General features: G+C 42.6%; 1 protein-coding gene across 1 annotated transcript; it reads right to left on the bottom strand.

The window, feature by feature from the left end:
* Window positions 1–113,121: 113,121 nt before the first annotated feature.
* Window positions 113,122–240,426, bottom strand: LOC126334544 (lysosomal acid glucosylceramidase-like). The gene is made up of 10 exons (XM_049996909.1): window positions 240,263–240,426; window positions 220,875–221,093; window positions 185,118–185,259; window positions 170,814–170,976; window positions 154,588–154,748; window positions 150,721–150,958; window positions 142,708–142,852; window positions 131,521–131,603; window positions 122,953–123,242; window positions 113,122–113,415 (listed from the first exon to the last, which is right to left on the bottom strand). The coding sequence occupies exons 1-10, from the start codon at window positions 240,312–240,314 to the stop codon at window positions 113,298–113,300; spliced, it is 1,611 nt and encodes a 536-aa protein (XP_049852866.1). The 5' UTR covers window positions 240,315–240,426; the 3' UTR covers window positions 113,122–113,297.
* Between the last annotated feature and the right edge of the window lie 47,932 nt (window positions 240,427–288,358).

The raw sequence follows: 288,358 nt of genomic DNA, 5'->3' as shown, positions 1-288,358 counted from the left end.
GTTTTAGATTGTGTGCGGGCTGTATTCGCACAGGACGTTATCTAGTGACGGGAAGCTAAGGCGCTTCCAGGCGGGAATGAGCGCGCGGTTCTCGTGAGAATCGGGCCCCGCGTAACGGCTCAGCGGCGCTAGCCGGTCACCGCCACTTGGACAGCCTCGGCCGCTTTTGCATGTGGCTTCTGCCGCCGCCGGACAGCCGTGTGACTGGACTGCTCAGTTTCTGGCACCTGGGCTCACTCCGGTGGGATATGCGCTGAATTCTTATCCCCCGCTCACTGCCCACATTCTGGGTAACGTGGAGCCAAGCACCAGCATGACCTTAAACTCTCATATAGGTGCGCGTGGTAAGTAAACTCAGGGGGTGAGCTTTCCGCAGTTATGGATTAAAGTCCATTTAATCTCGACCAAGGTGAAACTGAAGAAAATTTAAAAGTAAATCTTCAACATAATGCAGCGCTTCAGCAACCGTGAATTGTTCAGGCAGTAAAAAATCAGTAGCAAGGCAACTGAAGGTTGAATTTTTTACTGTCTGAAAGTAAAGAGCTGTCTACTTTCTCCTTGATACGAAGGTATTTTGGTGTGAATGGCCACCATTATCGGCTTTATAAAAATAAGGACTTGGTAGAACATAAAACAGTTAGCCGCATCTAGATAAATGAACAGATTTACGTTTGGAAAGTATCGGACTCGGGAGACATAAGAAACTGCGCAGTATAAGACGAAATTGTTGATTATGCTCTTGTATTGGCTGTCGATCACACTTAATTTAAGGATTACTGGAAAAATATTGAATGTAATAAGTTAATGGCTATAACGGTAACGGCGTAGGCATCAGTAGAAAGTTAAAGCACGCGTAACAACAACAACAACAACAACAGAAACTATTACTACTACTACCACTACTACTGCTGCAACTTGGCACAACTCTTACCTTAACATCTTAACAGTAATATTTGATTGTGTGAAGAAAGATTATGGAAGCCTAGAATTATAACGAGTGTTGGGAAGTAAGGACGAATTTTAATTTGTCCCATTTTGTTATATGACGGCTGACAGCCGTTTTGTTATATTTGTTATCTGAAATATTTCCCATTAGCAGCCTGGTGGCTTTTGTTTGGTGAGCATTGTTGCTTATTGTTTGTTTTCTTCATGGAGCGGATGACAACTAAGCAACGTATCCAAGTGATAAAAAGTTATTACAAAAATAGTGAAAGTCCCGCGGCAACCTTTCGTAATTGCGTGTGAAACTGGGACGTAATGCTGCTTCAATCGAATCATCAGACCGATTGTTGACACGGAAGTTTGAGACCACGGGTTCTGTTCCAGTCGTTAAGAAATCAGGACGAGTGCATTATGTTCGAACACAAGACAACATAGCTGTCATACGTGCTAACGTGATTGTAAGCCCGAAAAAAATCGGTTCGCCGACGAGCTCAACAATTGAATTCATCACAAAGTTCACTGCATGAAATCCTTTCTAAAGATCTGAAAATGCATGCGTGCAACATTCAACTTACACAATAGTTCAAGCCTGCAGATCATGGAAAGAGACAAAGATTTGCTCAATGAGTCTTCGCTCGACAAGCGGCTTACGAGAACTTGACAAAAATAATAATTCTCTCAGATGAGGTGCACATCCACCTGAGGAGGTAGGTCAGTAAGCATAACTGCAGAATTTGGGGTAGCGAAGGTCCGCGAGTGACTGTGGAAGATGAGGTGCATCCACAATGGACGACTGAGCCCTGTGGGTTCTGGGCAGGAGTAGTGATCGGGCTGCACTTTTTGAAAATGAGGGAGCTGCCGTCACTGTGAACGGTGACTGTTACCGAAACATCCTTTCAGACTGGTTTTCCTCTTGGTGATGAAAACGATGATTTTTGGTTTCAAAAATATGGGGCGACATGTCACATCTCATGAGACGATTGCTCTGCTGAATCAAAAGTAAACTCAAAAAATTCTCTCTTTTCGTGGTAACCAGGAATGGTTTGCCACATCATGGAATCTTACACCTTGTGACTTTTTTGTGAGGCTTCATGAAATCAAAAATGTCCTTGAACTAACCACAAACAATACACCAAGTGAATGATGAAATGATAAGGGCCATCTCACCATATGTTTGTTAACATGTCATCCAGAACTTAACAGAACGTATTGCTCGGCCGCTCAGTCTTAGGTGGCCATACGGAGGATATAATTTTTCATACACAAACGGAGGAAGTTACTTGACGTTTTTGTATGTTTAAAGCTTTTTCATATTCAACCATACTTCCCCGACACCCTCTAGTAATAAAGCCGCACCAGGACAAATCACGCTGCGGAAAGGAAGGGCTATTCGATGCATTTAACGCACACTGTCATTTCCTGTATTTATGAAGTACATCAGGTGTCACGTAATATTATTATTTGTTGCCTACGAATTGTTCATAAGATTTCCAAAGCATATGGCGAATATTATTGTACTTCAAGTTGAACTCTGCTGCTGCCACCGAGATTGATCACAGTATACTTACGGACGGCCTTTGGAGAAGAAAATTAACGGAGCTTTTAAAAATGTTGATTAAAAAATTCTCCAGAGAACATTTATTCCAATCTAGTAGTACGATATAAAATTACACGAGAAATAGATACTAACAGATTACATAAAAATTTGTCTCGTTCAGTTTCTGAAACTGTAAGACGAATGAACGACCCAATGACAAATTGAACGTGAAACCATTTAAAGTATGGAGCAGTATCAAAGCTGAATGTGAGCAGAGAGAGCTACAAGATTATGTAAACTAACCTGCTAACAGTTCTACGCATCTTTTCGAATTTGTGTTCGACGTGTTACGGTATATAGAACGATACTCAAACGTCATACGAAAAGTGATTGCTCAAACTCAAACAAGCTTGAATTGTCGGAGAAAATACCGAAAGAGGAAAACACATTGAGCTAAATGACATCAGTAACGGTCAGAAAACCAGAAGTAACTGCAGACACGGTATACACAAAAATTGTCGATCGGCTGACTATTCGCAGCAGAGCAACGAAATCACTTCTTTAGAAGGAAAAAAATCAAAGAAAATAAACCGCGTTACAAGTAGTATTTGATTATAGCCACTCACATTCCTTACTCAGAATTTGTATCTATCAGAAGTTGTACCTCTCAGGATTTGTATCTATCAGCGGATCACTACTTTGTCACTACTTACTTTCTGCTTTATAAAACGTATTTGTCTCTGATATTTGAAGACTTAATATTGGCAGACTTAACTAACTGCAGATTACTGTGAAATACGACTGATAGTAAACTAATATGCGTTGAACACACAACGTTTCTCGATATGAGCTCAGGTTGTATTAGCAGTTTTTGGCGATTACGGAGGTTTGTCCTTGCTGCTGGTTTCACGAAAAACTGTTAACCTTCTCATCGCGCTCTGCGATTGGGAAGGTAAGGAAACATTAGAACCATGTCAAAAACTGCGCATTCGTTTGTTTCAGCAACTTTGTAAACACATTCTACTGCGTAGTTCAGAGATAAATGTCTGTGATTTATGACTGAGCTTAAATCCGTTTTAAAGAAAACTTGTTTGCTACGTTTACATGCGACGCATTTTCTGGAAGACGAAAACCCAATTTCGGAAACCGTTTTTTGCTGTCTTGTTTATATGTTGCGCCATGAAACGGATTTCCTAGCCCACTCAAATTTGGCGTCGAGAAGACAGATGTTCCAAATTATGATTCAGTCAACACAATCGCTATTTCTTATCAGCTGTTTATTAGAGATAGACAGCTTAATGTGTAGTCCAATATACACTACTGGCCATTAAATTTGCTACACCAAGAAGAATGCAGATGATAAACGGGTATTCATTGGACAAACATATTATACTAGAACTGACATGTGATTACATTTTCACGCAATTTCGGTGCATATATCCTGAGAAATCAGTACCCAGAACAACCATCCCTGGCCGTAATAACGGCCTTGATACGCCGGGGCATTGAGTGATACAGAGCTCGAACGGCGTGTACAGGTACAGCTACCCATGCAGCTTCAACACGATACCACAGTTCATCAAAATTAGTGACTGGCATATCGTGAAGAGCCAGGTGTTCGGCCACCATTGACCAGACGTTTTCAGTTGGTGAGAGATCTGGAGAATGTGCTGGCCAGGGCAGCAGTCGAACATTTTCTGTATCCAGAAAGGCCCGTACAGGACCTGCAACATGCGGTTGTGCATTATCCTGATGAAATGTAGGTTTCGCAGGAATCGAATGAAGGGTAGAGCCACGGGTCGTAAAACATCTGAAATGTAACGTTCAGAGTGTCGTCAATGCGAACAAGAGGTGACCGAGACGTGTAACCAATGGCACCCCCTACCATCACGCTGGGTGATACGCCAGAAGGCGATGGCGAATACACGCTTCCAATGTGCGTTCATCGCGATGTCGCCACACACGCATGCGACCATCGTTATGCTGTAAAAAGAACCTGGATTCATCCAAAAAAAAATGACGTTTTGCCATTCGTGCACCCAGGCGCTCCTGCCTGTGATGCAGCGTCAAGGGTAACCGCAGCCGTGGTCTCCGAGCTAATTGTCCATGTTGCTGCAAACGTCGTCGACCTGTTCGTGCAGATGGTTGTTGTCTTGCAAACATCCCCATATGAAGACTCAGGGATCTAGATGTGGCTGCACGATCCAATTTTAGTGCTTACGTGAACAACCAGAGGCGATACTGGCAATTTGGCTTACGAAATCCTGTTTTGGGGGCCTCATGTAAACATAATAGTTGGGAAATGAAAACACAAGAAATCAACAGTTCGGTTCAGCGCTCAAGTGAGGATTAATGCACTGAACTATGTGCCATATATCACCGCGGTTGAAGAAAGGAACCTGCCAGAATCTGAGAAATTATATTTATGACCTGGACCCAAAAGTAATTCAAGGGAACAATAAGCAAAGGCAGCGACAATACGGGCATATCTTAAAGAACTATCCACTGAAATACATGGGACTTCGCTATATACAAATCAAAATTGAAGCTGTCAATGGCGGACGAAGTACGAGAAGCCTTCAGATCTATACGTCAGTTACGATGTCATAGAAGTACTGTTACTAAACGGAGTAGCCCAGTGAATGGAAGTTACAAAGCTATGCAAGTACTACTTCAGCCATCATGATTCAGGTTGAAATGGTTCTCATCGATCATTTAACTTGAATGCCAGAAATATTCCTTTTTGATAGAGTTGACTAAAGAGTTTTCTGTTAGCGCAGTTTTAAGATTTTCTTTCTGCACCGCACATTCTTGGTGGTTAGTAATAATTGTTATATGTGATGAGATTGTCTGACAATGACCACTCCTATCATCGTATTTCATTACATCTTTTTGTAGGTAATGTACTGCACTGGTTGGATCATGCTTTATGCAAGGAAACAAGCTGTTTCTACGCACCGGGGCGTTAGAGATCTATCAATTCTCTCTGTACCTTGTACTAAAATAAAACGACAAAAAGTGTAGTTTCTTTTTATTAAAACGTTACCATTGTTGCATTTTACCACCGAAAACACAATGGGAATTAGTCAGGAGTACCGCTGAGAGATCAGTATGAATATTCAGTCCTATAGTTTCAGACAGTCTTGTCATACAGACCTGTTTTTACAGACAACTATTTGCCACCTTATGGCACACAATGGTGTTCCAAAGACTTTGATTCACCAGCTTGTACTATCTTCGATGCTCATAAACTGCAAGTGAAATTGGAACATCCCCAAACTGTGTTTCTGAAAAAATGGATACTAATGCAACTACATAGAGAAGTATTGTAAAAAAATAGTATTCCAACGCCGTTATCTTTCTTTTAGCTTTTTATTTAGGGTACGAAAAGTATGAAAATCACATGGAGGTAGGGGTAGGAACTGTGCGTAGGATGCCACATGTTGCCAAGATTGTCTAGACTAGGCTGCATAAGTTTCGCTGGGAAGCCCTTACACATTGTCCATGTAGTCCAGATCTCCCCCGTTGTCATTTCCATATATTTGTAGCCCCGAACAAAGAAATTCGTGGCTACCGATTTGTTTCGTACGAAGAGATGCATGCATGTGTTCAATTATGGTTCTGTAGGCAATCGCAAACATTTTTCCATGCAGGCATTGGCCGTAGCTATGGCGATCACTTTTGAAATAATAAACAGCTTACTTACTCTTCCTCCATCTGTCTCGTTTTCATTTGACTGCCTCGTATATAGAGAGCAAACGATGGGCATTGTTCTGGAGCACGTAGTGGAACACCAGCCTCCTCCAGGTCAGACATCCCCCTGTCGCAGAGTAGTGTTTCTAATGGTCATTCGATGAAATATAGTGCAACACAAATTGCAACACGTACGTCTCTTCTTGAACTTCATTGTTAATGAGTGAGTGGAGGTGATGCTGCCTGAGTCTCTTGCCAGTTCGGGAGAACGACGGTTCAAACCCGCGTCCAGCCATCCTGATTTACGTTTCCCGATAGGAAAACTACTCTGACACAGCGGACTGTCAGACCTGGAGGAGGCTGGTGTTCCACGATGCGCTCTGCAACAGTGCGCGCCGTCTCCTCTGTAAACAGGAGGCAGTCAAATGAAAACCAGACAACCGGTCGCGGAGGCCGAGCGGTTTTAGGCGCCTCAGTCCGGAACCGCGCGACTGCTACGGTCGCAGGTTCGAATCCTGCCTCGGGCATGGATGTGTGTGATATCTTTAGGTTAGTTAGGTTTAAGTAGTTCTAAGTTCTAGGGGACTGATGACTTCAGATGTTAAGTCCCATAGTGCTCAGAGCCATTTGAACCATTATTGAAAACGAGACAGATGGAGGAAGAGTAAGTAAGCTGTTTATTATTTCAAAAGTGATTGCCATAACTGCTGATGCATTCGTATCTCTGTGAGACAAGACTGCCAATGCCTGCATGGAAAAATGTTTGCGATTGCCTACAGAACCATAATTGAACACATGCATGCACCTCTTCGTACGAAACAAATCGGTAGCCACTAATGTCTTTGTTCGGGGCTACAAATATGTGGAAATCGCAGCGCGCTTCAGGCGAATGCCGGGATGGTTCCTTTGAAAGGCAGCGCCGACTTCTCTTTCCGTCTTTCCCCGATTCGATGGGACCGATGACCTTGCTGTTTGACCCTCCTCCAAATCAGCCAACCAACTAATATTGCCAATCCAGTAGGATTTTGCCTGGATTCCTATCATAGGGAAACTTTGCGACCTGTGGACCGGGCGCCGTTCCCTGGTGTACTGCGTAAAGAAGATCGATGTGACAGTCGAGGCGAGTTTCCACCACGAAGGGCGCTTTTAGGTAGCGTGCAGACTGGCAGTGTAAGAGCTTTGCTGGATGCACGATTAATGCACTGGCGGCATTTTAAAGAGGGGTGCCGAGTGTGCCTTCGCCAGCAGGCACCTGAAGATGACTGGGAGACTGTACCGAAATACTGTCGCAGTAAGTTACTGACACTCTGCAGTTAGGCAGAAATTTTATGGAACAGGCTACACGCTGTGAAAGATTCAAGGTTCGTATTTTCTAATTGTAACAATTTTAATTCAGTCTCATTTAAAATGAATGAAATTTTAGATTATGGAGATTTAAACATGTGAACGTATTCTGCAAAAACGGATAACAAACACGGGAACGCGTAGATCGAAATCTGTTTGTACAGAATCATAATTTTTTGTGAGAAACAAGATGAACTTTTGTACTATAGGTCACAATTGTTTCAAATGTTGTTAAACCATGACGAAAATATTCGATACGTTATCGTAAATAAACACCATAATAAATATTTACCACTTACGTAAAGTGAAACCTGTATCGACTACTGCTGTATGAAAATCTCAGCCTGTTACATTACTGTATACCAGGGAAGGCCGAAGACTTGCTCAACATGTGTAATGTACTTGTATGACTGGCGATGCGATGAACGACTGACGCACTGAACGCAGGATTGCAATGCGGCATATGAGAAAGAGCATCGTCTAGACGAAAGGACACGTGAAAAGAAAAAAATTAAAATATACACATCAAAAAACGTTTTGCATCACCCATGTTCCCAGAACTCCTGAAGGTAGACGTTGTTATGGACATTGTATCACAGACACAGTTCCTTTGACTGTTCAAAGATGTCACTAAACCCACCCAAAGATGCAAACAACCATGCCTGAGCAGCGCCTATTAGACGGAGGGGATCCGACAGCCGGTCACGTCTAGTCATTCCACCAGGAAAGACGTACACGGCTCGTGTTGTGTGTAGTTCTACCATGCCTAGGCGGTCAATATCGCGGTTCGATAGCGTCCGCATTGTTACTTTGTACCAGGAAGGGTTCTCAACAAGGAAAGTGTCCAGGCGTCTCTGAGTGAACCAAAGAGATGTTGTTCGGACATGGAGAAGATTCAGAGAGACAGGAACTGCCGAAGACCTGCCTCTCTCAGGCCGCCCAACGGCTACTACTGCAGTGGATGACCGCTACCTACGGGTTATGCCTTGGAGGAATCTTGACAGCAACGCCACTATGTTGAATTATACTTTTCGTGCATACACAGGACGTCGTGTTACGACTCAAACTGTGCGCGATAGGCTGCATGATGCGAAATTTCACTCCCGACTTCCATGGCGAGGTCCATCTTTGCAACCATGACACCATCCTGCGCGGTACAGATGGGCCAAACATGCCGAATGGACCGCTCAGGATTGCAACCACAGTTTGCAACCACAAAAAACAACAGGACCATCCACAAGGGCTTGCGCAGCGACAGATTTAACTGGAATACGATTCTTCTTGTCTCCAGCTGTTGTAGCAAATTCGATGTTCTCTATAGTCTTGTAGACTGTTTGTTTAGAACGGCGGCGATATCTTCTGTATGGCATCTCTTCACTTCAAACGGAAAATCATAGGTGTTTGGAGGCAACCCGTTCAGGCTGAACGACTTAGACACACTGTCCAGCGAGAGCAGCAAGGTGGAGGTTTCCTGCTGTTTTGGGATGGCATTATCTGGGGCAGACGTACCCTGATGGTGGTCATGGAAGCCGCCGTAACGGCTGTACGATACGTGAAAGCCATCCTCCGACCGATAGTGCAACCATATTGGTAGCTTACTGGCGAGGCATTTGTCTTCATGAGCGACAATTCGCGCCCCCATCGTGCACATCTTGTGAATGGCTTCTTTTAGGATAACGACATCGCTCTACTAGAGTGGTCAGATGGTCTCCAGACATGAACCCTATGGAACATGACTGGGAGACGTTGAAAAGGGCTGTTTATGGACGACGTGACCCACCAACCACTCTGAGGGATCTACGCCGAATCGGCGTTGAGGCGTGGGAGAATCTGGACCAACAGTGCCTTGATGAACTAGTGGACAGTATGCCTCGACGAATACAGGCATGAATCAATGTAAGGGGACATGCTACTTGGGTATTAGAGGTACTTGTGTGTACAGGAACCTGAACCACCAACTCTGAAGGTCTCGCTCTATGGTGGTAAAATATGCAATGCGTTGTTTTCATGAACAATAAAAAGGGCGGAAATGATGTTTATGTTGATCTCTATTCCAATTTTCTGTACAGTTTCCAGAACTCTCGGAATCGATGTGATGCAAAACTTTTTTTGAAGTGTGTATTATATAGACATACCAGTTGCCTTTTTTAAAGCAAGAGGAGCAACCATGCCTAGTGGAATAAAATTATGAGGTAAAAGGAACTATAATACTTTTATTTATAACTCCTCTACGAATCGCAAATGCATAAGTAGTGATACAAGAGTCTCATAATGATTAACATTTCTAGAGCTCAGGCACACAACGGAAGAGTAGACAACTGCGATTTCAGGGACGAATGTCAAATAACTGCGTGTAAAAATTGTTTAAAATATGGCACAGATATATGTACTAGGTTCTTGTATTTAAGAATTCGAAGTCTGCGCTATCGCAATATTCCAGTGCCCCGCTCCCTTATCGGCGTCGGCACCGACCCCTGTTCAGCGCAGTTCGTGTAGGTGGTGATCACGAGCTCATGTTGATACGACGATGTTACGCCTTTGGTTTGTCTATATAATGTTTTAATTTTTCCTTTTAGATGTTCTTTTATTTCTATTATCTTTCTGTAAGCTGCATTTTACGCAGACCTTCGTTGCCTATCGCACCGTCATATACAGTATGCTCCACTTTGCGATTTACTTTAGCTTGCCAGGGAGAACGTAGCTTTCACCATCTACACATCCAATTCGGTTCGTTCTTACATCCATCTGGTTTACCACTTCCTTATTCTAGACGTGTTGTACCCTGATGATGATCCCTGCATTTTGCGGTATTTTAAATTTGACTGCCGATTTCTCCTCAGTTGAACGCTTTTATCGTAACTGGACAAAGAATGTTGGGTCATATACCGGTGATCGTCAGATGAAATAAATTTTGAAATTTTTCGTGGATAGCTTCGTGTACAGTTGAACTACAGTTTGTAGGAAACAAGATCTTTATTCGTTTCACTCTTCTATATATACTGATACGTCCCTAAAGAGGTGACTCCAGTGTCGTGATACTATTGGATCATAAATGACGGTTTATCATGCAACTGAAGAGGTCTTTTCCATCATGGTTCAATTCTACAGCTACGGATGACCGCAACACGAAATTTTCTAAACTTTTAAGTAATTATATACTGCACCAAGTACCGTACAGGCGGCAAAGTTCTGGGTGCCGCTGCTCAGTTTGTGTGTCGCTACAAGCTGTATGGCTGGCCGTTTGTGCGCTGCCGTGCAAGCGGTAGGAGAGTGGAGCGGCGCCGCCGGTGGCTGCAGAACCCCGCGCCCGTCCCGGCCGGGGCAGATCTCCGCAGACAGCGATGAATGGCTCGCCTGGCTCGGCCATTAATCTGCTCCAATTAAGCGAGCCAGCGGCCGGCCTAATGCGAGCTGCGTGGCAGCCCGGCACTTAGCGGGCACTGCAAATCCAGACGTCTCTATTTAGCCATCACCGCGAACAAAGTGCGACAGAGTGCCTCTGTCACAATTTCGCTGTTATTATTTTTGTCGGCCGTTTGTCAACGTTGGCGTAAAGTCAGCGGGCAGTGGAAAAAAAAAGCGGAATGACGGCGTTATCTGACTGGTCTCCTCTGGCACGGAGCGGCACCAACTGCAGTGCGCAACGCGATAACCCTGCGCGCTACCTTACGTCTGTACTCAACTTTCAGAAAGTTGCCGGCACATTCAAAGCAGCTTGTGTATCAAAATCTCTTGCTCGTCCCCATAAATCACGAATAGCTTTACCACTGGAAAAATGCTCCTATCGGAACACAGCAAAAAGTAAATATGCTCCTTTTTTAAAAGACTCTGAAAAGTGTGTTACCAGTTGCATCATCTTACCTTCCTCAGCCCCTTTAAAACATTTCGCTAAAATTTTGGCATGCAAACACATTCGCACTCTTTTTAACATGCAATTCATCTCTCCCTTCCGTAACCTCCACTATCTCTACCTCGCTGACGTCCACTAGCCCATTTCCGTAAGTCGCTTATACACATCCACTCCTATCTGTCCGCTCTCGCTCACACATTTCATCCCGCCTCACTGTCATTATCTGTTTGTCCCTCACACAACAGCCTGCCTGGATGGCCGAGCGGTTCTAGGTGCAACCGCGTGGCCGGCCGCTACGGTCGCAGGTTCGAATCCTGCCTCGGGCATCGATGTGTGTGATGTCCTTAGGTTAGTTAGGTTTAAGTAGTTCTGAGTTATAGGGGACTGATGACCTCAGACGTTAAGTCCCATAGCGCTCAGAGCCATTTGAACCATTTGTCACACAACAATCCTGTTCTACTCGTACAATCTCCTCTCACTGTCACTCTCATATATAGCGGTGGGGCTTCTTGACGCCGCCGGTGGCGGGCGCGCTCTTCCTCCCCGCCTTGGTGGCGAGCTGTTTGCGCGGCGCCTTTCCGCCGGTCGACTTCGGGGCCGTTTGCTTTGTGCGGGCCATAGCATAGCTTGAGAGCGGAGCGGAGCGGCGTGGAGGTGTGCACGACGGCGTCCGGTGCTGCCTTGCCGCAGCACGAGATAGCCGCGCTGTCTAGGGCGCCTTGCCACGGTTCTGGCGGATGCTCCTGTCGGATGTTTGACTCCTCCCTCGGGCATGGGTGTGTGTCTTGTCCTAATCGTAAGATTAAGTAGTGTGTAAGCCTAGCGACCGATGACCTCAGCAGTTTAATCCCACAGGAACTTACAACAAATTTCCAAATTTCCTCCCTTTCATTGATATCGTTTTCTTACTCTCACTATCTCTCTTCCTCGTTGTCATTGCCATACTCTGTCTTCCATTATCACTGACATTCACCCACTTCCACTTAATCTTCATCTTTACCCCTCCCTCCATACCACTCTCTCCTTCACTCTTTTCCTAGCACTCTTCTGTGATTGTCAACTATGTTCCACTGCCACTCTCTCTCTCTCTCTCTCTCTCTCTCTCTCTCTCTCTCTCTCTCTCTCACACACACACACACACACACACACACACACACACACACACACTTTCGCATGTCAAGATTTTTAGGAAAAACTTTAAAGGTGCTGAGGAAGGTAGAATGAGGCATCTGGTATCCCACTACTTAGTCTTCTAAAACAAGAGCATATTAGCCTTCTGCCTGGCAGAGTGGCCGAGCGGTTCTGGGCACTGCAGTCTGTAACCGCGCGACCACTACGGTCGCAGGTTCGAATCCTGCCTCAGGCATGGATGTGTGTGATGTCCTTAGGTTAGTTAGGTTTAAGTAGTTCTAAGTTCTGGGGTACTGATGACCTCAGATGTTGAGTCCCATAGTGCTCAGAGCCATTTGAACCGTTCTATAAGCCTTCTCCGCTGGTTCCCTACTTTTCCCTGCTACAGCAGGACTTGCCACTCACATAAAAACAACTCCATCGGTCAGTAAAAATTTGATAGTTTACTTACGTGAAACTGAAGTACCGGTAATGTAAGATTATACAACTTTATACTTTAGACTGAACTTCATTAGCACAAAAATTTTGCATGTGCTTCAGCACAACAACATTGTGTTCTCAGAACCCTTATGATAATACCGGACACACTTGGCAGCACGTTTCTCTGTGCGATGTCACTTTCTGAACTCTGTTTCCACCTCACTCCGGATAACATATCGTAAAAATTCTAGCCCATTGTTGTGCATAGACGCTTTCGAATCAACAGCTCGGCTTTGTCTCCCAAAAACTATGTTTTTCGGGTTTTCTCAAGGACCGTCCATGAACTAAATGCTGCCTCAATAAGCCCTTTAAGGCACACCGTAGGTCACATATACTGCGCAAAGAACCAAGCGATTTGCTCCATTTGGTTAAGTCAGAGGGATTTTGTAATATTGAAACTTTTACCTTGTACTTAGGATAGTTACAGTAAGGTGAACATTGCATTTGGTGTAAAAATGGCCCATTTCCCAAGGGCTGTCCACAGCACTGGACCCATCCTTTGTATCGCTCATACGACATGAGGCACGAGCCCCGAGGGAAACCCGTTTATATTCGTGGCGTTTTGGAACATACCAGGGAGTTTACGCTGTCGCATGCATTCTGATTCACGGGATACGGAAATATTTTTCCCTGTGGGAGGTGATCAAATGAGACGACTAGAACATTTATCTGAAAGCTTAGAATTTATCTGTGACTTCGAATCCATTAAAGACGGAAAACAAGCTTCGTCGTAGAGGGATATTTGCCTTGACCTTGCACGATGAAGCGCCATGGCATGTGCTGGAAGTGATTCAGAGAAACCTTGGGCAATGGAAATGATAATGGGCTGACTTTTATTTCAGTCGGCTCTTTGCGAGTACGAATCCAGCACCGTAACCACTGTACCTTTTCGCTCTGTCGATATGTGCTTCACTTCAACCGTTTACACGAGACGGTCGTTTTAGTAATAATGTGTGTGTGTGTGTGGGGGGGGGGGGGGGGGGGTTGCGTGTACACTCCTCGTGGCGAATAGCACTAAGAAGGCCTCCAGCTTTAACGTCATCATTCGACGTTCGGATAACCATCAACACTGTACCGAGACACTCTCTCTCTCTCTCTCTCTCTCTCACACACACACACACACACACACACACACACACACACACACACACACACACACACCAGAATGCACGCAATTCGTTAACTTCTTAAGATGGTACCTGGAACAGTAAAATGATTCAAATAGCTCTGAGCACTATGGAACTTAACATCTATGGTCATCAGTCCCCTAGAACTTAGAACTAATTAATCCTAACTAATCTAAGGACATCACACACATGCATGCCCGAGGCAGGATTCGAACCTGCGACCGTAGCAGTCGCGCGGTTCCGGACTGAGCGCCTAGAACCGCTAGACCACCGCGGCCGGCTATGGTCAACACGTCGCTCTCTTGACCGTATTTCAGTTTTCGAGACCGGAGCCGCTATTGCTCAATCAAGTAGCTCCTCAATTGCCTCATAAGGGCTCAGAGCACTCGGTTTGCAAACAGCGTTCGCGAGACCGGTTGGTCAGGCATCCAAGTGCTAGCCCTGCCCGACAGCGCTTAACTTCGCTGATCTGTAGGGGAACCGGTGTTACCACTGCGACAAGGCCTTTGGAAATGGAGATAAATAGCTGACGTAAAATTTGGAAGTACAGCAAGTAACTGGCTTTTATGTATTCAGACTATGAGGTATAGTAGCAAGAATACATTATTAAATGTGTGGGTGATCTGGCATATATTCGGTGCGAAATTTGGTTCTGACAGAGGCCACTTAAACAGCATCAATGGTTCTAGCCGAATTGAACATAGTGGGACAGAGTGGGGATGGTGGTTACGAGTAGTTTATGCCACGCTGCTTATCCTCCATGCCATGGTTCATGAATCCTAGTAGCTGGCGAATAGCTGGGCACCAGATGTTTTCAATGTGTCGGAGATCTGGATAACATGCTCGTCATGGCAATTAACACTCTTCGTATTAGGTTTAGTCAGGACACCTCGGGAAACACGCGATATTGGTTACCTTCTCTAAAATGTCACAGAAAATAAAATGAGGAGCCATTGGTCAAAACGTACCAGAAGTATAGATCTGTTGTCCAAATTTTCTTGGTGATGTTTACCGAATGACACTCGACACCACGCCAGGAGCAGGAGACGACTGTAGCAACGAAGCAAGGCTGGTTTCCCACGGAGTAACGACGCGCTGGTGCGTCCGCCGTATCTCGTATCAAGGGGCGACGTCGCGTCTCTCGTGTGGCTGTCCAGCGCTGCCTCACTCAGCGACGCGTCAGTGCAGGCAGAAACTATACAGTCGCTGTGCTCACGGTCCGCCGTGCTCCAGAGCCGCAGCGCTATCCATGCAGGTACGACGAGCGTTCCAAGTGCAAGTTTCGCCACTATATTTCACAAGGGGGCTGTATTGCGAAGAATAAATACACCGTGCCCTCATGAACTGTACATCTTGCGTTATTTCTCGACGTAGCCGCCACCGACATTGAGACACTTGCCGTAGCGTGGAATCAATTTCAAGAAACCACTATGGTAAAACTAGGTGTCCTGCGATGCAAGCAGTTGTCGCAGAGCCGACTCCACCTCAGCACTGATTTGGAGGCGAGTTCCCGAAAGGGCAGCCTCTAGTGGGGGGAAAAGACGAAAGTCGGATGGGGCAAGATCAACGCTGACGGCCCGCTGATCACATCTCTTCCATCCGAAGAGACGCATGTGATCCTTTATGGGCATTCTTCTGTGTGGTTTTGCCTTGTAAAAGAGCGCTGCATCGTCCCTCGAGAGCCCGGGTCTCTTTTGTCGAATGACAGACCTGATTCTGGTGATATTGTTGCAGTAGCGTGCTACATTGATAGCCTCTTGCTGAACGAAAACAAAGGTATCTGCACCTTTCGCGTCCCAGAACACTGTGACCATAACCTTTCCTGCGGAAGATGAAGTGGGATGCTTCCACGTCATTTAGGTGGCCTTGGATTCTCGAGTAAAGTGGTGCACCCTGATGATTCTGCAAAGATTCTGAACAGGAACTCCTTTTCCTCTCACACGTATCGCATGAAATGATCGAAGCTGATTCTCATTCTTGGACTCGAGTGATCTGGGGTCAAGATCTTCGGCAGTCATCTTCGGTAACCCAAAACATGATGGAGTATATGGTTGGCTTCAGCACGGCCAATACGCATCGTTGACAGTATGTGTGATTCTGTAATGCGCCTGTTCCTTAACGCTATGCCCCGTATGCTATAATTGTGCTTTCTTCGGTGGATATGGAGCGACGCCCACTTAGACCTTCGTTCTCACACTCTGCCTTCCTTCTCTGAACATTCAACACCAGCGTCCCGCCATTTGACGACACATGGCCTCTGCAGCATACGCAGTCTGTAGGCGTTCATAGATGAGACACACTATTCGCGCGTGCTCAGTTGTTCCCGATAACAGCATGCACTTCTCTTGGCGACCACGTTGTGAATACACGCAAGTTTGTCAACGTGACGTGTACCCGAATAACCTTGGGCACGTTGGTCTAGTGGTACTCTAACTCCTTCGGAGCTCGCACCTGTGTCATTCCTTATGCGCTGACGTCCCTTCCGTCGTTGACCCAGCAACGGTCGTGGCTTCATATAGCGTTTGTATGTGCACATGATTTTCCATCTTCTCTTTAAAAAAAAAGAAAAAAAATACGAAACTTACTTTCAGAACGTTCCTCGTACTTGCCTCGCTTGAAGCTGGCTCATTTCCCCATTCAAGGCTAGTGACGTGACTGTATGACGTTGTACGGACGAACCAGAGTCTGTCCTCTCGGAGCTAGTCGCTAGCAGTGTCGGGTATTCCCTTCATGAACCCACAGAGTCAATATTCACATCTGTCGTGGAATGAAGAACTGCAGTCTCGGTAGGCCACTGTGGAAGTCTGTCACGCGCTAGTGGATGTCTTGCCTTGTCACACGAGACTCTGCACCATCTTTTCACCTTTAGAACACGATTTCTGATTGACGGACACAGTGCGTGTTCAGAATGAGATTTTCACTCTGCAGCGGAGTGTGCGCTGATATGAAACTTCCTGGCAGATTAAAACTGTGTGCCCGACCGAGACTCGAACTCGGGACCTTTGCCTTTCGCGGGCAAGTGCTCTGGGTGGTGGTGGTGGTGGTTAGTGTTTAACGTCCCGTCGACAACGAGGTCATTAGAGACGGAGCGCAAGCTCGGGTAAGGGAAGGATTGGGAAGGAAATCGGCCGTGCCCTTTCAAAGGAACCATCCCGGCATTTGCTTCAAAATGGCTCTGAGCACTATGGGACTCAACTGCTGTGGTCATTAGTCCCCTAGAACTTAGAACTACTTAAACCTAACTAACCTAAGGACATCACACACATCCATGCCCGAGGCAGGATTCGAACCTGCGACCGTAGCAGTCGCACGGTTCCGGACTGCGCGCCTAGAACCGCGAGACCACCGCGGCCGGCCCGGCATTTTCCTGAAGCGATTTAGGGAAATCACGGAAAACCTAAATCAGGATGGCCGGAGACGGGATTGAACCGTCGTCCTCCCGAATGCGAGTCCAGTGTGCTAACCACTGCGCCACCTCGCTCGGTAAGTGCTCTGGGGATCCCCCAGGCTGTGGCTAAGCCATGTCTCCGCAGTATCCTTTCTTTCAGGAGTGCTAGTTCTGCAAGGTTCGCAGGAGAGCTTCTGTAAAGTTTGGAAGGTAGGAGACGGATACTGGCAGAAGTAAAGCTGTGAGTACCGGGCGTGAGTTGTGCTTCGGTAGCTCAGTTGGTAGAGCACTTGCCCGCGAAAGGCAAAGGTCCCGAGTTCGAGTCTCGGTTGGGCACACAGTTTTAATCTGCCAGGAAGTTTCACAGTGCGTGTTCTTTCGTCATCCATTATGTGTAGACTCTTGCCTACTTCAAGTGGTCGCGCTGAAATGTTCATTAGTATAACTACGTATGTAGTACGCTCCGTACCAAGTTGATGTTTCTTTGCATGCCTCCTTCATGGTGCTGTGAATTTAATGACCAGTAATGTATATGATAAACCTCCCGGATGGATGACGTGTTAACGTTCCGCTTCCGCGTCAGGGGGTGCGTCGGTCGCGGATTGAATCCGCCCTGAGGTTTGGCGACGATGGTTGCTGCGCCGGACTAGCCTGGATGTGGTTTTTAGGCCGTTTTCCACACCCTACTACTGAATACCGAGCTGGTACCCAAGTCCCGCTTCAGTTATAATACTTCGTTATAAGACGCGCAAACTCCCGTTATCTTTCGCATGACTAATACTACTTGCAGACAATTGGAGCGTACACACTCCGTCCCAGACGGATAACGTGGTGGCGACAAGAAGGTCGTCTGGCCACTCCTTAAGCTAATCATACCATATCTGTCAACAACCATGCCGACGCAACGCCGATGTGGGACAAAGGCATAAGAAAAAGTAGTATAGCAGACCGGGGCTGTTCAGAAGGCGGTGGCTAGGTGAGCACCAGCACTCACCGCGGCTCGCCGCCATGGTAGCGAGCGGTCGCCATAAAATGTGGCTCTCAGACATCATTATAAAACGCAGGGCAACTGAAAACTGTACTCTCTTTTCAGAGGAATGTCGATGTCTTAAGTTCCACTGGTTTCAAACGTAAGCGTATATGCTTAATGGCGGAACGCTTAAAGTGGAGAGTAGCTCTTATAAAACCTATGAAACGCAGCATTACGGCTAGAATAGAAACTTCAAAACGAAGGTTGGACACACCAGAATCAATTTATAACATTTCAGTGTAGGATTCCAAGCTGCAGTTTGAACTTACACCTGCTGTGTGACAGGCAAAAGTTTCATAATAAAACAAGTCTCATAGACCTGTATAAAATTTTTCTTCAACTTAAATGCTTACAACATAAGAAGTTTTCATTATGCAGCTGTTTCGTCCTACATTTTTGTCCGAACAACAATTCTCCGTAGTGGAGGGAACGAACCCAACGGGAGAAGCTCCCTGGCAGACTTCAATTTAAAAGCAAATCTTCGAATCTGCAGTGCTCAGAAAGTTGTGGGACACACTGATTCTTTAGTCAAACCTAAATTAAAAGTGCAGTGTTTCTACGTTTAGTGTACCAATAAAATGGTCTCGAAATACATATTGATACCAATTTAAATTTCGCCGGAAAACGACATTCATCATAAGGCCGCTCCATCGTAACAAATAACATTTTTCGTAGTTTGGTGCCCAATGTTACTTGCCACGTCAATTAAAAGAAATGTAAGTTCCATTTCATTGCCATTTCTTATCAGTACAACAGTTTTAGGAAATTAATTTAGCACGAAAGGCTTAGTCACCACGAAGCGATACTAGCGGCCTAGCAAAGACACATTGCCAAAAATTTCTCGTGCCGAGCTGCCTTTCTCAGATTCCTTTGGCCCTCCCCACACCTCCCCGCCTCTTCTTCTTCCATTACGCGCCGTGAGCCGACCGGTTGCTCACTGCCGAGGCTTCAGCGCGACCCAGGTCGCGTGAGTAGATAGGTGGAAAGGCCTGTTGCAGATAACGCATTTTAGGCTGGTCTGTGGAAGACGACATTGTCTCAATAGAACAAAAAAAATGTGTTTGAAATCTTACGGGACGTAACAGGCTAAGGTCATCAGTCCCTTCAATAGAACAATATCGGCTATTGTGAACGTGACAGCTGCGATAAGCGGTAGTTCATAGTGGAAACACAAAAACGATTTACTTCTCTAACAAGCAGCCGCAGCGGTAGTTTCAAACAAGCAGCATATAAGATTGCGTCTCCATTAGAAAAAGTCTCGAACTGCAGTTCCTTTTTTCCTTTAATTTATTGGCTTTCGGGACGTGCCCATTCAGCCATCTCAGTAGTGGAAAGTCAGTTATGACGATACGAACGTAAGGACAACACAACACCCAGTCACCAAGAGGAGAATATCTCCGGGCCCGTGCGCTTAACAATCCGCGGCGCTGACCGCGCAGATACCGAGGGGGACACCCACGTTGTTAGAGGCGTATACTTCGCAGCACCTCACAACGGCTCGGCTCCCGTGTTCACTGAGTAGGACGGCCCTCTGTCGACTAAACAGCAGAATTGGCGAGCCGTCCCACCGCTGCGAGTTGTCAACGCTGCAGTGACGGGCCGTGTTCCAAGAATGTGCTGCTGCACTACTTCAACATCTACACGATTACTCTCCAACTGACACATGTTTGGTAGAGGATTCATCGAAAAATTTTAACGCTACTTGGACTCTAGAACAGTGCACTGGAAAAACATACACATACATTTATCTGTGTGAGTTCTCATGTCTCTTATTGTTTTACAGTGATCATTTCTTCTTGTGTATGTGGATGCCAACAAAATATTTTAGTATTCAGAAGAGAAATTTCGTGGAAAGATCTCACCGCAACGAAAAACATATTTTAGTGATTGGCAAACCGATTCACGCATCGTACTGTGACTGTCTCCCCCTCTATTTTGCCATAATTCAAAATAAACCACCCTTCTCTCTTTTTCAATGTCCTCCGTAAGTCCTACGTGGTATGGCTCCCATCCCGCACAGCAATATTAAAGAAGATTAGGTCCAAATGTAGTGTACGCAGTTTCTTCAGTAGAGTTGTTACATTATTTAATTGTTCTGTCGACTAAACGCAGACTCTGTTACGCCTCCCCCCGCCCCTCCCCCCCCCCCCCCCCCAACATTTTCTATGAGAGCTTTCCATTTTGTTTTTCACCAAGATGTTCCACAAACAAGTGTCAGCCCCTCCAGGTCTTCGAATCTTCCAGCTCTGAGCGATTATTAACTATCAGGCAGCAAAACCCACTGCTTAGCGTCATGGCGTGTCTTTGTCGGGGCAATGCAATTCACTTATGTTTTATACTCACATCAGGACTTGCCTTCGATTTTAGGGGAGAATAAGACAAGCAAGGGAAAATCCCTTATGGTTCTGAGTGGAGCAGAGTTCATTCTTACATTTCCTCGGTGATAGATATCTCTAATGTAATGCACTTATTATCTATTACCTTGAAGTAATTTCATATCCATCACATAAAAGGGGCGCGGGCGCCTGTGTGTGTGTGTGTGTGTGTGTGTGTGTGTGTGTGTGAAGTTTTCCGAATATTGTGACCACGATGCCGCCCCAGATTCCCAATGAAGGCGCAGAATTCGTAACCGGAGAGTAGATGCATCTAGAAAGTCGTGCGGTAAGTGGAAACACAGTATAGTTTCGTTACAACGTGAACGTGTTGCTCAAAAGATTGAGTGATACTGTATTGTCAAACCAATGTGCAGTACGATGTGAGAGAGATTAAATGTCCGTGTCGTGTCATTCAGTAACGAGACAACTTCATCTCATCAGGGAAGGACACGCCTTACGAAAGAGTCGTGCAACCTTTTCCAGGCTGTTTCACGATCGTGTCACATATTTGACTGTGTAGATTGAGAGTGGCTACTGAGCGAGACGTGAGATGAATCACGTGAATGATTAGCACGATGCTCGGAACTCTGTAAATCAACATTACTCTGAAGGAAAACGAACATCATGTCACAAAATGTAGTTCAGTTGTCCGTTATCGCAAGTTCAGTGAACAAAATTTAATTTCATATAATACTATAACTAAAATAGTTATTCCCATCTCAAAAACTTCCAAAGAACGTTTGGCACATCAGCATTAGTTGCGCAGTGACGAATAATCTGTGTTTCAGTTTACTGGAGAGTATCAGTCAAATAGAAAATGTCTCTACCGTTTATTCAAACTCTTATACCACAGAACATCGCTAATCATCGTCATTATTGTACTGCCCTTTTCCCGATCCGTGTCCATACAGTGCAAACGATGTTACACAAACACCTCAAAACACATTTTGAATCACTCTTATTACTGCTATAGAGTTTTGATCGGAAACCCTTTCTAACAGTTGACCACGTAAAGTCGATACTAATATCGACCTGTGTAATCGCGAAAAAGGTAGATTTCCATTTTCAGTGCTTTGAGCAGAGCGCGTTGTTTCTTTAAATTCCGAACACTTCCATTTGTCACCATGCGTCCGAAAGGTTGGCCCAGCGTAGATCAAGCCCTCATTGTTCACGACAAGCTGGGCTGGTAACGCATTGAGTCGCCGCCGCACTGGTGTGCACCACAGTGGAGTCAGTCGAACGATCAGCCGCTGTCGTGAAACGCAAAACGTTGAACAGCTGCGGCGTAAGGGTCGCCAGAGGTTAACACCTACACACTGGTTCATTGATACCCCGAGGACAACGCAACAGAACTGCGCTAGGAATTTGTATACCCGTGATGTAGGCAACCGACTGCACGCGAACAGTTCGGCTTCTCAGCGTCCCTCACGAACCACAGTACAAAGCTCCCAACAAAAAGGTGCACCATGAAAATGTTAGAAGGAACGCCTGGGTGGAACGAGGATCAGTGGCGTCGGGGTCTCTTCAGCGACAGGTATAGGGTTTGTCTGACTCCTGATCATAGCCGCAAAAGAGTGCTGAAGCGGCCAGGTACCAACACAGGTATAATTCACGTACCTCGGTGGTTTCAACAGTGTGTTAGTTCAGTCGTGTTTGCGTCCAGTATGAAGCAGAAATACGTCGGGGGATGGCACAGGCTACAGCAGAGACGTCTCTTCCACCCTGAGGACGGCTAGCCAAGGAGGGTGCTAACTTGTGTAGTGCACTGGGTGAACAGAGACATTTTGAACGTTACTCGGCCGCAGATTTTGATTTCATTGCTGTCCACTGTCGTGCAGAGTGCCTCTATTGTGTTTATCTTCTATAATATTTCACATACGCTAGAACAGGGATAGGCGTTTCACTCAACATTTCTTGACCTTAAAAAGGCATGCGATACAGTCTCCCTACGTTATACGTTTGTGTGGCAGCAGATAAATTGGGCCAAAGTTTCCCTCGAATTATCCATTAATAAGGGCCCTAGAACACCAGGGTTCTCATTAGCTGCGGCCTAATATGAAATATACTCAGAAATAGTTTTGCAAAATGCATTGGAATGGGAATCCCTGCAGGATAAGGAATACTCTATCCTTTACTCTTCGCCGATGACCAGTTCCTGATAGCGGGATACAAGGACGACTCCTGTTACATGTTTAGGAAACTGAACAGAGAATACCTAATATGAAGTCTGAAAATAAACAAGAAAAATACTGCATGCATGGTTATGGGTGAAGATGAAAGAGAAGGCTTAGATGTATGTTTCTGTAAAATTAAGAAGCCCTTCCTTTTAAATACTTGGGCGTCACTATTAAAACAAATGGAAGCAGCACACAAAACATTGCAAATGAAATTCGGGAAGGAAAATGAGTAATTGGCCAACTTAACTCTTTGACAAAACTGCAAAGAATACGAAGGTCCTCCACAGAAATTACCTCTAGAGACTCATCACCTACCGCAATGAAAACTGGGGCTAACTTAAAAGGAGAAAAATAAATTGATAACTCTTGTGGTGGAATTTGGGGAAGAAGTTGTCGCAGTTTCAAATGGAACATATTAGGGATGAAAGAATATGGGAAATTTCAAGAGAAATAGTCGGTATTCCTGATATCATAGATAGAAACTATTGATTTCCTATAGTCAACTGCATCGAATGGATTATAACGGATGACCGAAAATAATGTTTGAATGGACATCAGCTGAGCGAAGAAAACGTGAAAGACCATCTAAAACATGCATTCAAGATGTCGAAGATGCTATGAATTCATGGGGCTTCAGGAAGAAGGCTTCACAGGTAGGAAACGATGGTAGTGGCAACTCGGGAGAAGAGAACACAAGTGAGCACGCAACCACGCGCACGCACAGAAATTCTGTTCCGAAGCCTTATTTTTTCATTCCATGCTCTCTCCCGACACACGCTCCCGTGTACGCATGGTGTAAAACACCTTTCTCTGTCTATAAGGTGAGAACGCTTGTTTACTTAATAAGATAAGCTTTGGCCTAAGTTCTCTTACCTGGTTTTTCCTTTCCAAGCATAAAGGTCAGGAAAAATAAGTGGGTAGTACGGATTTATGATGAGTTATTGTGCTTTAGGAGTGTTCGCTGGGCTCAAGATGCGTAGAAAAATGTCCTTGCGTAAAGAGACATTTTTTTCAGGTCCAACCCCTAAGTAAGCCCACTGATGAGGCTACATAGGATTTCCTTTCTCGTCTAGGCTGTTCTTCTACTACGGAATGATGTTCCCATCTACTTGCTGCGGCATGAATCTTACGAACGCCTTCAAGAAAAGTCAAGTCTAGGAAGACCTATTCCTAACAGCTTCTTATTCGTTGAAGAGAATACATTAATATCAGAGATTTCAATGAACTAATCAATTAAATGAATTGTTAATAACCACCATTATCATTCGAATGGCTTCTTGTTTAGAAGGTACTCGAATTATACCGAACGGTTTATTAAATGGGCAAAGTGAGTTTCAGTACAATAGTTGTTCAAAATTCATTGGAATGTTATATGTTAATTGCTGCATTCAGCAAATGTGGGGAGTATCAAGCGTGGGGAAAATTTCATTAGTCGGCGTGTTTACGAAGATACATGCGGAAGCGTGATCCACACCAACAGGTCGTGACGTGGCAACGGGAGAGAGGTGTTTGCACAGAGCACCTACCCCATCCACGCCTGTGATAACAGTGCAAGATTATGGATGAATTAAAGTTTAATTTCTGTGTCCTGAAATGATGGTTATGTAATTTTATAACTAACTGTAATAAGTACATTATTTTAAAAGTTATTTTAAAGATAAACTGATACAAAGGAAGACTGCTTTGCCTAGGTCATAAGCCTTTTTCGCCTTTTCCCCTCACCACCTTTCATTCCATTTCTTTATTAACTATTGTTTGATGTTCTTCAGTCACTTTACAGGAAATATATACTCTTCGACTCATGCGCTATCATTACCTCCTTTGACATGACAGACTTCTTAGCTGATCAGTTAAGAATTAGTTCATAGCAAGGATCGTTTTGTTTGGCTTTGCAAATTATATATTATGTTAACTTAACACGCTACTGAAATGAGCACTTATTCCATATTCAAACAGATCCTAAGTTTTATAGTTAGTGAAGCTAAACTGGTAACAAGTGAATACTCTGCCCTCTCAAACTATTACATGAAATGATTTGAGCCGCGTGGGATTAGCCGAGCGGTCTAAGGCGCTGCAGTCATGGACTGTGCGGCTGATCCCGGCGGAGGTTCGACTCCTCCCTCGGGCATGGGTGTGTGTGTTTGTTCTTAGGATAATTTAGGTAAAGTACTGTGTAAGCTTAGGGACTGATGACCTTAGCAGTTAAGTACCATAAGATTTCACACACACAAATGATTTGAATAAACAAGACCTTTGCGACTGTTAGTCAAATCAGGAAATACTTCGGCTGCGTTTGCCCTGCAGATGAAGAGTGTATTAAATGAAAACCTGTTTGTACGAAATGTTGGTGGTTCTCTTCTAGACATACAAATGTCTAACGTTCGTAAGGTTGTATATTTGACCATTACTCTTTCACATTATCGGCAACGTTTCAGAGCTCATTCACAACTAACCAAGGCCACTTATTCTCCTTCCTAAACACCTCTTCCGTAGTCCACTGTTTCATCATGACACATTGGCAAGCAAATACAGGATAGGAACGTGGATTTTCCCGACAATATATTGGCGACAGACGTGTGGCTAATCTGAGTAGTTCGACGCGAGCTCCTTGTTTCTATTTGTCTATCTGTGGAACAGAGATTTTCCTATCAAGACGGTTGGAATTCCTGTCATGTATATTCATTTTAGGTATCCTGAGCAGACATAAAGGATACAGTAGTCATCTGTCAACGAAACTACTCCTGCTTGCGTGGCAACTGAAGTGAGCATCCTTGAGTGGAGTGAACTAACATGTGTTCCCTATTCTTAGATGGCTGGAGGTGTAAATAATCAAAACGCACGAAAAATGTTTCTAACGCATGAGTAAGCTGATCCTTAGAAAGTAGCAACCTGGAAACATTGAATATTAGCCGAAATATTGGTGATCGGCCACGGATATTGATTACTGCCCAACGAGAGATTTAATTTATGGATGGTGGCACGTGACGCCCTAAGGAGAGTATTTAAAGTAAGCAGAGGCGGACACCAAATCATTCTAACTATGGTACGGGAAATCCACTGATGTAAGCGACTGTGAGTGAGGCCAGGTTGTTACGCCCCGGCGCCTGGAAATTAGGATCTCTAAAATGGTAAAACTGGCCGGCTGTCAGCAAAGCATTGTCGTGAGCATCTGCCGATCGTGGTTAATGGACAGTTCAAGTAAGCGAAGATGAAACTAAACGTGATATTATTACAGAACGTATAGGATAGACGCCAATCTGTGGCAGATCTGATGGCAAAGTATAATGCTGGTGAAGTCACAAGTTATAACACTTATATCGACTAGAAGTAGGTTTCTTCTATGTAGCGCACACACACACACACACACGCGCGCGCACACACACACACACACACACACACACACATATATATATATATATATATATATGATTTGTGAGAATAATGAATTTTTATAATATGTGTATGTTTATAAGAAAGACAATGTTTTTGAGCGCTGGTTCATGCTTAGGGCACTTGTATTGCAAAATGTAAAAGACGTAGAAGTCCCTTTGTAACGGAAGTGGCGTGGCGCGATTTAAATAGTGGTTTTGGCGGTCGAGCTGGGCGGCTCCTTGGTGTAAACGGTACGCTGTAAGTGGCCAGACGTAGCACGGTAAACTTCGACGGCGCCAAGAGCGGTAATTGGAAGCTGCTTTGCAAGTGACTTTTGCCTCGGATGTGGTTCTCGCTATTGTTTGGTATTCTCGGCCAAAACGAATAGCTCTAATATGTTCAAAATCCGACGCCAAGAAAAGATTTTATGTATCATTCGAACACCAAGAGCTATGACTACAGTTAGCCGCCATGTAGCTAACTTCACACATCCAGATATGTATATGGGCATGGATCAGTTAATTTGTGTGAGTGATTTTAATAATGGTCCAAATGCTGTAAATCTGTGTTCGGAACCATATCTTCTATTCTTATCAAGAACCTATGCATCGTCCTCTCCTAAGTGTTTCTAAAACAGAGTATCCTATTTTAAATTAACTGTTCTTGCTTTCAAGTGTTTTCAAAGTGGTTTCTTTTTGTTTGTCTAATGTGAAATGAGTAGCGAAAGTTAAAGCAAAAATCACAACAGTGAAGTCAGGTAGGATTTTCCTAAAGTACTCTGAGTTTATTGCGAAGTATAGTTTTGCAAGAATACAGTGCCAGATTGTGTAAATGTTATTGTCTAAAATAGCTGCTTCACAGGTGATAAAAAATCAAGTGAGTTAAGCTCATTTGAAACATAATATAGTCTCGGTTACTATCATGAATGATTCCTTTTTTAGGTTAAGTGAGTTAATTGTAGAATTTTCTGCCTTGCAAAGAAAAATATAAACTATTCCAAGTAAAGTTAAGGAGTAGGTTTGTTTGAATTAGTCTTTTCTACTGAAATAATCATAGAGCTTGACTAGTGACATTATACTAGTTTATGGATCCCCATCGTATTCTTCACATATTAGAAAGATAATTGAACTATTTCTGCCGCTAAGGAAATTAGATATATGTATAAAGAAGAGTATTAAACAGTGTAATATTAATTATCTTTATTTGTGCCTTTACATGTCAGTTAAGATAGAAGTCGCTCATGTCCAAATTTAGTTAGGCACTTCATGCAGTAACATTTCAGTATTGGTTTAAGTAAAGATCTTGGGTGTAGCTGTTGTTTGTATGAGTTTAGTGCAAATTTGCTTTCTATAATTACAGGAGTGTGCGTTATTGATAACTGCTGCTACGCATAACTCAGAGTAACCTACGTCCGTTTGTATCCTGTGCCCTATTCAAAGGGAAAAATTAATGAAAGTAACTTTAATAACCATTATCCAATTTTCTCAAACGCATATTTCCAAATTAATGTGCCAACTGGGCTGGCGACCGTTTATTTATTTTTTTCTTTCACATATGAACTTGATCGCTTTCATTAAGGTTAAAGTCAGTTTAGTTTTTCTGTTAAGTTCACCATATTCAAAATTATATTCCGATACCTTTATCCATTAGACACACTAGCGGTCAAAATTTAAGATCCTCACAGTGGGTAACATTAGCTTGTTCCATGGCAAGTTAGCGTTATAGGTGGCTTTTCGCAGGACAAGAATAGCAGGTTAGGTCGATAGGGAAGAGTGACATATTAACGACAGGCTACTGTTATAAAGTGTTCTGGAATACACCGTTCATGTTAAACTGTTGAACTTGAGACTCAGCATAAGACTCCTACGGGTTCCCACGTTGACCCGAAAACGTCGTCAATTAAGATTTCACACGACACAGGATCATCGACGATGAACAGTCGATCTATGGAAACGTTCGTCAGGTTGAGTAGAACAGTTTACTGATAGTCCTGTTCGGTTACACAGTCATTCAGCTGAACCGTTGCCCAAAACAAGAACCACGCTACGAACGCAGGCTCCTATTACGCTATGAGGGACTCACTCACGGGCTTCCATGATACTCGTGGTAGTATTCGAAGGGAACTTGAGACTGTGAACTACGTGAACATTATTGAGGACTATATGCATCCGTTCGTGCTCGGTGTCTTCCCCGACGGCAATGGCACTTTCCATCAAGGAAACTACCCATGTAACAGTGTCAAAATAGTGCTACAGTGCTTGAGGAGCTTGAGAGTGAACTCTCATTGACATCTTCACCAAGAAATTCACCTGTTGATCGGAACCCAATGGAGCACATCAGTGACGCTATAGCAGGTCACCTCTATGCCCCCATAATTAACGGAAATAGCGCGGTTTATGTGTAGACTTTGGTGCTACATACCTGCTTAATCCTACGAAGGACTTCCTGAATCCTGGTTACCATGAATAATTGCTGTTGCCCAACGTGCTGCCGGCCACTGTGGCCGAACGGTTGTAGGCGCTTCAGTCTGGAACCGCGCGAGCGCTACGGTGGCAAGTTCGAATCCTGCCTCAGGCATGGATGTGTATGGTGTCCTTAGGTTCGTTAGGTTTAAGTAGTTCTAAGTTCTAGGGGACTGATGACATCAGATGTTAAGTCCCATAGTGCTCAGAGTCATCTGAACCATCTGAACCCAACGTGCTGTGATGTAGATATTCATAATGTTTCGGTCCATTCCGTCAGTGTAGGTTGGTACTAAAGAGGTCAGCTATCGGTCATGGCATTAATGTCTCTGACTTCTAATCCACATGATCTCTGATACCACTAGTCAGGCATCTAGGTTCTCTGGAAGATTCAATAAATCCCCAGTCCTGATTAAGTAAGCTGTAGGACTCTGTGTGTAACTGCACATAAGGCTCTGGTTACACAGTAACCAATTGCTTATCTTGCCTCTACAACGGTTATTAAGGAGTCGTTATGGTTTTCTCTCTCAAAAAGTTTTTGTGCGTGGATTGTGCAGACGAGTGTGAGTAGCGTCAAGCGAACACTGTACCAATGGAGAGAGAGCATTCAGGCGGGAGCGTCGACAGCGGCCACGGATTAGCCGGCCTGAGGCGTGGCGGTGGAGGCCGCGCGCCACCCGGATCTGCCAGACGACGCGGCCAGGCTGCGGCTGAGGCGGCGGCCACACCCAAGAGGGGCGGGAGAGGAGAGAGGCGAGGAGAGGAGAGGAGAGGAGAGAAGAGGGAAGAGCAGCCCAGCACGGCGGCGCGACAGCGACGGCAAGGACGCGGACCGCTCTGCTCCACTCCGCTCCGGCCAGCTCGACAGGCAGGCAGGCGCTTCCTCACAGGCAGATCCGGCACTTCACTAGCGTGGCTAGAGGCAGAAGCACAACCTTACGCACCACTGGGGCAGTTAAAAACCATATGGTTCGATAATGAGTAACGAGTATTCCACGAGAGTTGACGTAACCTACCAGAGAGCAATAGTGCTGTATACCTAAATAACACTCTTCTTCTGTTTAGACTATAAGCCTCTAATTTCTCACAAAGTTAATATCATGATGGAAATTAAGGAGTGCTTCGCTTTTGAAGTTCTTTTACATGTACCAGCTTTTTCACCACGGTTTCACTCGTGTAAGCGTTCCACACACACATGTTACACAACTCCTCCTGCCTCTCCGTGTCCACTTCTTCCTCCCCCACATCTCCCTGCCTCATCCTGCCCCATTCTCTCTCTGTATAGCTTCTCCTGCCCCCCCCCTCCCCTCCTCTCTACTGGAAAAGAAATCGGTCAAGCACGTTGATACTACTACCACAAACTCCCTGTTGTACAGGACAGCCTACATGTCAAGGGATGGAAAGCTATCCTAGCCCCCTGACGTGTAGGCTGCCCTGTAATGCAAGTCGATAAGGCTGGCGATACCATTTCCCCACAACACGCGCGTATCTACACGGTAGCCCGTGTGGCACGGGCTGAAAAACGTTCCCTTTTGTCTGTATCCCTGCTCTTACTAGAACTCTTTTTTTTCCATCAGTCTTCTGACTGGTTTGATGCGACAAGCCACGAATTCCTTTCCTGTGCCAACATCTTCATCTCCGAGTACCACTTGACACCTACATACTCAATTATTTGCTGGATGTATTCCAATCTCTGTCGTCCTCTACAGTTTTTGTCCTCTACAGCTCCCTTTAGTACCATGGAAGTTATTCCCCGATTTCTTGACAGATGTCCTATAATTCTGTCCCTTCTCCTCGTTTGCGTTTTCCACGTATTCCTTTCCTCTCGGATCTGCGCAGTATCTCCTCATTCCTTACTTTATCTGTCTGCCTAATTTTCAACGTTCGTCTGTGGCACCACACCTCGAATGCTTCGATTCTTTACTGTTTTCCCACACTCCATGTTTCACAACCACACAACGCTGTGCTCCTAACGTACATTCTCAGAATTTCCTTCCTCAAATTAAGACCAATGTTCGATACTAGTAAACTTCTCTTCGCCAGGAATGCCCTTTCTTCCATTTCAGGTCTGCTCTTGATGTCATCCTTCGTCGGTCCATCATTGGTTATTTTGCTGCCTAGGTGGCAGAATTCCGTAACTTCTTCTACTTCGTGACCATCAGTCGTGTTGTTCAGTGTTCTGCGCTCATAGGCAGCACACCGCGCCTGGTACACGCGGCGCTCGGGGACCACTGCACATTTACGACACCTGAGGAAGGGCTTGTAACAGTCCGAAACCGATCGTGTGAAAATAAAGTAATTTACAACTGAAGCGGTATTTTCAACTTCTGCTAGCATTTGTCATCTAGCCATTCCTGTTCAGCCATTTTTCACATTGCCAACTTTATTTTTGTAGAAGTCTGTTTTCATTTCGTCTACTTCACTTGCTGTATTTTCATATTTTGTCCTTTCATCAATTATTGTATTCAATATCCACGTTATGAAAGGATTTCTAATAGGCTATGTCTTTATATTTAAGTGATGCCTCCGCAGCAGTATTCCACGGTATTCGTTTATCCCGTTTCAGTCTAACGTTGTCTAATCGGCCTTCTGAAATTCTCAACACTCTCTGGTTCTTCAAATTTATCCACATCTCGTCTCCTCAGTTTCTTACCTCTTTGTAATTTTTTTCAGCTTTAATGTGCAGTTCATAATTAAAAGATTGTGGTCAGGTCACATCTCTCCCTGGACACGTTACCATTTAAAATCTTGTTTAGAAATGTTTCACCATTGTGCTGTGCTACTGAAAAGCCCCGCACATGAAAATAAATGAGTCTGTAAATAGCAGTTCCACTGCATTACTTTAATCAGCCCCCGCACAGTAGCACGAAAGATTAACTGACAACAAAGAAAGACCCGAGTGTAACGGGTGCAGGCCACATGACGTTTGTAGTATTTCCGAGTTCATTTCTTGGTAAACATGTAGTTTTCCCAAAAGCAGCGAGTTGTCATTCGTGTACAATACATCGCCGGCCGTTCGTACGCGTCTGTTGTAGACACGTCTCATGAGAAATACACAGATGCCGCAGCGACAACACTAACAACGTTCATCACCATCTTACAGGAATGCGAAAGAGTTGCAAATAAGAAGTGAACTGAGGGACCACCCGTTTTGAAGGACGGTAAACTGACTCACGCGAGAAATGCGATTCTGCATGCGCCTTCAGAAAGATTGAGAAGACAACCTGACCAATCAGATTTCTTATGCCACTGCTCAAATCTGATGCAGAAGGTTAAATTTCGTAAATATCATGTAAGTTACGTGCAGGAGTTAAAAGCGCCGGGTAAGAAAGTGTCCTACGTGCGGAACAAGGTTTCAATCATTTGTTGATGTCGACGAAATTGACCGTGTTTTTGTCGCTAATGAGACGTGGTTTCACCTTAGTGAATACGTGAATAGTCAAAGCAAGAATTTGGTCGACAATCTACATGGCTTTTCTAGAAAACATCATGCACTGTAAGAAAATCAGTCAGGTGTGCTTTATCACGTCAAATGGTCGGTCCTGCTTCCTTTGAAACTATAGTTACCAGTGTTGTGTACCAAGAAGACGTTAGATAGTTTATCTCGCTCCTTGCGGCAAAGAAACGTTGTTGTTGTGTGCAGGTGGTTGTCACTTGTCACCGATATAATGAAACAATTCATTTCTCTAGTGATTTTTATGAGATCGAATCATCTCTAAGATTCTACTGGTTTAACGGCTCCATACTTATTGCTGTGGGGGCTACAATAAAAGAGTGTCCATAAAACAGGCGTCACACACTGGGGACACTAAAGATTAAAAAAAAAAAAAACAGCGGAGTTTAACATCATCAAATTCGACGTATTCGGAAAGTGTCCTCAAACACAATGAGTTCGTGCATGCGTTGCAGGACAGGGTACCCATTTTGTACACATGTTACAAACAGTTTGTGTCAGTGCACGAAATAATACACATGGTACTGACTCATACACACAGTTTATAACTTCTGATGTGCGAGACTGAAACCTTCCAGCTTGACAATAAATCACTGGAAACAGTAATTACCGTAAAATATCTCAGAGTTTCTTATGTGCGGAGCGACCTGAAGTGGAATGATCTCGCAGAAATAATTCTAGCACGCGCAAATACCGTCCTGAGGTTATGTTCAAGAAATCTAAAGAAATGCCATTCAAAAAGTGTTTTCTAAGATTACAAAACACTAGTTCGATCAAACCTTCAGTAGTGCTCAACCGTCTGAGAAACTTTATAGTGTAATATACTTTTGATGAAGACGCAGAGTTGAACTGTTGGCCTAATAGCCCTGAAAGGACATAATAGTAACAATGTCAAATGATATTTGTGCCGTGGCCTGCAACGTAACAGTTATTATGGTTATTTCACTCAAAGTGTTTACAGGTTTATCTCAGTTCTACTACATTAGCTCAAACTATTTTTTTTTCGGTTGAACCTACGTAAAATTGAAGTTCAAATGGTTCAAATGGCTCTGAGCACTATGGGACTTAACTTCTGAGGTCATCAGTCCCCTAGAACTTAGTTAAACCTAACTAACCTAAGGACATCACACACATACATGCCCGAGGCAGGATTCGAAACTGCGGCATTAGCGGTCGCGCGGTTCCAGACTGCAGCGCCTAGAACCACTCGACCACTCCGCCCGGTAAAGGCGAAGTCTTTGACACATTTATGTCATACCAGTCTTTCTTCTCTACCGTAACTGTCCTGTCTGAAAAACACGCGACACTAGATTGTTTTCGTCTTCTTGTTCTGGCATCGACACGATACAAATGAAAATTGTACTAGATATATGTTTTTGCCAAAAATAACTGGAATAGTACATTTTAACATTGTTTTATTTTGCAAAACGCCAGAGCTCTCAGTTATGCTGTTTTAACTAGTTCTACCAGTTACTTTATGGATGTTTAAATGAAGTTGGAAGCTGGTGGTTTGGTGACGCAACCATCGAGCGCCTTAAGCTCTGAGTCGTTAGTTATCTTATTATGAAAAGTCGAGGCTGCATCTTAATTCGAAATAAATTACCTTAAGATAATGCTTCTGTTGTGTGAACAGTAACTACTACACGGTATTCAGCACCAAGCGCGCCGTTAACCAACAACAGCACTGTAGCCTGAGACCAATTTTCCCTCAATCCATTTTATTTGAAGTATTAGTCAAAATACCGAAAACATCTATTGCGAATGAGAATAGTTGCACTTCGTCTGTTTTTTATCGCCTTTGAAGTGGACCCTTTCGTTTCATACTTTGAATTCTTATAATATAAAAAGTAAATAAATTTATACGAAAAGACCCACTTCACCAGTTAGCATTATTGGAAGAGAAAAAGAGGACCCAAAGAACAGCAGCGTCTTTCATCCATGATTTGTTCAGGAAGTGTGAGGCAGTTACGGCTACGCCCAACAAACCCAACTGATAGATGTATTGTTCGTCACGAAGAGGTTTCCTGTTGACATTCAGAGAGGGAATAGTCGAAGTACTCAGACACCTTGTCGTCTCCTCCCTCGTACATATCGCTAATGATCAACACAAGAGAAACAGATGTATTGTGGCACCTACACTGACATATTGACATCCGTTTTGTCCACGAGCAGTTCGCGAACAGAATACAAAACTGCAGCAGCTACGAGGTTTGATTTATTAGAGCACTACTGGAATACTGCAGTGTATCTACGAGAGAGAACGCATGCAAAACAAACATAAGGTAACAGTGGAGTACTGTTACAAGAAGTTGCATGCTTCTCACGTTATGCTTAACATCGATCATGAGAGCAGAAAGGAAGGCGCCGAGAACGATCACAATATTCTTTGATTGACCAAAGAGGGCAACAATAGTGACAAGCGTGAATAGGCAGACAGCTGAGCAAGGCAAATTGTCTCTCGCGGAAATCTACTTAGGAAGTTTTCGAAGAATCTTGTCGAGTCCCCTACATGTCACTCCTGTACGTACCATTATGACGAAACTGAGCTAACAGCTAGAGCGCAAACACATTTTTTATCGTTACAACCATATTCAATTTATCATTATAACTCGGTATAACATTATTTTATTGTGCAATTATAAGAATATCTAATAACTCATTACTGAAGGTGAAGATCATATTTTAGTCTGTAAAAGATAACCTGCAATTCCATTCAACTCCCAACCATAGAGTTCGCAAAACTCGAATTCATTCGGTGACAGAACGTACGAGCTCTAGCCCATTGTGTTGGTATAAACTTTCAACTTGTGAAGAGGCTTCTTGTGAAAATATGTTTTGTGCCTATTATTTAAGCGAAAAGGAAACTATTGGTAAGAGCACACGACCTCCTAAAATGTAACAGTCTGTCTCAGACGAGCTGCCACACGTTTCGCGCTATTGCTCATGGTGCTGAAGCATATGTACGCCTTGTACGTATGCAACCTGCAGACACTGGCAGCGCGAGTATGTTGCATAAGAATAGGGGACATTGGTCTAAGCGACCATCGGGGACGTGCGTGTTACGTCAGGCATTAGTCTTCAGTTTTTGAGCCAGAACACTTGAAATATTTTTATACGGTCACAAAATTTTTTAATTCCTTGACCACTTAGGTTGCACAGAACGAGGTTGCGGAATTGCGAATACGTTTAGCGACTTCGCTTCTGTGTGACAGGAGGAAACCCAAATATGCGTGCTGCTACATGATTTTGTTTTCGATGATTTCCAATCCGAGGTTATCTTTAGCGCCCCTGTAAACATCTAGGTTATTATTCTCTAATGTTATCTCTTTTCTTATCGGATCTGAATGTGGTGCCATCTATAACAAATATTGTATACAACGTTCACTTCCTCTTACATGTAAGCTTCAGAATACTTGATGTTCCTTCATGTAAAACTGCTGCATAGGACATTGCAGCATCGTGGATGGTATAAAATGAATGCTAACAAACTGACCGATATGAATCGCAAAGAAAAGACTCCGTCTAAAAATAATGTAGCCAACTTCATATATGGAGTTGACTCACCGACCGAGTACTGGGATAAAGACGTTTAGTTTTAGGAACGATGCACACATTTCTAACCCTCTGTCGTTGAAGTCAATTTGTTGTAGACTTACGAAACATAGTGTACGATCAAGAATTATGATGTTTTTGGAGAACCAAAATCTCTCCCATAACCTACGTGGGTTTAGAAAAGAGAGATCTTGAGAAGCTCAGCTCGCTCTGTTCCTTCCCGAAGTCCATAACGCTGTAGACAACGGCGTCCAGGACCACATTCACGACTAGATTCAAGACTTCCTTGCAGGCGGAACTCAGCACGTCGCTCTTAATGGAACCAAATCTGCGGATGTAAAAGTAATTTCGGGGGTATCCCAAGGGAGTGTAATATTATTGTAATTCTTTAAAATTTATATTAATGGTCTAGTAGAATGTGTCGGACGGTCACTAAGGCTTTTTGCAGATGGTGCGATTGTCTATAATAAAGTGGCATCGCCACAGGACAGTAATGATTTGCAAAACGCCCTACAGAAGATTAATAAATGAATCATGGAATGCCAATGAACCCTGAACGCAAATAAATGTAACATATTGCTCATATACAGGAAAGGGAATCCAGTACTTTACAGGTATACAATTGATGACAAACGGCTGGAAACAGTAAATACCCTATCTAGGAATATCTGTCTTGAGTGACCTTAAGTGGTATAACCACATAAAAGAAATAGCACTAAAAGCAGTAGGTAGAGTCAGACTCATAAGAAGAATCTTCAGGAAATGTAACATCCATGAAGGTAATGGCTTCCAGGACTCTCGTTCGACCGATTATTGATTATTCTTCATCGATACACGGTCATTACCAGTAGGACAGATAGAAGGGACACAGAAGATCGATAAGAGAACAGCGTGTTTCGTGACGAGATAGTATAGTCATCGCGGGAGAAAGATTTAGTATTGCAATTTCTAGAGCGCTGTGTCTGAGAAGATTCTGATATTTTTTTCCTTTCAGATACGTTCCACGAAATGACCACGACGAAAAAACTCTAGAAATTAGAGTTAATAAAGAGGCTTGCCAGCATTGTCTTCCAAAGCGCCATTTGCGACTTTCTGTTTGAAAATTCTTCGGACTTTTTAAATAAAATATTTTACAACTTTATTCTTTGTCTACATAAGAGGTATGTTAACAAACTAAGTTCTGTTTGGTTATATAAATCAAACGTGTACAGATACAGGAAAAATATTTATTCTACAAAAATCTACAACTGTTAAACTACTTCTCTACATAGCTTCCGAAATTTTGTAGGCACTTGTCATAACGTGCCACAAGTTTTTGTATGCCTTCTTCATAGAAGGTTGCCGCCTGTGTATTCAACCACGATGTAACGTGTTCTTTCAGCTCGTCATCATCGTTGAAGTGTTGACTACCAAGGACAGATGATAGGTGTAAGAAGAGATGAAAGATGCTAGGAGCGAGGTCCGGGCTGTACGCAGGATGAGCAAACGCGTCCCAGTGAAATTCCCGTAAGAGTTGGTTGGCCACATTCACCGTGTGATGTCGGGCAATATCGTGAAAAGAAACAACAACTTTTGACAGTAATCCTCGCCGCTCGTTCTGTATTGCGCGGCATAATTTCTTAATGGTCGCACAGTAACCACGTGCATTGATTGTTTGGCCTCGTGGTAAGAAATCTAGCAGCAAAATGCCTTTTCTGTCCCAAAAAAACGGTGCACATGATTTTTCGAGGTGTCAAGATTTGCTTAGGCTGAACCTTCGTTGATGATGAAGTGTGCCTCCATTCCACTGATTTCCGTTTTGTTTCAGGGGTGTCGTACGATACCCAACTTTCATCCCCCGTGACTATCCGAGAAAAAAAACCGTGGCCTTCTCCATTGTAGCGTGTCAAAAACTGAAGTGCACTGCCAATATGTTGTTTTTTGTGTTTTTCAGTAAGAATTTTGGGTACCCAGCATGAGCAAAGTTTTCGAAATTTCAATTTTTCCGCAACAGTTTCATGAAATAGTGATCTTGAGATTTGCGGAACTTCCGTAGCAAGGGCACTAAGTGTAAACTTACGGTTGTGCTTAATCTTCTCTTCAATTGTGTGATCCAGTTCATCAGTAACCACAGACGGGCGTCCACTTCGTTCTTCATCGTGCACTTGATCACGTCCTTCATTGAAGAGTCTGACTCATTTTCTAACCATTGAATCACTCATATCATTTTGTCCGTAAACCTCGCAGATTTGCCGATGGATTTCCTTTGTTTTAACTTCTTTTCATTTAGAGAACGAATCACAGATCTGATTTCACACGCGGCGGCATTTTCAATTACGGCTGACCTTATAAAGAATCACTACAAAGCACACGTCTGCAGCAGCGATCTGGAAAAGGCGTACGTGTCTTCTCCTAGAGTCAGAGTAACTGCCGCGCGTGCTCGAAACTGCGATCGTAGCGCTGCCGCGGATAGAAATAGAAACGGAACTTACTTTGTAGACGATCCTCGTATTTACAACTGCTAGAAAGCTATGAGTAATATTTCGGTGAGTAACACAGCTGTGAAGGTGAGAAACAGCGTGCTGTAATCGAGTTCAGATTTCGAAAGTTTCGTCCACAAATAGAACACACACTCTCTCAGCATAGCAATGCCAGAGCACACATGAGTGCTGCGACTTCTGGAACAATCTGTCTGTCACCTTGGTTTCACTGTCATCTGTCATCCTCCATACAGTCCCGATATGGTCCCATCAGATCTTCATGTGTTTCCAAAGCTAAAAAGACCCCATTCGAGAACTTCACTTTGATAGTACGGAAGCGGTGCAAGCAGGGGTGAATGTGTTAGTCACCACGGTGATCAGACTGAGAAAGACATATGTGGACGTGAAGAACAAAGATGTAGTAGAATGTTACTAAAGATCGTTTTGTTTAAAAAGCTTCAAGGGTTTTCACATCAATCTGGAGGTACTACTTTTCAGCACGCCCTCGTATATACGAGTACCACTTAGAAAGCTAATGTAGTTGATTCTTCTAATTCTCGTTACTGATGTATGCCACGAAAATGCCATTCAGTTAAAGAGCATGGGCGTATCGTTAAGCAAAGGACATTTAGTAAGACACTGTAAAAGTTTAAATGGGTAAACCATACTACGATACAACCAGTCATCATCTTTATGGGCAGAAATCTGCTGTTAACTGTTGCATCGAAGATGACGCCGTGTAATGCACACCAGCAACCTCACTATGAACGAGTTATCAAATATTCTTATTCGTTTCTGAGATATATCCATGTGTCACATAATCATGTATATACAGGGTGAGTCCATTACGATATTACAGACTTTCAGGAATGACGGAAAAGGATAAAAGTACCAATTTGAGGTAACGGTCCCTGCGCCGGAAACCACCGAGTCGAAAGTTATAAGCGAAAATCGCTCTGATGGTACCTCCGTCAGTGGAACACATGTACCGGAACTGTTTTTAAGATTGTAGGGTAGGCAACATTCAGACGTGGTTGTGCAGAGAAAAACAAGACAAAAGTCTAATAAACATGGGCACTATAATGCATGGCTCAAGAGTTATGTGCACTTGCTTAGGAGAAGAGATATTTTCCACAGTATCGAACATGAAAAAGTGCTCATGGGTCTTACGCTGTGCATTTTAGAGCCAATTTTCACTCTTTATTTTTTTCTTGTTTTGGTTCTTACTGCCGCCCCTGAAAGTTGCCTACCCTACAATCATAGCAACATCCGTACCGGTACATGTATTCCTCTTCCAGAGGTATCAGAACGATTTTCGCTTACAACTTTCGAGTCGCTCGTTTCCAGCACAGGGACCCTCAAATTGATACTTTTATCCTTCTCTATCATTCCTGGCCGTTTAACATCGCGGAGTCATCCTGTATAACGTATATCAGATTCTTAATAAACGTGTCATTGCGCCAGTCAGTCTGTTTGTTGGCAACTTTCCATGAATGCTTAATGATGTGCGTGAAAATTTCTGCACCCTAGGGACTGTTTAGTAAATATAAGAAAGTTAAGCACTATCACTGCCTGCATGTCCTTGATAAAGTCAAATGAATTTCAGTCACAAAGATTTCGTTGTTCGTGAAACTTCATATCAAGATGACAAATTAATGTGCAGGTAAAATGAGATATAACTATTTATGCAGCAGGTTTATCTCCCGTAAGCGGGGCTGCAGATTCTTAGCGCTAACCCCCTACCTACTCTGCACTAAAATGAATTGTGGAAGTAACGTAGTTCTGACCTATGCAGGCGTCCAAGTATCGATTACACGCGCTGTTAGAAAAGTTTCTTTAAATGCCTCGTGTGTCCGTATATCAACAAAATTATCAGTAACTTCAGAAAATATGATCGCTCATAATTTTTGGTACATCTTTTCTATCGCTAACTGAAATTGTATCCTCCTAAGGATTTCTTTATTCTGTGTAACTTAATAACTACAAACAGTCACGCAATAGCTTCGTGACAGATCTAATTCTCGATCAATAAAGGTGTTTAATTTACTGATAAAGCTCAGCCACTTTCTAATAGGACTACTCGAAATACGCAATGATGTTGGTAATAACGCATCATCGACGCCTTACTTAGAGCTACGGATTCCATAGTATAAATAATTCAATGAAACATACCAACATGCACAAGTACAAATATTCGTATGTGTTCTGGTAAACATTTTGGTGTACGAACCGAGACATTTCAGTATATAAGCCGGAGACTCATTACAACATTTTATACCGTAGCACTGAAATATAATTCCGATCCAATGAATATTTTAAAGACAAGTTTCCCCGAAGTCATCACCAAAATTGGCTTAGCATTTCTGGCCACAAGAATCATAACGGTGGTATTTTCTGGTCGTTTATAGTGACAGATTGTTAAGGTCCTTGTTATAAATCACTTAACGCAGTCATCTTCAGCTCGTCCACGGAAAGAAAATTAAATTTGATTCAAAAGATATTCGTTTACGCCTGACTGTAGCAAAGACTATAATTAACGAGCGTTATTAACACACACTTTTATTTCGTGTCGCGTTATTAACATTTAAATGATAACATCCCGCGTCTTATGTCAAAAAGAAAAGAAGTGTCAGATTCTGGAAATAATCTGTTTCTAACGGAACGAGCACGTAACGAGCTAAGAATTAATCCTGCGTGAAGTTCTTGTGTTACTGACTTCATCACAGAGCACTGCAGTAAACAGCACAATAAATTAACGCCCAGCGACAACACAAACTCTATGACGAAGTCTAGAATCTCATCAATCCTAACGAGTATTCTCCAAATATTTTGAAGAGTCGTCTCTACGTTGATCGATAACTTCGTCACATATAGCATTTTCAATGGAAGGGGAATATTCCTGCGCAGTGGAACATGTCCTTTCGAAGAGTGGTTATGCAGTTGTACGGAATAATACAGCATTTGTGCCGTTTTAATTCGAGACAGCCGCAATGAACTAATGAGACTTACGAGGTAAGAATCATGCCAGATAGCTCCTTCACTGATTGGTACTCATCTGGAGGACACCAAATAGTGAAAGTAACCAAGATTCGTCTATCATGATAACATACATTGAGAGAATCACTCATTGCATTTCAGGACGACGTCCTAGTGAAAGTGCTCTGCTTTTGCTATTTCGTGTATGGAAAATCTGTTTAGTATGTGCATAAATTCAAAGCCAGAATCTTAACAGTGTAATGTTTTCGTTCTTGTAGATGAGTCTGGAAATAACCAGGGGACCACGCTTACTAGTCATCTTCAATGTCATCCAAATTTATGGCATGTGCAGGGCTTGCCCAGCCATGTAAGCGGCGGAATGGCTTTTCCAGATTGCTGAGCATCTAGAAAAATACAGCATTTTTGCCACTGGTCGCCGGAGTCATGATCCGTTTATGCCAGCATGGTCTTCAGGCAGCGGTTGGCACGCCGGGAAGAGTTCCTATGTGCAAAATTTCTTGATTTTCGCTTTTTACGTTACTTACAAGGCGAATAAACCAACACAATGCTAAAAATATTGTATTTATGAATATTTCTATAAAAGGCATGAAAAGAAAAGGCAAGAAAAATTTTGGATAGCAAATAAATTTCCAAGTACTGACCATAGTTACAGCGTCGACAAGTGCTCACCAACTATTTTACGGGAATGTATTGTAAAATTAGCTCCTTTTTACTACTGAACTCTTCATGATTTAAAAGTCTTGGGTTATACTCATCGTAAAAGAAGCTTTGCTAAATACGGTCCTTCACAAAAGACGACGTACTAAATATTCCGGATTTCGAATGAAGAACAACTGCCGACATGAGCAGATTATAAGTAGATATTCGGATGTAGTGAAGCAGCTTAAAACACTTAGTAAGACAAAGCCTCCGGTTCAGACCGTATGCCAGACAGGTTCCCTTCAGAGTATGCTGATACGATGTATTCATATTTCGTATTCGTATACAACCATTCACTCGTCGAAGGATCCGTATCGAAGAACTGGAGAGTTGAGCAAGTCACATCAGCACCCAAGAAAGGAAGTTGCACTAACCCACTGAATTACAGACCGGGATCACTAACGTCGATGTGTTTTAGGATTTTGGAATATGTACTGTGTTCGAAAACTATGAATTACCTCGAACGAAACGATTTAGTGACAAATAGCACGGATTTCGAAAATATCGTTCTTATGAAACGTAACTAAAGCTTCATTGTCATGAAGTAATAAGTGCTGTTGACTGGGGACGTCAAATTGATTCTGTATTTTTAGATTTGCAGAAGGCTTTTGACACAGGTCCTTACAAGCGATTTCTAATCAAATTACGTGCCTGTGGAGTATAGACTCAGTTTCGTGAATGGATTCGTAATTTTCTGTGAGAAGTCACACAGTTAGTAATAATTTACAGAAAGTCATCAAGTAAAATATCAGTACTACCTGGCGTTCCCAGGGAAATTTTAAAGAGACCTCTGCAGTACTTATCTACATAAACGTCTTAGGAGACAATCTGAGCAGCCGTCTTAGATCGTTTGCAAATGATTCTGTCATTTCTCGTCAGTAAAATCATCATATGACCAAAAATAACTACAAAATTATTCAAACAAGATACAAAAAGTTGAAAATCATTCTAATTAATGAATAGTGTGAAGTTAACCACATGTGTAGTAAATCCTTTAAATTTCCGTTACACGATAAATCACATAAATCTAAAGGCTGTAAATTCAACTAAATACAGCCACTAGTGCGTTCAGCTGGAGCAGTCACATAGATAATGTTGTGGGGAAAGCAAACCTAAGACTGCCATTTATTGGCAGGACACTTAGAAAATGTAATAGATTTGCTGAAGAGACTGGCTACACTAAGCTTGTCCGCCCTGTTCTGCAGTATCGCTGTGAGGTGTGGGATCCGCACCAGATAAGATTGACGGGGGACATCGATAAGTGCAGAAAAAGACCAGATCTTTCTGTACTATCGCAAAATAGAGGAGAGAGAGCCACCGTTATGACCACGAATTGGGGTTGCAGTCACTAAAACAAAGTCGTTTCTCGCTACGGCAGGACCTTCCCATGACATTTAAATCTCCAATTTTCTCCTCAGAGTGTGAATATTTTTTGTTGGCGCCCACCTACATAGAGAGAAATGATCATCATAATAAAATAAGGGAGATCAGAGGTCGCAGGGAAAGATCCAAGCGCTCGTTTTCCCTGCTCCCTGTTCAAGAGTGGGACGGTTTTAAAGTAGCCTGAAGATGGTTCGATGAACCCTGTGCGAGGCACATTATTCAGAGTTGCAGAGCTGTTATGTTGATGAAGGAGTAGTAATTTTCTCGACATGCTGCGCAGGTTATAAATACTGAATTTTGGCAATTGTTTGGTTGTTTTAAAATTCCTGTAGGAAAGAAACTTGGTTTACATTCTCTCATCGAACAGTTCGTACCAAACCACTCGTAACGCTGCTGGAAGGTCAAAATGAAACTAACGGAATACGAAATTCTGTACGCTTCAACTACAGGCCCTTCTTGGAAAGTTGCTCGTTCATTAACATTGCAAGTACAATACCTGCTCGGAGATTTATGTACTATCTCAAATTATCCTTTGGTTTTCATTTTCATGCCGTTTATGAAAATATTAAAAAATACTATATACTGAGCAGATAGGTTAATTTGTAGTGTAAGTAACGTAAAAACTGAAAGTAAAATATTTTTCGCATAGCGAAATACAATTCTGTACGCTTGCCGCTGTGCCAAACGCTGCCTGGATACCATCCTAACATCAATGTCTCATGTCTCGCCCGACCCACACCAAATTTTTTTTTGCCAATTCTCGACCATCCGAAGCTCTCACTTCTGTCACTTTTATTTCAAGCGAAGCCCTACACATGCCTTAAATTTGAACGAAATTGATGACGAATAGGTGCGGTCGGTCGCCTTGTAAGAGAAGGGACTGTTAGACCCGTTGCCAGCATATGTCCTCCTCCTTTTGTAAAGCACGAAAGAGGTCACCGATCGTAACGTCTCCATCGTATGTACGGATCACCATCAGCATTGCCACTCGCCCATACTCCATGCTACCCTGGTGTTGTGAGGCTCAAATTTTAATACAAGGCATTTCATCTGTTGAATTTCTCTGCCACTTGCATTGCAAATGGCTAGCTCAGTGTAAATTCTGGCAAAGGTGTGGAACTGCAGCAATGCCGACTATACAACTATGTTGCCAAGGTATATCTCATCGAAGCACTTCGCTACTGCAGTGAGCATAAAACTTCTTTTTCCAATGCTAAGAAAATTCAGAAAAGGTAACTAAATACGTCTCAGCAAAAGTTAATAACGTTACAGGTAATTACTATTACGAGACGGGTTTTAGTTTAATATACTGACTCCAATTCCTGAAGTCAACTAGAACACTGAAAGCTTTTCCGCTATGCCGTTCATACCGACACCCAACGACAGATTTTTACACTGGAGCGGTATCTGTGATTGATTTCATCATTACGATACTTTGCGTGGGATTACAACCAGCCTGTACAGTGCCAGTAACCAATTACTGCTGTGGCTTGGATACAGCTGACGGAAATATTGTTTTACCACGCAGATATTATACTCACCCCCGTCCCTCTTCAACGTGTACATCGGCGCCTTGGAGAGCTGTATATGGCGCAGAACTGGTACCAAACGCTCATATGGCAAATTCTCTGCTGCCGATGTAATACGCGTGCACTCCCACTAACTCTTTCCCTCACTCGATCTTCAACCCCCTCCCCTCTCTGGCAGGAAAATCCTCTACAATAGCCGGCCGGTGTGGTGAAGCTGTTCTAGGCGCTTCAGTCTGGAACCGCGTGGCCGCTACGGTCGCAGGTTCGAATTCTGCCTCGGCCATGGATGTGTGTGATGTCCTTAGGTTAGTTAGGTTCGTTCAAGTAGTTCTAAATTCTAGGGGACTGATGACCTCAGATTTTAAGTCCCATAGTGCTCAGAGCCATTTTTTTTTTTTTTTGCTCTACGTTATAATAATTTAAAAGTATATTCATGTTGATTATGAATACCTTGGCAAAATAGTCGAATATAATGCATTCATTACTAACCCGAAAAGTAGTTCTGCAGTCTACAAGCAGAAAACACAAACATAGATGAAATCGTATCGGCAGCCAAATAGGTGGCTGCGTTGCCATTCTGTGACGTTTAGAGGGGAGAAACAGACTTTATTGTGATAGCTTCGCTCTGTCATTGGCAGTGTGATGCTTCGCTCTGTCAATGGCCAAAAAAGAGAGGAAGTGTGTATGATTATAAGTTTTACATATCGAAATGCTGCTGTACTGTTGTTTCGGACGCCACACATAATGGGTGATGTGTTTGTCGATAATATGTATCAGCTGTGTGCTTATTGTTATAACTAGATTAGAAAATGTGATAATTACTTTTACATAATGTGGTGTAAGTAGTAGATATTGGCACCAAACTTAAGTTTCCTTTCAGCTTGCGAATTCTATTGTTAGAGACATTCTCTCCCTCTCTCTCTTTCTCTCCCTCCCTCTCTTTCACTCCCTCTCTCTCTCTCTCTCTCTCTCTGTCACTTTCCCTCCCTCTTTTTCCCTCTCTCTTTCTTTTCCCTCCCTCCCTCCCTCTCTCTCTCTCTCTCTCTCTCTCTCTCTCTCTCTCTCTCTCTCTCTCTCTCTCTCTCTCTCTCCCTCTCCCCTCCCACTCTTTCCCCCCCCTCTCTGTCTTTCCCTCCCTCCCTCCCTCTCCCTCTATCTCTTTCTCTCTCTCTCTCTCTCTTCCTTCCCCACCCTCTCTTTCCCTCTCTCTCGCTGTCTCTTTCCCTCCCTCCCACACTCTCTATCTCTCTCCCTGCATCCCTCTCACCATCCTTCTCTTCCCATCCCTCTCTTCCCCTACCTCTCTTCCCCTACCCCTCCCCGTCTTCCCCTCCCTCTCTTTTCCTCCCTTTCTTCCCTTCCCTCTCTTCTCCTCCCTCTCTTCCCCTCCCCCTCTTCCTCTCTTCCCCACTAACACAGCATCACGAGAATCACAGAGCCTCCAGGCAGCTGAGTATAGCTCAGGGCTGTACAGAGGCGGCTGCTGCTGCTGCCGTTCAGCTGTGCCGCGGCTTGGGCCTTAGCGGCTCAGTGGCCGACCATGAGCACCGCCTACTGGCCTGCTAAGTCCCAAGCTGACGCCAGCGAATCCTGCGCCACCACCGCGATCGCCAACAGCGTCGAGAGCGTCGAGGACTCGAACGGGGCAGTTAGTGACTGCCGTGTAGGTCACGCTGGACGGACAGCCGAGACATTCTGCAAACGCTTATAGACAGCGAAATAAGAACGTTCATAAATATAGCTGCCAACATGCAGAGAACAGAACTCTAGCGAAATCAGACATGACTACACGTCTAAGGCGGAGGCGGCCCGTTGCAGCAGTAATGGGGTTTCTAAGCGGCATTTGCCTTTCAATGGCTCTCATATGCAATGCCCTTGGAAATCCCAAACATGCTCAACAATATCTCGACGTTATTTACTGAAAAAAAAACAGCTGATATCCTCTAAAGATATGAACTGGGAAAAGCCGGGCTCTTGCTTCTAGATACATAACATTACTTCAGTGTTATATGTTTTAGAATTTAAGTAATCCTATGTGGCGAAAAGACTTTACGAAGACATAGATTGTTGGCACGTATTCTATCCGATTTTTTTATTTAATTCTACTTGAACAATAATGATGTAATGGAATTGTAATTGATAATTCAAAATGTGTCGTCGTAGTGTCGTATGTTTCTCTACCATCAGTCACACGATTCAGTGGTTCTTGTCACTCTGTTTATTACGAATACACTATACTGTAACAGTTCTAGTGAGTGGAAGGGCTAAGTTGAAGTGGGTATGACATATTCTTTTGAAAGAAATAACATTTCTTGCAGTTCCCACAGACAAGAAAGAATTAGTTAAAAAAATACTAAATCCCCCGCAAACACTATATAATGCAATTTTGATCAACAAAAATCCCCACTAAATGTTACTTACAGAAGAGCTGACACGCAGTTACAATAAAATGATACAAATGACTTCCGACACATTCATGATACAACATGCAGTAATATCCTAGTTCCAAAAAAGTCAGGTGTGATTTAATGACCTGATCTTCTTCATCAAGCTAGAAGCAACATCAGCAATGTTAGAGAATACACCCCATTCAACAATGAAATATTTTGACTTAATGTTATATAGCAATCAGACACACGAAAACTTGTCAACACGTGCAGCGGCGCCCGCCAAATTGGAAGTCCACGGTGCAAGCTTCCTCCAGTTTCGGCCCGGTCTAGTACACAAAATAACATTAAGTCCGATGGTAACCGCCATTGTCGCCGATACAGACAAAGTAAGTGCCCTATAGTGGCACTGCGAGTAGCGTGCTGCCTGCAGGGCGAGCTGACTTGTCGGTAGGTCCAGGCGGGGGGGCTGAACACAGCAGCAGCTGGCTCCACCAGTGTGCCCAGAAGCCGCAGCTGAGCGGGGCGGCACCACAGTCGCGTTGCCCGCGAGACACGCGCGGTATTTCAAGACGGCGCAACTCGACACGACTTGCGGTCGACACGTATACTAACATTTATATTCGTTAAAATGCATTTAAGAAATAAAGAATATTACTAGAATACATTAGAAATGTGAAATATCGCACTTTAAATAAGACAAGTGAAGAAAAATATTGCCATCCTGTTTCTTACTGCCAGATCTTCCGCTTCCTGTTATCCCTGCCTGACCAGGCAGTTGTGCAGTTGTGTAGGTCTGCAGCTTTCATAAGTTTTGTATATTTTTTTCGCGATACAGTAATCTCTAGAATGTTGTACAAGCCCTAATGACATAGTGTTACCACACAAGCAGAGCCTGTTATGACGCGAGCTGTGACATTCATTAACGCCTCTTCTGCTAGCGCCATCTCGCAACGCGGCCTGTAGTGTAAGAACAGAGCCGGAGTTGCGGTAATACCGAGCTTGCGCTTGTGCGTGATGGAGATACTTAACATTTATGACGCCTATGTGCTACTTACGACAATTTTGTAAGGCCTGCGTGTTATAGGCAACTATTAATATCACCATTGTTTGCCTTGATGTTGTAACCTGTATGTGTCCTAAGGTGTGTAACTTAATTCATGTATACAAGTTACATAAGTGGAATCCAAGTCCACTCTCAAAGTGTTTTCTCTCCTCCCTAGTTTCGATAATGGCGGTTTTAGTTTCGCCGAAACCGGTAATCATGGAATAAAAAGAATTCCTTCGATCTTGGCTACCAGTTTATTGTTTTACCTTATAGATAAATCATTTCAATTTTGGTGTTACATTACACTGTGAATAAAATATACATAAGACTGCGCATTAATCGTCTTCTCTTAAAATATAAATAACTACTTCAGTTCCAATTTAGATTGTACTTTGATAGAGACTGACAGATTACAAAGACATCTCTCATAGAGAGCTGTTCTAGCAATATTTTGTTTTGTTTAGTACCACCCAAAATCGTTCCTAGAATAAGTGTATTTGTACTTTCCTTTTTCTTACCAGAACCTCCTATCAAATGGTATTTCCCAAGTCTGATAAAATCACTGTTTTCCTCAAAATCTGGGGCAGGAAGCTTTAGATGAAGGAAAATATTTTTGTCTTCTGAGACAGTGAGATATAAGCATCATGACTTCCTTAGCTAGAATTAATTTCTTAAGTAGGGAGACGTCAACAGACTGTTATACAAATAGGTAATGATGAACGTTTTACAACATTATCCTGCAACCTCTGAATCAATAGCGTAGAATCCTTAGAAGATGCTTAACGGTGTTTTATAAGTTCACTCACGTTTTGTCAGGCAGAAAAAGAGAAATCTACATCTACATGACTGCTCTGCAATTCACAGCCAAGTCATTGATAGTCTGAAAGTAGTTCTGTGAATCCACGATTTCTCCATCGTTCCACTCTCAAATAGCAAGTGGTCAAAATGGACACCTAAATCTTCCCGTTCGAGCACTGATTTACTTTATTAAAATGGTCATATTAGAGATGATGATGATGATGATGATTTTCACCCTAGTTGCGTATCATATTAGTAAAACTCTCCCCTATTTCAAATTAATATAAAACGAGCTGCCCTTCGAACTTCTTCGATGCTCCCCGTCAATTCCACATGAATAGGGTATTGTAGGCAGGCTGTTCAGTATATCTCTTGGACATTATAAGTGTCCTGTCAATGAAACGCAGTCTATGGTTCGTCTTCACCACAACCCTTTTCTATGTAATGGTTTCAATCTAAGTTGTTCATAATTACAACCCGTACGCATTCAATTCAGTCGACAACCTTTAAATCTGTGTTATTTGTCGTGTAACCCATAATTAAACGGATTGCCTTTAGTATTCATATGGTGGACTTCACACTTTTTATTGTTTACAGTCAGTTACTCTCACATAATACAGGTATATTCTTTAAATCATTTCGTAATTGTTTTTCACCTTTAGACGACTTCACGAAACGGTAATCGACAGCATCATCTGCATGTCATCTAAGAGAACTGCTCAGCAGACGACCTAAAACGCTTCCTTAGCGAACTACAGATACCACATCTGTGTCAAAAGAACGTTCCGAACTTCGGCTTTTCTGACAGGAAATCATGAATGCAGTTATACAACTGAGACGATTCTCCACAGGCAGGAAATTTTTTCAGGAACTGTGTCAAAACGATTTTGGAGACCTAGAAATAAGGAACGACTTGAGATCGTATTTCGATAGCATTTATTTCCTCGTGTAAATAGAACGCCAGTTCTGTTTGACAACAACGATATTTTCTGAAACAGTGCTGGTTATGTGTCAGCAGATAATTTTAATCGAGGTAACTCAAAATGTTAGAACACAGGATATGCACCAAAATCGTACTGCAGATCGACATCAGTGATATGGATCTCTAATTGTGCTGATTACTTGTGTTTCCTTTCTTGTGTGTTGGTGTGATCTGTACAAATTTCCAGTGTTGTTGGTATCGATCTGGTCCGAGTAACTGATTATGATTTGTAAAATTGTGCTATTTCTTCAACTTACTCTGAAAGAAAACTAACTGGTATAAAATATGGACCAACTTCAGTTGCTTTGCTACACTGAGGGTGTCTACTTCTAAATTGTGCATGTTGGCCACTCAACCCAACTGAAGTTCTGGAATATTTACTGCATCGTCTTTGGTGAAGAAATATCGGAAAAACGTGTTCGATAACTCTTCTATAGTGGTGCTGTCATCAGTAACATTACCATTGCTGTCATTCAATGAAAGTATTGATTGTGTCTTGCCATTGGTATACTTTACATGTGACCAGAATCCATGTTTGTTAGGAACTTGTTATTGCTGAGTTCAGTCCGAAGGCTAGCTTGATGCAACTCTTCATACCAGTTGTGCTGTGTCAAAACGCACTGGTTACATTCGCCCTTACTGGTGCTGAGCATCCTACACGATAACTTAATAATAACACCTGGTGGTTACTGTAAATATACGTGTACGATATGTTAAGAGAAAAAAAATATGTTGTAAATTATCCGAGAGCGTCAACGAGAGAAAAAAAGAAAAACTACAAGTCGTGAGCGTGTGCGACGTCAGACATGCACCAACTCGCCATCGCTGGGTCCATAGATGATGCCTGAGCGACGAGCAGCAGTCGGCCACTGTCATAGATGACCGACAGCATTAATGAATAATTAATTAATTGTCAAAAGTTGGGGTAGCGCTGCATTTTTTCACTAAAAATGACTCCTATTGTATGACATTAGTTCCCAGGTAGACTTCTCACCGACTTAGTTGATATCTCGGTCTGTGCCTAGGTCTGATAGTAGAGCGACCTACTGTGTGGTGTATTGAGGCACCGCAGATGGCGGTTAAGGCTTGAGAGAGGGAAAGCGGTTTTGATTGGTAGAACCAGTATTTTAATTTGTTGTATCTCACTGAGGCAGCGTGGCTATTTAGTCTGTTAGATCGTGTTCATATATGTGGCTGTGACGGCTGTTTCCTCCCAACGCTGAGCAACGAAAAATGGTTCAAATGGCTCTTCTAACTTACTTAACTTCTAAGGTCATCAGTCCCATAGAGCTTAGAACTACTTAAAACTAACTACCCTAAGGGCATCACACACACCCATGCCCGAGGCAGAATTCGAACCTGCGACCGTAGCGGTCGCGCTGTTCCAGACTGTAGCGCCTAGAACCGCTCGTCCACCCCGTCCGGTGCTGACCAACGGATTGTACAGAGATTCTGTGTAATTTTAGGAATAGTCACCGGTGATACACTAGTTTTGGTGAATTTAGGGGCTCGGGCTATCAATTTATTGCCGTCTTGTGGACAGTTTCGGTATTAAGAAACAGTGCATAGCGATAAGCACACATACAGATGGCGATAATATCGCGTACGCAAGGTATAAAAGGGTAGTGCAATGGCGGAGCTGACATTATTTCTCAGGTGATCCAAGTGGAATGGTTTCCGATATGGTTATGGTCCTACGACGGGAATATTCAGACGCTGAACGCGAACTAATAGTTGTAGTTAGACGTATGGGATATTCCATTTCTGAAATCGAACAGAGTTCGGTATTCCGAGATCAGAATGGAAAAAGGGTGCCGAGAATACCAGATTTCAGGCATTACACCTCACCATAAAATACGCAGTGGCCAACGGCCTTCACTTAACGACCGAGAGAAGCACCTGCCAGTGCTAAGAACAAGCGACACTGTGTAAAGTAACTGCAGAAATCAATGTGGGACGTGCGACGAACGTATCCTTAGGACAGTGCGGCGAAATTTAGCGTTAATGGGCTGTGGCAGCGGACGATCGACGCGAGTGCCTTTACTAACAACACATCACCCGCAGTGCCTCTCCTGGGCTTGTGACCACATCGGTTGGAACCTAGACGCCTGGAAAACCATGGCCTAGTCACATGATTCCAGATTTCAATTGATAGGATCTGATGATAAGATGAAAGTGTGGCGTAGACCCCACAAAGCCACGGACTCAAGTTGTCAACAAAGCACTGTGCAAGGTGGTAGTGGCTCATAACGATGTGGTCTGACTTTACTTGGAATGAACTGGGTCCTCTGGTCCACATGAATCATTCATTCACTGAAAATAGTAGGGTTGGAGTGTAGCGGAGCACAGACCCAACAAATCCGTGGAACCAAGTTATCCACTGTGCTAAACAATGTTGGCTCCATAGTGGTTTGGGCTGTGTTTAGGTTTAATGGACTGACGCATCTGGTCCAACTGAACCGACAATCCTTGCATCACCGCTATGTCCTATGTCAGCGTGGAAATGGTGCTCAGTCTGAAGATTTGATACGACTTGGTGATTAAGTGGTGTGAAAACTGTTTACAGGAGCTTTTTCATTTGTACATACTGTGACCTTTTTAGGTTATATTATATGGAACATGGGCATGCGATTGTTTTAATTTCTAAAGAAATGCTGTAAGAAACATCAACTAAGTACAATACACACACATGTGATGCTTTCCTTTTTCTGATCGTGACGATTAGTTAGTCTAAACACTGTATTTACGTATACATATACACTACTGGCCATTAAAATTGTTACACTAAGAAAAAATGCAGATGATAAACGGGTATTCATTGGACAAATATATTATAATAGAACTGACATGTGATTACATTTTCACGAAATTTGGGTGCATACATCCTGAGAAATCAGTACCAAGAATAACGACCTCTCGCCGTAATAACGGGCTTGGTACGCCTGGGCATTGAGTCAAACAGGGATTGGATGGCGTGTACAGGTAGAGCTGCCCATGCAGCTTCAACACGATACCACAGTTCATCAAGAGTAGTGGCTGGCGTATTGTGACGAGCCAGTTGCTCGGCCATCATTGACCAGACGTTTTCAGTTGGTGAGAGATCTGGAGAATGTGCTGGCCAGGGCAGCAGTCGAACATTTTCTGTATCCAAAAATGCCCGTAAACGTGCGGTCGTGCATTATCCTGCTGGAATGTAGTGTTTCGCAGGGATCGAATGAAGGGTAAAGCCACGCTTCGTGACACATCTGAAATCTAACGTCCACTGTTCAAAGTGCGGTCAATGGCAACAAGAGGTGACTGAGACGTGTAACCAACGGCATCCCATACCATCACGCTGGGTGACACACCAGTATGGCGATGACGAATACACGCTTCCAATGTGCGTCCACCGCGATGTCGCCAAACACAGATGCGACCACCATGATGCTGTAAACAGAACCTGGATTCATCCGAAAAAATGATGTTTTGCCATTATTGCACCCAGGTTCGTCGTTGAGTACACCATCGCAGGCGCTCCTGTCTGTGATGCAGCGTCAGGGGTAACCGCAGCCATGTTCTCAGAGCTGATAGTCCATGCTTCTGCAAACGTCGTCGAACTGTTCGCGCAGATGGTTGTTGTCTTGCAAACGTCCCCATTTGTTGACTCAGGGATAGGGACGTGACTGCACGATTCGTTACAGCCATGCGGCCAAGATTCCTGTCATCTCGACTGCTAGTGATACGAGACCGTTTGTATCCAGCACGGCGTTCCGTATTACCCTCCTGAACCCACCGATTCCATATTCTCGTAACAGTCATTGGATCTCGACCATCGCGAGCAGCAACGTTGCGATACGATAAACCGCAATCGCGATAGGCTACAATCCGACCTTTATCAAAGTCGGAAACATGATGGTACGCATTTCTCCTCCTTACACGAGGCATTACAACAACGTTTCACCAGGCAACGCCGGTCAACTGCTGTTTGTGTATGAGAAATCGGTTCGAAACTTTCCTCATGTCAGCTTGTTGTAGGTGTCGCCACCGGCTCCAGCCTTGTGTGAACGCTCTGAAAAGCTAATCGTTTGCATATCACAGCATCTTCTTCCTGTCGGTTAAATTTCGCGTCTGTAGCACGTCATCTCGTGGTGTAGCAATTTTAATGGCCAGTAGTGTATATACTGTTCTAATTTTTACACAGAGGAGCTACAGATAAACTCCAAAACACATGTGTTTCTCGTAGAGGAGTTATAAGACGAACATAAAAATCCTCAAACCGTGCAATAACTTGACATGTGTGTACGAAGTACATAAAAGATGGTGGTGCTATTCTCGATAAGGTACCACTTGAATTGCATTTACTTACCCGTAACTACTTTGCACCTGGAATAAAACTGCAAAAGCGTGTAACTCGTAGTAGTAAAAGTTTTAGATACTAGACAACGCCTGCAAGTAGCTTGTTACGGCTTACGCTGCAAATAAAGATGTCACATTCCAGATCTAACAGCTAGGTAAATACGTGGAAGAAAGAATATATGAATAAGGAAACGCATTGCAGCGTTCGTAGTTGATAAAGCACTATATGTCAAACTGAAGAATAGGTTTTCATTAACTACATCCAGTCAGTTCCGGTAAAGTTTAAGTGTTTCCTGAAGCTGAAAAGGAGAATTCTGGTTCAAAAGCGAAGGTTTGTATCAATACCTATGGCATCAAGGAGGATCATCGTGATTCTAATTCAAGCACTTGGAGAGCTATCAGCAGTGTTCTTTGGCCAGAAGAGCAAGAACCCAGCTAACATTAACTTTCAGTTCATGGAAACTTTAAGAGGATCGAATTCTTCTGAAGACATCAAGACAACCATGGACGATTAAATCATCTATTGAACTAGAAATGCCTCGATTTATTTTTCTAGTGCTACAAAAAGACAGGAGGAGAAATCTTGAAAAATGTATCAAGCGAATTTGACGACAGTAATTTGATCAATTCTAAGGTGTACCTAAATTTAGTGTGTTTTCTGTTTTATAACTCACAGTCCGACTTGGTCTAATGTACGACATGTATGCAAGGTTTCGCTCTTCGTACTGTCAAGAAGATGAATTTGGCTATTTGTCTGTGTGCTCAATCGTAAGTCAGTTAAAAGAAATAGCACCTATAATGATAACTGACTGCGCCAAACAAAACGAAGTCGAGAAATATGGAACTATAGATGTACATATTGAAATGGAGTCATCACAAAAATTCCCTCCAGGCACAACAGCATACGGGTTACTACCTATGCCTGTTTCGTAAACTTCACGAGTGTATCAATACAGAAACTTGAAGAGTACAGATACCGAGTAATTCAGAGACTCACTCAAGTGACAACAGAATCAGTAGTTGTGTGTTGTGTGTGTGTGTACTTCAGAGCAGGCACAAATACTTTTAAGTTGGATTATCAGTAAATAATTTTAAAAAAAGCTTTGTATTTATTTATTACAATCACATTCCTCCATAACACAACTTGCAGGTTCAGGCATGTGTATCAGGCCACTCTGGTCAGCTGTCGTATGACTCACGTCTGCTGTAGCCCACATTTCAGATTGCAAGAGCCGCCATGTGACACATCGTCTGCGACATGAGCACCTCAGTGATAGTGCAGTGTCTCTAAGTTGTGGAAGTGTCATAATCACACTCAAGTCGGGGCAGCCATGCCACTGTCATCTACAAGTAAAGCATTTAGATTACCACATATCCCACTTCCTTTTGATCACTGGTTATTGTATCAGCATGAAGTGATAATTTGATTTTGGTAGCGGTGATGGCACTGGTAAGCGTGCTCGTTTGCCAGATGGTGATGACTTGATTCTAAACATAACTCACCACTCACGAATGATCAGATGGATACCTCAGGTGGTTATGATCTAAATTCACAATTCTCAACTCAGAGTTCATTGGGTTTTGTGCCTATTATGAAGAATCAAACATGTATTACTTCTGCTTTTATAGACAATCATTAGTTTTAAATAGATGGATTTCGTTGATGGAAACATTGTGGGAAAAGTGAGTGATGAATGGGAACATAAGATATTGCAATATGCTCACAATATACGAGCTAAAGTTGATTAGTTGTAAAACCACTTACCACTGGTGAATCACAATGTAACTATCAGAATTCATTGTTAGTGATGGATGTATATGGCTATTATAAGTGTGTAGGCTATACTTCTCACCCCACTTTTTTCTGAAGGAGTATTGATGCCTTCTGGAGGATGGATTATAGCACTATGGCCAGATCTGAGCGTGATGCATCCACCACTGCCTACAGCACAGCCCACATTATCAAACTGGTAGCCTACATCATCTCAGCCCAAGCCATCAAACTGGTAGCTACAAACACTGCAGTCCAGATCTTCGCATGAGGTGACCCCATCGCCTCAGCAATGTTCTTGGTCTGGCAGGAGCAGTCCAACAGTCCATCCTGCCAGAATGAGCATCAGGTAGATATTGCAGATGCATTGAACTACTCCATAGTTGCTAGTGCTTTCAGCAACAGTATCCTGCAATTCTACATAGGGGGATGTCAAGATCTGGCTACTTTCCATCGATGAGTGGCTATCTCATCATTAGGTGGAAGGCAGTTCTGTGCTGTTAGCTTACCTCCTACCAAGAAGGTGGTAACGCCAAAGAGAAAAGCATTGCTAAAACTGGGGAAATAATGGGTTGATATCAGAGGGTATGTCAACTGGAACTTTTACTGACACTGTCCTACTGAGCGATTTTCTTGATATACAGGAAAGAAGACCTGGTAAGGTCTGCTGTGTACTCGGATTTGTACTTGTATGCTTTGATCAAGTGAAAGGAGAACACAGATAATTCCACAAAAAGGGCATGTGTTAGTGCCCACAATGTTGAAAAGGATAGTAGATACTGGTTTGCTGATCGCTTATGGTTTGCTACAGAAAATACCCAAAAAAATGCATTGGCTACAACTCATGTCTGCAGGCATTATAACTTTGAAGGAACCTCATTCCCCATTACCATTCGAGTCTTATCAAATGCGAGAGGCATAATCGTAATTATACAGTTCATATTTAGATAAGAAGACGAGCAGGCAAGGAGATGTTTATAAAATAATTGGACCCTCTGTTTTTCTGAAGTTGTGTGTCAGTGTCCCATACAAGTCGATTTGTTGGTGAATAGCTGTGGGAGATAAGTATCACTAGGTGTGGATCAAAAGCATGTCTCACCTGCATTCTGCTCAAATGCTGAAGCGTAGTGGGGCAAAGTATTTTTGCAGCAGATCCCTCAACTTTTTCAGCAAGCAAGGGTATTTAGAAAGACCCCTGACTGTTCGAGTCAGGAACTGGTACGTGTGGAAATGTTTAGCCAGGTTAAAAAGTTCCTAAAATTAAAAAAAGCCCACTGCCAGCAACAATGTCTCTTCATTGGTAGCTCTGAGTGCTTACTAATACCTGTGGTTTGTTGTGAGATGATCCCATTGTCTCTCACACAACTTTAACAGAATAGCACATACGATATGTAGTGGCTTATCAAGTTATACGATATGTAGTGGCTTATCAAGTTGTATGCTTGTATGATTCCAGTCGCAACCAGTTTGAATCATAAGACGGTGACAATCCTGCAAGATGGTTGGTCTCTGAGCTTTGAAACTACCTCTTTAATTATTTTTATCAAACATTGACTTACAGAATTTTCCCCAACAAAGACAACTCAAACTTAACCTATTCATTTATTACCCACAATATACAAGCCCAACGCAATGTGATTGCTGTACATTGACAACATGACTTCCAATAATTAACACAAAGGAATGGCCTGAATTGCAAGAAATCCTAACAATAGTACAACCACAGAATCTCTTGCCGAGGGCGCAGAGCGTGTCAGCGATATGAACACAGTCTATAGCGCTGCCAGCATACAAACAGGCTACTTACAGTTTGAACAATTTGCACAGGATATTGATAATCTTCATAGCAAAATACATCCGAGTGTTACAATTGCTGGAGCATGATGCATTATAGAAGAAGACAGTTGACCGTCATATTTGTGGGCTCCTGCTGGACAGAAAAGTGGAAAATCCACTTAGAGACAACTCTTACATAAAGAGGCAGTTCCGCTGTGCAGTTCGTAATGCATGCAGCTTGAAATACAAACTGCCTTGACCATACCTGTCTGCTCCAATAACTGCAATGAATGTGATGTTCCCTTTCTTGTTGAGAACTTGGATGATTTCGAGTTGGAGAAGGATAAGGTCAGTGTCATATCTGACAACATGGAAAACCACGTTTCAATCTCCAAACACATCACGTTCCGCTTCCTGGATTCCTTAAGATTAATGCACAAATCTCTTCAGAAACTTGCTGAGACAATGCGTCAGGATAATACATATCCCGCCAGAGCCACGTATACTGATGCTGTAAAGTTTCAGTTTATTACAATGATAGGGGTGCTTCCTTAAAAACACCTGCCTGGACTTCATGGAGCTACTCTGCAAAACTACATTGCCCTATATAACTGCGTTCTCCAACTAACTCACTGGCTCTGCCGTAATGAATGCAGAGCATATTTAGCAGGAGTTCATCATACCTAATTTGGAAGAAGATGCTGTGTTATTTACGAAAAAAGAAATACACCTGCTGTCAGATATTTTTGATAAATTTCGGAGTTTATTCTAGATCATGCCTCTTATTACACCATTCCAATGCTTTTGTGGAATGAAATTTCACCAAGGTTGATACATTTCTTAGAAAAAATTGGGTAAGCTATAGGGAAAGACAGGTAAGTGCAATATGTACAATGACCAAGAGGAAACAATAATAGTGGACGACCAAGAATGAAGTTCAGGGATTAAAATCCTCTTAAGGTGATTGTGCGATAATTTTCACACTTGTTAGGTCTTTCTATATTATGAACTGTTTGGATGATGTTTTTTCTGAAAGTTTGATGGTATACTATCAGTCTCATACAAATCATATACCAACATGAATAATCGTTTTGTTGCCATTCCTCCCAGTGATTTCATAAATACAGATTGATAAAATTCCATCTCTTCTACCTTATTCGATTTTTAGTCTTCTAAAGGTATCCTAATTTATGGTTCTAATACTGGATTTCGTATCTCTTTCTTACCGAGCTGTGTTTCTTCTTCTGCCACATTATCAACCAAGTCCTCCCTTTCATGCAGTCCCCCGTGATACTCATTCTCCCTATCTTCTCTCTCGCTTGCATTCCATAGTGAAACTCCCATTTCACTCCTAACGCTACAGCCTTAGTTTTTAATTTCACCGAAGATTGTTTCGACATCTCTGTAGGCTGGGTCAGTCCTTTCGACAATAATTTCTTTTTCGATTTTTTCACTGTTTTCATGTTGCCATTTCGCATTAGCTTCCATGCACTTCCTATTTATTTCATTTCTAAGTGTCATTCATTTCTATATTCATCAATTTCCCTGAACAGTTTTTGTATTTCCTTCTTCCGTCAATCAGCTGAATTATTTCTTCTGTTATCCATGGTTTATTCTCACTTACCTTCCTTTACTTTGCTATAAGCAATCTCTGCCGGCGTGACAAGCAAAAATATCTGTCGTTTGGAGGGTTCTGACGGCGGCGCGAAGATGAACTCTTCAGACTGAGAGATGAAATCCGAAACGTAGCTGCCAATGCTGGTGTGAGGTACGTTTTGAGTGGAAGAATATCCCGACACTTTGCATGACATGAACAGCGACTTGCCATTACTTCTGGAGTATCTAGTCCAACGAATTGGTTCCGTCCCCAGTCTGATGACGACGCTAGGGAATACCCAGAGCTACATTCTAAATCACCCGCAGCATCTCGGAGCAGCATCCCGGTTGAAGAAGTATATTGATGTTAATACTGAACAGAGGATTCTCGTGACATGTGTTTCTGAATTTTTTTTTATAAGTTGCTGAATAATCCTGTATCGGCAAAACGATGGAAAACGTTAGAAACCACCTTGAATTTTATTTAGTTTACCAGTGGGATGGGCGATACGTTTGCAAGAGACTATGTCACCAGGCCAAATTTTAAGTGAGTCACAGTCTTCCATGGGAGATTACTTGCTTTGGAGATGGCTAAGGTTTCAGTAGAGTTCACGAAGCCTGTTTATGTTAGTATGCGTATTCTGGGTCTCTCCAGATTCCACATGTACCGATTGCTCTATGAATATGCACAGAGAAATTTCACTAAGTGTAAAGTGCATTATATGGATACTGATAGTTTTATCTAATGTTTGATAGGTTGTGATCCATATGAAGTAATTAGGTACATTCCTGAGGATTACGACATGCCTGAATGTGTGGCTGATAATCCGTACTGCGTAGCACCTCAGAACAAGCTTATAAGCCTGATAAATACGAGATGCATGGCCCACAGACTGAGGACTTCCTGGGACTCAGATCCAAAATGTAAGTGTACTGTATAGATGCAGTCGCCAACCAAAGGTGGGGTAAGGGTGTGCATCCTGTAGCCTCACAAGCTCTCACGACTGAGTACTATAAGGCGTGTGAGCGAGGCGTCACAGTGGTTAGCACACTGGACTCGTAATCGGAGGCCGACGATTCAAACCCGCGTCCGGCCATTCTGATTTAGATTCTTCCGTGATTTCCCTAAAACGCTTCAGGCAAACGGCGCAATGGTCCCTTTAACAGAGCATGGCTGACTTCCTTCGTCGTCCTTGCCTAATCGGAGCTCCGTCTCTAGTGACCTCGTTGTCGACGGGACGTTAAACACTAACCTCCTCCTCCTCTTCCACCTCCTCCTCGAAGGCGTGCTTGCAATGTGGTGCTGGTGATTCTCTGCATAGGGAGTGGCAAGTAGTCTTTCGATCACAGTATCATGAGGTACACACGGTACAGCAGTCTGCAGTTTGTCTGTCGCGTCATGACGACAAAGGCCTTATCTCTCTCTCTCTCTCTCTCTCTCTCTCTTCTCTCTCTCTCTCTCTCTCTGTGTGTGTGTGTGGGGGGTGGGGGGGGGGGTCCCAGTAGACACTGTAAATAATGTATATACTGAAGAAACTGCAAATGCAAAAAAAAGCAGATCATCATCTTAAAAAAATATTGTCACACAGTCATTCAGTTTTTTTACAATACTGTACAGATAAATATTTTCTATATACTTTGAATTCAGCCTCAAATCGTTTTCAAGCCTATAGGTGCAATTAAATACAGAAGTGTTCCGTCAATAAATTGTACCTCCACAGATTTTATATTTAGAGACTCAGCACTTACATTCGTCGACTCCAGTTGAATAAATGCGATTAGGTGCTGTTCGAATTCCATTGTATTTATACTATTCACATGCTAATATACATAAAGTCATAGTACGAAGCGCTAATATATGGATACCAGTGTGTGTGAGTCCATCCACCACAGCCGGCCGGAATGGCCGAGCGGTTCTAGGCACTTCAGTCTGGAACCGCACGACCACTACGGTCGCAGGTTCGAATCCTGCATGGGGCATGGATGTGTGTGATGTCCTTACGTTAGTTAGGTTTAAGTAGTTCTAAGTTCTATGGGACTGATGACCTTAGCTGTTAAGTCCCATAATGCTCAGAGCCATCCACCACAACCGATAGTCCACAACATAAATTAAATTTAGAACACTTGAATGCTTTAAGCAAATATGTGTGTCCCACGAGGTTAACTCAAGCAGAGTTTCCTGTACATGTCAACTCTTGCAAAGTAACATCCAAACGTATGAAACAGCAGTAGGGGTGTAAGTTTGATCATAAACCGTCGTCATTTTTTTTCTCTGTAAACTGGCTCATGTTACACAGATAGTTCCACTCATACCATGAATATTGTGCTTTAGAACCAACATGTTAAACATTTTATGCTTGTATTCCTACTTCTACATGTGAAGTCTCTGTCAGGTACTTGGCCCACTTTCATGCATTTAGAGGCACTAGCTCTCACACTGTACGTATTGGTGAATAATAGTACTCTTAGAGACTCATATGAGGCGAGTGGAGGGTGAAGGGAAGGGAAGAGAGGGGGGTGGGGGGATCTTATCACGGGCTGACAAGGACCTTCAGTACCACATACAAAGCTGTAATATGAAAAATAGGTCATTTGAAGGTTGTCTAATTTTCTCATTGACCCTCAACTAGAGAGTCTTGCAAGTCCGCTGGCACTGGACGCAAGAGTTCTTTCCTCCTGGAGTGTGTAGGTGAGGGATTTGTTGTGTTTACCAGCCTAGATACATTTAATGACATATCCAAAATCTGCTGCTGCAAACGTGAGGTGTCGTCTGAGCATTTAGCATACTCCTGAGATGCTATGAGACCTATACAACCAACCAGTTTCACCTCATAAGGTCATTTGAAATGAATAAGCTAAATCGCTAAATGTATGATTAAATCACCGTTTGAATTAAATAGGGGTGTCCCAGTCAAACATGAAATTTGTGTATCACAGCTCACTGAATGAAATTAAAAGAAAAGACTCAGAAAAGTAAGAAGAGGTAACATTTCTCTCGCCTAAGTGCGTACTGAATGGAGCTCGCTGGCTATGAATTACTTCAGGAGAACGGAACTTTGACGGTCCTCTTATCATCACATACGTAGATGCAGTTCACGTTTATTACTCTAATGATTCTCATGCGCAGAGGGTAGTTGCAGCAGTGGTGTCGCAGAATCCCCCATCTGTGGTCAACGCTGAAGTGAAGACAGCTCTGTTACCTCACTGACCCCTGTGTAAGATGAAGTGTATTTCTCTTCTCCTCCAAAAAAATCTGTTTCTACCACCACCTGAATATCGGTAGCCAATCACATTCAGAACTCTGACCAATGAAAAGTTTATAATAATTTCAACAATTTCCGTACTCCCAACGAAACTGTTGTTGTTAAACAGTCCTCATTAATTCTGTTTTGGAGAGGGGCAGAAGACAGAAATTTTGTTTCATTATATGTGTGTTTTCACGTTTCCTCCAGTCAAAATTGCTGGAAGTATTCACTAGCCAATAATGGACTCCCTTAATAAATTTAAACAGTTACATCTGTGACGTCGTTTGGTCCCCAACAACCAACCGCTGCGCTGTGTGTGTGTCGTGTTTCTCTCCTGCTGCCGTGCATTTTATCTTGTCTAAAGGAAATTCATTAAGTTCTTTGCTTCCTAAGTTTTTACAACGTGATAGCTACTCTCTCTTGGCCTGTCGCTCACTCAGCGGCCACCTGGTGCTCTTGCGTCTGGCGAAAAACAGTGCTCTCTCCCTGGCTCATATCTGACGTAGTCCTAGCTTTCAGCAGAAATATTATTATCCGCCTACCACACTCCATTTCAGTGGTCTCGTACATTCTCATAGCGCGTTAACCATCTCAGCTTACAGAAATATATTACAATGAAGTCATTGTACAGAATTAAAGAAACGATTACTACTTATATCTGCGTTCATTGGAATTAGGTTCAGTTGCGTGAATACTTTCAACGATTTCAAAAGTTTAAATGGATTCAGTATCCTCATCTGAATAATGTGATACTAATAAGGACGTAGAGCAGTTTTGGAGAAAATTTCCCACTAAAGAATATTGAGACAGTGTAGTATTTTTTCCCAACATGTGATCCTTCACCCTACTTCATCATGAAAGTTCCAGAATGCTAAATTAACCTTCAGATCACTACCTTAGCCGTTTATTCACTGAAAACCCCTGCCATAATGAACGTGTAAGTAGGCCATTCAGTACATGGATGTACAGTCTTCACTTTCTTCAATAAAAAAATGGCTATCTTCCCGAGGGTATATTTTGATTATGTATCAAGAAATCATGTAAGAAACAAAAATGTGTCGTGAAGACTAAAATGTCTCTCTCGCACACCTCCCCCCGACCCCGCCCCCCGTCCATACATTGGCGTTTCTGTTAAAAGATGTCTTGGTCTTACTAGATCACGAAAATGCCAGAATGTGAGGGACTATTACATAATATCAAGAACAATCAGAGAACGATACGATGGAATAGTGAAGGGGTAAAGAGATACTAGGAGAATGAAGATTTAATGCAACTGGAGGAGGACTGCAGAGAATAGGAGAAGGCTAAAGAGAATGAAATTGTCGACATGCTAGAAATACGTCAAGAGCTGATATTCAAAGTTAAACAGAAAATCTGACACACAACAACAATTGTAGAAGGAAAGAACAAAGGGAGAATGAAAATTCTTCTCTGAAACTGACTTGTGGAATGTAACTGTACTATATCTTTCGAGACTCTGTTCTTTTGTAGCCATAGATGTGCTGACAACGCAAGGTTCATTGATTTGAGCAAGTGTGCACTTTCAGAAAGTCAGTGGATTGATTGACTCCCGTGGAGGCGGTCAAAATTTTCAGAAACGCTGTTAAATGGAATATTAATGAATATAAAATGTGAGATTGATGTAGAAGGTAAGTAAAGCAAGGGAAAGATGATGAGAGACGAATATTAAGTAGCAATACAGAGGAAACGATGATAACCAGGAACTGTTAAAGGAGTAGTGTAGTGATTTAAAGTGGGTCATGTGGTTAAAGTCAACAATCACATGTGAATGATAAAACATAGTAAATGTTGTACATGATGTTTCATATTAATTTTTGTGTGTTCATGGAGAACAATCAAGAGTGACAATGACTATACTATGGATTGTGGTGTAACAACAGATTAGTGCCATTATGAGCTGCAAGTGTTAGGTATGAAATGCTTGTCAAACAGTGCCCATATATTTACTTATGTTGTAAGTCCTGAATTATTGAATTTAAATCATGTTCATATAGTTACCTAACTGAATAATAATACAAGTTTATTTAAATTAACATGGACGTAAATTGGGTACTACGGACGCAATTACACCACTTGTGCTTCCTGTGTATAGTTGTATGTGAATTTCCCCTTCCCCCCTCCAACTAAATAAAATAGTTTCCAACTGCCTTAATGGCACTTGCAGCTGTTAAAGTATGCTGACATATAAGAAGGAATAAGCTGAAAGCTAACGGAGAAACTGCAGTATGGAACTCCAAATATTGCACTTGAAATTTGGAACCTGAAACTGGGAAGTTGTGCTGTTAAATTGCGATCACATCATATAACAAAGTTAACACTCAAGTATCACAATAACTGTGATAACTCTTATTTGTTAGTATCAGTTAAATATGCTTGGGCGAAGTCAGGTAATGTAACTAGTACATACAAGACCTGATCAAAGGTACCTGGACAATTATTACCGGACATTAATATTGAGTGTGTCCAAACTTAGCCTTTATGGCAGCTTCAACTCTGCCGAGAACACAAACAGTAAGGTGTCTGAAAGTCTGTGAAGAAATGGCAGCCCATTATTCCTCAAGAGCCGAAATCAGAAAAGGTAGTAATGTTGGATGCGGGGTCTGGTGGGAAGGCGACGTTCTAACCCGTCGCAGAAGAGCTCCACTGGGTTCAGGACGGGACTCCGGGCAGAACAGTTCTTTAAAAATGTAATTGTCTGCAAACCATTGCCTCACTGATGCTGCTTTATGGCAGGACACATTGTTACGCCGATAAAAACATCAGGGAACTGTTGTTCTGTTTTACACGTCACAGTGCTCTAAAGTGTGTTCATGTCCTTCCACATTTATTGTTTTCTTGAACACAATAATGGAAGCACACGCTAACCACGAAATGCACGCTCATACCTTAGCACCATCTCGCCTGTACTTCACTGTTGGAACTAGACATAACAGCACACAATATTTTCCATGCAATTGCCCATCACAAACACTTCCATCCATTGTCGCAGGTCGTAGTGTGATGCGTTACACCAAATCACTCACTTCCAGTCTTCTACGGTCCAGTGGAATCGGACATTACACTACCTACATACTGACTTAGCTCAAACTGCAGAGATGTGAAGCTTGTGATAAATAGCTCTGCTATTGTACCACATTCTCTTTAACTCCCTGTGTGGAGTCACTGTGCTAGTTGCATTACTGAAACCACTTTCGAAATCACGAGTGAGTTCTTCCGCATTCATGCTGTCTTGTTCCATCACCCTTTGCAATGTTCTTCGATCCCCGTCCATCAGTACATGAGGTCTGCCTGGGTCTGAGCTAGCTGTGGTTGTTCCTTTGCGTTTACAGTTGACAATCACATCGCCAACAGGCGGCTTCAGCAGCCTTAGAATTGCATGTATACAAAGTGAAGTGACGAATGGAAATTTGTCCCAAGGCTGGGATTCGAACTCACATCTCCTAACAATTACCACCTTAGCACAGTGGTTTTGCACAACTGTACAAACTCCCCCAGCACGCCATCATTCTCAGTCCAAGTTCCCATTCACGCAACATCCCACTTGGTATTGCCGTAGTGGTTAGCACACTGGACTCGCATTCGGGAGGACGACGGTTCAAACCCGCACAGGCCATCCTGATTTAATTTTTCTGTGATTTCTCTAAGTCGATTCAGGCAAATGCCAGGATGGTTGCTTTGAGAGGGCATGGCTGACTTCCTTCCCCAGTCTTCCCTAATCCGACGAGACCAATGGCCTAGGAGTTTGGTCCCCTCCCCCAAATCGACCAACCAGCCAACCAACCATCCAAACAACCAACCACTTGATATTCCACCTAAACTGAAACAGCATTGCAGGGGCTCTCCAACCGTATTGGTGCAGCACCTCAGCGTCGAACTGAATGGGAGATCTTGCCTGAAAGCCAGGAGTAGGTGCCTTAATCAAGTGAAACTATATGGTTCCAGACACCTTATGAAATCCGAAACATCTATGATTTATATATGTAGACTGAAGCGACGAATCAAAATGTATACCAAGTTTGTGATTCAAACTCAGGTCTCCTGTTCGCTAGGCATATGTGCTAACCACTGCACCACCTTGTCACACTGGCTTTCCTCAACTGCAGGGTGAATACCAATTGGGCTGAGGCGTGAATGGGAATTTTGAATGTGGAGTGAGCCGTGCTAGGGTAGTCTCTGCAGTTGTGCAAAGCCACTGTTCCAGGGTGCTGTTGTGGTTGGCACTCTGCTACTGAGCGGGAGACACGGGTTCGAATCCCAGCCTTGGTACAAATTTTCATTCATCGTTTTAGTCTGTGTATATACTTCATAGATGTTTGAAAACTCAAGAGGTTGGAGACTTAGAATGTTTGAAATGGGCTTGATGGATTTCTTTCTCAGGTGACAAGCAATGACTAGTCCAAGTTCGAAGTCACTGAGCTCTACCGCCTGACAAAAAATGGCTCTGAGCACCATGGGACTTAACATCTGAGGTCATCAGTCCCCTATAACTTAGAAATACGTAAACCTAACTAATCTAAGGACATCACCCACATCTACGCCCGAAGCAGGATTCGAACCTGAGACCGTAGCAGTCGCACGGTTCCGGACTGAAGTGCCTAGAACCGCTCGGCCACAGCGGCCGGCTCTACCACCTGACACATTGTGTTGTTACTGCTTGTGACAACACAATGCCTAATTTTACACTAGCGGTTCCCCTCTCGTGACATCCCGATGGTGATGATGATTGGTTTGTGGGGCACTCAACTGCGCGGTTATCAGCGCCCGTACAAGTGTCTAAGCTTTGCTCAATCCAGTCTCGCTACTTTCATGAATGAAGATGAAATAAACATCCAGTCATCTCGAGCAGAAGAAAGTCCTTGACCCCGCAGGGAATCGAACCCGGGATCCCGTGCTCGGGAAGCGAGAACGCGACCGCGGGACCACGAGCTGCGGACGTGACATCTCGAGGTCAATTCTGGATCAGAGAGGGGTGTCCAGATACTTTTGATCAGATAGTGTATAGAATTGGCCAGCTGTACCAGGTGACCAATAAGACAGTATAAATTTGAAAATTTAATAAACCACGGAATAATGTAGATAGAGAGGTAAAAATTGACACACATGCTTGGAATGACATGGGGTTTTATTAGAACCAAAAAAAAAATAAACACCACATATTGCTAGACGCATGAAAGATGTCTTGCGCGCGTTATTTGGTGATGATCCTGTGCTCAGCCGCCACTTTCGTCATGCTTGGCCTCCCAGGTCCCCAGACGTCAGTCCGTGCGATTATTGGCTTTGGGGTTACCTGAAGTCGCCGAGCTACTGAGCGTCTCTCCTGCAGAGTCTTCCACTGGAGTTTATCTATCATCTCCGTAACGATTTCGCGATTACTAAATGATCCTGTAACGAAGTGCGCTGCTCTCCGTTGGATCTTCTCTATCTCTTCTATCAATCCCACACTGCTGAGCAGTATTCAAGCTGTGGGTGAACAAGCGTACTGTAACCTACTTCCTTTGTTTTCGGATTGCATTTCCTTAGGATTCTTCCAGTGAATCTCAGTCTGGCATCTGCTTTACCGACGATCAACTTTATATGTTCATTCCATTTTAAATCACTCCTAATGAGTACTCCCAGATAATTTATGGAATTAAATACTTCCAGTTGCTGACCTGCTATTTTGTAGCTAAATGATAAGGGATCTATCTTTCTATGTATTCGCAGCACATTACACTTGTCTACATTGAGATTCAATTGCCATTCCCTGCAGCATGCGTCAATTCGCTGCAGATCCTCCTGCATTTCAGTACAATTTTTCATTGTTGCGACCTCTCGATACACCACAGCATCAGCTGCAAAAAGCCTCAGTGGACTTCCGATGTCATCCACCAGGTCATTTATGTATATTGTGAATAGCAACGGTCCTATGACACTCCCCTGCGGCACACCTGAAATCACTCTTACTTCGGAAGACTTCTCTCCATTGAGAATGACATGCTGCGTTCTGTTATCTAGGAACTCCTCAATCCAATCACACGATTGGTCTGATAGTCCGTATGCTCTTACTTTGTGTCATTAAACGACTGTGGGGAACTGTGTCAAACGCCTTGCGGTAGTCAAGAAACACGGCATCTACCTGTGAACCCGTGTCTATGGTCCTCTGAATCTCGTGGACGAATAGCGCGAGCTGGGTCTCACACGACCGTCTTTTTCGAAACCCATGCTGATTCCTACAGACTAGATTTCTAGTCTCCAGAAAAGTCATTATACTCGAACATAATACGTGTTCCAAAATTCTACAACTGATCGACGTGAGAGATATAGGTCTATAGTTCTGCACTTCTGTTCGACATCCCTTCTTGAAAACGGGGATGACCTGTGCCCCTTTCCAATTCTATGGAACGCTTCGCTCTTCTAGATACCTACGGTACACCGCTGCAAGAAGGGGGGGCAAGTTCCTTCGCGTACTCTGTGTAAAATCGAACTGGTATCCCACCAGGTCCAGCGGTCTTTCCTCTTTTGAGCGATTTTAATTGTTTCTCTATCCCTCTATCGTCTATTTCGATATCTACCATTTTGTCATCTGGGCGACAATCTAGAGAAGGAAGCACAGTGCAGTCTTCCTCTGTGAAAGAGCTTTGGAAGAAGACATTTAATATTTCGGCCTTTAGTCTGTCTCCCTCTGTTTCAGTACCATTTTGGTCACAGAGTGTCTAGACATTTTGTTTTGATCCACCTACCGCTTTGACATAGGACCAAAATTTCTTAGGATTTTCTGCAAAGTCAGTACATAGAACTTTACTTTCGAATTCATTGAACGCCTCTCGCATAGCCCTCCTCACACTACATTTCTCTTCGCGTAATTTTTGTTTGTCTGCAAGGCTTTGGCTATGTTTATGTTTGCTGTGAAGTTCTCTTTGCTTCCGCAGCAGTTTTCTAACTCGGTTGTTGTACCACGGTGGCTCTTTTCCATCTCTTACGATCTTGCTTGGCACATACTCATCTAACGCATATTGTACGATGGTTTTGAACTTTGTCCACTGATCCTCAACACTATCTGTACTTGTGACAAAACTTTTGTGTTGAGCCATCAAGTACTCTGAAATCTGCTTTTTGTCACTTTTGCTAAACAGAAAAATCTTACATCATCTGTCGGACATTTTTTGAACATTTGTAGGTTTTTGGTTTTAATACAACCCCATGTCATTCCAAACATGTGTATCAATTTGTACCTCTGTATCTACATTATTCCGTCATTTATTCAGTTTTCAAATTTATACTGACTTTTTGATCACCCGGTACTTTGAGAAGCTCGCATTGGTTTTTCTTATAATCGGCATACAATAGCTGCGTTGGAGAGCTGTCAGCAGCCGCAGTGTCGCCAGGGAGATGCTGCTCTGCACAGTGGGAGACCAGGAGGCAACGTCCTGAATCGGTCGGCAGCGGGACACGCGCGCCTGACGGACTGCAGTGGTAGCGGTGAAGGCAGCGGCGGCGGCAGCGGCAGCCACGCCCGCCTTGATAGATGGTGATCTGTCGGCGAGCCGGGGACGCGACGGGCCGCGCGGCCGCCGGCCGCCTTGTAAACGCGGCCAATTACTCCAGCATGCTGCAAATGTCAGCGCCGGCCGCGCCGTAACTCTCGCGGCGTCAGCGCTGTGCGGCCGACGCGGACCTAATGATACGGCGGGCCGTCTCCCTGTCTCGTCGTGACTGGCGTCCACCTTAAGTCCTCCCCTGTCGCGCTAGGAACTCGCCATTACCGGCTAACTACTGTGTTTCTGTTTATGAAATTGTTATTTGATGACTCGGATTCGCTCGTCCGGCATTAATCGGAAGTTATTCGTCACATTAGAGACGGCATATAATGGACGGACTCCATTGTGGGTGCAGAGGACACAGCCGCCCCGTGTTGCAGAGATATGGCTTGCGGCTGCTGTACTCAGCAACTACTGTGAGTTATGAAGCGTTGTCACTTCTTATGGGCTCCGCGCGTTTCTGAGAAGAAATTGTCATAATTCTCAACTTAACGTTTTCCATTACCAGAACAGAGGCCGCTACAAAATACGGACCAACAGCCTGGAGAGCAGGAAATGTACTCGCAGTTGCGAATATGGACCACCTTCAGCTGTATATTGGAATGACGACACTGAGGAATAATGCCGGATCAGGACTCCAGTCAGGTTTTCCCGCTGTACACGAGCGTTGGCCTTAAGCTGTTCGGCCATCTGAGTACGCCTGAGTCATCAGTCTACTGTCTAGGGCTGTTGACAAAATACCGATTTACTGTAATTTTTCTTCAGAAAATATTGTTATATATCGACATTACTTTCCAACCAAAATGTCAATCTATCAAAATCAAAATGGGAATATCGAGTTGTGTGTGTCCTTAGGTTAGTTAGGTGTAAGTAGTTCTAAATTCTAGGGGACTGATGACCATACATGTTAAGTCCCATAGTGCTCAGAGCCATTTGAACCATTGGAATATCGAGTGCCGACTTTAAACTTCCAATAAATATGTCAAGTTATTCTATGGAAATTGCAGTACAATATAATTTTACTTTGTGTGAAGGAGCCTTGCCACGTTTTAACTTTTCATCATGTTAAGTCTTTCTCTTCGATTGTGTGAAGCAACTATAGACGGCACTGAGTGGTAGCGGTGTGAATGGAATAACAAGGTATCCAATGTGGACTAATAGCACACCAGTTGCGTTAAAAAACATTTCAGGGCAGCTAGTGTGCTATTTCTTCACATCAGCATTCTTCCAAAAACTATCGAAACTGATAAACAAAAATTTAAATGGTTTTTTCGATGGGCAGACACGTGCGAGGAAAAATGCTGACGTAATCGGCTCTCGGTGTTACCAACAGAAATTGCAACGGTTAAATTCACCAGGCAATATTAACACTACATTTTCTACGTCGCTGGCGTTTGCGGAAATATAAACAGGAAAGCTGACTTGAAGTGTTCCAGACAAATCCGATATGTGACTAAACCGAACGCTAGACCCATCGGACACCTTTTCTTGTACCACTTACCTACACATAACCACAGTGGCTATCACCAAGCGTGAACGAAATCGCTTTCCTTTCAATTCTTCCTCTGAGTGGGACAAGCAGTTTACTAGAATGAAATTTTCACCGTGCAGCGGGGCGTGCGCAGATATAAAACTTCCTGGCAGGTTAAAACTAAGTGCCGGCCTGAAAGTCGAACTCCGGACCTTTGCCTTTCGCGGGCAAGCGCTCTACCGACTGAGCTACCCAAGCACGACTCACACCCCGTCCTCACAGCTTTAATTCCGGCAGTTCCTCACCTACTTTCCAAATTTCATAGAAGCTCCCCTGCGAAACTTGCAGAATTAGCACTTCTCGAAGTAAGGATATTGCAGAGACATGGTTTTGCAAAAGCCTGGGGGATGTTTCCAGAATGAAATTTTCACCCTGCAGAAGAGAATGCGCTGATATGAAACTTCCTGGCAGATTAAAACTGGCTGTCTGTGCGTCAGACCGAGATTTACTTCCCGGAGTGCTAGTTCTGCAAGTTACACAGGAAAGTTCTGTGAAGTTTGGAATGTAGGAGACGAGGTACTGCCGGAATTAAAGCTGTGAGGACGGGCTGTGAGTCGTGCTTGGATAGCTCAGTCGGTAGAGCGCTTGCCCCCGAATGGCAAAGGTCCCAACCTGAAGTCTCGGTCCGGCACACAGTTCTAATGTGCCCGGAAGTTTCAAACAAACTGATAACTTCCTGGTGTACAGAACATCTAATAATAAATCAATAGTTAAATATACAGCTCGAAAACCGGCAATATATTTACACTGTGCAGCTGATATTTTGTTTGGCCCGCAAGTCGATATTATTTTCCGTCGATATATAGATAACTTTTTCGTTATATCGAGGACAAATAATTATATTTTTTAATTATCAATATATCGGATTACCGACATTTTTAAAAATATGAACAGTCTTGCTTCTGACTGGTGTTATCCGGGTCACCACGAATTCCTTTGTAATGTAAGCTCTTCATTTCACAACCTACTTCCTCACTTATTTGCTGGATGTATTCCAATCTCTGTCTTCCTCAGTTTTTACTCTCTACAGCTTCCTCTAATACCATGGCAGTTGTTCCCTGATGTGTCCTATCATCCTGTCCCCTCTTCTTCTCAGTGTTTTCCATATATACCTTCCCTCTCCGATTCTGCACAGAGCCTTCTCATTCGTTACCATATCTGTCTTCCCTAACTTACAGCAATCATCTGTAGCACCTCATCTCAAGTGCTTCGATTGTCTTCTGTTCCGGTTTTTCCACAGTCCGTGTGTCACTACCAAACAATGCTATGCTCCAAACGTAAAAAATTGGTTCAAACGCTCTCAGCACCATGGGACTTAACTGCTGAGGTCATCAGTCCCCTAGAACTTAGAACTACTTAAACCTAACTAACCTAAGGACATTACACACATCCATGCCCGAGCAGGATTCGAACCTGCGACCGTAGAGGTCGTGGCGGACGTCACCTGACGCCTGTTGAAGTTCGTTATTGAGCCATTCACTCAGTTTTTTTTTTTTTTTTTTTTTTTTTTTTTAATTTCAGAGGGCAGCCAACCCTCTGACCGAACACGCTGAGCTACCGTGCCGGCTTAAACACGTACATTTTCAGAAATTTCTTCTGCAAATTAGGGACTATATTTGACACTAGTAGATTTCTCTTCACCAGGACTAGTCTGTTTTTGATGTTCTCCTTCCACCGTCTATCATTGGTTACTTTGCTGCCTAGGTAGCAGAATTCTTTAACTTCTTGTACTTTACGATCACCCATTCAGATGTTGAGTTTCCCGGTGTTCTCAGTTCTGCTGCTTCTCATTACTTTCGCCTTCCTTCGACTTACTCTCAATCCATATTATGTACTCATTAGACTTCATTCAGCAGATCCTGTAATTCTTCTTAACTTTTGCTGAGAATAGCAGCGTCATCTGCGAATCTTATAATTAATATCCTCCCGCCTTGTATTTTAATCTAACTCTTGAACATTTCTTTTATTTCCGTCATTGACTCTACGATGTATAGATTGAACAGTAGGTATGTACTTTACGTATACGGCCGTCCAGCAAGGACCCATTTATTGAGAGTTGAGAGTCTGGTAGTCTGGTATTGGCACATAGATACGAAATAGCAATGCTTGTGTTATGTAGGTGGTGGAGGTGCATATGGTAACAGCTCGTGTGAAGCGAGAAATCAACGTGCGAGTCTCAGTTCAGCACAAGTCTTCATTGCCGTCATTCCAATACACAACCGAGGCAGATCGTTTTCGCAACTGCGAACATAGTTCCAGTATTTTCTCGGCACTGTAGTCGCTGCAGTGCCTGTTGGACACCCGAAGGAGCATCACATCACGCTTCTTAACAACACAGGCACTGCAGTTTAGTATTCGTAGTTTGAAAAGCGTTTCCATGCTCAGATGCCTATAGTTATCTGTATTTTGATGAATATATCACATTATTTTTTCTGAACATAGGTTGCAACAAATTTTATGTATTTCTTCATTATAGTTTTGAAAGACAATATAAACCTTTGTTAATTCCCAGTAAGCAGCTCTACACTTGTCATATTATTTTTTTCTACAAATGCGGAGAAGGTAAGCTCACCAGAGGAAACATTTGCCACCCAAGTGCTCACACACACAGATGAATCGTTAAGCCTTTACAGATGGAGCAGCGATCGAGTGTTAAACTCATTCCCGTGTGCACTACCTCTGCGTGCGCATGAGGAAGCACCGTCAGTGAGACAATTATCTTTCAGGCGAACATTGTACGTAAACTTGGGTAAATGTAAGTGCGTGACAGAGTGGAGTAAAGGAGCAATCGTGTTTGCCCGTGCACGTGGCCATACAGTTTGTGAATTTACATTAGCTGTTGGTGTTTGTTGGCGGTCTGCACAACGTGTCCACCACAAGCAATGGTGCAACAACCGCGAAACACGCCAACAAAATTGTGATCGGAGGAAGGTCCTCACTGAGAGGAATTCACGGCCTGTGAATCAAAATCGCTTGCAAACCCGACAGTAACTGTTGCAAGAAGTGAATAAAGATCCATCCCAAACTGTAACCGAGAGAACGTTGCTACAGGAACTACATGCGATAAACGTTTGTAATCAATCACCTAACAAGAGGCCATTTCTCACGAAGGCACATGAACCTGTGCGTCTTCAGTAGGCTACAGATCATGAACGTGGACAGTATATGAGTGGTGGAAAGACATGCGGTCCGACGACTCACATTTTAACTTATATTGAAATGATGGACAGTTAGAGTGCACCGGAGACCAAATGAAGCACTTCATCCTAAATGTGTGCAAGATCAGAGTCAAGCCAGAGGTGAGACTGAGATGTTTTGGAGGGTATTTTTCTTGTCGTGGACTGGACCCATTCACTGAGGTGACCACTAATATGAACCAGGATGTTTATTTAAACATTCTCAAAGATCAGGTGTTGCCTTTCAGTCAATATCTGCACGGTAAGTATGTTATTCATAGCCCCAATTTTTAAGACGACGTTATCAAAATTCATTGGGCTGGAAGAATGTATGAGTGATTTTCAGGGCGCTTCTCCACCCTACTACATCTCGACTGGTCTGCAAACTCATCTGACTTGAAATCCACAGAAAATTTTTGGGGTATGTCGGAACAATGGGCAGAACGCCGACATCAGTATCTCCGCATTTTGGTGGAATTGTGCGATCAAATCCTCAGGTAGTGGCTTAACTTGAGTGCGTCGTACCTACACAACTTCGTGGACTCATTTCCTAACGGAATCCAGGCGGTTATCAAGTCAAAGAGTGGATTTACACGGTATTAAATTATATTTGCAGTTAACGTTTTTATGGAACTTTTTGAGCAACAAGCGTTAAGTAGTGCTCCTTTGAAGCCTTCTTGTGGCTCCGCAATGTGGACGATGCATTTGTTATATGGCCACACGGCGAAGAAGAACTTCACGCGTTTCACAATTTCTTAAATGTAATTCACCCCAAAATCAAATTCACCCTGGAGGTTGAGAGTGAGGTCGGTCTCCCGTTCTTAGATATGTTGATATACAGAAGATCTGATAACACTCTAGGTCAGGGAGTGTACAGAAAGCCGACTAACACAAACAGGTATTTAGATGCCACTTCGCACCACCACCCAGCCCAGAAGCAAGCAGTACTCAGCACTCTGTCTTCACGTGCCTTCCGTATCAGCGATGACGACAACTTAGAGTTCAAGTTTTTAAAGAGGACATTGAAGGCAAATGGGTATGATAGTTATTCAATCGACAGGGTTTTTAGGCGGAATATTTGTATCGCTAATAAGAATGACGAGGAACCGCCTTCTCACTCCGTCAGGTTACCGTTCGTTTCTGGGGTCAATTTCACTGACCGCATAAGCAGAATTTTAAAGAAAAATGGTATTCATGCATCTTTCTTTAGTCAAAACAAAATAAAAGACTTTGTCCGACGGAAAACGGATGCACCTTACTACCTCCACAAAGTAGGTGTCTATAGGGTGAAAAATATTTAAACCGACAAACATTGGAAGGTTGTAGGGGACATCAAAACAAATATTTTTCCCTAATATAATTTTTTGCTATGAGGAGTATTTAAACCGGTAGAGGAAGATTTCTCTGGCGGCAAATTAACTAAACCAACAAACACTTTTCCATTTTTTATGACCAAGAGACAACACATTAACACAAACCAGTTTCAATTACAGTAGATTTTCAAAAATGCCTCCAAAGGGCAAAAACCCCAGGAGTATCCTGAATTGTTCCTGCTGCTGCCACTATCCAGACAACCAGATCCTCTTTTGATGCCAGAGGAGTTGCGTAAATAAGGTTGCGCATCTCTTCCCACACAAAAAATTTGAGAGGGGACATACCTGGGGCTCGAGCAGGCCATGGTACAGGACGACGTCTGCCAATCCACGTGTCTGGTAACCATCGGTCCAGGAATCGACGCACACGACGACTGAAATGCGCCGCCGCCCCGTCATGTGGGAACCACATGCGTTGTCTTGTAGGGGCGGGACGTCTTCCAGCAATTGTAGCAATGCTCTGGCGAGAAAATTGTAATAGTTCCTGCCATTTAATGGCCTAGGTAGCAGATACGAACCAATTAAACAGTCCCCAACAACACCTACCCACACATTAACGAAGAACCGCATTTGATGAGCGCTAGTAACCGTGGCACGTGAGGACTCCAAACATGCGAATTGTGCATGTTGAAGACTCCATCACGCCCGAACGTTGCTTCATCGGTAAACAACACAGAGGATGGAAATGTAGGATGCATTTCACACTGTTCCAGGTACCATTGCGAAAACTGTGCTCTGGGTCGATAATCAACTGGTTCCAGATTGTCGATACGCTGTAAGTGAAATGGACGTAACAATTACTCTCGATAGACTGTTCTTACATTCGTCTGATTCGTACCCATGTTACGTGCAATTGCGCGAGTGCTGATTGAAGGATCCATTCCACAAGCTGCAAGACAGCTTCCTCAAATTGCAACGTTCTTACCGTGCGACGGCGTCCTTCTCCAGATAATCTGCTAAATGAACCGGTCTCACGCAAACGTTGGTGCACAGCAGCAAAGGTCGTATGATGCGGGATTAGGCGATTAGGATTTTGTTGTTGATAAACCCGCTGTGCAGCTCGTCCGCTGTGGTGCGCTACGTAGTATGCACCAGCCATATCAGTGTACTCACTCCAGGTGTATCGCTCCATTAGTAAACAGAGACAATGCACTACTACACTGGTGGACAACTGAAAAGCGTAATACGCCCTCTATAACTGAAGATCGTAATACGGTCTCTAACAACTGAAGAGCGTAATACGGCCTCCACCGGTTTAAATAATCCCCATAGGAAAAAATGACATTTGGGAAAAACATTTGTTTTGATGTTCCCTACAAACTCCCAGAGTTTGTCGGTTTGAATATTTTTCACCCTGTATAAAGCGTCATGTGCCTGCGGCAAAGTGTATATAGGCGAACAGAGAAGAACTGTTAAAGAAGGCATTAACGAAGACGAAAAGCACATCCGGCTAAAACAAAGTGCAAAATCGGCAGTAGCGGAAAATCAAGAGAACTGTGGCTCTGACATCGATTTTCATGACGTGCGTGTACTGGCTAAAGAAACAAACATTTATAGAAGAAAGGTCCGAGACGCGTTTGAAATTTGTAAGAATGCATCTAATTTCAATAGAGAGGACGGCTATAGGCTTCCGGCATCGTGGCTCTCGGCCATCAAGGAAGTAAATACGTGGCCGCGTTGTGTGAGCGGCATAAACAACGCGCTGCAAGTCACATCGGCGGACAATAATATTTTGGGTAAACATTTCTCCTCTCTAGCTCTATCCGTTTCGAACCTAGCCACTGATGACGACCAACCAATAGCGGAAGCAGGCATTTCAACCAATAACCCTTCAGTATAAGTGTGGAATAGTGGCTTTCTATCCAATGACGATTACCGTCAATGGTATCAACAGGAGATGAGCTACCAACGCCCCTTCTTCTTTATTAGCCTATGATTATGGCCCTCTAATGGTAGCCATGTGAATTTTAACCAATACTATCTCTTCTCCAGCACGAAAGCCAGAGAAATCCCCCTTTATAAGTGGACGCGACACTCGTCTCTGACAGTGTTCTAGCAGTAGTGGACACCAAAAGATCCTGAGGAAGATCCCAGCAGAGGTGTCGAAACGTCGACCGTTTTAGAAGAAACATGACTCTGCCAAATAACCCAGAAGATTTTAACTTCACTATATTTGTAATGAATTCTCTTAGGAGGTGACCGGTTTTTTTTGTCCGGTGAACGTACAGGGTGTTTCAAAAATGACCGGTATATTTGAAACGGCAATAAAAACTAAACGAGCAGCGATAGAAATACACCGTTTGTTGCAATATGATTGGGACAACAGTACATTTTCAGGCGGACAAACTTTCGAAATTACAGTAGTTACAATTGTCAACAACAGATGGCGCTGCGGTCTGGGAAACTCTATAGTACGATATTTTCCACATATCCACCATGCGTAGCAAGAATATGGCGTAGTCTCTCAATGAAATTACCAGAAATCTTTGACAACGTGTCTGGCGGAATGGCTTCACATGCATATGAGATGTACTGCTTCAGCTGTCCAATTGTTTCTGGATTCTGGCGGTACACCTGGTCTTTCAAGTGTCCCCACAGAAAGAAGTCACAGGGGTTCATGTCTGGCGAATAGGGAGGCCAATCCACGCCGCCTCCTTTATGTTTCGGATAGCCCAAAGCAATCACACGATCATCGAAATATTCATCCAGGAAATTAAAGACGTCGGCCATGCTATGTGGCCGGGCACCATCTTGCATAAACCACGAGGTGTTTGCAGTGTCGTCTAAGGCAGTTTGTACCGCCACAAATTCACGAAGAATGACCAGACAGCATGATGCAGTAATCGTTTCGGATCTGAAAAATGGGCCAATGATTCCTTTGGAAGAAATGGCGGCCCAGACCAGTACTTTTTGAGCATGCAGGGACGATGGGACTGCAACATGGGGCTTTTCGGTTCCCCATATGCGCCATTTCTGTTTACTGACGAAGCCGTCCAGGTAAAAATAAGCTTCGTCACTAAACCAAATGCTGCCCACATGCATATCGCCGTCATCAATCTCGTGCAGCAATGGTAGCGGCGCTGAGGGGTTGCCGCGTTTGAATTTTGTATGGATAGAGGTGTAAACTCTGGCGCATGAGACGATATGTGGATGTTGGCGTCATTTGGACCGCAGCTGCAACACGGCGAACGGAAACCCGAGGCCACTGTTGGATCACCTGCTGCACTAGCTGCGCATTGCCCTCTGTGGTTGTCGTATGCGGTCGCCCTACCTTTCCAGCACGTTCATACGTCACGTTCCCCGTCCATTGAAATTTTTCAAACAGATCCTTTATTGTATCGCTTTTCGGTCCTTTGGTTACATTAAACCTCCGTTGAAAACTTCGTCTTGTTTTCGTCTTGTTGCAACAACACTGTGTTCTAGGCGGTGGAATTCCAACACCAGAAAAATCCTCTGTTCTAAGGAATAAACCATGTTGTCCACAGCACACTTGCACGTTGTGAACAGCACACGCTTACAACAGAAAGACGACATACAGAATGGCGCACCCACAGACTGTGTTGTCTTCTATATCTTTCACATGACTTGCAGCGCCATCTGTTGTTGAAAATTGTTAACTACTGTAATTTCGAAAGTGGTCGGCGGAAGGTGCACGTGCCCGTCGACCTGGGACCGGACTGCAGCGACGCACGGATGCACGTCAAGACCGTAGGATCCTACGCAGTGCCGTAGGGGACCGCACCGCCACTTCCCAGCAAATTAGGGACACTGTTACTCCTGGAGTATCGGCGAGGACCATTCGCAACCGTCTCCATGAAGCTGGGCTACGGTCCCGCACACCGTTAGGCCGTCTTCCGCTCACGCCCCAACATCGTGCAGCCCGCCTCCAGTGGTGTCGCGACAGGCGTGAATGGAGGGACGAATGGAGATGTGTCGTCTTCAGCGATGAGAGTCGCTTCTGCCTTGGTTCCAATGATGGTCGTATGCGTGATTGGCGCCGTGCAGGTGAGCGCCACAATCAGGACTGCATACGACCGAGGCACACAGGGCCAACACCTGGCATCATGGTGTGGGGAGCGATCTCCTACACTGGCCGTACACCTCTGGTGATCGTCGAGGGGACACTGAATAGTGCACGGTACATCCAACCGTCATCGAACCCATCGTTCTACCATTCCTAGAGCGGCAAGGGAACTTGCTGTTCCAACAGGACAATACACGTCCGCATGTATCCCGTGCCACCCAACGTGCTCTAGAAGGTGTAAGTCAACTACCCTGGCCAGCAAGATCTCCGGATCTGTCCCCCATTGAGCATGTTTGGGACTGGATGAAGCGTCGTCTCACGCGGTCTGCACGTCCAGCACGAACGCTGGTCCAACTGAGGCGCCATGTGGAAATGGCATGGCAAGCCGTTCCACAGGACTACATCCAGCATCTCTACGATCGTCTCCATGGGAGAATAGCAGCCTGCATTGCTGCGAGATGTGGATATACACTGTACTAGTGCCGACATTGTGCATGTTCTGTTGCCTGTGTCTATGTGCCTGTGGTTCTGTCAGTGTGATCATGTGATGTATCTGACCCCAGGAATGTGTCAATAAAGTTTCCCCTTCCTAGGACAATGAATTCACGGTGTTCTTGTTTCAATTTCCAGGAGTGTAGTACGATCATATCACTTCTCTCTATGTTGCAAACTTATTTTCACCACACTCGTATTATTTTTTCTTGTTTTATTTTTGTTTGACATTTGCATCATATAAGTCATATTCTCACCATTTTAACAAGTATTAAGCATTCATTTCGCTGTAATTTTGGAGAAATGTGTATATATTATGTTCTTTATATTATTTAAAAAGCATTAACAAGTGTATGCCAATAAGACTGTAATAACGAGAAGTCTTTGCTGTTAGATTTAGAAGCATCCGACCCACCTTACATTTCCAGGGGTGGATCACTCTGTACTGTTCATGAAATAAATAAATAAATAAATACTGTGAAGCAAGAAATGGCCGTTCATTAACTCAGCGGGCACCTGCCTCACGCACATTAAGTTGTTGTCGTATTCTGAGGCGTCCGCTGTGATTTCAGGAGGGAAATAGTTTGAAGATGGTTTTATGAACCCTCTATCGGGTACGTAATTATGAATTGCATTGTAGCCGTATAGATGTATGTTTTAAATAGAAAGAATTGTTCCCTTTCTCATTGTGCTTTTCAGCTGCTGTGCGTCTTTTGAGAGATCGTTGGGCATTATGTGAGCAGACCTATCACCAGTCAGGAATACCATCTAATATGTAGTCTGCTACTAAGGTACTTGGAAATAGGATTGTTGGAAGAAGTGCTGTCAGGGTTTAGTATACCCGGAACCAAATATTAAGATAAATTAGTACAGTGGCTACTTACATATATTTTTGTCATCCGTCTTCTAACAGGTTTGAAGCACCCATAACGATTTCCTCTCCAGTTCCAATCTCTTCATCTCAGTGTGTGTATGGCTCCTGGCTCAGTTTGTTGATAATCACCCCTGTACTTATCAATGATGGATTGCTTCAACACCAATATTATTTTTTGACAGGTTGGGTGAGGTTCACTAAGCACAATGTCGGATAACATTATTTTATTATACAGTAACATCACTTTCAGATGTAGCTATGCAATGTCCTTTCATTTTTATACCATATTTAGTGGTTCTTTTCTTGAGAGCTTTGGACGTGTTTACTTGGGAAGAAAGATTTCATACTTCCACACCGCGAAGGTACACTCTCACTGTGATCTGTAGTTCCTGCTTGTCGGAAGAAGGCAGTCATGATTCTCTTAAGATGGAACAAGCATCCCCCGAGAAATTGACCAGTTTAGTGGAAGTCGTTCTGCGGCCTGTTCTGTGCTTTCGTTAGTTAGAGCCACACTTGTCCTCACTGATGGCAGAGACTGCCGTGCCGCCACTGCCATCTACTCGCTCTTCCCTCCCCCCCCCCCCCCCCTCCCCACAAACACGCGCGCAATGTTAGCATCATATTGTGTAATTTCTCTTGAGATTTTAGAGTATTTTGCTCTTTGTCAACTTTATGTGACATGTCTGTAATATAAAGAGCAAAGAAAAATCTGCTGGAATTCACTTATATTCAAGATCCCTTAATACTCCTAAAACTTTTTCATGGTTAGGTGACGCACAAATAACAAATTTAACCCGTTGTATTTTACGTCACCAGCTTTCTCTGAGACTGACACTCCACATATTTTAGAATATTTTTATGTTAATAATCTTAGACGTTGCATAATATTTTCAATCAAAATTAAGTACCACCAGTGACTGTGGCCTTTATTGCCTTCTTTCCCCTTCTCTTTTTAATACGGTGAAGGTCTGCACCTTTGAGAGCCTACGAGTTGGGCAGCAAAATATGAATTTTAAAAAGAGCTGGCGCCCACAAAAATTTTCGGTGTCCAAGATTGAGTCTCAGCTTAGGTGCTGAGAGCGGCGTTCACCTCCCCTACCATGTACTCTGGGTGGTGGACGAGGGGAGATATCTTGCAGAGAAAAACACAGCATTGTTCAAGCTAGGTGCTGCTCTCCTAAAGCTTGTGTGAATTTCCATCACCTCAGGAGTGACGCGACAAGATAACTTTCGGTTTAAATTTCAAAATCCAGCATTCACGTTAGTTCTTACTATTATTTTCCATACAGCACACACTTTCTCGTGCATGCGAATATGCTGGCGTCTCATAGGTCTGTTTCGAAATTATACGATGGAGTGGGAGAGAGTTTCTGTCTGCCTCCACATCCCATGACTCTATTGTTTAAACACAGCGTAGATCCGCAAGAGTAGGAGATTAACATGTTCACTTACTGGATGAACTCGCAATGTCTGACACGACTGGCCGACGAGTTTCCGACTCTGACAGAGACCGCAAAGTTTCAGAACGTCCAGAAAGAGTGCAAATGCTGTTAACAGACGACTTATGATGCGGGCGTAGTGGTCACACAAGTCTCCACCTGAATACTGACCATGGGGAGGGGGAGATCAACTCAGCCTCCAGCCACTACCACCACTGCCTTTTGTGTTTGCACCGCGAAGTTGGTAAGATGGGCCATCGTTGTGTTCACTGACTCTGTAGGGATGCACTTTGGGAATCTTACTGGTAATTAATTTAGAGAGATCCCCTCCAGTTGCACTAACATTTATTCGTACCACTACCCGTTTAGGGATTTTAAAATCACCCTGTCTTGCGTATGTCCTATGTACCAAGTCTTCTGATCTTACTAGTGTTCAAACCTAGTTTTCCAGGTCTTCCTGTAACGTACTAAACATGCTTACAGTCACTGTTCGTGTATTACTCTTACAAGTTCGCCTTGTATAGTTCTCAACCACCTGTGCCAGAGTTAGAGTTCACCATTAAAATCCCTCATCTAAGCATTAAATGTTTCATTGTTCATCTCAGTGGATAACTCATGTTTTGCTTTTCGATAATAAAGTTGACTGTTACACGGAGCAGTTGTTTTTCTTATAGATTAGATTGGGCTACACCTATTATCATTCAGTAATATTTTTCCGCTGCATTGGTCTTACGTCTTTAATTAATTTGCATGATCGTAAGGGATACTTCCATTTTCCGTAGGTCGCCAGAGATTGGACTGCAGCATCGCAGGAGTATGCGTAACATCACGACCGACAGCCATATAGTATGCTTAAGTTTTTGTTCTTACGGCGGACAGTGATTTCGTTGTTTACGGTGGCCAGACATAACCAACTGCTGTATGAAGTTAAAGGCAGACAGAAACCATCGAGTTTCAATATCTTTTTGTTGAAAGGTATTGTTGAATGCCAGTTACGCAATCATGCCACAGGATTCCAATAAAGCTTTAATTTTCTTGAATACTTCAATGTTGGACGGCGTTCCCTACATACCAATTACTGTTCAATATTCTTCCGACACTCAACCTTAGAATTTAGTACACTACCTGCCTTTCGATCGACCACACCTGGCGCGCGCTCCGAGGCTAGTCGCCATTAAACTCGTTGTTCACCTCACAGACGCTTAGCCGCAAGCTGTTGCACCTCACAGGGGCTGTATTTGTTCTCGTATCGATAAAAATGCTGCAACGGTGACCTCACAAGAGTCACTAACGTGACTTCCTCTTCAGTGACAAATTCATCATCTCAAAATAGCGCTTGCACCCAGAGTCCACAATTTTTTGTATGATGTATTTCAGTCTCTGGCTTTCCGTCTGCAGCTTCCCCTAGTATCATGCAAGTTATGCCCTGATCCTGAACACATCCTATCACCCTCAATAAAAGTTCTAGGGTTTTCAGCTGCGCCAAGTGATTAAAATTCTACACGCTTTCGGTTAAGCACTCCTTGGTCATTGTCAGGTGGTATGACTGCTAGTGGGCTGCTGGTAGTTATTACCCTACAGTATTTCTTTCGTGATTGTAACTAACACGTGTACCAAATTTGATTCAAATCATTCCAAGGGTTTCAGATGCGCTTTTTACCCTTACGTATATCAGATATATTTCACACACATTTAACATATTTCACTCATTTTTGTACATATATTTGACCTGTATGTCTAGCAAATTTCACTTTGCAGTCTCATTTTTACGCAGCTTAATGTTTATGATGTCTTATCTCCAGAACTATGAGCTGTGCAATTATATAATTTTGCAGATACATCCGCTGCGAAATTTGTTGTGAATAGAGTTAGCAGTAAAGAGGAAATAAACCAAAAAGTCATGCATGATGTGGTATTTTCTAATGGACCTCACTGTTTATGAAGTCATATCTCCTGAACCATGTGTCGTACAGTGACATATTTTTCTAGGTACATTCAGTGGCGTATGTGGACACTGTCTGAAAAATGTGTCAAGAATATAGTTGGCAGTAAAGAAGTGTTAAATTAAAACGTCGTGTTTCAAGTGAATATTTTACTGCATGAACAGCGGAGATGGAGTAATCGACCATTTTTTTTTCCTTTCGTTATTTTGTTGGGGTCGTCAGAAAAAGTTTCGTAACGTTTGAAAGGATGTCTTAAGTTTGTTGCAAGACTCTTAAGTGCTCTCATCCATATACTGGATAACTAAAGTATGGGTAATCTCGCGTGGTGGGCTACACGGCTTTTACGCCCCCTTCCCCACCCCTTTGACAGGTGGGTGGTTCTTAACCACACTGTGATTCTTTCCAGGCTGTAATTGATAGGTATACCAAGTTGCGTTGAAATCGATCCACTGGCTTAGGAGGAGGTGTGGAACATACGTATATACAATCATGTGTGCATCCATTTTTATTATTTGTGTGGAGTAAGAACAGCCTGTTAGAAGTTTCTTAATATGATATAAGAGAAGGATATTGTTTCGTCGTTGTTTTAGAAATAACACAAAATGTATAGCAAAATATCACAGAGCTTAAACCGGGTACTCAGTATTAGCTACGTCGGCCAAGGGCGGGAAAGGATTCAAACGTGACATTTTCACCGGATTTTATAACTGTCAGAGGAACTACCTTGAGTGTTCCTGAAGTGTCTTTGGAAGCCATGGGAAACCTGAAGCAATGAAGCCTAGCTGTGATTTGAACACCACTCCCCGCAACTGTAGTGCCCTTTCTCCAACAGTGTGACGTCTGGTTCATTGCTGCTCACCGTCTCTGAACATAAATCGCTTCCATTATTCCGTTGGTGTCTCTTACGGATAACATATGTTCACGGCTTCTGCAGCAGCCTGGAGGAGAAAATTACTATTCAACTGGAAGATGAGTGGAAATAAATCTCGCAGAGACTGCTTGTCAGACGTGATAATTGCTAGGAGGGCAGTACTCAGAACATTAACTGCATCGAGTTGGGTTACTTTGTAACTTATTGGCTGTCCAGCTAGCAATTTAACACTGCTCGATGTCAGCAGCGATTAACTTAGAATGCTTACGAGTACCAGCCTAAGTTTTCTCACCACGGTGTCCTCCCACCGGCTCCAGAACTTCCAGTTTCTCTCTCTCTCTCTCTCTCTCTCTCTCTCTCTCTCTCTCTCTCTCTCTCTCTCTCTCTCTCTCCCTCTCCCCCTCCCCCCTCCCACTCTGCATGTACACGTGTAGGTGTGTTACACGTATTTGTTAAAACGAGTAAATCTTAAATGTAGTGTCCCGATTTCAAGCCTCCAGACAAGGATGCTAGGCTGTTGATCTATAGAACGCCAGCTGTTGTGAAAATAGCGTGACGACTGAAAATTTGTGCCAACGTGAGAACATATTCGCTACGTTGAAGGTTCAGCATACCTGAACGGTTTTCACTGATAAATCATGTCATTACATATTATCTCAGTGCTGCCCTCCTAGCACTTATCAGGTCTGACAAGCATTCTCTGGTAGAGACATTTCCGCTCATCTCGCGCCTCAATAGAAATTATCTTCTCAAGGCTGCTACAGAAACGGTGAACGTATCACATTGGTCTTTCCGTTAATTTCATTTCCATGCATTTAATAAATCTGAACTGTTGTATTGAACACATTTGTTTTATTTTTATTTATTTATCAGTTTCGTGGATCCATGATAACGAGAGGCCCTTGGTCATGGGAAGAATCAACAGACAGGATGCTGACTGGAAAATTTATAAGGGACAGTCAAATGAAAACGAGGCAGGCTATACAACGAACATGGCGCGGACGTTAGTAACGCAGACAGGAGTATTTTGTAATTGAAGGTGGAGGGGAGAAAGAAAAGGAAAGAGAAGGGACTTTTGATATCAGCTGCATTGGGGCTTCATGCGGAATCAGCGGCGCCGAGTGAAAATCTATTCTGGACCGGGATTCGAACCTGGTTTCTCCCGCTTACTGGTCAGTTACCTTAATCATTGCACTACCCAGGCACAGGTTAATCGAATTTGCGCGGATTATCTCGGTACTTCCCTCGGGCTCTACATGAAGTCTCGCGATGCAAGTGACATGATTTCCCTCCCTTCCCTTTCCTTTCCTTTAGCCCCCTCCTCCCCCCTCCGAGCCCCCCTCCCCCCACCCTCCGCTCCGCCATCCATTTCATTTACATAATATGTATCACAGCTGCGGATTCCGCCTGGTGTCTGAAACACCACACATTCATACAACAAGTAGATGTGTGTATAGAAGTGCCCTCTAATGGGAATAAGGAAGGAACAGCACGAACTTTCACCGCTGTGCCATTTATCTGTTATAAGTACTAGATGTGAGGTCAGCAAGTCATACGTGCATCCGACTTCACCGATAATCCAGTCCAGTTAGGCAAAAAAATCACACCAAACTGTTAATTTTAATAAACAAGTTGAAAATTGGCAGAACGTCAGGATGAAGTCTAGATCAAAATCTCAAAAGTCCTCAAAATCTCTTGTAATGTATGAGTTTTAAACGTAGTAACTGACAAAGTGTCGAACTGGCTTCATTTTTGAGCTTTTTTTTCTTTTTTTGGCTTGCAACTATTACAACCAAAAATAGGGATAAGAAGATAAATGGTAAAATAAGCGGATGTTCTGTGTATACATTTCATTTTCAATAAAAAGATAATCAGAAAGTGTTAATATCAGTACACTTTGACAGAATATTTGTTTTCTGTCCTTGTGATTAGGCCAGCCGTGGTGGCCGAGCGGTTCTAGGCGCTACAGTCTGGAACCGCGCAACCGCTATGGTCGCAGGTTCGAATCCTGCCTCGTGCATGGGTGTGTGTGATGTCCTTAGGTTAGTTAGGTTTAAGTGGTTCTAAGTTATAGGGGGCTGATGACCTCAGAAGTTAAGTCCCATAGTGCTCAGAGCCATTTCAACCAATTTGAACCTTGTGATTAAAATCAATAATCAACACTCGACGGTCTACTCAGCGAGAGTCGGACAAAGTGTTCCGCCATCACTTAGTTCTCTCGCTTGCCGGTAGATGGTAACCTCTAACTCGCTAGATGGCGACAGCTCCTTGGTCTCTCTGGCTGGTGCGACATGATTGTGGCGTGTTCTGACATGCACACAATGCCTTTTGTTGATTGAGAGGTAGCCGAAAGTTTGTTGTTAGTATCTACAAATGAAAGTGGTATGTTACGTGCCATGCTGTGTGAATTATTAGCAGATGTATATAAAATGTATATAAGTCTGGTAAGAAAAACAGCTTGATACCGAAGGCATTCAACATTCAACCTGTAAGTGTGGCTTTGATAAAAGTTGGTGCTTTCATGGAAGCATGAATAGCACTAAATGGATTTTAAGTGTATTATGTCTGTGAACACAGATGCTGGTGAAAATTTTACAATATCTTTCATAAGAGGTCAATTTTGTAATTTCAAAAGCATGTTGTTTTAGAAGATGTGAAATTTGAGGTTATCAGTTGGCATTGTGGTGGTCCGATAATTTCTTCATTCTAATAGTCTAATCGTTTCAGGTATGGTAGTTGATTGTGGAATTGAGAATTGCGGTGTAAGAAGTTTTTGATTTATGAGTGAAAGTTCTTGCAACATTTATAAATATGGACAGAGTCTCGTGGGTTTTATGCAAAGACTGTGAAAGTGAAGAACTTAATGTTGTGAAAAGATGTCTGGATATTTTGCATTAGAGAATTCTGAAAATGAACAGTATGACTGGCGGACTGTATAATAAAGAAAGAATTACAGTGCATATGAATTCGCATAAGGCCTACACTCATTGCGTTCAATCAAACACTAATGGTGAAGATGTACAGCAACCAAAATTAAGCACTCACTCGATATGCATGAATGACGAGTTTGGTTTTAGAAAGAACTGCATGTGTTGGGGAAAGATGATTGGCGTTGTTGACATCTACAAACATTCAGCTCGCCAACATTCCCATGATTACAACCATTTGTGAAATACCTACGAAGCGCGCTGAATGACGAGGTGCAGTTCTGCGAAAACTATGTACCAAAAACAACCTCATGGCTAATGACGCTCGCTATCACCGTTTCTGCTACTCCAAATTTCGCCAACCAGGTTCGCATACTCCTGACTACGAAACGGACGCGTTTGGATCTACTGACGCACTGGGAAAAGACTTATCTCATCCTGGACGCTCTGAAAAGAACACGAAACTCATAAAATCTCAGCAGAATGATAAGTACCACCACATATTCCATGAACTAGCCGACTTCATGAGAAGCTGTCCACAATCTACATGTGTAACGTTCCTATTAGACATTTGCCCATCCACTCATTAATCGCGCACACGACGATTCCCGTAAGAGATTGGGCAACCTATTAGGAACATAACAAATGTAGATTTTGGACAGTTGGGTATGTGGGTCTCGCGGGAAGCGTGCAGGGGATAAGTCCCTGCAGTCGTGCTGTTCATCTGTGTCCTCGGTGGCTCAGATGGATAAAGCGTCTGCCATGTAAGCAGGAGATCCCGGGTTCGACTCCCGGTCGGGGCACACATTTTCAGCTGTCTCCATCGAGGTATATCAACAACACCTGTCGGCAGCTGAGGGTTTCAATTAATTACCGTTTACTATGAATAGTTCAGTGATAGGGTGGATCTCGACAGAATCGACAGCATGCCAACACCGAAAACGTTAGTTCAGATATATATGCCGATGTCGCAAGCAGAAGATGAAGAGAGAGAGAAAGTGTATGAGGATACTGAACTCGTAATTCTGATTATCTTTTTATTCAAAATGAAATGTATACACAGAACATCCGGTTATTTTACCATTTATCTTCTTATCTCTATTTTTGGTTGTAATAGTCGCAAGCCAAAAAAAGAAAAAAAAGCTCAAAAATGAAGCCAGTTCGACACTTTGTCAGTTACTACGTTTAAAACTCATACATTACAAGAGATTTTGAGGACTTTTGAGATTTTGATCTAGACTTCATCCTGACTTTCTGCCAATTTTCAACTTATTTATTAAAATGAACAGTTTGATGTGATTTTTTTGCCTAACTGGACTGGATTATCGGTGAAGTCGGATGCACGTATGACTTGCTGACCTCACATCTAGTACTTATAACAGATAAATGGCACAGCGGTGAAAGTTCGTGCTGTTCCTTCCTTGCTTTCCATTTTTTATCAGTACGTAAAGGGAGATGAAAATCTAATAGTCATGGGGGATTGTAACGTGCTTGTAGGGGAAGGCGTAGAAGCAAAGTTTACGGGAGAATGTAGGCTTGGTAGCATGGATGATGAAGGAGAAAAACTAATTGAATTCTGCTATAAACATCAGCTAGTAATAGTGAATACCATGTTAAATAATCACAAAAGGAGTAAGTATACTTGGAAAAGGCCACGAGAAAAAGATATATTTCATTTAGATTACTTCATGGTAATTCCGTAATCGGATACTGGATTGCAACGCGTATGCAGGAACAGATATAGACTCAAATAACAATTCAGTAGTGATGAAGAGGAAGCTGAAGTTTAAGAGGCTAGTCTGAAAGTATGAATGCGCAAGTGAGATACAGAAGGCTTAAGAAATTAGGAGATATGCCTGATGTTCTATGATGCTATAGATACTGCGATGAGGAATAGTTCAGTAGGCAGTTCGTCTGAAGAGGAATAGACATCTCCAAAAAGGGCAGTTGCAGAAGTTGGGAAGAAAAATATAGGTACAAGGAAGGTAACTGTGAAGAAACCATGAGTAACAAGACAAATACTTCGCTTGATCGATCAAAGACAGAAGCACAAAAATATTCAGGGAAATTCAGGAGTACAGCATTACAAATCTCTTATGAATGTAAGAAATAGGAAGTCCAGGGAAGCTAGAACGAAAAGACTGCACGAAAAATGTGAAGAAATCGAAAGAGAAATGATTCTCGGAAGTACTGACTCGGCATATAGAAAAGTAAAAACAGCCTTCGGTTAAATTAAAAATAAGAGCGTTAATATTAAGATTGTAATAGGAACTCCACTATCAAATAGCGGGGAGAGAGCGATTAGATGGAAAGAGTACATTACAGGTCCCTATGACGGGGAAGACTTGTGTGATGACGGGATAGAAGAAGAAGGAGGAGTCGATATAGAAGAGATAGGAGAACCGTTTCTAGAGTCAGAATTAAGAGACCTTTGGAAGACTTAATATGAAACAAATCGGAAGGGATAGATAACATTCGATCAGAATTTTTTTTAAAACTATTTACGTTGGTGTGTAGCATGTATGAGCCTGGCGATACATCATATAACATTCGGAAAAGCATTATTCACAGAATACCTGTATCAAAAAGGATGGCGCAAACTTACACGGCTGCAAGTACACGATAATAGAAGCACAAATGTCAAGTAAAAGTCGGCTCTAAAACGCATACATTAAGAGCTATGAGATGTTCTTGATTTTTCAGTATTGTGAAACAAATCTCTTCTGCTGCAAGTTCTTTGCTTTCCATTTTTTGGAAAGTGGTAGTATGCACCAAAACAGGAAAAAAAGTCCAGTAAACATGTGTCTCTAAATTGAACACCTTAAAAGTTATGAGCACTTGTTTGTTAGAAAAGTTGTGTTCCAACGTATCGAAGATGAACAGATGCTCATAACTTTTTAAGGTATGCATTTTAGAGCACATGTTTACTGGAATTTTTTCTTGTTTTGGTCCATACTACCACTTATTAAAAAATGGAAAGCATAGAACTTGCAGCAGAAGAGATTTGTTTCACAGTATTGAAAATCAAGAACATCTCATAGCTCTTAAGGTATGCGTTTTAGAGCCCATGTTTACTTGACATTTGTGCTTCTATTATCGTGTACTTTCAGCCGTGTAAGTTTGAGCCATCCTTTTTCATACACCTTGTATCGTTTTTGATACATTTTAATTGAAGACACGGAAATATCTCGAAAACTACACATCGGATCAGAAAAAGGTTATAGTTATAATTTGTTTGTCTCGGAGCGGGACACTCGACCCACCACCCCACCCTGTGCTTGGGTGACGAGGGCCCGCTTTGAAATATTCAATGAGAATCCTGTTTTTTATTGCAGATTACGATTCTACTAACAAATCCAGAAACGTTCTGTCTGAAGTATATTCTTCGTTTCGCTACAGATGGCGCTGTAATCGGAGGAATATAAATGGGTACACGATCACAATTTACGCCACGCCATTGAAGGGCCCTTGAAGATTCGATGGCAAGTGGGACGCCACCTCTATGCTGCGAGGGTAATAGTGGCCAGTATCTAACAATCTCTAATTGGAAACGCCATTCGCAACATTGTTTTCCTCCGACATACCGAACACAGACTACTCGACTCTCCACCGTGGCCGTCTGGCGAATGTGGAGTTTTCCAGATATTTCAGTGCCTTCGATTAAAATGATCACTTTTGTGAATGCACTAATTTATTTACGAATATTTTATTAAACCGCCTTTCTCTTTAAGGTTATCATGCTAACTGGTAATTCATCTGCGTAAGTACAGTGTATTCTTTAAGAGTGTTTTTCCTTTAGTTTCTTGAACGCAACGGGTAAAACAAGAGAAACATTAATCACTAACACTATATTCTCTGACATTGTACAGAACAGTCGGACAGTGCTCAGGTACCTTACCGATTTCATGCCTGTAGAAACCTACTGGTCCTGACTGAAAGATGTCGTCAAGCGAGATTTGAAGAGCACTTAAGTCCGGAAAGAAATTATCTTGAGGGTTTTTTGATAAGGAGAGGGAAAGGTAAACATTTGCAGGGACAAGATCAGAAGACTAAATATGTGAGTAATGACTTCCCAAACAAACTTTTGAGGAGTTTTTGTCTGTGTGTGTGTGAAATCAGCAGTGTGTGTTCTAACATTCTGCGTAGTGTCTGTTCGAAGTCGTGTCTCCCTACCACTGTCGCGCAACGACGCTCTGAGCGTGTTTTTTAGGGAATTGACTAGTTTGAACCTGGGAGCTGTTGCTGGTAAGGAGACGCCAGATCACACATTACATGTAAAGTTCAGAAGAGTTCAGTGAGACTAGCGATGATATAATCAAATACTTAATGATTTCAGTGTCAGCTCACTGCACTCCCTGTAAAAGATTCTAACTAAATTTAGTGGAAGGGGTTCAAGGCTTTCCTATTTTTAGTTAGCTGGTAAAATAACGTCGAAAAAGCAGTTAGGTTTACCGTTGGAAATTTTATTCTAGTCACAAAACATTGTTTATAAATTACACTATTGATAAAAGGAAATATTTTAGTACAGGATGATAAAACCAAATGCGTTCAACAAAAATGTGAATAATATTCCCTGAATGGGTTCCAAGTTCTACAATGTATCGAAGGATGACCTATGCCATATCACATCTATAATCTAGATTTAAGTTAACGTTCATAAAAGAGAAACCTATCAAAATGGTCTACAGTGACCCTCAATTATCTTTAATTACTCACCTAACTTGTCGTAAATTACAGTGACTGATGTGGCTTCTCAATAATTATATAACAGAAAAATCATCACGTTTCAGATTTTTACTTCAAGTAGCAAATGTGAACACCATGAGATTTAATTGACGATCGCCACTAGTATTACGTAAAAAGGGGATGTAATAGATGAGACTTCTGCAGTTCTGAGTGAAGCGTTATGCGCTGTTATGTGGCATCGCGTGCGTTGATTACCTTGACGGTGTATAGGCTGTGTTTTCAACTGACCATTCAGCGTCACAATGTTAACCTTAAGCTCCATGTACAAAAATTCTATCTATCCAATGGGAGACGTTATACTTTTCATGGTGGGGCAATGTTTTTAATGTTTGCAATGTAACAGAGACGCGTATAGTCTCACTCTAAAACTTGCAGCTGGTGTGGCCCTTTTAGTGTTATTGTAAGATCTATACTGTTATTCTGGTGTGCTCTATCTTTTAACATGGACTGGAGTGCTCTATCTTTTAACATGGGCTAGGGGTGATCTTGGCGTTCAGCTGGCGACGTGGGTATCTGTCCCTTATCATAGGGCCTTCTCGCTTACACGACTCTGCTCTCGGCTTCTGTTCTCGTTTCTCCCCTCGGAACTGTGTCTGTTTCACGGTGGGAAGTTAAGACATGCATTTAGGCGTTCTTGTGTTAGTCTATGGTATTCCATTTGCTCACTTGTTGACCGCATTACTTTGGTTAATTTATTGTCAGGATTTATTCGGAGCTATGTTACATACTGCCGGATTTGCTATCATGTCAGGGTTTTCATAGAAGGAGTAGGATTTGTCTGACACCTTACATATCACCACCCTTCGAACTTAATTTTTGGACTGAAGTTAGGCAATGATTGAATCGTTGTCTAAGTCAGTCAGAGATTATTCCTTTATCTAAATTTTGTTGCCTACTGTTCAGCCACGTTATTCTAGTTTGTATTACTAATTTATATTTATATATTCTTCCACATTATTCTCAAAAATAACATTATATTGACAAGAGAAGAATATTTTAATGCTATTATCATTATTAATTTTTAATTATTTTCTTTCTTTATTTAAGTTTGAAGTTTTTTTTAAGAAGTTTTTTTATCGAAACTTAGGAGTCTTTCACATCGATTTTCTTAGAAATATTTTTTTATAAATGTAGTAATTAAGTAGAATCTATTCTTAACAAATTTTCTAAATGTTATGTACAAGTAAAATATTTTTGTTTCTAGACACTCATTTCAACATTGTTACACTAACAAATAAGAATTATTTCCAAGAAGTGCTTTGACAAAGAAATATACATACACAAGTATTGAGATATTATCCTAACGAATGGTACAAATATTAAAAAGGGAAAACATCCAACAAGATAATGTTTTATTATTTGTTTTTATGAGGAGAAAATAAGAAAAAGATAGTTATTCTTTTATTTTTATGCAGAGAAAATAGTGACATATAGTTTTAGTGTTCGTTATGGCTTACTTTTTTTCTTTATACACTGTCCATTTCAGAGCTAATGACTTACTTTTATCTATAGTCTATTTTTACTTAAGTACATAGTCAATGACTGTTATTTTGTAGTTTATTAGCTGTCTGGTGTGCTTAACTTATTTAGTTTTTCACATGTTTCTTTTGAACAATTCCTACATCACATAATTTAATTTCACACATTCACACAACCCTCTGAATGTTTAAGCATGAGGTTGGCAAATGTTTTTGTACGAACGTGATGGACTTGAGCAAGATGGATGTGGGCAAGTATTTGATGTACAGCTTCATTCGTCGTTCCTTGTTGGCTTGTGCAACGGTGTGTTGTTGTTGTGGGGGTCCCATAATGGAATGGATCTGTGAGTGCAGAATCTCGTGGTTTACTGGCTTTGTATACGTGAAAGTCATCGTTATGTGTCGCTGAAAGCGGCCGTTTTTCGTTGTAATACTTCACAGACGACTAGTTTGCAATAGTATAGGGCTTTGGGAAGGTATGTCGTCTATTCTTCACCCATCTTCTCTCTTGGTCTCAATCTTGTGAATCTTCAACTTCTGTTCTTCCTGCTTTTTCTCTGCTTCTTACTTGATTCTCTGGGCAGGATATGGAAATATTTATTGACAACTAGTCGCTTTGAAGTTCTCCTCTCAGTAACAGTTTGATAAATTGTTTGGCCGTGTCTGTTCTACTTTGTGGAAGTTTTCTTCTGTCTCGTGCATCAGTGTGCTGTTTAATAGCAGTAGTGTGACTTTTGCACATATATTTTTTTTTTTGCCAGTGGTGGCTTGCCCAATCGATCTTCTCGTCGGGCCATTTATTGCTCGTTCCACTGAGTTGGGGCGTCCCAGGGTTTACGAGAGGCGAAAGTCCGGTGTTTGCTTGTCTGTCCCTGCAAGGTTCCCTTTTAGCAGTAGATTTACTGTTGACTTCGGATACAAGTGCCCTTTGTTGGTTTTGCTGTCCTTTCCCTTCTCTCGTTGCTTCTGTCTTGTAGGAATCGTGTCTTGCTAATTACGTCCTTTTCTTTCTTGAGACTTCTCTCGTTGCAACTTGTGGGTCGTTGCATTTGCTCCTTGCTGGAATTTTCACAATGGTTCTTACAGAAAGTTTTACTTATAATCATTTAACATATGTCTAGTACCTACATTGCTTTACGCCTTTTTAAAAAGCTTTACAAATTTCAGCACCCTTTCCATGTTACAATTCTAATATATTTTGAGTCTTAACTTCTACAAGAATCCTCAAATTCGTCTTTTATTTTTGTGTAGTGTCGTGGTGTGTAGCTTTTTAGTATTTAATGCTGTTAGACTATCTACGCTTTATCCTTTCACCTTAATCTACGCTCCTATTGGTGTTATTTTTGTTTTTGTTTTTATTGAAACTACTTTCTTTTCTCCACCGTCATCTCTCTTAATTATTCTTTCTCCTGACGATCTTATCTGCAACATAAACTTGAAATATTGTGATAATTATTTACCAGTAATAAAATTAATCTTCACACTTTTTGATATGGCTCACATGGCGAAGTCCTAAGGTTTTGCCTGTTTTTGGGTTCATTAGTTCCACAGCATTATCATGAGCAATTTGGGTAATTATGACCGGTCCTTTGTATGCAGTGTAAGACTTATGTATTTTTGTTTCTGTTTGCTGGAGAGATGGTGTGTTTTTACAAATACTTTCTGGCCTACTGAGAATGTTCTTTTAATTAATCTCCTCTTTCTTTTCTTGTAATGGCTGCCTTTCTGATATTGGAGAGTGCTGTTGCTATGGCTTGTTTGTGCTGTCTACATGGTACATATAGGAAATCTAACATTTTCTCTGGTTACGTTTGGGGGTTCAATATTTTTGAGTACAGTAACTGGAGGTAGTAGTGTAGTGCTATGTGGCATTTCATTTATTACTTCTTGAAAATATTTATGGTATATATCCCAAGTATTGTCTCTTTTGCCTGCATATAACCGGCATAAAGTGCCTATGTCCTTCAAAGATCGTTCTGCTGGATTTACACTAGGTTTGTACTTAGATATGTAGATGGGTTTTATTTTGTGTTGTTTTAACGTGTTCTGCCATTGCACTGATTTGTATTGTGGGCCATTATCCGAAATTATCCGTTCCACTTGACCTACTTGACTGAGAAAATCTTGTCTAAATGCTTTACTTATAGTAAGACCTGTTGCCTGTTTTAATGGTGTCAAGGTAACATGTTTAGAAGTAAGTTCCAAAACGACAAATTTGAAAATATATCCATTTTTTGTGAGTGGGAGAGGCCCCATTAAATCTGTTGCAGCTATTTGTTTTAAGTTTTTAGGGATTATTGGAAGCATAGGTAGTTTTGTTTGGAAAGTGACATGTTTAGCCCTCATACATCGTTTGCATTTGACTAATACTGTTCTACTTCGTCTTTCCATATTGGGAAAATGGCTTGTTTGTTTTATTTTTAAAAAGCATTTCTTTGGTCCAAAGTGGCCATTGCTTAAATGTGTATACCATACATACTTATTAATTAGTTCATCTGGGATATAAATTAACCAATCATTCGTTGCAACATTTCGTCTAAAATATAAAACATTGTTTTTTACGAGATAGTGCTGTCAAATATCTGGAAAATCCTTATTTCTCCACTTGTGTTTGATTCCTAGTATTTGGGGATCCTTGTCCTGTTCTTTGCCTATGTTTTTCAATGCTGTCCTAATGTAGTTTTCGAAAGGTACTTGTTTCATATAGTACATTGTAAACTGGTCTTCTGCTGCTTCCAAACCTATGTTATTGGATGCACCCTATGGACATCATGATAAAGCATCTGCTAATACATTTGCTGGTCCTGGTATGTGTGTAATAGTGAAGTCAAATTCTTGTAGTATGAACATCCATCTGGCTAACCTCCCATGAGTTAGTTTGGCGGATAACAGAAATTCTAATGCTTTGTGGTCAATGTATACTTTTGTTTTTCTTCCGAATAGGAAGTATCGAAAACGTTGGAAGCCCCATACAATGGCCAATCCTTCCTGTGCCGTGACTGAATAGTTTTTCTCGCTTTTTGTGAGTACACGACTGGGAAATGCACTTTTGTTCTATATGATCTTAGCCCTGCCTGTTCGTCTTCTTGGAATAAAACAACTCCTAAATCTGTTTTCGCGCTATCAGTGGCCATTCAAAAATTTGGTGTTACATCAGGATGTGCTAAAATCGGTGCTGTTGTTAGTGCGTTTTCATTTTAAAAAATATTCATTGGCTTGTCGATCCCATACTCATGGCGTGTTTTTTCCAGTCAGTACACATAGACGTGGTGTTGCGAGAGAGAAAATCCAAATAAATATTTTATAGAATCCGGTGAGACCTAGAAATCCTCTGAGAGTTTTCTTATTATATGGAGTACAGAATTCTTTGATTGCCGTTAGTTTTTCTGAGTCGGGCATTACCCCTTTCTCTGAAATTATGTGTCCTAGAAATTTGACCGCTCGCTTTCCAAATTTGGATTTTGTTATAGTTACTGTGACCCTATGCTCTTTCATGACCTGTAATAACTGATTTAATGTGTCGTTGTGATGTTCCCAAGAGGGTTCTGCTAAAATCACATCTTCAACATAACAAGTAATTTTTTGTAAAATTTCAGGACTGAGTATAGTATTTAATCGCCTAATAAACGCTGCTGATGACATGTTTAAACCAAATGGCAATAGTGTAAATTCGTAACTTCTACCGAATACTATAAATGCTGTAAATTTTCTACATTCTGGGGCCAATTCCATTTGTCAGAAACTACTCCGTAAATCAATTGCTGAAAATATCTTAGGACCATGTAAGTTTTCTATCAATTCCTCTAATTTTTCTGGGCGATCTGTCTCAGTGATTTTGATTGTGTTGATCTGTCTGGAATCAAGCACTAACCTGATGCTCCCATCTCGTGTTTGTACAATGTGGATTGGGCTGTTATATGTGGAGGTAGCTGGTTCAATAATATCATCATCTAACAATTTAGATATCTCCTGGAATACTTTATTCCTCTAGCTTAATGGGATTGTATAGGGTGGCACTCTAAATGGCTTGTGCTGTTTTACTCCAACTTGTACTGAAAGTGTTTAATACTGCCAGTCTTAGGTAAAAATACCTCTGCTTTATCTCGTAAAATACCCTCTAATTCTCTTTTACTGTGTTCCGAAATACCTTCAAATTATTCCAATTTTTCGACGATTTCTTTATGGACTTCTAACATGAGTTGAGGCGATTCCCCCTTTTGTGCATAACATTCTAATTCTTCAGTCTCTTTATCTCGCATCATTCTTAATTGTATGTTTATAACTGCTATTTCTTCTAATTTTAGCTTTTGCTCAAAGAAAAGTGTGACATTCCCGAATGTTACGCTACCTTTCCCCATATCTATTATTGCTCGTCTCTCATTTAAAAAATCTGCACCTATAATCAAATCTACAGTTAGTTTAGGTATAATCACGAAATTGGCTTCGAACTTTTGACCTTGGCACGAAAGAGTTAACCTTGTTTGTCTCGTAACTTCCACAGCATTATTTCTAATAGGACTTCTTACTTTAATCTTACATGTTTTCAGAACTGGCAATTCCTCTTTGGCATTACACTGCATGAATAAATTTTCTGACATTGCGGTCAGTTCACTTCCGCTATCAATTACAATATTGACTGGGATATGCTTTACCATGGCCTTCAGAATTGGTTGAATTTGAAAGGGTTGGTTTTGTTCTTCTTCTTCTTGCATCAACGAATCTTCCACTGAACCATACACGAGTCTTTTCAGGAATTTCCCTTGTGAATTCGAACTTTCTGTAGGATAAGCTTCGACTGCTACTTCTCGCTCTTTTATTTCCTCTTCTCTATTTCTTCCTTGATTTACGCTTTCTTCAACATCCTCTACTTTTTCCTCATCTTTGTCTATCTTCGCCTTCTTCGTCGCTACTTCCGCATAATCGCATCTAAATGCTCTAATTGTTGCTTCATAACTTCCTTCATTATATACGTTGGGTTGTGTGCCCACTAGTAGCTTATTTTCAACTTCTGTTGACTGCGCATTATCATCATTGAATTCGCTTTCCCTGGTTTCCATCTCAAATAGCTCTGCAATACTCATTACTTCGTCCTTTCCTCCTACATTCGTTGTGCATGCCTCTGGTAATTCATCTTCCTCGTCAGTATTCTCCCAATTAAATTCGTCCCAAGACGATATTGTTATTTTACTGTCTTCGTTTTCATCTGGTCCCTGCGGTTTTGTTTCTTCCTTCTTCTCTTCTCGTGATAAGGTATTTACTTCTCTGTTCAAGGTGCTGCAGTTATGCAGGGTCGGTGCGTCATTCTCGTTGGCATGGGCGCTTAGCTCTCAATTCGAACGTTTTTAGGGGTTTGGTGGTCTTACCTCCACCTCTTCTATCTGTATTCGCTTTTCTTGCTCCGCTCGTTGGTATTGGTTTCTTTGTCGATAATTTGTCGGTCTATTGGTTCTCCAATAACCGTTCCGGTTGTCATTGTTCTCTCTGTAATAGTTGTTGCCGTTCCTGGGTGAATTATAGTTATTGCCATATTCTCTTCTAAATCCATAACCAGTTCTTTGTTGAAATCTGTTGTCGTTTCTTAGTGCGAAGTTATCACGTGGTTCGTAATTATTGTTTCTTCATACTGTGTCTTGTGGATTCCAAGGCTTTTTGCTTTTGTTTTCTCGTGCGCTTCGTCTTTTTCTTGCGTCACCTTCCGAAAATATAAACTCTAGTTCCCTTAGAACTTCTTTAAATGCTTCGACGTCATTGCCTCCGTGACCTACTAATGATGGCTGGTATTTCAGTGGTAACTACATCGCGAATAATTTAATCAACTCTCCGTCACTGTATGGTACATCTAAGCATTGATTTTTCTTTGCCATTAATTCGAAAAATTTCACGGGACTCTTCTCTCCTGAATTTTCAAAATATGGGTTCTGTAATAATTCGTACTTCACTCTGTTCTGTGCTTCGCTGGACCAATATCGTGAAAGAAACTTCTCTCTGAAATCTTCGTACGATCGGCATTTCGCAGCAACATTCTGCAGGGTTTCTGCCACTGTTCCTGACATGTGTGCAGATATGAAGTCTAATTTGTGTGCTAGCTATCCTACTCGGAATTGATCAATAAAACTTCGTGGATGTAATGAATTTCCTTCTCGAAAGTGTTCAAATTTTCTGACTGCGAGGAAATGATCGTTGTCATACTTCGTCATAGTTCCATATGAAATTCGCGATTCTTCGCCACTTTGGTTTCTGATCGTTTCTCCCGTCGTTCTTTCCGGTTGTGGTAGATCCATTGGATATTCTCCACTGTAACTTTCGCCTACCCTTGCGTAGTATCGATGGAGTGATACGCAATACTTTTCTTCCATCGCTTGTGAACTTGTAGGTGAATGCATTACACTGTACTCTTCGAGACCTGGCTTTCCATTGTCACGTACTGGTTGGGTATCTTGTCTGGCTAACCTTGCCGCATCATTGCACGATCCAGACTGTCTTGAAACATAAATTTGTGGTTCTGCATGTTTTTGTGGTGCCGTTTGTTCATCAAGAATTTCGAAACGTGTTGTGTAGGCTGTCTGATTTCACGTATGTCACTTTCCCCCTGTGATTGGAATCACAAATGCGTAATGTCTTCGTTAATTGCTTGTTTTTCCGGTGCTGTTACAGATACGGATGTGGCTGCAGACTCAGTGATTCTTGGATCCTGTTCACTACGCTCTTCAATAGGTTGCAACAACTCTGTTCGCAATTTCTGAAATTGTTGCTTAGTTTGCGCTTCTATTTTGACTGTACGATGAATCATATCTTTTCAGCGCTGCTTTTGTGATACGTTTGTGTAACACACTGTTTTCAACAATTTCACGCGCTGTACCTACTGCTTGTCTAGTAATTACGTTTATCTGTTCCTCTAGTTTCTTGACTTCTCCCTGGGTGTTGTTACGTAATATTTTGATCTCGTCCTGAGTGTCATTACGCAATGTTTGTATGTCCGATGCTACCTTGCTAATGTCTGTTCTCAATTGATTGTGACCTGTTTTTAAGTTTCCTATCACTTCTGGAGATTCTTTTGCCTCGTCTTCAATATGACTTAGGTGTAACTGAATATTTTGTTTTGTTCTTTAATCGCACTCATTTGTCTCGTGGTTTTTTTGCAATTTGTTTCGTCGTATCTGCATTCTGAATTTTAATTTGGTTTGCAGTTTCTTTATTTTGTCTTCTCATGGTTTCCCACATTTGTTGTAATAATTCTGCCAGATTGGTGGGTCCTATTGCGTTTTTTTCCGACGTCCTACTCTCTGTACTTTCGCCCAAGTGTTGGTTTGCAACCGATTGCATTGAACTGTGCCGTTACACGTTTCTGCTTGAATTCCCTGTACTGTGTGGTGAGGCAGCTCTGATTACTTGTACTATGGGTTCTACGTATTCAAGACGCGAGTTAGAATCCTCATCGATTGTCTTGCTCCTCTGTCGTATGCTGACCTACGTTTTCTGTGCTTTGGCGTACATTATCCTCGTTACGGTGCGTTATCTGTCCTATTTCTCGCGATACTGCATCGTCTGTTGTACTCTCCTCTATTCTCTGTCCATCTTCCTGCTGGATCTCTACCTCAATTCGGTCAAGGTCTCGATCTGCCATTGCAAATCTTCCCGATTCCCTTATTTTCTGTTTCAAAAGCAATTCAGCGCCCTACTTCGCGTTAACATGCACTCATACGATCTCACGCGTTTCATAAACTTTTTGTTCACACGACTTGACACTTATTATACCCAAGACTGACAATCCATTCACTTACTTGTTGGGTCAGAACCAACTTGTCAACGATGTATCCGCCACCTGTGCCCTTGCATTGGAGAGAAAACTTAATTCTAACAATATTAAAATTCATAACTGAATTATGCTATTGTCTCTGCTAGAAGGTCTCACTTTCTATTGAATACTTTCTTACTATCTATCACTGCAGCTACTGTTTTCAAATATTTATGTCTTTAAAAAAAATTTATTACGAAAATTTTTAACAGGATATTTTTCTGACCTAGTTGGGCATGTGGTCGACCTTCAATCATGGTATTTAACCATCCTGGCAGGGTCGCCATTCTCTAAAATTCTGCATGGTGTCTGTTTGTTCTAAGTTGTGTCTCCCTACCACTCTCGTGCCACGACGCTCTGAGAGTGTTTTTTAGGGAATTGACTAGTTTGAACCTGGGAGCTGTTGCTGGTAAGGAGACGCCAGATCACACATTACATGTAAAGTTCAGAAGAGTTCAGTGAGACTAGCGATGATATAATCAAATACTTAATGATTTCAGCGTCAGCTCACTGCACTCCCTGTAAAAGAATATTAATACTAACTAAATTTAGTGGAAGGGGTTCAAGGCTTTCCTATTTTTAGTTAGCTGGTAAAATAACGTCGAAAAAGCAGTTAGGTTTCCCCCTGGAAATTTTATTCTACTCACAAAACATTGTTTATAAATTACACTATTGATAAAAGGAAATATTTTAATACGGGATGATAAAAACCAACAGCGTGAACGAATATTCCCTGAATGGGTTCCAAGTTCTACAATGGATCGAAGGATGACCTATGCCATATCACATCTATAATCTAGATTTAAGTTAACGTTCATAAAAGAGAAACCTATCAAAATGGTCTACAGTGACCCTCAATTATCTTTAATTACTTATCTAACTTGTCGTAAATTACAGTGACTGATGTGGCTTCTCAATAATTATATAACAGAAAAATCATCACGTTTCAGATTTTTACTTCAAGTAGCAAATGTGAACACCATGAGATTTAATTGACGATCGCCACTAGTATTACGTAAAAAGGGGATGTAACAGATGAGACTTCTGCAGTTGTGAGTGAAGTGTTATGCGCTGTTATGCGGCATCGCGTGCATTCATTACCTTGACGGTGTTTAGGCAGCGTCAGGGGGCGGCAGGGGGCGCAGCTCCACACAGCACGCCGTCTCGGAAGCAACTCCCTCCTAACTTCTCCTTACTACAATTTACCGAAGTTGGTTTTAAAAAAAAGTATCTGGCTGTGTTTTCAACTGACCATTCAGCGTCTCAATGTTAACTTTAAGCTCTGCGTACAAAAATTCTATCTATCCAATGGGAAACGTTATACTTTACGTGGTGGGGCAATAGTTTTAATGTTTGCAACGTAACAGAGACGCGTATAGCCTCACTCTAAAACTTGCAGCTGGTGTGGCCCCTATAGTGTTATAGTAAGATCTATACTGTTCTTCTGGAGGGCTCTATCTTTTAACATGGGCTGGGGGTTATCTTGGCGGTCGGCTGGCGACGTGGGTGTCCGTCCCTTATCATAGGGCCTTCTCGCTTACACGACTATGCTCTCGGCTTCTGTTCTCGTTTCTCCCCTCGGAACTGCGTATGTTTCACGGTGGGAAGGTGTGACATGCATTTAGGCGTTCTTGTGTTAGTCTATGGTATTCCATTTCCTCACTCGTTGAACGTATTACTTTGGTTAATTTAATGTCAGGATTTATTCAGAGCTATGCGACATACTGCCGGATTTGCTATCATGTCAGGGTTTTGTGGAAAGTGTTGGATTTGCGTGACACCTTACAGTGTTTACGTGTATTAGCAACACGTGATGCTGTTTTGTTGGTTGTGTTTTTTAGCACTGTGATTGAAATGTATAGCTGTTTTTGACAAGAAATACCGTCTGGATGCCGACATCTGTGGTGATGAGTTCGTTTTCAGCCACCGAATACAAAATACGTTGTAGCCTACTGCCATTTGTCCGAGCACAGATCTTTTGTTAGGGCTCACCAAATGATTTGTTCTTAAGAAGTTAACATTAACTCATCATAACTCGTCGCGAGTAACATTATTACACAGGAATGCTCAAAGAGGGATATGTTGACGTTCTAGAAAAATGCAGTGATAGTCACTCGTTTGTTTGAATTAAGGCATGCAGTACTTCCACAATCGACTTCTAAACCTTGACTACTGAATGCAAATGTCGCATGAATATTAGACGGTCGCACTTCATCACATATGGCAATTATGGACACTTCCCGACTCTGGAAATCCATTCATACCAGAACTATCTTTCTTGAAACAAGAAAATCATTTTCCGTTATGATTTATCCAAAAGCACTTCCCTCAACCAAGGGAAGAAATGTTTCGAGCTGCCTCTGCTGCCTTCACCCCTGTAATAAAAATCAAACCTAAAAATGTGTGCGAATGTTAGACCTTTTTCTGATTGCGACTCCATTTGATAAAGCTTATGGCTCAAATGGTTGAAATGGCTCTGAGCACTATGCGACTTAACTTCTGAGGTCATCAGTCGCCTAGAACTTAGATCTAATTAAACCTAACTGACCTAAGGACATCACACACATCCATGCCCGAGGCAGGACTCGAACCTGCCACCGTAGCGATCGCTCGGCTCCAGACTGTAGCGCCTAGAACCGCACGGCCTCTCCGGCCGGCGGTAACGCTTAAACAACGTCATAAGTTTCAAGTTTACAAAACCCAGAACGGAACTGCATGGTAAATACTTGAAATTGAAATAAGAAACCGGACGCTGTGGCCCAGCAGTTCTAGGCACTTCAGTGTGGAACCCCTCGACCGCTGCGGTCGCATATTCGAATGCTGCCCCGGGCATGGATGTGTGTGATGTCCTTAGGTTAGTTAGGTTTAAGTAGTTGAAACTTCTAAGGGACTGATGACCTCAGATATTAAGTCCTATAGTGCTCAGAGCCATTTGAACCATTTTGAAATAAGAAACAGAGAATTGATAAATACACTCACAGCAACCTACCTGTGTTTTGTTACTGTACGGTGTTCACTCTTTTTATGGAAGATATTGTGCGCGGAAAATCAAACCAAGTTATAAAAACCAGAGTGCGCCACACCTCTTTCGCCTGGTCAGGTGGCGCCTGGAGTAAGGCGGCCTGTGGCGCGTGGCTGGTGGCCGCTGTGGAGCGACGGGAGTCTCGGGAGTCAGCTGTGCTCATCATTCACGGAAATGTTTCTCGAAGTCTGCGCTATTACTGTTGTTGTTTTTGTCTTCAGTCCTGAGACTGGTTTGATGCAACTCTCCATGCTACTCTATGCTGTGCAGGCTTCTTCATCTCCCAGTACCTACTGCAACCTACATCCTTCTGAATCTGCTTAGTGTATTTATCTCTTGGTCTCCCTCTACGATTTTTACCCTCCACGCTGCCCTCCAATGCTAAATTTGTGATCCCTTGATGCCTCAGAACATGTCAATCCAACCGATTCCTTCTTCTAGTCAAGTTGTGCCACAAACTTCTCTTCTCCCCAATCCTATTCAATACCTCCTCATTAGTTACGTGATCTATCCACCTTATCTTCAGCATTCTTCTGTAGCACCACATTTCGAAAGCTTCTATTCTCTTCTTGTCCAAACTAGTTATCGTCCATGTTTCACTTCCATGCATGGCTACACTCCAAACAAATACTTTCAGAAACGACTTCATGAAACATAAATCTATACTCGATGTTAACAAATTTCTCTTCTTCAGAAACGCTTTCCTTGCCATTGCCAGTCTACATTTTATATCCTCTCTACTTCGACCATCATCAGTTATTTTACTTCCTAAATAGCAAAACTCCTTTACTACGTTAAGTGTCTCATTTCCTAATCTAATTCCGTCAGCATCAACCGATTTCATTTGACTACATTCCATTATCCTCGTTTTGTTTTTGTTGATGTCCATCTTATATCCTCCTTTCAAGACTGTCCATTCCATTCAACTGCTCTTCCAAGTCCTTTGCCGTCTCTGACAGTATTACAATGTCATCGGCGAACCTCAAAGTTTTTACTTCTTCTCCATGAATTTTAATACCTACTCCGAATTTTTCTTTTGTTTCCTTTACTGCTTGCTCAATATACAGATTGAATAACATCGGGGAGAGGCTACAACTCTGTCTCACTCCTTTCCCAACCACTGCTTCCCTTTCATGCCCCTCGACTCTTACGACTGCCATCTGGTTTCTGTACAAATTGTAAACAGCCTTTCGCTCCCTGTATTTTACCCCTGCCACCCCCAGAATTTGAACGAGAGTGCTATTACTATTGGCTAAGAATGCAAAGCATGCTGTCCAGTGATAGGAAACTGATAACTCGAGCATTTTAAAAAATGCAGTAATTAGTGGACTCGAACTCGCGACTTCGTGTCTACAATATGTATCGTTTACTTTAACACAAACAGATACAGCACTGTAGCAGCTCGAGTGGAAGATAAAGCTTCCTAGATAAACTTCTGAATCAGATGGCCACACTTAAAATTCTGAGGGACGTCCGTTTTTATTTGCGACTTAAAGTGAACTACTCCGATTTCGTCTCTGGAGGAGCAGGCAGGTGGCCAGTTTTTATGTCTAACACCATTCATTATTCAAGTCAGCAATTTGGGCGCATAGGCGCTTAAGCTGACAGCGTGATAGTTTCCGCCCGTTGATAAGGGTACCTTCGGGATTGTGCGGATGATATTTTTCCGAAAGTCTGTGGTATAAGTACACTCTCATAGCCCTTCCGGACCCACTGCCTGCTACTGTGTACATTGATATTTAGTGTGTATTGTCTTCAACAGAAATATTTTTCCTCAATGGAAATCTCGGAGGTCATCAGTCCCCTAGAACTTAGAACTACTTAAACATAACTAACCTAAGGACATCACACACATCCATGCCCGAGGCAGGATTCGAACCTGCGACCGTAGCGGTCGCGCCGTTCCAGACTTTAGCACCTAGAACCGCTCGGCAACCCCGGCCGGCCGTGCACAATTGGTCCCACCTGTTGCGTATCATTTTAAAAATATCAACAAGTGAATGTACCAGCGTGAGGCAGCTTGTGACCGTCAGAATTCACGCAAGTTCTTGGGTACCTACGCTCCACTGTATAACTGAATATTATTTTATTCTTATAGTAATTATAGTAATTATTGAATTATCAGTTTATTTATTACAACAATGAATATTTAAAAATTATTTGAATCCATAAAAAGAAGCCAAATGTTCAAATGTGTAAATCATTCATCGAACATAATCAAAAATCACCTAACAGCATTAGAGCGTAAAGAAACCTTTTCCTGCCTCCAGAAACAGTTCAGGTCTGTAAGAGATAGTTCACACCAGCTTGAATCGACGTTTGTTTGCGACTTCCCTCTATTGTTTCAGAAAGTCCTTAGAAGTATCCCTTCTGCTTTATTTGATCTCAGGTATTTCAAAACTGTGTTATACTCTGTAATACAGCGTACCTTTATGTCTTACATATCGACTTCCATTTCTTCTTCCATCAATCATCAGACAAGCTTCCCCTTTGTAGAGGCCATTGGTGTACTATTTCCACTTCTCTTCACCCCATTTTAAACTGGAATTGCCATTACACTCTTAATGTGGACACCCTCGCTTTTCATTTAACGAAGGTTTTTTTGACTTTTATTTATTTTGAGTAAGTACCGGCCATTTGTTCACCTCCTATTTACTTCGTTTCTAAGTAACATGTAATGCTCTGAAGTTTTGTGAACTATTTTGTAAATCCATCTTCCGTCGACCAATCTAACATTTTTCTGCCTTCCAGTTTCTCCGCTTTTTCCTTCTTTGAAGCTATGTTTCTGTATCCAACCTTCATGATTACCCTTTTCAAAGGTAACCATTCCTCTACTGCTAAATTGCTTTCTTTCGTGATTATTATTGCAATACAAACTTTACAAAACATCCAGCATATGTTATCATTCCCTAGTACTTAAGTATCGCAAGTCACACGCATTGACTGTTCTGTATGATTTTCTTTAACTTCGATTTACTCTTCATTATCATTAAATTGTGATCCGAGTCTTTATCTGCCCGTGGGTACATTTTACAAACTAATATTGTATTTCAGAATTTCTGAATGGTAAAACCATTTTAAATGTCGACCACGGGCTGTGAAATTGTTCACAAACTAAATACATTGCGTCACATAATACTTTACATTATTGGCCTATCTCGGCATGTGGCCATTTCCGAGGTCCATTTTTACGTTGTTTCGTTGAAACGATAAAAACGTTATCTAAGGACTGATTAGGCAAAAGTTGCGTCACAGTCATGTGATAAGGCCACGCCAGTGCACTAACTGGAGTGGCAAGCTTTTACCGATAAACTGAATTCGCCCCAAACTCCATTTTTGTAGTTTCCAGGATTTTCATTCATATCCAAAGTAGGAAAATAGTGAAGTTGACCTTATTTCATGCAAAATAAATATGATACGTTTGTTTGCATGCCCATCATCCCCAGGAGTTATCATTAATTGTTATTAGGTTTTCCATAACTACAGTAGGTTTAAGAAGTAAAAAAACAATAATAATTGAATCGATATATTGTTAGTTGTAATCTATAGCCGCACTTAAACGCGAAACAATACCCTCAACCTGATGCTGATCATTACTCGCAACTTAAAATTCCATAATTTACTGAATAATAAATATCAACAGCCTTAGGTGCATGTTCGAGGTCATTCATTACAACTGCGGCAAATAGTCAAGGTATGTATTTTTAGAACAAGATATATACAAAAGCGTGCAAAATGTAAGCCGGTCGATGTGGCCGAGCTGTTCTATGCGCTTCAGTCCGGCACCGCGCAGCTGCTACGGTCGAAGGTTTGAATCCTGCCTCGGGCATGGATGCGTGTGATGTCCTTAGGTTAGTTATGTTTAAATAGTTCTATGTCTAGGGGACTGATGACCTCAGATGTTAAGTCGCATAGTGCTCAGAGCCATTAGAACCATTTTGCAAAACATAAGAATGAAAGAAATTTTCACATGTGTGCCTGCCAAGTAACATACCTCGATGAATCATGGACTATGCGTAAAAAGAACTGCTCACAGTATACTACAGAGTGTAACTGAGAAACGTACGCAATGAAGCGAACAGAAATCATATTTCTATTGAAAGACAAAGTTGCACTGAAGCCACGGCGATTTTTGATGGTCGCTTGTACAGCAAAAAAGGCGGGACAATGTTCCTAATAAACTGTGCACTCATTACGAACGGCCATGCGTGCTCTGAAACGTGACACCGTTCTGGGGACAAGGTTGGTAAGGAGTTCTTTAACGAGTGCGTTCCATACTTCACCATCGCATCTGATGACTGCTGGGTGGTCTTCCGTACTCCAATACTTCTCCGTAACTCATCCCACACGCGCTCCGTGCGCTGTATGTCCGTGAAATCGACAGGCTCTTCCATCCGCGAAATGTCATCTCGTTCCAAAAGGTCCTCCATCTGCGCAGTTGGATGCGGTCTCGCATAGTCATCCCTAAAAATGATATCAGGGTCTAATGCACCCCGAAAAAGACGCCTAAGGGGAAGAAGCACTATGTCACAATAATGCATCCCGGCGAGTATACACGCGCAGCATAACACTTGGACCACCTAAACGATCGTGTTCGACAAAGTTCCTGGGTCCACTTCGTGTTCCCACCTCTCGTCACATGGGGATATGTCCAGCTCATTACTCTTACTTAATCTGCTCTCATCCTACAAGAGCACGCTACCTCACTTCTTTTGTCCAGTCCCTGAGCTTATGGCACAATCGCAAACGGTGTGGCCGATGCGTGGGTGTCAAAGGAAAACATGGTACCGGTCGTCGGGCAAACAGACCAGCCCCTTGCAGTCGCCGTGCAACTGCTGAGCGTGATACTGCGTGCCTTGCAACACTGTTAAATGGTTGCAGTCGCACCCACTGTGCGACATGGATCCTTGTTGTTGTTGCGCAATGTAGCAGTCTTCTGCTACTGCAGTTGACCGTTGTCGGGTACGTCCTCTCTTTCGGGCAGCAGTGCTTGTGGTTCGGGATGCTCCTCATGCACTAGAACAATGCTTTAAGCAATAACAGACTGGGCTGCACTCATACTTCGTCCTTCGTCCTGTTTCCCGATGATCCTTCCGCGTGTGAAGTCATCCAATGTTGTCTCCGGCCCATGTTGCAATGAAGAACACCTCCGCAGTGTACGTAAATTCTCGCTGATGGATACATCTTGCCTTTTCCCGTTCCTTCAGCTGCTTCCTGTTGCAGGGCCTGACCCATTTGGCGCTGCAGTCATGCTGACCTCACGTTGTGACGTCCAGTTTTCTATGCACGACTGGCACACCTCTGGCAACAAATTCCTTTTCTTTTCATTCATTTCTACCGAGTAGTTAATGTCTTACGTTAGTGTAACTAGCTTGTCTTCAAGTTTTTCAGAGTGGTGTATGTTACTCGGAAGGAATTAATTGGGAGAAAGAATTGGCTACAGTATTAGTGGTAATGCTCATGATTTTGCATGACTGCTTATTTCAGAATGCAGGAGCAATAATCATGAAAACTGAAGAAGAGAGTATATCTCTTGTCGAAGTAGATCGATCAGGTAAATGCAAAATCTCACCAGATCCCATCTTAAGGAAGGGGGGGGGGGTGAGAGATAGGAAATCTCACGTGAACTTTTAAACTCACGGAATGTAGATTATTATAAGTTAAAACATTTTTTTTATAAAATAAATCCCAAGCATAGACAATGTTAAGTTCACATAAGTGTAAATGGCTTCTTTGAACTGAAATTCGTGCCGCACACTAATCAGATTACATTCAGATGGTTCCCTGCCGTGCTGGTCAAAATCACTGCGTGTCAGGCAGTGTGTCAGTCGCGATCTTCTGCAACACATATAAAGCCGATGTTCTTGTGTTCAACATGAATTTGTATCAAAACTTTTACAATGTTTGTGTTAAGCGATATGGCAAAAAGTCGAAACACAAGTGCGAGCAAGAAGGTAACAATTTGTGGAAGAAAACTAAGTTCACAAAGAAAAATAATTCCAGTGACTCTAAGCACTATGGGAATTAACATCTGACGTCATCAGTGCCCTAGACTTAGAAGAACTTAAACCTAACTAACCTAAGGACATAACACACAGCCATGCCCAAGGCAGGATTCTAACCTGCGACCGTAGCAGCAGCGTGGTTCCGGACTAAAGCGACTAGAATCGCTCGACCACAGCGGCCGGCCAGTTCAACAACAAGAATCTTCTTAGTGATCATATACACCAAAAGACTGAAAAGCCACGTAATCATACGGATCGAAGGAAGGTACAGAGAATATTGTCTTTCATCTGCAAAGTACGTAGAGTTTCAATAACATTTAGGTATGCAATACATCAAACAAGGGTCAATTTTTTAGGATCAAAATACTTAATATTATTTTCGTGGAGCCTTTTTGTCTGTCTGTCTGTCTGTCTGTCTCTCTCTCTCTCTCTCTCTCTCTCTGTCTGTCTGAACACTACACACATGTTTAAAATAAAACTTTCCTAATCACACGTTGAAAATACTGTTTAATACACTTTCTAAATGGTTCAAATGGCTCTGAGCACCATGGGACTTAACTTGTGAGGTCATTAGTCCCCTAAAACTTAGAACTACTTAAACCTAACTAACCTAAGGACATTACACACATCCATTCCCGAGGCAGGATTCGAACCTGCGATCGTAGCGGTCGCGCAGTTCCAAACTGTAGGGCCTAGAACCGCTCGGCCACTCCGGCCGGCTACACTTTCTAAATGAAACATGTTTTTATTAAAGTGTTTTAATCATCGTTTAAAACAAATTTCAAAAAATTTCTTTTTATGTAATTTTAGGATACTATGGGGTAAACCTCAAATGAGAGGCAGGGGGATCCCACCACATCTCACCAAATTTCACCAAGGGGGAGGGAGTTCCCACCACATCTCACACTGTCTCACTGACGGGGTACGGGGATACAAATTTTGAAAAAAAAAAAAAGAAAAAACTCACGTATTCAATTGTCCTCCTTTAATTTTCGAAGTGTTCCCTGTAAGAATTAGGAAGGTTGTTGGAAATCTAAGTACAACAACGAAACACCCAACGTAGATTTAATCACACTATAGTTTTGTGTTTGTTTAATCAGTAATACAAGTGTGTCTGAGGAGTGCTGTGGTGCAGAAGCGGCATTCAGACAGTGTTGCCGGCTCGCCGATAGACGAGCGTGTGCATCGAATGTGCGGGCAGCGACAGCGACGCCTCTCCCAGCTGTGGGTCCGACACCACCACGGAGCGCCGCCTCTCCTGCCTGACAACACACAGACAACGGGGTCAGCACAGTGGCGGATTTACATGTAGGCCTTCTAGGCACGGACCTAGGGGCGGCACCTTAATGGGGGCTCTGTACTCATTTTAACCGTTTACGTTCTAAAATAACTGGGCTTACAAACGACAAAATTTTTTAATATAGTTAAACAACTTGCTAGTTTAAATTCGACAATGCAAGCTTGGAAATCAACATGTTTACTTGGTGACTGAATGGAAATTTAACATTGGGTTTTCAGTCTTGTATCATCTTAATGATTGTTCAAAATGTTTTGAAGTAAGCTGTCAGGACGGCAATATACAATACAGTGTTTGAAACGTTATTATTCCGAGAATGTTGGCGGCTTCTACTTAACCCTACCATATTTTCCAATTGCAAATACCGGGACCCCTGAAAAGCCGGGATAAACTAATCAGCAGTTTCGTAAATACTGTAACATGTGTGTGTTTCAGAATGTCAAACCCGAGCCTACTTAAATTTCTTGAAGAAATTACAAGGAAGCATCAAGTCAGCCCTCCATTTCTGTCATTAATGTGAAAGATCTGAGCTATGATTTAATGACGCCCGTTTAACAAAACATGTTCATTCTAGGAATGTTTTACATTTTTAATCACATGTTTCTACGAAAAGAACATAGCCTGAATATCTAATAATGTGTGAAATATACTTCACAACAGTTTAAAAATTTTATTTATTTATTTACTTAGCTACTTTTTTTTGGCAAAAAAGAAGAAGAAACCAACTTTCGTTTGTCTCATTCACTGTGCTGCAGCCTGCACGATATCAAAGTTCCCACTCTGTGCAATCGAATGATACGAGACATTGCAAATTTTATATAAAACTTCTTAACTAAGCATTTTTTCTTTGAGGAAAGGTTATTTTTATTTTATGTTCGATCAAAAGGTGCATTTGCATGTAGACATGACATCAGTGTTCACACAAATGACATTGCACCACATCGACTGCCAACAAGACTACTTAAACTTTGTAGTCTGTCTTCTCTGCCCACAGAAAACGCTAAAATATTATAAGAATAAGTGGGATAAGACTCGATCCAGCATATCTCACAGCAGGAATTGCAAAAATTATTTGCTTTTTTAAATCAGAAAGACAGTGTTAAGAATATTCAGAACATATTTGCGTCCGAGCTAAAACTGGGTGACGCGGGAAACAGAAGCCAAAAAACGGATTGTCCCGTTTTCTTTACGAGACCGATTCCAGCCGTCAGGTGAGCTTCTACTGTTCACTGACAACAGAGATCACGTAACAATGAAATTAAATTATTCTGCACTGTCGTTCTTTCATAGCACAGTTACATTCAGTAATCCGAATTGCTCAGTTCATTGCTCCGTGTTTAAAGGAAAAATCTTTCTGCTCGTGTACCGTGTTTAAAGTAAAAAGCTTTTTGCTCATGTGCGTTGTAGTACTATTGGAACTGGATACAGTCTTTCTTTCTTTCTTTCCTTTTACAATTTTTTTCTTTTGTTTTGACTGTTGGTTGGCAGTTTTGTAAGTGTTTTGGCATGAATAACAGTGAAAAAAGCAAACTTGCAAAATTAAGTGTGGCAGAATTTCGGAAATTATCGAAAGAATGGTGAGAACGAGAAGCCAATGTTCTAAAAACGTTTGGAAGAGTAGATAAATTTTTCGCAAAAAATGTTGCTGCTTCGACTTCGAGTTCTAGTAGTACGGATGATATTTCTGGCGCTGCAGCTGTTGTAAAAGAAGTAAATACAGACTAAACAAAAAGTTAAAAATGAAGAAAAGCAAATTGTTCCTGATTTCGAGTTTCACGAAAAATTAAGTGTCGAGCCACACATTACAAAAAGAAATAACCTCGTTAGTCATGATCCTGCAGAATAGTGTGTCAATGAATCAATAATCAACATTCTCTTACAACGTGGCTTTAATCAAAATTGTAACGGTGGTTTTTCTAATTCAAGAAGATCAATAGGCGATAAAACCAGATATTTGAACAAAAATGTATTTTACTGTAAACCTTTAAATGGTGAATCAACTCCACGTGATTTTCTAGTATACTCCTGTAGTACACTACTAATGGTATTGCAGATTGGAAAAATATTAATAATATTTTATATCATCATGAGAATTCACTTGAACACAAAAATTCTGAGATATTACCCTTAACAAGAAAAGAGTCACTTGGAACGATTGATAACCATTTCGAGTCATATGTTGAGACAGGAAAATGTACTGGTGCAGTGTGTTGAAAAGGGTGTTTGCAGTAGTGAAGAAGCTAACAAGTCGTGGACTTCCCCTACGTGGACACGTTGAAAGTTTCCCTTCATTACATAATGGTCAATTTATGATGTCTCTTGAACTTATAGCCGAGTTTGATCCTTTTCTCGCAGAACACATTGAACGATTGGAAATCCAGGGCAGGGACATACAAGTTAACTTTCTTCAGTAATTTGTGATGAAATAATAGAGCTTCCTTCTGAACGAATAAAAAGCATTATCATAAGTGAAATAAAACTCTCCAAAAATTCTCAATAATAGTATTCATGATGACAGTTTGGAAGGACATACTCCAGAGATTTATTAGTGTAGATCTGAAATTTCAAAGTGTAAATATTGATACTAAAATAGTGTATGAATTATATGAATCTCTTGTAGGATTTATTGCTTCTATCGTGGCATGTTCGACTATTATGAAAATAAATCCATGGAGATTATGACTAATATAGACTATGAATGCACCTATAAAAGATCACGAAAACGCAAAAATCATGATGACGAAGAAGCGAACTCTGAAGAAGTTTTTGTGACTGGAAGGGAAAAATTTAGAGTCGAAAGAGTTCTCTCAGTTTGACAAGCTGCGACATCGTCGCGAAAAAACAGTGACCCGTATATGTAATAAGTTTCCTTTAATTTACCATAGACGTAAATTAACATCATCAACACAGTATCATCGTTACGAGTGGTGTAATCAACGTCGTCATTGCTCGGTGGAGAATTAGGGGTCAATTTTATTGGGTGGTGTGGCTGCGTTGATCTGTCGGAAGCTTCTATAAACAATATATACCTGATTCTCTTGAGGCTAAATTCGGTGGGAGTGGTGTGATGATGTCTCTATTCGTTCGGGTGACGATTTGGACTATTAGTTTCTGCCGATAAAAATGTACGGATGCGTTTATTATATACATTTTAGGTTATAGTGTCCTTCCCATAATGTGGCAATGTGCGGAAATTGTAACTGTCCTACAACGCCACTATCCACGAAACGGGAAGCATTATATCGTGGGACACAGATTATCGAGGGAATTTACTGGAATGTCCTGTTCAGAGAAGTGAACCTGAATCAAACACGAAAGTCGGCCTGACTGCCGTAACAGGTATGTTACCACCATTATTAATACAATCGAATAGCTGAGTAGTCGCAAACGAACAGATACTAGTTGCTTTTTTGGTTCATGTATTTCAAGTGACATATTTCGGGCTCTGTCCATCATCAGATTTTCTGGTGTAAACAATATAATAAATACTTGGTTATGCATTTTTTAAAAACATTAAATATTGACAATAAAGCTCAAAATCTAACTAAATGTCAGGACCACACTACATAACTTTGACAGTTTGTTCTTTACTCATACATTCATGAGCCACAAGATGTGACATAATTTAAACTTGGAAAATGGGAACATCGGTCGTGAGGTATACGAAAAACTGTGGACTTTTTAAACGAAAGTAATACTGTAGAAGTTAAAAAGTATCCTCTTATTAAATATGCCAATGAAATTAGATCAAAATTTGTCATTAGTGACGTCCTCTTGGACACAAGTAGGAAGGAAAAACGACTTATAATGATGAATCCTAAAAAGCCTATTCTGAAATCCCAAATTTAGATACACGAACTGCAGATGCCTATACGCCCGGTGGTGATTGCCTGTCAAAGCCACTAATTATTTTTTAACAGGAAATATAATTAAATAATTATACACATTTAAAAAAGTATAGGCATTGAAGAATAGTTGTAACGTGGTACAGCATTTGAAAAACTTTACGCTGCCAGAAAATGCCATCCTTATGTCTCTTTATACAAAAAAAAAACTGTACAAGTATACCAATAGAACAAACACTCGCGATTGTTTATTCATATACAACGCAGCTGATCGAACTTACAAGGCTTACGATATCTTTTAATTAATTAGCGTTCAACAGAAAATCTTTCTTTTAGAAAGATGGTCTGGCTGTGGGTGCTAGGCTGTCAGCGATTTTATTGGAAATATTTATTAATAATTTGGAAAATATTTTTTATGCCCATAGGGAATTGTGTCAATAAAAAATCATTGTGTATTACAGATATGCGGATGTCATTACTGTTGCAGGTAATGTTAAAGAAACAAAATATGCACCCCATAAATTAAAATCCATGCATGAAAATATTAAGTTTACGATTGAATTTGAAAAGGAATGGACCATTAGTTTTTTAGATATACAAATAACAAGAGAAAATTCACAGATTAACTAGGTATTTTTCGGAAACCATCATCAAATTTTATGGTCCCGATACATCCTTGGCATCCTGTAGACTAAAAAATGTTTTTTGTATGTGTGTTCCAGAATTCAGCAAAGTATGATTTGGACAAGGATTTGTTAAATAAGGAAATCGGGACAATTGTACAGATGGGTTTCTCAAATGGGTACCATGAAGCTAATATTAGGAGGCTAGTTGAAAAAGTTTTTCCTCCGCAGGCAAAATGGAACGTCTTTTCACAAAAGACTGCAAACTTGTACAAAAATATTAACGTTCATTTAAGATTTGGGGAACCTGTTCAGGCACAGTCTAGAACCAAAAATAAATTTTGTAAAACGGGAGTATGTAAACTGAAGTGCGGATCATGTGCATGTTTACGTGGGACAAACAGGGTGAGAGTTCAAAACGATGTTTAAGGGGTCATTGTAGGTCCTATGCCGCCAGTGTTAAACTATCGAATGTTGGGACCCACTATCTTGGAAACTTTTTAAGACACCATTTTCCATAATTATTGAATGCACCTTTCTAGATTCACTGAACTAGGATTGTTATAAAATTGAGTTTTAAAACTTTTTTATTGCAAATTCTTATATGGACTGCTTCTTTTATGCACTAGAATTGCCCTGGCCCATAGTCCCCGTCTTCTTCAGTGTCATGTCACTAATTGAGTGACATTAGAAATTCACACATATTTGAACATTTTCTTCAGTGTCACAACAGCCCAGTGCTTCCCTGTTTATCTTTCTTGCTTCTTTTGTCATTTGTTGAGCAGCTAATTCTGCTTCACGTACACAAAGGTCATCCAATTCCCGCAGTCCTTTAGCTGTGTTGTGTCCAAATCTTACCCCTATCTTCTCCAGAGCCTTGAGTCTTTCATAGTTCCCACCATTAAAAGTTATTACAGCATAAGACAATGCTAACTTTAGAGTCATAAGGCCAACAAATACATTTTTAAGACACACGGCACCACACAACATGACTGAAGGCTCATTCACATTCTGGGTCTTCCCATGTAAACACTTTCTTAGTAGCTCAGGATTTGCTAAATCTCTGTAAATAAGTTTGTTGCCTCCATTACTGCCAAAGGAAGAGAATGTTTGTGTGTAAATTCATGCAGGGTGGTAGAAAATTCAGCTTGCCTATATTTACATGGAGAGCTGCATCAAACCAGTCTCAGGACTGAAGACCACAACAACAACAACATATTTACACCAAGTGTTTCATGGAGGTGGACACAAAACATGACATGGCTTTTCATCGACTGACATTCCATGAAAGAAAGTGCTCCACAAACCTCTTTTCATATTCTCTAAATTGTCACCGTTTTCTCTAATGGCCTACGCTTAGCCATTTACTTTACGTATAAATAGCAATAGAAGTCAGCTCACTACAAAAATAGCCGATAATCACACTACTTTCAATGAAAACTAGTACCAGAAACAAAGGACTGATTCGTTTATTCGTAATGCCAACGTCTGAGACGTAGCAGTAGGCAAAAATAAAGCAATTCACAGCCTTCTAAACTGTGTAGTTCCCAAGATATGACTGCTCAAATATGGCAGTATATACGTAGCTGCAAAATTTGACAGTCACACATCAATATTCAGAATATTATTGGAAGGTCTCACGATTGTCTGATTTTAATGTATTATACACCAAAATGTTCAGGAAAACCCAAAGTACATTATGGAGTACAAAACAGAAAATGTCAAATTTCAACGAATTTCACGTACAATGTCTCCTTAACGAACATGGGTATATGAGCAATAATAGCGCATTAGGTTCCTATTTAAAAGATAAAAGCCATATATCGGCAGAATTAGAAAGTAACATGACAGTTCTGCACTGAGACAGGAAGGGACACAATTTGGATGTCTTGGTGTAATTGGAAATATATGCATTCAGTAAAGTGGCTCCAGAACTGCTAATCAACGAGCAAATCATTAGCGATTGGAAACTGTTTTTTTTTTTTTTTAGCCTTTTTGACGATTAATTGTGGAAGTCACGTAAAAACTACAATAACTTTCGTAACCACTTTTCTGAAATTGGGTATATAGACATGCACCTCTCCTTCACTATTTTTTGTGCCCTACAGTGGTTGGTGAATACGGCGTTAGTTAGGTTCATCAGTCGTTCAACAGGAAAACGTCTTCGGTTTCCTCGTTTGTCGTTTGGTTAGGAAGCGCGATGACATATCAAAACAAGTCATTTTGAAATTATGATATGCGTTTTTTTCTAATACGAAAGGAATTTGTACTTAGAAATGTACAGACCCTTATGTACTACTCTGATTAGTGTATCAAGACAAATTTTTCTGTAATTTTGATACGTTATCCTTTTAAGATAAAGGAATATTTTAATATGTTGAAAGGCACAATCTCGTGCACATACATTACAGTGATGCTTCTTTGATTGTGCTTAAGTGCAGGCACACAATCAACTTTCCCTTCATTATTTTCTACGTGCAGCCACAATAAAAGTATTTTTGTTATCATTTTTTACTGTTTTAATGTATAATAAACATTTTGACATGTGGATAGCCGCAATAATAAACCACAAGATGGGACAAATGTCTTAAAAGTTTATATCTGACAAATGGTCCACAAGTGTAATCGCAAATCTGAGCAAATCGATTTGTAATCTTCGACGAGTCATCTCTTTGCAATACAAAATATTTTTTCAACATTTTTCTAATATACTTTTTTGTACTTTGTACTACCGCGACGTGTGTTGTAATGTACCTTTGTGCAGGTATACACGTAATTTTCGTTATTATTGGTTACTGTTTTAATTTTTTAATAAACATATCGGTTTTGCACAGCCTCAATGCCGTAAGGTGGCTCCCTTTTGCACTGATTGGTTTACCTAGCAGGTGTGAGCGCACTGAAGTAGCAGTTTTTCGTAGCCCTTCTCACGACCAACATTCAAATTTTCCAAATTTAAGTTATATGGCAGAACTTTTGATTCGTGAATGTTTGAGTAAGGAACAAACTATGAAATGGTATGTATTTGTTCTGAGACTTAGTTCGATTTTGCGCTTTCTTGTTAACGTCTGGTCTTTTAAGAAAATGTATAGCTAATTATTTGTTATATTGATTACTCCAGGAAATCTGATAATGGGCAGAGTTCCAAAAATGTCATTTGTAATAAGAGCACCAAAAAACAAGTAATGCCTGTTTGTTTTCGATTACTCAGCTTTCCTAAAATCCAATCAGTTGCTGAACCTAATAATTAGAATGTGCCACTTCAATTTCCTCAAAAATCCAGGAACAATCATTCCACATGGTCACGTAAATAAGGATTCGAAGCATGGAAGCTACCTGTTTTAGTTGCTAAAAGCGTTGAACAACCTAGATCGCATAAATATTTCGTTGTCTAAGAGAGCTGGCTTCGACAGACTTTGCTCTCCTCTTCAGGTCTTAAAAAATCTCTTTGTTATGAAACGTGCTCATTTTACGTTGAACCTCACGCCCAGTTGTCAGGTGGATAAAAATCAGCACATTAAAGATGGTTTATCATAACGAAAACCCCATGTAACATGCTGATTTTTATCCACATGACAACTTGGCGTGGTGTCCAACGTAAAATGAACTCATTTCTTAAGAAAAATATTTTTAAGATCTGAAGAGGACTGCAAAGCTTGGCGAAATTTGTTGTTTTAAATAAAGCAATATTTACGTTGATAAGCCAAAACGTTATGCCCACTGCCTATTGCGTTTTTGGATGACGCCTGCGGGCACGTGACGCGGTAATAAAAGTATGTAACCAGTGCAGACACGGACGGGGAAGGGGGATCACGCTGGCGAAGATATGGACTCCAACTGGAGAAATCCGCTGAGATAAACGACTGTGGCAATGCGCAGATTATTATTACGCAGAACCTATGAAATAGTATCTTGAAAACAGCGAAGCTGGTCGAATGGTCGCTTGCTGCTGTCCTGAGCATGTGCGGATAGAGGTAGGACAGTGAGACTATCACTAGGCACTAAGTCGTTAGGCGTCCACAATTCTTCACACAAAGTGGGTTTCGGAGGCTTGTCTGCTCCGTAAAGTAGGGCAGATGGTTATCTGTGGCATCTCTGCTGAATGAACACAATGCTGGTGGATGCACAGGTGTTTCGGAGCAAACTGTACGTCGAACATTGCTGAACATGGAACTCCGCAGCAGACCAGCCCTACGTGTTTACATGTTGGCCCAACGACATCGTCAGTTACGATTGAAGCTGGCATAGGACCATCGGGGTTTGATCGTCCATTAATGGAAACGTGTGGGATCGTTAGTTAAATCACTTTTGTGCAACAACATGTCGATGGACCATCCCCGAACGCCGTGCAGCACGACGCGGAAGCAGGCTGGTGGTATCGGTATTGTGCTATGGGAGACTTTTTCCTACGCTTGCATGGGACCTGTGGTAGAAATCGAAGGAACGCTGACAGCTGCGAACCACCTGCATCCATACATGCTTGATGTCTTTCCTGAAGGCGATGCCATCTTCGGCTGTATAATTCTCCGTGTCTCGGAGCCAGAAACACGCTACAGCGGTTAGAGCAGCATTATAGTGAACTGACACTGATGTTTCGGTGACCAAATTCTCCAGATATCTATAGTGTGGAACCCAGTTGGGTCGAGATCGGGGGGCCATCGCAGCGTATGCAAATCAGCGGGTCTTTCTTTACGCAAATTACATGACCTGTGTGTAGACATCGAGTGCCACACACGTCCACAAACCTGTCAACAAACTGTCGGATCCCTGATGCACACACGCAGTGAAGTATTTCGTTCCAAAGCCGGGCAAACAAGCTATTAAGCGTCTGGTCTTAAGGTTTTGGCTCATCAGTTTAAGTTATCTAGGCTGTTGACTTATTTCAGAAAGATTCGAAGTAGAATGAAAGTCCAGTTCCGTGCATCGGTTTGGCGTCAATAAGGGTAGGAGAGTAAAGGAGTGCAGCCAGCACAGTGTAAAACCATACGGATTTGGGGGCTGGGCCTCAGGCCACACAGAGAGAGAGTTGCAACGTACTTGTTTTGCAGGACTACGACGACGTCATCTTGAGGTGTGAGGAACGCGACGCTCTCGACGTCAGTGGAGTTGGCGTCGGGGTCCATCTGGAGGCTGACGCGCCGGGATCCGCGCGGCACGAAGCGCGAGAAGTGGGCGATGGCGTAGTACATGGGTTGCTTGTAGAACTCGTCCGCCGTCGCGTTTGACACTATGGACGCGTCCGCGGGGTTGCTGCTCCAGTTGGGGCCGCCCTCAGTGTTCACCACCATGTTCCAGTCCTCCCAACCTGACGTCCAGTGGTTCGTCACCTGCGCAGCACACAGAACGCAACTCACCAGGGAGACCCGCAGTACGGCAATGGGGCTCCCAGAAGGATGAGGGAGCAACTGGGTGAAGAAATGCTGATGATTGTCTAGCAACAACATTCGTATTTGTTTCATCGGAATTGGTTGGGTTCGTCTTGAAAATCAACCTAAACTGCGCCCATCGAAACACTTCTAACACGAACTAAAATAGTTATTCCTAGGCGAAGAGACGCCGGGGCAGGTAAAATTACAGCTGTCGTCGGTTTTCAGGGGGCTCCAAGCTAACTTTCATCCATTCAGTTCACAAAAAATATTTATAAACAAAGAGCAACGTAAGTGTTTCGTTTAATGAGAGAGACGATCAGTTCGGTAAGCGTACAGTTCATAAAACCGTAATAACAAATGTTCAAAGAAATATTGCCTCTTACATAAAACAATTTGTGCACGAAAAATAGAAACTGTCGACGTTTTACAGCATGAGTTCATTTAGTGAGTCGGTTTTAGGCTTACAAGGCCATCACCTTATACGTAAATGCACAACAGAATTAAAGGATCACACTTTGCGACGCATAAGTCTGAAATTTATCTCACAAGTGCGTACAATCTTCCTGCGTAATGGCGCAAAAGCATTGCGCCCTGCGTCATCACCCTCTGGCTCGACAACGCCTGAAAGAGCAAGATATCGCAACACGTTAAAATAGGCCATAGGTTCATGTGACTTGTAACGTGGTTTAATTACGTAACATGGGCACCAAACTCTACCAAACGCCACTGTGGACGTATCACACTATGAGAAGGTTGCTACACCCCATTTATCCACATTTCACCCTTTCTTTCGACGCCTCTGTGATGGAGGCCAGAACTGCAAAGTCCAGCGTTGAAATCCCGCAGTTTTCTTATGAGAGGCGGAGGAAAATATTTTAGAAACCCTTAGAGAAGGGTTAAAATGCCCGAGGGCGCCAGCAGAGTCAAAGGTTGTCAGGAAAGTCTTCCTGTTGCTCATCGCACTCTGACCTATCGTTACCGACTGCGAAATATGTGGAAATCTACGCACCAGGGAAAGGGGTTGTTTCGTTGAGGTCTCTTACGCCACCCCTCGAGGCCTTTTCGTTCAGACACTGAGGGGCGGTTTGTCTGAAATATTTTCCTCGGCCACGCATAAGAAAACCGCTTTCTATCCTCAGAGGCTTCAAGAGGCGGAATAAATGTGGTTAAGAGGTGGTGAAATTACCTTTAGATAATCTGACGCGTCCACGGTGCCACTGGGAAGAATTTTGGTGATATTCGGTGCCAGTGTCACATCATTAACCCACTTTAAAAGTTACATTAATTTCTGACCTGTGTCGGCACCTTCACGTCTGAAGCGTCATCTAGCCCTAGGATGACGTCGAGGGGCGCCACGCTTTTGCACCATTACGCAAGAGGATTGTACGTACTTTCGATCCGAATTTCAAACTTATGCGTCACAATGGTTGACAATTAGCAGGTTTAGAAAAAGTGATCCATTAATTCTGTTGTGCAGTGTATTATAAATGGAAGAGAGAGAGATGACTTCAAATGGCTTTAAGCACTATGGTACTTAACATCTTAGGTCATCAGTCCCCTAGAGCTTAGAGCTACATAACTAAACTAAGAACATCACACACATCCATTCCCGAGGCAGGATTCTAACCTGTGACCATACAAACAACGCGGTTCCGGACTGAAGCGCCTAGAACCGCTCCGCTAGCCATAGCGGCCGGTGAGAGAGAAAGAGATAGAGTGTGTGTGTGTGTTTGTTAGTCCTTCATGCTGAAACGACTGAACGTATTTGGATGAAATATGGAATAGAGATACCGTATACGCTGAATTAGCACGCAGGCTAGCCTGCATCTACCTACTTATCAAAGAGGTTGTGGTGGAAAAGAAGTGTAGTTCACGACGCACTAATACCCATACATTACTAATATTGCTTGACAATGAGAGCATTTAGTGAACTACAACAGTCCTTACGCCTAATATTAAACCTTCATGGAACTTATTCAAACTGACAACCCCCACAAAATGATGAAAGGAAAAAGTCCTATAGCATAGTAGATTTTCACCGCTCACGCATTAAAACTGGCGCATGAACCATGGCGTTATTATTTATTAATTCTTTACTACTAACAGTGTTAGTGACACATTTTACAGGCAGTATTACCGTATAACACTGAATGTATCAGCAAAATTAATCGTAGTACGACACTTAGTTCAGAAGGTACGACGTCATGAACATTCAGCTGAGTGGAAACGTAGCTACCCTGTGAACTTCGCTAAAGATGCAGATGTGTACAAATACGTGTGAAATCTCTTAAATAAATGTGTAATATATCTGACAATTGCGGATGCCGGCCAATCCACTGTTAAAAAAGGTAATCTTGAAACGATTTCTATACATATTTGTTATGCTCTGGAGGGAATACTTTGAGGGCGAGAACAACCAGCCTCCTATTGGGTTGGATGTGATGACAGGGAGAGAGAAGATGAGAGGAGGAAGTGGACAGTGAAAGGAAAGAGGAGGAGATGGAGAGAGAGAGAGAAAAAGAGAGAAAGTGAGGGGGGAGGGAGGAGCAGATGCACAGAGACAGGGGAAGGAGGAGACGGCAGGGAGGAGGGGGGAGGTGATGGGCAGGGGAGGGGGGACCAACGCGAGAGGAGGTAGAGGAGCTGGGCATCGGATTAGGGAAGGATGGGGAAGGAAGTCGGCCGTGCCCTTTCAAAGGAAGCATCCCGCACATTTGCCTGGAGCGATTTAGGGAAATCACGGAAAACCTAAATCAGGATGGCCGGATACGGGATTGAACCGTCGTGCTCCCGAATGCGAGTCCAGTGTGCTAACCGCTGCGCCACCTCGCTCGGTTGGGCATAGAGAGGGTAGGAGGAGATGAGTAAGGAGAGGGGAAGAAAGAAGATCAACGCGAGGGGAGCTTGAGCAGGTGGTCAGAGAGAGGGAGGGGGAATTGGTGTAATAGACCATTGGAATAAATACGTATCTAGGCCTTTCCTCTTATAAATAACTGTGTAGTGGCATTTAACATCGCGGTTCAGAGGTAGCCACACAATAACAATCGTCCTTGTGAAGGATAAGTAGTGATGAAACAACCTTGAAAAAAAATGCCATGCGTGAAGTGTATGATACAAGAGAAAATGTGATTTGTGACAGAGTTGAATATACATAAGTAAATAGTAAATAAAGAAAAGAAGGTGACATAACCTGAAAACTGAAATACTGAAAAAATTATGTGTATGCGGCGATAGCCGAGGGAGGAGGCGGGAAGGGGGAGAGGGATTTATGTTGTAGAGTTCAGTTTATTTCAGATTGCACCATATTCTATTGTTTATACGTACTTCTCCCCTGCTTCACTACAAACGAGTATAATTCTTGATACAGAGTTAGAGTTTGTATTATATTGCGATCAGTTTGTGTAGTATTTACAACAGTTCAGCTTTAACTATTTAGGTGTAGTTGAGTTTATTCTTGCTCACGGTTCATTCTGCATTTTACAGTGCTAGAACCCAGATAATTCACTAAAGAACATACCTGAGAGTCTCTGTGACAGTGCTGAATTGTAACTAAACGTAATTTTAAACTGACAAGCACGGTGTCACTAAAATTCAATTTATGAAATGTGTTTTCAAATTGCACCTTTTAAGACAACTTTTCAGACGTCAGTGCTCAGAATATTTATTATTCAGAAAATCAAAGCTACATAGTGGTAAAAGGAAAATGCAGAGACACGAGTCTTCGTGATAGGAAGGAGATGCCAAAAATTACTGCACAGCCGAGCGTCTCTGCAGACAGGAGCCGTCGCGGGACGAGCGTCTCAAGAGCAGTCGCCTCTTTCAAAAAAAAAAAAAAAAAAAAAAAAAAAAAAGGCTCAGATGACTCTGAGCACTGTGGGACTTAACATCTGTTTCGATGGTTCGAAACGAATAATGCGGTCTCCTGCCATCCTCTTGATAAGTATGGAGGTGTGATTACACATGTCAATCACATCGCGATTACGGGCAGCATGGGGTTCACGCCTGAGCCTCAGGACGAGCGCTAGTAGCGCATGTCAGGTGTTTCCAGCGTCAACTTCGCGTCTCAGTATCTCGGGATGTAATGCAATCAACGCCATTGTGTATGTGGTTTGTCATGCTATGGATTGCTGAAGAGAAAATATAGGAGGTACATTTAAAAAAACATAAGTTTGTGTTAAAAAACACATATGCTTTCGTTTAAAATGTTTCCAAATATGTACATTCATGGGCCCCAGCCCTACATTGATACCGATGAAAGTCGTTTTCCAATAGCTGTATTTGTTCCAGAGATCAGAGATACACTCCTGGAAATGGAAAAAAGAACACATTGACACCGGTGTGTCAGACCTACCACACTTGCTCCGGACACTGCGAGAGGGCTGTACAAGCAATGATCACACGCACGGCACAGCGGACACACCAGGAACCGCGGTGTTGGCCGTCGAATGGCGCTAGCTGCGCAGCATTTGTGCACCGCCGCCGTCAGTGTCAGCCAGTTTGCCGTGGCATACGGAGCTCCATCGCAGTCTTTAACACTGGTAGCATGCCGCGACAGCGTGGACGTGAACCGTATGTGCAGTTGACGGTCTTTGAGCGAGGGCGTACAGTGGACATGCGGGAGGCCGGGTGGACGTACCGCCGAATTGCTCAACACGGGGGGCGTGAGGTCTCCACAGTACATCGATGTTGTCGCCAGTGGTCGGCGGAAGGTGCACGTGCCCGTCGACCTGGGACCGGACCGCAGCGACGCACGGATGCACGTCAAGACCGTAGGATCCTACGCAGTCCCGTAGGGGACCGCACCGCCACTTCCCAGCAAATTAGGGACACTGTTGCTCCTGGGGTATCGGCGAGGACCATTCGCAACCGTCTCCATGAAGCTGGGCTACGGTCCCGCACACCGTTAGGCCGTCTTCCGCTCACGCCCCAACATCGTGCAGCCCGCCTCCAGTGGTGTCGCGACAGGCGTGAATGGAGGGACGACTGGAGACGTGTCGTCTTCAGCGATGAGAGTCGCTTCTGCCTTGGTGCCAATGATGGTCGTCTGCGTGTTTGGCGCCGTGCAGGTGAGCGCCACAATCAGAACTGCATACGACCGAGGCACACAGGGCCAACACCCGGCATCATGGTGTGGGGAGCGATCTCCTACACTGTCCGTACACCTCTGGTGTTCGTCGAGGGGACACTGAATAGTGCACGGTACATCCAAACCGTCATCGAACCCATCGTTCTACCATTCCTAGACCGGCAAGGGAACTTGCTGTTCCAACAGGACAATGCACGTCCGCATGTATCCCGTGCCACCCAACGTGCTCTAGAAGGTGTATGTCAACTACCCTGGCCAGCAAGATCTCCGGATCTGTCCCCCATGAGCATGTTTGGGACTGTATGAAGCGTCGTCTCACGCGGTCTGCACGTCCAGCACGAACGCTGGTCCAACTGAGGCGCCAGGTAGAAAAGGCATGGCAAGCCGTTCCACAGGACTACATCCAGCATCTCTACGATCGTCTCCATGGGAGAATAGCAGCCTGCATTGCTGCGAAAGGTGGATATATACTGTACTAGTGCCGACATTGTGCATGCTCTGTTGCCTGTGTCTATGTGCCTGTGGTTCTGTCAGTGTGATCATGTGATGTATCTGACCCCAGGAATGGGTCCATAAAGTTTCCTCTTCCTGGGACAATGAATTCACGGTGTTTTTATTTCAATTTCCAGGAGCGTATTTTGGGTGGACAAAATACCTGGGACACCCTGTATACAGAAGGCGGCATCCCACAAGGAAATCATCTCCGTAATCGACTGACATCAACAAAAGCAAAACAAGGATAATGGAATGTAGTCGAATTAAGTCGGGTGATGGTGAGGGAATTAGATAAGGAAATGGGACACTTAAAGTGGTAAAGGAGTTTTGCTATTTGGGGAGCAAAATAACTGATGATGTTCGAAGTAGAGAGGATATAAAATGTAGACTGGCAATGGCATGGAAAGCGTTTCTGAGGAAGAGAAATTTGTTAACATCGAGTATAGATTTAAGTGTCAGGAAGTCGTTTCAGAAAGTATTTTTATGGAGTGTAGCCATGTATGGAAGTGAAACATGGACGATAAATTGTTTAGACAAGAAGAGAATAGAAGCTTTCGAAAAGTGGTGCTACAGAAGAATGCTGAAAATTAGATGGGTGGATCACATAACTAATGAGGAAGTATTGAACAAAATTGGGGAGAAGAGGAGTTTGTGGCACAATTTGACAAGAAGAAGGGACCGGTTGGTAGGACATGTTCTGAGGCATCAAGGGATCACAAATTTAGCTTTGGAGGACAGTGTGGAGTTCAAAAATCGTAGAGGGAGACCAAGAGATGAATACACTAAGCATGTTCAGAAGGATGCAGGTTGCAGTAGGTACTGGCAGATGAAGAAGCTTGCACAGGATAGGGTAGCATGGAGAGATGCATCAAAGCAGTCTCAGGACTGAAAACAACAACAACAACAACAATCGCCTAATATGATGCACGAGAACCACAGAAAAGCATTGCTGGGATTCCATCTGTAATGACATCAATATTTGTTCCCTTCTTCCTTCTAAATGGTCAGCGGTTTGTTTTGATTCGTGGGAGACTGTCACCGAGATACTGAAGGAATGGAGCTGGCAGACTCTTGAAAATAGAAGCCTGCTCATAAAGTTTCAAGAGCTGGCTTTAAATTATGAGTCTAGGAATGTACTACAACCCCCGATGTATCGCTCGCAAAGCGATTGTGAGGACAAGTTTTTATTTATTGCAGCACACATGGAGGCATATAAATAATCATTCTCCTCGCGTTCCGCATGTGAATGGAACGGGAAGAAACACTACTAACTGGTACAATGCGACGTACCTTCTGCCATGCACTTCACAGTGGTTTCCAGAGTACATACATGCTGATGTACCTGGATGTAGAACATGTTTTCGTGTAGGGTGATAATGAACTTTTGTCCATTTTCGAAAAGGCTTCAAATGGCTCTGAGCACTATGTTACTTAACATCTGAGGTCACCAGTCCCCTAGAACTTAGAACTACTTAAACCTAAGTAACCTAAGGCCATCGCACACATCCATGCCCGAGGCAGGATTCGAACCTGCGACCGTAGCGGTCGCGCGATTCCAGACTTTAGCGTTTTCGAAAAGATTCTCACGCTGACCCAAGAATAAATCTTCTTCTTTACTATCGCTGCAGATGGCATAATTTTGATTTGTTTCTATTTGCTTGATATTCTGTGAAGACTTTTTATCATTGATCTTTGATTCAGGTTTAAATAAATGAATTCACGTCCTATCTTCTATCACTATGCCACATAATTACTGCTCTGCTTCTAGTATGAAGTGGTGTAACAAGATGATAATTTTTGTTTCCCTTGCCTGTTTATTCTTGTTGGTCAACATTCACATTACCTAGAGTGGACGAACATATAATTAATCCATTTTCTCAATAGCTCCACCTGATTGAGCGATGAAGCGCATCCGACAGACCTGATCCGCTGATACTCAGCGATAGGCACGGATGACATCACGCCTTGTTGCGCCGCTCCGTTTTCGATCAGCCAGCGCCTTTCCTCCGGCAGCATCCGTAAAACGATGACGTCAGAGAATAACTACAATGTTAACCACTGTAGCATCTCCAGGAAACCGTTGTTTGCCGTTTCACAAATATTAATCTCGTCTTCACCGTCAAAGTACAGGAATTACATCACAGCCTACTGACTACCTCTCATATCTATGAGGGCAATTGTCTGCATCGCTACAATGCAAAACACCGAATATTTTCAAAGAGTGTTGAATAAGACTGCAACACGGCAACAACTTCATCGCAACTAAACTACAATAAATTACCACTGTTTCATCCAAAATCATTTCACATGAGATCTATGATGCTTCTTTTATGAGTGAGTCACAGCGGAATGTTTTGCAATGTTCGCCTAGTCAGTATTTCTCTGTGGTTCAGGGGTCCTAAAGAAAAGTAGCAAAACAGTTTTGCTGTTCATCTATATCTAGCCTGTACATTTCTTCGTATTTACACAGTTGAAGCGAAATGCGGTTAATCACATTCTTTGACGTACCGTCAGGTTTATTATTTAACGTGGCAGTGGTGTGCACAAAATGTCTACCACTATTGTAAACATGTTTGGTACCTATCTTGATGGGTGGGTGGTACTTTCCTGCACTATGTGTGTAGGAGTATAGCGCGCTCAGACAGCGTGCGTTACCTGTATGATGTCGCTGGTGTAGTTCTCTGCTCGTTCCCACGATCCCAGCCTCACCGTCGGGTATCCGCTGCCGAAGAACGGACCTGCAACACGAATACACGTGGTCGACGCCTGTCAAGCATGATGTAAATTAGTATTTATGTCATACATCTATTAATGTGTTATTAATGTACAGGGTGTTTCAAAAAGAGTTCATCCAATGTCGCAAGATTGTATCTTGTACATGATTGAAAATAAAAACGGTGGGGAAATTTTAAGTTCAACTTCGGTGTACGTAGTTTTTAATTTAAAAAGAACTAATTTACAAGGGTGTATGTCTGACATGCGTGCACATAAAATCTTGGGGTTGCGTCTACAAGTACTTTTAGAGTCAAAATTTGTCACCGGTAATTTCATTAACATCTAACATGCACTCCACCAGACACACGAGGAAAACGGAGAAACTCCTCCCATACTTTAGGCACGAATGTCTGGAGACACTGTGGTCGCTGCAGATGTTAAGCGATGTCACATTTTGTCCAAATCTGTCTGAAGGGGAGCCACATACAAACTGCCCTTGACAAATGACTAGGAAAAAAAAATGTTACCACGAGATCATGCGACCTCGGAGACCAATGGGTGAATGCGAGAGATGCCTACCCTCCTTTCAGCCGTTCGATCATTCAGATCGGGCATTGTTAAGAAATGCTCTTACGTTCAGCTGCCAAGGAGTTGGTGCTCAGTCGTGTGAAAAATGAAACTTCCGAAATGTTCTTGCAATAGTGGAAGCTTCCACATCCCCAACATATCCAGGTACGTGATTCCTATAACCATCTTCACGATAAAGGTGAACTGGCCGTAATTCTTCCGTCAGGAAACACATCCAAGCACATGAAGCTCTGGAGAGTCTCTCCAATGCTCTGCTTTGTTCTCTATATTCGCATGCTGTGGCAATTCACGTTTAAATGGAAAGCAGCCCCGTCGCTAAGCCCCTAAACATTGAGCCTGAAAGGAAATTTTCTTCACCTCCTCGTCCACTTCTAATTCGTAAAACTCTACGCATTGTGTTTTGTGACTACCATTACGGGCTTGTGATCGTAGAATCCTGTACGTTTTGAAACGCGAACTTCTCCACAGTACACGCCAGAAAGATATGGGGCCCCTTCGTGTTCCGGCACAGTTCCAAGCTACCAGTACAGAGTTGGTGTGGTCAGAGTGCAGCAGGCAGGACACTAACGACAATATTGTTCTGTTGTGATAGTGCGTTTCCACAAATTAACCTTTATAAAGAAATCGAGATGGAGTAAGGCCTCCTTGGTTGTATAGGATTGGTTCTAGGGAACAGAAGAAGGACTATTGACAGCGATGGTGATTTTTCAAAGTAGCAAGATGATATGAACTCTTTAAACACTATTATTTACCATTACATATATTTATATGCGAGGCATCTGACCAAAAAATTCTCTAATACATTCAGTTCAGTTGGGAGCACACTAACTATTAATTCACTGTTATTCTGCCCTACTGCAGAAGGGCTACACATCAGGAATGGAGATGAGCCACCTTCATTCTTGTTGTAATCCCTATTAGATGCAGTACCTGAGATGCCCAGCTCAGAAACGAGTGCTATCGTTGCCACCTCTTCTGCTGTCTACTGAAGTTCAAATGGTTCAGATGGCTCTGAGTACTATGGGACTTAACATCTGCGGTCATCAGTCCCCTAGAACTTAGAACTACTTAAACCTAACTAACCTAAGGACATCACACACATCCATGTCCAAGGCAGGATTCGAACCTGCGACTGTAGCAGTCGCGCGGTTCCGGACTGAGCGCCTAGAGCAGCGAGACCACCGCGGCCGGCCTTCTACTGAAGTAATTGCTACTTTGCCTAGCTACTAAATCAATGGCCACTTGCCCTAAATATTATAGCACTTGCCACTTGGCCTAATTTACAGCAGACAAGTGTTATTTACCTACTTGCCCCTACTAACAAATGAAATCCACTACACTGTTGTTCGAGACAGACTGTCTCTGCTCATCACTGTTCAATGAAACATGCAGGTGTTACAAACTTTTCTAGCTTGCTACTTACATACGTAATCAAACGGCCTGAAGTAGTATACCTTCTCGTGGATGACTACCTACTGCCCCATCACTAGCTGATGCTGTCAGCAAGTGTCGCTGGCTCCTGCCTCAGCTTCCCTGGCTAGCTACTGCTTGGAGACTTCTTTTATCCTGCTTTTATACTGACTATAACTTCACTTTTATACGCTTCTTAAGGGTCTTACCCACAGGTTAGTCAAATCTTCTCTACGATGTGTGTGGTCCCAAACCGTTGCCTCTTGACCTCCAGACAAGCGATTACCACTTGTATGCACCTTGGTAGGCAATCAAGTGATTACTCAGTGGGGAAGTTGTTTCCAAACACATCATCATCTCAAAATATCCTCATTGGCGTTTAGTAGTGCAGACAGGCTTGCTTGTACGGATATTTTGGCTGAATCTTTTCTTGTTATAATACGAAGTATGGTTAAAATATTCCATGGTCACGAAAGACGAATGGCTGACTCTCAGATGGTGTGACAAGTCACCTTCTGTGAACTATATGGACAACTCTGTTGAATGTGCTCTATGAACTATACGAGCACAAGGAGCCGGCCTGTGGACTTCTTCTTACATAAACAACCAGAATCTAGAAACTGTTGTTGCTATTGTCGAGTGCTTAGAGTTACAGGAGTTACAGTGACATTCTCTCGACAAAAATCACACAGTGCATTCTGACTGAATGGTGCCTGTTGAAATGATCAGTGCAGATTACCTATTCAAGCTTTTTTGTCACCATTTCGCTTCTACACACAGAGAACAGTGAACGAGCGCGCTATCTCCACCAGTGAGTTCCCCTACTAACGACTATATGAGCTGCAAAGCAAACGACTTGTGTCAAGATAAGCCATTGGTTTCTTTCTCTACGTTACTATCTTCGTTTTAGGGAAGTTATAGTTTTTTGAAATCGGATGTAAAACCCTGTGGTCTGTAACGAGAAAATTTTCTAGTCTATAATTTCTCTGAGTCATGACATGCAGAAACGAGAAAGAAATAGTTGTTAAGAAATTGACTTCAGTGTTGTGGTCCTTTTCAAGAAGATGAAGTTGTTGGCATATGTTTTGCACTAAAAACTAAATTCGGTATATGCATTCAAGTACTATCTCTAAGAAATTATAAATTTATATTACTTGATATCCATGTAAAACATTCAAGAATGTTTACAGTAGTGTTACACGGTGCAAAACAAATGCCTTTACAAACTTTGAAGGAATTAAAAACTGGTTGAAAATAAATTACTTTAGATAAATTAGAGCCCCCCCACCCCATGAACCATGAACCTTGTCGCTGGTGGGGAGGCTTGCGCGCCTCAGCGATACAGATAGCCGTGCCGTAGGTGCAACCACAAAGGGGAGGGGGGGGGGGGGTATCTGTTGAGAGGCCAGACAAAGGTGTAGTTCCTGAAGAGGGGCAGCAGCGTTTTCAGCAGATGCAGGGGCAACAGTCTGGATGATTGACTGATCTGGTCTTGTAACACTAACCAAAACGGCCTTGCTGTGCTGGTACTGCGAACGGCTGAAAACAAGGAGAAATTACAGCCGAGGGCGTGCAGCTTTACTGTATGGTTAAATGATGATGGCGTCCTCTTGGGTAAAATATTCTGGAGGTAAAATAGTCCCCCATTCGTATCTCCGGGCGGGGACTACCCAAGAGGACGTTGTTATCAGGAGAACAAAAACTGGCGTTCTACGGGTCGGAGCGTGGAATGTCAGATCCCTTAATCGGGGAGGTAGGTAGAAAATTAAAAAAGGGAAATGGATAGGTTGAAGTGAGACATAGGAACAAGACTTATGGTCACGGGAATACAGGGTTATAAATACAAAATCAAATAGGGGTACTGTAGGAGTAGGTTTAATAATGAATAAAAAAAAGAGGAAGGGGGTAAGCTACTACAAACAGAGTAGTGAACGCATTATTGTGGTCAAGATATATACGAAGCCCACTCCTACTACAGTAGTACATGTTTATATGCCAACTAGCTCCACAGATGACAAAGAGATTGAAGAAATGTATGATGAGATAAAAGAAATTATTCACTTAGTGAAGGGAGACGCAAATTTAATAGGCATGGGTGACCGGAATTCGATAGTAGGAAAAGGAAGAGAAGGAAACGTAGTAGGTGAATATGGAAAAGGGGTAAGGAATGAAAGAGGAAGTAAGCCTGGTAGAATTTTGTACAGAGCATAACTTGATCATAGCTGACATTTCGTTCAAAAATCATGAAAGAAGGTACACATGGAAGAAGCATGGAGATACTGGAAAGTTTCAGATATATTATACAATGGTAAGAATGAGATTTAGGAAGCAGGTTTTAAATTGTAAGACATTTCCAAGGGCAGATGAGGACTCTGACCACAATCTATTGGTTATGAACTGTAGATTAAAACTGAAGAAACTGCAAAAAGGTGGGAATTTAAGGAGATGGGACTTTGATAAGCTGACAGAACCAGAGGTTGTACAGAGTTCCAGGGAGAGCATTAGGGAATGATTGACAAGAATGGGAGAAGGAAATACAGAAGAAGAAGAATGGGTAGCTTTGAGAGGTGAAGTAGTGAAGGCAGCAGAGGATCAAGTAGGTAAAAGGACGAAGGCTAACAGAAATCCTTGGGTAACAGAAGAGATATTGAAGTTAATTGATGAAAACAGAAAATACAAAAATGCAGTAAATGAAGCAGGCAAAAAGGAAAACAAACGTCTCAAAAATGAGATCGACAGTAAGTGCAAAATGGCTAAGCAGGGATCGCTAGAAGACAAAAGTAAGGATGTAGAGGCTTATCTCACTAGGGGTAAGATAGATACTGCCTACATGAAAATTAAAGAGACCTTTGGAGAAAAGAGAACCACTTGCATGAATATCAAGAGCTCAGATTGAAACCCAGTTCTAAACAAAGAAGGGAATGCAGAGGGGTGGAAGGAGTATATAGAGGGTCTATACAAGGGCGATGTTCTTGAGGACAATATTATGGAAATGAAAGAGGAAGTAGATGAAGATGAAATGGGAGATATGATACTGTGTGAAGAGTTTGACAAAGCACTGAAAGACCTGAGTCGAAACAAGGCCCCCGGAGTAGACAACATTCCATTAGAACTACTGACGGCCATCTGGTGAGCAAGATGTATGAGACAGGCGAAATACCCTCAGACTTCAAGAAGAATATAATAATTCCAATCCCAGAGAAAACCGATGTTGACAGTTGTGAAAATTACCGAACTATCAGTTTAATAAGCCAGATCTGCAAAATACGAACAACAATTTTTTACAGACGAATGGAAAAACTGGTAGAAGCAGACCTCGGGGAAGATCAGTTTAGAATATGTAGAGATGTTGGAACACGTGAGGCAACACTGACACTACGACTTATCTTAGAAAATAGGTTAAGAAAGGGCAAACCTACGTTTCTAGCATTTGTAGACTTAGAGAAAGCTTTTGACAATGTCGACTGGAATACTTTCTTTCAAATTCTGAAGGTGGCAGTGCTAAAATACAGAGGGCGAAAGGATATTTATAATTTGTACAGAAACCAGATGGCAGTTATAAGAGTCAAGGGACATGAAAGGGAAGCAGTGGTTGGGAAGGGAGTGAGATAGGGTTGTAGCCTCTCCCTGATGTTATTCAATCTGTCTATTGAGCAATCGGTAAAGGAAACAAAAGATAAATTCGGAGCAGGAATTAAAATCCATGGAGAAGAAGTAAAAACTTTGACTTTCGCCGATGACATTGTAATTCTGTCAGAGACAGAAAAGGACATTGAAGAGCAGCTGAGCAGAATGTACAATGTCTTGAAAGGAGGATATGAGATGAATATCAACAAAACCAAAACGAGGATAATTGAATGTAGTCGAATTAAATCGCGTGATGCTGAGGGAATTAGATTAGGAAATGAGACGCTTAAAGTAGTAAATGAGTTTTGCTATTTGGGGAGCAAAATAACTGATTATGATGGAAGTAGAGAGGATATAACATGTAGACTGACAATTGTAAGAAAAGCGTTTCTGAAGAAGAGAAATTTGTTAACATCGAGTATAGATTTAAGTGTCAGGAAGTCTTTTATGAAAGTATTTGTATGGAGTGTAGCCATGTATGGAAGTGAAACATGGACGATAAATAGTTTAGACAAGAAGAGAATAGAAGCTTTAGAAAACAGAATAATGCTGAACATTAGATGGGTAGATCACGCAATAAATGAGGAGGTATTGAATAGAATTGGGGAGAAGAGAAATTTGTGCCACAACTTGAGTAGAAGAAGGGATCGCTATGTAGGACATATTCTGAGGCATCAAGGGATCACCAGTTTAGATTGTAGGGAAGCGTGGAGGGTAAAAGTCGTAGAGGGAGACCAAGAGATGACTACACTAAGCGGATTCAGGAGGATGTGGATTGCAGTAGGTACAGGGAGATGAAGAAGCTTGCACAGGATAGAGTATCGTGGAGTACTGCATCAAACTAGTCTCTGGACTGAAGACAACAACAATACCGCACTTTCGGTCGGAGATTAGCAGTAGCAGGAATAGGCTATTACTGTCCCACGTGCAGGCTAACATTAACACCAAAATGCAAACGACTGTGTCTGATGTGGTGCCGTGAATGGTGAGCACTGACTGCTGGTGAGTGCCATCGCGCTATCCAGTATGACCATCACATGCGAGTATGGCGGCGACTTGGGAAGAGGTCCCATTCTTCCAGTGTTTTGCAGAGGTGCAGTGGTGTTTCTCCTGGCACCATGGTGTGGACAGACATGATTACTACTTCACGCCATGGCTGGTAGTGACTGAGGAAACACTGACGGCACAATGGTACCTCACGGACATCTTAAATTTTCTTGTGCTACCTCCCAGGCAAAAGTATAGTAGTGCCATTTTTCATCAACATGCTCAAGTTCGTCTGCACAAGGCAGGTATCGCTCTGAACTGTGTGCGTGATTTCGAGGCAATCCCATGGCCAGTAAGAGCCCCAGATCAGTCCCTGACAGAAGATGCGTGGGGCCAGCTCGGACGCGAAATCCATCCCATTGGCAGTATCTAGGAAATCAAGTGCAGTTGCATTATTTATAGGGGAGCTTTCCTCAGGAGAGGATATCATGGCTTTATTACACCCTTCCCAATCGAATCAGTGCATGAATCTAGGCCATAGGGACTGCAGCATCATGCTGACAATTGGTCTCATTTTGCCAAGTTCCTTGTAAATTTGACTCTGTATTCTCATACCCGAAATAACCAGTGAAATTTAATTTCGTTTGCTCCCTCGCTTCTGGGTGCTTTACTCTTCTTGTCAAGCAGTGCACATTTTTTCTAGCGTAAAGTAGTTTTTGACGATGTACTTTGCCAATTTTCAAAGTTTGTAAATATTTTGTCACATCATTTTTCCCATCTTTTTATGGGGTACCCTTCAACCAAATAAACTGCTCAAAAGAAGATTTGCTTCATCTGTGTATTTTAGAATGTGTGTGGACTTAGATTCAAGCAGAGCGGCGAATGAGAGAATAAGCGTTATGAAACTAACAAATAAACTTTGCTGTTGAATAAAAACAAACACTAATCATAATAAAGGCCGCCTATTTGAAACAAAAATCTCCTTTTGAGTAATATTCAAAAACGTGTTGCTTCAGCCTGTGATTTGTAACACGCTTAGATCCTCAGCGATATGCTGTCCTCAGGTGTGTGAGACGTTGCTATTCTAGGCTGTCCCACTCCTCAGCTGGAAAAGGAAGGAAGATTAGAGCCTGTCATCCCATCGATATCGAGGCCATTACAGACGAAGCACAAGGTTGAATTGTTTCAAAGACATGAATGGAAACCGGCTGAGCCCTTTCTAAGGAAGCGCAGCGGCAGCTGCCTGGAATGATTTAGGGAAATCACGGTAAACTTGTATCTGGATAACCGTCAGGAATTTGAACCGTCGTCCTGCCGTGTGCGACCCCAGATTGCTAACCACTGCGCCACCTCGCTCAGTCCCTTGGCTGCAGCCCTCCGGAAGTTATCTGTTGTGAGCAGCGTCATTGCGACAAGACGCAGCAAATTTGAAATGATCCCAAACATTCTCAGTTGGGTTAAAGTCTGCAGATACCGCAGACATTCTATTCAGTTTATTCCTGACTTCTGAGGGAAGGTGTTCACAGCATGGTCTCGAAATGCACGAGCATAACCAGCTTTAAAAACGGACTCATCGCTGAAATGCTGACTGTAGAACTCGACAGGAGGCTGAAAGATCTCGTCTTGGTTCTGCACACTCCTACAATTATACTCGATAGGGATGAAACACTTCCAACGCCCGTTCATGATTTACTTGTAATGGCACCAGTCTCCTGACTGGTCTGGTATGGACCTCAACGATTTTCTCTCTTTTGCCAATTTCGTTGTACCATCTGCACCAAAGATCCTGAATTATTCGTCGGATGTATTACAGTATGTCTTCTCCCTACATTTTTTGCCCTGTTTGTCTTCCTCTGGAACCATGGAAGCTTTTCCTGATCACAAATGCCCTGACGTCCTGTCCTTTGTTGTTGGTTGTAGTAAGTGATACAGGCCCATTCCTCTAGCACTATGGAAAATAATCCCTGCTGTCTTAGCAAATGTCCTATCGTCCTATTCCGTCTTGTTAGTGGGCACACATGATTCAGGCCTATGATAGCAGAAGTTTTATGGCTTCATTGAGTAACTTCCATGGTATTATAAGTAGCTGTTGAATGCAAAACTGTAGAGGAAGGCAGTGATTGAAATATATACACGGTCCCCTGTGGCCGAGCGGTTCTAGGCGCTTCAGTCTGGAACCACGTGACCGCTACGGTCTCAGTTTCGAATCCTGCCTCGAGCATAGATGTGTGTCATGTCCTTAGGTTAGTTAGGTTTACGTAGATCTAAGTTCTAGGGGACTGATGACCTGAGAAGTTAAGTCCCATAGTGCTCAGAGCCATTTGAACCATTTGAAATATGTACAACAAATAATCGAGAAGGGACGGAATAACTGCTACTTTGAGACGAAGGGGTTGGCACAGGAGAGAAGTCGTGGTAGGCACCATGAAACTACTCTGAGTACAGATGACAAAAAATGAATAAATAAAAACCGGTGTTAAAAGTGACTGATCCACCATCGTGATTATTCCGTGGGCCTGCAGGTGTGAGATATGCATTGCTACCTGCCATCTCCAAAGTCATTAACGATACTCTTCAGGCGGCTCTTAAGTCTTGGAATCATTCGTTCAAATGGCTCTGAGCACTGTGGGACTTAACTTCTGAGGTAAACAGCCGCCTAGAACTTAGAACTACTTAAACCTAACTAACCTAATGACATCACTAACATCCATGCCCGAGGCAGAATTCGAAGCTGCGACCGAAGCGGTCTCGCGGTTCCAGACTGTAGCTGCAATCTTTGGTGAAGAGAAACCCACTGTCAGTGATTCAGCTATCTATAGTACCACAGAAGTTATTTCCTGTTGTTCTGAAACATTGGCTATGATGGGCTGGCACAGTCTGAATGAAAGGACATGATGTTACTACATGCATCGAGACACGAGGAATAGCTTTAAAAATTATATGTAGGGGGACACACACCAGAATACATCCAACAAGTACACTCCTGGAAATGGAAAAAAGAACACATTGACACCGGTGTGTCAGACCCACCACACTTGCTCCGGACACTGCGAGAGGGCTGTACAAGCAATGATCACACGCACGGCACAGCGGACACACCAGGAACCGCGGTGTTGGCCGTCGAATGGCGCTAGCTGCGCAGCATTTGTGCACCGCCGCCGTCAGTGTCAGCCAGTTTGCCGAGGCATACGGAGCTCCATCGCAATCTTTAAAACTGGTAGCATGCCGCGACAGCGTGGACGTGAACCGTTTGTGCAGTTGACGGACTTTGAGTGAGGGCGTATAGTGGGCATGCGGGAGGCCGGGTGGACGTACCGCCGAATTGCTCAACACGGGGGGCGTGAGGTCTCCACAGTACATCGATGTTGTCGCCAGTGGTCGGCGGAAGGTGCACGTGCCCGTCGACCTGGGGCCGGACCGCAGCGACGCACGGATGCACTCCAAGACCGTAGGATCCTACACAGTGCCGTAGGAGACCGCACCGCCACTTCCCAGCAAATTAGGGACACTGTTGCTCCTGGGGTGTCGGCGAGGACCATTCGCAACCGTCTCCATGAAGCTGGGCTACGGTCCCGCACACCGTTGGGCCGTCTTCCGCTCACGCCCCAACATCGTGCAGCCCGCCTCCAGTGGTGTCGCGACAGGCGTGAATGGAGGGACGAATGGAGACGTGTCGTCTTCAGCGATAAGAGTCGCTTCTGCCTTGGTGCCAATGATGGTCGTATGCGTGTTTGGCGCCGTGCAAGTGAGCGCCACAATCAGGACGGCATACGACCGAGGCACACAGGGCCAACACCCGGCATCATGGTGTGGGGAGCGATCTCCTACACTGGCCGTACACCTCTGGTGATCGTCGAGGGGACACTGAATAGTGCACGGTACATCCAAACCGTCATCGAACCCATCGTTCTACCATTCCTAGACCGGCAAGGGAACTTGCTGTTCCAACAGGACAATGCACGTCCGCATGTATCCCGTGCCACCCAACGTGCTCTAGAAGGTGTAAGTCAACTACCCTGGCCAGCAAGATCTCCGGATCTGTCCCCCATTGAGCATGTTTGGGACTGTATGAAGCGTCGTCTCACGCGGTCTGCACGTCCAGCACGAACGCTGGTCCAACTGAGGCGCCAGGTGGAAATGGCATGGCAAGCCGTTCCACAGGACTACATCCAGCATCCCTACGATCGTCTCCATGGGAGAATAGCAGCGTGCATTGCTGCGAAAGGTGGATATACACTGTACTAGTGCCGACATTGTGCATGCCCTGATACCTGTGTCTATGTGCCTGTGGTTCTGTCAGTGTGATCATGTGATGTATCTGACCCCAGGAATGTGTCAATAAAGTTTCCCCTTCCTGGGACAATGAATTCACGGTGTTCTTATTTCAATTTCCAGGAGTGTATTTCAGGACATTTAGCGTGTTAGTGTGTGTATTGGCTACCCAACTTTATTTAGGCCCCACTGTGCTGTTCTGCAGGTAGCCAGAGACATAGGCCCGAGTGGAGGGCCACTTACCGTAGCAGGCCTCCGTGTAGAGGATGAAGAGGTCGCTGTGTTTCCGGTGCAACTCGTCCAGCGCGGCGGTGCCGGTGGTGGAGTCCTGGTACCAGTGCACCGCGACGCCGTTAGTCAGCCGACGCGCTGCCGCGCCATTCAGGATCTGTGGACCACGTGCAGCTTACTACTACCTTTCTCACCACTAACAGGAAATCCTCTGATTTCAGTGTGTTCAATATTCCGTTATTCCTTATGACTCGTTTCGGAAATATAAATAATCAGTTCATGAATATAAAATCAACTGTAGACGAAAAATTAGACACCCCACAGAGACATCACACCAATAGCACGAAGCACCAGGTCTAGCCTTACTAATGGCTACAGTTCGATGAGAAAGAGATTATTCTGATGTAACATATGCAGCTGAAGCGACTCATGGACGACTGTATCGCGTAGAGCTGCCATGCTGTGTATTATGATTCCTATCTTTCACCTGCTGTTCCAAGTACTGTAATGCCAGACATTTTCTATGGTATTAAGATCGGATCATTTATTGGGCCAGTTGAGGTGCGATATTGTACCTGACTGTTCGTCAAACCAGGGATGAGGAACGTATGCATGCAGCTACGTGAAGACAGCTGTTGTCATTATGAAAGGTGGGAGTGTCCACATAATGCTCACAACGAAGATGTATAAGAAACTTGGCCAACGAGAATGAAATAGTCTATCTGATGTTCACTGCCTTCTCAGTGAGTGGATCTATACCACCGTACTAAAAACACCCCCAAAACATCACAGAACCAACTCCATACTGAAATTGACCCTCCACGCACGGTGGGTCAAACAACTCATTGCACCATCGGTTACTCGACGTATTTCGACGCTTGAAAAAAGAAGGCAAATCGCTTGACGGACCGCACCAAACGCCTAGAGACAGCTACTACGTAGTTGTGTTATTTGATCTATTGATGACGCGGAACTTCATGTGGCGCTCTGAGTAATGGACTTTTATGAGGTACATGTCAGCTGCATGTAGTTGCCTTTGCAATGTTCGCCGGGAAACTGGTTGCGATATCTCTGTACCCACTGACAGCAGCAATTTCTGTATGCTTAGGAACGATTGTCATTGGCAAATAGTAGAACTTATCTTCCCTGCTTTTCGCTTAGTACGAGGGGCGTTCAGAGTGTAGCTAAACACATTTTTTTCCTCGGTCATCTTCAGTAGAAAAACTCCTCAACTTGTTGTGGGATATCGTGGAATATTCCTGCTTCATCCCTTATAGTTTCTCGAAATTCCTATATATAGCAGCGCTATACGTAGCCTTCAAAATGGTATATGTAACGAAAGTGCGTTCGAGACAGACATCTGTCACAGCGTTCATTTGATGGAAAGCCACAGCATCCCAGATATTCATAGGTCCTTGCAGAATGTCTACGAAAATATGGCAGTGAGCAAAAGCAAGGTGAATCTTTGGGAGAGGTGTCTGTCATCATCGCAAGAAGGTAGCGCAAACCTGTCCAATCTTCCACGTGCCGACCAGCACCACACATGTTGGACCGTGTAGACACTCTCTTTCTAGGTAAACGATGGGTCAAAATCAAACACTTCGCTGCACAACTGGACGTGTCTGTTGGTAGTGCTGACACACTCGTCCACCAGTTGAGGTACTCAAGCGTGTGTGCCAGTTGGATTCTTCACCGCCTTACAGAAGACCATAAACAGCAACGAAGGACCATCTCTGTTGAAACGCTTGGGCCTTACGAGGCTAATAGTGACAATTTCTTGTTGAACGTTGTCACAGGCGATGAAACGTGGACTCTTCACTTCGAGCCGCACCACACCACCTCTCCTCAAAGGAAAGTTAGGAGCCTCGACCCGTAGAGCCATGGCGACCGTCTTCTGGAACTCTGGAGGGCTATTCTGCTTGATTCCTTCCACTGCGCTGCACCAATCAACTCGCAAGTGTATCGTGCTATCCTCAGGAAACTGAAGAAACAGTGTTTGTCTCCACAAAAATGCAAACGAATGTCTCCTTTCCCATGACAACGCAAAGCCTCACACAAGTCTACGCACCCAAGATGAGCTCACAGAACTTCACTGGCCTGTTCTTCCTCATCCACCCTACAGCTCGGATTCGCACCTTCCAAGGTCCACCTGCTTGGCTCAATGAAGGATGCACTTCTCGAGAAGCAGTACGTGGGTGATGGAGAGGTTGTTGGTGCAAAAGCCTTTGGCTCAGACGTCGACCAGTGGAGTGGTACAATGAGGGCATGCAGGCGTAAGGCAGCCGCCACTGAACGGAGATAGCATTGGAAAATAGGGTTATGTAGCCAAAAGAAAGGAGAATAACATAGTGTATTAGATTCCTGAATAAAACCAACATATATTCAGAAAAAAAGTGTGACATTACTTACCAACTGATTCTTGCATCTTTTTACGATCATCGTTCATGCGATTTGTTACGTGGGTGCGAGTGGTACACAGTTCCATGAAGACACGTTGGACAATCCGTTTTGATACACCAACAAATAAGGCAAAGTAATACGCGGTGCGTTATGTGCATATCCAAAACGATAGCTCCTTCCTGCCATTCTGTCACCTCATCTTGTATGCCATCCTTACTGCGCTGTTTCCACACAACCGACTGGCACATATTCACCAGTTCAGATTCCAAATTTACGTCAGCCGTGGAGGGTAGCACATTCCCTCGTACTAGCTGCACGCCATTTTCAACGCTCCGAAAATATCAGGATGCTCTTTCAAGAGGGTGAAACCTATGTTGTCCAATAAGCTTACCTACAATGAAATTGTCACTCTACAGTGGAGTGTGCGCTGAAATAAAACTTCCTGGCGGATTAAAATTGTGTGTCAGACCAAGACTCGAACTCAGGACCTTGACTGTCACGGGCAAGTGCTCTACCAAGGAGAGCTTCTGTGAAGTTTGGGAGGTAGGAGACGAGGTACTGGCGGAATTAAAGCTGTGAGGACGGGGCGTAAGTCGTGCTTCGGTAGCTCAGTTGGTAGAGCACGTGCCCACGAAAGGCGAAGGTCCTGAGTGCGAGTCTCGGTCTGGCACACAGTTTTAATCTGCCAGGAAGTTTCAGCTTACCTATATGTAAACTATCCCGTCAACAACTGTACTGAATCATATATCTACATTTGTTTTTATTTTTTGATCCGATGATGGCTGCGACCGAAATGTTTCTATGGTATTTAGAATGTGCCCGATAGTTTTGACTGTCTGGTACAGGATTATGGCATATATGCTGGAGATGAATAATCTAAACAATATGGAATGGATTAGTTCATTAATTTTTCTTCAGTTACATAATCCACTGATTCATCAAAGGGAACTCTCAGGAATGCTGAGAGCAGTGAAAGAAATGTATTTCATTTTGATACAGTTCATTAAAAGAATTTATTTTTTGAAACACTGTAACGGAACAGCGTTAATGTACATTTCCATATAACCCAATCCATTAATTCCAAAAAGTTTTCCCAATAATGAAGAAACACTATCTGGGACACTCACAACAATTTTTATTATTATTACCAGTTTCACTCCGGCGCAGAGATCATGTTCAGATATAAAACCAGAGCTACAAAGCAGATTGTCGAACGGGGTGAGGATGTAACATTGAACCTCAGTGTACTCACGTTATTGGATAAACTAGTTTTTGTAGCACTAGCTTTAGACCTGAACATTTCCTTTGCGCTAGAGTGAAGGTGATGAAAAAAAATAAGAAAAAAGTTTTGAACGTTGCATTTTCATTATACAAAAATTGGTCATGGTGTCCCTGAGGTGCCATGTCTTTGATTCTGCAATTCCTGTGGGGGGCCTTGAGGTGGTAGAAGAAAAACAGAATATTATTTCATTTACCCATAAGAATGAAACATTAGCGTTTATGGTCCCATTGAGGACGAGGTCATTAGAGACGGAGTAGAAACTGGGCTGGAGAAGGATGGGGCATCAAACCAGCTGCTTTTTTTTCCAGGCCAACGTAACAGCATTTATGTTAAGGGAGGTAGGACGTCAAACGGGCCGACTTGGAGCATGAGAGGCACCACAGGACATTTTAATTTCCACTGTCTGAACTTTATACATTCTTCGATGAATTTTGCACAGGATACAAACATACTTACACGTGTATGAAACTATAGAATTTTCCAAATGTATTAAAAACTGTGGTAAAAATTGATATAATTAACTACAAAATTTGAGGTTTTTCTAAACATGAAGTTTAAAATGTAACAACTCAGTTCTGTTTTCATAAATTAAATAAATTCTAGAGTTTCATACAAGTGTGAGTATGGTTTGTATGCTGCGCCAAATTCATCGAAGAATCTCTCTTACTTATGAAAAAAAGTGTACCTATAGCAACAAATGCAGTCAACAGTAAGTGAAAAAATGATGAAATTTCACATGAAAAAAAAATTATTTGTTTTATTTTGTTTTGTTTCCACTGCTGTGAGTGTGAATCCTGAATTCGTCTTGGTTATGCGACAATGTTTTATGAATTTGTTTGTAAAAGTAAAGAGAGTGAAAATTTAAATGTACTGTAATGCTTCTCCTGCACCAAGTCGATCCGTTTGACGTTCTAGCCCCCCCTCCCTCTCCCCCCCCCCCCTTAATCAACTGAATGACACAGCAGAAGACCTGTCTCAAAGCCAGATGGGGATCTGAACCGCCATCCTCTCAAACGCTCGTTAGTTCAGCTTTAAACACCGAGGTATTATGCACAACTGAAGTGCTTAGTTCAAGGGTGGGGCCTCATGGTTGTCATCTTGTAGACGGATAGACTGCCATCAAGAATGTACTAAATGAAATCAGTTTTCTTTATGGTTGCATTTCCTTAGAGAAAAACTTACAGTTCGCGATTTAATCGATTTGGACAGCATATAAGAAAAATGTAGTCACGTTGGGCACCAATTGGCTCTTGCTCTGCGGTCGTCCTTCCACAATGGTGCATTTGCGGCCTATGCTGATGTGGAAGTGTGCTCCAGTTAGCGTCCCCTACCCTCCTCAGACTTCGTTGGACGATTATTTTTTCTCTAATATTATTTGAGGACTTAAAAAAGTAAGTTGCACATTATTATGACAGGCCAAGAAGCGTTGACTGAATACTGCACTACGAAGTGACACAGATACATGGCACAGTTTTTCAGCGTAGCCGCCAAGCCTCTGTTAACAAGAATAGGAACGTTATAACAATCGTTCAGTTCATGGAGTATAGAAAGAAGCCACCTGAGAACCACCGAGTGACTGTCCTCATCCCTGGAATGCCTACTATTGCCGCGAATCAGTTCCTAGATTGCCTGCACACTGTGGTCAGTGGTCGACGTTGATCGCTTTCATTCTCGGCAAGCATCTCCTACATCTGTGAGGCCTTGAATCAGTTGTTGGCACTGTTTAATTACGGATGAACGTATTACTGCATTTACCCCACGTACAGCCAGAATTTCACGGCAAAACCGTGTGTAGATTAGACGATTTTCCCACAAGAATCTTACTGTCCCATTTCCAGGCAGGTTATAATTAAATTTTCGCTACTTGAGAGGGTCCCCTTGAAGAATGATACTTGATGGGAAAATTTCTAAGGAAATGAGGAAGAGAAATAACTAATAATCCATTGATGGAAACAAGTTTTAACTTCAACAAGAAAAGGTAACATTATTTAACTGCGTAGCACGTTTACCTTCCAGGTTAGAAACTTCGGACATTGTGACGACCGTCTGCATCTACCATGGCATGCTACCGCACTAGACATTGCTGTCCGAAACACTTCAGGTGAAATGTTGCCTACCTCACCCGCTATGCTCATCTTTAAGCTCCACTATCTGTTGATATCCCATTACTTAATTCTGTCCTTCAGGTAACCCCATAGACAGAACTAACACAGGTTCAAATCTGGCAATCTTAATGGGCACGCACGATCGACCAATGATTCGGTTTTGGTCAAGAGTGTTACGCAGGTACCGTGTGATCTTACGAGCAATGTGAGGTGAAACACCATCGAGTATCCAAACAGTTGCTCCCAAAGAATCTCCGTACCGTGGAACATGGGACACATGTTGGCTTAGCAATCACCGTAACGTGTGCCGTTCACGCTACATGTCCTTGGTTCTTGGGGTCTGAATTCCTGAGAGAAAAGTATGGAACAATCATGAACTATGCCGTCAAACTACACTACACAGTGACGCAAGGGAACTTCATGAACGTTCGTTGGCGATGACGATCCCGAAATTCGACATTTGTGAGTGCTATACTTCACCAGTGAGCGTAAATAGTGCTGCATCGCTCCAAAAAATGTTCCAAGGTCACATGTCGTCAACTTCAGCCCAGCCTTGTGTTTGAACCCTACGTCGCCGTACCAGATGTGGCATCTAACGGCGAGTCATCACACTAGCAGTGCTAACAGCACAAGCCCTGCAGCATGCAGGGTGAACATCATTCCTTTAAAATTGGGTGCATATGCAATAAATATGCTATCAAGTAACATTAATGTGACCATCACCAAAGTTCAACGTTAAGGTACATAACTAGGTGGCAGCACGAGCAGTGGAGAATATATAAAGAATGTCGAGGTGGACGCAGACACCATTGCAAGTGGATGCAGACTCCATTGCAGTCTTCGTTGTAATATGGAAATGGGGCGAGTTGTTTGACGTCCAAAAGGGAACAATCATTGGTATTCGGGCCAAGGATGGAAGTATTTTCGAAACGGCTAAGTTTGTAAACCGTTCGTGTGACCCCATGGTTAAAGTATACGGTACATGATAGAATGGCGCTAAGCAAAACTGGAGCCGAGACGACTGTAATGAACCTCGGACCTTAAAACGACAGCTGCGGAGATGTGTAAGGACGAATAGACGAGCAACTGTTGAGTAACTGACCACACAGGTGAACCAAGGTGCTACGAACATTGCTTCATATGCGCTTCTGCAAATGGCGCCTGGTTCACGCAATCATGCTGACTGCAGTTCACGGCGATGAACGTAACTGAACGTCCAGTGAGCGGTGACAGATGGTATTTTTAGATGAATCACATTCTACTCTCCATCGGACAGATGGCAGTTGGCACGTACGTCTGAAAGTAGACACCCTGCAACAATCGTCGGTAGCGCCCAGGCCGAAAGAGGGAGCGTTATGGCCTGGGGAAAGTTTTAGTGGCATTCCCTGGGTGATCTCGTCATTCTGGAAGGCACAATGGACCAACACAAGCAAGCATCTAGCCTTGGCGACGATGTCCACCCCTACATGCAGTTGATTTTTCTCGCCACGATGTCAGTAGGGCAGTGCGACATGTCACACAGCAGGCAGCGTATGTGTGTAGTTCTAGGATTACCAGGATGACTTTACCGTGCTCCCCTGGTCACCAGATTCGCCGGAATTAAATCTAACCAGTTATTTCTAGGACCTCTTGGATCGGGTTGCTCGCACCATGGATCCTCCACCGATAAACCTAGCACAGCTAGCCACGACGCTGGATTCGGCATCGCTCTACATTCCTGTCGGCATCTTCCACAACCTCATTGACTCACTTCCTGCGCATCTCTTAGTGGTCCGCATTAAAAAAGGTGGTTATTCAGGCTGTTGATAGGTGGTCAAATTAATGTGACTGGGCAATATATTTGTCAGTCTGCACTGGCTCAGGTAGTGGATGTTTAATTATACTCATCCTGCACTTCAAGCTAGGAACACGTATACATCTTCTTCGCAGTTTCACTCGCACCCTCTGACGAACCTGTTATCTGTATGAAGCCAAAACGTTGTCGGCATATAACTCAGGAAGTGTACTGTCCTCTGACAATGCACCATCTTATTGTGCAATGGTCTTAGCGGGAGACAGCTGACTAACTCACTTTTTTGAAGCCCACTTACATATGTAACTAGTGGCTGACAGCGATATGTCTTGATCAGAATGGTTGACACATTTCCAGCCTAATCCTGATTGTTGTAATCAGTCAAGGAGAAGAAACTTCAGTGCTGTCAGCCCCTGGAGGAAGACAGGGAGGCGCGCGAGCCTCACCTGGCGGGTCCAATCCAAGTACGCGCGAGTGTCCTCCCCGATGAAGATGTCCGTGTTGGCCACGGAGGAGTCGCGGCGCAGCGTGGGGCCCAGGAAACCCTCGAGGAACCGGCGCAGCCCCTGGGCGCTCCAGCCCATGCTGTTGACTCCGTAGTTGACGACGGCGCCGGACGTGGGCTCGTTCTGCAGCGACACGGCCCACACGTCGACGCCGCGCCGTCTGTACTCCTTCAGGAACCTGCAGGCGACACGTGGCCGTCACAGTTTTTCTCATATTCCCAGTCACACCATTTAGCCTTTTATTTTTTTATTCAGTTACACAGTGGTGACAAAATTCACGGGATAGCGATATGCACATGTAAAGATGACGGTAGTATAGCGTACACAACGTATAAAAGAGCAATTCATTGTTACAGCTGTGATTATAACTCAAGTTATTCCTGGGAAAAGGTTTCCGACCTGATTATGACCACACGACGGGAATGAACAGACTGTGAACGCGGAGTGGTAGTTGGAGTTAGACTCATGGGACATTCCATTTCAGCAATCGTTGCTGTTGTTGTGGCCTTCAGTCCTAAGACTGGTTTGATGCAACTCTCCACCTCTACCAATCCATCGATTTGGATACGCGACCTTCAGGTGATTCCACACACTGACGTCAAAGTGTGCCGGAGCTCCGTTGTTCAAAAAATGGCTCTGAGCACTATGGGACTTAACTACTGTGGTCATAAGTCCCCCAGAACTTGGAACTACTTAAACCTAACTAACCTAAGGACATCACACACATCCATGCCCGAGGCAGGATTCGAACCTGCGACCGTAGCAGTCGCGCGGTTCCGGACTGCGCGCCTAGAGGAGCTCCGTTGTATGGCAGCTGTCTGTCCATCAAATATTTAGTGGCACTACGTTAAATAGGGTAGGTAAAATATTTCCAATAAATGTAAGGTAGATCGGTCATGTTAGTCCGCTTCGTATCGGGGATAGGCTACAATCTTGTCTCACTCCCACGAGCTAACATCCCAAAGATTTTCGGGCTCACATGTGGATCCTCTTGGTCGAAATGTCCTGGCTCAAACTAGTCAAGGGGTTGAACCGCACTTGTCGCATTACACGCCATAAATTAGACCCAATGATGTTTGTTGTTGTTGTTTGTAAACGGTGGAGGGACTGTAGCCATTATAGAAAGCGACATATTTCAAGTTTTACAGTTCCTTTGTAATAGATTCAGCGCCAGCTGAAATTTCTGTGATATGCTGGATTATTGATATAAGTATCTCGTTATTATAGGGATGACACGACGTAGCGTGTATAATTGATTCGCTTGAAGATGGCTTGCGATAAATGTCAAATTTATAGACTCATTAGTGAGTCAAAGCTGCAAATCAAGGAAGTTGAGAATACCATGGCTATTCATGCCCTCTTGCTTAAAGACCATTTAGCTATGAAGATTGTTAAACTCTTTGACCAGAAGCATAATATCGAATCCTTCACCGCCAAAGACAATTACTATGTCATCCACATATGATCCCTAAAAGCCAAGTCTTTTGGAAATGCCTCGCGTGAAATAGTCTCACCCCGGTAATGCCCAATTAATTACTAGTTTACAAGGGCGTAAACTAAATAATCTTCGGAATATTTATTGTCAGACTGCATATCACTGTGATAAGAGAACAAAGTCCCACTTTCCCTATCTGGAGCTTGTTATCAAATTTATGGACACAGTTTTCAAACAAAAACAGCTAAACATGCTCAGCAACGGCCTTGGTTATCACATCCAACCAAGGCTAGACGATGTCAATACCATTTTCTTGGTAACAGACATACTTGTCGTTACTTCAACTTTTAGCAAATCCAATAAACTGAGCTGGATTTTCCTACACATTCTGTTATTAACGGGACCGAGAAACCAGGCGAGCTGTAATAATCCAGCATATCACCTTGCGCTGAATCTGTTACAAAGGAACTGGAAAACTTGAAATATGGCGCTTTCTATAATGGCTACAAGGAAAATGCATATCCAGACGACCGAGAAGGCACTCTCAGTCCCGAACCTCAAAATTGCAGGTTTGCTAAACTTTTTTATTTTTATATAAAGTATCCTATACTATATTCTTTGTCAGAATATAAGAACAGTGAATACCATGTCCAATAAAATCTAACATCAATACATTTACAATGAGCGTCCCCTGAAAGATAAAATGAGCTTCCTATGGCATGTATAAGCTCGAATGCTGTGAAAGTCAAGCAGCTGATATTGGCCAGACGGGAAGGTCTTTTAAAATTAGGTTCAGGAGCATTTACTCACTAGGAAGGGGCAGGTTACGCATGATTTCGCCTTAACTGAGCACCTTAAATCTAGTGTCCATCAACCACCTACGCTCGGAAACTTAAGGGTTTTGCACCACGCTCCAAAACGTAAGAGGCTCAATCTGGTTGAAGAAATTGTAATTTTTAAACATCACGCACTAAGAAGGATATGTTTCCTCAATGATCAGTTATCAGGCAAGAATCAGATTATCTATGATTTCATGCTTCCAATTTTAAACAATTTCTTAGTTTTTAGGTTTTTATTACCAGGGCCTTGGTCACTTGTCATTTATTTGCAGTTATATTTTGTCTTTTTCGTATTGTTACCGTTTAGCCATATATTTGTAGTCTAAACTTTATTTCATTGATCTACGTATTTTATATCATTACTCTTTTACGCTGATTTTGAGAGTAAAAGTTTTCTATGTTTCTGTGCATAGCTTTCGATCTGGCATGTTCTGCATTGTGTGTATTCCCATATGATCTATTATGTTTCATTCATTTCTTAATTTATCCATTACTATTTGATTTTACAATGGTATGACACTGTACACCCGACGGCAGATCAGCTTGGCGCTGTCATTACCAGTAGCCCAAAATTTGGCACCTGCTCCTGTCATTCCTATGTATGCACCATGTGAACATGGATGGGCCTCTAGGGCCGCTGTAGTGTACGGCAGCTAACAGCTTGCTTGCGACGTCCTGTTCGGCGCTACTAGGCGTGTCGTCGCCTCCATGAGGTGCCTTTTAGTACGTTTTAGGCGGTATGAATTCTTGAGGGATGCTTTGCAGCAGAAAATTTCTGATTGTTTAACATGCCCTAGCCAGGCGAAACGTGTCGTTCTTGAGTCAATGAAGATCATTCTTCAACATCCGACCATTTTTTTTAAAAAGAAATAGTAGCAATGAAAGGTGCAGTACCATACCACCAAGATGGAGCTGAATAATGTTCAACAAAGTACTTTGAAACATTAATGATGTCCTTGCAATGAGTTTAGGGCACTGCTAGCGTTTTCTTACTCAAACAAAGTGACAAGAATATGATGTCCATAGATGGATTGCTATTTAAAACATTCATGCGTTGATTCGAGACGGAGAATATTTCGAACCAATCCCCAGGTAATTGCTCTGGTCTCACTGTCTTGTATTATTCCATTCATAATCGCCCATCAACGTTTCCCACCAGTCCCGCATACCACCTACATCCATCGTATTATGCAAAAAAACGTAACTTATCAAACACAGAAGTTATTTTTATGATTTTCCTACATAGCTAAGAAAGGCCACGGCCGATGTACCTCCCCAACCTTGACGCGATACGAGCTTGTAGTTCGTCTCTAATGACTTTGTTGTCGACGGGACGTTACACTTATTCTTCCTTCCTTCCTCCCTTCAATTAATCACAAAGTATTATCTGTTGATAATCAGCCACAGCCTAGTGAGATTTCTCTGTCAGAAGGTGAACATAACAGCGTGTCTTGACAGCTTAATTAAAGCGCACACTTTGGTTACTGCTGTTTCGCTGCAGTGTATGCACTGACGCATCTCGCTGGATCTTACCTGACGAAGTAGTTGGCCCAGACCTGGTAGTATCTGGGCTGTAGCCAGGTGATGCCGGTCGTCCCATTGGAGGCCTTCATCCAGTGTGGGGCCGTCCAGGGCGCCGCGTGTATCTTCAGCCTCTCGTCGCTGAGGCTCTGCGCCCAGAGCAGAAGTGGAATCTGTGAACAGAAACCACTACTACTACGTTACTGTGTCCGACAGTTTAATATTAGCCCAGAAGCAAACCGTCTTGACCACGTGACATGTTAGTTCTATTAACCACTATACCCTAGGCTTTCTAATACTGACGTCGAAGTACATGTGCTCACCTGTGTGACAACAGGAACAGCAGCATTTTTCAAAGAAATCAAATGATACAGCAGTTCTAATATGTCTTATGAAAATTTGAAAGAAAACTATGCATATATCCTACGACTTTCAGATCAACATATTTTGGGACGACTAGTTGTATCGATTGCAGGTTCCTTAGATTGTCCGTTCCCGCTAACGTTCGTGAAAAATCTTCCTTGTCACCCACTCAACCGGGGCCAGCGCCATTCTTACGTGGCTAACTAGAAAATCGTCAGAAATTACCTGCTATCTGCTAGCCACTTGCTGGCATCTCAGTTACTATCACGTCAGTTACTATAAAAAAATCATGTTTTCAATATCTTAAAGACGATCTCAATTACAGTGTTTATTATAGTGACCAACCATTGTGTGTTGAATTAACAAGAACTCATGCATACATTAATAATGCGCGTTGATTCAGATCTTTCTACGCATACAAGCCGTTTACAAAAGTCCCCTAACAGCCCATTCTACCTCTTATAATGGAAATTTAATGGTTCGTTAGTTCAACACAACTAATACAGCTATGACCCGTAGTTTTCATATAACTTTGCTCACCATACATTATCTGATCCAAGGTATCCAGATACTCCTATGAACCAAAGGTCCAGACACCCCTATGCAATGCGAAATTGACCACTAGATGTCACAGCAGGCGGCCCCACCAGTATAGAAAGAGAATCAGGAACAGTAGAACTGGTCGGTCACGAGAGGTCAGTGATTTCGAACGTGGACTTGTCATTGGGTGACACCTGAGTAACAAATCAGCCAGGGATATTTCAACCTCACTAAGGCTGCCCAAGTAGACTCTTGATGATGTGACTGTCAAGTAGAAATTCCAACGGACAACCACAGACAAGCAAAGACGAGGAAGAACTTAGACACTGACAGGCACCAACCATCGAACATTGTCGAGGGTGGTTGTAAAAATTCGCTTGAAACCAGCGGAAGGAGTCACTCGTAAGTTCCAAAGTGCTTTTGTAGCGATGAATCGCGCTATGCTCTGTGACAGTCCGATGGATAGTTTGGTGAACGCCTGGAGAACGCTACTTGCCTTCATATGTAGTGCAAACACTGAAGTAAGGGGAAGTATGGGGGTGTTTTTCGTGTTTATGGTCTGGTTCCCTAACTGCACTTCAGGAAACGCTAATAAGGAAGGAATGTGAACATGTTTCACACCATTGTGTATTGCATACAGCTAAGTTCTGTTGTACAGCCGAGCATATTTAGTGCAGCCAGAAAATTAACAAGGATCTTTCCCGGCACCGTCAGAGGCAGATCAGAACGGATTAATAAACAGACGAAATTACAGCGAGAAAGAACAGCCAGTCTTTTAGCAGACAACACGCTGTGCTCCCTGAATGAATTAAGCATTTGAGACAGCAACGTAGCAGACTGACGCCATGGCGACAGAGAGATATCGTGATATTTGCGACTGAGGTTGGACACGAGAGTAACTATTCATAATACTGATACAGCAGAAAGAGCGCCTGAAAGGTGAAGTTGCGAAATCCTGAAGCGACTGAGAGAGCAGATGAAATGAGAAAAACAGGCCAAATGATTTCGTTTCTAACTCATTGCAAGAGAGCACATAAGCCGAACCTGTATGAATACTGTTGTGGTTGAGTTCTATTCAGTTTTTAGATCTCCGATCTAGAGCTAACGCCTAAGTTTGTTGACCCTCTGCTCATCTAGTTGCCTTTGATCTTCCATTGAGCAGCAGTATCTGTTGGAAGGGTTGTGGCCATCACCATCTGGAGGGTCTTCTGTAGGTCCAATTAATAGGACTTGGGAGCAAATCGTCATCCATCATTGTGTTGGCTTGCCACCGCTGTCATTCAGCCACCTGGCCAGCACATACCGGACAGGCACTTACGTTTTGCATTCCCACAAGCGCTGGATGCCTGAACGTCGATACACCAATGTATTTAGTGAAAAATAAATTTTTAATATTGTAATACTGTTTTAATAACACCTTTGTGCTTCAGGCAGGCAGCCAACGTACCCACATTCCTTGGGTGGTCAACTGGTGACTTCCTGACGTCGACCTGACCTTCAGCCATCATCCACCGTACCATCCTACATCCTACCCCCCCCCCCCCCCCCCTTCCCACCAGAGCCCAACATATGGCGTCAGAAGTTTTGTTGTAAGAAGGCAAGCAGCCTAGCACTATCAGTTGCTGAGTGCATCTTTGTCTATCTTTCATTTTGTATGTTGCAGTAATGGATGTTAAGAGAGTCATTTACCAAAATATGAAAGCGAATTTTGTAAAACCGCAAGAGACTGCTGTCTGTCATAATTCAAGAGTGTGGTACACATGGTCTATTAGATGCCGAAATTGTAATTTACCTGGTTATGAGTTTCCATGCACGAAGTCTGCACTAATTAAGTGTGATACCTGTAGAATGATTGGAAATGAAACACATCAGTATGTGAATCTCGACGGGCCATGACAAGTCCTAAAGTTTTGTTTTCTAGCGTCTCTGTCTGCATACTTGCAGCTATAGTCCGTCATAATTGGTGTACTTTTCAGAGAGAGACAACACAAATACCAGAAATACGTGCGGCAACGATGAACAAAGCAGTTGGGTTTTGAAGGGGCGAGTAGCTGCGTTCTTAAAAAGTAACGCTGAGTTGCAGAAACAGATAGACACCTAAACAGCCAGTAGCGCTCAAGTACAAACCGAGTCAGTAGAGGCACAAGTCTTGTAGAATGTAAATATCCCTGATGTAGACTCTGTAGCAACTCGTCTAGCGGCTTTTTTCGAAAAAAAAACCGCAGAGAATGTGTCTATATTTATTAATGATTTGAAGGCTGCCGCTAAATTAGGTCATTGAACGGTGGGACGTGCTTGCGCATGCCTAAGATACGGTTGGGTGGTGATATGAAAGCGTATGTCACGTACCATCAAGGATTAAATAAAATGCAGACGTTTGAACAGCTAGCTAACAGGCTTTCTCAGATTTACTGCAAGTAGAACAGTACGAAGATTTTTACAGCAAAGTTTAGTGATCTGCTACAAAAGCGCAATGAATCAGTCGTAGCATTTTCAGACCGGATTAGAAAAATTTGCGCGCTAACCTATGAACTGATGCACCATGTGGAAACAAGCAGAGTTATTCTGCAGGAGATATAAATCAGGGCATACATGTTTTTTTATGAAGACGTCCAGGTGACATAAGCAGAAAGGCTAGAATGGAAAACATGAGTGATTTAGCCGCCGCTATCAGGTTTCTACTCAACTATAGGTAACTGAAATTGCTACCTAAGGACGAAATGACTGAAGAGCATTCTCCTCGGGATAAAATGTTATGGCTCTGGACGTATGGGCCACGTTAAGAAGCAATGCCGCCAAGCCAGTGTTACACATGCGGGGAAGTAGGGCACTGAGAGCATCATGTTCGAAGAAAAAACCAGGATAGACAGCGTAAGGACAATCATTTGTTAAACGACAAGGACAAGGTCTCAGTCATCGGATAGCGTCCCCAGGAAAACAAAATACTGAAAAACGTATGCAGAGACGGAATACTGCACGTTGGACACACTGAAAAGGACAGAATCTCAATTTTTGGTAGACACAGGGGGTAATGTGTCGGGCGTTAGTCTGGAATTCTTAGGTAGGAAGAGTCGGGAATCGCCACTATGTATGTTGTGTGGGGTAGGTGGTAATGACGTGACATAACTGGGGAAAATACCTTTCAGTTTTAGCACTGGAACACAATGATTTCAGTATTTGGAGGTGTTACCACATGCCGGTGAGAGGTACTGTGCTATGCTTGGGTTTGTCTTTCTGGACAAACATCACGCAAAAATGAACCTTTTGCAGTATATATTCGAGCTCATGGTTGCATGGTTTCCACTATTGCAAGTGTTACAACACCACAATGATCACCAATATTGTAGGTAGTACCAAATAAAGTGCAGATGTGTGCACTGAAAACCAATTCGAGCGATAACGTACCGAGAGGTTCAGGACAGTTAGTCTAGATGAATGTGAGTACTGACCTGCCAAGCGAATGGTTATGTGTAGTAGAGCCACTGGAAGGCAACAATGAGTTTGATCAGTCGCATTGTGTAGTGTGTAGAAAGGTAGTAAGTGCATGGGAAACACACTGCTAGAAAAAATACAACATTCCCGAGGACTGTCTTCAGTGGCGGCAGGATATAATATACGCATACTGGCGGATTGTAGTGTTAGTGGTCCATTTGTCACGGTCACCAGTGATCAGATGTTGCTCATGAAGCCTGCCTGAGTACACTCCCTTTTAACTCTGCCAGCAATAACTTTGCTGAGTTTGGAGGTGAACAGCGTTTGCATAATTAATTTCAGAATACAATCATGCCCACCGATGAGTATGAACTCCTGTTGAACAGCTTCATCCACTTGAATGGAGTCGCATTGTGGGTCTGCAGGAAGTAGGAATGATGAGTAGATGGAGTGCTCCACTTGTTGGGCACATTACACAGTTGGTGTGTCGGTGCAATTGACGGTGGTCTGTTGAACATTCCCACACCTGTAGATCAGGTTCTGGATGTCTGCATAGTAAAGACACATGTCATTAACAATGCATTGTGCGAGCATTGGAGGCTGACCGAACGTAATGCAGGGGTGAAATCTGGGCACACGTAGCACTTGCTGTATTCTCAGGGACCAACGTGAACCGCCTGCTAGAGAAAGCTCAAGAACACATGTGCCTCTGACCAGGCTACCGCTGGCAGTGTGACACTACCAAGCATGGTTACCCTGGTGTGATGAAGAAGTTGACTGGAGAGTGGAAAGGCACTCTGTTGTCTTCAGTGATGAGAGAAGGTTCAATCTCTATGTGAGTGATGGACATAGAAACGATGAGTGGCTTGTTATAGAATGCAGTCACCCACAACACACAGGTCCTACTCAACTTCAAACTACAACACGTGGTCACTTTTGGTGTTTCTGCAGGGCAAAATAACCGGTACCTGCTACATTGCAATAACCGGTACCGGCCACATTGCAGCGGCTGCTTACCCTGTGCTACTGCCGATTCTATTGCCTTTGCTTTTTCAGCAATGCACGTCCTCATAAGGCTGCTGCAACGCAATGTGACCCATTATATCATCCGGTCTCTCACCAGCTGGAGAAGAATAGGACGTGAAGAAGGAGGAACTTACTCATTCTCCAGAGCCTGCAAGAACCATTGTAACAGAAGGTTCACGATGCTTGGACAAATCTATCTCAGGAAGTCATTCAACAATTTTATGATCATTTGATTATGGTGACTGTTTCGTCACCCTTACTGAAACGTGTGTTTAGTTTGGTCTGAATTTGTTATTGTATACTCTTACGACGATGAACTACCTGCCATCTCACTTCTCAATGAAATGACCTTGTCCTTGAGGATTTTTCATTTATTTTTCTGGGAATTTAGATGGTGATTATATAATTCCATTGAGCATAGATAATTTTGTCATGGATGAGGTAGTCGTGTCATTGTGTTTACTAGTTGCCAGGGTATGTATCCTACAAGGCGATGATCTGGATACGTTAAGTGAAGACCTTTGCTACAAGCAAACGTCAATGCATCTTGATTGCTGAAGCATTTGAAACGAAGAGATAGGGCAGTCATAAAAGCTGTGTCACAATTATATACCTTTCTCTTTAATGTTGGTGATCCATTACCAACGATACTAGTGACGTGACACAGAATACCAACAAGAAACAGCGGTCGAGTATACAGGAAACCATACAGTGTCCCAAGCCACCTGCAAAATGGTAATGGATGGATTTATAGCCCACCATTTGGCCAATGGCATTATTGAACATAATAACAGACCATGGGTCGTTCAAATCGTAATTGTTCCCAAAAAATCACCAGATGTTACCAGTAAGAATAGACTGTGCTGTGATTACAGGTTTCTGAATACAAGAGCTATCATCGATGCGCATCCTATAGCAAACATAATAGAGAGTTTAAACATCTTAGGTCAGAGTAAATACTTTTTTACAATGAATTTAAAAAGTTACCATCACCAATAGTGCGAGTATTTCTGGATGACCACCGCCTGCAGTCTCGTGGAATCATTACCAATATCATAGAATGCCGTTTGGTTTCAAAAATGCACCAACCACATTTAAAAGGTTGTTGGATGGCATACTCAAATGATGAAAAGCTGAAACGTTGCATGGTTTATGTCAATTACATAATTGTGTTTTACAAAAACATGGAGGAATATGCACAACAATTGGAGGAGGTGGATACCCAGCATGCTGAATTAATTTTAGGACAGACAACTCTTTTAACCAGTTCGATACAGGAACAGCTCGTGATGACTGGGTGTTGCGTGATGTCCATAGGTTAATTAGGTTTAAGTAGTTTTAAGTTCTAGGGGACTGATGACCATAGATGTTAAGTCCCATAGTGCTCAGAGCCATTCGAGCCATTTTTGATACAGGAACAGCTGAAGCGGCAAAATTTACTTTTTGTTTGATTGATGACTAGTGTCATCTCACCTGAACTTATTTTCCGATCACCCAGACACACTTTCATGTTTTTCTATCACTGTTCATCGTTAAGCTTGAGTTTGTTACATACATAGGTATAATCTTCACATGGTGCATTTGCTATTTCAGAAAATACCGTTTTCTCTGTCTGAGTGATCTGAAAATTGGTTCAGGTAAGACGACGCTAGTCATCAATTAAATAATAACTGGATCTTGCAACTCTGGTTGTTGAAACTGTACCAAACGGGTGGGAGGAAGTATTCAAGAGACTACATACAGCACATTCGGCACTGAGTGGGGATAGATGTCACGTTGCAGCGACAGAGGTGAATTACCTGGGGCTTCTAATTAGTTAGGAATGTGTGCTTAAGCCGATCCACATTTAATTTCTGCAGTACGTGATTTCTTAGCGGCACAGATAGTCTTTGTTATTACTAAAGGAAAAATCATTATTTATTGAAATTGCTGGGCTGCTGAATCGTTTGTTAAAGATAAGAGCACAGTCTAAAAGGGTCTACTGACTGTCAATATTTGATAAAATAAAACAGGAATCAATGTCTAGTATGGTATTGGTGTTTCCGAATTTTGAAAAAGAGTTTATAATGTCAGGTTAATTCATCACGCAATGCAAGTAATTTCGAGATCGGTCTCAGGTAAGGAGTGGACAAGAAGCACATGGTGCCACATGCATCAACACAGTTTGATAAAGCCAACCCACATTTTTCTATTGGAAAAAGAGACGTTGGCTATCATGTGTGGTATTACACATAATCACTGTTACCTCTGCGGAAAAAAAACTTAAGGCAGTAGCCGACAATCTGCCCTGAGGTGTCTACCGGGATTAAAAGACCCTACAGTAGATTGACACATTCGACTCTGAAACTAAGTGAGTCTGAAAACGAGATAAAATGTATGGCAACACATGAGTTTTATTCAGTCTGTAGCAATCCTGGCGCGAGGCGACGTAAATGTCCGTCGACCCTCTGCTGCCTAGTCGCCTGTGATCTCCCATGGAGCAGCAAGTCGTACCTGGAGAAACTCGGTTGCTGTAGGCCGCAGCGCCATCTACCAAGTCAAGACTGGTGGTGAGTTGTGGCCGTCACATCGTGGCAGGCTTTCTCACGGCCCAGCTGGCTGGGCCTGGAATCAGATCGCCATGCGTTGTTGTGGGGCTGAGCCACTGCTACCGCTCGCCTCTTTTCCTGTAGCAGACTTGCATGGTGCCAGTCTCTCTCTCCTGACGAGAGGACATGGCACTGGGAAGCTATTGGCCGCCTAGAGCAGTGTGAATGGCGAAGTGTTCGAACTGCACGAGGCATCGGCCCTGTCACGACACTGGTGCTGACACTGCCAACTCTGCCGACGATGCCGTGGCTATCTGCTGCTGCCTGGTCAGTATATACCAGATAGGCACTTACGGCTTGCGTTCCCGCCAACGCTGACTGCCCGAATATCTATACGACAAGTGCTGTATTTTTTGGACAGTAAATATCTAATAACGTAATACAAATTTAATAGTGCGTTTGGTCGTACCTGCATACATTGCGTGATCAACAGTCGACTTTATGACCCTGAGGACCATCGACCATAGTGATCCTCTACCAGGGCGCTACAGTTCATAGGCGATGATTGTTTGTATCAGCATGAGAATGCACCCTGCCATAGGACAGTATGTCTGAGGCAATGGTTTGCGGACTATAACGTCACTGAAATGGCCTGGTCTGTCTAGAGTCCCGACCTGAACCCAGCAGAGTACTTTTGTGAAGGGTTAAAACACAGACTTTGCACCAGACTTCGGCGTCCATCACTACCTTCTCTGGTTCAGAAAGAGAGACAACTCATCCACTCACCTCTAAACACGTCACTATTCTGATCATGACTGAGATTTTCAATCGTTGCATTTGTGGAGAAATTGGTTCCCCAGATCCCATCCTTGTAAAACGCCTTAGATTCAGGCACTTACGTAATAACATAGGACACATAACAGAAGCAACACTATTTGATGCATTGAGAAACCCAAATACATGGACACAGTTGAACGCAACCGCCAACAACATCTCAGAAATCAGAACATGACATGCTTAAGCAGACTCATTGCTACAGAAAGCGCAGAAGACGAAGACAGACCGACACAGAGAGATAGAGTGTCTCCAGTATTGACAACGACGTTAGCGACAATGACAACACTGACATAACAGAGACACACAAAATATATATAACATAAAACACATGAAACATGCACATCTACTCACGAGAACATTAATAAAAGATTGCTATTTATATCTTATTATGAATGAAACTAATTAAAAGTAGGAGTAATTAGAATAGTCTGTGGATAGATAGTGTTGTAGAATCCATGTTGAATCTGTGCTCAACATCGTTATGTAGTTACATAAATAATGTAATAATATGAATGTAATATAAATTTACTATAAAGAAGCTAGCACACTCAAGGAGTGTAAATACACAACAGAGACAGAACATCCACATTACGCAATTGTAAAAAATTAATCAGTTCACTACTCAAGAAATTCTAGTTTTATTCCACAAAATTGTATTGTCGAGATTAATAACAGATTATTGGATGCTTTTTATATCTCCTACAGCTCTGCAGGAACAGTACATAACTGGGTTACATTGAGGCAGGATATTGTTCCAGAGCCATGCAGAATTTGGTGGTAGTAGTTGGTATGTAACCTAACAAACACCAGCTCACCCAGCATTCTAACAAACAACACCGATACAGATTAGATCCACATGTCCTGAACGAATCGAGCTTTGTTGAAAAGAGATGTTCAAGTAGATAATACTAAACTGGGTAGCATCACATGCCGACACTGGACTTGAAGATTAATATAAAGTCACGTTCCCCAGCTAGTGTTGGTCAAGGGAGACCTACACTACATGATCAAAAGTATCCGGATCCATGGCTGAAAACGACTTGCGAGTCCGTGGGGCCCTTAATCGGTAATGCTGGAATTCCGTATGGTGTTGGCCCACCCTTAGCCTTGATGACAGCTCCCACTCTCGCAGGCATACATTCAATCATGTGCTGGAAGCTTTCTTCGAGAATGGCAGCCCACTCTCCACGTGGTGCTGCAACGAGGAGAGGTATCGATGTCGGTCGGTGAAGCCTGGCACCAAGTCGGCGTTCCAAAACACCCTAAAGGCCAGTCCATTACACGGATGTTTTTGTCGTATAATAATTCCGCCACAGGCCATGCATTATGAACAGGTGCTCGATCGTGTTGAAAGAAGCAATCGCCATCCCCGAATTGCTCTTCACCAGTGAGAAGCAAGAAGGTGCTTAAAACATTAATGTAGGCACGTGCTGTGATAGTGACACGCAAAGCAACAAGGGGTGCAAGCCCCCTCCATGAAAAACACGACCACACCATAACACCTCCGCCTCCGAAATTCTGCTGTTGGCACTACAGACGCTGGCAGATGACGTTCACGGGGCTTTCGCAATACCCACAACCTGCCATCGGATCGCCACCTTGTGTACCGTAATTCGTCACTCCACACAACGTTTTTCCACTGTTCAATCGTCAAATGTTGACGCTCCTTACACCAAGCGAGGCGTCGTTTGGCATTTACCAGCGAGATGTGAGGCTTATGAACAGCCGCTCGACCATGAAATCCAAGTTTTCTCATCTCCCGACTGACTGTCATAGTACTTGCAGTGGATCCTGATGTTGTTGTTGTTGTCTTCAGTCCTGAGACTGGTCTAATAAAGCTCTCCATGCTAGTCTATCCTGTGCAAGCTTCTTCATCTCCCAGTACCTACTGCAACCTACATCCTTCTGAATCTGCTTAGTGTATTCATCTCTTGGTCTCCCTGTACGATTGTTACCCTCCACGCTGCCCTCCAATACTAAATTGGCGATCCCTTGATGCCTCAGAACATGTGCTACCAACCGATCCATTCTTCTGGTAAAGTTGTGCCACAAACGTCTCTTCTCCCCAATCGTATTCAATACTTCCTCATTAGTTATGTGATCTACCCATCTATTCTTCAGCATTCTTCTGTAGCACCATATTTCGAAAGCTTCTATTCTCTTCTTGTCCAAATTACTTATCGTCCATGTTTTACTTCCATATATGGCTACACTCCAAACAAATACTTTCAGAAATGACTTCCTGACACTTAAATCTAAACTCGATGTTAACAAATTTCTCTTCTTCAGAAACGCTTTCCTTGCCATTGCCAGTCTACATTTTATATCCTCTCTACTTCAACCATCATCAGTTATTTTGCTCCCCAAATAGCAAAACTCCTTTACTACTTTAAGTGTCTCATTTCCTAATCTAACTCCCTCAGCATCACCCGACTTAATTCGACGACATTCCATTATTCTCGTTTTGCTTTTGTTGATGTTCATCTTATATCCTCCTTTCAAGACACTGTCCATTCCGTTCCACTGCTCTTCCAAGTCCTTTGCTGTCTCTGACAGAATTACAATGTCATCGGCTAACCTCAAAGTTTTTATTTCTTCTCCATGGATTTAAATACCTACTTCGAATTTTTCTTTTGTTTCCTTTACTGCTTGCTCAATATACAGATTGAATAACATCGGGGAGAGGCAGCAACCCCGTCTTACTCCCTTCCCAACCACTGATTCCCTTTCATGTCCGTCGACTCGTATAACTGCCATCTGGTCTCTGTACAATTGTAAATAGTCTTTCGCTCCCTATATTTTACCCCTGCCACCTTCAGAATTTGAAAGAGAGTATTCCAGTCAACATTGTCAAAAGCTTTCTCTAAGTCTACAAATGCTAGAAAAGTAGGTTTGCCTTTCCTTAATCTTTCTTCTAAGATAAGTCGTAAGGTCAGTATTGCCTCACGTGTTCCAACATTTCTTCGGAATCCAAACTGATCTTCCCCGAGGTCGGCTTCTACTAGTTTTTCCATTCGTCTGTAAAGAATTCGCGTAAGTATTTTGCAGCTGTGGCTTATTAAACTGATTGTTCGGTAATTTTCACATATGTCAACACCTGCTTTCTTTGGGATTTGAATTATTATATCCTTCTTGAAGTCTGAGAGTATTTCGCCTATCTCATACATCTTTCTCACCAGATGGTACAGTTTTGTCAGGACTGGCTCTCCCAAGGCCGTCAGTAGTTCCAATGGAATGTTGTCTACTCCGGGGGCCTTATTTCGATTCAAGTCTTTCAGTGCTTTGTCAAACTCTTCACGCTGTATCGTACTCCCATTTCATCTTCATCTACATCCTCTTCCATTTCCATAATATTGTCCTGAAGTACATCGCCCTTGTATAGAACCTCTATATACTCCTTCCACCTTTCTGCTTTTCCTTCTTCGCTTAGAACTGGGTTTCCATCTGAGCTCTTGATATTCATACAAGTGGTTCTCTTTTCTCCAAAGGTCTCTTTAATTTTCCTGTAGGCAGTATCTATCTTACCCCTAGTGAGATAAGCCTCTACATCCTTACATTTGTCCTCTAGCCATCCATGCTTAGCCATTTTACACTTCCTGTCGATCTCATTTTTGAGACGTTCGTATTCCTTTTTGCCTGCTTCATTTACTGCATTTTTATATTTCTCCTTTCATCAATTAAATTCAATATTTCTTCCGTTACCCAAGGGTTTCTACTAGCCCTCGTCTTTTTACCTACTTGATCCTTTACTGCCTTCACTACTTCATCCCTCAAAGCTACCCATTCTTCTTCTACTGTATTTCTTTCCCCCATTTCTGTCAATTGTTCCCTTATGCTCTCCCTGAAACCCTGTATAACCTATGGTTCTTTCAGTTTATCCAGGTCCCATCTCCTTAATTTCCCACATTTTTGCAGTTTCTTCAGTTTTAATCTACAGTTCATAAGCAATAGATTGTGGTCAGAGTCCACATCTGCCCCTGGAAATGTCTTACAATTTAAATCCTGGTTCCAAAATCTCTGTCTTACCATTATATAATCTATCTGATACCTTTTAGTATCTCCAGGGTTCTTCCATGTATACAACTTCCTTTCATGATTCTGAAACCAAGTGTTAGCTATGATTAAGTTGTGCTCTGTGCAAAATTCTACCAGGTGGCTTCCTCTTTCATTTCTTAGTCCCAATCCATATTCACCTACTACGTTTCCTTCTCTCCCTTTTCCTACACTCGAATTCCAGTCACCCATGACTATTAAATTTTCGTCTCCCTTCACTATCTGAATAATTTCTTTTATTTTATCATACATTTCTTCAATTTCTTCGTCATCGTATCTATCTTGGCCACAATAATGCGTTCACTATGCTGTTTGTAGTGGCTTACCCGCATTCCTATTTTCCTATTCATTATTAAACCTACTCCTGTATTACCCCTATTTGATTTTGTGTTTATAACCCTGTAGTCACCTGACCAGAAGTCTTGTTCCTCCTGCCACCGAACTTCACTAATTCCCACTATATCTAACTTTAACCTATCCATTTCCCTTTTCAAATTTTCTAAGCTACCTGCCCGATTAAGGGATCTGACATTCCACGCTCCGATCCGTAGAACGCCAGTTTTCTTTCTCCTGATAACGGCATCCTCTTGAGTAGTCCCCACCCGGAGATAAGAAGGGGGGACTATTTTACCTCCGGAACATTTTACCCAAGAGGACGCCATCATCATTTAATCCTAAGTAAAGCTGCATGCGCTCGGGAAAAATTACGGCCTTAGTTTCCCCTGTTTCCCCTTGCTTTCAGCCGTTCGCAGTACCAGCACAGCAAGGCCGTTTTGGTTATTGTTACAAGGCCAGATCAGTCAATCATCCAGACGTTGCCGCTGCAGCTGCTGAAAAGGCTGCTGCCCCTCTTCAGGAACGACACGTTTGTCTGGCCTCTCAACACATACCCCTCCGTTGCGGTTGTACCTACGGTACGGCTATCTGTATCGCTGAGGCACGGAAGCGTCCCCACCAACGACAAGGTCCATGGTTCATGGGGTGGGCGGGAAGGGGGGGGGGGATCCTGATGCAGTTAGGAATTCCTGTATGATGGTCTGGATAGATGACTGCCTATTACACGTTACGACCTTCTTCAACTGTTGGCGGTCTCTGTCAGTCAGCAGTCGACGTGGGCCTGTACGCTTTTGTGCTGTACGTGTCCCTTCATATTTCCACTTCAGTATCACATCGGAAACAGTGGACCTAGGGATGTTTAGGAGGGTGGAAATCTCGCCTACAGACACATGACACAAGTGACACCCAATCACCTGACCACGTTCGAAGTCCGTGAGTTCCGTGAAGCGCCCCACTCTACTCCCTCGCGATGTCTAATGACTAATGAGGTCGCTGATATGGGGTACCTGGCAGTAAGTGGTGGCGCAATGCACCTAATATGAAAAACGTATGTTTTTCGGGGTGTCTGGATACTTTTCATCACATAGTGTATATCTACTCTTACCTGAATTTTTTTAAATTCTCTTCTCAATTTATACCATAAATTTATAATTTCCTACTTGCCAATTCCTATACTTTTTTTTTGAAAACTAAAGGTAATTGCTGTAAATAAATAGAGGATAACACTAAAGTTCAGACAAAAGAACTCCACGCAGTCTCACCTTAACAATTTTGCTACTCAGCGGTGGCAATACGCGCTACCTAAGAGGTCTGTATGGCGCACTATGGCCGGCATAAAGTAAGGAGATGGCAGGCGCTAGTAGTCGTAATACAGCTTGAGAGAAAAATGTTGCGACGTATTGAGGATACTGCACAGGTGCAGTACATGATCAAATACAACAGCGCAACCTGCAGGCTTGCTACAATCTGCATTTACTGTATGTTCAAACATTAATTTCTCACGGTGATTCCTAATTTTTGTTCAATCCCTGTAGACAGTCGCTTTTCTTCCTCTACATTGCTGAGTGGCACGGGGAAGGGAATGATTATCTGTGGTACGAGGGGTACTCTCTGCTATGCACCGTGTGGTGGCTTATGGGATATGTATTCTAAAAGTAATTATACACCTCTTGGGGACACCTCAGACTCCTGAAATCAGCTTTTGTTAGATATTCTGCAGGACAAGCTGCTCTTTTACACTTATTTACCACTTCAAAGGGTAAGTTTCTAAACTGCGACCTTTTTGGAGGAGGAATGAATATGTACGTCTCTGTTTTACATGATATATATTTAAGCTATAAATTTCCTTTACTTTATGTGCATCGCCACAAATGCCCGCATCTCGTGGTCGTGCGGTAGCGTTCTCGCTTCCCACGCCCGGGTTCCCGGGTTCGATTCTCGGCGGGGTCAGGGACTTTTCTCTGCCTCGTGATGGCTGGGTGTTGTGTGATGTCCTTAAGTTAGTTAGGTTTAAGTAGTTCTAAGTTCTAGGGGACTGATGGCCTAAGATGTTAAATCCCATAGTGCTCAGAGCCATTTTTTTGGCCACAAATTTTTTTCACCATACTACCGGTTCCCGTCTATAATGACAATCTTCGGGTCTGTTTTATAAAAACGTCCTAATATACGCTCTTGCGGTAGCTTTGTCGCTTCCTGCACACAGGATCCGGGATTCGATTCCCGGTGGGGTCAGGGATTTTTCCCTGCCTCCAGATGACTGAGTGTTGTTGTGTTGTCTTCATCATCATTCATCCCCATTACGGTCTGAGGAAGGCAATGGCAAACCACCTCCGCTACCACCTTACCTATTCGGCGGTGTGTGTCTCCCGCATCGTTCCCTACGCTCCTCGGAGTATGGGACCTCATCATCATAGTGGCATCGTCAAATAATGGCTTCAGTATATTAGGACATGTTTTCAAAAGAAAAGTTGAAGATGGTCATTACAGACATAAGCCGGTAGCTTGGTTAAAAAAAATTGTGACCATACACGTGAATTAAAGGAAATTTATTCTGTATTCGGGTCTGTTGAATTCGCGACCATGTCGCAGCTTGTGGATCCATTTATGCCTCGCACATCGAATAGCAGCAATGATACATGCAAAAGGAGGTCCAAGAGCGTGCTAATAAAAATGGTCTCTCAGGTATTTGCATAATTTCACTCATTCTTTACCATCTTTTTTGTACTATGGCATTTGAATTCAGTGCGATATACCTCTATTTTTTTCGTGGACTACAGTAGCTAATATAATTGCGATGACGGGCCTTCACTTCCACCATACGTGGGAAGTAGTGAATTGCTAATACCACTCGCAAATAACTATGAAAGGAGGTCTGCTTACATTTCGAAAAATAAAGTGATTTCACTTATTGAGCTAACAAGTCCATAATATCAAAAGAAACACAAACGCTTTACTTGATCTTTCTCACAATATCAATGCGTTCATTTCGTTTTTAAATTTCGTACGGTAAGAGATAAATGAGTTAATGTAGGAACAGGTATTGATATAATATCCGCTGATGATGTGTGCTGCTGAGGTCGTCTTCTCCGATGTATAGTGGAGGTACATAAGTCAGTGAATTACCTTGTACTCGGTGTCCTCCGGCTGGAGGGTAAAGTTCTTTAGAGACAGGTCAGGCTCCTCGCTGTCGTCGTACGTGTATCCGCGAGTCGAGAAGTCAGTGGCTCCCATGGGCAGGCGCACCAGCGAGTACTGTGAGCTGCCTTCGCTGCTTCCGAAGTAACTCCTGCAACACAGCGCCGCCTGTCAACACACCCGCCAGCAGACCGACGCGCCCACCGCCGTGTTGTACCACGTGACTGGCGATAAAGCACACTACGAATGGCAAGTTGTGCTAAAAATATCCAGTCACCAGCCCTCTTACACAACTCACTTGAGTAACTACCAATAAATATCAACTCTACACATAACTACGTAGGCTATCGCAGCCAGTGTCGAGTGATTAACATTCCTTTATGTAAATTGTAGACTGAAGCGGGAGAAAGGAAAAGAAAGAAAAGGAACTACTGATGTCCACTGTATCGGGACTTTTAATCAGTGCCGACGACCGGCATTAGAATCCGAAATGCTCTGCTGCGCCAGACGGTCACAGTATTTACAACAATTACACGGACTTTCTCGGCACGCCTCCAGGCCGACCCCCACTCCCACCCACCCCCACCTATCCGCAGTCCCCGCCCATGCCCATCACGCTCGCTACTTTGAGATTCCCACAGGAGGTCAAATGTAAGAGTGTGTCTGCACCGAAGGTGGTGGATTCATTGCCCATCGAGTCGAAACAACTGTATCACTGTGTGGTCTCTCTTGTTTTAAGACATGTTCTTAACAAGACATCATTCATTCATATCAAATTCTTTAGTAGGTTTTACCACACTATTGTATAAAATAATTTATAATCTATTTTGGCCGTATTGCAACGGTCTTTCTCAGGGCAACACTGGTTTTACAGGACGAAACATGCCGCAGTTTAATGCTATTAGTCGCTGTCAGCACCTCATATTTCTGGAATTTTACTGGCTGTACACTGTAATAGGCTACTCACGACTAGAGGGTTCGAAGGAGTTTATTCGTGCAAATTGGGGCTTGTTGATGATTGGTGTGTGCAAATCAGCGCTTGGCTTCTGTAGGAATGTTTTACTCCTGATGTGCGCGGGAATACACTGAGAGTTCCTCTGTAGATTTCAGGTTGTCGCGTCGATGCCCTGTGAGACTTCTGCCCTGGGACCACTCACAGCTCGTAGAACTGTGTTAGTCGGCAGCCAGAATCCCAGATTTTGTATCCATCCTCGTTATTAATGTTGTGAGGCTGTTTAAGAATTTAAGTAATCTCTTTTTTTGTGTTGGCAAGTCCATGACTCTTAGGCCAGATCACGAGCTTCTTGGAACATGATAGGTTGTTCACACTCACGGTGGTGGCCTGCCATTGCGAATTCGTCGCACATACCCTTCATGTTCTGCTACTCGTGTGCTGAGTGGTCTCCCCACATCACCTATATAGGCAGCTCTCCACTCACAAAATAGCACCTATTCTCCTGGAGATATTTAGGTTATTCACTGCATTCCTGATGGAACCTATTATGATGTGAATCCTGCGGCTGGTGTAGAAAATTAATTTGAAACCGCATCGGCAAAGGACGTTGCCAAGTCACTCACAGAGCTTCTTTGCCTTGCCTTCTTCTTTTGCGTCGTTCATACTGTCCTTGGCTGCCTTACTTATAATGTAGTTATCACAAATGTGTGGTGTAGCTTGCTCAGTTCTTCTGTGATATTAGCATCACTTCTCTTAGAGATACAGGCAGCCAGATCATACAGAACACAGTACTTCTAAGCTGGGTGGTCGTGGTGGTGGTGGCTCTCCGCATTCAAGTACCGATTTCTGTGGGTTGGCATCCTATACACTTTGTGTCCCAGTTTGCCATTGGCTGTTCAATAGAACTCCACATCCAAAAATTGTAAGCCACTATTGTTTTTAGTTTTGTGTATGAACTGTATGTACAGGCTGTTGGAGTGCCGAAAGAGGTTTCCCAACACCGCTTCCCAGTGTGGCCTTATAACGGATGTGTCGTCCACATGCCATAGCTAACACTGGGGCCATAACAGTGCAGAAGCTAGGGCCGCTTGATCCAAAGCTTCCTTGAGGGTGTCCGCAGTGACTGGAGAGAGACGGCAGCCCATTACCACTCCATCTAATTGTCCACAACGTTTTCCCCACCAGATGAAGTACGTTACTGACAGACATAGGGGTACCACATCACTGATATTAGATGAGATCTACTCTTGTAGAATGCGAATCGTCTTGTCTATAGGCATGATGGTGAAGAGAGACTTAATATAAAAAATAGCCTTTGTTTCAGTTGACTGTGTCTCCTTTCACTTAATCATTTTCATAAACTGGGTAGAATCCTTCGTGTAAGGGTATGTTTGGACCACAAGGTGATGCAATTTCAGTGCCAGATGTATCGCTATGTAGGAAGTTGGTAACTCAAATTCGTTCACTACAGGCAGAGTGGAAAAACTTCCTTATGATGTTAACATAGTCCATAAATTTCGTTCACTATAGGCAGAGTGGAAAAACTTCCTTATGGAGTTTATGGATGATTAAAATTCTTGTGGCTGTTGTACCGCTTCACTGTTATTTGAGTGAACACAGTCCATAAATTCTTCGAGGTACTCGAATTTTGATCATGATTCTCTTGGCTACGAGGACCTTCGTATTCTCGACTATCCTTGGCTTCAGATCCCTCTTATCACTCCTTAGTTAAACATACGTAGTTACGTCAGAGATATGTATTGGCAAGAAATTCATCGTCAGTGCGGAATTGCGAACACGGAATTGCAGGGGAAGAGGAAAGTAAAACTGCTGAATGGTCTTGTGTTCCTCAAAAGCTGTCGAGATAACAATGTTGTCTGAAATTCATCAGGATACAGCCACAAATTGATGCTAGAAAAGGTAGAACAGTTTACTATGGAGTCAGTCACGCTCCACTAAAGGAAAGGATACAACATCTCCAGAGCTTCATAGACTGCAACAAGAATCAACTGTGCAGCATCATAGTTATCTTCCTATCACCGGAATAACATCGACAGGATAACTTGCAAGTGTGGAAAAACATGTCGTCAGCAGTCAGCAGAAAAAGTTTGAGGACCAGACAGGAAACGAACGACAAACTTATCCAAGCCTGTGTACAGCCCATTCAGTGGTAAACATCTCGACGAAAATGATCAGTGAGGCAGTGACGTCAGTTCTGTCCAAACAGTTAAACATTGCAGTTACGGCCACAAAAAATGCTAGATATCAGAACATTCAGTCTGTGGAGGTGTCACTCCATCAAGTACCACGAATGGAAGCAGAAAACATGAGGCAGGGAACAGTAGAATCTTACAAGAAGCAGACCCACCCAGACATAATATTAGACATGAAGGAAGACAGGCTCAGGAATGACAAGGATATTGTGACCTTCTGTGAAGGCACAGGAAACGCTACGGTTGTGATGTCACCTCTGAATGTGAAAAGAAAATGGACGAGCTGCTGAGCGACCCAATTTATAGAGAACTAAGGAGTTATTCGACAACAAGATTAGTCAAAAATACGAAGCATCTCATAAACGACTCGAAATTTATCCTGGCACAGCCAAGTGATTCATCATCAAAGTTCCTGTACCTCCTACAATTTATGGAACGCTTAAATCCAATAAAAAGGGTTTTCTACTAAGATCTGTTGTGAAGGGAATAGATTCACCTACCTATTACTTAGCGAAACATCTGGCACTTAAATTAAGTCACCCCGTGGGACAAACCGAATTGTGAACAAGCTATCGTACTTGAGAAAGTCAGTGTACTGGCAGAAGAGTCGTTGACGCGCCAGCACAAAATACGAGAAGCGACCGAAATTACTAAGCAGCCTGACAACATTAACAGAGAGGGTAGCTACAAACTGCGAACTTCAAGGCAGCCAGCTACCACAAGGTGGCAGCCAGCTACCACAGTCGAAAGGCTGCGAGTGGTCGCGGGCCAAAGGCCTCACGGGGCAAGGACGCGACAGCATAAACAAACAGCTGTAGAGGAACTTTTGGTCTATTTCCACGCACACCAGGTAGAAATCCTGCGAAACACTGATTTGCAGTTGCCAATCGTCAACAAGACGGCAGTCCATGGACGGCCTCGTTTCTACCCTCTCATCACGATGCGCCTATCTAGAGTCAATAAAGTTCCATTCGCAAGACGTATTGACACCGACTTGTCTCCACTAAATAGGGGCAAGTTTCCTCCTGAAAAACTAGTCTTACGCTGAGGAAGGACGTTGTAATATGGTCGAAACGTCGTTTTCATTGTTTGCTAGCGAACCCGACTGTGCTTCGCAATTACTAAATCGGTATGCGAATTGAATATACATCCTAAATTCCTTACCCCCCCCCCTCCCTCCCTCCCTCTCTCTCTCTGTACACCTTCTCGTCGTCCCTCTCTCTCTGTACATCTCCTCCTCCTCCTCCTCCTCCTCCTCCTCCCATGTCAGAGCATAACCTCCCCCTTCCTCTCTGTTCTCCCCCCCTCTCTGTATTCGTTTTCGTGGGATTCGTGTAAAAAAGTATAGTAAAAGGCTCAACAACTTTTCGTAATTTTCAGAAGTAACATTTCCCTTTTATACATTACATACATATTTATAAACGTCACTGTCAAACTCATTTTTTTGTTTTGAAACCATGTGAGAGCGGAACTGTCAAACTGAACACAACAATTTATATTTTCTTTTTCGTATGAAAAATGCCGTTACCCTGTACAATTACGAACACTGCAAAGACAAAAATCAACCAAATACGCCTAGCCATTCTTAAGTGATGTCATATATGCGGCAAATGATGTTAATTTTCGACTTTTTCTTTCATACAAACGTTGAATACAACCCCCTTCCCCCCCTAAAAAAATATCAATAATCAGTCACATCGCTCAAGCCGTTCTCATATGACGGTCTTTCATACATGCGGCAATTGATTCTTATTTACATAAAATATTTTATTACAGTGACGCGGTACAACAGCCAGAAGAATTTTAATCGTCCATAAACTGTAAATTCCAACAGCCTCTCTACCAGCTTGACCTTACCCCGCAGCCCTGTCGCGACCTCCGCCTATTGCGGCTGAGTGCTTCACTTTTCTGCCCTCTCGGTGAGGCAAGTTCTTGTCGGTTCTCTTGATCGAACTGAAAATTTCCCTAGAGCACTGCTGTACAGTCGTTAAGAAATTGAACTCCCACGTTGCACAGAAGGAATTAAAATTCCCTCCAAGCCACCCAGATTGAAATTTTGTAGTTATGCGTTTCGCAGTTTTTGCTACTGCGCATACCGGAAACTATTTCCTGTATTTACCTGAAAAATACGGAAATGACTTAAAAATCGCTCAATTTGTCTATAAGTAAAACATGAGACAGATAAAGCAACATTTAACGCGCCTCACTTGCTGTACAAGATTTAGAGCATTATTCAAACAAGTGTCAAATGTTTCTTTAATCTGTTTTCTTCCTTGCTTCTAGACAAATCATTTCACAAAGCATTGGACCGATATTATTCATCTCACTTGTTTCCCTAGAACTTTCTGTTCTTGAAATGTTCTAAATTTAGTATTTGATTATTAGAAAACACATTTTGACAGTTAAATATCACACCAATACAGCTTTGAATCCCCAAATATTTGTCCCTTGAAAAGATAAATTTTTGTATCTGCTGTTCTCAAAATTTAGCCATTTTAAAAATCAAGTCAAATATCTCACCATTGTGGCTTTTTTACTACCTAAATAGCTACGTCATGAACTATACAGAAGATAGCTACACCTTGGAGAGATGAACCTGAGATTCCATTTACAGAGCTAGGAGCACCTGTTTGAGATACATGCCAGATTTATCTCTAATCATTAATTAAGTTTTTCTACGCTGATTACTTTCAAGCAAATACTCCCATTTTGCAGAACTGGAACTGATGTTGGTCAATGTTAGTGTCATTTGTTAGTGTCCCACTCTTTTCATTTTTTGATTTGTAAGTTGCTCTCCCCGGTGAAAATCTCTCAAAAGTTGAAGACTATTTGGAACCGCATGGAAAATATGAACACTAAAGCTTTGCAACGGCAAGAAACAACTCATGTTAAAAAAGCAATATTAGAAAAATATCATATTGGACAATCGATGATCTTTACCAGTCCCTATGTACCACAGGGAAAGACAAAAAGAAAAATTCGAGTTAAGAATCGTATCAAGTGACGTCACTTGTTAACGTTAAGTTACAGCTTCCAACTCGCGCCACGGCAGTTCACGTAAGCCGTGTCTGTCCTTTTAAAGTAATCAAAGAGGAACTGCCTACATTTCCAGCAGCATCTTCAGAAGGAGGGAGGGGGTTGCCTGAGAAAAAGGGAAAGAAGCTAAAATAAGGCAAGAAAAACAGAACATTCTCACAGTTATTACGACACATCGTTGTGCACTTAGCCCGCGAGCAGGAATAATAAACAAACAACAAGATTTCCTCTCCTTTACGGCACTATATGGGAACATTTCCAGCGCCAACCATTTATCGTAGGACGAAATGGAGGAAAAAAAGAAGACCTGTCGTAATAATTCTGCTATGCTGTTGCAGGGTAGCAGAGGCCCTCAAGGTAGGCCCTCTAACAAATGGCACATTGTTTATCCGGTAACCGGCCCGAACAATGTCAGTCCATCAGTGGACACTAAGGTTGTATTGTGATGGCTCGGCAATGAAGAACAAAGCCCGATGGTTACTAGATAATTTCGACAAGTTACAACTTACGATGGTAAACGAGGTAAGGTTCAGCGACACGAAGGGACAATATGAGTTGCTACAATCAGCACGTAGAAGATTACAGAGGCAGCTACGCCAACGCAGACGCAGAGTGCCTAGGAAAGATAAAAAAGGCATCCAGAGAACTGTAGACCTACACACCACGCAGCTCTACAGCGTGGAAAAGCAGGTGGTGAACAATACCAGATAGGTACTCTAAGAAGCCTGTTTGTATGTTGGTAGCGCTATAGACTGTGTTAATATCGCTGACAGGACTCTGCGCCCTCAGCAAGAGATTCTGTGGTTTGGCGGACTAGCAGTTAGTGAGTGGATAGAGAAGTGTATGGACATGTTTTTCTTAGTGGAGACTCTGTGTTGATACGACACGCAATGTTAAGTGAGATGAAATTTCTTACACTAAAATATGCAAGGAAAGGTATGATAATGGATGTATGGTTGTTAATGTTTGGATAGTGGAATTATTGACAACTATATAATTTTTGGAACCGGATGTCACATGAATAAGGTAAATTTTTCTAAATACATTGTTTGCTCTGCAACTTTTTTTTTTTGCTAATCATGTGCTTCCTAGTAGTTGGAGTCTGTAGTAGTTAGGATCCTTTTGTTTAGCTCGCTATTGTTACTACTTGTTGTAATTGCTGTTGTTCGTGTTATGAAGATTTTCTGTGAGGTAGGTGACTTATGAAGAAGAATGGGGTTCCCACTATCGGGATTCATGATTGAAATGAGCTTAAGTAATTTACAGAATTGGAGGTAGTTTCATATTTATTTAATTTCATATTTTTTTGGATTTGTATTCTTGTTAGAATTTCTTGCAATTCAGCGCTATTCTTTTGATTTAATTACTGGAACTCATGTTATCAATGTATAGCAGTCAGATTGCGCTGGGCTTGTATATTGTTGGTAATTAAGGAATAGGTTAACTTTGAGTTGTTCTTGTCTGGGAAAATTCTATAGCATTAAAAAGTTAATTTCAGTACTTGGTTGCAACGCTAATGCCCTAATTCGGGCATCAACAGATACTACTAATCACGACTTGGGCATGCTTAGATAGAGTTTGGATAGTGCAGATAAACAATTAATGATTGCAAAACTACTCGGCACCCTCTCTGATAGCATTATTGGCACACGTATAGAAACCACTGAACTACAGAAAGCAACATTACTCACTGTTCACACTCGTTTAACACTGATATTACTATCTCTGGATAAATTCCTGTAAGGGTTACGTAAAATTCAAGCAGAGTTACCCCCACTATTTTGGTTAATAATAGCAGTAGAGGAACAATTTTTGTCGCTATACTATCGTATGGCAAATGTCACGAGGACACAGGAGCGTATCCGGCTGAAAATTCATAGATAAATATCATTAACTTGCAAAGTCTACAGATTTAATTGTTATCCCCTCGATACTCGCCCAGTAGCCTGGAACACTTTGCGAAAACTTAAATACCTGAAAGTACACGACGTACTAGTGATTCCAGGCAGACAGCTCCACGCACATGCCTTCCACTCAAAATTTACTGCGCTGTCCAACTGTGATAGTGAACATCTGCCCTACCTAGCGGGTGCATACTGTCCTCATGTCGTGTGTGTGCAACTTGTTCTACTATTACAAATATTCTAAAGAGATAATCACAGACAAAACCAAATTCTTCCAAAGAGTATGTCTCCATTGGCTACACTCTGTGGCAGATCCGTTGATTATTATGCTTACTTGCTGTGAGAAAGGACCTTACAGCGGTACACATCACATAAAATTACAGAGTGAATAGCACTTGATGTGATATTTCCGGATGAACTGTTCAGTTACCTGACAGCATCAATGGAATCACCGACCTAAGCGAAAGAGTATATATATTAATTAGAGATCATAATCACCGAAAATCTGACTTACTTCAATAACACTTTAGACATGACCCTGCTCCCACCTGTAGATGAGATGTTAGCCACAGAATTAGCCGCATATCTAAGGTACACGTTTTAGGCCACATAAAAGTTTATCGAAGAGAACATCACCACCAACTCGTAATTATAGGAACTTCAGGGTCATCTATTACATGATTTTATCGGTAATAGGCGTTGGTTTTATTTATAATACGTATAGCTACAGGGTAGGTTCATTCGGATTGTTTTCAACATTCCGCCCCTGTCAACCTCCAACATAGTGGCTCAAACATGTAATAGTAACACCAACGACGAACGATCTGCAAAGGACGGAACTGTGAGTGGAAACTCGTTCCACACAGGGTAAATATCTGAAAATAAATTAGTGCTATGTTACAGCCAGGTTTCAACGAAAATCCACATTTTTTGTGAGGAGGTCGGTTTTGCAATGGGATGGCCCGTAGCAGAGCTTGGATGTAAGAACAGCGCACCAAGCAGACATTTGCCACCGGTGAACTTTGCCTTGTTTGATCAGCACCCCTCAGCAGAAACAGTAAGATGCTACTGTGACACCATTCCGGGTATCAATGCTCTGGGACCAGCCTTTGAGACGTCATCTGGCTTGACCGACTTCCATGTGCTGATACCTACAGCCGATTACAACAACCGCCCCAGACATTGCCTCTGTTGCTGATATTTCGGCGTGACGCAAAAAACATACTTACCAACGAATGCCGTTTGCTGCATCATTTGTACTACTTTATTAATACGTTTTACCATACTCCATATGACTTCGCTGGCCTACTACGTTTGTCGTTTTCACTGTGCCTCTCGGCAGCCTTCCTAACACTTTTTAAATTTAACCTTATTACATCTCCATGCTTCAATCTGGCAGACGCTAGTACAGGTAAATTTTCCTTTATTTTATCCACTGCAAGCAGAATTTTTACAACTAGAACCAGTTGTAATGTTGTCGATACATTAGGAGGGTCATTTAGGATTTCTGCAAAGTGATGTATATATAAGAGTCCCATGTCTGGTGGCACCATTCGCTATGAAATCTACATATTTACCAAGCTCTTTCGTGGTGCACCCAAAGGGATTAGATTATGGGTAATATGACTAAATAGAAAATGTCTTTATACCTGTGTTATGCAGACCGCACTTCCAAACTACTAATATTAGCTGTGGACAATTTTCTGAGGAAAACCTATTAACAAAAACAATTTTATGCAAAACATTATTCAGAAATGCTCAACCAGCAGACTGACTAGTAGCTTTCCTCAAGAGCTTGAGTGAGAGATATTTGTAAGCCAACTCAAACATGACAAAAAAAATGAACTTGAGTAATTCTTGCAAAAGGGCCAAATAAATCTACCGCAGCATGTTCTCATATTCTTGAGAGAACGATACGAAATAAATTTTCATGAGAGGCTTCGCCCTCTGACAAAATTTTCATGAAATCAAAATTTTACAAAATACTTTCTCCATGTTTAGAAACTAGCATTTCTCATGAAGCTTGTAAATGCATTCCTTTGGCCCAAAGTGTGCACAACTCCCGTGATATACCAAATCAGTCTTATAACTAAATCGTCAATAGCGCATTCAACAGAATTTGAATTATTTGTATCTCTTCTCCTAAGCAAAATCATATGTTTCATCAGGTAAAACTAGTCTATTTAATTGTAACTTTGTTATGACCTATTTCTCCTTCACCTCTCTCAGTGACAGATCTTTATTCTGTACGTTTGCATTATTCTAATAGTGAACGCATAATGAAATGATCAAATGCTGCATTTTTCGAATACGAGGCACTGAAATTACTTTCATTACGATCATCTTTGTTGCCATTATTCAAGCCTGTAGAAGGCCTTGGAAATGCATCAGCAATGACACTATCTTTGTCAGAAACATAATAATAGTGAATTTGAAATATTGTAAATACAGCGGTTACCTTAGCCAGGTGATGTGTTAACTATGTACTCAGAGAAAGTTCGAACGCATGGTCATCCGTATAGCCCTTGATCGCTTGAACAGACAAATAATATCTGAATTTCACAAAACCTCACACAGCACCCAGGGCTTCAAGCTCAGTGACCGAATAGTTGGGTTCACACTTAGTGAGCACCTGGCTTGCAAAAGCAATGTTATGATGCTCCGTTACTCCACGCACTTCTAATTGTTCTGAGAACTCAGCACCATTATCTGTCTTAGAACTGTCTGATCCCAAACAAAAATATCTGTTCAGAACAAGATGTGACGTAAGTGGATCCTCCAAAAGAATCTGTTACAGAACTTTAAATTCTTCTTGTGCTTCGGCATCCCAGTTACAAAGAGTGTTTTTACCCATCAGTGCACAAACTCGTGGTGTAGACAAAGTGTTCAAACCAACAAATATCTGATAGAGATTAATAAATGACAGATATACATGACTGTCATTTCTCGCAATGGGAGGAGGAAGAAAACGAAATCGTCTCACTCTTATATGGATGCTGTTACCATGTGTCCAAGAATCACCTGTTTGCCGATGAATTCTGAATTCTCTAGCTTCAAAGTGACACCACACTCTTTGCATACACTGAATAGCTTGTCCAATATCTTATTACGTTTTTACCAGCTATACTCAGCATTCAATTTATCGTCAATGAAAGTAGTCAATGTCTTTCTCAAGTGATTCAAAAAAGGCTCAAGTCATTACTGTTTTGAAGAAGGGTCGTCGAACAGACGCACAAATCTATACAAAACTATAGACCTCTCTCTCTGATGGTCGGACTTTTGTAAAATTGTGGAACACGTTTTATGCTCGCGTATCGTGGCGTTTCTGGTGACTGAAAATCTCCTCTTCAGGAATCTACATGGGTTTAGAAAACAACGATCGTGTGAAACCTATCTCGCTCTTCTCCTTCACCAAACCCTGACAGAAGCAGATATCGGCACCCAGCTAGATGCCGGTGTCGAGTACAGTTCGTATTGCCGGCTTAGGAAGAAAATATGAACATATGGAATATCTGAACAACAGTGAGACTGCATCGATGAGTTTCTAGCATGTAGAACACAGCACAACATTTGCAATGGAGAGGGGGCCTTCAGATAAAATTAGCTTCGACAGTTCCCAAGTGAGTGTTATAGGATCGTTACTTTACACAGTTTATATAAACGATCTAGTAGATAACGTTTAAATTTCTTTGAAGGTTTTCCACAGATGATCTTGCTGTATACAGAGACGTCTTGACGCTGGAAGATTGTAGCATCATGCAGGAGGACTTACAGAGGGTTGATGCTTAGTGAAGGGAGTCGCAATTGACTCTCAACATAAACAAATGTAATGTATTACGAATACATAGACAGAAAGACCTCTTTACTGTGTGATTACAGGATTGCAGAACAATCAATGGAAGCAGTCATTTTCCTAAAATGTCTAGGAGTATTCGTACCAAGCAATTTGAAGCCGTAGGCCCACATAAAATCAATTGTGAGTAAGGCAGATGACAGACTGAGATTCATTAGAAGAATCTTTAGGAAATGTAGCCTATCAACAAAGGAAATAGCATAGAAAGCACTCACTGTACCATCACTTGAATATTACACAACAGTCTGTGATCTCAGACAGGCTGGGAGAGTATATAGAGAAGATCGGAAGAAGAGCAGCACGTTTCGTTACAGGTTCATTTAGTAAGAGCAAAAACGTCACAGAGGTGTTCTGCCAAATCCAGTGGCAAATGCTGCAAGAGAGGGGTAGAGAATCACAGTGTGATCTAGCATTTGAGATTGTTGTTCCTGGACAAGTCGACTAATACATTGCTTCCTCCTACATATATATCAAAAGAAGTCCACAAAGACAATGTTAGAGAGATTCGAGCTTATATACAAGCTTAACAGCAATTCTTCTTCCCAGCAACGACAGCCAGTAAGAACAGAGAAAGGAGGGAATTGAGTCAGGTACACAAAGTACCCTTTGACACGTGCTGAAAGTTTGCTTGTGGGGTATGGGTGTAGATGAAGTTGTAGCACACTGAAGAATAGGATCATAGTACATGAAACATATTTTCTATCATTACCACGTCTGCCGCCTCTGCAGTCACCTTGACTCCATATTTCCTGTAAAGTGTGATAAACTGTATAAAAAACTGTATAAAAATGAACCACACTCACAACAGGTTTATACTCAAAGGACAACTCCAATTTGATGGGAAATTTAAGACACTGGTTCGAACTCTTCTTCTGAAGCACACATTCATCAAACCTCAACTTCAATGCAGCATCATTACTCTTCACTCTCCACCATAACCCAATTTCATCACTGCATGATGTATCAGTAAAAAGTCAGCCCTTATAACTGTGTCAGTATCCAACCTTGACACAATCACAAAACTTGCAGAAAACCTATAACCTTGACAAATGAACTGAATATAAACTTGCCACTTCACCTCTGCACTTCTCCCAATAACTGCCCTTTTAACCTTAGACCAATGAAGGGAAAGAACAGTCCATCAACCTGCACCTCCACAACTCTAAAATTCAGATTCATTCAACACAGGAACCTGCCTACCTATGTCCAGAACACAAGACAGAATAGCTCCATTATTAATTATTCGTAGCACTGGAGTCACAAAAGAATTTATGTTTACGTCTCTCAGTAAGTAGAGTTTCGGTGCTAAATTCAAAATTCAACATGTTCAGTTGTTCGCATCTGTTGATCGTCTTGTTTGCAACACCAAAATCGCCTGCCATCAGCAGCTGTAAATGACATGGGTGCAGGGTCCCCAAGTGAATGTTGTTCAATGGATTGCCTGATCGAACTCCCAACAATTTGTGGACTTGAATCTCTGTTATTGCATGACCATCACTACCATTTCCTATACACATCGATTGTGACAGAACTGTTTACCATTCCACCTACCTCCGTCTCTCTCAAAATTATTACTTTTATCGTGATTGGGTTCTCGTTCTTAATGCCTCCATTTAACATTTCCATACCCATCACGATGCAAACTACACAGCTCACAATCATAATTTCCATTCCTCTGTGGCATCAGATCTGGGTAAGAGAACTGCCACTCTCACCCTGAACATTATCATCCCTGCTGTCATAGGGTAAGTAAATCTAAACATGATACAAAATCACAAAATTCGAGTCTATTTTTTAAAAGCAAAAGCATAGCAATTAGGACAAAAATTGCAAATGTTAGTATAACCCACTTTGAAATGATATGGTATTAATTTGACTGTAATTATTTAATATGATATTATTCATCCAAAGACAACTGCAGAAATTTCCTGATCTGTTTTTCCCTTGTTTAACATATATACCTGTACCATTTCCTCTGTCACAGCGATTGTGAAAGAACTGTTTACCATTTCCTCTATATCTGTCTTTCTTAAAATTATTACTTTTATATATATGTACATACAAGAAATAGGGGCAAATTAACTGAGTACTGTGAGGTTTGTCAACAAATGTGCTGAGTGATATTTGAATGTAGCTTTATATGTAAGTAGTGACAGTTCTTCACTTGTAAAAATACAGTGGTGTTTAACCACCTACTCTTTTATTTCCATCTATTTCTATATCTGGTGTAAACATGATATTGTCACCAGTCTAACAAGAACTTGAGTGTCCCCTGTCAGGTAACACATTACGTCTGAAACAAGCAGTGAGTGTGGGTGATGTTGACCTCACCTGAGGAGGTGCTGCTGGGTGGCCGAACTGAGCGCCCTGATGTTGATGGCTGTAGAGTCCGTCATGGCACCGCCAAAGCCCAGCATCTGCTGGAACTGATGGCTCGTGTCCACCCGCAGGCGAGCCACTCCAGACTGGAGCTCTGTAGTCATGCAAAAATTTAGTTAGCATATGTCACAGCAGAGCTTGTATGATCTTGTACATAAGATGCAATTTACATAAATTACAAATATCACAAATTTTCTTATGTACAGGGTGTTACAAAAAGGTACGACCAAACTTTCAGGAAACATTCCTCACACACAAATAAAGAAAAGATGTTATGCAGATATGTGTCCGGAAACGCTTAATTTCCATGTTAGAGCTTAGTTTAGTTTCGTCAGTATGTACTGTACTTCCTCGATTCACCAGATGGCCCAATTGAAGGAAGGTAATGTTGACCTCGGGGCCTGTGTTGACATACGACTCATTGCTCTACAGTACTAGCATCAAGCACATCAGTACATAGCATCAACAGGTTAGTGTTCATCACGACCGTGGTTTTGCAGTCAGTGCAATGTTTACAAATGCGGAGTTGGCAGATGCCCATTTGATGTATGGATTAGCACGGGGCAATAGCCGTGGCGCGGTACGTTTGTATCAAGACAGATTTCCAGAACAAAGGTGTCCCGACAAGAAGACGTTCGAAGCAATTGATCGGCGTCTTAGAGAGCACGGAACATTCCAGCGTATGACTCACGACTGGGGAAGACCTAGAACGACGAGGACACCTGCAATGGACGAGGAAATTCTTCGTGCAGTTGACGATAACTCTAATGTCAGCGTCAGGGAAGTTGCTGCTGTACAAGGTACATTACAAATTACCATCTCCAGCAGTTTATGTACCAGGGTGAGCAAGGGCAACTAGCAGTAACTTAGTCTGGTGACTACTTTTGTTCCTTTAGGTTTCTGATTTCATTAGATCGATGAGAAATCATGAGAGTGACTTAATTGCATATTTTCAGAAGTTAAGCAGGAACTACAAGTAGATAGAATCAAAACTGGGAACCTTTCCCAGCCTTATTTCTTTCAGAGCGGCAGTAATGTATGCACTAGAAACCGGCTGAAATAAGGCGAGTTCCAATCAGATAACGATTACAGGATTTTCTGAGTATTTTCTCGTTTTATGTAGATTGTGTGATTAAGCTTTATGGAGCTCTAGAATTTATCAGGATGTTATTCGCGATCGAGTCCGACGATAATTTACTTTTTCATGGCGGAAATCAAAGTTTTTCAGCCCAAAATTGCTCTACACCCAATACTTCCTTCCTTCCCTGCCATACTTCGTAGAGGGTGCAATTACTGGGACGATTATGACAGGTCAGGAGATTTTCCATATCCTTATATTCGTCCTAGTCTGTCATCATGTTCGCCTATAAGGCACAGATCGACATTCACTGGTGCTCTGCCCGTTCTGATGCCGCTGAGGCTCCTCCACATCTTTCATCGCTATTTCTGCTTCCATAATGGGGGGCAGTGGTTTGGAGGCTCAGTCAGTTCTTTTTTCAGGAATGCCTTGCAGGATTTAAGTTACGCTGTTCGACCGAAAGCTCCAAAGAAGGAGTGACGTTCATTCAAGGAATGCTTAAAGTTCTCTGTACGTTTTCGAGCAAATAATCGGATGCTGAAATCTGTAAGTGGCATGATACAGTTAAATTCAAATTTCATTGTCTAAATGTTTTATTTATTTAAACAGTATCAAGCGAAAACCGACAGAATAAAATGACCTATCTTGTACAAAAGAGGAGTGTTGAGGAAACCTTTATAATTATGTCAAGAAGCACAGGTGTAGTGTCTGTGATAAATCTTCTTTGGAAGGAGAGAGTATTCGGTGAAAAATTAAGAATTTTACGAAAAATAAAGTATAGAGATGAATGTAAGTTATAAATGTATTGACTATGACATTCTAAGGGTATTAGAACATGTAATTCAGATAATCAAGATGAAATCATAAATTAGGAAATCAACTATGGGTTTTCGACCGCTAGTCTTTTGGACGACCTTCGTATGAGCACCACAAGAGAGAAAGGAACGGAAAACCATAACAGTTGGAGTTGATCCTTGACAGTTTGCGTGTCGTAGAGTGCAATGTCTGGTGATCTGATTTTTAAGCAATAACAATTCGGAGTGAAAGTGCTCAACATTTGGTGTGCCAGAGGTTTATGGTTCATAAAGTCGCCTCCAGTTTATTTAGTCTCGGAAATTACGAACATTGGACAGATTTTTTATGATGGAATATGGAGCCATGATACAGCAAGTTAACATGGCTACCGCAAGTGGTTGGTAATTATCAATTAATTCCACCACAGGATACACGAAGAGCCTGTCCAAATTTTCATACAGCAAGCATTAACTTCAACACAGATATGACTGCAACGAATCGGGCAACACATTTTAATATTAACCGTTTGTAGCAGTGTATCAGAGTGTTAAAGTCAACCCCAAGGTTTGTCAAAGTTCTAATATAGTTTTACAAAAAGTGTTTGTTAGAATAGTTGTCCCAAAGTCATATACAGATCCAGAGTTCCCTGTCCATTTTGTTAAATGTAAATTCTGTGCTACTTTGTACGGTTCGAAATGGTTCAAATAGCTCTGAGCACTATGGCTCTCCACATTTGAGGTCATCAGTCCCCTAGAACTTAGAACTACTTAAACCTACCTAACCTAAGGACATCAAACACATCCATGCTCGAGGCAGAATTTGAACCTGCAACCATAGTAGTCGCACGGTTCCGGATTGAAGCGCCTAGAACCGCTCGGTCACAGTGGACGGCACTTTGTATGGTAAAAAGATCGTTATGTTACGACATTCTTACAGTGTCTTATAAAAGTAACTTCTAATAATAATTGTTTACTTATAAGTTGAAGAGACAAGAAGTGAAGCTGCTCTCATATATCACTGTAAAATTTAATTTAATTTCATTTCATAGCTTTAAATTTGCTTTATCAGAATATTAACTTTATGTAATTATTCAGAGTAAAGATGGCGGCTATTAAGCCACATAAGAACATTTCAGTCTGCTTCCATCTTGTTTGCAAGAAAAATTGCCACAAAAGTCGCTAAAGTACATTTACTTCTAGCACTTTTAAAGATAAACTGAAATAAAGTATTGAATTTGATCCTTCAGAATTGGCGACCGAATCAGTCTTTGTAGATATATTTTTTTTTCATTAGATCCGTCATTGGTAACTGCCGGTTGTTTGCCATAGCGTTGCGGATAAAACCAAATCCAGATAGACCAACCCTGAAAATCGAACCCCATTACCCACACCACGCTATGGAGAGAACTTTATAACATAAATAGGTGCCTTACTAGTAATAGTATTCTGGTAGGTGACACATGTCAAAATTTGTGTTAGAAACTGTTGTTAATGTTAGAAAAACCAATGTCATGTTGTGCAGTGCAATGAAAATGCTCTACTGTGCGAACTAAAAGCTGTATTTTCCTGAGGAGCTGCACTACACGCGGTTCGGTGATGTGAAATACAAAGGAAAATCAGTTGTACGAGAAATCGGCGGGTCCGGTTACACATGGCGACCGTGGCAGGACTTTTAGGTCTTTTCTGTGCATGAGAACCGAAATAAAAGAATTTCATGATAAAAGTCCATGTCACCATCTTACAAGCTAGCACAGCAAAGATAGTTTTTCACAGTATAACAGCGTCTTTAAGATTTTGTTAGAGTTCTTGTGAGACAGAAAAACGTTTTAGTAAATATGGCTAGTTCTATCTATGATCCAAAAACGGCGAAAATCAAAATGGAGCAGGATAGTGTTAGCAGTGAGACAGTACTTGCTGGTGGAGCATGGGTGGTTGGAAAGAGAGACGCAAATGGCCAACACATGCCATCACTGGCGGCTAGTGAGAGTGCAATTGACATTATGCGACCGTTGAGCGAGTCAACACCGGTACTGAAGAAAGTAGAAAAAGGAACTACATTTTCTTGTCAGCAGTATGATGATACGAAGGAAATAGTATGGGTACATTATCAATAACCTACCTCTGAATTAATGAAAATCTTGCGAAAAGTGTCTAAGAATACATTGACAATGAGTCAAAGTATGGGAGTGATACAGTCCAATATTACGAGTCAATTTCAATCAGATATTAAAAATGAGAGTAACAAGATTGCACCACACACTCTGATCAAGATTTGAAAGTTGGAAAAAAAACTGAGACAAGAATTTTAGAGCTAGATGACAACCTAACAGGTAAAATAGGAACGAATTCGACCATTCTTAGCGCGCAGAGTCAGACAATAACTGAACTCAGTTCTTCTACTTCGTCAGTAAAAAAATGACTTCACAAAAGTAAAAAAACGAAGTAGATAGTATGAATGAAAGACTTGATACTGAATTGCAAAGAGTGGAAGAGGGTGTAGAATCACTAGTGGTAACAACATTGCAGAAACTGGTACTTGTAATAACGACTAAGATTACAGACGAAACGAAAGCAGACATCATGGCACTTAAAAATACTGCTACGAAAGTACTAAAAGTATAGGAAATGAAACCACACAAATGCGTAATGAAATAGAATCTTCATGTATCGAGTTCCAAAGTAAAGCGAGTAGTACTCCATTCATGAAGCAAAAATCTGAATTATTGAGCAACGAGGAAAAATGCAGTCACAAACGAAACAAGGAGGTTGGCGTCAGGTCGTTTTCATAAAGAATTGTGAATGGGTGTCACACAAGATAAGGAAGGATAACGAAAAGAGAAATTTGTCAACAGGTGAGATGACAAGCACTTCAAGACGTGGGTTTTGAACCTTGATACGTCGAATTAGACATTTTACCTATCTTTGTGGGTATACTTTTGTTTCAGTGGATCTGTCTTAAGGTACGGCTATGTAGGGGTGCAGATAAAAACAAATCCAGGTAGACCATATAAAGTTTTGTGTGTATAATAACTTGTGTGGCTTGCCAATCCTGAATATAGAATCCCATTATTCGCACCTCGCTTTGGAGAGAAGTTTTAAATATAGATAGGTGCTTGTTAATAACAGTATTCTATTGGGTGACATGTGTCAAAATTTTTGTTAGAGACTAATTTTAATGTTAGAAAAACAGTTGAATGTTGAGCAGTTTAATGAAAATACTCTACTGTACAAACTAAAAAGCTGTATTTTTATGACAAGCGACACGTAGCCAGAGTGGGAAGGACGAAGGTTTTCCTTTTTTTTTAAGACAGTCCCGGCAGGTAGTGGTATACGAGCGGGGTTGCAGGGTTTGTAAACCCGACCGCTAAATGGATTCACTTCCCTAGCGTTCCCAACACTACAGAATGATACAGAAATTATTCTGCGCATTATGTTTTCAATAGTAAGCAATGTTAGCGGGTCATCCAGCTAAATATTGTCACGTTTGTAGTTCAAAATCATCCCTTTCCCTGCTGCGTAACGTTAGAAACGGTTTCATTACAAGCGATTCGCACATCTGAAATACAAAGGCGACTTGCACACATGTGTAATCTTCGGGTTTGGTTACAATCCAGCCACTGTGTATAGGTTATCGAGCCCTGCTACGTTACGTTAGAAACGGTTTGATTACACGCGATTCGCATATCTGAGATACAAAGGCAACTTGGTCACACGTAGAATCACCGGGTTTGGTTACAATCCAGCCACTTTGTATAGGTTATCGAGCTGCATGGGTCTCATGCAGCCAGCTATATTTCGACATATTTCCTTTAAGCTTTTGGCGTGTACAGATATGGACCACACAAGGCAAGCATATTCCACAGTGGAGAAGCTCAGTGCCTAGAGCGGTGGTTCTCAGCAACTTCAGCCTACTTCCCCATTTGCTGTTAGCAAGATTTCTCAGCACATATTTAGTTGCTGCGACTTTGTGTCGAGTCTTTTTGTAGTTATGCCTGTGCATCAGTGACCAGACCAGTGCGACATCCAGGTATGTCGGTTTATCTGTTTGATGATATATTGTTAGTTTAACAGGTGAAGAGCATGCTGCCACTCAGTCGGAGCAGTAAATAACGGGATTTCCCCTCTTGATCGTGAGAGGTTCGGTGGTTCCGGGGTTTCCAGTCATCTGGCACACTTCACTGTGCCCAGGCTATTCAGACCGTCGTCTCTAACTTCCCTGCCTTTAGCTGGTTATATAGATGTAAGGCAGCCACGCCATGCTGATAATGTGACTTGATATTATCCATTTCAAGGATATGAGGTATAGATTGTTATAACGTAACTCTGCAACCCTAGCACAGTGTCGTGAAACAGCATCGAGAAGGCGCTGACCCACACGCATGAGGGAAGAGAGGGTAGTGCCACACCTCCAGGAAGACAGAGTTCAGTGCTCTCTGTCAACACTGACTTAAGCAGTCGCCCATCATTGGTCGGGTCCAGTCCGGTCACAGATATCGACAGCATCAATACTGAATGACATGAAGACGATACTTAGCCTGTGTTTTGCGAATAATTGCATTTAGGAGCAACAGGAAGCATGTTAAGCCACCTCATAACGAGAATTTAAGTTATGGTTGTTTCCTTTTTAGAAATAAAGTGTTCTATTAATCTGCAAGTGTTATGTATAGATCATTTTGGATCCCTGCCAGCTGTTGTCAAAACTTCTCTCCTTCCTTGTTCGCGTTAGTGCTGACTTCCATAGTAGTCAACACAACAGTAACACTAACTAATCAATACAACAGTAACACTAACTAATGGTAGCATTCAACCGTTTTCTGTCCTACACACGACTCAACAATACGTATAGAGAGACAGTGGTCTCATCGTCAGGTTGTCAAACAAAGTTCACGTGGTTTTTAGTGTTTTAACATCATGGTTCAAATGGCTCTGAGCACTATGCGACTTAACATCTGTGGTCATCAGTCGCCTAGAACTTAGAACTAATTAAACCTAACTAACCTAAGGACATCACACACATCCATGCCCGAGGCAGGATTCGAACCTGCGACCGTAGCAGTCGCGCGGTTCCGTACTGAGCGCCTAGAACCGCGAGACCACCGCGGCCGGCTTTAACATCATGAGCTAAGTTTGACAATCTGGTGACGAGAGCACTGTCTCTGTAAACGTTTTGAGTCGTGTGTAGGATATAAAAGCATTTAATACTACCATTTATTATAGACAGTGTGAATTTTACGATTTGCATGCACATATAATTTGGGAGATGTCTAGTGTGAGTTGAGTGAGAAAGTAGGTCGCATGGCAAGTGATGGTTCGTGGATTCTGGAGTGGTACTGAGGTATACAGAATACTGACTGAAGAAGACCCACATCGCTTGGTTTTTTTCTTTCCATTTGTTTTCTGCACTTTTTGGCAGATCTCACAGTGACGTTCATACATCTCTGACCACTTCAGTACAACATCCGGATATGTCAGTTTGCAGCTAATTATCTTATTTGTGTAGCATCTTTCTTATGAACTACGTTTGGTGTTTCCTTCCAAGTACAAAAATTAGTAATTTTTGTGCATTTCCAATACATAAACACCCTACATATAGATACCCATGTGAGGAAATTGATCCTATTAAATTGAGTCTGCAAAAAATGTAATGTTTGAAACCTGTTTATTGGAAATCACCCTATAGGCTAATGTTAACAAAAATTAAAGCACTTTAAAGGTGAATTGTAAATTTGTTGAATTGAATACAATTCATAATATTAATACTAACTTGCCTTTTTCTTTTTCTGGTAAATATTTCCGCTTTCATGATGTCATTCAGAAGCGCTCCACTACCTCTGATTTACAAGGTATAGCTGAATAAATTAAGACTCCGCCACAGGTACTGCAAGGGCCTCTTTGAAGAGGGTCAAACTGGGGTTGGACAGGCATTGCATCTGGAACTACCTACTGATACAACAAGTACTGTCGCCATCGCATTGATCAGTTACCATGTAGACCGGCGCAGTAGGGCGACCAGAGTTGTGACATCATCGATGCAGCAGAAAGGCAGACTCTCTGTGGCATGGGCGATCTGACTGCTTCACATTCAAGCAGTCACTCTGCTGTGCCTTATGTAGTAGGCATCGGTACCTTGTTATAACAAGGATACACCAAGCTCATATAAATATTACTAATTTCTATACAGAAGTACACAGTCTGACAGCCATCACGTCCTACACTGGCGTGCGAGTCTGCACAGATGAATTAACCCTGGACTCTGCCACTCTACCCTTGGTCCATTTGTTCGTGCTGTGTCCGTTCCTGCTGGCTTATCGCTTTCTAACCAGCGGGCCACCTGCTGGAGTACTTCTGCCACTGCTTGCTTCCAACCCTCTCTGTCCTGGGCGGTGCAGCCTTTCAGCCACCTTTCCAAGTGTGGGCAAAATCCCGGAGGTCCGCCACTGCTCGCACAGGTAGGCACTGCTGCTGAGAGCTTCCTCCTCCACTCTAGACACATGATGTGATTAGCACACCCCTGCGTGCGCTGTCCCAAGTCACATGGCTGCTGGGCTGCCAGTAGCCTGTTAGGCTGTCCTCATGAGCTGCCGTCTGCTGATGGAGTCAGCATCCTTGCCGAGTGGCTGTCGTCATCACTTCATCACCTGAGCGACGCCGCTGGTGGCCAGAGACAGCAAGCCACACGTTTACCGCAGCATCATATCGTCGCGATGTACAGTTTACACTTTGAGAGTGTTGGGTTCTCCTAACATCGGCACGACTGTTGTAGTTTGTGGGGCAATAATGAACGTTTCAACAATGCTGTTTTCATGACGAAACATCGGACAACTATGCGTCCCCTCGCCACTCACGGCTGCTCCCCTCAGCGTGGTGAACTACTGGCTTCCACATCCCTGACAACCCAATTCTACCACCCACCATAGAGGCCAGCCAAGCCCCGGCCTCTATGGAAGATGTTCTGCAAGATAATACCGAGGACATAGAGGGAATTTAGAAATTCTGTTGTCACCTCTACGATTTTGTGTTGTTTCATCATAGTGTTAACGGATTTAAATATTTTATCTTCCCCTGGAACCATATTCTGTAATCGCTGATTTGTTTGTTTAACTACTTCATTTTAGTCGTTAGAATTATTCTCTCATGCAACTATTCTTTGTGTACCTAGCTTTATTCCGCAAACAGATATGCTATGCCGCTTTGTTGTTCCTCTTTCCTCACTAGGTCGCACAACTTATTGTTTAAGACGATTATGACAGACTGCAGAACATTCTTAAATAATCGAGAACCTTCAAAACATTCGAGAATATTCTCAAAAACTCAAAAACACTCCAAAGTCTCATTTCTCCTCAACCACAACAGCTACCACCGCATAACCACTAGAGTGCACAGTAGCACCAGACACAGATATCAGTGCTCGTCACTAAGTGATTTTGGAAGTATCTACAATTTCACCCACAACTGAGTACTGAATATCTGAGGTGAAATAACAGTCTACAATACTTAAGAAGTAGAAATGAAATGAGAGGAAGAATATTAATTAAAGAATTCGTAGGACAGATACTAGTAAGGTGTCATTATGGAAGTTGTGTTGGAGTTCAAATCCCTCACGTATTGAAAATTAAGAGTCACTTGTGTATGACTAGAAACAGTAACTATCGTATACGAGGTTTCATCTAAACTTAAGTAAATTTCCATAATGGCACTAATAAAAAAACTAGTTTGTGAAGTAATAATGACTGTGAGTTCGAACTGAAGTTTCTTAAGGACTAGCTTAGCGCCCTCAAGTAGACTGTATGACCTTCAGAGATTTTTTTATTTCTTTTTTATTTTATCAGATTTTATGTTGTTCACAAATTTAACACCTTTTAAGCTTTCCACACTAATTAAGGCCATATAAGCATGGTTTTCTCCGAAAGTACTTCTGACGGAAGAGTGATTCTGATAGCTGGAGTCCAAATCTTTTTTTAATCATGCCTCTTGCCTTTTTGTGGAGACATTCCCATAGAAAATTTCATCCCTTAACAAATATTTCTTTATGTCTAATCGAGAAGTGAAACACCAATTCCCATAAATTTAGCTTTAAATTTTTTTAGTGTAGCGAATTTTTTTTTAATTTTCTTGCCCTATTACACTCCCTTAGGAGTTTTATTTCCAGAAGCAGTGAAACACGTATATTTTTATTTCTAACCGAGAATTCGAATGCCACTTTTCATAGATGTAGCCTTAAGAATCCGTTAGTAGTTCTAAAGTAATTATTTATTTTTATAAAGACTTTCGCCCACTTTTTTAGCCCCTTAGAGACTGAATTTCCAAACCTGCTGAAACACATATTTTTTATTTTATGACTGAGATATCAAATACCAGTTTTCGTAGTTCTAGCTTCAAATTTCCCTCAGTAGTGGCAGACTTCCAAAAAGCCTTTCATCCCCTATTTCACCCCTTAGGAGGGGAAATTCAGACAATTCCTTCTTAAATGAAGGTGAGCCTGTCAGTAAGTCAGGGCATTGTCTTTTATAAACAGAGTTGAATCTTACGCCTAACGAACAGCAACTATAATTATAAGTGTTCCTTCTCAATTACTTAATTACTGGACATCAACTGGACAACGAACATTTCATTAACTTGTATTAAAAGGTTTGAACAGGGACATGGCATTGGCACTAAGCAGATGGTCGATTTTAACCTTCCTTTTTTACGGTAACAGAGTACTTCAACCAAATAAAATAATTTCCCATTGCCTTTACTTAAATTTACGACCGTTAATTACCATCAACAACAGCCACAGGGAATGGGAGCTTATTAGTTCCTCGCTGTGTTCATCCCAGCACAACAGCCACACTATGCGTGACCAGCTGTTAAATACGACTTCGTTTGCTAATTGCTAACCGCTAGTTCTCGGACTTGAAAAACGTTACTGTTCTTCATTCCTATTCCAAGTCGTGTTTATTGAATCAGAGGCGCTTTTAACTAAAGGATGCATTACTACACTACCGTTAAGCACTTCATATTACCATTTAGAAATCATTATAGTTAAAAGAATAAATAATTGTCATACACCCGTGTTTAAACACAGGATTGTTAACAAATATGAATATGTACTTCATATCGTAATGAAGAATGAAAGCTGAGTTTTGCCATTTCAGGTTTTTTTTCCTGAACGTACTCTTATTGATAGTCAGACTTCTGGTATTCTAGAGTAAAGGTGTAGTCAACATTGAAAACGATAAAAGGAAACAGGTGATACTGGGCACGCAACATCTGAGAACTATCGCACAAATTTAAGGCTTGCCGACGCAGACGCAACTACCTTTTTACTAAAGCTCCATTTTCAATTGTCGAACGACAGTTTTCCCAGAACCAGACTAATGTGTTGTTTGTGCGTAGTTCATTAAAATTTAGAAGGGACTCCAGTTTATCGCATGTTTCACCACATCGGCTAATGAAGGAGATAACGGGTAACAATGGAAGTAACACTTTTAGAGGTATTTGCGTCAAAAGGCTACGCTGTCAGCACGTAGATTCTTAAACGACTGAGACAGTAATGGAAGAGAACCTAACAATTTTTAACAGTACTCTTGTGATAAGATATATCCCTCCTTCATGTTGGTGTGCTCATCGCTCACCTGGCAGAAAATATAGAAAATAATGGAGTCAGTAGGCGAGTTCTTTCCAAACTTTGATCAGTGTGCCTCGAATAACTACTGCAAATGACTGCTTCAGTCCTGTCTCTTAAGTCGGGTAGCTCAGTTGGTAGCGGATGCATATATACAGGATACTGTATGAGCCCCAAAAGGTAAAAATAGCATGGCATCATACAGTGTTAACAAGATGACAATGCGAAACAAACTCTGTCGTTAAATCCCGTGTGCCCAATGCAGCAGTTGCGTACAGCATAGTTTAACCAATCATGTACTGAATTATGCTGGTGAGGTGGCACTCCGTCTTGCTGTCAAACAAAATACTGAGGTTCATCTTCTTTCAATTGAAGAAAGAGTCATAGCTCTGGCGTATCAAGATACGAAACATCAGTTACAGTTGCTTCAACGAAAAAAAAGACCCATAAAATTTCGCCTTGAACGTTGCACAAAAAAACACCTGTTTCGGAAGGTCTCGTTATAGGGATTTGCTGACGCCCACATGCGCATTTTATATGCCTTTATGTTTCCATAGAGGTAAGATATCGACCCACCACTGTAAAACATAAAAAGTTCACTAGCCACTGTATTGCACACATGAAACAGGTATACAAACAAACAGCTATACAAACAAACAGGTATACAAACAAACAGGTATACAAACGAACAGGTATACAAACGAACAGGTATACAAACAAACAGGTATACAAACAAACAGGTATACAAACAAAACTGTTTTGAGTTGTTCTTTCATTTTATGTGTTATTGATAATAGTCAGTTGAATGTAATAAATGCTAAAAAGCCTTACAACCTCGACATCCATTTTGAAACACCTGATATTTTACAGCAGAGTAGTTAATGAGAAGTACACAGCATCCACAGAGAAACTAATCTGCGAAATCAAGTGCTGAAATACAATGTGCAGCCTGCCCTCAGCACTAAAATTCTAAAAGCCATTATTCCAGCAGCAAAAAATGCAGCATAAAGAATGATGTTTAAAAATAATGAAAAGACATTTATGGCTCAGAAAGAATGAAAGCCTTAGCTGATGAATTAAACGAACGGAAAGCAACTTATAATGTCCACCAAAATGACAGGAAAGAACACTCCATAAAACAAACTGAAAGCTAAGGGACCATGAAGCCATAGTTACCAAGACAGACAATGGGAGCACTTCACGTATAATAAAAGAAGCACAATGCATTAACAAAAAATCGCGATTCCTCACTGAAAAATGCCTTTTCGGGAATAAAATAAGATCCCACAAAGAATTCAGATAAAATTTAAACACTCGCTAAGAAACGCATATACCTTGATATCTGATTATGAGGAGAAGTAAAGTAGTTAAGTTCTACTACAAACTCACAAGCACCAGAGCTAAGATGAAAAAAAAGAAAAAAAAGTTCGACCCATCAAATCCAGTGTCAACTCAAGAAAGCACCAAGGTTTCAAATTCACAAAGAAATTTAGCAAGAAACTAGCCAAGGAACACACACAGAAAGATACTCAGCGAAATACAGACAGCAAGTGATTGAAGACATTAAAATTATCAGCATCCCACAAATAGCCCAGCTAGTACCATGAAACATTACAGATGTATATATACAAACAAATCCATCCCAGAATTATACAGAACCATCAGATCAAACCAAAATAAACATGAAAAACTATCATTGCTGTAAATTATTGAAATTATGGAATTCCTTCAAACAGTTCTAATCTACAAAAAATTGACATTCAGTAATAAAATTTACATGTAACATAAATTTCTTACAACATGTTCAATCAGAGTAGGTACAACTGCCAACATATATGTCTATTAATCATTTGGAACATATTATGTATGCTATTTGATGACACTGATCTTGTTAGATGGTGACACAAATATATTAATAACATTACTTGGTACAAGCAATCAACAGGACGTAATATAAAAGCTACTGATGAGTATGAAAACTAAGGCAGTATTAATTATCCAGATCTGAACATAAGCGAAGGAAACAGCAAACACAACTTGAAAGTCCAGAGAAACAACATCCATGACTCACTTCGCCACCCAGTAACAACAATGCTGCATACAGAGCACTAATTGACAGTGTCAATAACACTCCAATTGGTAAAGATAAAAGCACGAGGAACCTAGCACAATCACACAATTAATTGCAGTGAATGGCTACACTGACACATCTCTATAAAGCCTCAAAGAAAAAGCAATAAAGCTTCAGCCACTAAACAATACTTACAAAAGAAACCCAGTGCTTATGTATCTTTCATAGGAAACCCTCCTACTAAATAACTATCTGCAGAATATCAATAACCATTTTACAATACGAAAAAGACTGCAGTACAGACACAGACACAACATAAGCACAGAGACGTATTAACATGGACAATCTGGCCTTTTAGTGCACGTAAAACATTCTACATAGGACAGACGTTCGAAAAAGCCACAGTGAACACACAAATGCCTGTCACAGAAATAATGTTAAACAGTTGCAGCCAATTACATTGAGGACACTGGAGATCCATTCTATATTAAAATTGATCTCTGAATGAAATTTTCACTCTGCAGCTCAGTGTGCGCTGATATTAATCTCCCTTTCAGATTAAACCTGTGTGCCGGACCGAGACTCGAACTCGGGAACTTATCTTTCGGGGGAAATTGTTCTACCAACCGAGCTACCCAAGCACGATTCACTCCCCGTCCTCACAGTTTTACTTCACTTCCCCCAATACCTCATCTCCTACCTCACACACTTTACAGAATTTCTCTCGGCAAAGCTGCAGGACTAGCACTTCTGGGAGAAAGGATATTGCGAAGACATAGCTTAGTCACAGCCGGGAGATGTTTCCAGAATGAAATTTTCACTCCTGAGCGGAGTGTGCGCTGATATGAAATTTACTGGTAGATTAAAACTGTGTCTCGAACGGAGACCCGAACTTGGGACCTTTGCCTTTCGCGGGCAAATGATCCACCAACTGAGCTTCCCAAGAACGACTCACAGCTTTACTTGCGCCAGTACCTGTCTCCTACCCTCGTTCTCTTGTGAAACTTTCTTGCACAAGTGCTGGTACCACAAGTTTCACAGGAGAACTTATGTGAACTATGGAAGGTAGGAGACTAGGTACTGGCTGAAGTATAGCTGTGAGGAGAGGGAGTGAGTTGTACTTGGGCAACATCAGTGGAGCACGTCTATATCCTATGTCCATACTATTGTTCATTAATTACAGTATCGTGTAAATATTTTAGGTAAATTTGCTATGACTTTTTAAAGACTTTTACTAATAACGTTCCCTCTTTCTATACATACAGAGCGAACGTTAATAAAAGTACCAGACTGCAGGGACAGCTTCTTGATTGGCAACACGCGATGTGCGTGCAACGACAACAAATAGTCCCGCTACACAGTACAGTCCTGCATAGTAAGTATGTCACAACAGATCTTCAAAGTGGCCTCCATCGGATGTGGTTATCATGCAGGATACGTATAGTCGGACTTTGGCTTACACTATGTTGGCGGGACGCTTGCCTGAAGGTTTTATTAGGGTTCGTCTCAATATCCCGTAAAAACTGGTCCTCCAGATCTGGTTACGTACAATCGGCCTCCCCCCCTGTACGTTCGTATGTCTGGTAGGAACCATGATCACACAAATGGTCAAAAAGGGCTTGAAGTGTTGTGTGGTGTGATTGGTGTCTGTGAGGGTACTTATTTTGGTATAGCTATGCTGCTTCCCGACCGTTTCCATCAACTTGGCCGTACGCAAACGCCATCTAGGCTTGTTCCTGACACGAGTACCCGACCATTCTGCTGCTTACAGTACGGTGCGTCAGTGACACAGCCTGCAACACACAACAAACACACGGCACATGGTCAGAGGAACCTTCATTCATCAGCACCATGTACCGTGGCAACGATGCATTTCCGGACACATGTTCATAGCACCTCTTTTCCACCATTTTCTGTCAACAATCCGTCCATGAGTTTGTCGGTTTTATCATTTTATCGATGTCCACCCTATATACGTCAAAAAAAGTTTTCCATCACTCCGGTTCCCAGAACTCCTGAAGACAGACGTTGACTGTGGATATTGTACCACAGACACAGTCCCATTGACTGTTCGGAGATGTCACTAAAGCCGCCCAAAGACGTAAACAACCATGCATGAGGTGCGCCTATTAGACTGAGGGTATGCGACAACCGATCAGTTCCACTCATTCCACCAGGAAGGAGGTACACGGGTCGCGTTGTCTGTAGTTCAACCATGCCTAGACGGCCATCGGTACTCTGTGCCAGGAAAGGCTCTCAACAAGGGAAGTGTCCAGGCATCTCGGAGTAAACCAAAGCGATGTTGTTCCGACATGGAGAAAATACAGAGAGACAGGAACTTTCGATGACGTGCCTCACTCAGGTCGCCCGAGCGCTACTACTGCAGTGTATGACCGCTACCTACGGAGTATGGCTCGAAGGAATCCTGACAGCAATGCCACCATGTTGAATAATGCTTTTCGTGCAGCCACAAGACGTCCTGCTACGACTCAAGCTGTGCGCAGTAGGCTGCATGATGCGCAACTTCACTCCTGACTTCCATGGCGGAGTCCATCTTTGCAAACACGAAATCACGCAGCGCGGTACAGATGGGTCCAACAACAAGCCGAACGGACCGCCCAGGATTGACATGACCTTCTATTTACCGACAAGTGTTGCATATGCCTTCAACCAGTAACCTGGTAAGGCTGAACCCCTTAGACACACTGTCCAGCTAGTGCCGCAAGGTGGAGGTTCCCTGTCGGTTTGGGGGGGAGGGGGCATTATGTGGGGCCAACGTACGCCGCTGGTGGTCATGAAGGCGCCGCAACAGCGGTCCGATACGTCAGTGCCACCCTCCGACCGATGGTGCAACCATATCGGCAGCATTTTGGCGAGGCATTCGTCTCCATGGACGACAATTAGCGCCTCCATCGTGCACATCTTGTGAATGACTTCTTTCAGGATAACGACATCGCTCGACTAGAGTCGCCAACACGTTCTCCAGACATGAACGCTATCGAACATGCCTGGGATAGATTTAAAAGACCTGTTTATGGACTACGTGACCCACCAGCCACTCTGAGGGATCTACGCCGTATCGCAGTTGAGGCGTGGGACAATCTGGACCAATAGTGCCTTGATGAACTTGTGGATAGTATGCCACGACGAATACAGGCTTGCATCAATGCAAGAGGACGTGCTACTGGGTATTCGAGGTACTGGTGTTTACAGCAATCTAGACCACACCACTGAAGGTCTCGCTGTATGGTGGTCCAACAAGCGAAGTGTGGTTTTCATGAGCAATAAAAACGGCGGAAATAAAGTTTATGTTGATCTCTATTCCAATTTTCTGTACAGTTTCCGGAACTATTGGAACCGAGGTGCTGCAAATTTTTTAACAGGTTTTAATGTGGCAACGTATGAGCATTATCTTATAGTATGAGAGCAATTCAGCAGAGCAGATTAGGAGACACTTGTACACTGAAGGTAGGGCGTGCCGTGGTGGTATTGGTATGCTTACTGCAGGATACAGTGGAGATGGTTCCACAATTTCACATCAAAGCGTGCTTGAGCTCCGTCGTATGGCAGCTGTATGTCCATCCAAACGCTTAGTGGCATTACATCAAATGTGTGTGTGTGTGTGTGTGTGTGTGTGTGTGTGTGTGTGTGTGTGTGTGTGTGTGAGTTCCTAAGGGATCAAACTGCTGAGGTCATCGGTCCCTAGACTTACACACTACTTAAACTAATTTACTCTAACGAAAACACACACACCCATGCCCGACGGAGGCCTCGAAACTCCGGCAGGAGGGGCCGTGCGATTCCTGACATGGCGTTTCTAACCGCGCGGCCACTCCGCTCGGCTACTACATTAAAAAGAGTAGGTAAAACATTTCCGATAAATGTAAGGTACATCGTTCATGTTAGTCCGTTTCGTATATACAGAGTGAGTCACCTAACACTACCGATGGATATATTTCGTAAACCACATCAAATACTGGCGAATCGATTCCACAGACCGAATGTGAGGAGAGGGGCTAGTGTAATTTGTTAATACAAACCATTAAAAAATGTACGGAAGTATGTTTTTTAACATAAACCTACGTTTTTTGAAATGGAACCTCGTTAGTTTTGTTAGTACATCTGAACATATAAACAAATACGTAATCAGTGCCGTCTGTTGCATTGTAAAATGTTAATTACATCCGGAGATATTGTAACCTAAAGTTGACGCTTGAGTATCACTCCTCCGCTGTTCGATCGTGTGTATCGGAGAGCACAGAATTACGTAGGGATCCAAAGGGGACGTTGATGGACCTTAGGTACAGAAGAGACTGGAACAGCACATTAAGTTCACATGCTAACACCTTTTTATTGGTCTTTTTCACTGACGCACATGTACATTGTCATGAGGGGTGAGGTACACCTACACACGTGGTTTACGTTTTCAATTGCGGAGTAGAATAGAGTGTGTCCCGACATGTCAGGCCAATAGATGTTCAGTGTGGTGGCCATCATTTGCTGCACACAATTGCAATCTCTGGCGTAATGGATGTCGTACATGCCGCAGTACATCTGGTGTAATCTCGCCGCAGGCTGCCACAATACGCTGTTTCATATCCTCTGGGGTTGTAGGCACATCACGGTACACATTCTCCTTTAACGTACTCCACAGAAAGATGTCCAGAGGTGTAAGATCAGGAGAACGGGCTGGCCAATTTATGCGTCCTCCTCGTCCTATGAAACGCCCGTCGAACATCCTGTCAAGGGTCAGCCTAGTGTTAATTGCGGAATGTGCAGGTGCACCATCATGCTGACACCATATACGTCGACGCGTTTCCAGTGGGACATTTTTGAGCAACGTTGGCAGATCATTCTGTAGAAACGCAATGTATGTTGCAGGTGTTTGGGCCCCTGCAATGAAGTGAGGACCAATGAGGTGGTCGCCAAAGATTCCGCACCATACATTTACAGTCCACGGTCGCTGTCGCTCTACCTGTCTGAGCCAGCGAGGATTGTCCACGAACCAGTAATACATGTTGCGTAGATTCACTGCCCCGTGGTTTGTGAAACCAGCTTCATCGGTACAGAGGTACAACTGCAACGCATTCTCTGTTAATGCCCATTGACAGAATTGCACTCGGTGATTAAAGTCATCACCATGTAATTGCTGATGTAGCAACACATGAAACGTGTGAAAGCGGTGACGATTCAGTATACGCATGACACTACTTTGACTCAGTCCACCGGCTCTGGCAATGTCCCGTGTACTCATGGGTTCATGGCAACTGTAGCTAACACACCAACTACACCCGCTCCTTCTGTGACGGGCCTGATACGGACCCGTTTGCGTGCTACAACCACACCTGTTTCATACAGTTGGCGGTAGATGTTTTGCAATGTGCGGCACGTTGGATGCTCTCTGTCCGGGTACCTTTCTGCATACACCCTGCAGGCTTCAGCTGCATTTCGTCGACACTCGCCATAGATGGGTGTCATCTACGCCTTTTCAGAGTTCGAATACATCATGGTTACAGTTCTTACAACACTACACTATTACAGATGTCTGGTAACACGGTGTACTACAGTTGGTCTGCGTGCGGAGACGAATGCAGAATAACAATAGCAGCAAGCGCTACATGCGGACATTGCGACAGCTAGACCAAACCACAACAGTGCACTACAGCCACACTCGTAAACACGGTCGTCATCGTAAACATGTCCCTGCAGATGCTGCTCGCCGACCGTGGCCCGTGTTTGTTACTGAGCGTCGGAGGTTTCAAGCGTCAACTTTAGGTTACAATATCTCCGGATGTAATTAACATTTTACAATGCAACAAACGGCAATGATTACGTATTTGTTTATGTGTTCAGATATGCTAACAAAACTAACGTGGTTCCATTTTAAAAAAACGTAGGTTTGTGTTAAAAAACATACTTCCGTGCATTTTTGTGTGGTTTGTATTAAACAATCTCCTCACGTTCGGTCTGTGGAATCGGTTCGTCAGTATTTGATGTGGTTTATGCAATATATCCAGCTGTAACGTTAGGTGACTCACCATATATATATGGGGTCACCAATTACCTTGGCCTAAATGATAATACCGATCCCCTGTTGGTGATTTTGAACCACCTCCACACGTTGGTTTTCGTTCGCCCAAACAAGTATTTCGTGCAAGCTTAATATGCCGTCTCTAGTTAACTTGCATTAATCTGTGACTAACAACGCCCTCGGAAATTGTGACTAGAGTATATATTTTTGTAAGTACCGCTGCGCAAGCTGCACCTGTCGTGGGTAGTCCTCCGCTCGTAATGCCTGGACTTTCTGCAGATGGTGTTTATGGACAACACGACACACCGCACTTTTACCCCTGGGCAGTTCCAATGCCGCCTGCTCTTTGAACATTTTCAGCACGTCCTGCTCCAGCTGTAATGTTCGAGCCGAGCGTGGACTACCCGCCTCACGTTTCGCCACCTACCAGAGGACAAACAGTAGAATGGGGAGAGTATTCGGAAGCACCAAACACAAACTGCTACTACTGAGCCGTGGCGCCATTGAGTTAGTAGACTTCTGTCTGGCGCTACTATCTCAGGTGTGGCAACGGCCATCCATCTTGCGGCTCCATTGCCAATATCAACGAGGAAGAATTGGTATCTGTGGGTTGTGTCCTTAGAAACTCTTTGCTTGTTGACATATATACGGGGTTCGCTGGTCCGAGAGAGAAGCCAAAGTTCGGGGATTGGCGGTAGCGTCGCGACCAGAAGTGGTCACGAGGCCCGAACGCCTGAAGCCCGAGCTGCGCTAGGAGGGCCTGCCCAGAGCGAAGATACCGGAGAACTTCACCGGAGTCAGCGTCGACTACAAGCAGCACGTCGACATCCCGTCGGTTGGTTGGCAACATTCGTGTCAGACGACCGCTCGTGGCCTCGCTGCCCTCTTCTACCTGGCTTTCATCCGCACCACTCAGTAACCGCTGCGACGCACCGTGCGTCCATGGAACTGCTTGCTGATAAAAGGGAGTGACATTCTGTAATCCTCGTGGTGATTTGTTTCATTGTCTACCTGCCCTGCTTATTTTCTGGTTTGTACCCGATCCTCAGAGTTTTACTCGGTCGGCTGTTTGGTCGTAAATATGGGCAGTAGTATTGCATTAAGACACTAGTTGTCGTTTGAAAATTTGTCCCACTATTATATTGCCTTTGCCTTCTGGTATATACCAGAGCACCAATGTTCTAATTAATCAGCTCTTGGTAGTAAATACAGGCGGAACAATTGTACTAAGGCACAGGACGCCGTTAAACAAAAGAGAGACCATGTGGTTAGATTTAGATGTTAACCGGTTGACTTCTTTGATTGTAATTGCAAAAAAAAAAAAAAAAAAATGGCCCTGACCACTATGGCACTTAACATCTATGGTCATCAGTCCCCTAGAACTTAGAACTACTTAAACCTAACTAACCTAAGGACAGCACACAACACCCAGTCATCACGAGGCATAGAAAATCCCTGACCCAACCGGGAATCGAACCCGGGAAGTCGGGCGTGGGGAGCGAGAACGCTACCTCACGACCACGAGGATTTTAATTGCATTTTTCAGTCATTAGTTATAATCTGAACAACGTGTTCTACTAAGCTGTTCGTTTCTATGTTAGAAAGACTGAGTCCATATTGCAATATTTTAGCTGGCTCTTGTAGTTCTGCCGCGTGAGTTTTCTTATAATAAGTGTTCACAAGTAATGTTTTAAGACGTTCCTTCAAGGCGGTCTTAATAACTGATAATCACTGTCAACAGGGCCTTAGTCAAAATAAAACTGTCAGAAGAGTCGGGTTGGATCCAGTCGTACCTTGGTTGCCGATTGAAATTAACGGGTTCTAAACATTCATGGTGGAATCTGTTTGTTCTATATCGTGTCTCCCTACCACTTTCGCGCAACGACGCTCTGAGCGTGTTTTTTTGGGGGGGGGGGAATTGACTAGTTTGAACCTGGGACCTGTTGCTGGTAAGGAGATGCCAGACCACACATGATATGTAGAATTCAGAAGAGTTCAGTGAGACTAGCGATGATATAACCAAATACTTAATGATTTCAGTCTCAGCTCCACTGCACTCCCTGTAAAAGAATCTTAATACTAACTAAATTTAGTGGAAGGGGTTCAAGGCTTTCCTATTTTTAGTTAGCTGGTAAAATAACGTCAAAAAAGCAGTTAAGTTTACCACTGGAAATTTTAATCTACTCACAAAACATCGTTTATAAATTGCACTATTGATAAAAGGAAATGTTTTAATACAGGATGCGCTCAACAAAAATGTGAACGAATATTCTCTGAATGGGTTTCCAAGTTCTACAATGGATCGAAGGATGACCTATTCCATATCACATCAATAATCTAGTTTTAAATTAAATTTCACAAAAGAGAAAAACTGTCAAAATGGTCTACAGTGACCCTCAATTATCTTTAATTACTTATCTAACTTGTCATAAATTACAGTAGCTGATGTGGCTTCTCAATAACTATATAACAGAGAAATCATCGAGTTTCAGATTTTTACTTCAAGTGGCAAATGTGAACACCATGAGCTTTAATTGACGATCGACACTAGTATTACGAAAAAAGGAGGTGTAACAGATGAGACTTCTGCAGTTCTCAGTGAAGCTTATGGGCTGTTATGTGGCATCGCGTGCGCTCATTACCTTTTCGGTGTTCGCCAGGGGGGCGGCGGACGGCGCAGCAGCCATCCAGCTCGCCGTCTCGGAACTAACTCTCTCCTAACTTCTCCTTACTACAATTTACTGAAGTTGGTTTAAAAAAACTATCTGGCTGTGTTTACATCTGACCAATCAGGGTCTCAATGTTAACCTTAAGCTGGCCTACAAAAATTCTGTCTATCCAATGAGAAACGTTATACTTTTTGTGGTGGGGCAATGTTTTTAAAGTTTGCAACGTAACAGAGACGCAAGAAAGTCCCACGCTAAAACCTGCAGCTGGTGTGGTCCTTTTAGCGTTATCGTGAGATCTATACTGTTCTTCTGGAGGGCTCTAGCTTTTAACATGGGCTGGGGGGTGGTCCTAATGTAACAGACACGCGAAAAAGTCTCACGCTAATACGTGCGGGTGATGTGGTCTTAGCGGTAGGTTGGCAACGTGGGTGTCCAGTCCGTCCCTTATCGGAGGGCCTTCTAGCTTAACACGGTTCTGCTCTCGGCTTCTCGTTTCTCCCCTCGGAACTGCGTCGGTCTCACAGTGGAAAGGTACGACATGCATTTAGGTATTCTTGTATTAGTCTGTGGTATTCCATTTGCTCGCTCGTTACTAGTATTACTTTGGTTAATTTAATGTCAACATTTATTCGGAGCTATGTGACATACTACTGGATTTGCTTATCATGTCAGGGTTTTCATGGAAGGTGTTGGATTTGCCTGACACCTTACAGGTTTGGTTGCTTTGAAGTAAGCATTGTCATTGTCATATTGTTTGCTAATCTGTTTAACCTTTAAGCAAAGGTGTGCATCTTATCCCCGAACCTTTCGAGATACAGCTTTCAAATTAAAAGTTAAGTCATCTGCTTTGAGTAATTGAATCACTCTTGTCATCAATGGTGCTTATATAGTTTTCACGTGTTGCAGAAGGGCATTTAATAAGACAGACTGTGTCCAGTGCGGTAGTAAACACCGATAACGGGTGGGCTGCAAGTCCGGCTGTCTTATAATCACTGTCATATTGTTTGCTGTTTCGCAATACAGCACTTCAGATTTCTTTTGCAAACATTAAAAGGTTATTCAGTTTAAGGTTTAAGATAAAATGAATTTTGCAGATTTGTTCATTTTGTTAAAGAAAATTTTATGGTAAAATGTTTCGATTATCTGTAAAACACAATTGATTTATTGTTAAAAAAACAGGTTGTGTGAAAAGAAAGTTATATTGGTTGAACCCTCCTTCCAGTAAGTACCACGTGTCAACTACTTTCCTGTACGATTTACACACCTACCTACGTACAACTTTGTTGCTTCTTTGAGTCGTCTCTCGATGGCCGCGAACAAGGAATTATGTGCTGTACGTCTGTTTGGAAAACGTTCCGCATACAATGTAGCGGCAGCTGTCCCATTGCAATCCGCCTTGCCGTATGCAAGCACTGCGTAGGTCATATCCGCAGCTGTGTTCTGGTACATGTTGCACTGCTGTCAACAACGTTACTCCATGGCAGACCGCAAAATGTCCGCAGTAGGTTGCGCACAAGGGTTGTGTGAGGGAATGTAATGGCTAAAGGGTTGCATACCTCCAATTCGCACACACTAAAACGAATTGGAACAAACCGTCAGGAACGTTTGTTCTCAGGCTACGACGCTTCCGAGTGCCCAAGACGTGGCGTCCTGCGTTTCCGGATGCGGATTCTTTCTGGCAAACCGATGAGTTTCCCTTCCCATACAACATACTAAGCATTGCCGGTGGTTTTGGGACACCCTATATGATATATAATATATTTGAATATGTATTAATGGTGTAACAATTTGAAGTAAATTGGTGAAGAACTTTTCGACACTTTTCGTAGTTATTTTAAACGACTTGTCTTTGTATAGCAGTCTTCATTCCCTATATCCATTTATATACCAAATATATTAAAACAGGTAGCCTAGGTCCGTCTGAATGTTTATTAGAGGATCATGTAAAAATTTTAAGTAAATCGGTCAAGAGCTTTTCGAGATATCTGGTATCAATGTTCAAAGACGACTTGTCTTTATGTAGTAGTACAGATTTAAAATATTCCTTCAAACAGTACGTGCTCAGAACGCTCGATTTCACTTGTGCCGGGAACTATCAGCAATTAGTAGTGTTCACCGTTCTCCAGTACTGTTCATTGTCCATCAGTTATTGGTATGCGTTTACTTCTGTACTTATTCCTCCGACTGTGGTCTTCTGCATCAGGTTTTCTGTACGTATCATTCTGAGTTTCAGCTGGCTTTAAAAAAAAAGATCGGTTTTTCTGTAGAGTGTCGACAATATAAACAGTGAAATTATTACATGTCTAAAATAGCAGACATGGTATTTGGCTGTGGGTTATCGAATATCATTAATCTACAATGAGGTGTCACGTACACCCAGCATCCCATCTGAATAAAAGTTCAGTAACTTGTTTCAGCTACTTGGAAACGTGGGATCCTTCGCGACAAGGACCAGAAATCGCTGTAGTACTGCAACTAATAAAAGTGATCTGTAACACATCTGTAAAGACCTGGAGCTACTCAACTCATAAGCCATGCTCTAGTGTGACCAATTCTGCACGAGAAGTTACTTTAACCGATTCACTTAATGGGAGGTACTGGTGAAATTTCAACACGGTCGTAAAAAAATCGCAAGAGGTTCAAAATTTGTTTCATAACATATTTAGGTATACTGAATTCAGTGCCTAAATCCAGTTTTCTAAACAAAATTTTTTCATACTTTTCGATTTTTAAGTTTTGATGAAAAGCAATATTTTTTAAAACCCATACTTGGAGTTGTTGGTTATCACCGAATGTATTCACAGTAAAACGTTTGAGCCAAAAATGCTTAAAAGTGTCGGAGATGCAGCATTTTTACTGTGACCAGTTTTATTTTTTTCAAAAGAGTTGAAGTACAATTAGTTTTCTATCTCTAGACAGGTATGGACAGTGCAGAAATTTTATTGACTCATTAATTTTATATGAATATGTCTGTACATGTGCATACTCTGTACGTACATCCCTAATCGTGCAATGTATATTTGCCTAATCTATATGCACATCCGAAATCAACGTAAATAAATAGTTGTTTACAATTTTTTTTGAAATTTCCAGACGTACGGGTTTACGTTCATGATGGACTCAGTTGTGAGTCGTATAAAGGCTTCTGGTTCAGCATGGATGGCGGCGGGGTATGAGGTTCTTTGGGCGAGCGGGTGATCAATATTGGAACACTGTTCAGTTACTTTACATAACTTCATATATACCGCGATTTATTTATACACCCTAACGTCAACGCCCGTGCAGTCTAACAACTCTAACGCCTCCTGGAAGGCCGGTGATTGATGACTCCACGGCGCTTGGCGGCCAGATACGTCCCACTATTATTCCGCGTGCCCAGCTATACTAACGGCCAACAACTCGCGCGTGCGGAAGCAGCACAGACGGGAATGTGTGATGTAATATGTAAATAAAGGAACTATTTTCAAACGTATCAAGTCGTCTGTTATTTATTGTTTCTTCATACTGGGTGAAACATTGTAAAATGTTACGCTAAATTCTTGTCACGTATCATAATTACATCATTTTTACAATTTATTTACACATTTTGCATGTATGTAGTGCTACAAAGGTCACTATACTTCAATTTAGTTGAAAAAATCAAAATGGCTGAAACGAAAAAATGCTACTACTCTGGCAACTTTAAAAATTTTTGCTCAAAATATTTTTGTGAATACATTCCGTGAAAACCAACAACTCCTAGAACGACTTTGAAAAAATATTTATTTTTTCAAGAATTTATCATTCAGCAGTGACGACAAACATTTTGTTTAGCAAACTGAATCTACCCACTGAATTTAACATGACAAGATATCTTATAAAACAATTTTTCAGCTTCCAGCGCTCTTTTTGCTACTGGATTGAAATTTCACCGCTATCTCCCCTTAACAGAATTTTCAGCCTCATAAGCTGCAACAACACAATGCCAGTTTCATTTCCGTTAATGCACTCCAAGACAGAGCGAAGAAGATCTTATATACAAGGCATTAGCAGTATAAGCGCAGATACTTTTGTTGGTGACTGAGGACAGTGTTCTGAACGATAATCCGTCAGTGTTTACTTCATTTGCAGACTTACAACACAGCCATTTTGCATCTGGAACGTGTTATATCAGTTAGTATGTATTCCGATGCGTAGCATCCGAATCTAACATTTAAAATGTTGTAACACAATTTATTTTGAGCTTTTAATGTTTGTTTTTTTTCGTATTTCGCCATTTACTGTTCTTTACTTTAGATGTCTAACATTTTATTTTTATTCGTTTGGTACAGGAAGATCTACAAACCGTCACTAGATGGCAGGTGTGATAAAGATTCTAATCTCTCCCTGGTGACAAGATAATCCACAATGTGAAAGAGCCCTTATGATCTAGTGTATGCTGAAACACGCAAAGTGCAATTCTAGTCATTCCTCGGCTCAGCAGTGTTTCACGAGTTTTCGTGACCTCAGTGAGAGTTTCTTGTGAGGGGCAGTGCAACGTCGTGTATGTTTAAAACTAACGCTTATTAAAAACGTCGACTGGCAAACCGCGTTGTTGTCTAAAGCATCCTGACAACTCTTTTTATATGTCGGAAGTTCACCCGAAAATCTCGAAGTAAGCCATGAACTGATTGAGTTAAGCTGGCATTTAAAATGATGTAACACAATTTATTTTGAGCTTTTAATGTTTATTTTTATTTTTGCATAATATGTACTACCGATTTAATCGAATGAATGACATGTGAACGCCGAACCATGCAATTTGCTGTTCCATTGCTGTGGTATAAGCTTCAAAATCATTTTCCAGTCGCTTCTCTCTGCCTTACTAATATTGCAGGTTTTGAGCAAAACTAGACATATATTTTTCAAATTCATCTTCAATGCATTTTCAGCCTTTGATACCAAACACAAATATCGAATTACATGCTTGGTCTTTGCTCAAAGCAATTGTGAAGAACTTTTCGAGCAACAGAAGGGATGGTCACAATATTTCCATTGTGAATGATCTGTGATACAGCTAAAGGAACATGGGACGTAGAATGCCACTTAGAATTATATTCCCACCATTATTTCTTTCCAAAAAATTTGGAATCTGTAAGCGATGAAGAAGCTGAACACGTTCACTAAGACAGCCATACGATGGAACCCGTTATCAATGGGCGATTACTACTAGGGTCTTATTAGGGAAAGGGATGAAACGGCAAACAAAAGAAGACCACCGTTGACACATCTTTTCGAATCCCAAAGAAGATAAACGTTTGTTGAGAACTAATTTAGACCTCCTATTTGCGTCATGTCCATACATACAAATTAAATAGCATTGTGTGGTAAAGTTCTGAATATGTATTTCTTGTCTGTTTTAATTCTGTCAGTCTTGCCACTACTATTTTCCAATCTGCTGTCAAATACACTTAGAAATTCAGATAAGATCTAGTGTACCACTAAATATTGCTGATGACCAGATAATTATACAGGAAACAGCAGACAACTTCCAAAGAGCAGTCGGCAAATAAGACAACGATAATGGCATTCAAAGGAAAGAATCCAGCCATTTCGAAAATAATATCAAATGAAAAAAATTTTTGAACAGTTATTCCACTTCAGTTATCTGGGATGGTATATTAATGTTAACTATGAGAAAGACAGTGAAATGAAGGTTACAAATATCAAAACTCTACAGAAATAACTGGAAGAACTTTCGGAAGAAAAACAAAAAAAGAATACAAACAATATTCTATGAAGCTACAACTGTACCAGCTCTTGTGTGCGATTCCGAATCAAGGACAGTAAAAAAAAAGTATACAAGCAACAGAGATGAAATTCATGAGAGTTATAAGAGACTGTAATAAAATTGATGACGTAAGGAATGAAACGATATCATCATATTTACATATCTCTTCAGTTAATAACAAGATAGATAAGAACCAGAATGAAATGGAAGGATCGCGCTGAGGCAATGACAGAAAACAGATTGCAAAGAAAGATAATCAATTATCAACTGAATGGAAAGAGATAACTAGGTAAATCTCATAAGAGATGGATGGATAGGTGACAGAGACTGGAGCAGGTGATTACACCTAAGCCTTCGAAGCAGATGGTGAATATTTAGGTAATGTGACGTGGTAGAGAGAAACTGATTCTATCAAAGAATTCAGCACCCAAAAATTAGATAAATACAACCACTTAGAATCCAGTTTATATTTGTTGAGTAGTGTTATTATGCCTTTTAGGAGCACTATTTTTTAAGTTGGTTAGAATCTCTAAATACATGTGGCAATGCTTATTTGCCCTTCGGGAGCAGGTTACGTATTGATGTGTGGACATGTGAACGCAAAACCGTAAGTCAATACTGACGGGCATAGTCTACTTAGCGCAATTAGGGCTGTGCAGAAAGCGTCAACCAGTAAATTACTTGCTGTGTAGTAGCCCCCCGGCCCACACAGGGATCGCACTGACAGGGCCTGCGCTGCCACTTCCGACGTATGCCGTGGAGCACGTGCCTGCCATGACTGGGGCACGGGGACTCCCAGCAAAGGATTTCTGGCCATGTAACTATTGCTGTGGCTGGTGGCACCCTTGGGGAGAGCTCCTGGCTGGAGTGAGTGGCAACACGGTAGATAGTTCACGCATTTCACGCATGAAGCGAGTTAAACATTTTACAGTGGCGGTCACATGACCGCAGCAGTCTCTTCGAATGGAAAGGCCTTGTATGAGACAACAAAGTACAATTCCAACGCGTCCCTACCATTGCCATGCCATGGAAAGAATGCAGGACTAGAGCCCAAGGAGAGAAATCCTCCCCCCAATACCTAGTCTGCACCAAAATTGATGGGAACATCTTTTTGACCAGAAAGTCTTCCTGTTTTGTCGAACACATTGGAGACAAATATGGGGAAGTTCCACCCATCTATAAGATGAGCATTTCCCAACTGATTAAAACGTATCTGCCCAGTCACAGGCGCCGCTCTCTTGCGAAAAGTTGGGTGACATTCCCGTGACTGTCACTACCCACAGGAGTCTCAATATGGTCCAGGGTGCCCTATTTCACCGTAATCTTCTCTTGCCACCTCACAATGAGCTGCAGGTCAGCTTGAAGTGTCAGGTGTGCTCTTCATCCGTCGTGTCCATAGAAGACCAAGGGAAAACAGAGGCTACTGGGGCCTTCATCTTGGCTTTCAAGGTTGATATGTCTTCAGAGAAGGTCAAAATAATAACTTACCTATGTGACATGAAACCTAATGTTTCTCCCCTTATGAGATGCTTCAGGTTTATGAAGTTCAGACATATGTCTTCCCATTGCACTGCTACCACTGTCTGCAGGGATTGTGGATATCTGCTGCACATGATAATTCCTTGTGCCCCTCCACCCAATTGTGTTAACTGCGGTGAGCTCCACTCTCCCTGCTCACCAGACAGCTCCATTTCCAAGTATAAGAAGAAAATCCAGGAGTACAAACTCATACATCAAAAGCCCAAAAGAATGTATGAGCATCATAATCCCTTACGAATGACACAGTCTTATGCCATAGCTGCAACGTCTTCACTTTCCCTATCGATGGTGCCTTCCTCTGTCGCCCCTCACCAGGTGGTCGAGAGCTCTTCTGGTGATTCTACTGCATCTACTTTGAGTGCATTGAATCTCCACCTGCCAGGTACACCGGCCCCCTCCTCCAGCCTGAGGCGCCTCTTCCTCTTCTGGCTTCTCTAGCTAGGAAGAGGTCCCTCAGAAATCTCCCTTTCACAATTCCTGCCAGTAGCTGAAGGAACCACAGGCTATTGGCTGTCACTCTTCTTTTTCTTCCACTGTCTCTGAAACGTTCCCAATCTTCATCTTCTAGGGGGGAAGAAGAACAAGAGAAACACAGTCCTGTAAGACAAACTCCAAAGAACACCATATCACTGGACTCTGCATGTACTCCTTCTGTGTGCAAAGTGGAGATCCTGATGGCCCCCAAGGCACCAGATTCCCCCAGGCAATGTGCCACAGAACCTATTTCTGACATCTCAAGCAGTGAGAGCACATGACTCTCAGCATTAACCTGCCGCCTCCCCCCCCCCCCCCCCCACGCCACTGGTCGCTTCATGCTCCCACAGTCTCGCCCTCCAATGGAATTGCATAGGATATTTGTGTGATCACACTGAAACTGTCTGCGCTACGAGCCACTGCGTCATACGCTGGTGCACTGTGATTCAACACTGCCATCAATTCAGCATGAGTTGTTGCACCGTTGTTCCGCTTCAAATGGAGTAAATGAGTGACCGCACGGCTTTCCGCTCTGTAACAATCGACTACACAATTTTATTTTGACTCCCCAGGCGGCGTGCTACGGTGCTGCGGTGCACGGACTTCAGAGTGTACCAGTAGTGCCGACAAGTACCTCAAACAAACAGAAAAATTATTTAAGTAGATTTTTTGATATTGTGATTAAAACATCATGACTACCGTCGTACACCAGTAATTTTAAAAATCTACCAGCTATCTTGGAAGAGTGGTTCGAAATTTCGAACGTAGGTGTACCAAATGTAGTAAAGGAAGCGTTCACAACGTAATAATTTTTCCAACCGTCAGCTACTGAATCTAGGAACGTGCTTTCTGATTCTACCAACTCTAAATCTATTCTTCATTAATGTCACATGGCAGATCATTTCAAAGTGAATCACAGAATTTTCCAATTTCTCCCGATATTGTGAACTGCTGGATGTACGTCGTTTGTGAGGGCAACCGACCTTACACCCATTAGTCCTTGCAGATACTGCATAGTTTCCGCATTTCGCAGTGCATTCTAAGGAAGTTATAACATGTTAAACAAAACCTGAGAAATAGATATCAGGTATAGCTTTGGCACATCGGGTTTTTCTTTAAACTTCTGTTGTAACTGACGTGCATGACAATGATCCAAAACCATCATAAACTATTATTCTCGATTTCTAGTTTTGAAATTTGCGGGTACTTGACACATTAAGAATAAATTTGAGTAAAGCATTAACGAATTGCAAAAAAAACTATGGCCAAATTACCCCAGGAACACGCAACTTTGCCAACTATTTAAATATTAGAGGTAATCTCCAACACGTATCAGAAAAAAGATTATTTCAAGTACAAAAATTTTTGTGGGAAAGGTGTGTACATATAAATATGCAAAATATTAAAATTGGCGACTTTAAATTCACACATATCGGACTTCAAAGAAAATTTACGTCATAAAAAGCAATTTTTCGCAGATTTCATTTTGTTAACGGTCTTTTATATACATAATGTTTTGCACACCAAGTACGTCTTCCTCAGGGAAGTTTCAGAAGTAAATCCTCTCCCTTGTGTCAGGTATTCGAAGAAGTGATACACCTTTCTACATAGAACATGGAAAAGTCTTCATCAGATCTCAGCCGGCCGGAGTGGCCGAGCGGTTCTAGGCGCTTCAGTCTGGAACTAGGTTTGAGTAGTTCAAAGTTTTAGGGGACTGATGAGTTCACATGTTAAGTTCCATAGTGCTCAGAGCCATTTGAAACATCAGATCTCACTGCAGTATGACATCCTGGAATGGAGACAGGTTACTTTCTTCATTGGTTCAAAGTGGAATTTACCAGCTGCTTTTCCATTTCTTATTTCCTAACCAACATTACAGAGACAAGAGTTTCCAAAAGATATGTCGTCATAAGTTTGATACCAGCAGCCCTCCCCCCCCCCCGCCCACCTTCGCCTTAATGCAACAAAATTCGAAATTTACACGTACGATCTGCAAACAAATACAGAATAAGAATAAGTTAAGAAAATCTTCATGGGTCAACACTGATAAATAATATCATTAAACCTAAATTAAATTATACTACTTACGTCTGAATGTGATTTTGACAGCAAAACACTTTTCTAACTACCAAAAATCATCCGCTCCAAGACGTAAAAAAACTACAATAAATGAAAGGGGCAGTCAAATGAAACCGAGACAGATGGTAAAAATTAAGTAAACTGTTCATTATTTCAAAACTAATAGCCGAAACAACACATTTGACCCACTGTGAGACAATACAGTCAATGCCTTCATGGAAAAATGGTTGCTACAGAACCAGGCGTGCACCTCTTCAAGCGAAGCAAATCGTGGCCCACAACTGCCCTTTTTCCAACCTAAACTCCGTCCGAATAGGCCTTGGAAGGCCCAACGGTACTGACCGGCCACCGTGTCATCCTCAGCCCACAGGCGTCACTGGATGCCTTTTTTCACGGCTCCAAAAGTGTGGAAACGCCTGGGGAGTGATCGGGGGTGTATGGAGGATGTGTAAGGGCTTCCAAGCGAAACTACTGCAGTGTGCTCGAAAGAACCTCGGCAATATGTGACCGGGCAACATGCTTCCGCAGGTAACCGCAATCATTTTTCTGTGAACATACACTCCTGGAAATGGAAAAAAGAACACATTGACACCGGTGTGTCAGACCCACCATACTTGCTCCGGACACTGCGAGAGAGCTGTACAAGCAATGACCACAAGCACGGCACAGCGGACACACTAGGAACCGCGGTGTTGGCCGTCGAATGGCGCTAGCTGCGCAGCATTTGTGCACCGCCGCCGTCAGTGTCAGCCAGTTTGCCGTGGCATACGGAGCTCCATCGCAGTCTTTAACACTGGTAGCATGCCGCGACAGCGTGGACGTGAACCGTATGTGCAGTTGACGGACTTTGAGCGAGGGCGTATAGTGGGCATGCGGGAGGCCGGGTGGACGTACCGCCGAATTGCTCAACACGTGGGGCGTGAGGTCTCCACAGTACATCGATGTTGTCGCCAATGGTCGGCGGAAGGTGCACGTGCCCGTCGACCTGGGACCGGACCGCAGCGACGCACGAATGCACGCCAAGACCGTAGGATCCTACGCAGTGCCGTACGGGACCACACCGCCACTTCCCAGCAAATTAGGGACACTGTTGCTCCTGGGGTATCGGCGAGGACCATTCGCAACCGTCTCCATGAAGCTGGGCTACGGTCCCACACACCGTTAGGCCGTCTTCCACTCACGCCCCAACATCGTGCAGCCCGCCTTCAGTGGTGTCGCGACAGACGTGAATGGAGGGACGAATAGAGACGTGTCGTCTTCAGCGATGAGAGTCGCTTCTGCCTTGGTGCCAATGATGGTCGTATGCGTGTTTGGCGCCGTGCAGGTGAGCGCCACAATCAGGACTGCATACGACCGAGGCACACAGGGCCAACACCCGGCATCACGGTGTGGGAAGCGATCTCCTACACTGGCCATACACCTCTGGTGATCGTCGAGGGGACACTGAATAGTGCACGGTACATCCAAACCGTCATCGAACCCATCGTTCTACCATTCCTAGACCGGCAAGAGAACTTGCTGTTCCAACAGGACAATGCACGTCCGCATGCATCCCGTGCCACCCAACGTGCTCTAGAAGGTGTAAGTCAACTACCCTGGCCAGCAAGATCTCCGGATCTGTCCCCCATTGAGCATGTTTGGGACTGTATGAAGCGTCGTCTCACGCGGTCTGCACGTCCAGCACGAACGCTGGTCCAACTGAGGCGCCAGGTGGAAATGGCATGGCAAGCCGTTCCACAGGACTACATCCAGCATCTCTACGATCGTCTCCACGGGAGAATAGCAGCCTGCATTGCTGCGAAAGGTGGATATACACTGTACTAGTGCCGACATTGTGCATGCTCTGTTGCCTGTGTCTATGTGCCTTTGGTTCTGTCAGTGTGATCATGTGATGTATCTGACCCCAGGAATGTGTCAATAAAGTTTCCCCTTCCTGGGACAATGAATTCACGGTGTTCTTATTTTAATATCCAGGAGTGTATAAACGATCTTGTTTCACAGAGGGATGAATGTATTGACAATTATGGCGATTTCTTTTGGAAGAATAAACAGTTCGTTTAGTTTTATTTTAACCCGTCTCGTTCTCGTTTGACTTCCCATCATACGTGTGGACGCACAAAATGGACATTGTTAAATGCCTTCTGTGTACGATACGAAAAGTGGTGCCTCTATCGGTTAGTTGGTAGAACTCGGCGGAAAACCAAATATAATCTTACCAACTACGACATGGTCGCGTATAGAAACAGTGATCCAATACTGTCAAATGTTTTTTATTCCAGTCTTTGATCACAATATGAGTTCTTTAGACGATGACCGGTTTCAGTCCGTAATGACTATCCTCGGATCTATAATATACAAATATACACATCTAGTGAGCAGTGTGTCATTCAATATAATACAGGAATACGTATCACAATATACTATCATACAACCAGGGAGATTTACAGAAAATACGGTAAAACGTACCTTTTTTTTACACCATATCCTAAAGTGATAAGGCCATAATGGCATCGTCAAAACATATAATCAGCATAGCATCGTCATATAGATCTAAAATAAGTTGTAGAATAGGCCGCATCGTCCAAACAGCCATTATTGGAACTGGCTACTGAAGGACAGATCAATGATCAGCACCCTCTGTTGTTCAAAAGTTTCCTGTGGGAGACATGTCACGTTGTATGTAGAGCCCTCTAGTGGTTAAGTTCTTAAGATCGGTGCACACCTAAATAACATCCTGGTGGCCGACCCAACATAGGGCATTGGTCATTGATCTGTCCTTTTTTCAGCTGTCATATAGACATTTTATCTTTCATAGGCAATTTATAGGTTGGTACAGGCAATGTAATACGTATATTAATTGTTGACCGTAAATTCACCATAAAAAGGATCGGTCCTATTCTGTTCATATATTCCTTTTAATAATTTTATATGGGTAACTGTATTCGTCTTTTAATGTATCACAATTTAGTTTCTATGATATTTATCAATTTTAAAAGTTTGCTGCATGTATTTTACATAATGTGTTTTTATCAGCTTATGTTATTTGCGTAAATGATGATTGCATCTAAGCCGACAGTAGGGGATGATGTAGGCAAACATATTTCTGGTAGCTAATGTATTTCAGTAACCAATTCCAATAATGACTGTGTGGACGATGCGGCCTATTCTACAACTTATTTTAGATCCATATGACGATGCTATGCTGATTATATGTTTTGACGATGCGAATAGGGCCTTATCACTTTAGGACATGGTGTAAACAAAGTACGTTTTACCGTATTTTCTGTACATCTCCCTGGTTGTATGGTAGTAAATTGTTATAAGTATTGCTGTATTATGTCGAAAGACACACAGCTCGCTAGATGTGTATATTATAGATCTGGGGATGGTGATTGCGGACTGAAACCGGTCATCGTCTAAAGAATTCATATTGTGATCCAAGACTAGAATAAAAAAACATTTAAATATAATCTTTTTCAAAAACTGCCGAAGTTGTTCCACACGGCCAAGTAGTCCCAGTTTCTTGTATATATTCATTTCGATACCATCGAGTAATCGTGCCTGATACTTTGAAGTGTGTACATATGACGAACGCTCACAAAGCGTCGCAGCACTCACCTGCTGGATTCTTGAAACTGCGCAAGCCCAGCGCCAGCCGCTGCCCGCAGCGCGAAGAGGTGTAGTGCGCGATTCGGCCGGCGGGGAGCGCCGGTCTCGGCGGCGGCGCGTCGCAGTAGGTGGCGTTGCAGACGCACACGAAGCTCGAGTAGTTGTACCAGCGCGCCGCGCACGGCTGGCCGCCTTCCACTCTGGTGCAGGCGCCGGTCGCGAACCATACTGAGACACACCACACATACTGGCTGAGATGCTACCCACAAACAAATTACATTCCAGATTCGTACACTTTTCAGATTCAACTGCATAGAGATCTTTTCAAATTTCAAACATCTATGACGTATGTATGCAGTCTGAAGCGACGAATGAAAGTTGGTACCTAGGTTGGGATTCGAACCCAGGTCTCCTGCTCACAAGGCAGATGAGCTAGCCATTACGCCACTTTGACATAGTAGCTTTGCACAATTGCATCAACTCCCCATGCACACCTTCCTTTTCAAGTCAGAATACTTTTCACACCTCAGCTCACTTGGTATTTCCCTAAACTCGAAGAGTGTCGCAGAAGCTCTCCAACTGCACTGAAAAAGCATCTCAGATTCGAACGAAACAGGGTAACGTGCCTGAAATTCGTGCATAAGTACCTTACACATATATAGCTATATAGTTCTCGAGATCTTCAATAAATACACTTTGTCACGCGCCATTCCACACTACAGAAACAATTAAGTTCTAAATATACTTGATAAATAGATATCAGTGATGCCAACGACCATCTTTACTGCATCAGTGGTCAATGCACACCACTTATTTCGCAAACTGAAATTTATCTCACAAATAAAGGAAAATCATGCTGGAACCATAGCTCTACAGGTTGTGTTTCAAAAGGGGGATCAATGATCATTATCCTGCCCATGCAAAGTCAGTTAGCCACAGTGCACAAACTCGGGGCATGGGTTGAGGAGAAAACTGTTTGTGTCCTTTTCCAAGGAACCATCACAGCATTTGCCTTAATCTGTTTGGAGATATCACAGAAAAACTGAAGCTCCATTACTGTATAGGAATTTACTGTATATCACATGCACCAAAGTAAGCCATATAATTTTAGTCAATGCAAATCACATTACTGTAAGTTGAGAAAAACTGTGTACACAACTGATTGTGAGATGCAGAGTTGTCCAAAACTTTAGTTTGAGATGATACATTGTCCCAAAGCCTACTGCTTAAAAAGGTATAAATAAGAAGTAATAGTGAAGTAATCTCCATATTTTCCTCACTTTCGCTGTGCACATGTCACAATATTTGCTCCTGCTATTCAATTTGCAACCTAATTTTCTTTTGTACTGCCTGTCATCAAATTCCAGTACTCTATCCTTTATATTAATATTACATTTATGTTTACACAAAATAATTAAATGTAGAATAACACTAACTGATAGGTTTGAGGTAGAGAAAACTAACTACACAACAGCTATTGTATATCTTAAGCTCATAGGTAGCTCTACAAATATTTGTTACCTATCTGCTGTAGGAAAGATTTCTAGATAGCACATATCCCACTCCCTCTGTCCTTGAGTGCTTCACTCACCACTTCCCTTATTTCCACAGTAAGGACAAGCTAAGCTTTTTCAATGGATGTTCTTTTGTATTCTTTCCTCTAGCAAATCCACCCAAGTATACATTTGCTTTCTTTTTCTGTGACAAATATACCTCCATTATTACTTGCAAATCCTATCTCCTTATTCCCCTTGAATGCATCCTCCAGTTTTAAATTTCTGCTTTGCACATTCCTCCAAAATCCTCATTTTTGTAACATTTGCATAAGATAGCCACATTATACTAACTTTTCTTTTATTATGTAGTCTCTACCAAGCAATTTCGTTAGACATCATCATTGATGTGAGCTGTGTGTGAACTATGCAGTGGCATCCGCTGTGCATCGAAGCTGAGATGTCAGGCAGGAGTGGCTGGGAATGTGGTCGATTGTGGGCCTATGAACAGAGGGAGCTGAGGCGATAGTAAACTGCCTCTAGGAGTCAGCACGTGAACACGGAGTGTTACTGTAATGTATATGAAGTGGGGTTGTGCAGTGGCATGACTGTTTACAACACTACTTGTGGTAGGTAGTTGACTGTGATTTGGCCTGGAATTTGGATTAGCAACCAGTGCTTTGGCTTCCCTATAAAACCTTGTCACGTCTACTTAAAAATACTGGAGTGTCCAGGAGGGAAGGAAATGAATAGCTGCACTCATAAAAATACAGGAGGCAAATGATACACTCTCAGTGTTATCTACTATAGAGTCCTTAACTGCGGACTGTTTTTCTGATGGGTCAACTTCACATCGTTTGTGGACTTTGAATTGCCAGTGTGTTCCAAAGGCCGTTTCTACTCCTGGTGCTCTTGCCTGGGCAAGTGGACTAGACTGGATATAGGCACTGTGGTTGTAGCTATCTACTGCCAGTATGAGCCAGCCTTGACCTTGAATATCAGATAACACTAATAAGCACACCCAGTGTCAGGTTACCCAACTGCACTTCTTGGGCGCAACCCCCTCTCTCCCTCTCCCCTGGGGAGCCACTGTATATTGAATAAGGTCACCCAGGGGAGTCAATGTCCTCTTCCCTCCTCTGCCTCTCCTCCTCCCCACCTCTCCCCACTGGAACAATGAGGATCATCCATCTGCTACCCACCTTAACCTTTTATAACTGGGACACTTGTCTGGCAGGGGACCCGCCAGGGTAGCCGAGCGCACAAAAGCGCTACTTTCTGGACTCGGGTAGGCGTGGCAGCCCCGGATCTATTCCACCCGGCGCATTAACGACGAGGGCCAGTGTGCTGCCCAGCCTGGATGTGGTTTTAAAGCAGTTTTCCACATCCCACTAGGTGAATACTGGACTGGTCCCCACGTTCCGCCTCAGTTACACGACTCGCAGACATCTGAACCCTTTTCCATGACTTACACTAGACGCAGACAGCAGGGATACACTAATTCCGTGCTGGGGGGTACAGGGTGGCGGCAGGAAGGGCATCCAGCCACCCCTTTCCACTGAACTTGCCAAATCCGTTCCTAACAATGCCGATCCTGCGTCAGCACGGGACATAGCACCAGTGAAAGGAAGAAAGAAAGAACACTTGTGTGGCAGGGGCTCCTCAGGAGCTGGACAGCACAGGGAAAGATGTGTCGATTTTTTCATAACAGTATTACATGACACCAGAAGATAACACACGTAGAAAGCTACTAAAGCTCCCTAAGTTTTACATATGTTTTGTAGTTTCCTCCATTTTACGTATTTTTCACTCTTTTTATATTATATAACTGGAAGTACTCTAGAGCATAGACAGAGGTTGTGGCTGTTAATTTTTAACAAATTACTTCACTCTAGCTCAGTTTGTTAATAACAATTTAGTATTATGAGGCACCAACAGAGACCTCACCTACGCAGATATGCAAGTACTGTCAGTTTTATGTATATACCGTAGTTTCCTCAATTTTACATATTTCCCACATTTTCGTATTTTTAAAGGGTTTTCCACAATTCTGCGTATTTTTTCCTTCTATGCAAGGCCGTTCCCGACGTCGCAGTGATGTCATGATTCTCTCACACAATTACAGTGCAGAATTAGATGTCACTATCTACCCTCCATCATGTGACATCACTTTACTGGGGTTCGTCCAGCTACTGGAAGACTCACTAGAGGTGTATTTTGTAGCGATGAGTGACAGATAGTGTCTTTCGTTGTAGCCATCAAAACTTTACTACTGTGTCACATAATATAGTAATCTAGTGTGCTATTTCTTATATAATATCTTTGGTTAGAAACCGCTGGTGATTATAGAATTTTATATGTCGTCACTGTTTGTACCAATGTGTTTGTCTCTAACACTTTGGCGTCACCCATTGGTAGTGGAATGGTGTCTTAAGAATGATAGTAAATAGGGATCAAAGCTGACAACATGATGATGTCAACACAATGATATGCAACGTCGTGACCCGACAAGGTGCGACATCGATACACATAATTCTTGCAATAGGGTGGATGCGTAAAATTGCGGAAGATACAAAAAAATACGTAAAACTAAGAGTAATTATACATTTGTCTGGGTGAGGCCACTGTTGATGCTTCGAAATATTAAATTGTTATTAACAAATATATATTAAGTGACGTAATTTATTATTAACAAAACAAATGGTCTGTTCCTACGGTATTCACGTCTAGAGAGTCCCAGTTATAAAAAATGACGTCAACGCAATGTCGGGAGCGGCTTTGCCTAAGTGGACAAAATATGTAAAATTGTGGAAGACCATGTAAAAATACGAAAATGGGGGTAAATTGTGCCTAAGTGAGGTCTCTCTTGATGACACATAGTACTAAGTTGTTGTTAACAAAGTGACCTAATTTGTTATAAACAAATAGACACAACCTATTTCTATGCTCCAGAGTGTCTCCAGTTAGAAACAGGAAATCGGTGAAAAATACCCATAGTTGAAGAAAATATGGAAAAATACGTAAAAGTGAGTATACTTCCATACCCGTCTGCATGTGGTCTCTACTGATATTGTTATTAACAAATAGATACATCCTCTCCCTCTGTTGTCCATATCCTTAATAACCCCTGCCACATCCCAGTTGCAAAAAACGAAGGTGATGAAGGGTTGGTGAGAGGAGGGAGAGATGGGGAGAAGGGGGAATGCTAATTAGACTGGATGACCTTGATCAATTCCTGGTGGTTTCCTTGGAGAGAGGAAGTAGGGTCACCAAGGAGCCCACCCAAGTAACCTGACACCAGAAGTAATCTGATACTCAAGATCAAGGTCAGGTCGCAGAAGCAGTAGGTAACTTCTTGGGATCAATGCTGATGGTGGATTATGCTGCTGTTCGTGTGGTGCATGAATGGAACATGGCCCATTTATGACTAGTGTTCTATTGCCCAAACATTTAACATGGTTCTTTCTGTATTACACGTATCTGAAGTTCTCAATCATGAGGTGACTAGGAAGTGTTATCTTAGTCTCCAGACTTTCATTTAAACAAGTATTTGTTGTTATTAATTTTGTGTTATATGGTATTGTCTTATGGGTTTGAGTGTGAAGAGGAGCTTCCTAGGATACCTATTTTGTATAGTGTGATTTTAATTTTTTCCTTCTCTATGCCAGTTAAACATTAAGCTCTGAGCTATGAGAGTGGTGTTTAGTCATATTCGTCTGCACATGCCAATGAATTTGTCAAGTATTATCTGACTGTTCACTAGCGTGCTGTATTTTCTTAGAACTCTGTCCCTGGAGTATGTTATTAAGATATGAACTATTTTAATTATTTGAGTAGAAGTAATTTTATTGTCACACACAAGAAGACTTGGTGGATCTATGGACATAGCTTTTGTCTTGGCCAAATTGTAATGTGATTCATTTTACAAATCGTTAGAGAATCTGTTGTTTATAACATTTTGTGATTGATTATGGACGACCACAAATACTGACTGAATTCAAGCAGTGAAGGAGCAATCTTTCGAAAGAGAAATAAGCCATTCACTGGAGACTATAAAATGTTTAATTGGTGTGGGAAACAATTATTTTCATTTTGATGTTTTTGTCATTGTAATATTTTTATTAATAAATCTTAATCAGTAAGTGTGCACTTTAGTAATCCAGTTCTTGCTCCCAAAACTGACACGTGAAAAACTACCTAAAACCAAATAACCTCCATCTTTAACAAAAACATATACTTTCACTTTTGCCTTAAGGCAGCCTACACTGACATTTTTATTATAATCATTAACCACAAAATCACTAACCTAATACTCATGTGCATTATTAGAAATGCCATGTGTATGTGCTTATGTTGGTGTATCATTAACATCAACATCACTACCAACTGTAACATCATTAAAACGTCATTGGTAGGCCTACACACTCCATCTGAGTGGCCTAGAGATACAGATATTGTCTGTTTTACTGTCTTCCACTCCATATTTAAGAAACTGTGATTCAACCCCCCCCCCCCCTCACAGTAGCAATTTTTGTGCTACCATTTATACTACCCTTTGGTACCATTCATGCACCAGCTTCGTCTTCTCCAAACATCACTGCATTTCACTGATCTCTATTGTGATCACACCTACATTGGATAGCAATTTCATTTCAGTGAAGTAACCCCATAATATCACAATCGAAACATTCACTCCTAAGAATGTCACTCTTGCATCTCCTTATCTATATCAGCTGTCTTAACTACCACAAACACCCCCATCTTCTCATTTCCCAGAATGACATTCGTGCAGCACACAGCAATCTCTAGTTTCTTCTTCTGATCATTAACACAATATTCACTTTTAGAACCTTCTAAAGATTGTAACACCTATATAGATTGGAAGTAGATTTATATTATGTAAATGTGTATCTATAACTATGAAGTGTTTGTTCTTTGTTAGTTGAGGTCATTGATTTGTGACAGGAAATTTAAAGTTTGTAATGTATGTATGGTAAAAGTTAAATAATGTTTAAAATAATGAAATTTTGTAATATGTGTTTGTTCGTAAAGAAAAATTTGTATTGGAAGCTGGTTCATGCTTTGGGAACTGGTATCTTGAAATATAAAAGCTGTAGGGAAGTCCCTCCAAAACGGAAGTGGCTTCGTGTGAGGTAAAAGGTGATTTTGGTGGTTGTACTGGGCTTCTCGTTGGTGGGAACAGTACACATTCAGTGGCTAGCAGTTGCACGATAAACATCCAGGGTGCCAAGGCAGGCATTTGGAAGCCATTTTGCATTGAAATATGTCTCAGATATGGATTTGGCTGCTGCATGGTGCTCTAGGCAATAAGGAATGGCTCTAATACGATATAAATTCGTCGCCAAGAAGAAATTATAAAGAGCATTCAACATCAAGAGCTGTGTTTACAGTTAGCCGCTATATCATTTGCCACCACTATTTCGCCATTGCTCCACCATTTTCGGGCACACAGGTATGTATTATAGCATGGACCAGATAATTTGTATAAGTGTTTCTGTTTCTAACAAAATAATGATTAGTTTCTGTGTATTAAATGTGCAAAAATTCTGTGCCAGAGCGTGTATATTTCACAGTCTAAAATACTTGCTTCACACGTGATGAAAAGGGCACATAAATTAAACTTATTTGAAATGTAATTTAGTCTTGATTGCTATCATGAACAACTTTTTGATGTTAATAGTGCTCAGTGCTGAGTAAATTGCTTTAAAGGATGAAATCATAAATTATTCCAAGTGGGGTTAACATTAATTTTGTTTGGGTTTAACTTCACTTATGCAATAATCAGAGTTTGATTAATGGACAGTGTCACTTTATGGGTCCCCACTATATTCTTCTCTAATTAGAAAGATAAAAGAAGTCTGATGCATTTCCACAAATGAGGATATAAGCAGTGTAACTGTAGTGTTATTTAATTTTATTTGTGGTGTTTGTATGTCAATTAAGTCAGAATTCTTGTCATACTCAACTTCTTTCCATGTTTCCTGCAGTAACATCTCAGTACTGAATCAAGTGATGATGCTAATTGTAACTGTTATAAGTGGGGCACAATCTTGCTTACTATGACTTATGGTTGATGCATTAATGGTAACTACTGCCACCCACAACTTAGATCGTCTTGTATTTGTGTGTATCCAATGTGCTACTCAAAGGCAATCTTAAATGAAAGTCACTATGACAACTAATATTCAATTTTCTTAAACATAATTTTACAAATTAATGTGCCTAATTAGGCTGACGACTATTTATTGTTTCATTTGTATGAACTTTTCTACTTTCATTACCCCCAAAGAAAAGCCTGTTTAGTTTTCTATTAATTTCAATAGCTACAAAATAACTGTCCAACGATACCCTTTACCCATTAGAAAAACACGTGGTCAAAACTCAAAATCCTCTCAGAAGGTAACACTAGTTTCTATTAGTGTTGTAAGTTCTGCCCATAAAATAGATCCTAGCCTCCTTGCAGCCTGCAAGAAAGACATACTATATTTTCATGACTGCTTGCCCTGAGAATCAACACCTGCTTCAGGCTTGTATTTTGGCTTCTCACATCATACTCTCTTCTCTGTCTAAAATTATTTCTTCCTCCTCTTTTATTCCTATTCCCATTGCTGTGCTATTTCTTCAGTCTGTTTCCAGTCCATTGTATCTCTTTCTGTGTTTGGTCAACTCATTTCAGGGATTGGCATTATTACTAAAACTGTTTTGATAATTGCCACTACCAATATCCAAGCAACTTGACCACCTGAGCCTGAAATGTAGATTGCAGTCCATTTTGCCCATGATCTGCAGAAATTGTTTTACTGTGTCAATGGGACTGTGGATATGCTCCTAATGTGATAAATCAGGAAGTCTTATTTTCAGTGTGGAAGTTTCTATCAACACTCCCACTGGCATAACCAAATTAATTAACGTTTTAATCTCATTCTAACAGAATTCGCTCATACTCTTTTCCACCTTTTTAGCTTGGACCACTAAATATCTCATCCTGCAAGCTGATTTGTTTTGCATTCGTTAACTTCTACTGGCATAATTCATGACGAAGTAGTTCACAGCTGAATGTCCAGATGTCAGGGTCTAATGGGCACAATATTTTGGAAAGCAACTATGTTCTGATCATCAGGTTTACCAACAGCAGTGAGACTATTATCAGGGCACCTAATGATAGTAATGTGGTTGCTTGCCGAAAATTTGATTTGTTTTGCATGCCCCTGATATTTAGACAAGGAGCTATCAAAACAAAATCTTTAAACTATTCCAAATTCTGGCTAGCCACCAATTGAGCTCCCCTTCTGTCTCTTAAAAAAATTCTTGTTCAGTGTGACTCATTCCAACAACGAAATTTTCTTTCAATGCTCTCAGAAAATCTTAATTTCGCCACCAAAATTATTTTGTGTGTAGCGCCTCCATCATGAGGGAGCCTATTAACACATCTGTGTGATGAACAGCAACACTGATAACAATTTCCCTCAGTTCACACCTCTGTTTTCTTACATTCCCTATTTTCCCTTCTATCTCGAAACATTAACTTTAATTTAGATACATTCCTTACAGTCAGATACACTGACTTAATAATTTTAGTGGCATGTTGGTGGTCTTTACTTCAATTCACATATAGTTTTTCAATTAATTCTCTTAAAAAACTTAATACACTTTCCTTTCTTGTTATTCATCACATTCAGTGTCACCTACTGTACTATTTACACCCTTTGAAACATTAGTGCTATCATCAGTTCCCTTAAATTAGTCGTTTTGGGACTATGTTACCCATTAAGAAAGTGATTTCATTCGCCCATTGTTGGGACGATATATCATATAATTAACATTTAATTATAGATATTAGAAAAAGTTTCAAGATAAATTAAATTGGGAACACATATCAGTGGATCTAGAATTTTGTGTGACAGTGTCAAGATAAATTATATTGGAATACTGTAACTAGGGATCAAGAATTGCCTGAATATTTTATGAGAGAATATCAAGACACTTTAAACTGGAATAACATATCATATAAAAAATATTGTCTGAAAATTTTATTACTAAATTTAAAGACAGAATTAACTGGGAAAATATGCTAAAATATTAACAATTATCAGTATCTTTCTCAAAAAAGTTATGAAACTGTATGAAATAATGTATGAGGCTAAAGGCAGAAAATGGTGCAGCCAGGAGGCTGCTGACCCACTCACCTATTCCATATACTAAGTTGATAAAAGTTATCAATTTTCAAAACAAAGTTAAACTTATTTTTCAAAAAGAATGTGTTGAATGTTGCTAACAGAAAATGTTTCTTGTCCACTGTGTAGAAGTGTTATTAAAGGAATATAATTAAAAAATTTGTGGAGTGAGGAAGAATATACCATTAAGCAGTTCTCCTTGAGTGTAAACCACTCAAAACATTAAAAGCAAAGTTGACCTTCATCCAGTTTTATTTTTAATGTCTGAGGTCATATTCCCAAATTTGTCTGAACTAAGATTAAATTGACTAGTCACATAGCCAATCTGTAGGATCATAGTGAGATGTCTTACAATTACTGGATGAGATCTTACACTACCAATAAGTAGCTAACAGGTTTGCGTTGCAGACCACTGATTATGGGAAGGCGTTCATAATGATACAGCTGGCTTTCAAAGCAAATATAAAATTCAGTTGCTGCTTATCTTATTGTACAGTGTCGTCCACATGCCACCACCGCTGCTCATTCCCATACCAAGAAAACCACATTGTTCAATGAAATACGTGATTTCAATCCCTTCCTTCGGTATGCTAACCTGTTTTCACTTTTCAGTGGTGGAACTGATCACTCTGAGCTGCAGAGTCCTATTTATAAGCACGACTAGAGTTGTCGTTGTACTCTACCAAAACCGTAGTTCGGTAGTTATGGTATATTACATAAATGACTTGTTAAATGGTAGGCTTAACAGTAATACTGGTAACATTGGTAGGGAAAAAATACAAATGAATATGTGAGAGAGAAACTGGTAGTCGTCGACTTCTCTTTGTTTCTAATTATTTTGCACATAATTAGAACCACACATCATTCAGCAATAGTTCATTGTCTATTTTATTTCTTACAAAATAAATATTGCATTTTGTAAATAATAAGAATTAGTTGACCATGTAAATTTACATAACCAAAGCAATTACTTTTGATACAAGTGCAGCTTACATGCAAGAACAAAAAGAACTACATAATTATTGTTGCTATTTTGTACTCATTAGAACATTTTTCATCATGATCAAAGACAAGAGCTTCTTGTTATTAGTGTTAAGTGTGAATACTGCTGCTGGCCTGTGTGGCCGAGTGATTCTAGGCGCTACAGTCTAGAACTGTGTGACCATTTTTTTAAATGTTGCTTAACAATAACAAACATGTTTTATATACACTAGACGAAGTGCTGAAGAGATGTTTGATTCGTTTTTGTTTTGCTTTTGTTGTTAATGTTATCTGTTTTGAAGAAACAGCGTTTTCTAGAGCTGTATGAAAAACCTATTTTTTTCTTCTACAACAGCCCTCTGTTTCATGTCACAAATCAACAATTTAAGAATAAAACTGAAATTAAACATTGACAGTTTTTATTTTTCTGTAAGGACTGTTTATTTTTAAGTAACATACTGGAGGATAACTATGTAGGAGAAAAATGTTCCATAAGTTAGGCAGCCCTTTATACATTCTCACTCAGCTTCTTAGACAGAGTACTGCATCCGGTTTCTATTAGGGAACTCAAGCAAGACACTGGTCGCATAGCAACCAGAGCAATCGAAATGAGGTAGCTCCTATCACAAATGAAGCACATCCAATATACATGTAATGAGATTACAATCTTAACTGACTAAAGATACCAGGAAAACTATGGAAGTCTAAGAATACTTACGATAATCTACAGCAGCATATGGTAGTTTCACAACTCTAGACACCACTAATTTCGATTGCAGTGTCATTTGTCAGCAGCTTTTCTACTGCTTCAAAACTTCTGTATAGATTTTTTTTTACAGTTTTCACAATAATTTTCGAGATATTTAATTTTGGAAATCAGTGACTCCTTCGCTGTACAGTCTTTACAATGCAATTACTACCTCACTACGAAATTGCTATACCTGTCTCAAGACAAAAAGAGCATGTGGTACTTGACAATGGCTAATGGTACTAGTAAGAAATACACCGACATTAAACAGTGTTAAAAACGCACACTTGGACACCTTCAAGCAGTAAGTACAAGAGCTGACAAAACAAAAAGAAAAATGTATTAAAACCCTACAGTTATCTTCAGTTGAGGATTTCCATAACTTTCCCTGAAAGCAAAGAAGGCTGTCAACACATCAAGGAGATTTATGTACCTCCAGCATGATGGACAGTACTTCAGCCTCCACATTCTCCCTGATGTAGCGGTTGTTGTAAAGGTTGCCCTCAATATGAGGAGGTGAGATCGCAAGTTGTAGCCAGTGACCCGAAACCATCACACCTGGCGTTAGTCCGCTATGGGTCTCAACAATGTAGTCTGTCTGATTGTGATCACCAAGTAGGCCACGTTCATGTGGGCCTTGTCCAAAAGCACACCATTTTTCTGAACATTATTTTAAAGTTGTTGGTGTATTGTCTGAAAACCATCTTTCAGGAAGTTTTTCTAATTATAATAGTCAATGACCTAATCAAGATAAAATATTATATGGCAGAAAATATGAATTTATTTGTATGGAAATAAATTTTAGTTGAATCTAGAAAACGCTTTTTAATTTGTTTATAAGTTACAGAGTGAGGTTTCATCCTTTCTGAGATAACACTATAATGTATGAAGCACAAAATCTTAACTGAAATGGTCAGTTTTCATTTTTCTGAAAAAAATGTAAAAATGTAGAAATGTATGGAGAGCTGACAAGTCCCAAAAGATAACAAATTAGAAGCTGGAGCAAAACACCTAGGAATGAAAGGGCATTGTAAACTGAAAAAACGAAGAACTCTTAATCACCTTTCTGTGACTAATGCACCTTCGGTGCATGATCTTACAAACAATAATAATATAACAAAGATGAAAGAAGTAAAAGCTAAAACACAACAAGTTATTCAGATGATTTGTCTTGTGTGTAAAAATTAAGTTTTTGGCAATTATATGAATCCTATTCAACAAATGAAATGTATGGAGATATTGTTGCTGATTATATTCAAAAGGAAAATCCATTTGGATAAGCTGTATGGAAAAATCTAATTTCAGGATATTATAAATTATCTGAAAACTTCTTGAGAGAATTTCATAATAAATTAAATTGGGGCTACACGGGATGAGTCACTAACTATTGCCACATAAAATAACTCCAAAAGTATGACAGTAGATGAAATTTTTCTACAACAAAAGATTCATGGGGCATGGGGGCCCTAATATAAAGTTGGTTTTTTGTTGCTAAGTTCGATCCAGTCAGAGATGTGAAGTTCAATTTTTTTTAATGGGACGCTATAGTGTGGTACTTATTTACTGATAGTGGCTATCGAGAAGAATCCAATGATGTGTAACAGTAAGGTATTTGTAGGTCTATTAAGGTCAAAAAGGCGGCATGAACGTCCATTTACAAAAGGTGTTCGAAGTGATGACCATTGGTATCTGTGCATTGCTGGAATCTTCTTATCATGGATTGAATTGTATTCCTTACCAATTTGCCACTTATCAAAGCACATACTCTGACAATTCTCTCTTGTTTATCGTGCAAATAGTAAATATTCGCTGAATATGGCGAATCCACCTAACCTGCCATTGACATGTAAACACCATTCGACAGCTTCACAATACAACTGTAACAGGAATGATGAGACTAGTATCGTCGAATCAAGCGAATGTGAATGATGTATTCCTTCGAATAACAAGTCGAAATGCTTCTCATTTATGGAGAATGCTAACCAAATTTAGTGAGAACTAGAGACTGATAAACTGAAAGACATGGTCAATGTACTCACCCTACATGTCGTACATTTAAATATGTGCGTGAGAAGATGAGAACAACTGGACCTTTAACACATCGGAAACGTATCCAGTAAAAGAAAGTTACTAACAAGGAAACGGAAATTGGTACTCTTGCCACTGTGGTTCGACATCCTTGTCTTAGTTCACATCAAATTGCAAGGGAATCTGGCAGGAGCCAGAGTAGTATTGTTCATGTTCTGCATCGCCATAAATATCATCCTTGCCATATCATTCTCCACAAAGAATTAACTGCTACAGATAGCATGCATCACATTGCATTTTGACGGTGGGCTCAACTTCAGATTCAGAGGTATGACACATTTATTACTTTGATTTTATTTACTAGTGAGGCCACATTTTCAAACCATGGAAATGTTAATATGCATAACATAATATGTTGTCGTTGTTGTGGTCTTCAGTCCTGAGACTGGTTTGATGCAGCTCTCCATGCTACTCTATTCTGTGAAAGGTTCTTCATCTCCCAGTACATACTGCAACCTACATCCTTCTGAATCTTAGTGTAGTCATCTCTTGGTCTTCCTGTACGATTTTTACCCTCCACGCTGCCCTCCAATACTAAATTGGCGATCCCTTGATGCCTCAGAACATGTCCTACCAACCGATCCCTTCTTCTGGTAAAGTTGTGCCACAAACGTCTCTTCTCCCCAATCGTATTCAATACTTCCTCATTAGTTGTGTGATCTACCCATCTAATCTTCAGCATTCTTCTGCAGCACCACACTTAGAAAGCTTCTATTCTTTTCTTGTCCAAACTATTTATCGTCCATGTTTCACTTCCATACATGGCTACACTCCATACAAATACTTTCAGAAATGATTTCCTGACACTTAAATCTATACTCGATGTTAACAAATTTCTCTTCTTGAGAAACGCTTTCCTTGCCATTGACAGTCTACATTTTATATCCTCTCTACTTCGACCATCATCAGTTATTTTGCTCCCCAAATAGCAAAACTCCTTTACTACTTTGTCTCATTTCCTAATCTAATTCCCTCAGCATCACCAGACTTAATTAGACTACATTCCATTATCCTTGTCTTGTTTTTGTTGATGTTCATCTTATATCCTCCTTTCAAGACACTGTCCATTCCATTCAACTGCTCTTCCAAGTCCTTTGCTGTCTCTGACAGAATTACAATATCATCGGCGAACCTCAAAGTTTTTATTTCTTCTCCATGGATTTTAATACTTACTCCAAATTTTTCTTTTGTTTCCTTTACTGCTTGCTCAATATACAGATTCAATAACATCGGGGAGAGACTACAACCCTGTCTCACTCCCTTCTCAACCACTGCTTCCCTTTCATGTCCCTCGACTCTTATAACTGCCATCTGCTTTCTATACAAATTGTAAATAGCCTTTCGCTCCCTGTATTTTACCCCTGCCACCTTCAGAATTTGAGAGAGTATTCCAATCAACGTTGTCAAAAGCTTTCTCTAAGTCTACAAATGCTAGAAACGTAGGTTTGCCCTTCCTTAATCTAGCTTCTAAGGTAAGTCGTAGGGTCAGTATTGCGTCACGTTTTCCAACATTTCTACCGAATCCAAACTGATCTTCCCCAAGGTCGGCTTCTACTAGTTTTTCCATTCGTCTGTAAAGAATTCGCATCAGTATTTTGCAGCTGTGACTTATTAAACTGGTAGTTCGGTAATATTCACATCTGTCAACACCTGCTTTCTTTGGGATTTGAATTATTATATTTTTCTGGAAGTCTGAGGGTATTTCGCCTGTTTCATACATCTTGCTCACCACATGGTAGAGTTTTGTCAGGACTGGCTCTCCCAAGGCTGTCAGTAGTTCCAATGGAATGTTGTCTACTCCAGGGGCCTTGTTTCGACTCAGGTCTTTCAGTGCTCTGTCAAACTCTTCACGCAGTATCGTATGTCCCGTTTCATCTTCATCTACATCCTCTTCCATTTCCATAATTTTGTCCTCTAGTACATCGCCCTTGTATAGACCCTCTATATACTCCTTCCACCTTTCTGCTTTCCCTTCTTTGCTTAGAACTGGGTTACCATCTGAGCTCTTGATGTTCATACAAGTGGTTCTCTTATCTCCAAAGGCCTCTTTAATTTTCCTGTATGCAGTATCTATCTTACCCCTAATGAGTTAAGCCTCTACATCCTTACATTTATCCTCTAACCATCCCTGCTTAGCCATTTTGCACTTCCTGTCGATCTTATTTTTGAGACGTCTGTATTCCTTTTTGCCTGCTTCATTTACTGCATTTTTATATTTTCTCCTTTCATCAATTAAATTCAATATTTCTTCTGTTACCCAAGGATTTCTACTAGCCTTCGTCTTTTTACCTACTTGATCCTCTGCTGCCTTCAATACTTCATACCTCAAAGCTACACATTCTTCTTTTACTGTATTTCCTTCCCCCATTCCTGTCAATAGTTCCCTTATGCTCTCCCTGAAACTCTGTACAACCACTGGTTCTTTCAGTTTATCCAGGTCCCATCTCCTTAAATTCCCACCTTTTTGCAGTTTCTTCAGTTTTAATCTACAGGTCATAACCAATAGATTGTGGTCAAAGTCCACATCTGCCCCTGGAAATGTCTTACAATTTAAAACCTGGTTCCTAAATCTCTGTCTTACCATTATATAATCTATCTGAAACCTGTCAGTATCTCCAGGCTTCTTCCATATATACAGCTTTCTTTTATGATTCTTGAACCAAGTGTTATCTATGATTAAGTTGTGCTCTGTGCAAAATTCTACCAGGCGGCTTCCTCTTTCATTTGTTTGCCCCAGTCCATATTCACCTACTACGTCTCCTTCTCTCCCTTTTCCTACTACCGAATTCCAGTCACCCATGACTATTAAATTTTCGTCACCCTTCACTATCTGAATAATTTCTTTTATAATATAACCATATTCATTCCGGGGAGACGCAAGTACTAGCGGCCAGAAGCGGATATTACGAAAGGCTCTACAGGCAGGCAATCGAAATCGCTAAACACCCTAATAATTGCGATCGAAAGGAGGAGGGCGTGAAATTAAATGGTATATGGATGCCATTGTTAAAGAAGATGTGTACCGCCCGTCCACTACTGGGTGATGGCAACGGTGATCGACGGCAACAGACAGCGACCAATTGCACTAACGTTTTCAAAACACGTGACGCCACGCCGCGTCGCGGGAGCGCGCGGACACGGAATTTAGCGGCAGTCAGTAGCGAGCCAGTGGGTGTGTTGGACCTTCCATCAAGCTACAGACCCCCTTTAATATGTCTCCCGCAGACGGGGACGAAAGGTTGGGAATTGACAAAGAATTCGTCAACTGACCACGCCATGATAGCCCGGATAATTACAATTGACATGACATTTCCGGCCGTGAAAGTCTACATTTTAGTATAATGGACATCATTATTGGGCATCCAAAAATCTTGCAGCAAGTTGCAAACAAGAAACTGTGGTCGCTGAATGTATGGTGTGGGATTCTGGAGGACAGAATTATAGCTGCCTATTTCATCGAAGGAGATCTTAATGGTAGGAAGTACACCACATTCCTGCAAGAAACGTTAGGTCTGTCATTGGATGAAATACCTTTAGGAACGAGGAACAGAATGTTGTATCAACACGATGGGTGTTCTGCACATTTTTCGCTGATAGCTAGATATGAGTTGCAGAGATAATTCCCAAATCGTTGGATTGGACAGAAAGGAGATGTGTCTTGGCCAGCTCATTCGCCTGACTTGACGCCTCTGGATTTTTTCTTGTGGGGTTTGTAAAAGCCATTGTTTATAAAATTGTTCAAACTGTACCTGGTATGTGAGAAAGAATTGTCAAAGCATGTGCTTCAGTAAGTGTCAATGTGATAAGGAATGCCACTCAATCCATGGTAAGAAGATACTTCTAACACCTTCCATAAATGGACGTTCATGCTACCTTTTTGACCTTTGTAGACCTTCAAAGACCTTACTGTTACACATATTTGGATTCATCTCGATATCTGGTATCAGTAAATAAGCACCAAACTATAGCATCACATTAAAAAAAAAAGTTGATGTTCATCTCTCAGAAGTAACCCCACCAAGGAAAAAAAAACCAACGTCACATTATGTCTCCTGTTGTCCCATGGAACTTTTGGGCCACAAATTTTTCAGCTCATATCATATTTTCAGAGCTATTTTTGGTGCCAATCGTTAATGACTCACCATGTATACTAATGCAATGTAAAATATCTGATAACTTCATCAGAAAAGTTCTAAATAACTTTGATTGGTTGTATATATCAAGGTATCAAAAACTTTCTGACAATTTTATAGGTGAATTTTAAGATCAAGTAAATTGGCAAGAAATATCAATATCAGAAACTGTCTGAGGTCCTTATAAAAGAATTTTGAGACAAAATTGATTGGATTAATATACCACATAATCAAAAATTATTTGAAGATTTATTAGAGAATTTCAAGATGAATTACATTGGGATGATATATCATGTAGTTAACATTCATTTAAAGACTTTAACAAGAGTCTCAAGATAAATTAAATTGGGAACACTCATCAGTTGAGCTAGAATTTTGTGTGACAGTGTCTAGATAAAGTATATTGGAATACTGTAACTAGGGATCAAGAATTGTCTGAAGATTTTATGAGAGAATATCAAGACACATTAAATTGGAATAATATATCACATAAAAAATTTTCTGAAAATTATATTACTGAATTTAAAGATAGAGTTATTGGGGAAAATATGCTAAAATATTAGCAATTATCAGTACCGTTCATGAAATAATTATGAAACTGTATGAAATAATGGATGAGGCTAAAGGTAGAAAATGGTGCATCCAGGAGACTGCTGAACCACTCACCTATTCTGTATGTTTAACTGATAAAAATTATCAATTTTCGAAACAAAATTTAATCTTATTTTTCAAAAAGAATGTGTTGGATATGGTTAGCAGAAAATGTTTCTTGTCCAATGTGAAGAAGTGTTATTAAAGAAATATAATTATAAAATTGTTAGACTGAGGTTGAATATATCATTAAGCAGTTCTCTTTGAGTATAAACGATTCAAAACATTAAAATAATTATGATTGCTAATTATATGTATTTACTGATATAAATTTATAGAATGAAGATCATAATCAATTCTTAACATTCCTTCAAAATCTGGATGTCTGTCTTGAATAATGTACAACCTTTTTAGTAATTTTTTTCTTTGTGTTCTAGTGACTAAATAATTATATTCATAGTCAAATATTCCTAAAAGAATGAAAGTCGGTCTTAAATTCTGAATGAATGTTGAGAAATAACATGTCACAATAATGTATCTATCTATTCCACTTATTATTCTTTTCACATCATGAATTACTCTTGTGAAGCCTTATATGCATTCATCTTTGACTTTGTTTGAAGTTTCCAAGTGAGTTTTTTATCTTTTATTATATATTCCCCATTTTTACGCATATGTTGTAAAACTTCGCGTGTAACCAATTTTTAAATTGTTCAGATTTCTTTGGTGATATTAAAATGAAGGGGTTGAGGCATCCCTCATTGATCAATAATGAATTTTTTTCATTATATGTTACACCATCCAAATTGGATGGCCTTAAATTTTCTAAAATTGTTCTCTCATCTTCAACTATTCGTTGGAAAGCCTTATCTACTTTTTTACAATCTAAAATTACAGCAACATCTTTAGCTTTAAACCAGTAATTATTTTGTTTGTAATCATAAACACTTGCTAATTATTATATGAAAGCTGTTTGTGGATGAAGTAGCCTTTATGTGACACCATATCGATGATGAGCCCCTTTGAGAACAGTAGCTTTTGGACGGACAAAGATACCTACAGAGGTACAAATATTGATCTGGGGTCGTATGACAACAACCGTTATACCATGGGCTATCCAACGCGTAGCTGTGACCCCGAGGACGGCCTGCGCGACAGCCGGACTTACCGACGTTGAGAGCCGCCAGCCAGGCTGCGGCTGTGGACGGAGCGGCCGCCATTTCGTCGCGCTGTCGCGGTCCCGAGTCGCGCGTCGCACTCACTGGTCGGCGACGCACTGGCTCACGCTGCTAGACGTGACGTCACAGGCGATTACGAGCACCACAAATACACCTGGTAATTAAGCACTAAGTGTGAAGTGAGATAACTGTTACCACCTATATCTGAAGGGCATTCCCAGCTCTTGCGTTTGCTTTACGTGAAATTTTCCGCCTTTTAAGCGCCTTCTGGCCACGGTGGCCAAATAATTGTACTTTTCTACTTGCCGTCACTTGATGCGAGAGTCAGTATTTGCCGATACACAAATACGAAGAGACGGAATACTGTTGTGGATTTTATTAGTCAATCAGGTCTACAGAAGGGAAAGAGCCTACAAATAAACATTTAGAAATTTTACAAGAACGATGTCTGGGTGTTCCGTTATAAACAACACCGGTTATCAAGTAGATTACTCTGTACTGTATCAGATGTGCGTCATGATCCTTGGCGTATATTTCACGCATTACTCTTTTGAATTGAGCCATTTAACCACAAAATGAAACAATACTATGAGAAGATGACAAGAAAAAGTCGAAGCGTTTTTAAAAATACACTCAGCGTCAACACTAAGCACTTACCGATTTTTGCAACATTCTTGCCCATTTTTGTAAACATTTGTCGGTGTAGATAGTTACCGGTCCCGACCGATTTGTGGCATCTTAAGATTCAAAACACAGAATTACAGTTGCCACGACAAACGTCAGTCGATGTGTGTAGATACAATCATTACCGATACAGTCTTGTTCATAAAATTACGAAACGGGATCACTGTCCTCTTTCACGACACAATTCTGACCATTTGTCTTCTTAACAAGCGCTGGCAAGTCAAACTGAAAGAGGAAAGTAGCGTTTCAGAATGAGATTTTCACTCTGCAGCGGAGTGTGCGCTGAGATGAAACTTCCTCTCAGATTGAACTGAGTGCCCGACCGAGACTCGAACTCGTGGCCTTTGCCTTTCGTGGGCAAGTGCCCTACCATCATTTTTTTATCTCATTTCGCTCGTTTTCGTTCGTTGTATTTTCTCGGTGCGGACGTCGAGAGACATCCGTTTATGTTCGTTGTTGCTCGATTAACTCAGTTTTTTATTACAGAGGGCAGCTAACCCTCTGACCGAACACGCTGAGCTACCGTGCCGGCTTTTAAAAATGGCTCTGAGCACTACGGGACTTAACTTCTAAGGTCATCAGTCCCCTAGAACTTAGAACTACGTAAACCTAACTAACCTAAGGACATTACACACATCCATGCCCGATGCAGGATTCGAACCTGCGACCGTAGCGGTCGCGCGGTTCGAGACTGAAGCGCCTTTAACCGCTTGGCCACTCCGGCCGGCGCCATCTGAGCTACCGAAGCACGACTCAGGCCCGATACTCACAATTTTACTTCTGCTAGTATCTCGCAGCTTTTACTTTACGTGTCAACCAAGTAACATAACTCCATGAAAATCGGACCACAGTGAAAAGGAACTGCTATTGTGTAATACAGAAGACAACAGAAGAAAATACGCTACTAGACGAATAGAAATGACACATTTATTCAAAGACAGTAATTACACAGACGCTACCGTATTGTTTGATGGTTCACTGAACATTACAAACGTGCCACATGGTTGTGCGATCACCGCTGACGGCGTTGTATGCCCTGCAATGTGCTCCCACGCTGGGCGCACGGCTGATAAAGGAGTTATTATGCTAGTGCGTTGCATTTCAATGCCAGCGCGCTTGATAACGTTGTCGTTCCACGTGTACGTGCCGCGTCACGTTTCCCCAATGCACCGCAGACGTGATCCCTGGCATTTAAGTAGGGCGAACGGGAGCTCGCCCGAAAACACTCGGTACAAGAAAGCTGCTCCAGGGGCACAGTCGAATGTGGTCGCGCGTCGTTATCCGCAAAAATGAGGTCAGGCACAAATGCTCCCTTGGAAAGTCGCTCGTTTAGCAGGAATACGGTGCCACGATAACGTTAGTGAGCTATCAGCACCAATAAGGGACGACCTTCACGATAAGGATGTAAGTAGGTTGTTTAGGTTTTTTATATTGGTAACGCCACGTAGCGCTCTGTATGAAAATCACTGGCTGTGCTGTGTGCAGTCAGTGGCTGGTTGGCATTGTTGTAATACTCGCCATTGTAGTGTTGGGCAGTTGGCTGTTAACAGCGCGTAGAGTTGCGCAGTTGGAGGCGAGCCGTGGCAGACCGATCGATCGATAATGCTTCCCTGTTCACTAATTATTTCACTGCCTACACCATTATTTGCAGCCCGCTCCATTTCCCTATGCACAATTACCAAATTACTACTTTGAACATTAGTTAATTCATTACACATGGGCGCTAACACACTGCTTTCGGATTCACTGTCAGTTCTCAGTTTACTTTGGAGCCTAGTATTATGTTTTTCGCCGGCCGCGGTGGTCTCGCGGTTCTAGGCGCGCAGTCTGGAACCGTGCGACTGCTACAGTCGCAGGTTCGAATCCTGCCTCGGGAATGGATTTGTGTGTGATGTCCTTAGGTTAGTTAGGTTTAAGTAGTTCTAAGTTCTAGGGGACTGATGACCACAGCAGTTGAGTCCCATAGTGCTCAGAGCCATTTGAACCATTTTTTTTATGTTTTTCACACGCCATTATTGTCACAATATTTCACACGACAACACAGAAAAGCACAATTTGAAGAGCAAAAATAAGAAAACACATTAACATAGCACTGAAAATAATATCTAGTTAATTGCAAGCACAGCTGCGAAATACTTGGTGCAAATCTACATGCATGCCGAAAGACTGCAACTACAAAGGAGATTCTCTCTACAATTATGCGCTAGCAATAAACAAAGGCTGCACTAATTGCACAAACTACAAGAAAAAATCAGAAGATTCCAGTGAGGTATCTTCGGCGAAGGGTAGACATATGAAACGTCCCCTTCGAAAAATTATACATGACTGTGCTTAAACTGACACACAATATTTTTAGCGCAACGCAATCTGACTTTCAAAAATCCCTACAAAAGAATGGCCCTGACTAACATTAACCTATACCTTTCGCAAATCAGTTACCTCACCAAAAATCTTCGTTACTCGAACTACTGCAATTCAGCGAGCGCCACTACTGCCAGGTAAATAAAAGATTCAAACTACTGAAGGCACTAACTACTGACAGGCATAGTTAGCAAATGAAAGATTTTGATACAGAACAAACAATGTATTTACCTTAATAGTGTTCAAAAGTCGTAATATATATAGCAGTTGATGACATCCAGTCTTACAAATTTCAAAAGTCTGCCACTTCTCTACTCATACCCACCACTGCTGGCGGCTCGCCTCCAACTGCGCAATGCTACGCGCTGTTAACAGCCAATTGCCCAACACTACAATGTCGAGTACAACAACAATGCCAACCAGCCACTGGCTGCACACAGCACAGCCAGTGATTTTCATACAGAGCGCTACGTGGCGTTACCAATATAAAAAACCTAAACAACCTACTTACAAGGACTTTCTGTGTCACGTTACCCACCTCGACTCCTTGATGCCCCCACTCCCTATACGCTAGAGACCCACTGGAAATCCATCGACATCACCCAGTGGGTCACTCAGGCAATTGTGTAACTTACATTCAAGGTCATAATGTAGCTGTGTACTCGTCACGTGATACAAAAATGGCGGTAACCACCTGTCTCCCTCCCCTCTCCACCTCTCCGGACAAATAAGAGTGGTCTTCATATTTTATAGCTGTAACACTAATGTGGAAGGCATTCACACTGCAACTGAGCCGCAAAGCGAGAGGATCAGACTGTGTCTATTTGTTAGTAACAAATTACGTTAAGGAATGTAACTTGAGTTCTATTTGTTAACACCAATTACATATTAACCTCATTCGAGGCACCAGCACAGACCACACCCAGGAAAATATGAATGTACTCACATTCTTCCACTATTTTACGTATTTTTCCATATTTTAAGTACTTTTCATCTGTTTTCGTATTTTTACCAGGTTTTTCCACAGTTTTACGTATTTTGTCGAATCACACAAGATTCACCCCAGTGCTCTCGACGTCGCGTGAACGTCCATCAGACAATCGCCATGCAGTGTGTGCCCCCAGTTAGTTATCACTGCTATTGAAACACACCTCCTCACCTCCACCTTTTATAACTGGGACACAATAGAGCAGGGAACCACTGGGAGAGTTTGTAGGCTGTGTCTATTTGTTAGTAAAACCTTTAGGTCTGTTTGTTAATAACAGTGTAATATTTCATCATTAGAGACACCAGGTGAGGCTCCAAATGGCTCAAATGGCTGTGAGCACAATGGGACTTAACATCTGAGGTCATCAGTCCCCAAGAACTTAGAAGTACTTAAACCCAACTAACCTAAAGACATCACACACATCCATTCCCGAGGCAGGATTCGAACCTGCGATCGTAGCGGTCGCGCGGTTCCAGACTGAAGCCCTTGAACCGCTCAGCCACACCGGCTGGCCAAATGAGACTTCACCCAAACCCATATGAAGTACCCTTATTCTTACAAAATTTTACGTATTTCTTCTGTATTTTTCACAATTTTACGCATTTTATACAGTAAAGCGAGTTCTGACCCGTCGCCTCAATGTCTCATCAACATTACACCGCATCACGTCACGGCATCACGTCATGACATCACGTTGCGACTATACATCACAGCTGCGCGTCGTGTCGACGTCATGATGCTCTAGCCAGACAGAGTGTAGAATGTGTCCCGGTTTATTTATCGTTGCTAAGCCGCCAATCCATTACTAGTGTGTGTGTGACTTGACTATGTTAGAAAGGGACACACAGCAACTTCTATCAAAACTAACTATTTCCAGCTGAATATGAAAGGGTAAGAAATACCACTACATTTCCTGATTGTATGATCATACTAAAAGACTTACGCCTCCAACCAAAGATACTGTGTGTGTGTGTGTAATTCAACCCTACAAAATACACATCTGGAGACATAGTCGAGCTGTAACTGAAACCACACTAGGGAAAATGATATAACCTGCAGGGTAGACCGCCCCTGAGACTCTGGCATATGGGTTTATAGCTGTGAATATCAATGGGCGGGGTATGATCGCGAACACACTACTGAGCAATGGTGGAGGAAGTTCCATTGTAATAGATGTAATCCCCTCCAGCCTGGTTGCTGAGATCATATCTGGCTGAGGGTTCTCCCACTCGTGGTGATAATGGCAAACAGACCCCAACACGTTGGTGGAATCAGAGTCATACAAATACACATATACACTCCTGGAAATTGAAATAAGAACACCGTGAATTCGTTGTCCCAGAAAGGGAAAACTTTATTGACACATTCCTGGGGTCAGATACATCACATGATCACACTGACAGAACCACAGGCACATAGACACAGGCAACAGAGCATGCACAATGTCGGCACTAGTACAGTGTATATCCACCTTTCGCAGCAATGCAGGCTGCTATTCTCCCATGGAGACAAACGTAGAGATGCTGGATGTAGTCCTGTGGAAGGGCTTGCCATGCCATTTCCACCTGGCGTCTCAGTTGGACCAGCGTTCGTGCTGGACGTGCAGACCGCGTGAGACGACGCTTCATCCAGTCGCAAACATGCTCAATGGGGGACAGATCCGGAGATCTTGCTGGCCAGGGTAGTTGACTTACACCTTCTAGAGCACGTTGGGTGGCACGGGATACATGCGGACGTGCATTGTACTGTTGGAACAGCAAGTTCTCTTGCCGGTCTAGGAATGGTAGAGCGATGGGTTCGATGACGGTTTGGATGTACCGTGCACTATTCAGTGTCCCCTCGACGATCACCAGAGGTGTACGGCCAGTGTAGGAGATCGCTCCCCACACATGATGCCGGGTGTTGGCCCTGTGTGCCTCGGTCATATGCAGTCCTGATTGTGGCGCTCACCTGCACGGCGCCAAACACGCATACGACCATCATTGGCACCAAGGCTGAAGCGACTCTCATCGCTGAAGACGACACGTCTCCATTCGTCCCTCCATTCACGCCTGTCGCGACACCACTGGAGGCGGGCTGCACGATGTTGGGGCGTGAGCGGAAGACGGCCTAACGGTGTGCGGGACCGTAGCCCAGCTTCATGGAGACGGTTGCGAATGGTCCTCGCCGATACCCCAGGAGCAACAGTGTCCCTAATTTGCTGGGAAGTGGCGGTGCGGTCCCCTACGGCACTGCGTAGGATCCTACGGTCTTGGCGTGCATCCGTGCGTCGCTGCGGTCCGGTCCCAGGTCGACGGGCAGGTGCACCTTCCGCCGACCACTGGCGACAACATCGATGTACTGTGGAGACCTCACGCCCCACGTGTTGAGCAATTCGGCTGTACGTCCACCCGGCCTCCCGCATGCCCACTATACGCCCTCGCTCAAAGTCCGTCAACTGCACATACGGTTCACATCCACGCTGTCGCGGCATGCTACCAGTGTTAAAGACTGCGATGGAGCTCCGTATGCCACGGCAAACTGGCTGACACTGACGGCGGCGGTGCACAAATGCTGCGCAGCTAGCGCCATTCGACGGCCAACACCGCGGTTCCTGGTGTGTCCGCTGTGCCGTGCGTGTGATCATTGCTTGTACAGCCCTCTCGCAGTGTCCGGAGCAAGTATGGTGGGTCTGACACACCGGTGTCAATGTGTTCTTTTTTCCATTTCCAGGAGTGTAGATTACGATGATCTCTCCCTAGCATTTGCACTACGAACAGGTCATATGAGGTGCTTGTGAGGTATATAATACATTGAGTGGCCGCACCCACCACCAAATCCACGGCCGTGAACGAGAGGCCTTCACGTCTCCGATCAAAGCTACAGCAGATGATCTCCTCAGGTGCATTATTGCATCATTCCATTATTTAAACAATACGTGTCTGTAGCCGCCTCTGATGTGAGCGACCTAGTAACTGACGCACATGGCACTCAGTCATTCAGGGAGAGGACATCCTGCCCCTGCAAATCTATCGTAAGGTACAGATCCCTTTGCAGATAAACTTTGCTAACAGTTTAGCGCCACGCATCCGTCTCCCCTGCTCCTTCCTCTCTACGCTAATCAGAAACTACTGTAGACTAATCAGAGACTAGTTCGTCTTCCTCCCCCCACCCTCCTTCCAAACCATCATGATTGCGTGTGTGGCACCATTTCGAGCCAGGCGGAGTTCCCAGGTGGAACGAAGTTGACCAGTTCATGACATCTGAAGAAAAAGAACCCTGTAATATTATTACTATATGCGAGAATAATATGAGTCTCATTTATTATGTGCCGGAAAACCTAAGCGCGGTCAGTGCTATTAACGTAATTTAGATTGACTATTGAATTCCAAAGACATATAATGCAGTGTTTAAAAAATTATGCCTGCAAAAACTTATCTTTGCATCATAATGAGCATCCTTCAAACGTGAGCAGGTCTGATGAAAATAACATATTTCCCCCTCTCCCCTCTACCAATACACATGAACTATACTGTGTATAACAAGGAAAAGCATAGTGTCGATAAACAACCATAGAACCACGTCGGCGGTGGGCTACATATGCTTGTGTTAACACATAGAATATAAAGAAACATAACTCACGGAATATTATTGTGCAAAATCCTGTAAGACTCATAAATAGGTGCGGAAGTAATCCGAAGTACATATGTCGTCGCCATACGCAATCGAGAATGAGCGAAGACCACAGTGCAGCAAAAATCAGCTCTTCTTATATACAAAGTCATGGACAATGTCGGTGAACACATTCTTCAAAGACCAATTAAACTACCACCAGCGTTATTGAAATTGCGTACAACATGTGACAATGACTGTTGGCAAAACAGGCTGAAAATACCTGACATTACATTCACATTCACCGCCATATTTGTGACGAGATGCTGTACGCTTCAGTCGACGCTACTGACACAAGGCCATCGGCAGTGACTCCTGCAGAAACCAGATCAGGAAATAAGCTGACAGCAACATCCACCACCCTACTGCTACACCCAGACAAAAAAACATCTCATTGGCACCAAGTAAGCGCGGAGACATCGTTCAACGCAAGCTGATAAATGGAGGCAACCACTGGCATGTGGGTTCCACCCACTTAACGACTAAGGAATTCCTTTCCCCCCGACACCTCCGTAACCCCAACAAGCCCGCGCTTTGTTTTGTGTCACATGTTGGAAGTGCTCTGCGGCCAGCAGGAGCTGTATGAAAAGAAATACACTAAAATTACTTTTATTATATGCCAGCTGGTTGCTGGATTTACCCATACATTCATTAACAAATGCGCATGCGTTGTTAGGAAAACCACATTCTACTAGTAGTGCATACAATAATATCATGCGTGTAGTGTTAGATGTTAAGACTCCACCTCTCCCCAGGTTACCACACATCGTTAGAGTTCTAACAAAACCCCGTCTACGACACTTTCGTCGCTGGCTATTCGCATATCAAGTAATGTCGGAGGCAAGTTCAATGTCTGACGCTTCTGAGAGAGGAGAAAGCTGTGGAGAGGCTTTTACAAACTCTTTTTGTCTTTCTCTTCCAAGACCGTAAATACAACAAATCGTTTGGAAAATGCCTATAATCCGTGAACGTGATGTTTTCCTCGTAGAGGGTTCTGCTAGATAATTTGCTTAGTGACTATACCTTAAACGTACAGTGTGCCTTAATTACAATCCGCACCTATTAATCCAACCTGGTATGGATCTCAGACTGATGAAACAATCTCGCGTTGTGGTTTTATATACTTTCTGACCACACTTTGTGGCAGTGAGTCTTTCGTCACAGTAACACACGCCTTACTGTAGAAGACTTCTCTCGAAAGCAATAACAAAACGCTAGAATTTTTACCAATCGATTCAATTAACGCACTTGAAAATACTGTTGTGAACCGACATTCACAGCAAACGCAGGACAAAAGAAATTAGGGCGCTTCTCTCTCTCTCAATCCGTTTTTGTGAGTTCCACATGGAACCATATGGAATAATTTGTGTGTGCGTGCGTGTGGGTGTGTGTGTGTGTGTGGGTGGGTGGGTGTGAGGCCGTGTTCTAAACAATTTTACGAATAGATGTCAAAATCGAGTGATCTACTTATGAGCGACCGACGTTTTGGGTAAAACAATAGGAAAAAAACATAATGAAACTGTATCTAATATTTGTTCAGAATTATACATATGTAAGCATTGCACTGTCAGTAAAATAGGCTTCTATAGAAAGACTTCTTTGGGCTTTTGAAATTTTAAACATGTGATTGGCTGTCATCCAGCAACCATACGCTATTTAATTACGGGGCACTTCGGTTGCACAAAATTTTTTCAGTTGACCACGGTTTCGATTGCTCTACAGCAATCTTCATCAGAATAAGAAGTAACATGGAATACGTAAAAATATAATGACATACATTGAAATAATATACAATTAATAGGATTTTTTCCATAAATTACGTATAAACAGAATGTACTTCTATGTAGTCACACCATGGTTAAAACGTATGAGCAAAAGTGCTCGCGTCATACCGAAATTTCTTACAAATAAAAACTAATCTGCAAAATTATAACATGATTGTCAATCAGATAAATTTCTTTATCGAATATCATGATAACTGCAAGGTCGCTTAGGACCAAGTGCAGCATAACACAGCCGCTACCATCACACTAAACGGCTAACACGTCGAGTCAGCCAACAGGTGGACAGAAAATATATTCGCGCCATATAGCAGGAAGTAATCGAAAACAGACAACATAAGAGAAAATGCTTAAAATTATGCTCGCAATGGAAAAAAGAAGGACAAAGTTCGTGGCACCCGACATTTCACTGTTGCCAAATTTATACAAGACGGCATATCCAAGATGGCGACGATAGATATGGCAATGTCGCAATGATGCCATTGCGACAGATTCAAATATTGGCGGGAAAATATGTCAATTGGAATACTTTCACTAACCTAACACCCCCCTTCCCACCTTCACCACAAGAAAATGGGGGAAATTTTCGGTGGGAAAAATGCCAGGAATGTAGGTCCACTAACCGAACTCATCCATCCACCACCTCTTCCTTGGAATTGGCTGGAAAAGGACTGTGCTGCGCTGCTGGATAGGGTGGATGTAAGAATTTATTTTGCATGCATTGTTTATTTAAACAATTTGAGTTACCATAGGTAGTAGCTCCATCCAGTACGTTCACCATGAGGTCCAGAGACCAACTGACCTTGTACACAGTACAGCCATGAGAGGATGTGTCATCCCTCCCCATCTCCCCCTCCCATAACTCAATCATAAATGGCGGTCTGGAGAAAAAACGGCGGGAAAATGACGTAGTCTGCGTCCACCTGCTGGAGAGGAAGTCGGACAAATTTATTTAGGGATGGACTTCATGTAGTTTTTGTATTACACTGATAGAAAACACCCTGTCGTACTTGGGGTCACAATAAATAGCTTACAGACCTGCAAACTACTCATAAATTACAGAAATAATTCAGTACAGTGATGTACACACATGAAAATAACTCGTAAATTGTCGAAATAATGCATTTAAAACACTCTGCAAACACGCTTACTAATTGTAAACTATATCGAAATAATGCACTGCACAGCCTACATGCATGTTCACCAAATAATGCAGTACACTGATGTACAGACACGTTCACTAAGTGTAAAACTGGCAAAATAATGCATGTATAATGCTTTACAAACATGCTTACAAAGCCAATAAAGCCAAAATATGCAGTGCACAAAAACACATTGCATGTAAAAACGCTTTCGAACTATCGTTAAGAAACCCCACCACAATGTATGACCGAACTGTTCCCTACAGAGGTCCAAGGCCGAATGATGACTGGATGTGATGAGCTGTGGCGACAGTCCAGCCTGGCCCTCATGCAACACATTTCTGGGTGCGCAATTGTTTACCTGTGGATGGCGTACTGATGCAGTGCTTTTGTACCTGAGGATCCTGGACCGACCTAATTGCCTAGTGAGATGTTTGCTTAGTGACGCTCTCGCAGCTGCAGCTAAAAGATTTTCAGTGCTATACTCACGTCTCATATCTTATGCACATAACAGCCAAGTCTCCCTCTGGATGTGCTGCAGAAATCTTTTTCAATGCTTTCAGAAATTGTTTACAAAAATATTCCAGAATAATACAGGATGCGTTCTGGCTAGCGATACTAAAAGGACAGCCCGTCCTTTATGTATCAACCACACCGAGAAATCGTAAAGTGGGTCAGAAATATTTACCGGTCGCTTTTGTTGTAGGAACTTTCGAAATGTCTCAGCTTATCTGCATGGAAATTCTTGTCATAACAGGATTTGTCTCAGAAAATATCCCAGAATGCATTCCTCCAGGTGGTCATAATGAGACACCCCATCCACCACATGTTACCCTTCACAGAAACAGTAACGTTCTGCTTTCAACAAATGTCTCAAAATGGTTCAAATGGCTCTCAGCACTATGGCACTTAACATCTAAGATCATCAGTCCCCTGGACTTGTAACTACTTAAACCTAACTAATCTAAGGACATCACACACATCCATGCCCGAGGCAGGACTCGAACCTGTGACCATAGCAGCAGCATAGTTCCAAACTGAAGCACCTAGAACCACTCAGCCACAGCGGCCGGCCATATGTCTCAAACTTTCGCTCATGTTCTCACCGCTAAAAGCCTTCATCGTGTCTGTGCATGTTTATGAAGACACCTTTAATCGTAAAAGCGTTCTTGTTGTTTGGTAAGAGAGCACTGTCTAAGCACAGGCGGGAAAATCAAAACAATTATGCAAACAGAATTCTAAGCACTGTCCTATAGAAGAGAAAGATGGCTAAAATTTTTGGTGTCCCACAGCTGCTGGTCTGGAGATGTCCTAATGCCACAATGGCAGATTAGGGACAGCATCCCGCCACAAATGGATGGTCTGCTTCAACTTGTCTTGGAACACTTGAACAAAGAATACATCATGTTACTCTCAGAACTTTCTGTAGATACCTTTCCCCCATCTTGTTTCAACAGTCTGTAGAGGATTTTATGGCCCAGCACAAAGGATGTCTTGTGAAAGAATGGAGCAATCTGACTGGCTAACACTGAATTTCCCCATCAAATTTCTGTTGCTGCTGGTGTGGGAGAACTTTTAGCCATTTGAAAGTGTTGTTAATAAAAATTCTCTATTTCAACTAGACTGGACTGCATGTGACTGCTTTAGTCTTTAATAAAACCTGCATCTGACTGCGTCTGTGGACTTAGCTCGTGCACTCCTTCCCATTTAGCAGATAATAAAACATATATTCAACTCAGCCGTAGTGCAATGGCATAAAATTGTCATTCTAGATAACTTTACTCATTTTGGCCCTGTTTGTTACTTAATAGAAATTGTGTTCTGATCTGAATAATTTGCCAACTGTGCAATGGCATATAGATTATTTTACTCTGATAAATGAAATTATTAGCTTTACTCATAGGAACTTTACTTTAATGTACCTTTTGGTTCAATGCAGGCACAGGATGGGGAGAACGACATAAAGTGTGAGATGAAATTCTAATTTCATCTAAAAAATATTTAATGTTCAAAGTTTTAAGGCAGATGTTAAAAACTAAAAAAAAACTTCTATAGCATGGATTTACGAGAAAGTTTCACATAACGCTTATTGCATCAACGATGGGATTTCTATCTAGCTTTTAGACATTATTCAGCCAAAGAAAACCTATTTTATTAATTATTCTTTCTAGTTTCCCCAGGTACGTGCCGAGTTTCGCTCAATATATAGCTTATTATGTGCGGAGCGCCAATTCTTGCTTTGATGCTGTCACGACCCGGCTGCCTCCTGCAGGCATCTAGCTCCGACTCGAAATACGTCTGCTGTCTGTGCGCATCTCCTCACCACTACTCCAACTTTTACCGCGTGCACCTAGCTCTGTTAGCTGTCAAAGATCTTACTACTCGAAGATGTACTACTCGTCCAACCTTGCGGTTGGGAACTATCGACATTTTTCACTGGCTCTATCCTGATCGAATCTCAGCACATACCTTTCAAATTTTCTTCTGCAGACGAGACTTGCAGCAACAAAACTATTCTGTTCAGGTAGCCATATTAATGACAATTAAACCCTGCAAAAGTGGTCTACAGATTATCAAATACAGAAAGACACTTTCTCAATTACGCTGCCCTGCTACTTTCGAGGAAAGATTAAATATTTCAGTATGAAGCCGATCTTCAACCCGGCTATATCACCACTACCATATCGATGTAGTAAACACACAATTAGTATCCTGTGCCATACAAAATTGCTATCGACCCCCAGAAACTCATACATACCCAGGAACAAAGATAGCAATAGCACACACTACATATATACTCCCTGCAGCACTAGGCATTTCACAGGAGGCTGCCGGCCGCGGTGGCCGTGCGGTTCTAGGCGCTGCAGTTCAGAACCGCGGGACTGCTACGGTCGCAGGTTCGAATCCTGCCTCGGGCATGGATGTGTGTGATGTCCTTAGGTTAGTTAGGTGTAAGTAGTTCTAAGTTCTAGGGGACTGATGACCTAAGATGTTAAGTCCCATAGTGCTCAGAGCCATTTGAACCATTTTGAACAGGAGGCTGGACAGTCATCCACTACAGCTGACAGTCACAAGTCATCTGACCCGTACACACACCGGCCCAACGCCGTGTGACCCGAGCACCCTTAGAGGACCGAAGTCACTCTTTGAACTGTTGTACAAAGGCTGGATCGATTACAAAGGCTGGATCGGTTCCCCCCTGCACAAAAGTGTTACTGTTTCTCACCCTGACCAGCTTGCCTGCTTGCTTTCTGCATCCATCTCCAGACGCTGGGATTACAAGAACATATGTATATTCTCTGGCCGTAATGGCCGAGCGGTTCTAGGCGCTACAGTCTGGGACCGCGCGACCGCTACGGTTGCAGGTTCGAATCCTGCCTCTGGCATGGATGTGTGTGATGTCCTTAGGTTAGTAAGGTTTAAGTAGTTCTAAGTTCTAGGGGACAGATGACCTCAGAATTTAAGTCCAGTAGTGCTCAGAGTCATTTGAACCACATGTATTTTCACATGATTTACCAGAATATCAGACCACATACACGATACTTCTCGATATCAAGCACATACCAATATCACTTACATATAATGCCGAAGATCTAGACTGTGTAACACCGAAAATGAAGGATGCATGGCACCTGCTACCGATATATATATATTTTGCTGAAGTATATGTAAATATTTGTAATTTAAATGCTTTCTTTTAATGAGAAGGGATATTGCTTCGCTGTATGTGTAAATTTAGATAGAAGCCTGTTCGCATTTCATTGTATTTATCTGTGGCTTACTGTGAAACTTATTAGCTCTGGGAATAAGCCAAAGGAATTATTATTTGCATCGACTAGCAATGATAATAGCAGAGCTGGTACATTGTATAATCTTTGGAAGGGAATTGTTGCGCAGAACGAGCGGAGAGAGGGAGACGGCTTCCAACGTGTGTGTGTGTGTGTGCGGAAGTGTGGCGTTAACGTTCTCGCAGTAGAGAGTACCATTTTCGGCGGCATCATGTACGCGCGTCGGCCAGATGTCTGGTAGCAAGTATATGGACAGTCGACAGGCAGAAAAGGCTGTATTAATTACAATTGCCCGTTCGTGTAATTAGCTGTGGCTTCACAAGATGCTACCATCTTCAACAACAGCAGCAGTTCCAGTAACACAGTTTCGTCGTCGGCTCCGAGTTTCGTCGTATGCACAGCACTGAAGTAAGACTGTTCATTGGTAGAAAGTATTAAGGACTAACCCAGCTGCACAACTGAATGTGATTTGAATGATAAAATTTATGTAAATAATAATCAGTTAAACTCAGGGCGATTGTGTCCTCATTGCTCCCCAGACATTGTTACCAAGTAGGGTCCTTGCTCCTTTTTTCCCTTATATGCTAACTGAGTGTCATAAGAAACAAATTGAATAGTTGCAGCCGGTTTATTAATGAAGAATTTCACTTTTAAGAATTTTAGCCTCAGTCTACTTTCAATTAACTGTTGTACAACAGAGTCTTTAGTATATGACTAAAGTAAAGCAATTTCATTTTTCAAGTCTGAAAATCAATCACTGGAAAAAATCTAAATATAAAGAAATGCACGAATTAAGAGTTTTATTTATTTTACATATAGAATGGAGCACAAAGCTGTTTGGTTTGGTACATTTTCTAGTATTTAATTCTGTTCAAGTCTGTAAAAATGCTAAGTTGTTCAGATAATAATATGAAATCGAGTTTGCAAAATAAGTAACTACAAAGTAAAAAACCCTTGCTTTTTTTCTCTAAATTTCTTTGATGACAATATGTTGAGGTCACTGAAAGTCATTGCTAACGTAACGACTTTCAATACTAACTTTCAGTTCAAATGCATATTTTCAAATCATTACTCGATTACCTTTTCCAAAATTTAATGTCAAACATAACGTAAAAGTGAATTCTCAGTTCTCTTTATCATTACATACTCACTTAAAATTAGCGTCAAAAATGAATTTCAACCTTCAGTTGTCACGTCAGTGTTTAATAATACATGTCTTTTCTTTCCCATAATCTTGTACAGTAGTTTGGATGTAAATTGTCCTAGTGGGCTGGCGACCGTTAATTATTCCCTGTTCGTCCGTTAGTGTAACTTTTCGATTCATGACCATACTACCCCTTTTCTGTCCAGTATTGTTCGTGAGTGAACGCACAAAATAACTTTCTTTTTTTCCAAATTATAGCCCTGTTCGGTTTAATTCCTTTTTATTTTTTTTTAGTAGACTTTTCCAGCAGAAGGCCGGTTGTACACTTCCCTCCTACCTATCGGTATTACTTCTTCAGGAGAGATAGCTTTATCCTATTAGTAAAAATCCACTAGGCATACCGCGATCCATGGTCATATTTTATGTCGCAAGTAGGACAGGCCGATTAGTAAGGGGGAGGTTACAACTGGAAATTATTTCTCTAGAAATTCGAAAATTTTGCTAGTTGCAGCGAGGTGGAACGTGCTGTAAACGATGGAGAATGAGAAACTTATCTCGTCTGCGGAGACGTTTATGTGAACACTAGAAACAAATAGAAGAAACTGATAATACCACTTTCGAATAGCGATGTCGGTGATATAACAGATTCCATGTCATCCTTATAATTTACAAAGTCAGCTAATGTGTTTCGCATGTCTAGAGGACCAGCGAACATGTTTTCCACCTGTCTTTCGCCCGCTAGGTGCACACAAAACATCACAATCGATGTTCTCTCAACCAAATACGCATAAGTAGCCAACCGAAGAATTTATATGAGAGGGAATAATGCTTCAGCAAAATCACACGTCCACATTGAATCTTCTCAAATTTCCACAGAGGACACATGTGATCACGAAGGCTATTGAACGCATACTGAGTATTAGTTCGCTGTTCAGCCACCAAGAGAAGACACGATTAGGTTATCTATATACCTGTACCCCAGTCGGCCTTTCCATTCGGACAGCCCCTGCCGTAAGCCCAAAACGTGAATCGGTCCCGTCACAGATTACCGCTGTCGCGCGCCACACAGCCCCTGACAGAATCGTCCTAGGAAACTGACCACGTATGTATTTGGTCGCTATATGTACAATCAAATATTACGATTACAGCCTCAGTCGGACGAGATTCGACAATGAATAAAATATTGGAAACATCCCCTTCTGAAGACTGTGGCTATGGAAATACGAGTAGAAATATCTGTACCATTCTTATAACTTGATATAATTATCCAAGTACAGAAAAATCTTTCATTTCATTTGCGGCTATCGCAGTTTTCCACGTCATATCCATACCATCCCTTATGACAGGACATATCCGTTTCCTTTGCACATCTCAGAAAACACACACACACACACACACACACACACACACACACTTTACAAGTCTGATGCTGAAGGCGAATCTGTCACACATCCCCTACTACTAACTATAATACTTCGCCAATAACTAAATGCTGGCGATACAAAACAATACTGAAAGGAAATCAGCGATGGGTGGACATGCTTCATAAGTTTTTCTTTCTAGTGGTACCACTGTGTTACATAGAGAAACGATATCATCTTACAACCCCCAGATGTTAAAAACACGATAGCAATGACTATGTTACTGTCACAATCGGTCTTGTTTCTACAGGTGATCACAAACATCGCTAAGTACATTCATGTTAAGAACTATACAATCCTTATAAATCGAGGTACTGCATTACCTCCGAATGAAGTGGTTTTTTGACTCAAATAACACGGCACTGAACGTAGATGGTAATCACCGGAGTGTATATTAACAGACTGAAAGTGCGGATACACGTTGCCGACGGTGTAACCTCGTAATAAAAGCACCGAGTTTATAAAGCGATTCGGCTAAGGAAAGTGGTATGAAGCTGCTATTTGCAACTCTCTCATGCCGCCGCTAGATATTTCTCCAGTATTTGTAATGCATTCTGTCTCGATGCCACATCAGAGGTTCTGCAATATACGTACCGGGTTACTGGCGATGCTGACTGAGAATGATCACATACAGTAGATGGTGTGCTGATTGAGGTAATATGAAATGTACACAGGATTTTCAAATCTCTAGTGTTATGTTTCTGGTATAAATGCCATCTGCAATTTGGAACCAAGTCTTTCCATTTAAACACATTTCTGCATTTGATCCTATGGAGAAGCTTTTAATGATTATAGCCACTAGTGGATCATATTCGTGGCCCACTCATATCGCCAAACGAGTCACCTTTTCTGAACATATCTGCTCCAGTCAAATTCAAACATTGTTTTAGATAGTCCCTGAGCATCTTGCAACTGCTCCTCAGCCTCCTGCAGCTTTGCGATTGTGATCGATCCAATTTATGTCGGAACTGAGCAGAAGTCAGACAGAGCTGCATCTACTACGTTCTGCAACCTGTGTAGAAGAGGACTACGCTGCGACAGGTCCGTGTTTTGACCGTTCGGCAGAAATGTGAACATGTTGTAATAGCTCGGCCAACTGTTTGCGATGTGTAAGGTCAGCACAAAACGAATCCCGCTTTTGCGACACGGAGCAGTATAAAAGACAGTACAAATATTGGCATGGTGTTTCTTATTGGGAAAATTAGGAAAACTCACCATCATACAGGTACTGCAGTCCGAAGCACATTTGCGTCCCTCAGAGTCCATTCACTTCTATCACCCCAACATTCCATCATCGTTATCCTGTACCATCCAACAAAGGAAAATTTGAATTATAAAAGCTCCGCTAAATTCATCCAATAGAGAACTCAATAAGATTTCAACCACATCTCTCTCTTCCAATGTCTCAAAAACAAATACATTGACACCGGTGTGTCAGACCCACCATACTTGCTCCGGACACTGCGAGAGGGCTGTACAAGCAATGATCACACGCACGGCACAGCGGACACACCAGGAACCGCGGTGTTGGCCGTCGAATGGCGCTAGCTGCGCAGCATTTGTGCACCGCCGCCGTCAGTGTCAGCCAGTTTTCCGTGGCATACGGAGCTCCATCGCAGTCTTTAACACTGGTAGCATGCCGCGACAGCGTGGAAGTGAACCGAATGTGCAGTTGACGGACTTTGAGCGAGGGCGTATAGTGGGCATGCGGGAGGCCGGGTGGACGTACCGCCGAATTGCTCAACACGTGGGGCGTGAGGTCTCCACAGTACATCGATGTTGTCGCCAGTGGTCGGCGGAAGGTGCACGTGCCCGTCGACCTGGGACCGGACCGCAGCGACGCACGGATGCACGCCAAGACCGTAGGATCCTACGCAGTGCCGTAGGGGACCGCACCGCCACTTCCCAGCAAATTAGGGACACTGTTGCTCCTGGGGTATCGGCGAGGACATTCGCAACCGTCTCCATGAAGCTGGGCTACGGTCCCGCACACCGTTAGGCCGTCTTCCGCTCACGCCCCAACATCGTGCAGCCCGCCTCCAGTGGTGTGGCGACAGGCGTGAATGGAGGGACGAATGGAGAAGTGTCGTCTTCAGCGATGAGAGTCGCTTCTGCCTTGGTGCCAATGATGGTCGTATGCGTGTTTGGCGCCGTGCAGGTGAGCGCCACAATCAGGACTGCATACGACCGAGGCACACAGGGCCAACACCCGGCATCATGGTGTGGGAAGCGATCTCCTACACTGGCCGTACACATCTGGTGATCGTCGAGGGGACACTGAATAGTGCACGGTACATCCAAACCGTCATCGAACCCATCGTTCTACCATTCCTAGACCGGCAAGGGAACTTGGTGTTCCAACAGGTCAATGCACGGTCGCATGTATCCCGTGCCACCCAACGTGCTCTAGAAGGTGTAAGTCAACTACCCTGGCCAGCAAGATCTCCGGATATGTCCCCCATTGAGCATGTTTGGGACTGGATGAAGCGTCGTCTCACGCGGACTGCACGTCCAGCACGAACGCTGGTCCAACTGAGGCGCCAGGTGGAAATGGCATGGCAAGCCGTTCCACAGGACTACATCCAGCATCTCTACGATCGTCTCCATGGGAGAATAGCAGCCTGCATTGCTGCGAAAGGTGGATATACACTGTACTAGTGCCGACATTGTGCATGGTCTGTTGCCTGTGTCTATGTGCCTGTGGTTCTGTCAGTATGATCATGTGATGTATCTGACCCCAGGAATGTGTCAATAAAGTTTCCCCTTCCTGGGACAATGAATTCACGGTGTTCTTATTTCAATTTCCAGGAGTGTATATAGTGGCATGCACAGACCAGTGTAAAGTGTCAACGTCCACACTGTGGGAGGACCATATCCCATACACTGTCAGTTGCAAGAGAGGCTCACTGTTGACCCAGTGTCGTCGTTTGAAACATTGTTTCTTTCATCAGTTGTTACACGGTTTGTACACTGCCGTATATTTTGGTTTTTCCGCCATGACTTCGAGGTCCATGTCAGGTTCTTAAGTGACATTAACATGATTCGTCCCATTGGCTCTCACAGAAAACTAGATATTACACAGTGTATATCATGTTGTTGCTGCTGATACCACGGCACACACACACACACACACACACACACACACACACACACACATACACACACACACACACACACACACACACACACACACACACACACTGGATGATTGAAATAAAAAAACAGTCACAATATAAGCAAACTTTGTAGAGTTTTGAGGCGTTGTGGAGCGCTTCCAAATTGCTGTCCAAAGGTGACTGATGGCCTCTACATTTAAACTCTTCTGTCACAGTGACAGGATAACTGATGGCTCTTTGTTCCATATCGACTGATTGCTCATATTGCAAGTCATAGATGCGATCACTGTTTCGATGCCAGCCACCCCCAAACGGTATTGCCCTTCACCAAGACTCTTTTTCCATCTCAAACAAGCAACGTCAGTCAATTATGATGTGGCAATCAACAGTGTACCAGTGGACAGATGTGTTTAGCGATGATACTGAAATTCGGAAGCATGCTACCAAATCATTTGTTAGTGTTGAATTTACAGTAAAATTGACAAAATTGTTCCCACCATCAACCATGATGCTTACTATTACCGTACATCGACAGTGCCTTTTTAATCCATCTGTCCACTGGTACACTGTTGATTACCACATTATGATTGGCTGACATCGCTTGTTTGAAATGGAGAAAGAGTCTTGGTGGAGGGGCAACATCTTCCAGGGATGGCTAGCATCAAAACCGTGATCACATGTGTGATTGCGATATGAGTAATCAGTCTAAACACCATCTAGAACACAGAGCCATCAGTTATACCGTCAATCTGACAGATAAGTTTAAATGTAGAGGCCGTCAGTCACCTTTGGACTGCAGTTTGGATCCACATCGCGACAAAGCGCTACAAAGTTTCCTTATGTTGTGTGTGTGTGTGTGTGTGTGTGTGTGTGTGTGTGTGTGTGTGTGTATGTATGTATGTCTTTGTGTATGTGTGTGTGTGTGTGTGTATGTGTGTGTGTGTGCGTATGTGTGTTTTGTGGTAGCAGCAGCAAAAATAGCAGCAGCCACAACATAATTTACGCTGTGCCACATCAAGTTTTCTGTGAGGTTCAATGGATCGCATCATGTTAATGTCAGTTTAGAACCTGACACAGAGCTCAAAGTAGTGGCGGAAAAACCGAAATGTATGGCAGTTTCAAGCAACGACACACGGTCAACAATGAGTTCCTCTTGCAACTGACAGTCGTGGGATATGGTCCTCCTTCTCCTCCTGCAGTACGGGCATTGACACTTTGCACTGGTCTGTGAAATAGATCAATACCTGTATATTTAATAGGGTCGCCAGATAAGCTCTATGCCGGCACACATATGGTATTTGTTTTTTATATATTGGAACAGAGAGATGTGATTAAAATGTAATCGAGTTCTCTGTTGGATGAAGTTAGCGGAGCTTTCATAGTTCACATTTTTCTCTGTTGGATGGTACCAAATAACGATAGTAGAAGGTTATGGTGATAGAAATGAATGGTCCCTGAGGACGCAAATATCGTTCAGACTGCAGTACCTGTGTGAAGTTGAGTCTTCCTAATTTTCCCAATAAGAAACACCACCATAACAGTTTGTAATGTCTTTTATACTACCTTGAGTTGCAAGAGTGAGCTTCATTTGATGCTGACCTTACGTATCATACATAGTTGGCAAAGCTATGGCAACATGTTCCCATTTCCATCGACTGGTCAAGACATGGTCCTGTTGCACTAACTCAGTTTAGCCCAGTTCTACACGTGTTGCAGTACGTGATAGATATAGCTCTCTCTGACTTCTGCTTAGTTCCAACTTAAATGGGATCGATCACATGCGCAAAGCTCTAGGGATAGTGGGGAAGTGTCTGACCAGCAGATCCAAGATGCGTATGTACTGTCGAAAACAATGTTTGAATTTTACTGTAGCAATTAGGTTTGGAAAAGGTGACTCGTTTGGAGATATGAGAGTGCCACGAATATGATGTCGCTCAGTGCACATTTATGACTTAGTGGATGGTGCTTTTCGGCTTTCCCTATATGAGGAATGAATTTTCATTACAGTGCCTCATACACAGGAAATTCCCCATCTCACCTCCCTCAGATTTTGTGGTAAAATGGCTCAATGGATAGCCTGTCAAAAACTAAACACAGATCAAGCGTGAATACAGGAAGAAGGTGTGTTATTCTTGCAAACAAAGTTGACACTTGGCGCAGAGGCTGATGGGAGCAACTGTAAATGGGAAATGCCTTTACGGTCGCTCCCATCAGCAAGCGCGCCGAGTGTCAACTTTATTTGCACGTGTAATACTGAAATGTGAAGAAAAAAGCAAAGTAGAAACAGTGAACGATCGAGGTGTAAGAAGTGCCATGTAGAGCAGCATGAACCAGCAATTCTGGCGTGGTTAAATTTCAGTTCCGTTTGAGTGCGCTAGCGAGTGGACGCTGTTAACTGCTGCGCTGCACTTCCGTATTTACATCGTTGCTCTTGTCCTTCACCGAGTGCTGTCCGTCCGTTATCTCCGTGTTCGTTCATATTCCTTGTGATCTGATCGCTCCTTCTGGTCGTGCTGCTGCTAATTGGAATTTAGGTTTTTTAACCGAAAATTGATCGCTGGATTAACCATGGCTACAAACCACAGTAGGAATACCCTGGTATTGGCCCTTGACCAGGAGGTCCGTCCTGTTCAGCCGGCATCCCTGGAAATAGATGACTGGATTACACAGGTAATTGGTCTCAATCCTGGAACCGTCCATACATGGCAACTGAATCAGGAAAAATACTGTGTTTTTGTCAAGTTATTCAATGCTGCGACTGTTGATAAAGTGTTACGAAAGTGGGGCTATGAAGTAGATTTTGTATATAGAAATGGATATAAAAGTAAGGTTTCCATCTATAGAGCTGACATTCATTATAAAACCGTTCGTGTCTTGAATCTTTCCACTGAAATAGAAAATGGTAAGATTAAGAAAGCTCTTTCAAGCTACGGCGACGTTAAATCAATTGCAAATGAAAGGTGGTATCCTCACTTTAAACTGCAGTGTTTCAACGGGGCCCGCTGTGTAGAGATGGACGTTAAGACGAATACTCCGTCTCACGTAACTGTTTGGGGGTATAAGGCACAAATTGTTTTTACAGGTCAGGAAGCTACATGTCACATATGTAACGAAACCGGCCACTTCATACAGAAATGTCCGCGGCGAACTGTTGGTCTTAAAAGTAATTTGCTACAGCGTCAGAAGCTTGTCTTAAATGATGTGTTACCAAATAAAAGCCCGGATCAACTGGTTGAGGATGTTAACGCAGCGGGCGAAGCTGATGTCTCCCTTCAGGATAACAGTCAATTTCCCCGCGTTAATATCAAAGGGAAACCCTGTTACCACCACTCGTGAAACTAAAATGCAACCGAAAAAACGACCTCTGGAGACAACTGATAGTTGTTCAGAGGACGAGCTGTCCTGTCCAACTCCCTCACTTTGCAAGTAAAAACAGTGCGATGAGGAGGCAGAGGAACGGAAAGGCAAAATGCGAATGGAAACTGATGAACAGTAAGATAATACACGTACGATACCAGAAAATGAAGGGGGTGTAGTCAGTATTAATTTGTAGGAAAAAAAAGGTGCAGTAGCTGACTGCAAAGATCAGCAGTTATTCGTTAGTAAACAAATTCAGGGAGAGGTTGCACAACTGCCGTCTCCATTTGTTTCCCTCGATCAGGAAGTAAGTGATATTAATAAAGAACGAGGAAGTCGTGGCCAAAATGAAATCACGGCCAACACCTCAGGGCAGGAGCCTGCAATAGAAATTGCGAAAGCGTCTCCCGCTGCTCCAGATGAGCCGTGAAGTAAAATAAAAACGCAACGAAATGAGAATGTAGCTCGTAACCAAGGGAAGGGAAAATTCGGAAAGGGCGACCCAAGCCCAAAGAATGTTCGGTACGAAACTGTCCTACACGAATCACTGGAGGAAAAATCAGAAAGTTTACACGGAAATCAGTTTGCTAGCAGTGCAAGAGAAAACGTCAGAAGTAGAAAAAACAGAACAGTTCAAAATGGTTCAAATGGCTCTGAGCACTATGGGACTTAACTTCTGAGGTCATCAGCCCCTACTTAAACCTAACTTACCTAAGGACATCACACACATCCATGCCCGAGGCAGGATTTGAACCTGCGACCGTAGCGGTCGCGCTGTTTCAGACTGTAGCGCCTAGAACCGCTCGGCCACTCCGGCCGGCCAAAAGCAGGACAGTAACTAATAAACCGATTGAAGTGTTATTCCATGTTCAGCCTTGCGGGAAAACTGTTATAGCTTAACTGAAACCTGAACCACAGGAAACTAAATTAGTTGATCAAAACAACTGCATAGTGACAGCGCAATGACGCAATCTTATTCTGTCACTACTATAAACGTAAATAAAATTACGTCCGGTTTGAAATTGTCGGAACGTAAGGAATTTCTGTACGAATCCACCAGTGATATTGCCCTGTTACAAGAAGTTCTAATGTTGTATTTAGTAGTTCTCGGTTATGTGTCTCCCGAGACAAGTGTTGGAGCAGCTGTCTTGATGAGGGAAGGGATTACAGTAAGTGAGGTGGAACGACAGGAATCCGGATGGGGAACAGGACTAAACATCTATGATGTGACTTGTATGCCCCATCAGGAAGTTCTCACCGAGCTGACAGGGCACGTATCTTCAAAGATGACCTGATATACTTGTTAAGGAAAACTCCAAGACAGTTATTACTTGGAGATGATTTTAATTGTGTTTTAAATCCAAAAGATCATTTACCAAATTTTAATTTGTCAAGTGAACTAAAGCAACTAGTTACTGGTTTAGAATTAAAGGATACATGGGAAATCAAATACGCCTCAATTGTTGAGTATCAGGATTGATAGATTATATATTTCCAAAAATCTTGAAACTTCCGTGACAAAAGCAGAAACCATTCCTACGTACTTTTCCGATCATTCAAGTGTCTTAGCTTGCATAAATCTAACAACACAGCCTGGCCGATACAAATACAACGAGGTGTTTCGCAAGGAATTAATCTGTCCATGTCGCTCTTCGCCCTTTCATTGGAACCTCTCCTCCGACATGTCCACGCTAGATTAAAAGGCTTAACATTCGCCGATTCAAAAATCAGTGGAATTTGAACACTTCCTTGTAAGTAAATCATGATTTAGAAGAGGTGATTAAAGATGCATGGGCAATATGCCTGCGCGCTCGTAGTAGATATGCCACTGCCATCGACTGGTGGGTTAAAATGGCGAAGCCAATGTTGGGGAAGGTTCTTCTTCAATACTGTGCCCAGAGCTCAAGAGAAATGAAGTGCACTATAGAATATTACTATTCAGTTTTGAGAGATTTATATGATCAGGTCTCAGCAGGTTCCTCAGTTCGGATAGAAGACATCAAAAAAGTCAAAACCAATATTAAGAGAAGTCAAATGGAAAGTTTGAAAATAAAATGAAAGGCAAATTAGGTGTCAGAAGATGAAACTACTTTCCTGTTAGTGAAGCATAGGAAAAACGGGAGAAGGACTTTTATTGATGAAATTCGAACAAAACACGGTACGATTCTCCGAACACAGCAGGAAAAGAAATCCGTTGAAATTCGATTACTCGATAAATAGTACAATTCTCAAGGCTGTCAATTCAACTAAGTACCTGGGTGTTAAAATTACAAACAACTTCAGTTGGAAGGACCACATAGATAATATTGTCGGGAAGGCGAGCCAAAGGTTGCGTTTCATTGGCAGGACACTTAGAAGATGCAACAAGTCCACTAAAGAGACTGCTTACACTACACTCGTTCGTCCTCTGTTAGAATATTGCTGCGCGGTGTGGGATCCTTACCAGATGGGATTGACGGAGGGCATCGAGAGGGTGCAAAGAAGGGCAGCTCGTTTTGTATTATCGCGTTATAGGGGAGAGAGTGTGGCAGATATGATACACGAGTTGGGATGGAAGTCATTACAGCATAGACGTTGTTCGTCGCGGCGAGACCTTTTTACGAAATTTCAGTCACCAACTTTCTCTTCCGAATGCGAAAATATTTTGTTGAGCCCAACCTACATAGGTAGGAATGATCATCAAAATAAAATAAGAGAAATCAGAGCTCGAACAGAAAGGTTTAGGTGTTCGTTTTTCCCGCTCGCTGTTCGGGAGTGGAATAGTAGAGAGATAGTATGATTGTGGTTCGATGAACCCTCTGCCAAGCACTTAAATGTGAATTGCAGAGTAGTCATGAAGATGTAGATGTAGATGATATAATGGACGAGATTTATCTCTATTATTGCGAGCTATAGTATGTAAATCAAATTAGTGATGCTTCCTTGGACGAATTCCTTGACATCCTACCCCCAAAGCTGACAGAATTTTCTCGAGGTTGTCAGTGAAGAGGACGTGTATGAGACTCTGTGCGCCTCACCACCAAAAAAAATCCCCAGGACCTGATGGTCTGCCAGCAGTATTTTATATCCGTTACTGGCCAATAGTAGGTGCGAAACCACGGACATTGTAAATGAGGTTATTCAGGGTAAAATGAGTTTAAGGAGAGTAAAATTGTTCTGGTGCCAAAAAATAATGGAAACAAAGATTTCAATAACTTCGTTCCAATTTCACTGCTGAATTCTGGTTATAAATTAATAGCTAAAATAGTAAACAAGAGAATTTCATGCTTTACAGATAAAATTATTAGCCAACATCAGAACTGTGCGCAAGGCAGAACCACTTTTCAAAATCTAGCAGAATTCAGGGATATCATTGCAATAACTTCTATAAAAAAACAAAGTGTGCTTTATTTTTTTAGATTCTTATAAAGCGTTCGATGTAGTAATCATGAATATCTTCTACGGACTTTGAAGACTGTAGGTTTCAATGATAGGGTCATACAGTTCATAAAGAACATAGCAACTGGAATAAATGCTAAAATAGCGGTGAATTGTCAACAATCCTGGCCGATACAAATACAACGAGGTGTTCCTCAAGGAATTAATCTGTCCATGTCGCTCTTCGCCCTTTCATTGGAACCTCTCCTCCGACATGTCCACGCTAGATTAAAAGGCTTAACATTACCAGGAAATAAAACAGTTAATAGAGCCTATGTTGACCATATATGAGTCATTATAAGGAATAATGACGAGGTAGCCACGCTAGCAACAGTGATTGATTCGTACTATAGAGCATCTAGAGCCAATTCGAAAGAAAAAAAGTAAGACGTTAAATCTCAGAGGTTTTGATAATATCAACGTCGAGTGGTCAAAATTAGTTCGGAAAAAATGGGATCACCCTGACAGCATGCCCCATGAAAACGACCGCTTTAAATTGGAATGTTACAGCAGATAAAGTGCAGAGAGCCATTATAGAGAATTTAATTGGATATAAGAAACCAAGTTCATAGAACACAGTATATTAACTCATGCATCCTTGCTAAAGCTTGTTGTACTGCACAGCTGTTTCCAATACCGAGAATGATAGCAAGGAAAATAATGTCCCAGATGAGAAACTATTTGTGGAGCCACATTAGATCATAAAAATGGCGGACTAGGATTAACTTATATATCGGATAAAGCCTTGGCACTTTTTATCAAAAGGCAAGTTAATTTAATAAGACTCGCGAGATAGCATAACCAACCAACTTTTCGATATCATTAAACCACGAAGCCGGCTTCCCCCCATTGACGCGCAGAATGCCAACAGTCGTTTACAGCATGTGAGGGTTTTCTATGTTGAGTTCAGTTATGTAAGTATGGAACTCAGGCAGTCACGACACTTAACATCAACAGCCACACTGCGGGAACGAAAGAAAAGCGAAGGAAGGAACAAAATAGGACGACAGTTTCCAAACATTGAGTGGACTGAGATTTGTAAAAACATCAGTTATGATTTGCTCACGACTAATATAATAACGTCATGGTACACGACAGTTAACAACATAGTTAGCACCAATGAAAGACTGTACGCAATCGTACTCTGTGACACAAATTTATGTTAACAACGCCATTTAGTTGACACAATAATTCATAGATATACTTGCAGCGGTCACATGAATAGTTGGAAGCGGATCCGAGAGCAAATATCTCTGATTTCAAGGACAATTCCTGAGTATATATCATTGATACACAGGCCTGATTCACGCTATTTCCCAGAGGCAAAAAATAACGCTGTGTAGTGGTTTCTGGGAAGTTTTGTGAATTACGTCCTTAACAAATTAGGATCCGACAGCACCATAGAGTTCAAGGTACACATTCTGTATGAACTCCACAAAATTAGCCTCTCTTAGAATACAGAAACTGGGCAGATTCCACCACCTCCATTTTTGAGGTTTTAGGTGCTACACTGTGTGACCAATAGCACAAAATCACTCTAGGATACGGTGTCTCTTCAGTTATTTGTTTAACTATCTACATGTTTTATTCGTGATATAGCATCATCAAGAGCAAGTCAAGCACATGTCGTTAACGAATGTTTAAGATATCTTTTATAGTGGGCAGTAGTGCATCTTCTTCATCATTTGGACTGTGATGCCACCGTGTCCAGTAAATGCTAATATGAGAAACATGATGGCTTTTTTGACGGCATTGCAAATACCATGCTTTACGTAGGATTCTTTATGCATACAATTGTTTACCCCCCCCCCCCCCCAGTGAAGTAATCAATGAGTCTCTGTTTTATTTGTGGAGCAGTCTTGGTTGTAGGTAATGTGAAGTACATCTTCAGTCCTTCGGCTGGGACGATGGAATCTCCTGCAACTTTTACTTTTCTTACACTAAGACAACGTTGGTTTTTGCATGGAGCAGCTGGTCTGCTTCTGTTGCTGGTTAATGTATGTCAGTATAAGTACTTTTCCAAATTAAGCCTAAAAAGCAGATACCATCGACTAGAAGGATTTCCAGAGGACTGTTCAAAGTTTGCATTTCAGTCCCTTGGGATCATTACTAGTATCGTTAAATACTGTTTGGGTTAAAAAATGCACCAGCCATGTTTCAAAGATTCACATGTCTGTGAAGGATAGGGAGATAACAGTAAGACGCAGTCTTTCATTTGCACTTCTCCGCTCCCAAAATGCCCCCAAGCCATGCGCATTTACTAGATCAAGTGGTCTTGATAGGCATTTGGTATGTATACAAGCCACAGTTCAGACTCAGCTTCATTCCAATGGAACAATACATATTGTATTATTGTATTTTGGTATTCTGAGAGATGGTTGTTGTAGCAAGATCTGCTCTATCTTCCGTTACTTACAATCCACAACCTGCAATGCCTGCATATTTCTGCATATCTCAAAGTAATAATGACGATGCACAGAGACATCCATCAACAATACTTTTAATCATTCACCTGCTCAACAAGTTTAGCGAACTCAGCTAGTCCTTATGGCAGCCTCGAAAGTCATCTGCAACAATATATTGCATGCCATTGCTGTGCAAAATTTTGAAATCATATTCTTGTAGAAATAAACACCATATAGCTAAATATGGATGGATTAACTTGCAAGTTGGGAGAAAACGCGTTGTGGTCACTGAAAACCCTGATCTGTCGACCATCAACGAGGTAATTAAATTAAATTTCTTGAACGACTGCTGCCAAGACCGATAATCTGGATTTTGCTCTCGCTGTCCTTCTCTATTTTTTGAAACACACAAACACCTAGCCCAGATAAGGATGCATCTGACACGATACAAAAATATGTTTCCGTGTCCAGGTGGTGTAATATGTGTTGTGGTTGGCAGGAGAGCCTACATCGTGTTACTAAAGGAGGCCGAAATGCACGCCTTTTAGCTCACGCAGGCTGGCGTGAGGTCTGGAACATTACAAGGGAATTAGAATTGAGAAAAACGGACGTCGCTGGTGGAATACTTAACTTTAATCCATTAATGACGAACGTCGCTCGTGACAGTACATGATTCACAATATCAATGGTAACTGAATGTGACGCCTTGCTAGGTCGTAGCAAATAACGTAGCTCAAGGCTATGCTAACTATCGTCTCGGCAAATGAGAGCGTAGAAGTCAGTGAACCATCGCTAGCGAAGTCGGCAGTACAACTGGGCGAGTGCTAGGAAGTCTCTCTAGACCTGCCGTGTGGCGGCGCTTGGTCTGAAATCACTGATAGTGGCGACACGCGGGTCCGACGTATCCTACCGGACAGCGGCCGATTTAACGGCTACCACCTAGCAAGTGTGGTGTCTGGCGGTGACACCACATACCTCCCCCGCAAATCGGCGTACGGTTGTGACATAAGGCTTCCGCCCGCCGTGGGGGGGCCCCATGTCGACGTATGCGACGAGGTGGGGAGCCTAACAACAGGCGAGGCTGTGCCACCCGCACCCTGCCATTCGGACCGCGGGGAGCTAGGAAACGACTGAAACCTGCTCCAGGGTGCACGCCAACATGCGGTGTATGCGCCCGTAGAGAGACAGGAGGGGCCGAAGGGTCGAACTCCATCGGGCCGAGGCACCCGACGGGCGAAGATGACATATGGTCCGGAGCGGGCAAGAGTTCCATGTCGGAGGACAACTGGTCACGGGAAGCGATCGGCGGCGAGTGACCCAGGGAGGCGCCCGGCGGTTGCAGCGACGCGTCCACTGCGGGCGTCGCCGGCGGGAGAACAGGCGGCGGTGGCGGCGGCGGCGGCGGCGGCGGCGGCGCGTCGCCATGGGGCAAAATGGAAGGCAGCATCGGTAACACCTGGGGCTGAGGCGAGCCAGTAGATGGGTCCCCAGGGCGCTGACCGGTCGGCACCGTCACTGAAAGCAGACTGCGAGCGGCAGATCCCGTGCGACGACAGAGGCGCAGCTGATTGAGATGCCGACGCACCTCACCAGAGGCCCCCAAAACCAGATACATAGCGCGGCCGAGGCAGCGAAGTCTGCGCCCTTCGAGCCAACCCCGTGAACCTCGATAGTGGCGATAGTAGACAACGTCACCTGGAGCAAAAGCAGGTGTCTGCCGCTGCACATGAACCGGATGCGACGGATGTAGCAAAGACATCAAGGTTCGATGAGGGCGACCGTGGAGCAACTGAGCCGGCGAGCGACCATCTCTGGGCTGAGAGCGATACGAGGACAAAAAGAGCAATATCGCGTCCTCCCGAGAATGAGACTCTTTTAACTTCAACATCTGTGACTTGAAAGTCGTGACCAATCGTTCAGCGGCACCGTTTGACTGTGGCGAAAACGGCGCGGATGTCAGATGTTGAATACCATTGGCCTTGCAGAATGACTGAAATTCTGCGGACATGAATTGTGGGCCATTGTCGGAAACAATAGTCTGTGGAAGACCTTCAATGCAAAAGATAGCAGATAACGCTTGGATGGTGGCAGATGACGTCGTGGAAGACATCCGGACAACAAAAGGAAAATTACTGAATGAAACTATCACAACCAACCATCGAGCACTCCAGAATGGACCAGCAAAATCGATGTGTAAACGTTGCCGAGGTAAAGTGGCTTTTGGCCATGCATAGAATTTCCGCGTTGGTGCTGATTGTTGTTCGGCACACACCATGCAAGAAGAGCACATATTCGTAATAACGGCATCGATTCCGAACCAAGAACAGTGCTGACGAGCAAGTTGCTTCGTTCTCACTATACCCCAATGTCCTTGGTGGAGAAGCTGTAAGACAGAGGACTGTAACGAACGTGCGACCACGACCCTGGACCGATCATTATCAGAACGTAACAGCAAAACACCACGTCGTACAAAAATTCTCTCCTTGTGAGCAAAAAATCGGTGAACCAACGGGTCCCCGATCCGTGACTATCACAAGGGCCATTGCGTAGCAACAAAACGCAGAACGGGAGCAAGGACAGGGTCGGCAGCTGTGGCTGTAGCTACACGACGAAAATCAATCGGAAACGATTCGACCACGTCATCGGTTTCCGCATCAATGAACATGCAAGGAAGTTCGGAGGAATCGAATGCCTTATCCTCAGCAACAGGCAAGCGGGACAACGCATCGGCGTTTCCGCGCTTAGCAGTGGACCGATACAAGATATCGTAGCGGTACTGCGAGAGGATAATAGACCAGCGAATGAATTTCTGCGCTGTATGTGGAGGTACAGGCTTGGTCGGATGAAAAAGCGATGTCAAAGGTTTGTGGTCTGTGATTATGGTAAAGTGACGACTATACAAGAAATCATGAAACTTTGTAACACCAAATACGAGAGCCAATGCTTCTTTCTAGATCTGTGAGTAATTTCTTTGCGCAGACGAGAGTAATTTGGACGAAAAGGCAATAGGGCGATCGTGCGATCCACCTTTGTGCGCAAGCACAGCACCGATTCCGAAATCAGCTGCATCCACCATCAACAAAAGGGGCTTCTGGGGATCGAATGGCGTAAGACAAGTATTGGAAAGCAACGCCGATTTCAACTGGCGAAAGGCACGTTCGCATTCCGTCGTCCAGACGAACGGAACACGTTTACGGCGTAACCGATCAAGCGGAGCTTAAATGGAAGAGGCATGCGGAATATATTTATGATAATAGTTGACTTTTCCCAGCACACTCTGTAGCTGCTTCAAATTCTGCGGCGATGGCAAGTCTTGTATGGCACGATGGTGCGTGGGACTGGGATGTATGCCTTGGTCATTGAGTACAAGTGCCAAGAATGGCAAGTCCCGAGCAAAAAACACACATTTGTCCTTCCGCAAGCGAAGACCATTTTGTCGCAAGACCTGAAATAATGTTCTGAGATTGGCCAAATGTTCTTCTTCCGTCTTTCCGTAGATCACAATATCGTCCAGATAATTTTCTGCAGTAGAGACCGACGCACAAACAGTTTTTAGATATTGCTGAAACAATGCAGGGGCGGAAGCACACCCGATTGGCAGTCGTTTGAATTGATACAACCCAAGATGCGTGTTAACCACCAAAACGCGCTGGGATTCTTCGTCCACCGGTATTTTGCAAGTACGCTTCCGCTAGGTCCAACTTCGAAAAATACACTCCTGGAAATTGAAATAAGAACACCGTGAATTCATTGTCCCAGGAAGGGGAAACTTTATTGACACATTCCTGGGGTCAGATACATCACATGATCACACTGACAGAACCATAGGCACATAGACACAGGCAACAGACCATGCACAATGTCGGCACTAGTACAGTGTATATCCACCTTTCGCAGCAATGCAGGCTGCTATTCTCCCACGGAGACGATCGTAGAGATGCTGGATGTAGTCCTGTGGAACGGCTTGCCATGCCATTTCCACCTGGCGCCTCAGTTGCACCAGCGTTCGTGCTGGACGTGCAGACCGCGTGAGACGACGCTTCATTCAGTCCCAAACATGCTCAATGGGGGACAGATCCGGAGACCTTGCTGGCCAGGGTAGTTGACTTACACCTTCTAGAGCACATTGGATGGCACGGGATACATGCGGACGTGCATTGTCCTGTTGGAACACCAAGTTCCCTTGCCGGTCTAGGAATGGTAGAACGTAGGTTCGATGACGGTTTGGATGTACCGTGCACTATTCAGTGTCCTCTCGACGATCACCAGAGGTGTACGGCCAGTGTAGGAGATCGCTCCCCACACCATGATGCCGGGTGTTGGCCCTGTGTGCCTTGGTCGCATGCAGTCCTGATTGTGGCGCTCACCTGCACGGCGCCAAACACGCATACGACCATCATTGGCACCAAGGCAGAAGCGACTCTCATCGCTGAAGACGACACGTCTCCATTCGTCCCTCCATTCACGCCTGTCGCCACACCACTGGAGGCGGCTGCACGATGTTGGGGCGTGAGCGGAAGACGGCCTAACGGTGTGCGGGACCGTAGCCCAGCTTCATGGAGACTGTTGCGAATGGTCCTCGCCGATACCCCAGGAGCAAGTGTCCCTAATTTGCTGAGAAGTGGCGGTGCGATCCCCTACGGCACTGCGTAGGATCCTACGGTCTTGGGGTGCATCCGTGCGTCGCTGCGGTCCGGTCCCAGGTCGACGGGCACGTGCACCTTCCGCCGACCACTGGCGACAACATCGATGTACTGTGGAGACCTCACGCCCCACGTGTTGAGCAAATTCGGCGGTACGTCCACCCGGCCTCCCGCATGCCCACTATACGCCCTCGCTCAAAGTCCGTCAACTGCACATTCGGTTCACGTCCACGCTGTCGCCGCATGCTACCAGTGTTAAAGACTGCGATGGAGCTCCGTATGCCACGACAAACTGGCTGACACTGACGGCGGCGGTGCACAAATGCTACGCAGCTAGCGCCATTCGACGGACAACACCGCGGTTCCTGGTGTGTCCGCTGTGGCGTGCGTGTGATCATTGCTTGTACAGCCCTCTCGCAGTGTCCGGAGCAAGTATGGTGGGTCTGAGAACACCGGAGTCAATGTGTTCTTTTTTCCATTTCCAGGAGTGTATTTGACCGGGCACAGTTTGTCAAAAAGATCTTCCGGGCGAGGTAAAGGAAAAGTTGCAATCACTAGTTGTGGATTCACTGTTGCCTTGAAGTCCAGACAAAGTCTCAATTTTCCGGAAGGTTTTGGCAAAATTACTAAGGGTGATGCCCAGAGAGAAGCCTGCACACGTTCAATTACACCTTGTGATTCCAAATCGTGTAATGTTTTTGTGACCTCATCACGCAATGCGTGGGGAACATTGCGCGCTCTGAAAAATTTCGGTTGCGCGTTTACTTCCATTTCCACATGTGCTTTATAGTTCGTAGCGCAACCGAGGCCCGGTGCAAAAATGTCTACAAATTCTTCACATAGACGAGAAACACTGTCTGAAGGCACAGTCTGGTTCACTGAGAGGACCTGATTTGCTATAGACAAGTAAACAACTGAAATAAATCAAAACCAAACAAGTTCACTGCAGAAAAAAAACGAAGGACGTAAAATGACACAAGTTTTGTTTGTCCTTTGTATGTAGCAATGATGAGAAAAAGATTGAATAATCAACGAAAGGATAATGTTCTACGATTCGGGGCGTGGAATGTCAGAAGCTTGAACGTGGTAGGGAAACTAGAAAATTTAAAAAGGGAAATGCAAAGGCTCAATCTAGATATAGTAGGGGTCAGTGAAGTGAAGTGGAAGGAAGACAAGGATTTCAGGTCAGATGAGTATCGTGTAGGATTCGTTATGAATAGGAAGGTAGGGCAGAGGGTCTGTTACTGTGAACAGTTCAGTGACCGGGTTGTTCTAATCAGAATCGACAGCAGACCATCACCGACAACGATAGTTCAGGTTTACATGCCGACGTCGCAAGCTGAAGATGAACAGATAGAGGAAGTGTATGAGGATATTGAAAGAGTAATGCAGTATGTAAAGGGGGACGAAAATCTAATAGTCATGGGCGACTGGAATGCAGTTGTAGGGGAAGGAGTAGAAGAAAAGGTTACGGGAGAATATGGGCTTGGGACAAGGAATGAAAGAGGAGAAAGACTAATTGAGTTCTGTAACAAGTTTCAGCTAGTAATAGCGAATACGCTGTTCAAGAATCACAAGAGGAGGAGGTATACTTGGAAAAGGCAGGGGGATACGGGAAGATTTCAATTAGATACTGAATTGTAAGGCGTACCCAGGAGCAGATATAGACTCAGATCACAATGTAGTAGTGATGAAGAGTAGGCTGAAGATCAAGACATCAGTCAGGAAGAATCAATACGCTAAGAAGTGGGATACGGAAGTTCTAAGGAATGACGAGATACGCTTGAAGTTCTCTAACGCTATAGATACAACAATAAGGAATAGCGCAGTAGGCAACACAGTTGAAGAGGAATGGACGTCTCTAAAAAGGGCCATCACAGAAGTTGGGAAGGAAAACATAGGTACAAAGAAGGTAGCTGCGAAGAAACCATGGGTAACAGCAGAAATACTTCAGTTGATTGATGAAAGGATGAAGCACAAACTTGTTCCGGGAAAATCAGGAATCCAGAAATACAAGTCGCTGAGGAATGAAATAAATAGGAAGTGCAGGGAAGCTAAGACGAAATGGCTGCAGGAAAAATGTGAAGACATCGAAAAAGATATGATTGTCGGAAGGACAGACTCAGCATACAGGAAAGTCAAAACAACCTTTGGGGACATTAAAAGCAACGGTGGTAACATTAAGAGTGCAACGGGAATTCCACTGTTAAATGCAGAGGAGAGAGCAGATAGGTGGAAAGAATACATTGAAAGCCTCTATGAGGATGTAGATTTGTCTGATGTGATAGAAGAGGAAACAGGAGTCGATTTAGAAGAGATAGGGGATCCAGTATTAGAATCGTAATTTAAAAGAGCTTTGGAGGACTTACGGTCAAATAAGGCAGAAGGGACTGATAACATTCCATCAGAATTGCTAAAATCATTAGGGGAAGTGGCAACAAAACGACTATTCACGTTGGTGTGTAGAATATATAAGTCTGGCGACATACCATCTGACTTTCGGGAAACCATCATCCACACAATTCAGAAGACGGCAGGAGCTGACAAGTGCGAGAATTATCGCACAATCAGCGTAACAGCTCATGCATCGGATCTGCTTACAAGAATAATATACAGAAGAATGGAAAATATAATTGAGAATGCACTAGGTGACGATCAGTTTGGCTTTAGGAAAAGTAAAGGCACGAGAGAGGCAATTCTGACGTTACGGCTAATAATGGAAGCAAGGCTAAAGAAAAATCAAGACACGTTCATAGGATTTGTCGAGCTGGAAAAAGCGTTCGACAATATAAAATGGTGCAAGCTGTTCAAGATTCTGAAAAAAGTAGGGGTAAGCTATAGGGAGAGACGGTCTAAACATTCATGGTGGTGTCTGTTTGTTCCATATCGTGTCTTCCTACCACTTTCGCGCAACAACGCTCTGAGCGTGTTTTTTACGGAACTGACTACTTTGAACCTGGGACCTGTTGCTGGTAAGGAGACGCCAGACCACACATGACATGTAGAATTCAGAAGAGTTCAGTGAGACTAGCGATGATATAACCAGATACTATATGATCTCAGCGTCAGCTCCACTGCACTCCCTGTGAAAGAATCTTAATACTAACTAAATGTTGTGGAAAGGGTTCAAGGCTTTCCTATTTTTAGTTAGCTGGTAAAATAACGTCGAAAAAGCAGTTAGGTTTACCATTGGAAATTTTATGGTACTCACAAAACATCGTTTATAAATTGCACTATTGATAAAAGGAAATATTTTAATACAGGATGGTAAAAACCAACTGCGTTCAACAAAAATGTGAACGAATATTCCATAAATGGTTTTCCAAGTTATACAATCGATAGAAGGATGACCTATGCCATATCACATCTATAATGTATATTTAATTTAAGTTTCACAAAAGAGAAAACTATCAAAATGGTCTACAGTGACCCTCAATTATCTTTAATTACTTATCTAACTTGTCGTAAATTACAGTGGCTGATGTGGCTTCTCAATAACTATATATAAGAAAAATCATCGCGTTTCAGATCTGTTCTTCAAGTGGCAAATGTGAACACCATGAGTTTTAATTAACGATCGACACTAGTATTACGCAAAAAAAGGGGGTGTAACAGATGAGACTTCTGCAGTTCTGAGTGAAGCCTTATGCGCTCAAAAATGCGGCATCGCGTGCGTTCATTACCTTGTCGGTGTTTAAGCAGCGTCAGAGCAGCGGCGAGCAGCACAGCTCCGCTCACCTCGCCATCTCGGAAGCAACCTCCCCTAACTTCTCCTTACTACGATTTACCGAAGTTGGTTTAAAAAAAACTATCTGGCTGTGTTTTCATCTGATCAATCAGGGTCTCAATGTTAACCTTAAGCTCCGTCTACAAAAATTCTGTCTATCCAATGAGAACCGTATACTTTTCGTGGTGGGGCAATGTTTTTAAAGTTTGCAACGTAACAGAGACGCTAAAAAGTCTCACGCTTAAACCTGCAGCTGGTGTGGTCCTTTTAGCGTTATCGTAAGATCTATACTGTTCTTCTGGAGGGCTCTATCTTTTAACATGGGCTGGGGAGTGGTCCTAATGTAACAGACACGCGAAAAGGCTCACGCTAAAACTTGCGGGTGATAGTGGCCCTTTCTTGTGTTATCGTAAGATCTATACTGTTTTTCTGGAGGGCTCTAGCTTTTAACATGGGCTGGGGGTGGTCCTTGAAGTAACAGGGACGCGAAACAGTCTCACGCTAAAGCGTGCGGGTTGTGTGGCCCTAGTGGTTAGCTGGAGACGTGGGTGTCCAGTCCGCCCCTTATCGTAGGGCCTTCTAGCTTAACACGGTTCTGCTCTCGGCTTCTGTTCTCGTTTCTCCCCTCGAAACTGCGTCGGTCTCACGGTGGGAAGGTACGACATGCATTTAGGCATTCTTGTGTTAGTCTGTGGTACTCCATTTGCTCACTCATTACTCGTAATACTTTGGTTAATTTAATGTCACGATTTATTCGGAGCTATGTGACTGGATTTGCTTATCATGTCAGGGTTTTCATGGAAGGTGTTAGATTTGCCTGACACCTTACAACGGGTCATATACAATATGTACAACAACCAAGAGGGAATAACAAGAGTGGACGATCAAGAACGAAGTGCTCGTATTAAGAAGGGAGTAAGACAAGGCTGTAGCCTTTCGCCCCTACTCTTCAATCTGTACATCGAGGAAGCAATGATGGAAATAAAAGAAAGGTTCAGGAGTGGAATTAAAATACAATGTGAAAGGATATCAATGATACGATTCGCTGATGACATTGCTATCCTGAGTGAAAGTGAAGAAGAATTAAATGATCTGCTGAACGGAATGAACAGTCTAATGAGTACACAGTATGGTTTGAGAGTAAATCGGAGAAAGACGAAGGTAATGAGAAGTAGTAGAAATGAGAACAGCGAGAAACTTAACATCAGGAAAGGAATTCTGCTACCTAGGCAGTAAAATAACCAATGACGGACGGAGCAAGGAGGACATCAAAAGCAGACTCGCAATGGCAAAAAAGGCATTTCTGGCCAAGAGAAGTCTACTAATATCATATACCGGCCTTAATTTAAGGAAGAAATTTCTGAGGATGTACGTCTGGAGTACAGCATTGTATGGTAGTGAAACATGGACTGTGGGAAAACTGGAACAGAAGAGAATCGAAGCATTTGAGATGTGGTGCTATAGACGAATGTTGAAAATTAGGTGGACTGATAAGGTAAGGAATGAGGAGGTTCTTCGCAGAATCGGAGAGGAAAGGAATATGTGGAAAACACTGATAAGGAGAAGGGACAGCATGATAGGACATCTGCTAAGGCATGAGGGAATGACTTCCATGGTACTAGAGGGAGCTGTAGAGGGCAAAAACTGTAGAGGAAGACAGAGATTGGAATACGTCAAGCAAATAATTCAGAACGTAGTTTGCAAGTGCTACTCTGAGATGAAAAGGTTAGCACAGGAAAGGAATTCGTGGCGGGCCGTATCAAACCAGTCAGTAGACTGATGACAAAAAAAAAAAAAAAATGTAGCAAGAAGGCTGCACTGTCCTAACACAGGGATCGCTTGACCGGAATAGCTAGTTAACTTAACATTTGCGGCACGCAACGGAGGTGTGCCCATCAGTTTGTAAGTGTCTTGATTGATCAGTGAAACTGCAGCTCCGGTGTCGAGCTGGAATGGTATCACTGTGCCGTTAATGTCCAAGTCCACAAAAAGTCTATTGTCCTGCTGACGACCAGAGCAACTGTCTCGTGCAACGTGAACTGACACTGGTACATAATCACTTGCGACTTGACGGGAGTTCCGGCGATGTCGACGCACACTATTTTTGGGACGAACACTGTCACTGGTAGAAAGAGTGGCACTGCGCGGAGTGGAATGAACTACATGAATTCCCATGGGTGAAGTTTCGCGAGCCCGAGTATCCTTGGTTCGATTCCGATTCTGGCGCGAAGCAAAAGGCCTGGAATGGTTTCGAGCTTCCGCTCTGAGCTTTTTTTTTGGCAAACACTCTGAACATGTCCTTTCTTATTACAATAACAGCAAATAGCTTGGCGTGACGGGCAGTTCTCACGTGAATGTTTAGTAGCACACTGCGGGCATGATTTGATCCCTGCATTTGCTTGCCAGCGCGGCACACGTGGCAGAGTGCCTGGCGGCAGCGGCGCGGCCGGGCGCGAGGGCTGTTCACTGCTCCGTGCAGCTCGCCTGGCGGGCCGGTGAACCTGACACACTGCTGGAGAAGTTACAAATGATTCCTGAGCAAAGTCAAGTGTGTCCTGCCGATACAATATTTACATCATTTGTTGAAGGGAGGGATTTACTAGTTTCAAAATTTGTTCCCTTATACGAACATCAGAAACGTTCTGTGCAATAGCATCACGTACCATAGTATCTGAATAAGGGAGTCCGCATTGACACTCAAAAGCACAATCCTTAGTAAGTCCTTGCAAGGTTGCAACCCACTTCCGATTAGTCTGACCTGCCGTACGTTTTGAACGAAAGAAGGTATAACGTTTGGCAACTACATTGACTGATTCTTTGAAATATGCATCTAATGCAGACAAAATTTCTTCGCAGGACAGAGTAGCTACGTCGCGTCAGGGAAATACACTCCTGGAAATTGAAATAAGAACACCGTGAATTCATTGTCCCAGGAAGGGGAAACCTTATTGACACATTCCTGGGCTCAGATACATCACATGATCACACTGACAGAACCACAGGCACATAGACACAGGCAACAGACCATGCACAATGTCGGCACTAGTACAGTGTATATCCACCTTTCGCAGCAATGCAGGCTGCTATTCTCCCATGGAGACGATCGTAGAGATGCTGGATGTAGTCCTGTGGAACGGCTTGCCATGCCATTTCCACCTGGCGCCTCAGTTGGACCAGCGTTCGTGCTGGACGTGCAGACCGCGTGAGACGACGCTTCATTCAGTCCCAAACATGCTCAATGGGGGACAGATCCGAGGATCTTGCTGGCCAGGGTAGTTGACTTACACCTTCTAGAGCACGTTGGGTGGCACGGGATACATGCGGACGTGCATTGTCCTGTTGGAACAGCAAGTTCCCTTGCCGGTCTAGGAATGGTAGAACGATGGGTTCGATGACGGTTTGGAAGTACCGTGCACTATTCAGTGTCCCCTCGACGATCACCAGAGGTGTACGGCCAGTGTAGGAGATCGCGCCCCACACCATGATGCCGGGTGTTGGCCCTGTGTGCCTTGGTCGTATGCAGTCCTGATTGTGGCGCTCACCTGCACGGCGCCAAACACGCATACGACCATCATTGGCACCGAGGCAGAAGCGACTCTCATCGCTGAAGACGACACGTCTCCATTCGTCCCTCCATTCACGCCTGTCGCGACACCACTGGAGGCGGGCTGCACGATGTTGGGGAGTGAGCGGAAGACGGCCTAACGGTGTGCGGGACCGTAGCCCAGCTTCATGGAGACGGTTGCGAATGGTCCTCGCCGATACCCCAGGAGTAACAGTGTCCCTAATTTGCTGGGAAGTGGCGGTGCGGTCCCCTACGGCACTGCGTAAGATCCTACGGTCTTGGCGTGCATCCGTGCGTCGCTGCGGTCCGGTCCCAGGTCGACGGGCACGTGCACCTTCCGCCGACCACTGGCGACAACATCGATGTACTGTGGAGACCTCACGCCCCCCCGTGTTGAGCAATTCGGCGGTACGTCCACCCGGCCTCCCGCATGCCCACTATACGCCCTCGCTCAAAGTCCGTCAACTGCACATACGGTTCACGTCCACGCTGTCGCGGCATGCTACCAGTGTTAAAGACTGCGATGGAGCTCCGTATGCCACGGCAAACTGGCTGACACTGACGGCGGCGGTGCACAAATGCTACGCAGCTAGCGCCATTCGACGGCCAACGCGTCAGGGAAATAATTTGACTATCACACGGTACGTAGTCACGCCTACTGAGGACAACAAAAAAGGCTGCCGCTCGTTATCTTGAATTCTGTAGGCGGCGAGATGGAATCCAAATTGGTGGGTCCACTCCGTCCAGCTTTCCAGTGCAGCATCAAAAGGTCGAAAAGTGGGTGCAACCGTGTGTTGTGGATGCGTTAGCGGTGAAGCGGCTGCTGCCGCATCTTTTTGCATCGCACGTTGACCCTGGACGAGCTGTCCAAGGGCATCCAGTAAGGCCTGCGTCTGCTCATTCTGTAAGCGATAAAATTCGGACAGTACATTTGGAGATTTTGGCGAAGCCATTACACAAGTAAATCAGGGCAATTTAGATAAGAACACTTTCACTCTCGTCGCCAATGTTGTGGTTGGCAGGAGAGCCAACACCGTGTTACTAAAGGAGGCCGAAATGCACGCGTTTTAGCTCACGCAGGCTGGCGTGAGGTTTGGAACATTACAAGGGAACTAGAATTGAGAAAAACGGACGTAGCTGGTGGAATACTTAACTTTAATCCATTAATGACGAACGTCGCTCGTGACAGTACATGATTCACAATATCAATGGTAACTGAATGTGGGCCTTGCTAGGTCGTAGCAAATAACGTAGCTGAAGGCTATGCTAACTATCGTCTCGGCAAATGAAAGCGTAGAAGTCAGTGAACCATCGCTAGCTAAGTCAGCTGTACAACTGAGCGAGTGCTAGGAAGTCTCTCTGGACCTGCCGTGTGGCGGCGCTCGGTCTGCAATCACTGATAGTGGCGACACGCGGGTACGACGTATACTAACGGCCGATTTAAAGGCTACCACCTAGCAAGTGTGGTGTCTGGCGGTGACACCACAATATGTCTGAGCATACTAAGACTTTTTTAATTCCACTGAATACTACCTGGCATTAAGCTGAACAAATTCCAGTCGCGTTTTTCTTTAACAAATTCAGTAACTATTGATGATTTAGGAGTTAATATGGATCCAATGTCTTAGGGGTAGCGTTTTGAGTCATAATCAAGACGCCTTCGCTACCGGGTTCTAATCCCCCCGTTGATTAAATTTTGATTAAAACTCAGCAGTGGCGGCCGAAGACTTCCGGCATAAGAAGTCACCCTCAATCTGCCAACGGCCTTGTCAAAGAGGGCAGAGGAACGAACAGAGGTTCAGGGCACTCTCTTGTCATAGTGGTGGGAAATTGCACCTAAAGGCGGAAGAATCAGCCGTGATCAACTGCATGAGAATGTAGAAAGCAATGGAAACCACTGCATTAAAGACACGTAACGTATATCCACAGGACATGTGGCCTGTAATTGAAGAAGGGTCATGATGATCTCTCCATATTTCGGAACAGTCTCCCATTCGGATCTCCGGGAGGGCACTGCCAAGGGGGAGGTTACCATCAGAAAAAGACTGAATAATCAACGAAAGGATAACTTTCTACGAGTCGGAGCGTGGAATGTCAGAAGCTTGAACATGGTAGGGAAACTAGAAAATGTGAAAAGGGAAATGCGAAGGCTCAATCTAGGTATAGTAGGGGTCAGTGAAGTGAAATGGAAAGAAGACAAGGATTTCTGGTCAGATGAGTATAGGGTAATATCACCAGCAGCAGAAAATGGTATAATGGAAGTAGGATTCGTCATGAATAGGAAGACAAGGTAGAGAGTGTGTTACTGTGAACAGTTCAGTGACCGGGTTGTTCTAATCAGAATCGACAGCAGACCAATACCGACAACGATAGTTCAGGTATACATGCCGACGTCGCAAGCTGAAGATGAACAGATAGAGAAATTATATAAGGATATTGAAAGGGTAATACAGTATGTAAAGGCGGATGAAAATCTAACAGTCATGGGTGACTGGAATGCAATTGTAGGGGAAGGAGTAGAAGAAAAGGTTACAGGAGAATATGGGCTTGGGACAAGGAATGAAAGAGGAGAAAGACTCATTGAGTTCTGTGACAAGTTTCAGCTAGTAATAGCGAATACCCTGTTCAAGAATCACAAGAGGAGGAGGAATACGTGGAAAAGTCTGGGTGATATGGGAAGATTTCAGTTAGATTACTTCTTGGTCAGACAGAGATTCCGAAATAAGATACTGGATTGTAAGGTGTACCCAGGAGCAGGTATACACTCAGATCACAATATAGTAGTGATGGAGAGTAGGCTGAATTTTAAGAAGCTAGTCAGGAAGAACCAATACGCAAAGAAGTGGGATACGGAAGTACTAAGGAATGACTTTCTCTAAGGCTATATACAGAGTGTCACGAAAAGGTACGGCCAAACTTTCAGGAAACATTCCTCACACACAAAGAAAGAAAATATGTTGTGTGGACATGTGTCCGGAAACGCTTACTTTCCATGTTTATTTCTTCTCTTCAAATCACATTAATCATGGAATGGAAACACACAGCAACAGAACGCACCAGCGTGACTTCAAACGCTTTGTTACAGGAAATGTTTAAAATGTCCTCCGTTAGCGAGGATACATGCATCCACCCTCCGTCGCATGCAATCCCTGAAGCGCGGATGCAGCCCTGGAGAATGGCGTATTGTATCACAGCCGTCCACAATACGAGCACGAAGAGTCTCTACATTTGGTACCGGGATTGCGTAGACAAGAGCTTTCAAATGCCCCCATAAATGAAAGTAAAGAGGGTTGAGGTCAGGAGAGCGTGGAGGCCATGGAATTGGTCCGCCTCTACCAATCACCGAATCTGTTCTTGAGAAGCGTACGAACACTTCGACTGAAATGTGCAGGAGCTCCATCGTGCATGAACCACATGTTGTGTCGTACTTGTAAAGACACATGTTCTAGCAGCACAGGTAGAGTATCCCGTATGCGATCATGATAACGTGCTCCACTGAGCATAGGTGGGAGAATAGGGGCCCAATCAAGACATCACCAACAATGCCTGCCCAAACGTTCACAGAAAATCTGTGTTGATGACGTGATTGCACAATTGCGTGCGGATTCTCGTAAGCCCACACATGCTGATTGTGAAAATTTACAATTTTATCACGCTGGAATGAAGCCTCATCCGTAAAGGGAACATTTGCACTGAAATGAGGATTGACACATTGTTGGATGAACCATTCGCAGAAGTGTACCCGTGGAGGCCAATCAGCTGCTAATAGTGCTTGCACACGCTGTACATTGTACGGAAACAACTGCTTCTCCCGTAGCATTCTCCATACAGTGACGTTGTCAACGTTACGTTGTACAGCAGCAACTTCTCTGACGATGACATTAGGGTTATCGTCAACTGCACGAAGAATTGCCTCGTTCATTGCAGGTGTCCTCGTCGTTCTAGGTCTTCCCCAGTCGCGATTCATAGGCTTGAATGTTCCGTGCTCCCTAAGACGCCAATCAATTGCTTCGAACCTCTTCCTGTCGGGACACCTTCGTTCAGGAAATCTGTCTCGATACAAACGTACCGCGTCACGGCTATTGTCCCGTGCTAATCCATACATCAAATGGTCATCTGCCAACTGCGCATTTGTAAACATTGCACTGACTGCAAAACCACGTTCGTGATGAACACTAACCTGTTGATGCTACGTACTGATGTGCTTGATGCTAGTACTGTAGAGCAGTGAGTCGCATGTCAACACAAGCACCGAAGTCAACATTACCTTCCTTCAATTGGGCCAACTGGCGGTGAATCGAGGAACTACAGTACATACTGACGGAACTAAAATGAGCTCTAACATGAAAATTAAGCGTTTCCGGGCACATGTCCACATACCATATTTTCTTTATTTGTGTGTGAGGAATGTTTCCTGAAAGTTTGGCCTGTATTCAGCAATAAGGAATAGCTCAGTAGGCAGTTCAGTTGAAGAGGAATGGACATCTCCAAAAACGGGGATCACAGACGTTGGAAAGGAAATACAGGTACAAAGAAGATAACTGCGAAGAAACCATGGGTAACAAAAGAAATACTTCAATTGATCGATGAAAGGCGGAAGTACAAAAATGTTTCGGGAAACTCATGAATACAGAAATACAAGTCGCTGAGGAATGAAATAAATACGCAGTGCAGGGAAGCTAGGACGAAATGGCTGCAGGAAAAATGTGAAGACATCGACAAAGAAATGACTGTCGTAAGGACAGACTCAGCATAAAGGAAAGTCAAAACAACCTTCGGTGGCATTAAAAGCAGGGGCAATAACATTAAGAGTGCAATGGGAATTCCACTGTTACATGCAGAGGAGAGAGTGGATTGGTGGAATGAATACACTGAAAGGCTCTATGAGGGGGTAGATTTGTCTGATGTGATAGAAGGAGAAAAAGGAGTCGATTTAGAAGAGATAGGGATTCCAGTATAAGAATCAGAATTTAGCTTTGGAGGACTTAAGATCAAATAAGACAGAAGGGATATATAACACCCCATCATAATTTCTAAAATCGTTCTGGGAAGTGCCAACAAAACGACTATTCACATTGGTGTGCAAAATGTATGAGTCTGGCGACATACCATCTGACTTCCGGAAAAGCATCTTCCACACAATTCCGAAGGCAGCAAAAGCTCTGGGCTGCCCACCGCGTCGTTTCTCTCTGTTGGAGCAGCACGTCTCGTGTGCCGGCGCTCTAAAGCTGGCCATTGCCGGCTGAAAGCGCGGATCCGCGTTTCCAACAAATTTTGGTTGCTTTTACCCATAAAATTTGCCGTTCCTAATAGAATGAGAGCCCAGCACCGTGCATGTCGCATAGAGGTCGATCAGTGGGTGGGACAATGCTACAGACCAATACTAACCTCTTGCGTGTTGGTGCGCGTTTTGTACTCCTAGAGTGGGAAATTTCTGATGCGTTTCAATGCTTTTTCGAATAGTAGGAGATATACCCTTTCCTGACATCGGCAACAACACTGAATCGTCCTTTCCGTGATGAGTTTTTTGAAAGATGAGAGTTGAGGGTGAAGAAGGAAGTTTCCGGGTTCATCTTCCGGCTTCTAACCGTTGCAGACTGGTGTTCTGTAGCTGATTTTGGGGAAATGTAAGCGTTCGCAAGTGATGTAGCACGATCCATACTCTGAGCAGCTCGCTGTTTATTTGTTCTGCCACTCAACCAGTGTTACCTATTTGATTATAATTTTTGGTCTTGTTACCTTTAAATTTACGAGCTATCCAGATGAGGAACTCTTATTCCGAATTTCCCATACAGTCTTGCTTGTAAGTTGGTACGCCCCACAGTGTGTGAGCGTTTTCTTTTTGTTTTCTTTTTTTTGTATTTTGTAGTGAGTTTTTACCACGAACTTGAAGAACTTGCTATTAAGAATTTTATGTGAATTGTGTCCACCATAAAGAGTAAATAAATAGCTGTTATACTGAGATCTGACTTATATTTCAGGACGGCTTAGTTTATGTACAAGTTTTCCATGGTTGGGCAACCCACAAACAACAAATATGAAGTGTTGTATGCCTAACAAGAGAAACTCCCCATCGCACCTCCTTGAGAGTTAATGGTAAGATGGCCCAGTGTATGTCCCGTCAACAACTGAAACCTGATCAGGCATGAAAACAGGAAGGAAGTGGGCTGAAGTGTGAGACAAGTAGCCAAGTAGAAACAATGAACGGTCCAAGCTCAAGCCGTGCAACAATGACCGCACCTCCACAGCGACGTCGTCGTGGTTCTGTGATCTCGGTGTTGGACTGCGAATGGGGACATCCGTGTTTAACTCTCCATCGCGCCACTCTTTTTTTTTCACATATTTAAGAACTGTACGACCGCTCACTGACGTGTCTGTTCGCCATATTTAAATTTGAGTCTGTGTCATGGTGTCACATCCATCTGCAACTGCGAAGTGTAAGGAAGAGGCTTCCGGATGTAGTCATTTGCAGTTTGTTCTGCAGAAGTACGGCGTGTTGTGACTCATACGTTCCGTTTTGGAAGTTTTGACTCTTGAATTCCTTTGTTGTGACATAGTTCACATCCGTTTATTCGTTATTTTCACTTCTCTGAGAGGTCTATGTGACATCTCGCCCGCTCTCACTATTCGTCAAATTTACTTGTGATGGTAAAATATTCGTGCCACTTGACTCATATTCTGTAACGAATGTATAGTATGAAAATTGCCAAGACTAAATAACTGGAACAGATACGTCAAAGACCGGGCAGAAAATTCATAACTTTGTGAAAAGAAAAATATGATACCACGAGGGAGATTTGAACATGGACCTTCTCCTTCGCATTCCAACACCGTGACCATACAACCAGGACTCCACTGTTCTTCCAATTCTATCGATGTTGCGAATCTTAAGCTTG

Source organism: Schistocerca gregaria, chromosome 2 (assembly GCF_023897955.1).
Source record: "Schistocerca gregaria isolate iqSchGreg1 chromosome 2, iqSchGreg1.2, whole genome shotgun sequence".
Lineage (NCBI taxonomy): Eukaryota > Metazoa > Arthropoda > Insecta > Orthoptera > Acrididae > Schistocerca > Schistocerca gregaria.
The sequence above is the reverse complement of the archived record's forward strand: the minus strand, read 5'-3'. Positions and strand labels throughout refer to the sequence as shown.

What these genes read in the sequence shown, in the direction of transcription:
- LOC126334544 (XM_049996909.1), bottom strand. Translation starts at nt 240,314, where the DNA reads ATGGCGGCCGCTCCGTCCACAGCCGCAGCCTGGCTGGCGGCTCTCAAC. An exon ending in ACCCAGCAGCACCTCCTCAG is followed by an intron (nt 170,977 to 185,117) that starts GTGAGGTCAACA and finishes GCTGTGTTGCAG; the next exon opens with GAGTTACTTCGGAAGCAGCG. An exon ending in ACTTGGATTGGACCCGCCAG is followed by an intron (nt 142,853 to 150,720) that starts GTGAGGCTCGCG and finishes CGTGGTCCACAG; the next exon opens with ATCCTGAATGGCGCGGCAGC.